At 39.9% G+C, this 271,552-nt stretch overlaps 10 protein-coding genes across 11 annotated transcripts; 6 read left to right on the plus strand and 4 right to left on the minus strand.

Annotated features, from left to right (window-relative positions):
• Positions 1-68,967: 68,967 nt before the first annotated feature.
• On the minus strand, positions 68,968-72,136 carry adcyap1b (adenylate cyclase activating polypeptide 1b). Its single transcript, XM_080034755.1, has 5 exons — positions 72,071-72,136; positions 71,557-71,661; positions 70,437-70,571; positions 69,943-70,047; positions 68,968-69,265 (listed from the first exon to the last, which is right to left on the minus strand). Exons 2-5 carry the CDS (start codon positions 71,658-71,660, stop codon positions 69,082-69,084), a joined length of 528 nt encoding a protein of 175 aa, XP_079890881.1. The 5' UTR covers position 71,661; positions 72,071-72,136; the 3' UTR covers positions 68,968-69,081.
• Positions 72,137-78,377: 6,241 nt separating this feature from the next.
• yes1 (YES proto-oncogene 1, Src family tyrosine kinase) lies at positions 78,378-104,952 on the plus strand. Its single transcript, XM_080034593.1, has 12 exons — positions 78,378-78,765; positions 89,001-89,289; positions 90,391-90,490; positions 92,256-92,354; positions 93,381-93,484; positions 93,804-93,953; positions 95,338-95,493; positions 98,888-99,067; positions 99,378-99,454; positions 100,424-100,577; positions 101,244-101,375; positions 103,075-104,952. Exons 2-12 carry the CDS (start codon positions 89,007-89,009, stop codon positions 103,281-103,283), a joined length of 1,644 nt encoding a protein of 547 aa, XP_079890719.1. The 5' UTR covers positions 78,378-78,765; positions 89,001-89,006; the 3' UTR covers positions 103,284-104,952.
• Positions 104,953-105,318: 366 nt separating this feature from the next.
• Positions 105,319-110,783, minus strand: clul1 (clusterin-like 1 (retinal); the record flags this gene model as incomplete). Its single annotated transcript, XM_080034013.1, has 9 exons — positions 110,673-110,783; positions 108,930-109,067; positions 108,506-108,654; positions 108,217-108,387; positions 107,397-107,838; positions 106,919-107,041; positions 106,609-106,826; positions 105,542-105,720; positions 105,319-105,334 (listed from the first exon to the last, which is right to left on the minus strand). The coding sequence occupies exons 2-9, from the start codon at positions 109,030-109,032 to the stop codon at positions 105,319-105,321; spliced, it is 1,401 nt and encodes a 466-aa protein (XP_079890139.1). The 5' UTR covers positions 109,033-109,067; positions 110,673-110,783.
• Positions 110,784-115,427: 4,644 nt separating this feature from the next.
• Positions 115,428-143,482, plus strand: colec12 (collectin sub-family member 12). The gene is made up of 10 exons (XM_080033759.1): positions 115,428-115,870; positions 118,991-119,041; positions 136,391-136,513; positions 139,039-139,125; positions 139,268-140,311; positions 140,724-141,317; positions 141,453-141,595; positions 141,748-141,857; positions 141,954-142,096; positions 142,538-143,482. Exons 1-10 carry the CDS (start codon positions 115,864-115,866, stop codon positions 142,555-142,557), a joined length of 2,322 nt encoding a protein of 773 aa, XP_079889885.1. The 5' UTR covers positions 115,428-115,863; the 3' UTR covers positions 142,558-143,482.
• Positions 143,483-144,471: 989 nt separating this feature from the next.
• On the plus strand, positions 144,472-154,707 carry stam (signal transducing adaptor molecule (SH3 domain and ITAM motif) 1). The gene is made up of 14 exons (XM_080033863.1): positions 144,472-144,629; positions 146,334-146,418; positions 146,589-146,664; positions 146,890-146,985; positions 147,123-147,269; positions 147,559-147,649; positions 147,790-147,976; positions 148,291-148,385; positions 149,330-149,418; positions 149,623-149,710; positions 149,859-149,913; positions 150,070-150,223; positions 150,837-150,958; positions 151,785-154,707. Exons 1-14 carry the CDS (start codon positions 144,590-144,592, stop codon positions 151,972-151,974), a joined length of 1,515 nt encoding a protein of 504 aa, XP_079889989.1. The 5' UTR covers positions 144,472-144,589; the 3' UTR covers positions 151,975-154,707.
• Positions 154,708-155,987: 1,280 nt separating this feature from the next.
• Positions 155,988-159,412, plus strand: tmem236 (transmembrane protein 236; the record flags this gene model as incomplete). Its single annotated transcript, XM_080033885.1, has 4 exons — positions 155,988-156,241; positions 157,118-157,190; positions 158,033-158,156; positions 158,724-159,412. 4 exons carry the CDS (start codon positions 155,988-155,990, stop codon positions 159,410-159,412), a joined length of 1,140 nt encoding a protein of 379 aa, XP_079890011.1.
• Positions 159,413-163,235: 3,823 nt separating this feature from the next.
• cacnb2b (calcium channel, voltage-dependent, beta 2b) lies at positions 163,236-189,842 on the plus strand (the record flags this gene model as incomplete). The annotated part of the gene is made up of 13 exons (XM_080033501.1): positions 163,236-163,283; positions 180,217-180,282; positions 181,671-181,793; positions 182,353-182,492; positions 183,926-183,987; positions 184,109-184,134; positions 184,734-184,814; positions 184,974-185,032; positions 185,142-185,251; positions 186,833-186,984; positions 187,277-187,372; positions 187,635-187,811; positions 189,120-189,842. 13 exons carry the CDS (start codon positions 163,236-163,238, stop codon positions 189,840-189,842), a joined length of 1,863 nt encoding a protein of 620 aa, XP_079889627.1.
• A 2,972-nt stretch (positions 189,843-192,814) lies between these two features.
• LOC307255333 (macrophage mannose receptor 1-like) lies at positions 192,815-210,645 on the minus strand (the record flags this gene model as incomplete). Its single annotated transcript, XM_080034014.1, is given in 32 exon segments — positions 192,815-193,017; positions 193,107-193,133; positions 193,312-193,470; positions 194,076-194,192; positions 194,305-194,481; positions 196,106-196,271; positions 196,568-196,797; positions 198,409-198,511; positions 198,880-198,918; positions 200,025-200,152; positions 200,971-201,076; positions 201,270-201,412; positions 201,847-201,947; positions 202,386-202,447; positions 202,554-202,717; positions 202,882-202,920; positions 203,107-203,260; positions 203,385-203,457; positions 203,618-203,731; positions 204,335-204,339; positions 204,341-204,546; positions 204,641-204,789; positions 204,912-205,027; positions 205,475-205,588; positions 205,865-206,019; positions 206,510-206,689; positions 206,796-206,939; positions 208,149-208,259; positions 208,713-208,868; positions 209,667-209,834; positions 210,058-210,411; positions 210,518-210,645. Coding segments are annotated over 32 exon segments (4,227 nt in total). The 5' UTR covers positions 210,582-210,645.
• A 5,890-nt stretch (positions 210,646-216,535) lies between these two features.
• On the minus strand, positions 216,536-237,981 carry mrc1b (mannose receptor, C type 1b). 2 transcript variants are annotated; one of them, XM_080033792.1, is made up of 31 exons: positions 237,846-237,981; positions 236,839-237,195; positions 236,264-236,434; positions 235,935-236,090; positions 233,262-233,372; positions 230,413-230,550; positions 230,108-230,281; positions 229,462-229,616; positions 228,909-229,022; positions 228,644-228,759; positions 228,387-228,535; positions 228,080-228,279; positions 226,619-226,734; positions 225,673-225,748; positions 225,423-225,576; positions 224,367-224,405; positions 223,586-223,749; positions 223,429-223,490; positions 222,977-223,077; positions 222,675-222,817; positions 222,321-222,423; positions 221,963-222,090; positions 221,655-221,699; positions 221,432-221,534; positions 220,005-220,237; positions 219,201-219,366; positions 218,672-218,836; positions 218,429-218,545; positions 217,922-218,080; positions 217,493-217,522; positions 216,536-217,194 (listed from the first exon to the last, which is right to left on the minus strand). In XM_080033792.1, the coding sequence occupies exons 1-31, from the start codon at positions 237,946-237,948 to the stop codon at positions 216,947-216,949; spliced, it is 4,296 nt and encodes a 1,431-aa protein (XP_079889918.1). In that variant the 5' UTR covers positions 237,949-237,981; the 3' UTR covers positions 216,536-216,946. The 2 variants fall into 2 exon arrangements, with proteins under 2 accessions (XP_079889918.1, XP_079889917.1); XM_080033791.1 differs by having other exon boundaries at positions 223,586-223,752.
• Positions 237,982-266,244: 28,263 nt separating this feature from the next.
• On the plus strand, positions 266,245-269,996 carry LOC307255173 (peptidyl-prolyl cis-trans isomerase Fkbp12-like). Its single transcript, XM_080033811.1, has 4 exons — positions 266,245-266,391; positions 266,483-266,530; positions 267,887-267,999; positions 269,017-269,996. The coding sequence occupies exons 1-4, from the start codon at positions 266,355-266,357 to the stop codon at positions 269,140-269,142; spliced, it is 324 nt and encodes a 107-aa protein (XP_079889937.1). The 5' UTR covers positions 266,245-266,354; the 3' UTR covers positions 269,143-269,996.
• Positions 269,997-271,552: the final 1,556 nt, after the last annotated feature.

The raw sequence follows: 271,552 nt of genomic DNA on the forward strand, positions 1-271,552 counted from the left end.
CAAATGGCCAGTATCAAGCTGGGGGAGAATGTCGGCCAAAACCGAAGGAAAATCTAATCATGGTGGAACGATTGACCATTCATAATAATGCCATTCTAGGTATGGCAAATATTGAAAGCTGAATGTGATCATATGACAGGAGATCCATATTATATTTTGCATCTGTAATGAAAATGTGATATCGAGACATAAAGCATGCGTAATTGGCATTTCTGTTTAACGAATTAACAGGAAACATTGCTACCGGAAAAAAGACATGATACGACACAGAGAGAAAACACAATTTTATTTAGGTGGGTGGAATCTTTAAAATTGCATTATCTTTCACACCTGCTCACCGCCAGAACTTGCGACACGTTGACATTCATTTCTCCAGAATGCTCAGAAATTCACTAGCCATAAACTCACAAGACGTAAATTGCACTTGGAGTGGACTACATGTTGGATTTAATCAAAATTACTACTTTTCATGGCTTCAACTCAAGTTACGTAATAGACTTGCCTGCCACCTCAGTCTTACAGTTCCTGCCTTCTGATGATTTCGATCCATGTTAGCACTTTTCAACACATTGTTATCACCGGAAAAATAACAGAAAGGAAGTAGCCATTTGGAAGTAGAGGCCGCCATCGTTCCTTAATTAATTTATGCACGGTGAGTCAGATTATACTCTTTCCATACCCCTTGTGTAACAAACGTAAATCCATATGGATGTTCCACTGATCAGCCTCATAAATGCGCCAATTTGTAGTTGAAAGCCGTCATAATATGCCTAAATAAAGATACATCTCTTACGATGTAATGATGAAAATGCAGGAGGTTTATTTAATAAAATGGATCAAATTATTTTATTTTATTAAAAAACATTATCGTTGGTATCAATTTGAAAACCATAATTCCCCTGATTCCTGAATGGTCAACAATCAGTTTTCTAATCCTCATGTTACAGCTGTCTAAAGATAATAAGCCCCCAGTTGGATGTTTTCTAAAGAAAAAAACAATATTGGATGAAACCACAGCTGCTTGTTAGTGTTGCTTGTCAAGACTAAGTAAACTGGAGAAGGGGGACATGGACAGAATCAGAGCCGCACTAATGAGCTTCATTATCAGTCAAGCGCTATATAAATCCAATCCATTATTATTATTATTCATTATTATTAATGATTTTAAGAGGCTTTGTGAAGGGAACCACAAGGGAAGTGAATTAGCAAAATTCAGATTAGAACACACCAGTAATTCATATCAAAAACCCTTTGATGCATCAGATTGAGTATCGGAAAAAATACAAAGAGAGAGAGATATATATAGAGAGAGAGGGATGACAGAGGATACAACACTAAGTTACTTTTTTTTACAACTATTAGTGGACTAATCATCAACTTCTCATGACACAAACATATTTTTCTGTCACTGAAGGGAGAAAATAAGCTTTTTTTTCTATCTTTGAAGTGGCTGTGATGATCTGTGAGTCATACTCCCATTCTTGTGGTCTCCCACTTCCTCTTTTCCGCCCCCACCCGTCCCAGACACCCTCCCCCTTCTTTTCTCACCACGGCAGTAGGTTGGGAGCATTGGATCCCTGCTGCATTACCAGAAGCTTTTGATCTAATTGTTTTATAATGCAGGGATTTTTGCTCAGGATGACTCATAAACTTGGGAGAAGAAGACCAAAAACAAAAGAAAGTGCAGATCTCGCTTAAAATTTGGATGAGTGCGAAATAACAAGTAACAAACACACACACACATTTTATTCCTCTTCCCCTCTGTACAATTTTCCTCTTCACATTCAGCTGGTTTTGTTTGGCAAGATGTGGGTCTTTTAATTTGAAGATTGTTAAGAAAGTGCAGTGTTGCAGCAGACAGTCAGCGTTTAATTTAACATCTTGATACATTTTTAGATATTTAGTACAGAACATAAAAACTGAAAAAATGGTCACAGGAAGTTGCTGTGTTACTTGAAATGGGCAATTATTACCACACATAGGCTAAGTGAAATTCCGTTCTAAAAGGCATTAAATGGAATTCAACTCAATTGAAGATAAATCATCCCTGATCTGCAAATGAAACAGCAATAGGTCCAGTGATGTCCCGAATATGGTCTATTAAAGATTTGCAAAATCAACATATTGCCTAAATTGGCAGATAACAGATAAACACCCCAACTGTTAGGCCAACAGATGTCTTATACTGTATAATGTAATTGAACAGGTACATTGCTCACTGCTCAGTATATAAATTTAAAAAAACGTCCAAACGTGTAGTGACGGCCGAGTCTTTCTTGCACTCCTCATGCTGTTCGTGGTGCCTTGATTTCAAGTGATGAATTCATTTCAGATGTATCCCCGCTATATACTTCAGAAGAACAGGGTGTGCAAACTGACTTTTTTTTGTGTCATTCTCAGATACTTTGGTGTTTTAACCTTTTTTTAATGATAGAGATGGTCTAAAGAGCAGAGAGAAGGGGGATGTCATGCAGTAAACGGCTACGGGTCAGATTTGAACCCGCAACCACTGCCACAAGGCCTAAGCCAGTATGGTACGTGTTCTACCCTCCATGCCACAGAGCGCCCCGTTCTCAGATACTTGTAATGTTTCCACAATGTCAACATGTGTGCGGCATATATAAAGCACAAGCCCCTCCCGCCATGCCAGTTTCTGTTCAAAAACGTAATTGTTTGGTAAAAATTATTCGGCCTTTTCTTTTACGACTTATAAGTGCTTTTTTTGGTTTCTATTTTCGGCAAATCATTGAGAGACGCCGAGATCGTTTTCCGGCATTTGGCAGTACCACGGCGACCACTGCCATACCATGGCTTGAGCCGTTCAGTAACGGTAATGCCAGTCCAGAAGTGGTATTCTGCGACCGGCACGCCCCGCCTCCCCCCTATAATTTCACGACAGGTATTGCCTTTACGGCAGAGGCAGGTAAAGCTAAATATAGTTGGTCTTTATTCACACTATATAACAACATAACGCCGTAAATAAATGGATTTATTCATGTCTCTGGTCCTTTCCGTTGTAAGGATATGTGCGATCTGTTTGTTGTTGCTTTTGAAATGACAGATGCTTTATAAAACAGTTGGACTTGCTCCGGTCACGGTAGTTAGCATAGCCTCCTGAGCAGGTCGATAACAGAGAATTAGCCCTGACTACAGAGGCAGGTTGCTATATGTAGCAGGGGGTGACACTTTCGTCAAGTGTTCGCTTAGCTCAGCCGGTAGGGAATTCGTATTTGAAACAGTAGACCCGAGTTCGCGTCTCGCCCAGACTGTTTCTTTTAATTTTTCGACTAGGCATTTAGAATTTTTTCACTATATTTTATCAAAGTAGGCCTACAGGTTCCTATTGTTTAACACTGATTCAGTGTCATAAACCTTTTTGTATTATTTGTGTGCCACTGTCACCTGCCATTTATACTAATAATAGTACCTTACAAAGCATAAAATTGTCATAAAATCATTAAAAACCTCCATCTTCATTCAATTGTTTCTTACTTATTTTACTTGAATTTTAGTTTTCACACTTTTGACATTGTTAATGTATGCTTCCATCATGTATTGCCAATCATATATTTGTTGGTATCAAAATGATTCTGCAGCTGGATCGAGTGGTATTTGCCAGTATGAACTGGTAAATACCACAGGTTTTGAGTGGCATGTCAGTGGAAAAACGGTATGGGGCCAGTAGGGAATGGTACTACCACTAATATTGATGGTATTACCACTAATATTAATGGTACTACCACTAATATTAATGGTACTACCACTAATATTAATGGTATTACCACTAATATTAATGGTACTACCACTAATAAAGTTGGAAATTTCCGAATTCCGAGTAGGGGAGAGTGGCCTAAGTTGTGCAACTTTTCACTCAAAGTGACTTTAAAGTAAGGCCTTGACAGTAAAGTCTCCAACTCAAATATGTACATATATTTCAGGGTGTTGTGCATCCCTGGCAATAAAAACTTTGGATCTGGAATAAACTGTTGAAGAAATATAGCTTTCGGAAAAAAAGTTGTCTTGATGCACAACTTGCCCCCGGTGTGGTGTAAGTTGTGCGGTTGGAGAGAATACCATGGGGTGAATTGTGCCATTGATATATATCTCATAAACTGTAACCACCATTAGACATTCACTTATTTAAGGTGTATTTAAAGTAAATAGTTGACAAAGATTGAAGGACAATTTTCTTAAACAAGGCCTAGCAGATCTAATGGTTTTACCTGCAAAGCTCACAATGACAAAGTCACCATCATCATCTTTCTGGCCATCTGAACTCTCATCAGTGGTGTCGTTAAGTGGAATTGAGATGTCACTCTCTTCTGAGCTACTGTAGACAATCACTTTCTTTTGGTGACCAGCGTATACAGCCATGCCACTGGCACAACTCTCAGAAATGTACTTTGCACTAGTTGCTCCGTGCTTGTGGAACCAACTGCCACCTGACAAATGTGATTCCCCTACATTTCTGCCTTTAAATCAAGGCTCAAAACCCATATGTACACCCTGGTGTTTCCTCCCCATTAACTATCTTACCTCTGCACTACTATCTGTGTTTATGTGGATGTATGGGCTTTACGTCTTGTATTTTGGTTATTGTTATTTTACCTTCATTGTTTACCTACTGAATGCACTATGTACAGCACTTTGGACAGTGCAAACTGTCATAAATGTGCTTTTATAAATACATTTTACTTACTTACTTACTTACTTACTTACTTACTTATAACTCACCCAGGCCCTTTGGCACAAATCACCCCAATCCCAGAAATGTGGATAATAAGCATGATGCAGCAATTTAGGGCTGACATCGTGCTAACTGTATAGACTCAAAATGTAGCATACCAAAGCACTAAAACATGTGTCAAATGTTTTCAAACTTGTCTATAATTGTTCAGACACAATAATCAAAAAACCTTGATCATGGAAATTTTACTTTGAAAGGCAAAACACAGTTTTTGGAGCTTAAATGTGCTTATATCTTAGTCCATGTTTCTCCCTTCTTTACAGGATGAGTCAAATGGATGGCTCTTCTTAAATATGTGGTCACATTTCCAATTTCTTCCACGGTTTTCTAGAAACAAGGGGTGGCACAACTTCCAAAATGCACAACTTAGGCCACTCTCCCCTATAAAGAAACGCAGTATTCAACTGAAACTGGAGCGCAACTTCGACGTCATCGTTCTCAGCCACTCGCTCTGTTCGCTGATTGGACCGCCGGAAATTTTCCTGAGCTGGAGCTGAGAAATTCACTGTAGCCCCAGACTGACTACTGAAGGGAAATTTTTTTATTTGAGCGGAAGTAGGTAGGTGGGCGGAGCCAGGCTATCCTAATTCCGTTTATGATACCCAAATTCAGGTTTATGGTTGTTACCAAGTAATATTACTAATCTGGTATGTACCAAAGCACAATTTAACCCCAGCTGAGAATATATATATTTTTTCTACCACCAGGGGTTAAAGTTTTCTCTTTTCTGGAGTGCTGTATACATGTACTGCAGAGTGTATCAGTACACTGTGACGTCACTGTTGTCTATGGTCAAAGGTGCAACAGACTTGAAACCTCCACCCATAAAGGGAGGTAAAACTCAGGCAGGTGTTCAGTTGCTCTTTTAAGAATAACCTACTCCAACAATCCTGCTTGCCCTGCCAACTAATGGTGACAGCATACTTTCCCCCTTTTTTGTCCTGCGATGATGTACTGTTTTACCATGTACTATACAATTTATGGCTGGGTGTGGTTAGAGGTTCTAGAGACTTATACCTTTCATCCAATAGAGGCCAGTGTTGCAATGACTTCTATCCTTTCATAATCTGCTGGAATGAGTCTTGAATAAGGTATTCAAAACTGTGATTAGAAGTTTTATTTACCTTAACTTTTCAGCAATCAACCGAGAGCATATATAAACTATATTGCCAGAAGTATTGGCTCACCTGTCTTGACTTGCATATGAATTTAAGCGAAATCCCATTCTTAAACCATAGGGTTTAATATGACGTTGGTCCACCCTTTGCAGCTAGAACAGCTTTAACTCTTCTGGGAAGGCTTTCCACAAGGTCTATGAGTGTTTTTTATGGGAATCATTGACCATTCTTCAAGAAGCGCATTTGTGAGGTCACACACTGATGTTGGACGAGAAGGCATGTCTCTCAGTCTCTGCTCTAATTCATCCCAAAGGTGCTCTGTCGGGTTGAGGTCAGGACTCTGTGCAGGCCAGTCAAGTTCATCCACACCAAACTCTCTTATCCATATTTCTATGGAACTTGCTTTGTGCACTGGTGCATTGCCATGTTGGAACAGGAACGGGCCATCCCCAAACTGTTCTCACAAAGTTGGGAGGATGGAATTGTCCAAAATCTCTTGGTATCCTGAAGCATTCCTATCACTGGAACTAATGGGCCTAGCCCAGCTCCTAAAAAGCAACCCCATACCAAAATCCCTCCTCCACCAAACTTTACACTTGGCACAATGCAGTCAGACAAGTACTGTTCTCCTGGCAGCCGCCAAACCCACGCCTGGACAGTCCTGACCTCAACCCTTCTTAAAAAATGATCAAATTCCCATAAACACAATCCTAAACCTTGTGGAAAGCCTTCCCAGAAGAGTTGAAGCTGTTATAGCTGCAAAGGGTGGACTGACGTCATATAACCCTATGGATTAAGAATAGGATGACATTTAAATTCATGTGCGAGTCAAGACAGGTGAGCCAATACTTTTGGCAATATAGTGTAGTTGAGATGAAACTATTACCGGCATTCCATTTAAATTTGTGACACCTAAGACTCAGGGAAACTACAGTTGGTGTTATACTGTACAGTTTTCTTAAATTTTTTGATGAGTACATGATTTGATAGAAACTAAATTATTGGTGCTAACATCCAATATTAAGGGGTTTATTATCAAGCTAATGACTTCCAGTACTATAAGGAACTAAATACAGGCCCTGAATTCTGCAATGCATTGTTGGATGCAATACATTCCAGAGTAGCAATGATGTGCAAAATTGCATTAAGATTTTAAACTAACCCTTTTTTTAATGCTCACAGCCCTTTTTCTCTAATCTACAATTTGATGGCACTCACAAGCTGATGTGATCTGAAACGATAAGCCCTTCGTCTAAGCACTTTTCTCCCCTGGACATATAATTATGCTAAATGGCTCTGCAGTGTGTGAGTTGTCCTTTCACGGGCTCCTCTCCTAATCAGGATCTAGGCTGCTGGTTACTTGTAAGCTGACCTGCTCATTATTCTTTGGAATTACTTGTCTCTTGTTGATATGTGCCTAATTGTTTGCAGCTATCTGGGGACTCGCCCACCAGTCATATCCAGGTTAACATATCCCCTAGATTATTTGACTGTCAGTTCTTTCAGAAATATTGAGTAAAAAAACGGCACTGTTATCCAAGCTACTATACAGTACATTTGAATTTTTTAATATTTGATTTAATAAATTCGAGAAGGAGACCTCTGTGTCAAATACAGAAGGTGTATTGCCATCAAAAGTCAATTGACCAAGGATCAAATCTGGACAGCAGGGGCCTCATTTATAAAGCTTGCGGCGCACAAAAACCTTGCGTAGACGGGAAGAAATTTGCGGGAAAATGTGCGGTGGCAAACGTTGGTATTTATAAAGACATTATTTGCGGAGAAGTGTGCGTATTCCTACGCCAACCTTCGACCATGCGTAGAGCCTAACGCAAGGTTTTCCTGACTCGGGGAATCAGCGACACTCAATGGCAACACCACGAAATAAAGCTCAGTCATCAGAAAAACACAGACAAATTATGCTTGGCACCCAATATATTTAGTCAATAAAATATATAAGCTTACCTATAGTTGTGAATATATGGCTACTGTAGTCTATGGCATGCAGTTGTGATGTAGTTTGAATTACTTATCAAGTAGCCTAGGTCTACATGCTTTGGTTATAGTTTATAAGTTGAATCTTATAGCGCTACTTTATAATAATATCCTATACGTCGGGAGGTGTTTCCGTGAGTGGCCAGCGGGAGAGCAAATTTTAAGAGGTGTGTAAAAAGTAGTTTTGTACAAAGTTAAGCCCAACAGATATTAATTAAAACTGTAATTTCGTTAGATAAAATCATGTTATGAATTTAGCAAATCATTACACACATCTATTTCCCATAACAATTCACCCTGGAAGATATAACTATAATCTGACGTTGTTGGAAATGTGTGGATCTCACGGGAGATAAACAATTCTCTCGAATTGACTATAGGCATTATTTCACTTGTCACACCATATTTTATATAGGCCTACATATAAGACTACAGGTAGGCCTACGCTAATACGTGATATTTCATACAGTACAAAGTTGGGCGAAACTGCTTTACAAAGACTACAACGACTGTGCCAATCATGATATGTGATAAGCGCGCGGGTGTGTATGTGTGTGCCAGTTTCTTCAGCACATGCACGACGTCACAGGCTTTCTTCCTTCACAGTCGCTTTCTTTGCGGCCGCGTTGCCTCCCTTTTTTCCTCATGTCAGTCAAAATTCCGTGCTTATTAAGTGCGTCATCATATTCAGGAGCTATTTAGCATTCGCCATGTATGGTAGATTGTGGGATGAAACTGGGAGGTGAAGTGGGAGGACACGGGGTGGAGATCGTCTGCGCACAATTCACCGCAGGTGGGTATTTATAAAGGGAAGATTGCGTGCAACTGTGCGCCGCACAGTTTTATAAATCTGAATTTTTTTTTGCGCAGCACCTTTTTGGCTTTCTGCGGACGCAATGTTTTAGGATGGTTTCTACGCACACCGTTATAAATGAGGCCCCTGGTCTTTCCAATTCGATGAACAGTCAAGAACTGTTTTTTTCCCTGCATTTGCATTCCACTTCTGTGGACGGTGTATGTGCCTGTGGTTCTTTGTTTAATACAGCTACTTCTCTTTCTATTACATTACAAATGGGACAGTGTCCACATGCATCGTAAACCAGAGATTAATCTTGTTTAGAGCATTCCACCGTGTGACAGGCCAGATTGAGAAAAATGTCCGATAGCAAGAAAGCACGAGCGGTTGCAGCTCGGCTAAACATCCTGCCTTCATCTCTCCATCTCCCTTTCTTAACCCCTCACTCCCCCCATCCTCAATTGCCCTTTGGGCTTTTTCTGCTCATCCTCACAGCCAGTTGTGAGGGAAAACCATGATTTATAGGCCCACTTTGGGCTGTGAGGTATGTGGGTATTTGAGAACATAATTGAGCATTGGGGTTTTATTGTGTGTGTGTGTGTGTGTGTGTACAAGATGTTGTGCAAGGAGATATGCTCCACTCCAATTAAATAACTGGTCTCTGCCTCATTAGGTTGTGTAAATTAAGTACTGTATAGGTCCCAAGTCTTGAATCTGCATCATGAGAATAAATGTTTGTTCCTGAACAAGACATTTGGAGAAAGATTGATTTATTTTTTTCTAGCAAATCCTTCTAATATTTTTTGTCCTTCCAATTAGAATGTAGACAAAAAAAGCAACATCAGATTATTCAAACACAGTTGATTTATGAAGAATTTATGAAAAATATGGATGCATACGTACCACGATACACATAAATACAAATAGTTGCTAATTTGCTCAGATGTTTGCTAACATCGTGTGGATTTCAAAGTCCCACTGATCTTTTATTCATATTTGTCAGGTCCAATTCACCAGCCATGCATGCCTACTGATGGCTAATTACACAACATATGGAAGGCAGCGGAGATGCACTTTGACATCCATACACCACAGAGCGGCCAGCAGGAAACTGAAGTCTGTTAGTGAGGACATGGTTAGCTTGGGTCTGGATCCGCTCAGCATGCATTGTTCCTTTCCAAACCACTGTCTTATACATCTGCTTTATGCTCACTTTGTCGCAAGGTTTGTGAGGATGGAAAATTTGAATTTTGTCAACTAATAAAAGGTTAGGAACATGGACACAAAGGATATAGGTGTGTGTGTGTGTGTGTGTGTGTGTGTATATATACATTGTGTATGCATATTCACACAAGCCTATGTGTCTTTGATCATTTAAACTGAAGATCAAGTAGAGTATTACACAGTTGCAGTATTGCTCCAACGTCTCTTAGTTTGCCTTGATATTGAAGACACAGGGGCCTTAATAGTTTGAGATTGTCATCAAAGAAATCTGTTTGATCTTAATCTGCTCAGTTATTCTGACGGTCTGGCTCCTGTAATGAATATTTTAGATATGTTAATTTCTTCACACTTGTCATATGAAGAAAGAACCAGTGCTATTGCTGTAAAGTGATAGCCCTTTCTCGCGTTGCTTTAAAATGGTGAATCCAATCATACCATAGGACTATACCTTGTGAAGTGAGCAATCGTTTCCTTTTTACAGATTTGGCAAGGAATAGTTTGTTATTTGGTTTAGATTGACAAAAACTACATTGATTTCCATGTATTTTTGGTACATTTAATATCCCCAGACAACAAATGAAAGAAGGATTCTAACTTTTCTACGTAGCACCCGCAACAAACTTTGAGAATGTTTGCTTATCCACGTCAGGTCAAGACGGATAAGGTACCTTTTTTAAAATCATTCAGCTTGCTTTGAGATCAATACTTGCATAGCATCCTACAGGGATGTGCTAACATACTAGAGATATGGATGATGCCTTCATTATGAATAGTATATTACACCTGTGCTTTACTTCCTACCCTGTCAAAATGTGTGCTGTGAAAAAGTTGTATTTTCTTGTTTTCTTATTCCCACTTTCATAAAACCCCCTCCCTTTGTCCTCTAATTGTTTATCTGCTGCACTCAGTTGTCATGTTCCCTTTTTTCCTTCCCCACCTTGTTTAATGAGAAAACCATACACAAGTCATGCCGCACTCCTTTTGGCTTGTGCATAGTTTGGCAGAAGTGATATGCTGTCACTGCTGGTTTCTGGACCAAAGTTGGTCATCTAGTGCCAGGTGGGATTGGCTGGGAAGCAGGGCCAGTGATGGGGACAAGGTCAGCCAGGACACTGTTTAACCATTGCCAAATTTGGGCCAAAACTCACACAAGCATAATTTATATATATAAATATAAATATATATATATATATATATATATTTAATTGGAAAACATAATCACATTTTGGACCAAGTGTAACACTGTTTGAATAATTACAGAAGAGTACAGTAGCTGCCATACTAGTCTTTTATCCCTTCACAAGCATTCCTTATAAGATAATTTTATATATTGTGATAATGTAAACTTTCTTTTAATGTAGCAATGTAAATGTTACAATTTATTTCCTCATACCAACGTTGTTTTTGTAATCGCCTACCACTGACAACAACAACCATAGATGATCATAAGAATATAAAGAAACGATCTATTGATTATGGGACAGTTCATGTTCACCTATGCCTCGTTTCCACCTTTCCTGCTTTTTAGAATATCGGTGGTGTTTCCACCGCCGACCCTACCCTTACCGGTAGGGCGGGGTTTAGGCTGGACTGCGATAGCCACCGCCAGAATATGGGTCAAACTACGTATCAGGCTGTGGAACAACTGTGACCAAGCCAGCGGTCTCTCGTTTTTGCTTGGTCAAACCAGCCGCTTCTGTATTTATTCCCCCCATGTTTACGCCGGTAAATGCACAGAGACGGCTCGGTGCAAGCCGACAGAGACAGTGAGCGAACAGCGCTGGCTGCGGCAGCTACGTGAAATCTTAGCAGTGGGACACAGTGTAGCCCTTTGATTAATTTAATGACGAAGAAAAACATCACACAATAAACAGTGCTGCGCTCACATTTTTCGCAAAAACACAAGACTCTCTTCGCTCTTGCCAAGGTGACTACACACGGCGAAAATTATTCTTTCGTCCAATCAACATACGGCAGTGTGTAGCTCCACCTTTTTGGCACCCTTTTAGGCGGCTGGTACCCCAACGGAGGAATACCTAAAATAGGAGCGGCTTAGAGCGGTTAGGCGCGCTTATATCCGTACCCTACCAAACTTTTTGCGAATGAAAAGCCAAAATAACTGACCGAACCGACCCGACCCGCTCTACTCGGTGGAAACGAGGCAATAGGGATGGTTCAAATTATTTTTCGGGACAGTGATGAAAAAAGTTAGTCTGGAGCCCTGTTTTTGGGTGTAATCAACAACACTGTTCTTTGTGTAATTTTTCATTATATTGTACTTCTTCCAAACTTCTAATGTATGGTTTCTATTTAGTAGGACTAGGAGGAATCTCCTACTAAATATATACAGTATTTAAAGGAGTTGTGATGTACGGTCTCTTCGATACATCATTGACAAAATCAGTATGGAGCTCACTACTTTGACCTTTTCATGTTTGATCCCAGCAACACAGTGTAGGTAGGTACATACTGTAGTCTGAATGCTGTCTGCAGGCACACTATGTTGTCCTTTGTCACACACTATTCTCACTGATCTTGGAATTGTGTTTGGTTCAGCATTAAATACATACATATACTGAATTTGGCCATGAACTTTACTTGTTATTGGCTATCATTTTCACGTACAGAGATTCTTCTCTTTCAGTTATCATCTTGGGGATTCTTGTCAGCCATAATGCACTGAACTGTTCGATATTGAGGTTTCCTATGTGCTACCTATGTGTTAGGTAGCACAAAAAAAACCTATGTAGTAGGTAACACAAAAAAAAAAACCTATGTGTTAGGTAGCACCAAAAAAACCCTATGTAGTAGGTAACACGAAAAAAAACTATGTAGTAGGTAACGCATCTCTATGTAGTAGGTATGTAGTAGCTACTAATTTTGTGTACCTTATTGTAGTACTACTACATACCTACTACATAGATATGTGTTACCTACTGCATAGGTTTTTTTTTGTGCTACCTAACACATAGGTAGCACAAAAAAAAAACCTATGTGTTAGGTAGCACAAAAAAAACCCTGTGTTAGGTAGCACAAAAAAAACCTAACACATAGGGTTTTTTTTGTGTTACCTACTACATAGGTTTTTTTTGTGCTACCTAACACAGGTAGCACAATAAAATGTGTTAGGTAGCACAAAAAAACCTATGTAGTAGGTAACACAAAAAAAACCTATATAGTAGGTAACACAAAAAAAACCCTGTGTTAGGTTTTTTTTTGTGCTACCTAACACATAGGTTTTTTTTTTGTGCTACCTATGTGTTAGGTAGCACAAAAAAAAACCCTGTGTTAGGTTTCTTTTGTGCTACCTAACACATAGGGTTTTTTTTTGTGCTACCTAACAAATAGGGTTTTTTTTTGTGCTACCTAACACAGGTTTTTTTTGTGCTACCTATGTGTTAGGTAGCACAAAAAAAATAAACCCTATGTAGTAGGTAACACAAAAACACATATCTATGTAGTAGGTATGTAGTAGCTACTACAATTTTGTGTACCTTATTGTAAAGTGTTACCATTTGACAAGCAGTTTTGATGGAGTGTACTGGTTCCTTTGGTGTCTTCATATTATTCAACAATTCAGAGCTGTAGTGCCTAGCAGTAACATTAATAATTGAAGGTAATGTCAGTTCTAGCACAATCCAAGTTTATATGATAACCTCCTGGACATACAGTACATTATCACACGCTCAAGAGTGTCCTTTAATGTTACTTTATGGTGAATCTTGAAAACCGAACAGATGTTGCTTTAAATGCACTCTACAAAAATTAAAAATTCTTGTTCATTGCAATAGAAATGTAAGCTGTTGTTCGTATGAAACCAACCATGTTTTTACTTCCTTTTTTTCATTTAGTAAATGAGTCAAGTAATGAGGAAGCCCATTAATTAGCAAATGGCAACATGCCCTTTGTCATGTTTGCTCTGGTATTAGTGCTGAATTATCATATTCATTTGATTAGTTCAGCTGATGAGCTCGGTGGATTACATTGGAGACGGCACTCTGCATGTGCAAAATATTGAAGAACAGATTCCAAGGTGGACAGATGTACATCCTCTTCTGTCCCTAGGAGTCTGTCCGACCTGTGTGCAAACATGGCTGACTGTTGGCTGCGGGTACAGCTATGAGTCACACACAGTCAAACTGCTGCAGTGCACAATCACACACCTTTGCAGCATGCAGAGCTCACCGTTTGTGTTCAGCGTGTAGCAGAACACTGTCACATTAGCTGGTGGTGTAAGAACATTAACAGGAAGATGGCAGATTGGATGAGGGACTGCATGATGTTGATCATTTAAGTTCATGAAAATCTTTCATTTTCTCACTTCTTGCAAAAGGATATGTGGGATTTTGTATTGGAAATGTTGGGTAAATGTCAGAGTGATCTAATAATCTAAAGAGCAAAGCACAGCAACAAGCACATCAGAGAAGCTACAAATAATATGTTTCTTTTCCACATACAGTATGTAGGTCTGAAATATTCCCCACATTTTCTGCCAGTAAACATTAGAGCCAGGACTTAATTTCTTCTTACTCTCGAGGGTGCTTTGACTTATACAACCCAAGGCAGTGATACAGATCCAGACTAAAAGCATGTATAACCCTTTCCTCATGGTTATTGTCTTATAGTAACTTTAACATACAGTACATCTAAAAAATGACACAAGGAATTAGATGCAGCTCCCACAAAATAAAATAAATCTCAGGGTGAAATGAGCTTACTTCATCAACAGGTTATATTTTTACTACCTTTGTCATCCACTTCACACAAGAAAGATGAGAAATGATATAAAGGAGATGGACCAGATTCCCATCTTTTGGAATTATTTTCGCTCTGTGCACGTCTGAGGGTGATATTAATTTATTTTTGTGTGAATGCTATGACAATTCAATGTGCCTCCAATTCTAGGTTTGCAGATACTGTTTATGTTCATCACTGATTAATTGGCTGAATATATTTTTTAATAAATCGATTTCCTGATGAAATGGCAGAAAATACTGACACATTTCCTAGAGCCCCAAATGACATATTCACATAGCTTTATGACAACCACATATACTGTACTTACCATCATATAGCACAAATAAATGCATCAAATCCTTATACGTTTTGAAGTTGTAATCAGAGAACATCAAAGATTGGTTATCAAAATAGAAAAATATGAATATGTTCAACTCTCTACAGTACACACACACGCATCACATTACCCGATAATAAGATATATGATAAACAAATCAGCATTATAAGTTACGGTGTCTTGAGTAATGACTATTGTTCTCCGACAATAAAATCAGAGGCTGTTGGCTAAGCTCAGGGGCAGATGGGAAACGGGAAAAGCCCTCCATCATGTCACCACCACGGTTAGAGGGAACCCACAGCCCCCAGTCATGATTCTAGTAGTTCTGAGACCTAAAACAAGACTTCCCTTTCATCAGCTCCTCCCAGGAGGGAAGCAGCCGCCATAACCTTTATCCAGAACGAGCCCAGGTCTGCCCTCCCAGACACAATCACGGTTTGAGACAACCTTTAAATGAAGACGGATCTGCCTTGCTGTCTCACTGTACACTCACACAATTGTCTATTGTTGTGTCTGTGGGTCTGCCCTCTCCCTCCCCTCGTATATCTCAATATTGCAATCGATTCAAGTTAGCTAGGTGTTAAGGAGTATTACTTTTTGATTTACCAAGAGATATTGTGGTGAGAGAGTGCTATGTGTTATATTGTTTGTGTTTAGCGTGCCCTTCATACATTTGGGCATTGAAAAGTCTGACAGAACTCATTCTGACACCAGTTTTGTGACATAGGAACTGATCACAGCATTTAAGGTTCCACATTTTATTTAGCATTTCATGAGCCTGGCTGCTAAAGTAATGGTTTACTGAGTTTACAGGCACAATGACTGCACATCATTACCATTTTAATAGTGCCATGTGTTGGTGTTCTTCTCAGTACAAAGTTGCAATGGTTTAACTGGGTTGTGATTGATAACAGTGACTCAACAGTGTAATGAGTAATTGTGCCTCTATTCAGTACTTTTTAATATTGTTTCCTTGTTATTTTCCAGAATGTGTTATAGTTGTATAGCTAAAATAGGTAAATTATCAAGACCAAGCCTTATATTAAAACCGGACTTCCATTTTGTTATCACTTCATTATTCAGTCTGAAGATTGTGTTTACTGTAAATGTTCAATCTTTTGTATTTTTATTTTACTTGAACCACTCAATTGTGACTGATGTATCCGTCCCCTCAAATAATTTCAAGCCAACACAAAAAGCAGTAAAATATAATAGGAGCAGTGTACCCCGTGATGTTGTTACTAGTAGTGCTATAAAGCAATATTTTTACAGTGAGTACCTGTTTTGTGTATTGTGCACATGGGAGGCGCTATTTACATTCTGGTTATTTTTCTGATCCACAGTGGTTGCCATGGTTCATTGTTCCATAGTTTAATATTCTACTTACACAGCAGTAGTAAGAAATAATGTTGTTAATATACTGTACATGTTACTTCCCTTTTTATATTCAATACAGCTATGATATATACAGTGTGCTTGGTTCATAGAGAAGTAACTGTTCTGGTATCCCACAACAAGTGTAACATGATTTGGCCATGACAACGAATTAAGCTTTGAAGCTTCATTCGTTGCCATGTCCAAATATATTAAATACAATTTCTGCTAATCAAATAACAACAACCAACATTGCTGTTTGATTAGTTGTCAATGATACCATCAAATTTGCTGAAATATTGTCAGCATCTCAGGGGTGAAACCCAGCTAATTAGTACAGCAATTCTCATGACAAACTTTGACATGCTCAAAACTAACAAGGTCATTAAGATCTAAACCATGGATGTCAATCTACAAACAATTATGGGAAAAATTCAGATTAGGAAAACTAATTAACTGTGTTTTTGCTTCTCAGCATTTTGTATTTACCTTTTATGGTAGCTGTTGAGAAACATCAAGCATAAAATGGAACATTTTCTCACATGCTGATGCAGATTGGTTTGTTTCCTGCAACCAATTGTGTCAAATTGGTTGCAGGAGGTGGAGGAAGGATGTGTGTATTAATATTTGAATATGTGACGTCAGGGAGGTGGGAACATCTCACCATCGGGAAATGGCTGACATCCATTGATTTGTCACCGTGTGAAGGGATCAGCTGTGTAGATGAGGTGCTTTGTTCATTGTCAGTGCAGCTCATGTGGAAGATAGTAGTTGTACACATAACCTTTCAACGTGACATTACTCCTTTGGATTAAAAGTCACTTCAGCTGTTTTTTCACTGTCCTCGGCTGATGTGTCATCCCTTCACCTGTCAAATATACATCCAATAAATCACTTTTGTTATTTTTCTTTTGTTATTAACTACTCAATAGTTTTCCTTAACTGCTCCTCGTATCTGATTCATTTTAAGCTCCACAGATTCATTTGTCAATCTGCCATAAAGGAGTCCACTCAAACATCAAAGTGGTGTCACTAACACACAAGTTGGCAGAGCGTGCTAGCATTCACAATTCAGATACAACGGCATCCTCACATTTTTCTCCATATGTGTCTGCCTTAACCCGTATGGAGGAACCAGATGGTGAAAAAGCCGAAGAACTCTCGAGTCCTTATCGAGTTCCTTGGTCTTTCTCAGTGCTTTGTAGCTGAGGATTCTCTCATCTTTGAACTCCATCCTTTGAAAGGAATCTATCCCTTATATAAAGTGCATTCACTTTCTTGCAGCCTGTGGCAAGTGACCCAGGAATAACAGAATTATGAGACACTCACACATCAGCATAATTTACACCTGTGCCTTCTTGACAAAGGAACAGGATGCAAATGAAGAGTTTGCTGTCAAGACCCCTGCATCTCCAAGCTGTCACACAATGTATTCCCAAGATGCAGAAATTGTCAAAAAGGAGGGCTTTCTTATGCCCTTTCACAGAAAGGTCATCCGTTACAAGTCTTATGTATTTTTCATCACCACCACCACTATCATTCCTTGATACATTCCATCAAACGACTGACATTATCACCTTCCCGAGGGTGCTGGGGGACATTAGAAATTAATTTGCCCTATCGACTTTGGTCGCTACATCAGAACAACCACCTGCAGACAGGGAGCAGTTCACAAACTTGACTATAATAAAAGAGTAAAAACAGTTAAGATTCCTTAAACTATTCTTAACACAATACAGATGATTATGACAATAATGGTGCAGATAAGCACCTTGAACTGGTTTTCGTCTTGAACAGTAATGGAGGATAGCCACAAATGTCAAGAAATGCATATGTGTGAGTTTGCGTAAAATAAGGTGTGTGTGTGTGTGTGAGAGAGAGACATTGGTGCATAGCGGAGTGAGCAAATGCAGCAACATTGTTTTTTGCGAACCCCATTCATAAGCTACTTAGTAGCCAGTTACATTTTAACCTCAGCATTTTGTATGTTACGTCCTGTTTACCTCACAGAGAAAAGTATAAACTCGATCAAGTTTAGTATTCTGGACAGGAATCAACATCTATAGCCACGTTTCCACCGCAGGAAGTAGTTCCCAGAACTAGAAACCTCTGCAGGAACTACACGTGTTTCCACTGCAGGAATAGGATCAAAACTGTAGTTCCCGGAGCTGCCGTGCTGAATAATTCTGATTAGTCGAGTTGCCAGCTCGCAGCTTTTCACCCGCGAAGTTTAAATCTCCGCTATGTGAGCGTTTTTTTTTCCTGGTTCGAATTTAATCCATTTGCAATAGTTTGCCATGTAATGAGAAGCGAACAGCAACAGCACAACATGAACGTCCTCCGTACTATCACCCAGGCATCATCATGCATTTTCTGCGCTTGTGGTTGCCTTTTTTTTATTTTTTGTAGGCCTACAGTCTATGAGCAGCCGCACAGCGCGCTTGGCAGCGATGCAACACTTCAGCTCAGTCTCGTCTTTTGTTTTTCTTCTTTTTTTACTGTCAGATGGCCACTGTTAAAATAAAATATACAGAGATATAATCTGTCCGCTGCCCGCCTTAACAGACTAGAGCAGCCAAACAGAGCACCCATAATCATCTCACCAGCCTTTTTTTTTCACCAGACGATTTTCACCTTCTCTCTTCTAAAATAGATAGAGAAATACATCTGTTGATTCTGATTCACTGATTCTGTCGAACCCAACATTTATTAAATGTAGCCTGTTATAAAATGAAGTGTAGTGCAGATTATTTTACTGCTTCTCCATATGTCAACGGCCTGATATACATAACCTCCCAGGGACTTCAGACCCCGGTGGAAACACATACAGCCATTGCGGCCCAGGAACTAAAGGTTTGTGGTTGAGGAGTTCCCTGAACTCAAAGTTCCTGATAGTTTTGGTGGAAATGCGGCTTATGGGATCACAAATATACTTATGAAGACAAGACTTGGTAAAAACAAATGCATAGGGAGCACTGAGCAGTGGTCGATCATTGTTGGTATATTTAGTTAACAGATGAGGACTAGCTCACCGGTATGATTTTTTGCTATGTCCTACATTTGTGTCCTGTTTGGAACAGATGTTGACCATGCACTTACAACAGGCGGTGAGGTTCATGTGGGTCCTGCTTGTGTCATCAGGTCTAGGCAACAAAAGCCCTCTGGTTAAGGATAGGATGGAAAAACACATTTTAATTAACCATATTGTCTTTAAGTCTCTTTTGAAGATGACAATTTCCCTCTTACCTTAACAAAGTTATGTGCTTGCCTAAACATAACCATTAAACATTTGTAGAGAGAACAAATACAGTATGTTGTCTAGTATTGAAAATTGAGCAGACTCAATAAAACTGATTATTGGCGCCATCCATCCTCACTTGAAGTAGCCTGCCTCTGCATAGCCATGCGCAAGATGGAATCAAATGTTCCATGTAATCCATGGATGGAAATTCATTATTAAAAAAGAAAAAAACACAAAGTCTAACATATCTTCTGCTGATTAAAATGCCAAATGCCTCCAGCTAGAGCCATCTGATAGACATAACCTTTAAGTGGGCCATTAGGAATATATTAAAAAATACTCATTTCCTGGGGACATGTCACTGATGAATTATTAAAACATCTAAACCTGGGCAAACCATTCCCTTTTTTTCTCCCCCCAAAATGATCACCATTGAAGAGGAATTTAACCCATTATAATATGAGCATTTTAAATTAAAATTAAAATTCCCACTTGTAGTAGGACAGGCTGGGAACTATCCCACAAATTACTAGGCATGGACTGTACTATCGTTTTCATATCGATGTAGCATCTGGCTATGCTGACTTTGCCAGAGCAAACCTGTGTTGTTGCAAATCAGGATTTTTTCAAACTCAATGGGTCGAGGAAACACAAGAGGGTGAAGTGGGACTCGTAATAGTTTAACTGCAAAGATATTCTGGTTAGGAGGGAATTCAAATTAATTCAGTATGCCAGTGTTCCCTCTGCCCCAATTGGCCGTAAAGATCTATTAATGCAACTTTAAAAACCAATGCATACGAAGTCGGACGAATGAGTACACAACTTATGCAATACTTCAGTATGTTCATGTGATAGCGTGATAGGTGAAAAGCTCAAAAAAGATTCTTCCGTTTCTCAGAGTTTCCCATGCACAGAGTTAGACAGGTGCGTGTTGTCTTCCAAATGTTTGCGCTGCAGGGGCTTGGTTCGCGTGGGCTTGATATGGAGTTAACTGATGTCTGTCCATAGCTGGGTTTCAAGGCTCAGGGATGCAGGAAGTCAGGCAAACAATCAGAGGGGTAGGAGCTCAGAAGAAACATGAGGAGATGGCTGCCTGGCTGAGCCATCGGGGGAAAGGATTATGACATGGCATCGTGCTTGAGCAGCTTGGGCTGAAGGGAGCGTGAGAGAGGCCAGCAGCTGGCAGCAGCTGGCCCACAGATGGAGCCTCTGGATGGGGAGTGGAGAAAACTGGTCAGCCATTTCAAATGACTCACAAGCCCTAAGCATCCCACACACCTACTCACAGTCAGGAGGTAGGACGTTCCTGTCCTTGTGATGCTGTTGCAGGTCATGTTCACTGATGCAGGAATGCAGGAAATGGCAGTCATTACTTCCTCTGACTGTGTTCCTAAAATAACATCACATTTACGTACGATCTAATTGCTGTCTAATATCTAAGCATGACTTTTCACATTAAATTATGCTTTCCTAATGAAAATTGAAATAACTATGTATCCTCTTATTTATCATGAAATAAACCTGATCAAATGTAACAAAAACAGATGGAATAATTTAATGATCGTTTTCTGACACTCGGAGTGAGTGCCCATATGTGACAAAATCACAGTAATATTAATAAATATTGTAGGTGGGTGTGAGTTCACTTAGCAAGGAGTTATTATTGCTGAGGAAGTGTGAAAAGCTTTACAGTGAAGTGGAAATGTGGGTGATGTTAAATTGATTTTAGCATCGCAAGTGGTATTAAGTGGTCATTGCTGTGTGTTTTAGCACCACACTTGCAACCGATCGCTTACCGAGTCATTGTGACCACTACTGGGAAAATGTATTAAATGTTCTTTAATAAAAGACAGGAACATTCATAAATAGCATGACAACTCCTCTCTCTTACGGCTTGAGAAAATATGATCAAATACTGTGTTATTCAAATGAAACAAGCTGCTTTCATGTTATCACATTTGTTCTTTACATATTGATAATATGAACTATTGAAACATTGCTTCTCACATACATAAAAAACCCATGCTTGGAAAGTAATCCAAACTACCTGAAAAAGTATTATTCACAAGCGTAAAAATAAGGCAAAAACACAAAACCAGGGGGGCGCCCTTAGCTCAGTTGGTAGGGCGTCCCCCCTCGTGGGCCTCGGCCAGCAGCGGACCCGGGTTCGATTCCAGCCCGCGGTCGTTCTCTGCATGTCACTCCCTCTCTGCCCCATTTCAACTCTGTCTCTACACTATCAATAAAGCATAAAAAAAATGACAAAATATCAACAAAAAAAAACACAAAACCAGGTAGTATTCCTTTTTGGGTGTAATACAAACAGGGACCAGCAGCTGCAAAAATATGCCATACCCTTTCAAAAACTGGGTATGGGATTAATAATTGTTTTCTTGCAAATCTATAATGTAGAGCAACAAAATGAATATCTGTGTTTATAGAATGACCTGAAATAAAAACTTTCACAGGTTAAGGGCCCGTGTCCACTTAACGCCTTTTTCCAGCGTTAAACGCTGGCTGTGCGCTCGGGAGTGTGTCTACTGAGCGTTTTTTTCGACCGCTTTTTTCAAGCGTTTTATGAGCTGGGAGAGAGAGTGCTGTGATCGGGGGAGAGAAAAGCTGATCGTCACCTGTCAGTCAGACCTATCAACACTGGTTTAACTGTTTGGGCTTGCTGTTTTCTATTTAAATCGTTACATTGTAATATGAGTAGTCTTATGAAACAGAGAATACTTTCCACCATCCTCAGTTTGGATGAGGAGTTATCGCGGCTCCTGCAAACACACACGGAGCAAGTTGTAGGCTGATGTGTGCGCATGAAACGATCCGTAGGAGAGAAAAAATACAGAGAATCAAGTGTTCTCCTAATCTGACAAACGGGCTCTCCTCCCTCTGTTCTGGTCATTTTAAGTCACTATTTTCGTACAGTTTCGGGTACACAGAGACGGAAAAAGCAGTTTCTCTTCCGTCTTCTTTGTTGCCAAGGCGACGAGTCCCGACGATCTACTACCTGATTGGCCCTTTGAAAAAAGCGGCGGTGACGTCCCCGGCGCCTTTCTGAAAACTTAAACTTTTTTCAACTTGCAAATCTCGAAGCGGCCGCACAAAAAGACAAAAAACGCTCGAAAAAAACCGCTGGGCGCTGCGCCTTTTCTCAGAGCGGCCGCCTTTTGCCGAGGCGGCCGCTTCTCATTGGGAATCAATTGAAAAAAGGCGCTTGCGGTGGGAAAAAGGCGTTAGGTGGACACGGGCCCTAAGGCAGCCACTGCTCTGCTATTCTTTGATAGAATGTAATATACCCATGGATTTAGACTAGCATTATACTTTAATCTCCACAGATTATCTTCCGTCTCTGTGCTAAACCTCCAAATATAATGCATGTGTGTCTCCTAGCTGGTTCAGTTTGGGTTCCCTGTACACCCTCAACTTTTCAAAACATTAAATATCACGTATCCAGCATCAGCGCCATTAGCACCCGGTGCACTTTGCAGGGGGGTCACGCAAGCCAAGACACTTCATCCAGAAATAAACCCAGACCCTGACACACAGACCCCACTCTTGTCTTGTACTATTTGTGTTTTCTTGCATTGTGGGCTGCTGTCACATAATTCTGCCACTCAACCAGAGTCGAGGAGACATCAAATCCTTTATAGACACATCATGCATATTTGAAGATAGAGCATTTGGCCCCCAGAATAGCAGTTGTCTAAATAATTGAAGAGGCATTTGCTGAAAATATATGAGTAAGGCGTTGCAATCAGAACATGGCCAGATGTCTCCTCATGTAGTGGATGTTTGTGTCCATGTACCTATCTGAACAGTTGCACTGGTTTCATAAACATAGCAGCTTTGCGATTATACTGAGGCAAATGGGAATTTCAATGTGTTCAAAATGATCGAGAGGAAAGAGATGGGGATACAAAATTGTAACAGAACATATGGGTTTAAATATATTCAGTGTTTTTAGTCTTTATTTGTTTGGACAATTAAAACATGGAACAATGGAAGAATACATTGAATTTTTGCTGAGGAGTTTTTGAGAAAATCTTAAATCATCTACATAGCTGCCAATATTTGTTATGTCTCTTCTAATCTACTAGTAGGTACATCCTCACTTTGTAATAATATTGAAAAAAATGCTATAAAGAAGATCTACTCAGTGATTTGCAAGATTGCCTATGTTGTCCTAACACAAGCACTAGCTAAAATATTAAGAATTAATTCTTAAGAAAAGGAATTTATTTGTGTGAGTATAAATTGGCTAATTTACACCTGTGGGCTGACATGAACAAAGTGGCCCTACTACTGACCAATCTTCATGGAATAGTCAAATCTGCACTTGTCAAATCTTTATGCTGCAGCCAGCTCAGTGCTATGTGGGCCATTTTCTATTACCACCTATTTGTCGGTTGTTTGAAATCCAGAGAAAGTTACATATTCACAGTGAAAAGGACAGTGCTGTAATAGAAGGCTTGCTTTTATAATGATGTGTTTCAGCACACAGGGGCCACATGAGGTCCAAGTCTGTGTTTGTCCTGCATGGGGAGTAAAACAAGCCCAGAAGTGGAATGAATCTTTTACTGTGAAAACACGACCAAGACTGGAAATACAACCCCAGCATAACCTCTTAATTAAATTTCTCAATGTCTCTTTCATTCAATGTCCAAAACATGCACACACACACACACACACACATATAGCATGTGCTCACACACACATTGTATCCGCTCACACTCACGCATAAACAAAAGGTATACCCACACGCAGACATAGATTGACACATACACACGTGCACATATGGATTCTGGATACTGAATAATTGAGAAAACAAATGGCGCACGTTAGAGTGGGAGATGATTGTGTGATATAGAGAGGAAGCCTGTGTGATCGCCTGCAGGTGAGAGTTAACATGTGAATCATCATGTGTGGATGTCAGGGGGAAAACCCCATTCATTAGCGGACTCATAAGACAGCTGGATTTAAGATTGTGAGCGCACACACACACTCTGCAAAGTTTGACGCGCGTTGAGCAAGTCAAATGAACTGGAACCAATTTAACTCCAGGGCCTTTTCCCTGCATCCGAGATTAAGACTTCATAAAATATGGATATACAAATATCTAATTAAAATCAAAATAAATGACTAACGGAATGAAGTCTGTTGCTTCACACATCATATGGTGGCACAATTGAGAGGTTTTGCAAGGTTTGCTTAGTTTTTGCTAAACGTCATGTCATACATGTTAGTGGCACTATTTGCTTTTAGCTCAGTCCTTCCCACCAGAGTTTGGTCACTACAGAGATGGAAGTTAACCACAAGGTTAAGTTAAGAATAATAATAGCTTTGCCTCAATAACTGCAGTCTTCTCAGACATTTCAGTGAGGCAGCTTGGCACTCCTGGGGTTACATGCGCGCACACACACACACACACACACACACAAACAGTGACACACACTTACATTGTCTCTGTTCACTTTTGCAATCAACAAGTGACTTGATTCAAAAAAATGTGCGCACACACAGACACGAACACACACACACCTATTGCTTAAACTTAACACTTCCTGGAGATAATCATAATATTAGTGCAGTCATAGGCCTCTACTGTAAACTGTAATTAAGTAATGCTATTTGTGGTTAGCTAACATCACTAGTAACAATAGACTTGATTTATTTGAATGTTTGCAAAAAGCTGCTACCCATTAAGTATGTTGCTGTGGGCACTCAGTAATAATTAAGAGTGTCTTGAATCAGCACATAAACACAAACTCTTCTCTTATAAGGATTTTGGCAGCAGGGAAGTAAAAGGACTTAGAGAGATGTTAGTGAGAAAAATGATAAAAGTGTGGATTTTTAAAAAGTGATGGGGGCTGTAGATATAGGAGGTAACATTGTTTAGCATGTTGGTTTTGGTTTGGTGAGAAAAAAGATGGAGACGTGTATGTGTTTAGATGAAGAGCTTCAAAAGCAAGAAATGTTTTGTTTTGTTTGTCAGTTTACAAGTAACACAAGTATCAGGAAAGATAAGTGTAATTAGCCTAAATGTGAAATCACCCAGCAATGCACTGCATTGACTTATTGTGTCAGTGCACGCACCTGGTAGATAAGCTTGCAACAAGAATTCTCCTGTTTACCTTGGAATCTTCAAGACGTTTCAATAAATTATTGGTGCAGTGATATCTTCCAAAATCTAATTGTGGTGAAAGGTCTCAACTCCTGAATGAATTTGTCACTCAAATTAGACTTCTTGCTTTGTGTGTGTGTCCTTGTGTAACCTAAACATTGCCTAAATATGAGCAAATTGTTGTTGTTGGCTCAATTGTACATAACATTACGAAGTGCATCAAAGCTGTTATGTGGTTATTATACCCATGGTGCACTGGAGTAACCTGCTTCATTACAAAGATTGTATACAAGAGAGATGAATGACTATAACCTGCATGTATTGGAATTACATTCGAGTGGAGAGCCATGTGAGATTAGAGGAGGCCCCAAAGTAATCTGAAGGTGATTTCTATACAAATTATTTCCCCATGGAGGCGTTTCAGATGAGAGAGAAATGCAAGGCAACACTTATCCCACTACATCTTGTTTATTGAAAAAGGTAAATTACCATATTTATTAAGAGGTTATTAAGAGGGCTTCAGGTTATACATCATTATAGAGTTACAAGGCTGTGAAGCTGGAATCAACATAGCAATGTGAGGTAATTTTCATTTTTAGTTTACAAGCTCTTCTTTCTTTGATCGTAACTGTCGTGACAACAAGGTGCCAGGTTGTGATGTGCTGCTATTTATAAGCAGCCGTATCTCTGAATAAGTTATAGGACCAGAATAGGGCCGCAGTGTAGGTCACCTTTAAAGCTCCCATATTATACACTTTTCGGTACTATTATACACCATATTATATGGTCTTAGTGGTCCCTAATACGTTTTTCTTTAATTGTTTGCTGAAAAAAACTTTCAGATAATTTATTGTACTATGCTGATGTTCAGCTAATCTCACAATGGCCTATTTTTTAAAAGAGCTGCAGCTCCCCTCGTAAATATACAATCTTTGAGCTGCCCCCGCCCCCTGTCCGGAAGCGAAGCCAGATACGCCTCGCCCTCTGTCTGTCAGGGCCGTGGACCAATAAGAAATAGGGGTGTGGGCTGCACAGTGGAAGCTTCTGGCTTTCCAGTTTGTGAGGTCAGAAACGAGGATAATTCTGACTGGAGTATATTTGGGGGGAGGGGTGGGGGTTTCAGAAAGGGGAGAGTGAGAAAAGGAGATATTGTTATTTTTTTTTTATATTTTGGCAGTCTCTAGGCACACCGTGGACGCATGGATATGTTAGAACACATTTAAAAAGTGCATTTAGCATAATATGTGACCTTTAATGCAGCTAAAACTTAACATAGCTAGACATTTTGGGTTGCAAAGCCCCCTTTAACTTCACATTCAAGAACCAACCAGAAACCAGCTAACCCCCAAACATTTACTGCTGCAAATGGCGCTCAATGATAGGCAGAGACAGGGACTCACCCCAAGAATTAAAATAATTAATAATAGATTAAATCTATTCTAATAAGCATTACAACTATATACACTCACCGGCCACTTTATTAGGTGCAGCAGAACACATATAACTAATCAGCCAATCACATGGCAGAAACTCAATGCATTTAAGTATGTAAACCTGGACAGGAAAACTTATTGAAGTTAAAACCGAGCAACAGAATGGGGAAGAAAGGGGTTTTAAGTGACTTTTAACATGGCAATGTTGAGGGTGCCAGAAGGGCTGGTCTAAGTATTTCAGAAACTGCTGATCTACTGGGATTTTCACACACAACCATCTCTAGGGCTTACAAACAATGGTCAGAAAAAGAAAAAATATCCATCTCTGAACCAGGCCCCCAGGATGCTGCCTTCTCCGAGCAACCAGCATGGACAAGTGGCCAAACCATTAGTACTGCATGCTGTGAATGGGGCTGTGGGGGGTGGAGCTTATTTTCATGCTGTCCTGAGGTAGATTTTCCCCGTCCACACAATACAAGCGGCGAACAAGATTGTGTCTCCGCAAAAATTTTCTGAATATCAAACATAGGCTCATACTTATCATTAGACCATATACTATTAAAACTGAAGTTTTTTCATTTCAAAACGCCACATAAAGCGTCTTATTAGCCCAACGGCTTTTAACGGCTTTCAGTTTGTTTTCGAGGGAGGAGGAGGGAGGGGGCAGCCGTGGGCAGCTGAACAGAGTCGTAGTTTAGAACTTATTCACCACTGTTTTACTTTACAGTGGTGAATAAGTTATGAAGTACGATGGTCTGGTAGGACCAGGCTAGTGAAAGACAGCCTCGAGAATCAACACCGATCAAGACTGATCAATGAGGCAATACTGATTTAGAAAATATATCTAAATGCAGTTTAAATGTGATCAGTATTATAAGCAAGTATTAAGATTTTCTAAGAAGCGGTCATGTGTCAAAATAATGTAATGGGGACAGTTACATGCAGCATGCAAACATTACTTTAATCATTGCAGATGGTTTGTTTTCATTGAACTGCTCTGTGGATTGTCAACAATTACCAGCACCTACACTTTAAATACAGTAGGGGGGAAAAGCTGCACACATGCTCCTTAGTCACATCTTCACTATTGTCTGTCCTGACAAAGCTGAAGGTCATGCGTTATCAGCTGCACTGTCAATGTCTAAAGCTCCTCGCTGTCTCTACTGCTGATAACAGAGTGACTAATAGACTGTCACAATGATGCCATTGAGAAGAAGTCACACTTAAGTGAGTGCAATTTGCCCTTGGCGTTTAAAGAGTGTCCCTTACCTATTTCACCCGTTTGTCTCTGAAAAGGTTTGATTAGCTATGAGTTGTGCCATCACATGCCGAGGCACTGTGTGGAGCATGGAGTAAAACCATAATTAGTGCTTAGATAAATGTTTACTGTATGTTAGGGTAAGCTTTAAGTCTTAGGCTGCTAGTTCTTGTGATCTGCATTAGTTGTTATGGACATTTGTTTGGAAGTGTATATTGTAGGGCTGTCAAATTAACGCGTTAATTTCGATTAATTAATCACAGAAAAATTAACGCGATTTAAAAAATTAACGCAGATTAATCGCACTTCTATATTGCCCTTTGACCCGGTGCAAAAGAGGTGAGGCGATAGCGGAGCTGCACCTGTAGCTTGCTGACACGGCCCGCACGGGATTAAAGAGTAAGCATAGAGAGGGACGTTTTATGGGAAGCTACGGGCAAATAAGCATGACGGTAGGAATACGTCTTATGTTATTCTCCGCAGTGTCTGTGCATTATTGATTTAGTGGGTGCCTAATTAACAATAGGTTCAAAACAGTATCTCTCAATCTTCCTCTGTGTCTCACTTTTGTTTGCTAGCTGCGATCGTCTCCTTCAAACGGACACCCGCCCCCTCTCACTTTTTTTCCTCCTTTGTGTGTGTGTGTGTGTGTGTGTGTGTGTCAATATTTTTGGCTATGAGAAGGACGGTGAATGAGTCGGCATAGGCTATGCGCACCGCACCTGTGGCAGTGCAGCACTGTCTGTTGTGGGAGATAGACAGTCGTTTAGCCTGCTTGTTTTTTTGTGTTTTTTTTCGGCGCTAGTAGTTCCTAATTTAATGTAGTAACCTGAGAGAGAGAGAGACCTATACAGTTGTTTATAAACAGTCATATAAGTATGTGATTAATTTAGATTAATTAATCACAGAGCCTGTAATTGATTAGATACATTTTTTTAATCGCTTGACAGCCCTAGTATATTGTGTCATTGAAGGAAATTATGAGTATGAGCCAATGTGTCGTTTTATAACAAAAGTAATACATCTGAAAATCATTTGTTAACAATTCCTGCATCAAGAAAAAATATTTTTAAATATGAACTAACTAAAAGTACATGATAGGCTAAATTATTCTAACACAATTTAAGTATTATACATTTGTGGGTCTGCCTTTAATGAAAACATGAAACTTTGAATTATCATATGATGTATGTCAAATGCAAAGTAGAAGAGCTGATAGTGAATTACATTTATTCATTTGGCACATGCCTTTGTTCAAAGTGACGTACAAATGAAGAACAAGCCAAGCTACAGTGGATCAAGGAGAGGTCTCAGGTAGGAGGTTGTAATCTCCTTCTCTTTTTTTTGGAAAAAGATAGACATTGATGGAAAGTACAATAAGGGAAGAGACAGGGTGAAAATCAAGAAGTCTATTATTGGAAAATAAGACTTCTTAAAGTTTCATACTGTCCTTATTCCAATTGTGGTTGTTTTTATTTGAATAGGCAGGGGAATTGCTTGTGTTGGTCTAATTGATTTCCCAAAGATTATATGCAGAATGAATGGGGTCGATTGTCTTCAAGTGCAGTTGATGTTACAATGGGTTGCCAAATCCATCAAACAGAACATTTTGAAAATCTCAATTAGGGCTACTTAATTTTGGCAAATATCATAATCATGATTATTAAATATGATTATTCATTGATATGAGAACATCAGCTGAAGACGTGCGGTTTTCACTGCATGTATCACACAAGACATGGTATAACATGCAGAATATTTCTGAAAATGCATACACATATCTGTTTGGCTCAACATACTTAAATGGTAACCTTTCTCAAAATATTTGTTCCTCAAAAGGGTCGTGAGTCGTGCACCATATCAGCCTATTGACAATCTGCAGATCACTCTATGTCTCTGTGTCCCTTTCTCGCTTTGACTCTGAATGGATAAAGCCAGGTAGCGCTTATATTTAGTTGCTGCAGTCCTTTTTCAGTGTAGTGACATCTCCTACGGTCTCCCCCAGCTGTTTTTTCTAGTTATTCTGTCAGGCAGGCAACCCCGCACTGCTGCATTATTCATACACTGCTATGGAGACAGGGGGAGATGGGGAATCGGAAGTCCCAACCACCAGTTTTGATGACATGCAAAGAAGGGGGATAGACTCTGCAGCGTTTACATCTACTGTACTGTCACCTGTGCTTTCCCAGGTGCTGTGATCAAGTTGAACGCAGAATTCATAAATTAGAGAGTACAATTGTGTGTCTGTGTGTGTGTGTGGGTGGTATGGGGATCTGTGCGGGTAAATGGGTGCTTACATGTGTATGAGTGGGTATTTTTGGTGCATAAAATCATGTGTATGTGTGATGAATCTTCCATTTGCATGTACGCAGAAAATCACATTTTGTTTAATGTTATTTTCACCTAGTCTTCCCGCTGGTATTGCATTTATGCAATGCGTTCATGAAAGCTATTCATCATCTTCAGAGCTTTGGGTTTCCCCTGTACATGCAACAAAAACACAGCTGTGCTATATATATCTTTCATGGTGGAATACCCTCCTCAGGCTTTGTCGGAGACAAATCTAACCACCAGCTTGGATCAAATATCAAATATACTACGTACATTATTGGGTGTTACATAATCTGAAAATTCAACAAATGTCATTTGTGAATGAAAAATGAAAAACGTCTTCTTCTCATACATCCTGTTTCTCTCTGGTAGCGATTAGATTTGATAGAGATTGTGGCTGTAAGGAATATGGCTGATCCTCCATCATAGAGATCTTTTTGTCAGTCTAACGTCATAATAGAAATACAGCAAAACCAAATGGATTACACAGGTACACACCCACTGATTCACACATGCACACACAGAGGTAAGGCTCCGGGAAAAGAAGGGTGGTATGCAAACCTGAAGTAAAAATAGGCAAGTAGTGGTGCGACTGTTTGCCGATTTGCGCGTGTTTGCATGAATGGGTGAGCCTGATTGACAGTGTAAGTTCCTGTGTTGACTCAATGTGATTGAGTTGGAGATGTGAGTGCACTCTGCTGGCAGCCCTCTCCATTTGTCACCATCTTGAGCCGTGAGATGGGCCGGCAGGCGCCCGTCGAACCAGAGAGCTCCTGTCTGCCTCTCCGTAATCCCACTCTTAGCATGTACAGGCACGTCTACGGCCCCCCAGAACACCCATCTCATCGAAACTAATCCATTGATCCCTCTCAGTGTGTCAGTCACAAAAGTTAGTCCAGCTATGGGCTACAGAGCTATGCTATGTCAAGTGTAGCCCTCAATGCTCAGGAATCCTTAGTCTAAAAGCAAGATGGCATGCAAATGGATAAATGATGGCTATGTGTAGGGGAGAATGGGGTAATCTGAGACACTTTTTACATTTGCTCCCCTCTAAGTGAGCTAAAATGATTCATCACACAAATTTACACTTTTCCCTTTAATTCAGGATGTTTCATAGAAATGGGCATTAGCAGAATTTATTCAAGACAAAGGGCAGTGAAAATATGATTGTTTTAAAAAAAGTTATCATGTGTCTCACTTTACCCCAGCTGTGGGGTAAACTGAGGCAGAACAGAAAAATCAATGGGGTAAACTGAACCACTTGCTTTTTCCACTCTGAAACTACCATAACAACACAAATTGTAACAGTTACAATCTTGACAGCTAGCTTGTAAACCAAATATTCCAAAACTAATGTCGGACTAGTAACAGAATCATGGGGTTTGGTCAATTAAGCAAAACATTTTTCTAAACACTTGAAAGTAACTCTGATCAAATACAATTTATAATTCATATTCAATAATTAACATTCAAATGACAGATGGAACCAGTTAGATTAAAACAGTCTGTGGGTCAGATCACAGGACCCTTAGAGCCAGCTAGTGTCTGGGAGTCAGAGCAAAGGACAATCAGAACCAGAACAGTCTGGGACTCAGAACAGGACTACACCCAGCTGTCATTTACCATCTTTTGAGTCTTTTTTTCTGCATTTGTTTTATTGGGATCATTCATTGAATAAAGACATATTTCTTAGTGTCTATTGATGTTAAAGGTCAATCTTCTGTCCCCCACATACACACGTGCCAAACCATGCCCTTGCTGACACCCCTTCAACCATCAACCCCCACCTCCAGCCCACATTGTCTTTTGTATTTTCAAACTAGTCTCCTTGCTACCTCAAATATAATGGATTCATTAAAAGAGGGCACAGACACTCAGTGCGTTTCCATGGCACAACTAGATTGGATTAAGACATATATCGAACTAGGCACTCAAACGGACTGTGTCACTTGTCTGAGTATACATGGCCTTTCAGGAATCGGATAAATGTCAGATGCATGGCTGTCTCCACTATGCTAGGTGGCGCTGTAGCCCTTTCAACCATGCTTTCAACAAGTGGTTTTAGAGCCACATCTGGTTCCCTTCCGGCAATAACCCATGGTGTAGCCTATAACGCGCAGGCACACAAGCACAGAACGAGAAGTCCGATATGCGATATCCGATCCCTGTATACATGCAGAGAGAATGCCGACAATGAACGAGTTATCTATGTTCTTATCCGACTTCTCTTGTCCGTTATTGTGCCGATTTGTGTGCGAAGTAGATCGGATAAAGGTGTTTACATGCAGATTAAAAGTCCTGTTGAAGTCTTATTTGTTTAGTTACCCGATTATGAGTCTGCATGTAAACGCACTGAGTGTCTCACTTTACCCCACAGAATTTGTCTCACTTTACCCCACTGCCACAATTTGAGAAAAAACTACCTCTCTCAGCAATTCAGGCTAATCTTCAGTTATCATCATCACATGGTTTCATATGTTGGCAGTTCATCAACATGTGTGATAGAAGTTTTTCTACCTGAATCAATTTGATTACGCACAACAATCGATTAAGTTGACAGCAAGAACATTTACTTTTACATGCAAAAAAGACATTTTTGTGAAAAAACTTGCTTACAACATCACCATGAGGTCCTCTCTTTCATGGCCAAGGTGAAATGAGAAGGGCTTGAAAACATATATCTCGCATGACCAAAAATGTGTTCCGTGTTCTAGATACAGGGGTTGTCTCACATTACCCGATGCCTCACATTCCCCCGTCCTCCCCTACGTGTGATGCACTGAGTAAGAGGATGTGCAACTGAAACAATTTCATTACATTGTGAATAACATGAATGACTAAGACATTTGTTTATGATGAAAGTCTGAGAAAGAAAGCTATGAAACACAACCAGCAAACACCATTTATAATCCTCTATTTCACTAAAGTCTGAGGACAGTTTTCCCCCTCTGTATATTGTATCTAGGAATAACAAAAAGCCAAATATAAAGTGATATGAAATGATTTATGAAAGAGGCGAATTGGAGAGTAGGGCAATGAAAATGCCACCCGCTTGAAAATCTAATAAGGATTCTCCCTGAATCGGCGAATGAGATGCTGGCATGTTCAGGAAGCCTTTCACAGGATGATCATGTATTAAACAGACTTCCCCTCCTCAAATATTCATGGGCAGAGATTTACTCATTAATCTTTCATTATCTTCTATCGCTGTATTTTGCATACATCAGGAGCTTGGAGTTGTTATTGCTTACCATCACCTTTGTTTCACACTTGCCTGTATGAGGGTGCTTGCCGTTTTGTTCTGCAGATAATGAGTCCACTCAATTTTTTCGGTTTCTGATTTTGCCTTCAACTTTTGCTGTGTGTATTGGTCATCCAAGCTGAAGTGTTTGCGATGGAAGAGTCAGTGTTTTTTCTGGATCTCTACATCAGTGCCGATGTTTGTCTCAAGGAAAGGACACACTTCCGCCAGTCAATATGTCTACACATGGCACCAACAACAACGAAAAAACAGGCAGTGGTGGAAGAAGTACTCAGAAATAAACACACCAATACCACAATGTTAAGAAGTCCCACTCCTAGTAATAGTCCTGCCTTTAAAATCCTACATAAGGACTGAAGTATTTCCAGCTAAATGTATCAAAAGAAAGGGTACTTCTTCTGCAGAAAAATTGACCTGTAAGATATTTTATTTATAACATTGTGTGAGCAACATTTTGCTCTTATAGAGGAGCTACTTTGATCTATCTCATATTGAAAAACAAAGTTCTTCTACACAAATTTGTGTTCAGCTTTTGATATAAAATATCAATTAAATATGTTATAATTATAATATAAATTTTCTTTTGTGAAATATTTCATCCCTGTTTCTATTATTCTTGGAAATGGTTTTGAATTGAAACCATTTGAGGTAGAACTGCTCTGAAAGGAGATGAGAAGTGTCTACATTGGGCCTCATTTACAAACTACAAAGCTGTGCTGAAACCGTTCGTCAAACGTTTCATGCACAATCTGGAATTCATCAATCTTACCTAACTTTGTCCATACTCTTGTGTACAAATTTAGAGATACGTCAGTGCATGCTTCACTCTAATGATGAAGGCATGGCTGTCTCTAAACTAAATGCATTGCACATTAAAAACATATTCATTAAAGCTCACATATTATACACTTTTTTGTCAATATTATATGGTCTTAGAGGTCCCTAATACATTTTTCTTTAGTTGTTTGCTGAAAAAACCGTTCAGATCATTTATTGTAGTATGCCTCTATACCCTGATGTTCAGCTAATCTCACGATGGCCTATTTTTTAAACCGAGCTGCAGCTCCCCTCGTAAATATACAATGTTTGAGCTGACCCCGCCCCTCTCTGGAAGCGACGGGTCCATAGCCTGTAGTAGTAGCCTGTCCACAGTGCCTGTACTGAATTAGTTAGCACGGAAGCTAACGGCTAAAAATATCACGAAAATCAGTGAAAAAAATTAGCTTCAAACTTAAACTTAAACTCTATTGCCTTCCTATGCTTTGTCTGGCTAAAAACGAGACATTTTCAGACTGCTGTGGAGAATATAAAGAGCTTGTTATGGGCAAAATATCAATGCTTTTCCCGAAGCTAGCTCGGAAGCTAACGGCTAAAAATATCACGAAAATCAGTGAAAAAATTAGCTTCAAAGCTAGACTTCGACTCTATTACCTTCCTATGCTTTGTCTTGCTAAAAACGAGGCTGTGGGGAATATAAACAGCGTGTTATGAGCAAAAGCTGGTTGCTTGTCCCAAAGCTAATAGCTATACACCAGTCAGTCAAAAATACCAATAAAAACAATTATTTTAGTTTCACCGTTTAAAAAAAAGCACAAGTAGCTTCCTATCCGTTGTGTTATTAAAAACGAGGCATTAATAGACTGCTGTGGTTAAGATAAATTAGTGGAGTATGAGCAAAAGCATTCTGTGTTGGTGTATGTAACATTCAGGCTGTACTATGGGCATCTTGTCGCTTAGCGGGGAAAGCAACATGGCTGTCGCTCGGAAAATTTTCGGGGCCGTGGACCAATAAGAAATGGGGGGGGGGGGTGGGGTTATCATACGGTGGACGTTTCTGGTTACTAATGTGGGGGGAAGCATGTACATATAAAGAAAATATGGGGATGTGGCTGTGCCGACTGTGACGTAATAGTAGGCGAGAATTCTGACTCAAGTATATTGGGGGGGAGGGGTGGGGGTTTCACAAAGGGGGAGAGTGAGAAAAGGAGAGATTGTTATTTTTTTTATATTTTGGCAGTCTCTAGGCACACCGTGGACCCATGGATATGTTAGAACACATTTAAAAAGTGCATTTAGCATAATATGTGACCTTAAATAGACAACATTATTTAAAACCATTAATTTACTAATGCAATGGCCACATTTATCAAATAACCATGAGGTGAACGCTCTTTCATGCTCATCAATTATTGTCATACATAAAATATTGAGTATTGAATATACAGGAGAATGCCAATATTAAAATGGCAAAGATTTGGTTGTGTGCATTGTTTAAATCAATTTCCTCTGAGTCAAGTTTGACACTTCCACCCTCATTTTTGGAAATATCACAATTATGAATATATGTCCAATTATTGCGATAAGTCTCTAAACCTGGGCTGACAGATCAGGTGGTCCTTGTCCTTCAACATATTCTGTGTTCCATCTTTTTGTTTACTTTAATGTCAAACCATTAATTTTTCACTTTTTCACTTCAACAAAGTTAGCATCTCAGGGGACACAATATTTAGTGGCCATTAAGAGAAAATATTGAAGCAGCGTTTTACATTGAGCGCACAAGATACAATTTGTTCCAATGTTTTAATTAACTTGTAAACACAAGATACACTGGTAAAGACTGCAGTAGGGTTTGAAAGATATTGACAGATTCAATAACTCATGAGAAAAACGTTATTTATTTTGTAGTGGTTTCCAACATTTATGTTATATTAAAGATACGTTAATACAGAAAAGCAATAACTGCACCACAACACACACAGGTCAGACAAGCAGCACTCAGAACAGGATGACCTTTAGGACACGAACTGCAACAACAACCGTTGCAGACACAGCAGAATATAGAAACACGATTGCGAGACCTGGCTTCTATTAAAAGCACACTATTGCTAATAAGGCTTGATATAAGATCTGTCACACACGAACACCCACACACCCCCACACACACACACTCACATACACACACACACGCACACACACACACTCTCACTCACACACACACACACACACATACACACATACACACACACACACTCACACAGACTCACTCACACACATGTACACACAGACACACACACACACACTTGCACACACACACACATTCACACAGACACACACACACGCACACGTATACAGACACACACACACACACAGACAGATAGTGTATTTAACCAACCGCCTTCACTAGATCGTGGCCTTGGCCTTTGCCTATGCCCGAGGAATGAGGTCTGCTGAGGGAACTCGGTACCCCCCAATTGTCAAGAGTAGGATAGGGTAGGATGAGATCTGAACTATTGTAATGAATAAGTACCTTTGTGTTTATAGTAGAAGTTGTCTACTAAGCTGATATCCTGTTATGTCAACCCTTCAATAAAGTACCTGTTAGACCGACCTCCCTCTCCTCCGTGTCTATCTGAAGCCGGTTGAGATGACTCCTCTCTCTCTAGTAATATCAAATGTAGGTAAACAATTGGCCCACTCGGCCACTGTCAACACCTCCTTGTTTACACTACAATTTATTTTGTATTATCATTGGGATAAGGATGGAGTTATTGCTTATTTTTTTGTGTAAAACAACTACAGTAACAGCTGTCAGCACCTCCAGCTGTCAACTCATTGTATGGAGTATAAAGTACGATATTGATATATAAATGAGCAGAAAATTGTCCCTAACTGCGGTGCCTATTGGTAAATATACTTTAAGTACAGTATTACTTTCCACCACTGTTAACAGGAACATTGTGGAACTAAAACCTTCTGTAGGGGAGAACGGGGTAAGTAGGCACACTTTTTACTCTAGTGAGAATTGCTCATCACCAAAACATCTGTCAATAGCCATTCCTACATTAAATTGAAGCTTAAGGTGTTGGCTAGAAATGTGTGTCTCTCTTTTTTTCCAACTTATTGTAATGAAGAAGTAATTTACCATCAAAGACACTCTGACACATTGTGACAACCAACCCCATCAAGGGGTCGGTTGTCACACACTATGGGGTTGTTTGTCACAATGTTATCTTAATGGGAAAAATCTTAAAAAGAAGGCAAGGAGGCAGAACCAAATTTGAATGTTTAATTGCATTGTCAAGTTGACAAATAGGCCTACATAACGTTCTGTAGCCTTGGCAGCTGGTCTAGTTTGGGATGCACTGGGTTGTTTTGATTTTGTTGCCCTTTTTTCTTTTGCTTGCTAGCTGCCTTTTCCTGCTCTATTATTTCCTTCTCTGGGGTGTCAGTGAGGATACAGCTTGACAATTTCTTTCGTTATTGGGTTCCTTTTCTGGCTGCAGCCTTGAGATAACATGTGACAACCAACCCCCCAAAAAATTTGACAACCAACCCCAACTTGAATTTCTTGCTAGCATCAAGGCCAACAACCATCTGACAACTAATTAGCTTGCTAACCACAATCTAAACTATAGTTTACCCTTCACACTTTCTGAGGGTAACAAGTGTTTTGTTATAAACCCATTGTGTAAAAGCCTAGAAGAAAAATACTGAGAAGCAAAATATTTGGAATTTGACATGAAAAACACAAAACATCCTCTCACCTGAAATGCAGCAGTCGAACTCCAAGGAAGTCTATGTATGTGACCTCTGATCCCAATTCTGGACCTTTTTTATATCAACATTTCAGAGCTAGCGCGCTCTGGTGGCGAGATATAACGAATGTGACATCCAACCCATGTGACAAATTACCCCGTTCTCCCCTACCTCTGAATGGCATAAAAATAACAAGGTCCATGTGAGCTTTGAAGTTGCCCTCGTATGATCATATCAGCACCCAGTTCTCTGAAAACCACTCATTTCTGTGATGCTGTGACGCGAACGATGTGTTCTAAATTAGACTTTTAGGGGAGAAAAACTACAGACTGTCGCTCAGAGATAAAAGAAGTTGGTAGTCCGCGGAGGTCAGCGGTTCACTGACTGCGTACTTGGCTTCCCAGAACCGCCTCCAGCATGATTAAGGATGTGCTATGAAGTGATCCCAGTGATTACCATAGATGACTATAGGAGGGCAAAGCCTGGAGATGGTGTGTTGTTGGACTTCAGGGGGACACGGGTGGGCAGGGGCTTTATCGACCTGCTCTCTTTGGATTCCTGTTGATAATATACAGGGACTTAACACTCCTACACATGTGGACAATGTGCAGACGGGTATGCATGGAGGAAAGCACTGAAATGGTAGAAGATCTAAGAACAAACAAGGCGTTGTACTATAAATATATATCGCACATCCACAATCAAAAAGAGACATTCACATGAACTCAACACCACCACAAATGCATTTTATTGCATGTGAGAAAAACAGTTTTAAATGAGGAAAAATCTAAATGTTGCTGCTGATAATGACTTTTCTCACCACCCCCACCATCCTCATCACCATTGCTCTCAGTAGCACAGACCTTGTTATCCTGGCCCGTCTCTCCTCATGCTCTGACTTATGGTTAACAATGCAATGAATCTGAACCCCTCAAATTACTTAATGGCAAAACAGAAATGCTTCCACTGAAAAAGTTTATTCTTACCCAAGCTTTAAGATCATACAATTCTACAGTAGTGTGGGGTTATGATTGTCCTTCTGGACGACAATACTGTAAACTGCTTGGGTGATTTTTTCATATTTACTTATCTTTCAGTCCTCTGATATGACTAATGTAATAGTGAATCAGTGCTATGCAGAGCCCAGTCAGACTCCTGCTGTTCCCACTGGTCATCCGGCTTTGAAGAGGTATGCATGTCTGCCATCTGTTGTTATTTGGACACCCGCTGGCACCACACAATGATGCATTGATTCATATTTTTTGACAGGTTTTCAGACTTTTATTTAGCCCCACCCTGCATAAAAAAACAGAATAGGCCTATAGGTTGATTATTTGAATGCCCAGTCTGTTAAAAATCTATTGGATTTTATGTGTCTGAACCTAGGTGGAAAGATTAGAGCCTGACCGATATCAGCCAATATCCTTAAAGAGGACCTATGATACTTTTCGACTTTTATGACCTATAAACGTTGTTATAATGATTTATAGTCATGTTTAACCATACTCGAGTATCAAATAATTACGTACATGCATTTCGACGTATTCCCTGCTGACCGTCTGGGGTGGCTATGCAGAGCACTAAAAACTATGGCAGCCGGTCGAGCCGAACTTGTTCAAATTTCCGGGTTTTCTCTGTCACGCTCGGGTCGTTTCTGTCATGTTTCCATGTATGGTAATGCTGCCGCTCAGGCAAGCTCCGGCTGCATGCCCCCACCTTCCTGGAAAATTTCCCGCCGCTGGAAGGAAGGTAACCAATCACAACGGAGTGGGGTTTGCAGCAGGGGGGGAGGGGCGGAGAAGCTCAAAGCAGTGTGTAGAGAGAGACTGCTGTGCTCGATAGGGTAAGAGGAAGAGTGTCCCGAAAATCTACATAGTTTTTTGTGATGTGATTCGTGTCAGGTTGCTCTATAGCAGTTTTTAACAAGAAATTAAGACCAGAAAAGTAGTATAATAGGATCTCTTTAAGCTTCGAACAGAGATATTGGTACCTGTGTCCTGGCTAACTATTAACAAAAAACAGAGTATTGTAATGCATATGTTAGAGGTCATCTTGATCAAGTGTTTTTCATAGTTATTCCACTGACAAGTTTATTTTTGAACACAGAACATGAATTCTCTGCCCACGTTTAGAAGGTCACGATTTTTGGGATATCTATTATAAATATTTGTTTATGTCTATGTATCAGCTTATATAATGTTTTGTAATGATTCATTTCCTTTTTATCTGTTTTGTTATCTGCCTCAAAAACTATTCATTGTATATGAATTCATTGTATAATACACAGGGTATTATTAAGACCAAGACAAGGAGGGAACAGACAAAAATCAAACATGCCCAGAATGTGACAAGTAACATCAGTGACCTATAAAACCCAAGACTGGGTGTAGACTGGCAGTGGGGGGAGGTTGTGTCATGTCAAACACAAGATAAAGTAATGAAATATGTGCCTTTGACCCGACTTCAGTTCAATTCCCTTGTGGTCCCTGATACCGAAATTGCACCGTATCCTCTTGATCACAACTGACACACCCCCTATTGTGCCTTTCCTCCCACTTAAGCACACACCCCGTTCACATTGAGACAGCAAAATACAGAAGAAATTACAAAAGAAAAAGCCTTTTGTGTGTTGAACGAAGATGGCGATTCACTCCCTCAAAGCCCCATGTGGCATGCACCATGGGCTGTCACTACACTAGAGCCTAACTTGTCTATTTGTTCAATCGAGTGTATCCTTAGTGACCTGTAGGATGTATGTGATACTCTACTGTATGGCTGAAGACAGACTGACAGAGGACACACAAATATCAACGTTTATTTTCCAGCGCTAGATGCATTGATGCAATCACAACTTGGCTGACGACTGCTAATGGCAGGTCCTGAGAATTAAAGGGAGAACAATGAATCAGATTCAAACAGCACAATATAATACTGTATAACAGTAATAATACTATAAAACAGATGGGCAAATTAAACAGATGTGTGTCTTAATTAATGTGCTGTGCATCATCAAGCTCACAGCCCTTCTCAGTAGACATATGTGTTAGTTTCCGACTAGAACTGTAATCTACAAACACTTTTGAAAATAATAAGTTGTATCTTTTTGAGTTAGTCACATTTAGACTAATAGAATTTGACATTAAAGGTGATAGTTGTCTTGTAAATTGTATATTCTACATTGTTGCTGCTTTCTTTCTATTTTACTTGTATTTAGCATATTTTCATGTTTCCTTCTTGGCATTCAGTCTGTGGAAAACAAAGGAAGAATTTCATTGTATGACTGAGAACATGCTTCTTATTGTGCATATGACAATAAACACTTTGAATCTAGCTTTGTCTGTGGGATAGTTTTCTGTGTACAGGACTTTAGTATAGCCTGTGGCCCTTGCTATCTAACATTTCAAATAAGGGATGATTTTTGCCTCTACATCACGTGTCAAACTCAAGGCCCGCGGGCCAGATGTGGCCCGTGACACGTTTTGATCTGGCCCGCGAATCAATTCGGCCGATTTGAATAAATTCTGAAAAAATAAAAATCTCATGGAGCCTGTGCCATATCCGCACGTCGCATGCGCTCCCAACTGTTAGGAAATGTACGTGGCTTACAGCTAGGAATGTCTGCTGAAAGTTCTACAGCTCAGGATTTTGAGCCATGAATTGATGAACTTGCATCTAAGAAGAGCTGTCAGTTTTCTGAGGGCTGTACATAGGCCAATATATGTGGCTAAATAGCATGCTAATATTGATGATTGATTGTGTCAAGTGTCTAAGGCAGTGGTGTCAAACATCCGGCCCGCGACTTGTAGAGCACACATTTCTGAGCATTTAGCCCATTCCTGTGAGGAGTTATGAATTTTTAAAGAAATAACCAAAATGCTCACTCCAGCCGCTAGGGGGCAGCCAAAATAAAAAAAGCACATTTTAGCAATGTGGGACATGGTAAATGGTAAATGGCAATCCTGCTTCACCGCTATTAATGTTTCCTCTAGTGCTTTATGGCAAAGTAAAGTAAAGTAGTGCTGAACAATTAATGTACTAGCAAGCGCGATGTGTCTGCGGTTCTGCGCGAGCGAAACGAGCAGGAGCATGCTAGTGTAGGCCTACAAGATTTATTTCCTAATTTTCCATGCTGCTTTATTTTTATGTTTTAAATTGGGAAAAACGTGTTCCAAAACAACCAATAACCTCTGTATTTAAAAATAAATCAAAACAGTAGAAGTTGCACTTTTATTTAATTGTATTTTGTACTGTATCCATGTTTGTACAAAATGTGTCCCTGTACATATAGTAAACAAAATTGGACAACTGTTAGGTCAGGTTGTATTTGTGTATTCAAATAAACAGTTGTTTATTTAATTAGTGCGTATTGGCATCTTTGAGCAAAATACCCCCAAAATCTTTGCTGCGGCGCGAGTTGACATATGTACGTTATTTTGCCATTATTTTACTGGTCCGGCCCACTTGAGATCAGAGAGGCTGTATGTGGCCCTCGAACCAAAATTAGTTTGACACCCCTGCTTTAGAAGTCAGAAGTCAGTCAGATTTATTTATTGTCATATGCACCGTTACAGCACAATGAAATTTGCCTTTCAGTACACACCTCGCCAAGAAACATACAAAACAGTGACAATAACATGGGTGGACAGGAGAGAGTGTAACTGCAGGGTCGCAGTGTGCGCCGCGCCCCTCTTTCATGGAAGGAAAAGGAGAACAACAACAGGGGAAGATAGGTTAAAAAAAATGCAAATCTCGAACTACGTTCCTTATGGGAGCGCAGTGCGTGATCAGTGAAAAAACACCTTAGCACAAATAAGCAACATGATAAACACCACAAACAATAAGACTCGTAGACATTGCACATTAAAGGAACGGGTTAGGGATTTATGGGAAGGTAGTTGTCACAGCCCAGGCACCAGGGGGCGTACGCAGCCGACAGGCGCGCCCCGCCCGCAGCTTCCGGTCCGTAACGAGGGAGGGAGAGGGGGTGGGTAGTCAAGAGGGCTTGAGTAGTCGGGATTGTGTGTGCTATGTGTTTACGTGTGTGTGTGTGTGTGTTCCATGAAGCTATCTCTGTCCAGACGTAGTGGGAGTCTACATGCGCCAGGTGTTATGAGACAGACCGTGGAGACGACCTCCAGGCCCGGTCACAGATAGAGTTCACGGGAGAAGTAGGTGATGGGAGGGTGGGGGTAGAGCGTCTCTCCACATAAACATCCCGGAGAGAAGAGATAACACCGCCAAGGACGGTGTGGGGAGCCGAATCGAGAGATTGTGATTTGTTTTGGTTGAGACTAGGCGCTGGAATGAAGCCTGTTTTACAGTCACTGGTTTCCGTAGTATCCAAATAAGCCGAAATCCAGTGGCCTTTTCCAAGTGCCTACGGCCCGTTAATGGCAGCCATGATCGAATCCACTTTCCGAATAAGTCCAGGAATCACTTCCAGCTTGCGATTCACCTCGCTTATCACATGAGTCTGTGCATTAACGGCCCGGCACAAACCCTCAAAGACGGGCAGCTTCTCAATGGCCTGATGTGCTGCCAACGCCTTATTACCGTTGCGGTAAATCAAGAATCCGCCAACTCCAAACAGCAGGAAACCTGATACCAGAAGCCTAATAGTGTAGATGTCTTCGGCGTCCTCAATGGAGAGTATTGCTAGACACATCTGGTTCCAGCCACTCCACCCGTTCCAGGTGATACTTAAGAAGCCCAAAAAACATGCTAGCATACTGGCTAACACTCACTATATGTCACCAAGCTCTTAAAGCTGCATTTAAAAATAAATATTTAAAAAAAATTCTTTGCTACTTTAGGGCCGAAAAACTCAACAAGCTGAACAAGACACCCACTAGAGATTATTTAGTCTACAATGATTAGCAGACACTTGCCTATTTACAAATCCAATAGACACACATAATCTTTAGCGCAACTCATTAGGAGTAGTATTTTTTGATTGCCAAGGACTGTAATTAGATATAGTGAGATATACGTATAGCTCAGACTGCTTACTTGACACTACAACACAACACAACAGCAACACAATAAAAAAAGTGTATTTGTATTTAAATATTACTCTGATGAAACAACAGGGCATTTCTTCTTAAGAGGATTGGTGCCACCCACGGTACAACATTCTAGTGCTGATATTACCTTATATGAGACTACATTTACACTATTCTCCTCTGTCAGTCAGTGTCATCTCGTCTGACTTGTACCAGCTGGATGAGCCGTCTACAGCAGTGCGACCTTCCGGCCTCTGCACCTTGCTATTTTTTTTTTATATTTATTAGATTGCACTTTATCATAAGGCTGGAGACACTATGAGACACCCAGGGAGCTTCACACAAGAAAAGTGCACAATATTTGAACATCCCTTTCATGAATTCTGCCATGTGGCTTTTAAATGTGAGATTCAGGAGCAGTATGCTGGGTTTAAGAAGAGAGTTTGGAGACCCGCTTTCTCTCCTCTATCTCAACTGTTTTATCCATGGGACATGTTTTATTCCAAGTGTTTTGTGCGATTTGAAACTCTGACTCATGGATTACTGGTCCACGAATCGGGTGCATGGGGACCAGATGTGTCACCAAGTTGATGACGTGTTGCCACTGGGAAACGTCTCCAAAGACGCCAACATCTGACATGTTACTGTCTAATGGTTTCTGATGAGAAAATAAATCATCCTGAGACAACACTTTTCACATCTATTCTTGGGAGAAAACAAATTAGAATAAATTAATCTCTCAAGCTCCAGTTCTGCTGAGGAATTTCTTAAACAATGAAGTTAGAAAATATTAAACCTCAAGTATTATTTGATTTTTCTAAACTAGGAAAATATTGACCTAAATATGCTTTAGTGAATTTGATTCATCGTCTAGTCTACCGTGTAATGTTTTTCCCACTCACTGGCAATCCCTGCAAACTGCATATAATTGTAACTTCTTTATCATTTTAAAAATAGAACCTTCACACCTGATTTGAAATGGGGGTTTGTTAATCTGATAATTTTGGTTTCTTCTGTACTTGTTAAGTAATAATAATTCAAATAAAGAAAGTACATCTCCAGAATGCAACTGCATCCCTGTGACTTATATAATCATGATGTAGTTAGATTCTTACTGGTGGACTTTCTTGCACGTTTGCTGCTCTTGCTATCCCCGCTAATTTACGGTCTATACCAAAAGGTATTCGAAAACTAAAATAAAAAATCCTAGAATTAATGAAAATGCCCTTAAAATGACTATGTGGGCTTTATGTGGGACTTTATTTTACCGATGGCTTATTAAAGCTCCCATATTATACACTTTTCGGTTCTATTATACACCATATTATGGTCTTAGTGGTCCCTAATACGTTTTTCTTCAATTGTTTGCTGAAAAAAACTTTCAGATAATGTATTGTACTATGCTGATGTTCAGCTAATCTCACAATGGCCTATTTTTTAAAAAGAGCTGCAGCGCCCCTCGTAAATACACAATCTTTTAGCTCCCCCCGCCCCCTGTCCGGAAGCGAAGCCAGATACGCCTCGCCCTCTGTCTGTTTGTAAACAATGATGACGTATAGCCTGTTAGCACAGTTAGGTTTAGCCCATGAGAAGAACCAAGTCTAGTGCTAGTAACGCACTTTGAACAGTTTGACATGACCTATCCTTGTCTACATGAAAGACTATGTTCATACAGATGCACTGACAGGCACACGCTAATGGAAATGGCATGTTCACAATAAAAATGCTGCAAAAGATGGTGGCTACTGCGAAGCTAGCTCGGGAGCTAGCTGCTAACAATACCACTAAAATCAGTGAAAAAATTATCTTCAAAGTCAGACTTCTTCAGTATACCTTCCAATCCTTTGTCCTGTTAAAACGAGGCATTTCCAGACTGGTGTGGGGAATAGAAATATGTTTTTATGAGCAAAAGCTGAATGCTTGTCCCAAAGCTAATAGCTATACACCAGTCAGGCAAAAAATACCAATAAAATTTTTTATTTCAGTTTCACTGTTTGAAGAAAAGCACAAGTAGCTTCCTATCCGTTGTGCTATTAAAAACGAGGCTGCTGTGGTTAAGATAAATTAGTGGATTATGCAACATTCATCATGTTTTGCCGTACTACAGGCATCTTGTCGCTTAGCAACAAGCAAACAACATGGGGGTGAAGGAATATTTTTCGAGAGGATCTCGGGGCCGTGGACCAATAAGAAATAGGGGGGTGGACTGCACAGTGGAAGCTTCTGGCTTTCCAGTTTTTGACGTCAGAAACGGGGAGAATTCTGACTGGAGTATATTGGGTGGAGAGGTGGAGGGTTTCAGAAAAGGGGAGAGTGAGAAAAGGAGAGAGCTTTCTTTTTTTTGATACTTTGGCAGTCTGTAGGCACACCGTAGACCCATAATTATGTTCAAAAACATCGGAAAAGTGCATTTGCACAATATGGGAGCTTTAAAACTCTGAAAGGCCTTATCCAATCAATAGGATAATGAAAACCAGGGATAGGGTTTCAAAGAATCTAATAGGGCAGGGCATATTTCACTACAAGTGAGCTGCACCCTGGAACAATCTGCTATTTCACAAATAATTCAATGCTAAATAAAAAATGGTATATATATATATAAAATAGTGCACAGACTAAGCCTATTACACCAACCTGGCTGTCCAAATGTCTGGTAAGTACTGTATATGTGTGAAGCCACAGCTGATCCAACTCCTTTTTTACTCCAGCCAAAAGCAAAAACACAACATTAACTGTCTGATCTGTAGCAGTGGTGTAAAAGGACAATGTTGGTCAGACTGAATATGCCCTAAAGGTCAGTGCCGCTGAACATAGGGCTGCAATTTGCAATGACAGTATGGACAGTCATAACATGCCCTTTAGTAAGGCAAATCTTGTAAGTCTGCGAGATCATGTGGATTTGGAAAGACTGGCCCTTCCCCTAGAGAAAGCAATACAGAAAATTAGAGAGGGGCCAACTGGATGCATGAAATTGCCTCTGGTTTACTGGCTAATGAAGAGCTTAACCTGTTATATTTTCTCTAGGCAATAACACAAATACATTTCTGGTTGTATATCCGGCAAGTCTATGTTTGGTGCTCAAAGCTTTGAAATCTTAGGGTGTATTCACACATGCCGTGTTTAGTTCGGTTGAAACGAACTCAGATGCACTTCTGCCTTCGGTGCGCATCTTTCAGGCAGGTGTGAATACAGCAATCGCACTCGGGTGCGGACCAAACAAACGCTCCGAGACCCAGCTGAAGAGGTAGTCTCGATGCGTTTCCAAACGCACTCTGCTGCAGTTCGTTTGTGGTGTGAATTTGTTCGGACTCGATCCGACCCAAATGCAGGAGGCACTGTGCCTTTTCTTTATTTTCTTTTTTAATAAATAGCCGTCAGCTTCACATTATGGGAAAGTGTTGTTGTCACCATTATTAGGAAGATTAGTTGTGGTTTGACCGGGAGCCCAGAACAATATAAATGCTGAATGTGTTCAGCGATCAGATGAAGGAGAGGGGAGCGTCTCTCGCACAGTGCCAACAGGTTCACGCTGCGCAAGAAGTGTGTGTTTTTATTTTGCTTCCCATGTACGGGACCGTCAATACTATCCCCGTGTCAGTTTGGAGCTGAACTGCGCCGACCCAGCTGATACACAGCTTAATCAGCTGAGTGTCAGCTTGAGCCTATTCTTCTCGCGTGAGGCGCATCCAGCACCAAAAATACAGTAAAAATGATGTTTCACATCGTAGGCTACAAGCCACATAACGTGGCATTGACATAAGGCTACACATTATGACCATATGAAACAACAATAATTTGATGTTTTTCCTCTTTATTTATAGGTTAGATGTAGGCCCTTTTATTATTTTTAGCCCCATATTATATCAATGATATATATTTCGCAGTTTAAACTTCGTGCTTCCTGTTTCTCTCCACCCCAGAATGTCTGTCCAATGAATGAATGACCTCAGATCACGTGTGGTTTTGCTTCGTAATGCTGGTTCACTTGCAAAAGGGGCAATATGAAAGTGGACCACACCAAACAAAAAAAATCAAAACTCTATTTGGTCTGGACCAAAGCAAGTGCACTAGCGGACTTTCCCAGTGTGAATACACCCTTAGATCACATGTGCACCAGTCTCTTTTGACATTAACTTTGTCATGCACTTTAATTGATCCCACATCTCCACTCAGCTCTCGTAGACTTGCACCTAAGACGTGACTGTTTATGGTTTCTATGATCACTCTCAACATGCTGATTGTGGGTCAGTTTCATTAGACAGAATGAAAATGTGACTGTTTCTTCAGTTCTGTGGCTCTAATGCAGGCTTCAATATGATACAAATGTATTGTGTGTGCGTGTGCGTGTGTGTGTGCGTGTGTGTGTGTGTGTGTGTGTGTGTGTGTGTGTGTGTGTGTGTGTGTGTGTGCAAACACCATGAGTGTATGCATAAAGACAGGCAATTACATATGTAACTACCCATGTGTTCACATAAACCTCCTCTGATCCGTCTCTCCCAAATGATTAATATAATATAATCTGTTTGGATTGAGGAATGCCATTCTTGAGTTTATTTTTAGATGAAAGAGAAAAGATAACATATCAAATGTAGCTTTTTGAACAATCAGCTTCAACACCAACAATCAGCGGGTATATTTTTTCTCTTGGTTTTCTCTGTCTTCTGTTTGGATCTATTCATGAACCCACCAGGGAAAAGTTTTATCAGCTCTGATCTGTCCCAGTAATTGGGGAACTGGCTGCAGTATTTCAGCATCACAGTTGGGCTTAACTGTTCCTGCACCAGTGCTGGCCAAATCAACAAATCTGCTCTCTGAAAGAAGCTCTGGTACAAAACTGTCAACATCTGGAGGCTGCAGCGCTTGCCAAGATTATGGCAATCAGACTCAAGCTTTCTTGTGTTATTGCTTTATATCACTATGGCCCTCACAGCAGGAATACTGAAATTACTTGAGCTTCCTTGTACATAAATGGCCCAGCTTTGCTAATATAAAATGATGACTTGCAAACTGACTGCAAAATCCTGCTATTAAAGGTTATATATTTTATGTTTAAATCGATCATTTGTTTGGTATTGAAATTCACTCGGTTGTTTAGGTCCATTTTTGATGATACACTGATGTTAATGTCTTTGCAAGCCTTTTTAGGTTGTATCTTTTTGACACATGTTTAACTTCTGCTGAACAAACAAGTGGGACAAACAAGTGGGACTTACAAGAGAAATTCCTGTTAATTTTCTAGTATTATCTTGCAAATTGCTTTAAAGACATCATCATTATGTAACATAACTGAAAACAAAATTGTGTACAAAAATCTCAGCAACAGCGTTTAACAAGTGGCAAATTAAACTGTTATTATACTAAATTATACTACTCAGTACAAATTCACAATAAGACATTTTGAATGTTTTGTCTGTATTGTCATTCCTTTCAGACCAGTGTGGCTGTTAATCAGACACTGCCAATCATTCATCCACAGCCAGTCCAGAGTCCGGTGCCAAGTCTATACCCAACTCTAAAGGGCAATCAAATATTTATCAACCAAAATAAGAAGGAAAGAATTGGACATCTTGCCATCTGAATGACAAAAGACTTCACCCTGATTTTAATAAACTTCAGATTCCCAAATCAATCTGAATTAAAGTATTTGATTACCAGTTTCCTAGCAACCCAAGAGCATGGCCATCTGTTGCTTCTGTCTGCCTGTGCTGTAGCCAGCAGGGAGGAATTCCACCACGTGTTCCATCTCTCAAGTAAATGCAGGGGTCCTATTAACACCAAAAGCAAGAACCCAAAAATATACAAGTGTAATATCTACGTAACTCAAAAAGAGTGTTTTCTATAGTGGATGAATTTGATAACCAAGCATTGGACTGAAGGAAAGACCTGATATTCATACAGACAAATGTCTCAATGTAATCTAGTTGGGCCCTTGAAGGACTGAAAGGAAACAACATTCCCCCTCTGCCACTGTATACTACGAGAAACAACATAAGATACAACAAGACAGAGTTCAACTGGTGACAACACTAGCCAGTAGGACAAATCATACCAACCATGTGTGGAGCTGCTCTATTCAACAAAGTAACTTTAGCAATCGGGTAACTAAAATTAAAAAGATTACAAGACAATAACTGTAGCCTCAAAGGGTATTGTTTTTTATGTAAGCTACATATGACAGTTTAGGTTTCCTATAACAAAATTTAGAAATCAAAGAATGTATTTGAAACAACAGTTTTGGGTTGGATGTGTGTTGGCAAATGCAAAAAACCTAGGGGCAATTGCAACAGGAGAGAATAAATGAAGACAACACAAAATAACAAAAGGAGAAAACCACAGGATGCAAATAAAAGACACGGAATATAATGTTGAGGTTAATGTGTCAATTTCCCCTGTTGTTTAGATTATATTGCTATTTTTATTAACCTTAAAACACTGGCCTTCCAGCCAATTATATTGCAACGAAAATAACACTTGTACTCTTGGGAAATATAGTTAATAACAACATAATCAATATTTAAATTTGTCTAGCACTTTTAAAGCACAAAGTGTTTATCGGTGCAGGGTGATATAAACAGTATTACAATACTCCACCACACAGTGTACAACAAAACAATTGACATAAATCGGACTATTAAACTATTAACAACAATGAAAATAAATTCAATTAAATCTGAACAAGACCTATAATACAGACTAATAAAACTAACAGGCAAAAAAGGGTGTCTCAGAAGCCATGCTTTTAGGGGTATTCCTGTGATTTAGTATTTAACTTTTTTAAGGTTGGGCTGAACATGAGAGAGATCATGAGAATAGAATTAGGCAGCAGAGACAGAGATATGCTGTCACTATTAATCCAAAACTCCAAAGCAGATCCTACATTTTGCATAATGCAGGTTCCTGGTAAATGGTTTTTCAAACTCCACCCCTCAGTTTGGAATGTAAGCTTAGTGATGTACATTTTTTCAGGCCCAAGCAATAACCTTAATATCATTACTATGATATCATCAAGGTTATTACTTTAACAGAAGACACTGAACAGCTGTCTCTCCTCAAAATACTCATTAAGACGTGATTTATAAACTGCTGGCAGACTGTTTCCTAAACTGGGAGTCTGTTCCAAAAGGCACCAGAACAGCAAAAGCTCCATCAACCCTTGACTTCAGTTTGGACTATGCACAGCTAAAAGGCCCAACCCAGCGGATCTGAGATGCCTTTTGGGACAGTAGCTAGTAAGAAGTCCACTTATCTACTCTGGCACCGAGCCATGCAAAGCCTCGAGTGAAACGAGTAACATTTTGTTCATTTTAAATATTTAAAATTGCATCTAATATCGTACAAGTCAACATTGATGTTGACTGCTTGATAAAAACAGATTGTAACACATGTTCGTAGATATCAATTTACGCTTTTTATTTTTCATTATGTTGTTTCATAATTATTAACAAGTCCTCTGTATCCTCATTTCTAGTTCACCAGGGCATTTTGGCTCCCACCTTGGCAAATAATAGCAGTATTTCATATCTTGCTTCGTTTGTCCTTTAACTTTAAATAATATCCCAACATTCCAAACTAATCTATGTCTTAAAGTTACAACATGTGGTCGAAATACAAACACAAAGGTCAAACTAATATAGAGATTCAAATCACAAAGTTGGATCCTTCTGTTACAACCTGATTGAATGACAGCTCTTTCAATGCATACTATTCTATTTGTACCTCACTAAGCAGAGATTGGTTGAACACAGGCTATGTATTGACCTAAAATCAGAGAGAGGCCTAATATAGGCACTTGAAGATAGCGATCGGAGATGGCACAGGATCTCTTCAGTGTCTAGACAATGATGATCACGGAGCGAGTGGGTTGAAATATAAAACCTCCCAGCTGACTATATTGGAGAGATGTGAAGATTGTGGTGATGGGAATAGTAGTTGTGAAATACAAGATAGACAAAGGCAGGATCTAAATGATACTCAAGCATCCAGGAATCAATCTGCAACCTGAAAATGTGAGAATGATGGGCGGAAAGACGCATTTTAATGAGAAGAACGCCTGTGACAACTTTGGAAAGTTTCTGTTTTACATACTTGACACAACTTTTGTCTAGTAGTATGTGATTCTATTAGCCTGGCTCCGCCCGCCCGCCTACTTCCGGCCAAATTTTATTTTCCCTTCAGTAGTCAGTCTGGGTGTACAGCCCATTTCCCAGTTTTGCCGGAGATTCGACAGCCGGTCCAATCAGCGAACAGAGCGAGTGGCTGAGAACGATGACGTCGAAGTCGCGCTCCAGTTTCAGTTGCCAGAAGCATGGCCAGAAGCCGGCTCATGACACACGTGACGACCAAACGTTATGCGATTGGTTGGCTAATCCAGAGTGGCACTGGGCAGATCCAATAGTTTTAAACTTTAACAGACACCCGCCTCCATGAGTGAACGTTTGCCAATTACAGCACTTCCAGACCTTCTGTACAAATGAAATGAAGTACGATGGTCTGGTAGCACCAGGCTATGATTCTATACCAAACCACTCAAAAAAGGGTAACAGTCTGGTGTTCATACACAGCCCATGCTCTGTAAACAGGCACGTAAACAAAGGAAGTCAACAGACCAAGACCGTCAACACTTCTCCAACTTCTCTATGATGAACTATATACTTTAAATTCAGACTGATAGGACGTAGGAACCAGTTCTGAATGCGCTTATCTTAGAACAGATGGAAAACACACAAATTGCTGATTTTTCTTATTCTCACTCTTCATGTATATTTTTTAATAGCTAAAATATATATTTGGTCTTCCTACAGAGAAAATAATGTTAAGTCGGCACTTTCATCATGTACTTGTCTAAACAAAACTGTTGATTTTAAGACTTGTGGTAGAAGAATGCACGCTTTGCACCGTTTGTTTTATGTAAAACAGTTGGTCCTAATTAACTTTTATGCAGCTGCTGGCAACGTCCTAGTATTGAACTTCAACACTGCCAGTGTCCAAAGTAGCCCAAATCCCGCTTTCTTTTGTTTATTTCATGTTCTTCTGTGACTGTTTGTGTGCCTTTTAATTTTGGTTTTGTGTTGTGAGTTGTCAAGAAAAAAACATGAATCATAAAAATAGCTTTGTCCAACTGAGAGTTAGTAGCAGTGGATTTGGTTTAAAGCTGTTTAAAAGCCCCCCTCCCCCCTCTCTCTCTCTCTCTCTCTCTCTGCTGCCCCTCCCCTCTGTCTTCCCCTCCTCTTTCCCTCTCCCTGCCTCACAGACAAAGTGACTTGACTCCAGGCTGTGTTTGCTATACACTGCAGCATCACCGAGACATTTAATAATGTTTTTCTATAATTAGAAGCTGTACTGGCGCACTCATTTCCTCTCTTCACTTCTTTCTGGTTGCTGTTGGCTGTGTCTCTTGTTTGATGATGTTGCTATATTTTGCCACCATATGGCCACCTGAAATATAGTTTGATTCTATAATGTCCAAGGATTTATTACAGCACATTTATTTTCACTAATGAGTCTATGACAGCAGTGTTTCCGCAATAAAACCGAGATGTGTATCTTAAGTTGCTCAACTCCTTTTCCTAATTTCATTCCTTTCATCCGTGTTTTGATGACTTTTGCAGTGAACATAGTAGAAGCACTTCATGGATTGAAAAGGAAGCACTTAAACATCTGAGGAGGAAATCTTTGTTTGCTTTAGCTGTTGTCTGTTTGCTCGTAGGATCCTTCCCTTTTTCCTCCCTTGGCCACCACTTGCATCATTTGCACCATTCAGCCCTGGAGCTGGTGTAACGGGGGTATACCGGCCCCTTTGGAATCCTTCAATGGCCATTATTAGTATTCTGTGGGGAAATAAAAGGACCCATCTGTGGAGGTGGTGATGAGGGGGTGACAGGAGGACAGGGGGAGAAGAGGAGGGGGAAGGGGCTGTCCCCAGAGACCGAGGGATTAACCACTGACACATGGAGCCTGCTAATAAGGCGGTTCGGAAAAGCCCATCTATAGGATCAGTGCATGTATGTGTAACACACACCAGACATAGCACAGACACTCGTATCGTCTCATAGGTACTGTATATGTGTGCTACGTTTGCAGTGTTTGACACACACTTGAGCAAAGTCTCAAAGTCCATCACACACACACAAACACACACACACACACACACACACACACACACACACACACACACACACACACACAGAGGCAAACACACATAGTAGTTGCATCGCTCGCACCTTTATTAAATTTGCAGTAGGGCCACATCTGGTCACATACACCCGGAGAACAAAAGGAAGCGACGGGGAGGGAGGAAGGGGCACAACAGTGTCAGATATGGAGATTTCATTCCGCAGAGTATTAATGTGCGTGTGCACGCGCCAAGCATCTGTCACATATAATTGGAGGGTGTCAGGTGCGGACACGGGGGCCAGATTCAGTCCACCCACAACATGAGTTGTCTGCTCTTGTGACTGGTAGAATCTGTGTGTCAACATCTATATTTATTATGGGGTTGACCCAGAGGTTTGGCAAGGATGACTGCCTGATCGGGGATGAATGAATCTCGAGATTGCCATGAATCATGCCGCGTCACCCAGCAGACAAGGAGCGTCTCCTTTGCGGCGGCCTCAACGTTGCTGATCGATTTAATCTGAATTCATTGATTGTCCAGAGGTTTTCCCCTGACAGGGTTTTTTTTTTGTTGGTTGTGTAAAAACCTGTCTGTCGTAGATTTGTTTGCACTTGAGTTAATAGAGCATCTTGACTTGTTTGTTTCGTTTTCCAAATGATCTCGTCACCAAGTGCAACACACACACGGGATTCAAATGCATGAACATGAGACCCTGTCTCTCATGAGACTTACCTGTCAGTGCCGCCGCACACAAGCCCCCAAGAGTCTCGGATCCTGCTGGATAGGAGAAACTGCACCACTAGCGTTGGCATGAATGTTTTTGAAGATTGCTTGCAGTAGTTTTGTTTGTGAAAGAAAGTCCAAATCGTCTTGATATGCAGTTCCGGTTTCAGCTCATGAATGTCTGCTGTCGTGAGGATAATGTATTGCTCATTACCTCCGGGTTTCATTCACGCTAGGTAGGTAACGTGACACGCCGGTTGAGAAGAATGCTCTGAGTGGGAATTCACCCAAGGGCCTACGCAATTAACAGGCATGCAGAGTTGCCTCGACAACAATATGGTAAGGGGGTTTTGCCTCCCTCAGTATCTTTGTCCAACCTAAATTTAACTTAAATGCCAATTTGGATCTGAGTGCTTGGATAGAAATAGATCACTTGGACTGGAGGAGAGACAAGTTAATGTAATGGCATTCACCACAATCAGGTCTCGTTGGCTTCCTGAGATACGTTGGATCCAGAAATAGAATTTTGCTGACAGAGAAAGTTGTTGCAAGCAAAGATCGATACTCTCACTCGGCCCCCCTACTTTGAGTCTAAGGCAGTTTTCTGAGCGCTGCATTTTGTTTTCCCTGTTCCAGTCTGGCCGTGCACTGACTTAAATGGGTGTTTTTGACTCTTAACAAAGTTTGCTCCCGCTGAGTCAGCTTTTTTGATAATTATACAGAATGGCTATAGTCAGACAGGATTCCGGGAACCATAATTCTGTTTATTTTTCACGAGAAGAAAGAGCAAGTAACGATATTTTTTATTATAAATCTGCCAACAATCTTTTTTTCTCAATAAAATTCATTGTTTGACTATGAAATGTCAAACAGTTAAAAAGAAAGCTTGTCACAATGTCTCTGGGAACAAGGCAAGGTCTTAAAATTGCTTGTTTTGTACCACCAAGAGTCGAAAACTTAAGGTAATTAAATTGACATCATATGACAAAGAAACTTGCAAAAAAGCTAAAGTTTTGAGGTTTTTCGTAAAAATGACAAAGGAACAATAGATTATAGTTATGACAGATACATTTTCTGAGGAATTTAGATTGACATTAGACAATTCCATATCTAGCAATTCACATCCAGTCCCAACATTAAGTGGCAACGCAGGAAGTAAGTAAGGTGCTCATCTTGTCAGTGTGTATTGGTTGGGGCACTTCATCTGAACAGCAGTTCATATTTTTTCCATGAACCAACATCTTTCCACAACCACAACCAAGATTTTCAGTTGCCTTCCTTTAGCGATATCATATCTCTTATAACCATTGTTTGACAAAAAGATTAACTTTCCTCAACCCTAATCACAATGTCCTTGCCATTTCCAGATATTGTAGAAAACAATAATTTCAAAACCATTGTCTTTGGAACAGGGATGATTTATGAGAGTGTATATGATACAGCAAGGCGGCTTTAAAGCGGTACATCATGAAAAACAATAAAAAGAATTTCCCCACTGGTCGAGTAACACTAATGAGCATGTGCAGTGTGTGTTTCATTCAAAAGATTAAGCTCCATCTTGGAGTCTGGAATCCAGTTTTGCTTAGAGATCTATACGCATTGGATATACTGTCCTATAGGGCTTTGCCGAAATTGTCCAATCTCTACACTGCTGTATATGGGTTGCCTTTTGACAATTTAAGATTATGTCGACAGTGAGTCACTATCAACATTGGGCAAACATAATGTGCTTAGAGGTGATTTGACTGCAGTTTCAAATGATAAATCAAATTCCTAAATGAGCAGATAAAGGTAATCTGTGTGGCATAGTGCTGAGTTTTACACTGAGAGTTAAACACTGATGACAATTTGCCTCGTGCCAACATGCTGCAGTCAGTCTTTTCCCATATGGCTGCAAACATGCTCACAAGCTGCTGTCAGTCAGTGACTAGATGCCTCCTACACCCAACAGTGGATGTGATAGGGGCCTACGCTTCACGTCCAGCAAAACAGAAGCAGGTGGTGACTATTCTGGATCCACGAGCCATTGTGATGGACACCTCTGAGACTTGACAGAGTGACAGCTGTTTCTCCGCACGTGTCCAGTTAGTGTACAATAAGCCTCCAGCCAATCAGGAGGTTGGATTGGCCGGAGGTTTTGCAAGAAAAGCTTAATCACAGATGTGACTTTATCAAAATGCACACTTACATATGTCATAAACTGATAATGATAGGGTCAGTATCAGCATGTACTTTTAGAGGACTAGATAGAATGTAATCAATATTAAAGCACAATCACTAATTTGTATCTCATTAACTTGAATTTGACTTTGTAAATGTTTCTCAAAATACATATATATTCTAAAGCAGTCATGAGTTGCATGTCTGACCTGGTTGACCTTCTCTTGTGGTTATTATGAGTTGGGTTATGCCATCCTATCCCCAAATTCCTTGTGTAAACCAGTGTTTACATTTTTTATCTTCAGCATTGGCTTCTTTCTTTGAGCTCTCAAATAAATGAGTTGACAGTGATTATCTGCAGTGTGTTTGTTTTTATTTGGAGACATCTTTGCAGTCATCGCTGTGTTGTTTTCACTGCATTTCTCAGCAAACACTGTGCCAGTATCGTGATGTCGGCAGCTGCCAAACCCACAAAAAGATATGAGCTGTTATACTGAGGCTGACAGTAACAGGATGGCAGTATTGAGCACAATAATATATTCACCATTAAGTGAATTTCATGAGGTATTTAGATGTAGAATAGATACAAAATTTCTACTAACTTTGTCACAGTGTTTTTCTCTGACCCTCTGGCCTCTTCATTAAAGAGGACCTATTATGCTTTTTCAACTTTTACGACCTATAAACATTGTTATAATGATTTATAGTCATGTTTAACAATACTAAAGTGTCAAATAATGACTTACATGCATTTAGAGTATTCCCTGTTTACAGTCTGGGGTGGCTGTGCAGAGCGCAAAACACTAGGACAGTCGCGATTCACTCAAATTTCCGGGATTTATCTACGTAGATCAATCCGGATTTTTCCATGTATGGTAATGCTGCAACGTGCTAAGGCACGCTCCGGCCATGCCCCCACCTGCCTGCTCAGATCTGCCGTGCGCGGCTGAAAGTCTTCCGGAAGGTAACCATCACAACGGAGTGGGGTTGGCAGGAGGGGGGCGAGGGGGCGGAGAAGGACGAAGCCTAGTGTTGACAGAGAATGCTGAATGCACCCAGGTGAGAGGGAGAGTTTCCCGAAAATCTACATAGTTTTTTGTGCTGTGATTCGTGTCAGGTTGCTCTATAGGAGTTATTAATAAGACATTAAGACCAGAAACATAGTATAATAGGAGATCTTTAATGTATTCAATCCATCCAACAGAGGCCCTCGTACTACCCATCCTTTCCCCATCACCTGACTGCACCACCCATCTGCGCACTTGTTCCCACTTCCTTCATCATCTCCTCACTCACCTGAACCTATCCTGGACAGATTCCATAGCTACACTATATCATTCTCGTCATTGTCATAATTTTTCCTATGTTGCCTATCACCAAGCAACCAGTACCTCTGTCTGCCTCAATTCTCTGCATTTGGGTCCAATCCCCATTAAATGGTTGTTAACAGCGCTGACAGAGTGCAAAGCAGGCAAATTTGCCAACCAATGAACTACTATAATACCAGTGACTTCATGTCTGCATGTTTGCATGAGTTTGCATGAAACACTCACAAGTAAGTTTCCGAAGGCCCAGCAATATTGTGGTTTTAGATTACAAAACATGTCATTCTAGAGAGCATGGACAAACCATAGATAGTAAATAAAATGGATGTAGCATCCTGGCTGACCTCAGTTATTCCAGCTGCATCCAATAGTCCTGGTCTATGCGCGTCGCCATCTTGTCAGAATTTTACTCCACCTCATTCCTCCTACCGAAAAGGGGCATTGATATGACGTCGGGGGAAGGAGATACGCCCATCTAGCTGACGTAAAACTCAGAGGCGAAGTGAGGGACAATGGGCAGCTGTCACTCAAGAGGCCGCGCCTCTAATTATTCGTACATTTGAACCTCCAACAGTTTAAAAACTAGTGTTATCAAAAAAAAATCAGTGTTTTCATGGACATATGACCTAAACATACAGACTAGAATGTTTTTTTGGACCAGACCGTAAATAGGTTTAATAAAACTGTGAAAACGGCCTGTTTAACAAGTGAGTCAACGAATTCCTGTGTTAAACATGTATCTTAAATTATCTATTTACCTGATAACCACACCAGTCTTATCATTGATTGTACGTTTGGCAACAGATCAGCAAATAAAGTCCAAAAACAAATTCTCAGCTTGGGCGAAGTTGCGTAACACAACATTCATATCAGTTTAGCTATTGGTCCAAAGTTGAAACACAAATATTAGTAATAGAACGTAATATTATAATATACAGTATATATTACATATGTATATATAGCTATAATAAAAGACATCAGGGGTCACAAAGGATCCCCAATGGGTAGATCAGTGTAGGAGAGGAGCCCTCCAACAGAAGGGAAGAGAGAAACAAAGGGAAACTACGTGAGTCACAGGCAGAGAGCTGTTTCCCTTGTATGCGCTGCTGCTGCTGTAACCAAGGGAGCACAGGATGTCGCTCACAGGTGTGAATGAAGAGCCTGGCTGGTTGCCTAGCCTCCCTATGTTTCCCACTCACACCTCTCTCCTCAGCCTCACTTCTGTTGGAGCTGCCACAGATATTTCCCAAAGATTATGTGTTGCAAGCTGACAGGCACTTCCTAATTTCTGTTTAGAATGTGTGAAAAGTGGGGGGAAATCCTATCCCTGCTTTATGCCTCCACCTCTCAAAGCGAGCGCTTACTCTTTTGGTGTGCATGTGAAGTTTGGGATAAAGCACTCTCTAAGGTGTGTGTGTGTGTGTGTGTGTGTGTGTGTGTGTGTGTGTGTGTGTGTGTGTGTGTGTGTGTGTGTGTGTGTGTGTGTGTGTGTGTGTACTCACATGCCGTGTTTAGTTCGGTTGAAACAAACTCAGGTGCACTTCCGCCTTCGGTGCGCATCTTTCAGGCATGTGTGAATACAGCAATCGCACTCGGGGGCGGACCAAACAAGCGCTCAGAGACCCAGCTGAAGAGGTGATCTCGGTGCGTTTCCAAACGCACTCTGCTGCAGTTCGTTTGTGGTGTGAATTTGTCCGGACTCTATCCAACCCAAGTGCAGGAAGTACTGTGTCTTTTCTTTCTTTTCTTTTTTAATAAATTGCCGTCAGCTTCACATTATGGGAAAGTGTTGTTTTCGCCATTGTTAGGACGTGTTTTTATTTTGCTTCCCATGTACGGGGCCGTCAATAGTATCCCTGTGTCAGTTTGTAGCTGAAATGCGCCGAACTGACACCCAGCTGATACACAGCTTAATCAGCTGAGTGTCGGCTTAAGCCTATTATTCTCGCAAGCCGCACGTCCAGCAGCAAAAATACAGCAAAAATTATATTTCACATCGTAGGCTACAAGCCACATAACGTGGCATTGTCATATGGCTACATATTATAACCATATGAAACAACACTAATTTAATTTGTTTCTTCTTTATTTACAGGCTAGATGTAGGCCTTTTTATTATTTTTAACCCCATATTATATCGATGATATATTTCACAGTTTTTACTTCGTGCTTCCTGCTTCTCTCCACCCCAGAATGTCTGTCCAATGAATGAATGACCGCAGATCACGTGTGGTTTTGCTTCGTAATGCTGGTTCACTTGCAAAAGGGGCAATATGAAAGTGGACCACACCAAACAAAAACAATCTAAACTCTATTTGGTCTGGTCCAAAGCAAGTGAACTAGCGGACTTTCCCAGTGTGAATACACCCTAAGAACGGAGGAGATGCATTTTATAAAGGTGATCTGAGAATGTTAAAACAAGAAATGTTAGCCATTATAAACACAGATGTTGAGAAAACACCAATGCCTTGATGTGCTTCCTTTTTAGAAAGTATCTCAGACATAAGAGACTTTGTAGCTTGGCAACTTTTTATTCACACGCTTGCTGTGTGTTTCATGGTCTAAAGAACTTGTTATGTCTGGAGCTGTCTTGAAGCCTCACCCTGCATTATACATTCTTTGCCAATATGTTGTCGACATATTTGGGCAATCCCCAACACACATGCAAGCACCCACACAGACACACACACTCAAACACACACACACACACACACACACACACACAAACAAACACAACACACGCTTATAACGCTGTCATTAAAAGGAAGTAAAAATTATAACAAAACCATAAGCTGGGGCTCAGCGTGTAAATTTGACTCTCATGAACTCATCACCCATGAAGCGGGAACATGTCAAGCGTCTCTCCCTTTTCTCTCCACTGTTCTCCATTCATTAACACTCTCCTCATTCAGTGTGGGTGACTGATGTGGAAAGTGATGCAACAGTAGATATCTGCAGCTGTCCCTCTCTCCTTCATTTGGAGCCAATTGAGAGAGACGCCGAGGAGAAGAAAAAGAGCATGAACATGTTTCTTCTCACTAACCTCACGCTGAGTTTTCACACCTAACTGCTCCAGCAACAATGAATTATTCAGTGTTTGCATGGCCTCGCCCATTCCAAAATAAGCGGTGCCAGATTATGAACTAGGCCTACACAGGCAAAACAAAATTCACAAAGACCGCAAGGTGTCTGTCTGTCCACCTCACACTGAATTCTGAAGGTGAGCTTGCGTGAAGTTTGGTCGTCATAGTGCTCCCCGACTTTTTATTTAAATCTAAACAAAGCATTAAGCCGAAGACGAATTTCGGGAGTCACGAGTCATACAAAAGACATAACTTAGCTTATTTTTCAAGTGAAGACAATACACTGGAGTAAGTTCAAAAGCCAGCAGGCCCACCTGCTGTGGCATACTCCCACATTGTTTCTGACAGAAAGTGTGAGAAGCACGTGGGACAAAACAGCACTCTGCTTCTGTCTTTTGGAGAACCACAGAGAAGACGGATTTAAAGAAATTGTTTGATTTTTAACAGCACTAAGCCACAAGCTCCAGTTAAATACCAGTGAGTACAAGGAATGGAAATGTTGAGCATAAGTCTGTTAAAAACTAGTGCTAACAAATTAGGGTTTGCACTTGTATGCTAAGTCATATTGGATTTACATGGAAGGGGTAATCCTGCAAATACTAATTACTAATAAGGGTCGAATTTGCAACTTTTCCTAATGCTCATGTTTGTGCTTGCTCTTGGATATATAGATTTGCCCCCACCGGTGTCAAAGATGTAAGTCATGATGTGACATTAAGATAATGTTCTGTGGTGATATAGTGTTTGGCAAACATTTGACTGTCCCTTGAATAAAACCGGCACCTAAGTTAATTAAACCCAAGCCTGAGAAATAAGCTACCAACCATCTGGTGAACAGTGCTGGAGTGGAGGTCTTTAGAGACCAAAGACAGAGCTGGAAAGAGAGGGAATATTGCATTAATCGGGTAGAAACATGACTTCAAATAATCGCTAACGTTGCTCTCTTTCTTTTTGATGTGTAAATAAGCTGCAAACATGCTCCACATATCTTTATAAGGTGATAATATGAAACGCTTGTTGGTCTGAGACCCCAAGGCTGTAAATCTTAAGTTTTACTTGCGTTTTACTTTCACAACTTTACAATTCTACTCCATTTTACAGGTGCAAATGGAAGCCAAAGGCCTGTAGTAATGTTTGTAACATTAGAAACAAAATGTACCTGTCTTTACAGTCATTTAATTTACTTTGTACAAAACATCTTAGACACCCAGAAACAATTATCAAGGTATTGTCTTTGCTCTGCAGTATTTGAAAATATCATTTATCTTTACCAACTGAAACGATCACAACTCATGATGTCTTGGGCAAGGTCTCAGAATGTTCATTTATTGTGGGTCACATTTAAACTGAGCTAACAGACACATACTTATATACCTGATAAAGAGACATTTAAGGTTGGCATTTTTTCTCGCCTAGCCTTAGAGCTTTTTGATGAAAGATGGATGGTTCAGGTTACCCATAATTACTAAAGCAGCAGAGGTAAAGTGTTTCCCTCCAAGCCAGGAGCAAGTGTTGATCAATAGTCCATGTCTGCAACCTCACACCCAAATCTCCTGTTTTCTTCATCCTTGTCTCCTCTGCCTCTCTACCTCCCGTCGGCAGGTTCCCAGAGGAGCTGCTGTTCACCACAGAGTGCCTCCTGCTTAATGGGAGACGTGACAAAGCCCACCACGACATGGGATTTAAGGAAGAGGAGGACTGGGGGTCTTTGGGGTTACACAGTGGCAAGCATGAGGGGACTACACCCCCAAAACCTGACCACTGAATGATTCATAAGATGAAATGTTTGTGTGTGTGTGTGTGTGTGTGTGTGTATGTGTGTGTGTGTGTGTGTGTGTGTGTGTGTGTGTGTATGTGTGTGCGTGTGGGTGTGTGTGTGTTTGCATCATTGCTATGTCTGGGCCTCTCTTGTGAGTGATGTATTCTTAACCCTGACACGCAATAGATATGTCAGGGGAGAAGGAGGGGGCTATGTTTGTGTTATAGCCACACACCAACACCTGGAGGATAGGCACAAATGTTAATCATGCAAGCAATAAATCCTTATTACAAATGCACGCACACTCCTGGCCTCAAACGCTCATTAGGCACATGGCAATAAAAAAAAGTTGGGTGTGGGTGTGGTACTAGTGGGGGTGTAGTATGGGTATATCCCCACTGGAGGAGCCCTGAACACAACCTCCCCTTCCCCCTCTAACACCTTATACATAATTAAGACATGTCTGGAGGCACGGTAGGGTTGAGGGCAGATTATTTAAAGCTCTGTATGTGACTCCAAACTGTGTATAGTGTGAGCCCGGCTGATTTTTGCAGCTCTTGTTTTAGGAAATGAGAAGTGGAGTGATGCATGCCATAGAAAAGTATGAGCCATCTTTTATTAATCAGGCATTAATGTACATTATGTAGACACTGGTTGAGGGTGGCCCCTCTTGTGAAGCCTATTACTAAGCAAATACATCGTTGCATTTGTCTCAATATCCACTTGTGGGCATATCAGGGCATGAAGATGAAATCCAATTTATTTATTTATGAATGATATATATATATATATATATATATATATATATATATATATATATATATATATATATATATATATATATATATATATTCTATTTATTTATTTTATTTTTATTTTCTTCTGGCTCACTTGCTTTGTGCATCTTTCGTAAAAAACAACGACAAAAAAAACAGATAATATCACAGGAGAACTCTGGGAATCTGTGTTTGTCAAGAGGACTAATCCTGCTTTTCTTCCTGACAGCTGAAGATGAAGAAAGGGGGTGGATAAATAAAGAATGGAGACGTACTATACATCACACAGGTAGCTCAAACCTTGACAATTGACAATCTGTCAGACTTTTCTTCACAACGGAGAAACTCACATGAATCAACAACCTCAGGGAAGGAACAAAGATGTATGTCTCAGAATGAGTGTGTGTGTGTGTGTGTGTGTGTGTGTTTGTCAGTTTCTTGTGGCTAATTAATTTTGCTGAATTTCATTATCATTTTCACCACCTGTGCTCTGCTTGTGCCAGTGATTGTCGGCGTTATTATAGTATCTGTGAGAGACATTAAGGATTTATCTGTTTCCTCTGTACTTCAGGCGGTGTGCGTGCACACCAATGTAAGGTGTAATGCAGAGCCCGGTCCCAATGCACAGCCTGCTCAAGGTCTGCCTGTGTGGAACACACAAATAGCTCATGGACATGCACACAAACACACATGCGTACACAATCTCTCTATTTCATTCCCTTTCCACACACACAAACACACTTGACAAATGCATATACATAGCCTTGTCCCTTTGTGGACCGTTGCCATGCAACATTTCTCTGATTGGGTTAGTTGAGCTCTGGTGCATGTGCATACACACACACGCACACTCCTGCTGGCTGATGAGGATCGGATCACACACACGTGCTCCTTTGCCACACCCGTCCTCCTCTCCCATGGGACCCAGCTGCACTTCCAAGGCCGATGATGGAGTGAGTAGAAAGAAAGCCTCTCTTCCTGAAAGGGGGGAGCTCTCGGAGCGCTGCTGCTCGGTCCGGGGGCGTAGCATATCTTGACAATCTCCTTGGTTCTTCAGGTTCAAAATACAGGAGCATTTACTAAAATTTATTTAACCTTTTCCATTCTCATTTTATAAACTATCACACTAAAAACACCTGTGAATGTCTATGTGGTGGGGTCTGAATAAAAAATACATTAAACGCACCTCCCTTCGACTGTTGCTCATAATGCGTTGTAAATTGCTGATCGGTTAGACAAGTTCTGCACAATGCACTAATGCTTTCCCATAATTTCAAATGTAATATCTGTTTATTTGGCTTTGGAAAGTTAAATTTAGCTTGATAGGACTTTACATAAGCCACTAGAGCACAGCAGAGCTGGTGGGAGGATGTTACTTTGTTTTTCTGTAATGTGATTGGAATTTTTCTGTTTGTTTCTTGCCTCAGACAAATATGTGGCCCTGGGCAGTCGTGTTTTGAAGGTGGATTCAAGCTTGACTCTAATGTAAGTTGCAAACCAAAAACTGTAGTGGAGATATGTGACAAGGTTACAGCTATCTCCCTACTGTTGTTGCTTCCTCTGTTTCACAATGTGTATCATCTTTAAAAAATAAAGGATGTATTTCAAAGATTAGACATTGATTAGAACATTTTGTTTACAAAATTTATTCATACAAATCTTACAACACTTTCATAACATTGAGAAACGTAAAACTCCATATAAGGACTCCTGTGTGTATAACGATGCCACTTGTACTAAGGTTCACTTTTCAAAACACAACGTTTTCAGATAGATAAGAGATTAAACATTGAAGTAAGGCGTTTGGCGCTTTCAGAAATATCAACAACAGGCATTTTCTATGATCTGAACAACATCCCTGTCATGTTCTGAAACCCTTTTTTTTCTATGGTTCTAGATAGTGATGCACATAGTCGTTAATAATGTGGTGGGGCTACTTTTCTGATTAATAAATGACTGACCAATAGCAATATAATCAACAACACCCCATAGTCAACAGGAACAAACACTGGTCATTGTTCACAACTCTCACAGACACTGAACAACCCCAAACTCATGCACACGCAAACATACACATACACATTGCCTGCTCCACCAAAATATACATTCTACTGTTTTTTTTCTTTTTTTTTTTTTTACTCAATGAATCATTGGCCATGCTTTAAAAGGAAAGCCTAATTCTACAACTCTTGGGGCAGACTAAGCTGAGCGGTTAAACAGGGTAAAAGGAAGTTTCAATATAAGCTAATGGACTGCAGCATTGTAGGGCCACTAAAATTGCCATCTGTCATTTGTGGCGAATTTCTTATACATATATACTTTTTTTTCTTACGTCGAAGCAAGGCACCAAAGCCAAAAGCTGTTTTCACCTCCTCATTCACGTTCAGTCACTCATTCTCACAAGGAAACACACAAATGCACACAGGGCATAAACACAAACACAAACTGATATGCAAACATCTACATCCGTACACACACACACATACACATACACACACACACAAATTCACACATTCACACAAAGCCTGTAAGAGGAAACCAATTTGAAGAAAGATTGTATTGATAAATTTCTATGGGGGAATGCAGGCCACTGATTGGATTGCAGGAGCGCATAAAGCTTAATTTGCATAATGTTGAATAAATACACAAAATATCTCGCTAATAAAAGTCAGTGGGAATATCCCTCTGCTGGAGGGCTGAATTTCATTCCCCTCCATGGTAGTCCAGCTTTGCTCACAAAGTGTTAATCCATCTGCTGATACCAAAGTGAAGGGAATTCAACATCCGATATTGTCTATCAGACTCATTGACCCTGATCTGGCTTTGGCATTACCGGTAGTTGCGAGGCTATACGACGGTCTAGCTCTCGCCTTTTGTTCGCTTCTGTATCCAGGTGTGACAACCTCTCTCAGGCTTGTAGCTGCTCTAACCTGTCTCTTATGCAACAGCCTACTTTGCTTTCTCTCGCTCACACATTCACTCTATCTCTTTGTCTGATACTCTCTTGTCCTCTCCATGCATACCTCTCTCTCTCTCTAGCTTAAAATTCTCCTCTTCTCTTTATCACATCCTAACTGCACACACTCCCTGTAGACACTCTTACACGGAACAGCTTTGTCTTAACAATAAACCACAGCACTGTCAAATCAAACAATTTAGCACTAAGCGATCTAGAAGCAAAGGAATCTATTACAAATAAAGAAAAAACGCTACCAGGATAAAGGCAATATTCAGCAAAAAGGGGGTTCAGTGTCTTGTTTAATGATATCCACAATGGCAGCAGCAAGGGAGCGAAAGATTCAACAAGTCGGTGCGGTATCAGTTTCCATCACCTCCCTGTGCACATTTCCAACCCATCGGATGGGAGGGGGAGTAGTGGTGCTGAAACAGGCTTAGCACAGCCCACCTCCCAAATAGCACAATCCAAAAAAGCACAATGGCATGCAGCTTTCGAAGCAAAAATAAGCAAGGTGTCAGTTTTCACATGCACCAATAAATAAATAAATAACCGTTTAAATCTTCCAACTATAACTCAGATGCTACCTTTCCACTCCAACTAAAAAAAATCAATAAAATAAAAATGTGTCGTGCTCTGCATCTCACATGATCAGGGTCTATATGCTGACTATATGTAGTCCTGCTCAAACACAATCAACAGTTGAGACACATTTCTCCAAAGGTTTCTGTTGACTGAACACAGACAACATTGAGATGAATATGTGCACTTTTTCAATTCTATACTGTACATAATAAACAGACATGGAACACTCTACACCATCCTATGAAGCATGATGTGTCTCTTACAGTAAATGACTTTGAGGCAAGTGAGCAAGCAGTGTCTGCCGCACACTGTTAACAGCAACTGGAGTGCATCTTAGTAAGGGTAACAATGCCCTTGCAAAACCCGGCAATTACATTTCCGTTTAAAGGAGGCTTTGGATTTTTATCAGCAGTTACATGAATGACTGTGTAAGTCAATCTGTTATCCATCCAATGAGAGACTGTACAGCAAAAGCCATCTGAATTTCCCCTGCAGGGCCAGCGGGCTTTACAAACCCACCAAGCTCCCATTAACTGGAGTGAGTAGAAGGGTGGACAAGGGCAACATCTATCATTTAGTATAGGCTGGATATGCCTCACATAGCATGCTCACTGCTTCTTTGGGCCCATTTGAAAAAATGAAAAAAACAACACTAAAAAAATAGAACGTTGGTTACAAAAATAAGTATAACATTCAGTACTTTGATTGTCTTTTTAAAATCTATTTATTTTCTGCATATGTAGATGACCTTTAAAGAGTTCAAGCGCATAACGTTGAAGATGCACAATTATCTTTTTTTTTTTTCTTCTTTTTCTTGTTTTTTTTGTCATTTTGTTTTCAACATCTCAACATGAAAATAAAATATTGGTCCACAAAGTAGCTATAACTGTGCTGTATCAAGTGCTTTTGTACAAAAAGAAAAAAAACGATATTATTATTAAAATATTCATTTTAATGGCTTTACTTCATACATAAATACATGTTGAAAGAACACAGGCGCAATCCACTGGTTGGTCAGATATATCTGAATGATTTAACGACTGGATGTATATACACAGGAGGGCAGTTTGGGCGCTTAAACAACGCTACAAATAGGCAAGTCGGCGTCCTTTGTTCCTAACTCTCTGTCTGTACCTTCTCCCCAGAACCGCTGCCAGGTATTTCTGCACGGCCATCTGCTTTCTATAGCGACTGTAGCTGTCGGTGAAAATCCCATCTGAATGTCTTTTGGATAAGGGTTCTGACTCCTCCTCCATGCTGTTGTCTTCACTGAAAAGAAAAAAACAAACATTAAATTACATCACAGTTAATGCTGCTGCCTTACACTTCTCAACAGATTTCCAATTTTTTAGATTTTGTTTTTCCATCTATTATTATCTTCTATCCTATCTATTCCCATGATGCAAAAGTTTCCCCAAAATCATTAATAATGCATTCACGGGCCTTTTATCAGATTTTTTTCCTTTGATAAAAGGGGCGGCAAGAAGCAATATGGTGCATGTAAAAATACAGTGATTTAAGCGTTTTAGAAAAGTTATCCATTATTCATTTGCTGCCCATTGCGTATTCTGACGCTTGAGATTTCATTAGGGCATCGGGCGAACAAAATCGATGTATGGATTGATCACATGTAAATCGTAGTGTATTTCAATCCCAGCAGCAAACAACTGACCCTCACTCTCAAGGAGCGTGTCACTAATCATGAACGCAATGCCACGCCACAACAAAAATACAAACGAAAAGGTGTCATGAAAAATGTTTAGACGTTTTTTGTTATGTGTATATTTATATAAAGAAAGAGAGATTTATTAAATAGAATTAAAACAAACGCACATACAATGACAGACAGTTATGCAGCAGCCTGGAATAGTGCAGCGGAGGAACATAAAAACAAAATTAAAAAAAGATGATGACTGCAGGTGTACGCTTATAAGAAATGCCCTTACCCTGCTCGAATTGTCACCAGAGAATGCAGATAATGTCTCGCTGTTAACTGACCCAGGATCTCCCTCAAGGCTCTATCTAATTCTTCCTCAGCATGCCTTTCTGGCCTGAGATGATGAAACGCCAAAACACATAGATCATCAGTGGCTAAAAAGCGCAGACAAAATGATCAAAAGTAGCCTAAAATGTCCCCCACCCACACGCAGGTCAAATATCACATCATGTTCAAATTAAATCGGAGCGTCGTATAGCCCCTGTTTTGCACAAAGACTATCCTTCCGTGTCTGGCAACCTTTTATCTTAATTAATAACATGATTGGAACCAACATTTTAGGCTACTCGGTATGAAAATAACACAGAACAAATAACATGAGAAACTCTGGGAGAAAACAAACAAACAAAGCAAGCAAACATTATCGCAAACAGCAAACAAGTCATTCAAAAATGGAATCCAGCTCGAGGAATTCTATCTGTTGCAGTGTGAATGCTTATTTACCTCTTCTCCGGTGGGTAGTATAGAGTGTACGCGTCGTCGTTTAAGGATGGCGGGCTTCGTATAGAGATTTGATCGCTATCAAATCCCATGTCGGATAATGCATTCCCATCCTCGTCGAATGCGTCGTTTTCAAGTCTGCAAAAGGGGAGAGCATTGATCACAAATTATGTTGATGGGCCGTGCGAGCGAGGGAATTCCAATTTGTCTGTTTCTAAAATCAGCGGGAAGTTAAAGAACGAAAACGATAATCGAATAAAATAAAATACTAATAATAATTATTATAATAATAATAATGCAGTGCAACAGCTGATGATGTGCTTTCAAGGAAAACCAGAAAACGAAATATTTATATTTTCATAAAAAATATTGGCTTAAAAGTGTTTATGATATTTATTTTCTTTACTTATTTTCTAAAAATATTTTTAATGGAGAAATCCGTTTTTAATTCCAACTTGATGCTGCTACTCTTAACGCAGACTACAGCCTCATTAATTATTTAAACGTCGAAACAGTGGGTGTGAAAACGATTCCAGTGAGTGTAGGCGTGGAGCCAATTTTTATTTTATTTTTATAAAACAATGCTTCAACAAAGGAAAATTAGAATGTATATGAACCACGCCCAAATAATGGATATGCTCTTCACAGAAAAAATAAAGAATACATATAAACGTTAAGAGCTCTCCTATTCGTCTTGCCTCGCCTCTCCTTGGTGACGCCAGTCCATCGTCATCCCCAAGGGCTATCCATTGCACTGACTGCACGCTCATTTTTAATAAGGGGAGTTCTGTGAACCGTCCCACCGGAAAGATGCCTCCACGCAATTTCCATTGCCTATTTCCACACAAGATTTGCATGTTTTGCTGATTGGAAAATGATCGTATTTCGCCTTTTCTTTTTATTCCTCTCACCTATATTATTTAAAATTGCGCGCATATTGTGCGCATTTACGCACGCTTCCTTGGAATTAAAGTGTCCTAATCGAAATACTCAAATAACAATCATAAATCAAAATGCAATACAATTATTGAACAGAAATGGGGTTCAGGAGAATTTACCATTGATGAATTAAAAAAGACATAGCCATAATCAGGTCATAAATGCATACAGCAGATACACATACCTAATCTTAGGGTAACTTAGTCCGATAGGTGTGCAGAAGACGCTGTAGTGCATTAAGATTCCGTAGATGAGCAAGATTAAAGTTGCTTTACTCGAGCTGGCCATGCTGTTAGAATATGAAAAACAAAACAGACGTAATATTAAACAGGTTAGTATACTATAGAAAACAACGCTCTCGCTCTTCATTCTTTCACATTCTCATGCTGGGCTATTTATTTCACTCATCACTTACAACAAAGCTGGATCAGTTAACGTTCAAATGAGCTGGTCAAACAGTTCAGCGTCCGTTTAACTCAAATCAGACATAATTATCTCGTGTTATATTCTTTCCATTTCGTAAAAGTTTAACTGTGGCATTGACACCAGATCGTTCGCCAAAGTATTTAAAACAACAGATCTCCGTGCAGTGCAGGTAAAAAAAATGTTTTAAAAATAATTCCTTCACTTCATCTTGCCCTCCGTCATTGAAATTTTCCGAGTTTTTTAAGACAATCCGCAGAAAAAGCAGCACATACCTATCGCAGGAAGGCAGAGGAGAGCGCTGTGCTGTAGGATGTGATCCGGGCGCGGCCGTGCTGTTGTGTGTGTGAGAGAGTGAGAGAGAGAGAGATGGTATCTTTCTCACGGCACTTCTTTCATGGGCTGAAGCGCCTCTGTCGTCTCCTTATGTTCCCCTCCTTACAGCCGAACTGACTTATATACACAATTAAAAAAGGACCCAACCAGTCGCACAGGCAATCAAAAACTCAGTGGGGGAAGTGCGCCCTATGTTCGTCTACATATCGTTGCTCTAAACTTTTGTCCTCTGCCGTGATTGCCTTGGATATTTATCCATGCATCGTAAGCCTTGCCCGCCCGCCCCCTCCCTCTCCAATAAGTCACATTAAGAATGCTATAGACGTCATCAAGTCTGCCTCCCGGAATATAAAAGTACAGTTCCTTCCTCATCGAGTCACCCCCCACCTTCCTAAAATAGAAGTTAACTTCTAAACTTTCTTCTTAAAAAAACAAAAAAAAAAAAAAAAAACAGAAATACACACGAATTCATAAACATTTGCACAGTAGGACGATGTGACGTGACCACACAAATCGATTTGTCCCCCACGGTGACACCGCACCTCTCCAACCCCACGCGTCACCAATAACTCCAATTAGGCTTTTATCATTATGACTGAGCTGGGAAATGATCATCTTTGCTAGTGGTTGTGGTTTAGACTGACTGGCTGGTATGATGAAGGGGCGGGGGGGGGGGGGGGGGACATCAAGCTTCCGCCGGACAAGTTCAAGGCCTCTGGGGAGCCAGGAGCTGTCCAGTGCTGAAACCAATCGGCTCAAATTTCGGACTGTATTTACTGTAACTGTTTCCTCGTCATTTCCAATAATTGCTCGCTGCCCATTAAGTGAAGAGGGGTGGGTTGGCGTTTAATGGCAACGCGGTGACAGCAGCTAAGTCCTCAGCATGTCCGTAAGTTTGTTGAAATAACCGGGGCACGTAAATAATCCAATTTGAACCAGGGCTGGTGACGCAGGATGTCGGTCCAGAGAGCTATATCAGACTACGAACGTGGCTTTTGAAACGTTTCGCCCATTTCCCCAACATTGTTCTGAAATTGTCTATAATACTCTAGGCTACATGATATATCCAAACGAAAACCCCGTAGAAAAGGGCTGTAGGCCTATATGTATTTATATGTGGTAATCGACCAAGAAGCAATTGGGCCTATTTCCTTTCACCTCTCCTGGGTGCCTAATTTGGTAAATTTCTCAAGTCAAAGTCAAACCTCTTAATGCTACTTCTCTTTGAATGTGCTATTATAGTTGCTAATAATATGCCACAGCCAAATATAATTAGCAACTTGGCATTAATATGCATGACTAAAATATATAGCTTACAGCAGCAGAGTGTTTAGGATGCAAAGTTATAGGAGACTTGTGGACGCCCTGTGTACATCTACATTCGTCAACCTGTATGTTTTCCCGTTGTAGCCCCCCAACTCGAGGTCACAGCACTGAATCAGACCTATTCTATAGCTCAGCGACCATTTGAAGAGTGGGCCAGAGGGGATAGATACACGTCATCTCTGTTGTTTACTCTGACGCAGTGTGACGATCAGAGCCAAGCCACTGTGCGAGGAGAGGGGGGATCAACGACTAGTTTTCTGCGGGACGTGATTATACCTTTGAAAAGCACACCTTAAACCTCCATATGCGGTGTCTAGAGAGCGGAGAGCAGAATGCTATTATTAGGCCCGTTACAGCGGGTATAGACCGCAGCTTGGTAGCCTGGGCGAATGGCGCCATCGTGAGGAAAGAGGAAAAATGTAATACTGGTGTTCATTCGTCATAACCAGTGCACACAGATGGGGAGGGAAAAGATGAGTAAATTCTCTCACATTTGTCTGACAGCACCAGAAACAGTTTCCGCCCTGCAGCACAGTAGATCAGTGCTTCATCCATATCTCCGGAGAGCTAAGAACATACAGTATTTTGATTGGATTTTTTTAAAATAAATATGCAGCGTTTTTCCAATTAACATTAACATTATCAGGTAGTCTTAATCTAACTGAGATCCAGCTCTCTTCAAGAGAGATGTAGGGTCAATGACGTGACGCCCATTCTTTTGTGTCTATAAGGTTAAATCAATTTCGAAAATGTTGAAAAAAAAAATATATATATAGGGAAGAACGGGGAATCTGAGGCATCGGGTAATGTGAGCCACCCCCTGTATCTAGGCAACAGAAAACATTTGTGGTCATGTGAGATATATGTTTTCAAGCCCCTCTCATTTCCCCATGGCCCTGAAAGAGAGGACCTCATGGTGCTGTGGTAAGCATGTTTTTTTCACCAAAATAGGTATTTTGCATGTAAAAGTAAATTTTCTTGCTGTCAACTTAATCAACTGTTGTGCCAAAGCAAATGTATTCACGTAGAAAAACTTCTATCATACGTGTTGATGAACTACCAACATATGAAACCATGTGATGCTGATAACTGAAGATTAGCCTGAAATGCTAAGAGAGGTAGTTTTTTCTCAAATCGTGGTGGTGGGGGAAAGTGAGCCAAATGCTGTGGGGGAAAGTGAGCCACTGTCTCACTTTCCCCCACCATGAGGCACAAATTAAGTTTAGTCCTAAACATATTTTAATGTAATATTACATAACATATGTTTTATTTTAATGTCATACACATTGTAGAAAAGCCATCATACCAAGGAAATACACCAGGAAGACGACCTGGGGCAACCACACGGAAAGAGCACCTTCTCATCTTTCCCTGTAACCTTCAGGGCTGGAATGTAGAGTAGGCCTAGTTGTAGAGTATGACAGTCTGATGTTATAATCCAGTTGGGTCTTCTCCTGTGTTCTGAGTCCCAGGCTGTTCTCGCTGGTTCTGATTTTCCTATGCATTGACCCCCAGACACAAGCTGGCTCTAAGGGTCCTGTGTTCTGACCCCCAGACTGTGTTCTAATCTAACTGGTTCTATCTTTCATTTGAATCTTATTAAAACCTTTTGAATTATAATATGTTGTATTTGATTTTGTTCAGAGTTACTTTCAAGTGTTTAGAAAATTTGCTTTGCTTAATTGACCAAACCCCATCATTATTTTAATAGTCCGACATTAGTTCTGGAATGTGTGGCTAGCTTTCAGGATTCTTACTTTTACAATATGTGTTGTTATGGTAGTTTCAGAGTGGAAAAAGTAAGTGGATCAGTTTACCCCACAGCTGGGGTAAAGTGAGCCACATGACAACTTTTTTTAAAACAATCATATTTTCACTGCCCCTTGTCTTGAAAAAATTCTGCTAATGCCCATTTCTAGGAAACATCCTGAATTAATGGGAAATGTGTAAATTTGAGTGATAAATCATTTTAGCTCCCATAGAGGGGAGCAAATGTAAAAAGTGGCTCAGACTACCCCGTTCTCCCCTATATATATATATATATATATATATATATATATATATATATATATATATGTGTATTACTTTAACACATTCTTATCTAGAGACCCTATTCCTAAATTGTTGGATTTATTCTATTTTGAGAGAATATTTGGAGGAATAAGGCAAAAATGTCTAAGTCAAAACTTGATACCAAAAAATTTAACTTGCTTAAATACAGTGAATATTTCAATATTACATCCTATAAACTATTTTGGCATTACCCTAAAATGGAGGTTATTATGAGAATATAAAATATAGTTAAATTTCATATTTGTTTTAATAATTTGAGGAATCTCATCAGTCGAGCGAACTTCCTGAATTGTCAAGTGGTGTAACCATCATTCAAGGTGCCATTTTGTTCATATCTTTAAAGATTTGAACAAAATGAATGATCAAAGTTAAAGCTGGGGTGGAGGATTTGGGGAGAAAATGGCAGTTGGGATGGAGATTTGAATCCCAATACCTCAACCGCTCCACTTGTTCTCTTTGGTCCCTCCCCTATGGTCCCTTCCTGACATGCTCTACAAAGTTGTGCCAAAGTGAATGGACAGTCCCAACAGCCAATAAGAACAGATAATCCGAATTGTGGAAGATGAACAGCAGCTTCAAATTCCTAGAACTCCAACAATTTGTGAATAGTAGACAATGTTAAGGGGCCAGAGGTTCCCATAATGTTTTGGCTGTTAGTGTGCCCTGTTAAAATAAAGCAGTATTGTGGCCTCGCACATGATGGATGTGCCTTTTCAATCAGAGGGATTTACCCATTTCTAAACATCTCAGTTTGTTTCATACACAAGATATGTAGAGACAAAATTGTCTGGATCTCAAAGAAAAAAAACTAATGGATAAAAGTCATAAAACAAATTGTGGTATCACCACTAACTTTTTAGTTTCATGCTTTTGTATGGACGATTTAAAATACCTTAATTAAAGCAAATCAAACAACAGATAGTGAAATTACACACAGTTTAGGCCTACTATGTATTCTGCCTATGATTTTTATCCATGACACAGAAAGAAAATGCATACAACAATGTCTATTGCATTTCCTTTCATATCTTTGTTTGATGTTTTTCTTTTTCCTTTGGCATCTTGAATCTTCCATAATCTTGTGACCCCATGGAGAGGTCTCAAACCCCAGGTTAGGAATCTCTGACAAAGGACTCAACCATCAGTACGTTTTAATTAGCCTACAAATGACATGCATTAGTGATGTTTGATTTGAGCATTGATGTTTATTGTTGATCTTATAAAAATACATATCTGAGATGATATAATCTTACCAAACATCTGAGCAATTCACTGAAAAAATACTGTCAAAAGCTCTGGAAAAAACTAGTGAGTGAATCTGGAGTTGTAGAGTGTGTTATCAAATGTATTGTTTTGGGTCCATGTTATAAAAACATACTGCTCAGAACACCAGTTTCTGCCAACGAAAAATGATGGGGATGTTGTCAGTAAAAATAGTAGCAAATGCACTGAGAAAAACTCACTGTTATTTTTCTGTCTGTGTTTATTACACCACATTGGGTACCGTAGACATCCCACAGGGGACACTTGCAGGGGCGCCTGCGCGCAGTGCAGTCAAAGTCAGTAGGGGTCAGCAAATCACTTAATAAAATCTCAGCATAAAGTCTTGTGTGTATTGAACCTGCAGTGCACTGGTATTGTAGTAATATCTATCTCTGGCCTATCTGTGTGTGTATACAAGATGTTTTAGATGCAATCTGTTTTAGATGGCAATCCTAGCTTCTTCATATCATATCTATAGCAATATACTCACTCTATTTATATAAAAAATTGTTTTGGGACTGAAACCACAGGGAGTTCAATAGGCGATAATTTACAACAGTGTTAACTCCAGGCCTATATTTAATGATAGAAGAAGGCTTTTCAAACTAACTAGAGGGCGCCAGATGCCTGAACATTGTAAATAAGGTTCAAAGGTGACGTCACAATACCACCCCACTATTTGTTACTAAATTATACAACTTTTTTTTCTTTTTCCTTATCTTTTTTTCTTCTTTTTTAACGATTTTATTACAACATGAGAAAACCAATTTCCATCTGTTATCAGGCCAGATGGTGGCTTTTCTCCTAAATCAGTGATGTCGGCCATATTGGGCACAAGGGAAAACCCATTCAATAGGAGATGATGCGGCGTTCAAATGCTACAGGAAATAGTATAACATGCTGTAATGAATCTTTACAAACAAAACAACAAAGTAAGAGAAAATCTGCCTGAATACATTTCGTCACCTGAGTTGCTCGAATAAAATGTGTGACATAGCTTGTCAATTGATTATTATATAATTGTTTTCAAAATAAAAAATATTCAAAGGCGGAAGGCTGATCTCTTCCTCCCTGTGTAACTGCATATCCATGTACTAAGTGACTGATTGATATGAAATGATAACTTCACAAGTTGATGGACAGAAAAACAACACAACCATTTTGATGATAGCTTTAAGTGACTTTATAAAGAAGAATGACAAGCATGAGACACATGTTTTTCTCCAATATGACAATTTGCTGCTTTTCTTTATTTTATACTGCTGTACTGTAAAAATATTTTCACTTCATAAAAATCTGTAGGCCTAATTGTGTAGTTTTTAACTAGGTTATTTTGCTAATCACACAAACTGATAAATTAACCTTAATGGCAGATTCATATAAATATTCATAGGCATCAGGATAGCAGCAACCTCAATATATTTAATGGTAAGACATTGCTTTGTTTTAAGGGCCTCACAGGCCAAAAAGTTGTGGCACCACTGTGGTAATTAGTGTTTTATGATCAATTTAAGATCAGAGGTCCGGATGTACGAGTCTAATCTAGGTACCTGAACGCAGCATTATTCCTTCTGTGGCCTCGTCGGCTCCTCGGCTCTAGTCCGGCTATTGTTGTTTGTATTTCAGGGCAACCCTAATCTATCAACGGGCGGTGATTTGTGGATATGTTAACTGTTTTGCTTCGCTTGTGCTCCGCCATATTAAGCAGTCTTTGTCAGCTGGCGACGTGTCTCCGTTTTACCGACCCCGGCTGCGGAGGACTTTGGGCTAGGGGTAACTAGTTAATCGGTATGGGACAGCCCGAAGACTGAGATTCCACGGTAGAGACTGCTTGAGTCGGTTCTTTCCACTTCTTTGGATTGTCGACGTGAAATTAAAAATATTGGAAGAAAAGAAACGTGGAAGAAAAGAAAGAGAAAATATCACTGGGCGCATGTAGCCGAAGTACACGACTGCAAGGGTCGCTTTTAAGGTAAGAAGTGCTCGCCCATAAAAGAGTCACATTTTGTCGTGGGAGTGAGTGAGCAGGGCCTTGTGTCGCTGTGACACTTGAAAGAAAGTTTGGGAAAGGGGCAGCTGGAGTGTTTCCTCGCTTCGATACACTGTTACAAAAGTCGGTTTCGTCGTTAAAACCTGAACAAGGACCTCGAGCTTCAGGATTATTCGCTTTTATCTTTCGACGGGAGGAGACAACAATGAGGAAAGACAAACAAACCCGTCAAGGAACAAGGCTAGTTGGCTGTATTTGCACAGTTTAAGCCTTTGACACAGGCTACACAGAATAACAAAACAGATCACCTTTCTATGACTTATTTAGTCTAATTTCAAAGTGAACGACTTGCCCCCCCTTTCTCTCTGCCTCACCCATTCTCTAGATCTACCACACACACACACACACACACACACACACACACACACACACACACACACACACACACACACACACACACACACACACACACACACACACACACACACACACACACACACACACACACACACACACACACACACACACACACACACACACAAAATCAGCTGCTGTAGGCCTAAGCTATTATAGGCCTTTATTGCAAGACACACTGCATACAACAGAGCTTCCAAAAACCCCTGTAATTTGAACCACTTTGCTCTAGTTTCAGTGTCTCTTCTAGCATGCTTTTATTGTGGTGGTGCAACTGTAGGCTACTTCCCACATTTACACACTCCAAAAATTCCTCATGTGTGTGTGAGAAGATACAAAGTACATGGAAGCTGTTGTAAGGTTGTGTTTAGTGTGTTTTCATACATTTGTTGCCCCTGATTGTGCATGTGTGTCTGTTGGTGTGCACATATACTCTGGTGCCTCAGTAATCCTCCTCCATGGTAAATCCCTCTGGTTAGTGCAGCTCCAGTTGGCTGGACAGTCGCGTCTATCACACACACACACACACACACACAGCTGGAAAGGAGAGGGCTGTTGGCAGAGGAGTGAGTAGCGCTAACAGGTGGCGTTGGCCGGGGTTCAAGGACTTGAGTTTTTAATGGAGGACCTGAAGGATCCTCGACTGTCCTCGCAGCACGCATGAGACTCTTCAGTATCATTAGTTTGCTGATCAGAAGTTTCTAATCTTTGGTACCACAGTCAAAGTCACAACACGACACACTCATGTCTGTAAAAAGAATCCTTGGATTTTAGATCTCCACCGTGGGCGCAGAGAACAAGAAGAGCTCTTCTATTTTATGGCTTGAAGATGGCCCCTTCTCTCTCTCCCAGCTTCACTCTAGTCTTTTGACAGTCACAGCAGGTGGCCTCAATGGCATGAATGGATTCGGAAGGAAGTTTCCTCCCCCGGTCGACCCCCCCCCCCCCCCCCACACACACACACACACACACTGCGATTGGCAGAGATGGCAGGCTGCCCTGAAGATAAGGCCAAGCTGCGCCTCAGAGAGTTTGCCAGGGCAATTACTGGGTTACGCTTCAGTTACGTTTCGCCGCCCTGGATACCCTCTCTCATCTCTGTGATTGTGGCCAGTGTTTACGGAGCAAGTCTGTCAACTTGGCTTTCAGGGTTGTGGGTTGTATTCCTCTTTTCATAGAGTAAGAAAGGCTGGCTCGTTGACCTCACATACTGCTGTTTGAATCAGCCCTGTAAAAAAAGGAGAAGCTCCGTAGTAACCTGATGGTCTCGCTTGTAGTGATGAACTCTTCTTTCTTCACTATGTGCAGCTGGGATGTAGCCTGGCGCAGTAGTACCACTCTACATCACACCTGGGTTGGTCTCAGTACAGTATGTTGTTACGACCCTACAGTCATTTTTCCTCCCCGACATTGGCACTTACTGTGTAGAGGGTACTGGGACCTAGGAACTCAACCCGGCATCAACCGGCAATGCACTGCATGTGCCAAACATACATTCAAGTGTGCATGACATGTCTTGTGGATAACTCTGAAATTAGATATTTCTTGTCTCGTGATCATCATTGTGTTCGACAAACCTTTAAACACGCTGACCTATTACCCATACTGGACTCTCTCTGGATAGTATTCCATATGTTATTGATATCAAAAACACTCCCCCACAAGGCAACACCCTGCGTCTTCTTTAATGCATGGCTGTTTTCGCTCTGAACACCAAATACTGTACAACCCAAAGGGCAGCTTTACAAGAACTTTGGCTTAATATATTGGTAAAAAGTTTGATTTTGAAACGGGAACTATGATATCAAAGAATAAGTAAAGACCTCTGATAGTTAAACATCCTGATGCTCTAAAGTCTAACTTGTGTCAGTTTTGTAATTAGCAATGGTTACACAGAAGGCAGTAGCTCAAAGGTCGAAGAGCCTCTCCCAGTTCACTCTTAAGTTACCTCTTATCTGCTTAGTCAGAATATTAAGAGCTGGGTCATACTTGATCTATACCTACTTTTCAAGAGCAGAAACTCCTGGAATTATATAACCTAAGATATCAAAGATTGGTCAGTATTTAAGCTAAATATATAGGGACTGATTGAGAACATGAAGATTGGCTTCAGATTCAGTATAGTTTTGTTTTTATTTTAATTTACACATTTTCTACTACCATGCGTTCCTATGACATCTTCGAATAGTTTCTCTTGGAATGCCAGGATTTTATCAATTTAACATTGGTGTCAATTGAACACCTACAATGTAGGCCTGTAAAGCTCTTTTAGGGTGTAGCTAATAGCTTGGTTATACACTTAACTCTGGTACATATGCAAGTCAGCTCATGCACACTTTGATATAAAGTTTAATATCTTAAGATCCGGGTTCACTAGAAAATAAGTGGTTCGACTGAGGTTCTGACCACCACCTCCCAGTCAAAAATGCTTATAGATGTTTTAAGAACATCCACACTAGAAGATGGAGTGAATAGTTGTGTTTCAATTAAAACCTGGCGTCTTTCTTACTTTTGCACAGCAGGAAAAGGTCCACGGGTCGATATGGTACACGCTCTATTCACTACACCACCGGAGCCCCTGACAACAATACACAATTTATTGAAACTATCATCTTTTTATACATTTACCATATATTCTGTATATGTCAGATACCGCTACCTGTTCGTACTATGTGTGCGCTGACCAAAACAATTGTTTCAATACACAGCCTAGGCTCTGTAAACAATCACAATGCGAAGTGGATGTGAATGTAGAGGTTGGTTTCGGGAAAAAGTTACAGATATGGTTGTATGCGGGCTCCTGAGATATTGAATCATCCGACATGTATTTCTGGCGGAGAACCCGGGCCCCTTATCGCTAACACTTTGGCCTGGTTATGTGTAGCTCTGTGATTTCTTCCCCTGAATGTTGCCAGCCACAGCGAGCTCCCTTCCTGCGGCTCCTCTGCATTGTTGTATTCAGCCCTGTGGGAAGCGTCAGCCTGTGTCTCTTTAATCTGACACGGCATCACTGGCAGTCTGGCACACAGCCTCACATGTCCTTGGATTTGGTGTGGCTCCAACATTTACTTGAATGACACTGTAGTTTGTGTGCTCTTGTGCTGTGTCCCTGGGAGACAAGTTATTCACAAATATGTGGGGGGTATGTGCATGACGTTATGTCAGTTTCTTTCTAAATGTTCCTAATACTGTACGTCTTTTATGTGGTGAAGTAAATGTGCCACCAGGACTCACACATGTCACTTGAAGATAGTTTGATGCATTCTGTAAAATGGTTTGGATAAAATTACCCACAAAACAGCATGTGCTGTGTATAACAGTGTTCTTTTATTTGATTTGCTGAATCGATAAAATTGTCCATTCATATGAGCTGTGGTTGTAAATCTGTTCCTCTCTAATGAGGCATCTGCTTGTTTTGAATATTTAATTGAAGCTGTTGGTTTGATTGATTGTTGGGTTTTTTTGGCTCCAAGCACTGTAAGGACAGTGTGTCTGTGCCCTTATTAGCATGTATGCTGCTGCAGTGTTAGCATGTGTATGGGACTGTATAGGTCAGGAGGGATTGTGAGTGTGCTGTGCTCTGTAGGGGGGAGGCCACAAGGTACTTTCTCCTTGCCCATAACAAAAGGTAGATGGGGCAGACAAAAGAATAAATTGCAGGCTTTTCTCCGCGCTACTAAACAGGGAGACGTTGTCCTTTCTCTTCTTCTTGGGGCCCACTTCTCCATGGGTGGGTCAAAGACTGGGGGGTACATTTGCTATATGTTATGTTGTAATTTTTAATTCAAAGTTTTAAAAGTTTTTCAAATACTTGTAGTTTTTGGAAAAGGTTAACTCGAATTCGGAAGGTTGACAAGTTGGAATAGGCTATAACAACATTTTGGTAATTTGGGGATGGACACAGTATTGGGAATATGTGTGCACGACAGCAAGATGTCCTGAGCAATCTTCCTCTATTAGGCCTTTCACACCAAAATGAACCAAGAGTCAGTTCCAGGCTGGTGTTGGGGTCAGTTCAAAACTGGTTACAGCCTTATCCCAGTTATGAACCGGTTGGTTTCACATCGACCGGAGACAGCCATGGAGCCGGCAAGAGAGCAACGTCATGACGTCACTGTAAACGTGTGTGTACGTCACCCGACGCCGCTGCTCTTGTGGCTAACGCTGAAGCTACCGCTAGCTTTAAGCACAACAACAGCGGCGAATACGTCTTATTTTTACACTTGTTGGCTCTCGCTTTGCTTTCTTAAGCAAACAGGACCCATACAGCGTATTCTCGCCGGTCAATTTGATCGCTACGTTCGGTAATTATGTTATGTTTACGTCTCGTAGTAGCGGTGTTTTTAAATATGGCGGGCATGAGGTTTGAGTTGCTCTGGTTGGTCAGGATAATCCCTCCCCCAGCCGCTGGCGCAAGCAGTTCTTATCAAACCCTGCTCAACCCTGGGGTATGAGTTACCCCGGTTTTTACGGCCCGGAGCAGGCTCTCTGGCGGTGTGAAACCAAAACACTGGCTCTAACTCCGAACAAGCCCAGAACTAGCGCCGATTTTGCGGCGGTGTGAAAGGCCTATATGTTCCCTGTAGCAGCAGTAAAAGTTAATTATTCCACTAAAAACAAGACCTTCCGATTGCTTTCTGTTATTGGCGTACTTTTCTGTAAAAGATTGTAACCCTTAATATGGCACCCTTTTGATTGATGCAGGACACTGGCCATGACTTGCATTTTGAGCCAACTAAAGGAAAAGATCCAAAGTGAAACTTGTGAGTGTTGAACCAGCTTGACACGCTATACCATGTGACAACATCATGGGCTCGCTCAGGCTTGTGATCTAGTCATGGCCGTTTTAAGGCGAGAATCCTTCGAGTAACATAGTGGTGGAAATGGGATAAATTGTCAAGCATTAAGGAAAGAGGAGTTTTTTAAAAAGCATTCTTCGGCCTATAATTGAGTGACAGAATTTGGGGAAATTCTGTGCTTTTACAGTTGTGGCAAGGTGGTTTCGTTAGGATTAGGGACCAGCAGTGTCTCCAGGACACAGCAGATGACTTGACCCATTGATACCCTCTTTTAACTACACCCACACCAATGTTTTTCTTTCAGGTCAGCTATCCGTTTGCTGTAGCATTAGCCTTAGGTTCAGCCACTACGTGGGCTTTTGGAAACGTGTAGCAGCAGACGTGTGACAGGATAAGGTCAAAGATTGTGGTCATGTTTGTATTGGCTTCTGCTCTGATGGCTGTGGCACCGGACATGGCCTGCAACAAACAATTACTTTGATAATCAATTTAACAGTATTTACTAGATTAAACAATTTGTCTGTAAACGCAAAATGTAAAAAAATAAATACAAATTAAAATTAAATTAAATAAAAACAATAAATCAATTGTTTAACTAGTAGTTGTTCACAACATGTGTGGACATCTGCACATGCCAATTGTGCAGCAAATTCAAATCTGCAAACTTGTATTTAGGGCTTCACTGATACACAAACACCCACATAATTATAAATAACCTGTGCCCAATATAAAGAAAGAGATTAGAAATGTTCTCCAACTGCATTGCGTATTGACCAACATTAACAAATTGCCAGGACATGTAGTTCTGCCATGCTTGCACAGATCTCATGCTGTTGCCAGCAGCTGTTATTGGTTATCCTGTCTGTGGTAACACTAACAACCCCACAGAGGAAGTCTTGTTTCCCGAAGAGGCCATAATTTGTCTAAATTGACCAGTTAGCTGGCCAATGTGCACGAGCCGGACTGATGATTTAAATTAAATGGTCTGATTGTACTATAATTTCATCTTTATCCACTTCTTTAGCAGGCCAACCTGCAAAGATGCTCCGCAGAAGATAAAATAATGTGTATTCGATGCAGCATACATTTGTCCTTCTTTAAATGGCTTCCTTTTAAACAATAATTCATCTCCATTCATCACTCTCTCCAAATATTTTGTCACTCTGTTTCCGCTGCCTCAGCGTTGGCTTTCAGTCAGTGCTGATAGTTCATGAGAGGAGGTCAATACACTATCCATACATACATTGATTGTTGACCCTCATTAGGTTTAGCTGAAGCGCTGCCCTTCAAATGCCATACTTTCAGTATAATCTAAATGAAATGTTTTCTCCATGGGGATTAAGTCTTAGCTCCAGTTTGATATAACATAGTGCTGCCGAATCAATACATTAATTACAATTTCTAGAGGGAGACAAAAATCTTTATTGGGCATTTGGCTGGCTTTATGTTTTATTTATTATGACCTTATTCCACTTGACAAAGGGTCACAGATAATATGAAATGTGGTATAAAGCCCCAACAATATCACTAAGTAGGAATTTGAAACCTAACAATGTCACACACGACATAACACTATATGTAGTCTTAACCAGGGCCTAATAAGCAACCACTTTTAAGTAAACAGTGAAAACGCTTTCCTGTTGACTTATGAAAAGGCTTTTTGCATGCTGAATTTAGTAGAATTAAATCCGAAGATTGTTTCCTTGACCAAGAAATACAACTCTATAATACTTTGATGCCTAAAAATATACAATTGAGAGTGGACTCTCGGGATACGGACCACAGTGTGAGTCTGTATCTGCATAATCAATCTAGTTGATCGTCTCAAGGAATTTTCCTGACAGTAAGCAGTTAGCTGTCAGCTCTAAAGCCTCGCAGGTAGTGACCAGTAATCGAAAATCCCCCAGTGAAGGTACAGTTGTCTGAGAAGCTAATACTACATTTGCTCAAGTGGCTAATGTTTGTAGCAAATCAGTCCACTGCCCTAGAGACACATTGAACAGACATTTACTGGGCCATTGCGAAGTAAATGCACCTCTTTGTATTCTGCCTGTTTTCCTTCTTTTTTTGTTGGTCTTGGCTTTTTGTTGGTCGTCCATCTAAGAACAACCAGCAGCACACACTTCTGTTACTGTCACAAAAACCAATGTGTGACCTTTCAGTGACGGCCTGATATGTGAAACTGTGTTATAATGCTTTACAAACACCAGGATATGAGCCATCGACCGTGGCTCACTGAAGGAGTCGAGTGTTTGTCTGTTGTGAAGTGGCAGCTTGTTTTATTGTGTACAGTTAGAAAACGCACACATGTACAGTTGAGAAAACAAATGCTACAGAGCCACTTGACAATGAGGCAAAAGGTGACAGAAAAATGAGTAACCAGAGCAGGCTCTGCATGTTGACTCATTATGGGCGCATATGAACATAAATTGACTTATTTATTTATTATCTGAAACTCTGCATTTGAGGGCACCCAACTTATGAACTTTCTCACATAAAGACAAACACCAGCTGTGCCAAGACAATACTTGTGGGAAGAATTATCCTTCTCTTTCTGTTTATGTGAAGTTATGTGGCGTTGGTACTTGACACACACACACACACACACACACACACACACACACACACACACACACACACACACACACACACACACACACAGACACACACACAGACAGAGAGGGTGTCGTATATCAATAAGCTCAGGAGAGGAGAGCCCTGACTCTTAACACCTAAGGGCCTTTTTGCCCCTCTCAAATCTGTGTCAGTGATAGTGTGATCACAGGGGAGAGCTGAAGTGGCCACAGGCTGTAATAGGATCTAGTTTGTAGCTCAGCTGGCTTGACGTGAAGTTGTATTATCTATTCATCTATTGGCTTGCCGTCTTTGTTTTTTGGATGGAGTTATGTCAAGTAAAAAACGGAACAAAATCATAACTGTTTCTCAATTTTTTTGACCCAAGCTCAGTCCCAGGACAGAGCATGAGCTCAAGCCCTTTTCTTGTTAATTTACACACTGCCTGCCTTGACTCTTTGTTACCCTTTTCATCTTACAACGTTAAAATTGCATGAAGTCTCAAACTTTTTTTTTTTTTTTTTAAAGATATTTTTTGGGCATTTTTATGCTTTATTGATAGTGCAGAGAGACAGAGGTGAAATGGGGCAGAGAGGGGAGTGACATGCAGAGAACGACCGCGGGCGGGAGTCGAACCCGGGTCTGCTGCTGGGCCCGGCCCGGGATGGGGACGTCTTACCGACTGAGCTAAAGGCGCCCCCAAAGTCTCAAACTTTTTAATGTTGGGAGTAGGACTCCCATTTCAATTTTTGGGATGATTATAGTAATTTTACACTGAGCATGTTCTAGTCTGGGCCGGTCGGTGTTGCTTAGTCATCATCACATAGCACGAGAAAGAAGGATTTAAACAAAATTGTCTAAAATGGCTAAAATAGTGTGATTCATTCGCCTCCAACTGTTTTCCAGAGAATAAGAATCCTTATTGCCCTTGAATCTTTTACCACCTTTTCCATGCAAATATCAGTACAAATTAGAAAAAGCAAACTCCTTTTGTCAGATATCCATTTCTGTGTGTAAGCTGTAGATGTTGTGTTCTTAAAAGTTTTGTAGATAACCTAGCAATTCAACGCTAAACATAGTCTTCTTGTCGTTCAGTATGTTGATGTCATTGTTCAGGACAAAATTAATCTGCATTTTGATGGTGGACCAAGTGTGATATGTCTAGTCTTTGCAGGTTTTAATAATCTTTGCTCTGACCTTTGGCCATGTTTTACAATAAGCCTCTTTTGCATTGTATGTTAAGATTGTACCCAAATCTAACGTAGCTTCTTTACAATAACATCTTGTATATAAAAATAAAAGATATAAAAAGTAGATTCAGTTCTTCGAATCATCAAAAAGAGTGTCATGTGTCAAGAGATTCAGAGTTGTAGAAGTGTATCACAATTAGGGTTGCAAAGGGGTGGAAAGTTTCCGGTAAATTACCGGAAAGTTTCCAGAAACTTTCCACGGGAACTTTCGCTCGGGAATTTTGGGAATATTCAAAATTGGAAATTATAGGAATTAACAAAATGGCGGTAATTTAAATTTTTTTTTTTCATAACCAACCATAAATCTAAACTTTTAAACACTATGTTTGGTCATAGGCAGACATCCATGCAAAATAATACAATCAAAAAACATTACATTTGAACAGATTTATTTGTAAGAAGAACTTTATCAAGTTGATTATTTTATGAACAATCAATAATTTCACTGAACAACAAAAAGATGAATGTTGAGTAAATTATTACTCATATGTCTGACCCCACCCATTCAATAAATAAAGTCAAATGCCCCCCCCACCATGTGATGGAGGAATGCACAGAGCATGTAGGGGACGTGGCCTCAGTACCCCTGCAGTAGAATGTGTGCTATGTGCAATTTGCCAAGTGTACTTGCATAAAATCTGGTTGTTTTAGTCAAGATTATGCTAAAATATATTGTCCCCAACTATATTTAAAATCAAAGCTTAAGCCTCTGTAAACCTGGTCTAGTAAAAATCAATTTATGATATCAAGTTGGGTATCTCAATAAACTTTAAAAAAAAATCTGATTTGAAATTAAATGTTCATAAATATATTAAAACCTAGTTGAAAAAACTGCTTTTTACAGTCTAGAACGTTTGCCTGGACTGAAATAACATAGTTATGAGAATTTAGTGCATTTGGGCTGCTTTAAATTTAGTAAATTCCCGTTTATTCCCGTTAATTCCCAAAATTCCCGTTAATTCCCATAAATTCCCGTTAATTCCCATGGAAAGTTTCCAACTTTGAAAATTCCCGGAATTTTGCAACCCTAATCACAATGCATGACTAAGAACTGTTCAAGTCATTAGCTGCAAACTTAATGCGGGGAATCTACTGTAGGCAAACATTACAGATGGCTCTGATGAATAAAAATGCTATCATTTGCGGGTCAGTTAATCAAATCTTCCTTCTCCCCCTGCAGTTGACGATGGGTTGCGTCAGGAGTAAAGAGGAGAAGGGCCCCGCGCTCAAGTACCGACCCGACAACCCTAACGCCACGCCGGTCAACTCCCACCTGGGCCACTACGGGCCCGACCCCACCCTGATGGGGCACTCCCCAGCCATGAAGAACCTCAACAACAGCTACAACAGTCACGCGTCCGGGCTCACGCCCTTCGGAGGGGCATCTTCCATCATGACGCCCTTTGGCGGGGCCTCCACTTCCTTCACCTCAGTGGCCGTGAGCAGCCCCTTCCCCGGAGTCATCACAGGTCAGTTTTACTGGACACATGATGTGGGAGCAGGATACATGGGAGTCTGAATATTTGGGAGGAAATAAAAGCTTTGAAACATTCATTAAGGAAATATTCTTTTTATCATTTACATAAATTCATGTCACTGACTTGGGTCCCCAAATCCCTTAAGAGGAGAAAAAGGAATGTAAAAGCTGTGCTGCCTTTTAATAGAAAGATAGACTTATTTAACTAAATCCACCTATTACTTTGGCAAAATGTTTCCCTTGCCATTTTTCTAACTTTTCACTCTAAAGCAGTGGGCAACTTTAGATGAAACTCTGCTGCACATATGTTATGTGCAGCAGATGTTATGCAAATAAGACATTTGAAACGAGGCAGCCAATAGCATCAAGGCTGAGGAGGAACCCAAAATAGGTCTGTTATATGGGAAGCAATGCAGCCTGCATGGCGTCCAGGGAGCCAAGGAAAGCAATTACAAACGTGGAATCCAATGGATTTTGTTGTGCATATTTTAAAGTTTTTTGTTTTCAACAGGAGCTTGACTCGGAATTACTTTTTGATTAAGGATTTGTTGCTGATGAAATGGCTCCGGGTGACGCCAAAAGTAATCTTGCACAGTATTGAGTGGATAATGCATCTTTGATTGGATAGGTAAATTATGCAATAAATGAATTCGTAAAAAGTGACTTTTTATCCCAACACACACACCCCACCCCACCCCCACAGTCCCTGTATTGTTCTCTCAAGCAGGATGATCTGGCCTGAGGGGCTGCTGTAGATCAGATCCTGCCCCTAGAATTTTCTCCTCAGGATCAACATCAGTTTGAAGCACTGATTTGATGCCACAGGGTTTGAGAAACTTCCAAAGGAATATTCTTTGCATTTCCTTTATGTTTTGCTGAAATAAGCCAACGTTAGATGAGCTGGTTCTATACTGTAATACAGTTTGGACTTGCATGATTTTACATATTTTCGATTGATAGAAGTAAAAAAGGAGGATATTCCAAGAAGTTATTACAGAAGGTATTTCAGGGTCATAGCCTGTTTGTGCAGTTTTCATTTGTGGTGCAACATTTCCAGAGAAAAAACTTACCGGTTATTTCTTCATGCTTTCAGGTGGTGTAACCTTTTTCGTCGCTCTGTATGACTACGAGGCAAGGACGTCGGACGATCTTTCATTCAAAAAGGGGGATCGATTCCAGATCATCAATAATACGTGAGTGCATGTACATTCGCATTTTTAAACACAAGCAGCCGCGTGTGTGTGTGTGTGTGTGTGTGTGTGTGTGTGTGTGTGTGTGTGTGTGTGTGTGTGTGTGTGTGTGTGTGTGTGTGTGTGTGTGTGTGTGTGTGTGTGTGTGTGTGTGTGTGTGTGTGTGTGTGTGTGTGTGTGTGTGTGTGTGTGTGTGTGTGTGTGTGTGTAATCCCTTATTGTACTCTCTGGTCTGATATTGAGGCTAAAATCTGTCATTCAAAAAAGGGGATCGATTCCAGATCTTCAATAACACGTGAGTGCATGTGTGTGCGTTCGCATTTTTAAACACAAGCAGCCGCTGTGTGTGTGTATGTGTGTAATCCCTTATTGTACTCTCTGGTCTGATATTGAGGCTGAAATCTGTCTGGGTTAATGGCTTCCTCTAATGGGCCATCTGTCAAGTCATCATCACTCTCCTCATGCCACGGTTCATTCCGCTAGTTAAGGGAATCACATTCAGGTTAAAGTATAAAACAAACAAACCACACCTCCCTCATTGAGTCAAATACAAGCAACATGATACAATAGATTTATTTCTAAATCATATTTACAGAAACCTGTATTCACTGTAAATATGCCTAATGGTCAGTTTTTACACACTTTCTTCAGTTAACTTACATCTACTCATCACAGTAATATTAAAGGAAGTAACAATACATTATAAAGCAAAAGGTCGACATTTTTCTCTACTCATTTTTTTACTAACTCACTCGACAACATCTTATTCCCATGCGTGCACAGGTGTGAAAACGTATTACATACTTTGTTTCCCCCTCATTTATCACACACGTCCCAAACCTCTGTCCATGAATTCTTAGCAAGTGCAGTGATAAAAATGCCACCTGCTTTAGGAGAAGAGGTGGGAGGAGGAGCAGGGCCAGACTCACTTAGTTATTCAGAAATGCCAGAGGACACATTTTCCCTACACCTCAGTTCCTTTCTCTTTTAACATGAGCCTACACACCTGCTGTTAAATATACTCTCGCTGTTGCTGCCTGCGTGGTTCCTATACATAAAGTATCGTCTTTTCTGCTGTCTGCTGTTAAGTCAGTATATTTTTATTTTATAGGCCTGTTTTCAAAGTTTTAAATTGTGGAAATAGAGCACACAGTGAAACACGTTTTAGAGCCTTTTTTAAAAAGTTTAAACATGCGTACTTGTCAACAGTGGTGGCAAGTAACTGTGCATTTACTTAAGAAATGTACTCTAGTAAATATGTGTACTTGAACATTTCCATTTTTTGCTACTTGTACACCAAATTTCAGAGAAATAAATTGTGCTTTTTTTCTATTCACTTTTTTAAAATTGAACACATATAATATAATGCCCTTAGAGATACAAATATGCAATATTTCTCCCCAAAAAATCATGATGTACATTGTTTCATCAGTGTTGACAATATGTTATATTCAGACGTTATAGCATGTCAATGAATATCAGAACAAATATTTTGAATTAACATTATGTTATATTTTCTTTGAATTGATTAGAGGAGTTATAAACACTAATTTTGCCTCTGCTTCGCCGGGCTTATAAGACGCTTACACACTGATGATTCCTGATGTGGTGGAATGATTCATGGAGCCACCTTTTTCCTTTTCTACCTTTTGTGCGCTTTTATACTTGCGGTCCTTTTACAGAGTAGGTGTATGGTTTAATTCTGCCTTTTGTGTCTGCATTGTGTCTTTCTGATTTTTGTTGTTGTGTCATTAATTTCCCTCTTCAGAGAAGGCGACTGGTGGGAGGCCCGCTCCATCAACACCGGGGAGAAAGGTTACATCCCCAGTAACTACGTGGCTCCGGCTGATTCCATCCAGGCGGAAGAGTGAGAGCTTATTACGTTTTCACAACTCCCTTGTCTGTCCTTTATTTATTTGATTAGATTTTTTATTTTATTGCCCTCATTCCTTTCCCTTGTCTCACTCATCCTGCTAGGTTAGTTTTCTCCTCTTGATTAATAAGACAACATGATGCGGCCGGGCGCTCACACACATTGTGACTAACCCAAAAATGTACCAACATGACCGACAGTCCAAACAATGGAGGCCCTGTATTGTCACTGAGAGCTGGCGGCATTCCCATTGCTGTTCATCCAGTGTGGCAGAAACATTTACGGACTGTGCCGCTTTTAGTCTGTATTGGCCTGGTTTCCAATTGTCTGGCCGCCATTTTACTAATGCTGGATGTTTTAGCTAATCATAAAGTAAAAGACAAACTGGTTAAAGCAGCCAATTAACTTTGCCTTTAGTCTAAAAGAATGAGTACAAGTGATCAAAAGTGTTTAGGATTTTTTGGCTCCTTCTCAGTTTAGTCAGGAAGAAAAATGTGTCTGAGGTGAGACGGTTAAACATGATGACTCAGCTTTTAATGACGTCTTGAAATATAAAAGTGTATACTTTAAAACAAGCAGTAGAAGGCTATACTTTAAGATTGTTTACAGCTGTAAGCTAATGTTTTACACATGTATTCCTAGTAATACGTATGGACTTTTTTGTTGCCGCTCTTATATGTAATGGAACAAAGATGTATTGCTTGCAGCAAAGTTAATAAGGAGCTTTAATTATAGTAGTATGGTCTAAATCATGTTGACTTAAATGAGTCTTACAAGCCATTTATTTGCCTCAGTCGGACCTTGAAGGTAACCACATGTGAACCACATTAAAATCCCTGATGTTTAATGTTACCTCAAACAGAATCCTTATTCAACTTGACGATATTAGAAAGATCAGTAAGATTCATATAAAGCCAGAGCATTTCGTGCCATATTCTTCATACACAAATAGGAAAAGCCTACATATTGCTTTGAGAGCTTCCCCAGTGACTCACTATCTGACTTTATTTCTGTTGGCAGGTGGTACTTTGGTAAAATGGGCCGCAAAGATGCCGAGCGACTCTTGTTGCTTCCGGGCAACCAACGGGGCACTTTCTTGGCACGAGAGAGCGAGACGACAAAAGGTATGAGGACTTATTCCTTGTCAGTCAAGACTGTAGTGATAATTCTGCAGTTTAAAAAGGTATATAGGCAAATGATGTAAGCTTTTTTGCCTCATATGTGAATGCATTGAACTTGGTTTCTCGCAGCCAAATGTGAATTTTTACATTAAGAAATAGCTTTTTTTTAATGTAGATAACTATAAACCAAATTCAGAAGTAAAATTTGTTTTCTATAGTTATCTGTATTGTGAAATAAAATCCTGATAAACAGTACATGGCAGGTTTGAGAGTTGCTGTTACTTTGAAGCACAATCCAACTTACTTTATTTTTATTTTGAAGGGGCCTACTCCCTGTCTATCCGGGACTGGGATGAGGTTAAGGGAGACAACGTCAAACACTACAAGATCCGTAAACTGGACAACGGTGGTTATTACATCACCACCCGGGCCCAGTTTGAGAATCTACAGAAGCTGGTGAAACACTACACAGGTATGCAGCCCTTCCACACCGACCCCCCCCCCTCCCTCACACACAGCCTTATTCTCATGTAGGCAGCATACAGACACATTTGTTTACAGGTCTTCCTTGGAGCAAGTTGGTAGTGTCTCATGTTTGCTCTACATAACCTGGAAAAACATACCAGTGTTTTTGAAGAGTTTTGGCAATACAAGCAGCCTCTGCTGTTGTTTTGCTCATTAGGTATTTTAGCGAGCAAATTCAGTCCTTGCAGGAGAACATGCATTATTCAGCTGCAGATCTGCTGCTGTGATATGTTTTTGAATATGTTTTTTTACAGTGGGCTTTTTACATTTTATTTATTTATTTATTTTATCCACAGCCATTCGAAACCTATTGCAAGCGCTGTGCTTTCACTGGCACGGTTGCAGCTGAGTAGTCACGACAAAGTCCCAAGAAAAGGCAAAAACCATGTGAGAGTTAAGCCAAAAAGAGCCGTGAATATAAAACCTCCTATAAAAAAAAGCGGTCTTAAGCCTGCTGTAATCTCCACTTTATTCATAGGCAGGCAGCTGTTCCTGATAAATAAATAAAAATCGCCTCGACTCTCACAAAAAAAGCATTTGGATGATGTAAACACACAAATATTTTATTGAAATTTCACAAGCAAACAGTTATACTCCCAGAAGCCTATAATCCATAGTCTCCGCAAGAGAATGTGACTCCTAAACCTTGGATTTCTCATCTTGTGTTGAGTTGTTGACCTCGCTCTGCTTGCTTCGAATTTATTCATGTCATTCACTCTGTGCTGTGCTCTTTAGAATTGATATCTGGCCAGTTTTGAAGCTCCCCGTTCCTTTATATTCCCTCTGTAAGTGTAGGCTATCCCTGAACTCCAGACAGAAGACGGTAATAACTTAAGAAGTCATGCAGAAAAAGTTTGCATTGTCTGTTCCTGGCGCATTGGCTTGAATATAACCGGCTGATTTTCCACTTGTTTCTCTCCAGGGCTTACTATACCAAACAGTCCCTGTGATCTTTTTGCTTTCTTACTGAAATTGAATTGAAATGGAGGTCAACATGGGTCGAGTCATTATGGCAGAGTAATTTAATGGGAAGAATAGGGAAAAAATAAAGGATTGTCCTTTTTTTAGGAATGATGGGTAAAGAGTTCAGAGTGTTTGCTTCGCTGTGATTCCATTGTACTTTGCTGCATGTGGCGATGTAATATTGTATTCATCGCGTGTTCACACTCCTCTCTTAGCGCGGTATGGGTCTGCATAATGAGCAGATTGTGTACTTAGTAAATGTGTTTGTGGTGGTTTGACTTAGCAGGTCCATCACTAACAAACTCCAATTTAAAGTAGACTCTCTTTCTGTTTCTTTCCCCTCCCTCTGTGTGCCTGCTCCTCTTCAGAGCACTCTGACGGTCTGTGCTACAGGCTGACCACGGTGTGCCCCACGGTCAAGCCTCAGACTCAGGGACTAGCTAAGGATGCCTGGGAAATCCCGCGAGAGTCCCTCCGCTTGGAGCTCAAACTGGGCCAGGGCTGCTTTGGAGAAGTCTGGATGGGTAAGCCCCTATTACTGCTGCACCACAGTATCTGTTACATGAATTCATATATTCTATGCATACTGCTTTGTTAATGGCTTTTATTAATGATCCTCAGGGCCACTCCTCAAAAATGTTTTCTATCTTTAGTCTACTTTGTGATTATTTGTCTTGGCATGCAAAATGTAGTTGCACAGCCTCTGGAAATAAATGCTGCTGGAAGCTTGGTGGCATAGTGACTTAGGGCGCACTCACACTAGTGCCGTTTGCCTGTTCCGTGCTCAGCACGATTCAGCACGATTCCCCCCCCTCCCCACTCCCCCCGCAGGCCCGTGCTCACACTGCTCGTGGCCTGGGCACACTTGCACCTTGCCTACGTCACCGTGCACGTTTAGGATTTGGAGCTTAGTCTACTTGTAGGCTATACGACTGTTTGTGAATATTTTCATCCGGCCAAATTTGCATCAAATATTCCACTTCCACATTAGAGCAACGAGAATCCTTAAGCTATTGTTTTTTTTTAAATGTAGTCTTGACGTAATAGGTCGCGGTGAACAGTCTCATATTTGTGCAGCACGCTGTTTATTATTAATATAACGGCCCGTCATCAGACCATATGTATCCGGATGGTTTTGTACACATCGATCGCTCCATCAAATCCAAGTCAGAACTTTTTGTATGGGCAGAGATCGTTTTTTTAAGTGTCTTTATAAAGTTTCTTGTTAAACCTTAGTGTAGGCTACTGTTTCCTTATCACCGGGCTGCGGTGTGTTGTTTTGGGTGCGTCTCCACCGCCATGCGTAAATGCAGTTATGACAGCTGACGGGAGGAAAAAGAAAAAAAATCATCTGACGAACGTGAGTAAACACGAAAACCTTTTTGCTGTGCTTTCTGAGCCGACCTAATTAGCTCTCTCCCTCTTTTATTAGCCCACACCTAGGCTTACACACACGTTAATTCTCACACATTATAGCTACAAGTCCAAGTGGTGGGCAATTCTGGTGCCGACTAGTAAGGCAGCGGACGTTAACGGACAATGCATCCTTAATAAATTCACGTCAGGAACGCCGCCTGTGCGCTTGCTTGTGCGCGTGTCATCTCATTAGCATCTGTACTTTGGCCACGGCACACCTCTCCCAGGTGTGCCGTGGCCAAGGGGCTGTTCCGTGCTGGAATACGGATGGCGTGGTCACACTAGCCAAACGTTCTAGACTTTAGTATGCTAATGAGCTTTGGCACGGGGCCGCGGCCCTAGTGTGAGTGGCCCCTTATTGAGCTCTCTGCAGTTAACTGGACAATATTTACTTAGTTAACTGAATGGAAAGTGCAGCTTATGAACCTTCAACTTATTGTCTAATGGCTGACTGTAAACCACATTGCAACAAGGGTTGTAGATCATTTTGTTCTGGAGCAGAGCAGGATTAGATTGAAGTGGAACACGATGTGTGTATATGATTAATATGTTGTGCTGAAAGTCACTTTTATTTTCATTAGATTAATCTACAGAATATTTTATTGGTACATTTAAAGCCAGAACATATTGAAAAATACCTATTGCTAAAGCCAGAGTTGACACACTTGTATTTCTTGTTTTGTTCTAATGACAACTCAAATCCCCAAAATTGCAAGTTTAACGTCATAGAAGACGTAGACAGGCGAATATTAACATTTCAGAAGCTGGAGCCATTTAATCTGTGGCATTTATTTCTTCAAAAAAATAAAAAACGATGCATTGATGATCTAAAAAAAACTCTAACTGCTAATGAGGGCAGTTTCCTTGACTTTGAAAAATTTGAATCCAAGCTTTTGCTGGTACACACGCTAATATTACCAATGTACAAGAGGTTGGTGTTTCTTAATTTTTTTCTGTGAATTCAAGTCATTACGAGGAGAAAAAGGCTGCATGAATAGCATAAAGGTTTAATCATATGTGTGTGGGAAATCCTTGAGCAAAACTTTCTGTATGGAAAGCCAGATGTTGTCGCTGAAGTTGGATATGGGAGAGGCTGCGACCATTAGCACTTTAGATAACTGATAGATACTAGGTAACAGCTGTTGCAGGTTGACTTGACTAGTGTCGGTATGTGTGGTGCGAGGACACACTGGGATTAGCCCATGGCCTTCCTATGTCAACAACACACAAATGCATGAAAACACTCTGTTGTATTGATGTTTGACGCTAACACTGATCATGAATTAGTAAAGAATACAAACGGCCGCACGGACATACACTAGTACGGCCATTAGGGTTTACAAACAGAAACAAGGCGCACGTTCTGAATTATTTATAACTAATGTAAATGTAATGTAACATAACTCGGAAGTGGCAAGCGCATGTAAACTGACTCTGTTTATGTGATTCATACTGGCTTAAATTGGAGCTGAACTGACCTCCTGTAAAAGCAGCAAGCCTCTTTCTGCATCACTGGCCCACATACTGATTTAAATGCTGATTACTGATTGCTGCTTGTTTACGCACTCTCACACACACACAAACACACACACACACACACACACAGCTCCGTAATCACAGGTCAGCTCCTCCGCTTCGGTTCTCGGGCCCCCGCATTTGTGAGACAGGGGCCTTTTCAGTGAACACTCTTTCATCCCTGGGTCTTCATTAAGGCTGTCCCTGCAGCAAGCCTCGACCTGCAAGCCTCCACTTTGCAATCCCAGGAATCCCTCTCTATCTGTGTGTGTGTGTGTGTGTGTGTGTGTGTGTGTCCGTCTCTCCACGCGCTGTTTGTCCTTGATGATATTTCTGCTCAGCTGCAACTTCATACTCTCAGTCCCATCCTTGCTCATCAGTTTGTCCAACATTTTATTGTATTAAATGTATTACATCCTCCTTTACTCCCAACCATTTTGTCTTGCCATTAGCTATCATCGCTGCCCTTCTTTGTCCTTCAGCTTGTGTGTGTGTGTGTGTGTGTGTGTGCGCACACACTGTTTGTTCAGCATGATTCATTCATGAAGGTCAGCCTTATGACGGAAGCAGTAGATCTCCTGCCTCAGCTCATTGTATGTAAGCAGGGCGTGAGTAAGTGGCTCTCAACCAGGAAGGGGCTGATTATTTAAGCTGTTGTGTTCTCTCTGTCCTGAGCGACTCTGTAAACATGGGAGCAGCGCCAGAGATCCCTGGCACGGCCGTCGATTTTGGGATTGACTTTTCAATCGGTTTAAAAGGGTTCAAAAAGTCCCTTTTAATGTTCCCTCAGGGTTTTTAGTATTACACCACATGTCACTTTAGAAATTGGAAATGCCTTGGATGAACTTTTTCTACAATAAGAGCTTTCAAGCTGCACAAATGCAACAGCTGGTTGGTTTTCTGAGTGATCATTGTGTTTCTCCTTTTTATATAGTATACTTTTGATGACATATATTTAATATAGGCTATATATTTGTTTTAATTCAGGCACATGGAACGGCACTACCAAGGTGGCTATCAAGACCCTGAAGCCAGGTACCATGTCCCCGGAAGCTTTCCTGCAGGAGGCTCAGATCATGAAGAAACTCCGACATGACAAACTGGTGCCTCTCTATGCTGTGGTGTCTGAGGAGCCCATCTACATTGTAACAGAATTTATGGGCAAAGGTATGAAAAGTCGTACACACCAGCAATTTACCTGCAATTTCTGCGAAAACATTACTACTGACGATTACATAACTCGTACACAGCCCAATACACTGCAGCTTGATGTACAGTAACCAGTATATCAATATTGGTTATGTATTTCTCCATCAGATAGATATTTAACCATCGTGGGTTTTTTTTGTTTTGTTTTTTTGCATTTTCTGAAGCTGAACTCTTGTGTCCACTGCATTTATTTTTCTAGTGCATGTACACCATGTCCAGACAGACACATTGTTCTCTGCTTGACTGTAGTCTACTGAACTCCCAACAGGTAGTTTACTGGACTTCCTGAAGGAGGGAGACGGCAAATATCTGAAGCTGCCCCAGCTGGTGGACATGGCTGCACAGGTAGGATCAAAACACAGCGCCTGAAATACTAACTAAGCGGCTCGGCACGCATTTATTTGCGTTTCCACTGTCACAAACCGCTGTGTGTAGACTCCTCGGCATGAGTTTGTGAGTCAAGTGTTTAGCCAAAAATGACGGCGCTCATCTCTATGTTTATTGTGTGGTGTTTTTGCCTCTTCATTGAATGAATCGGAGGGCGTCACTGTTGAACCGAACTGTGTTAACGAGGAACTAAAGACTCCCTTCGCCCCTCTCCTGCCCTGCAGCAAGTGTGAACTCTGTGTGAGAGGATGCATCAGCAATAAACCCAAGAAAGCTTCATGCTGGCAGCTTCCCCTGATGTGTGTTGAATCCAATGTTCCCTAATCCTTGAGAACAAGGTTTTCAGTTTGTTCTCCATCTGACTGTTATTACTTCACTATCCTAAATGACATATGTGCCTCCCCTCGCCCTCCACCACTTAACTGCCTGTCGCACTCAAACACTCATCATCAGAAACCACTTGAGCTAGCGCCGGTTCAGTCGCCTACTGTGATCTGCTCTTAATTTGCCCCTTAAATCTCCTGTGCTTCCACTATTCTCCTCACTCAACAGAAGGGAAAAGTGTTTTAGGATGAATCAGAGGCGAGTCGAAAAAATGGATCCGGCTCTGAGGGAGTTGACAGCCATAGTGAAGAGATGCTGGATAGTAAAAAAAAATTGTCAAATTGTTTTTTTCACCACAGCTGCATATGAATTTCTTCCTTTATTTTCCCAGCTAATGTCAGCCTGCATTCACGTCTGGGTTAAATACTTGATCAGTGAAGGGTATATTCTTTTAAAACGAAAACTCACTGAAAAATGACTCATTAGTATATTTTTCATGATTTTTTAAAAATTTTCCCAAATGTGCTTTGACTGTTTGCTTTGGTTGCATCCTGATGCCATTTCTTCCTCCCGCCCGGCCCACGCTGTCCTATGCCATCCCAGATTGCAGACGGCATGGCCTTCATCGAGAGGATGAACTACATCCACAGGGACCTGAGAGCCGCCAACATCCTGGTGGCTGATAACTTGGTGTGCAAGATCGCCGACTTTGGCCTGGCACGTCTCATTGAGGACAACGAGTACACCGCCAGACAAGGTGTGTGTGCGTGTGTGTGTGTGTGCGCATGTGTGCGTGCGTGCGGATATACTGCAGCTTTGGCTATAAATAGACTGCTGATTTATTCGGAGTCCTTAAAGCCTACCCCTATACCTGCAATTCTTCTCTTACCATGACAGAAAAAACTTAATTTTTGCTTTCCATTGTTTAATGTGATAGTAAATAAATCATCGCAGTTTTAAGACTTATGTTAGTCCTGAGGAAAATGGCTTTGAGAACAACAAAGGATTTTATTTTTATTTATTTTTTACTATTTATTGACATTTTATGGACCAACTATTGATTAAATCAAAAAAAATCAGCAGCAGTTTAAGCAATTATAACAATTATGGTTTGTTGTTGCCATACGACCAGGTTTTGTTCCTTTTTAAGAACTCTCATTTAAGCCTTACTTAAAATAAAGTACAAGGTCACATTTGTTTTGAATTTTGTCTACTTGCGCCACCATATTTTTCATTGAGCAAAATTGCCAAACATTGTCTGGTTTAAGAAGGGAGAATGCTTTTGTCATTATTCTTAAGGCTAAACTATTCATTGATTAACTGATAAAATAGTCAGAAGATGAATCAATGATGAATATAATCATTAGTGGCAGCCATTTAGAGGCCTGTTCTTCCTGCTTGACACTATGTTTCTCTTTACCAGGTGCTAAATTCCCCATCAAGTGGACGGCCCCTGAAGCTGCTCTGTATGGCCGCTTCACAATCAAATCAGACGGCTGGTCGTTTGGTATACTACTGACTGAACTGGTGACCAAGGGCCGAGTACCATACCCAGGTAGGGAGCCACGCACACAGTCACAAACATGTTTTTATGTCTGTCTTAGTTACTTAAATTTTTCGTGGGAGTCTGCCCTTACTGAAGTCTTGTCATGGAGTTTATTTTTTTTTCAAGTTGCCTTCAGGGTACACTTGAATAATTCATTCACAAGCTTTCAATAGCATTTTCTCACACATGCGGATCAAAATAGAACTGCATCTAGCTGATATGAGTCAACAGATGTCTAATGACTTGTCAGTGCATGGGAATAAACCCCACACTCTCTCATAAATTATCTCCCTCTTCCTGTCGTCTTTATATCAGACCCCTGCTGTCTGACAGCGGTACTGCAGCGTGTCTGGTGTTTGAAGGCCTTCACTGATTACACAGCCAGCCATATGGCAGACGTAACCACCATCCCTTTTGCAGAGGACCATCTGGCTCCTTATGGCCTTCTTGGTTTCACTGTAAACCATTTGGATCCAATTAATTCAACTCAATGCTGCAAATTCTGGGGACTGTACCCTCCTCTTTTCTCCTCAACTCAACTGTAGCATGACTCACCAGACATGTGTGGCTCCAGTCCTGCTGTGCTGCAGCTTTTTTTTGGGCAACTCTATTCCTATTTTCTTGCCTCATAGCACGTGTACAATATAAGGCAGCTATACCAAAGCTTCTGCATGGGCGTCTTTTTTTTCTTTTTCTATTTCAGTCCGTGTAGAGATATGGCTGGCATGTTATTAGAACAGAGTATTGGAGCCGAGGTTTTCACATTCAAGACATAAATCGCAGCAACACCTCAGCATCCTACATACCACCACCGCCACCATATCCTGGTCTCAGCAGTTGCTCCGGACCTTTCCTCTCGCCCAGTGTGAGAGAACTTGATCCCTTCTCTCCCATAGAGGAGGTGGGGGGGGATGCTGCTTTGACCATACCACGACTCTGTCATAACCTCTTTTAGCTGCATTGGAGCTCCCCACGGAGCGGTCTCTGCGCTGGGTCACAGGGTTCAAGATCACTGTCTTACAGCCTCCCTGTCTGGGGAATCACTCCATGACTCCATGGCTGTGTCTAGTACGATAGGAAGAGGCCAGAAGAATACTGTTTTTTTATGTATTTTTTATTACTTCCGTTGATGATAAATACACTGCTTTTCTTTCACTTGATATAAACGGAAATTTCTGTCATTTAGAGGAATGAACATTTTTACCTTTATTAAGAAAGGTGCGTATTTTAGACTTAAGTGTTGGGTGACAAATCACAAAATGAAAGCTGCATAACAAAATACACTTTGAAAACAAACGTTAGACCTTTTATCTATGACTCCAAGCATGGATAGATAGATCGGCTCAGCCCAACCTGTCTTCATGTTGAAGTTTTGGTGAAGCAAAGCACTGTGAATCCAAATTATCACTGACGATTAGACCACTGCTTTGCATAGCAGCTCGCTGCCATTTGTGTTTATTTATTTAGCGAATGCAAAGTCCTTTAGCCAAGCAGTTGCCTCTTGCTCTGCTGTATGAAGGGTGACAAGTCCTCCTTTAAGTTTTTGTAGAGGGCATGCTTCAATGATGTGATGCATTGTTTGCAGCTCTCCACAAGCACACTGTGGGGTTGGGCTGCTGCCCCATTTGTGAAGGCTGGATGAATGAGGCAAATTGCAAGAAAATGTATTGATTGTATGTATTAATTAATATATATATTTTTTTTCAAGGTATGGTTAACCGAGAGGTACTGGAGCAGGTAGAACGGGGTTACCGCATGCCCTGCCCCCAGGGGTGCCCCGAGTCCCTCCATGAGATGATGAGGCATTGCTGGAAGAAGGAGCCGGACGAAAGACCCACCTTCGAATACATCCAGTCCTTCCTGGAAGACTACTTCACAGCCACAGAGCCACAGTACCAGCCAGGGGACAACCTCTAGTCTGGGGGATTTGGTGGTGGGGGTGGACTCTTGGTACATCACACAGAGGTACATCAGTGGAGACTTGACGTTAAGGACGAAAGAGAACTTCAACCGATGGGGAAAAAGCCTTGATGAGGCTGCAGAGAACGAGGTTTTAATGCTACAAACTAGTCCACAACTGCAAGTGCAAGAGGAAAAGGTTTTTTTCTGAAGTAGCAGGATTGTCCCTTGTGTACCTTGGGGGACCAAACGTTTCGGGGGAAGGCGTCCCAACTGTGCAAATTTGGTGCTGGACTGGTACGAGAAACTCTGGGAAACCCTGCTAATCAGAGTTATTCATATGGACCGGCCACAACACTGTGATGATCTAAAAGAGAGGGACTTTTTTTCCTAATTTCAAATTATACGGGCAATTTTTTTTCTCACGTTTTTAAAAGATAATTTCCCCCTCTCTTCTACGTTGTTTTTCTTTAATTTCATAACACAATTCTGTAACAGTGGCGTCTTTTACACGTACATGAGTTTGGCTTGATTATGTAAGTTGAGGAGTGTTGTTTTTTTTTTGTTTTTTAAAGTGACCAACAACTGTGGTTGACTTAGTATGTGCTGTGCCTGGTAGAGTTTTGATGAAGAGACGGATGTGGGGAAGTCAATGAAGAAAGGGTGGACTTTATGGATGCAAGAATGTACTGAGAGATCAAAACAGATGTACATACGGTATGTGCACAAAGATGTATTTTTTAGCAAGTGTGATCAGGTTGAATATGAGACGTGATCTGTATGATTAATTTTTTGAACCCGGTCACTTGAAACACATCGATTTTATTATGCTTTTTTCCTAAATTAAACGGGGACTTGAAATCAAAAAGAGGTATTTTAATAATATACACGTGCAGAAATCTTTTTCCTGTTTAACATTTTATAAATGTTTTTGAAATGGACATTTCAGCTGTGAAATTTTTAATAGGTCTGTCTGAAATTATCATCTTGTCTTTAGCTCGGTACACACCTCATGATTGCCGTAAAAGACGTACATGTTCCTCCTTCTGTTGCACACCTACGCAGTTTTAACACGAATCCTACGTGCAGCTGTAGTGTTTCTTTCTCCTCTTCTCAGTAAAATCTCATCACAGTATGACGCCTTTGATTATACGTTGGTGTCATGTCTGCTGGAGGGAAGGTTTTTATCCAAAGCTAACACAACATGAATCCCTTTATTACTTGTAAATGCAACTATGCAAAAGTCAACCAGATGTCTCATGGAACGAAAAAGTCTGAAATGGTATTTGCCTGTGTCAAGCTCCCTTTTATGAGTTTCTTATTTCAATTTCTGGTTGTAGAGATGAAAGAAGGACAAAACAAACACCATGCACACCATGCTCTGGTCAGGGCTTCTGTGCTTTTATTGAGGTTGAAAATATAAAAGTCCAAGGTTTGTCAAGGTACTTCCACTGTCTGCACAGCGGTATGGGGAATTTGAGAAGATGTGAAGGCATCTTCTCATGGTCATTCAATGAGTAAGCTTAAGGATTGGACAAAGATGTGAATTTTTATTTTTAATTTGTTTTGTATTTTCTTTCTGTGTCACTCATGAGAAGGACCTAATGTATTTGTTCCTAAACATTGGACTTGAACTAGTGGGGAGATGATTATGGAATTACTGAGAATGGTACTAATATGATTTTGTACAGGAAAAAATAAAAGTTTTACCAAAAGGTTTTTCTTTTCGCTCTCTTGTTCTTGACAAGCTACAATGATTTGGAAGATTAAGTTAAGTCACTGAGAAGCGTGACATTTACAACATTTACAATAATTCAAGGGTCCTCTTGTGGAACATGTATGCATTTTTACTTTCTTCGCTATGACTAAGTCACGTTTTATTTAGTTTGTTTATTAATTTTTTATTGTTCACCAATAGACAACAGGTAAGACGTACATTTTCTTCTTTTTACATTCAATAAATAGGAAGGTCTTAGTTAAATTTTTACATTTGAACAAGATAATGCTGCTATACAGGAATACAATGTAGATCTGAAAAGGAGACACTGTTGTTCTACTCTTCCTCGTACCTGTAAAAGAGAAAAAATGTATGTCAGATTTTAAGGACAACAGTTTTAAAATGTTTATTTTTTTATTTAATAATAATAATTCCCGATTTTATATATATAAAAAAAAAAATCTATACACACTTTTGTCCGATGTATGTATCTCATGACAATGTTTGCTTCTTTTTTTAATCCACAGTAGAAGGACAAAGAGTTAATGGAAGTCCTCACCCAGCCATCTCCTTGTACTTGTTGAGAGCCTGCTGGATCACAAACTGGATGAAGGCTGGGTCCTGCAGCTTCAGTTCCCCAGGAACAGAGAGGATGAGTGGGGGAGAGTTCAGGATGTTCACCTCCACCTGGGTGTCAGTCACTGCAGAGTTCTCTTCGTCGTGGCTCTTTGGCGCCACCTGGAGAGTGGAATAAGAAAAAAAAAATCGACGCAGACAATTTCTATTACAGGATGTTGAATTTTTCACCACAAATCTTAAACTTTTCCAAAGAGAGCAATCTGTTCTATTTTTCTTTTAAATATATCGGACATTAGTCAGTGCTTAGCAGTTTAGCAAAATCAAGACGATAGTTTCAGTCATTTAAGTACAATCTTTGTGTTATTAGAGTAAACTCTTTACTTTAAAGGCCTAAAACATATCCACCTTATTCCTGTTACTCTGCAGTGACTACACTGTGTGCACAATTATTAGGCAAGTGAGGATTTTGGCCATATCATAATTTTTATGCATATTTCCCAACTTCAAGCTGTATAAACTTAAGTGCTTATTGGATTTAAGCATACCAGGTGATGTGTATTTGTGTAATGAGTTAAGGTGTGGCCTAAGGAGATCAACACTCTATCTCAAGGTGTGCATAATTATTAAGCAGTTTCTCTTTCTCAGGCAAAATGGGCCAAAAAAGAGATTTAACGGACTCTGAAGAGTCAAAAATTGTAAAAAGTATTTCAGAGGGATGCAACACTCTTGAAATTGCTAAGATATTGGGGCGTGACCACAGAACCATCAAACGTTTTGTTGCAAATAGCCAACAAGGTAATAGTTGCCTAATAATGGCAAAACATATATATATATATATTCTCGTAAGAAAGACAAAACCTCACTTTTACTTTCGTAAACATTCAGGTTTAGGTTCATTAACATTTTGGATTGACCGAGAGCACTACAGTAGTTGTTCAATAATACAATTAATCCTCAAAAATACAACTTGCCTAATAATTGTGCCCCTGCATATATTTTTTTAAGACAATGTTGTGTTGCCTTTTCCATTCATTTCCTTGACCTCACCTTAGTGACACGGAAGATATTTTCAGGGATGCTGCTGCTGTTGCTCACAGCCTGAGCCACCCAGCTGAATTCAGCCGCCATGTTGCTGATCCAGTCCACTGTCTCGTCGGTGTGGCGCTGGACAATAGACAAGATCTCCTCATACTGCTCCTTGGACACATCCAGCTCCTGGGTCACCTCTCCTAGCTCCACGTGCAGCTCCCGAACACTGGGGCACTCTGGAGGAACAGCAAGAGGGAGCGGTCAGTATGATTGTAAAGACCTCACACTGAAGTAAACGCATGATGTGATGGTAATGGTGCTGCTGTACCTGAGAGCAGGGCTCCCTGGCAGGACACACACTGGTTCTGGAGCTGCCAGCACCCTGAGGCCTGTCTGCGGAGATCTCTACACAACTTCCTGTTCTGCAGGAAAAGGGGGAAACTTACCCTCCCTACATCAAGAGGAAAAATTATATTAGTGTTTTTTGCTGTTGTTAGTCATTATTTCAAGATGTTACGTTACATCTTTACATTCATGTAAAACAGCAACAATCTTTGCACGGACAGTTTGGTTTTGGTGCAATATTTTTTCTTTGAACTGTTTTTGACAGTTGCTCTAACTGAATAGTTTTTCACTATGGGCCACTGAAGCCAATGACTGCTGGATTTCCCTCCAACTAAACATGTCTGCATCTGATATTATATATTTCACAAATTCATGAGAATTCAGTAGCTGCCCCCCCCCCCCCCCACACACACACACACACACACACACACACACACACACACACACACACACACCACTACCGTTCTTCTTCTCTTTCTCCACTGCTTCGTGGATGTCATCTAAGGTCTGGGTCACCACCGCTCCAAACTCCTCCACCACGCTCTTGCCGAAGTCAAAGAAGGAGTCCAGCACCTCCTCCAGTCCCACGCCCTGCAGGAAGCCCGAGTCGCGGGCCGGGTTGAAGGGGTCGGAGTTGGCCTTCTCCTCCACCATGAGGTCTGTTGCGTTCAGGAAGGCTTTCATCAGGGCTTTGTCCAGCCTGCTGCTCATCCTGGAGACCAGGGCCATGCTGCGGTTCACCAGAGTGCCCACCTTGCTGATCAGGCGCTTGAAGGAATCCTCGATGCGGATCACCTGGCTGTCTACGCCGTCGGGGCCCTGATTCACCAGGATGTCACCTGCCTCCATGGGGGGCTCCCGGGGACCGAAGCGCCTGGACACTGTGCTGAATAGTTTCCCCACCTTTTTTACAGTGTGAAAAGTAGTGGAGGCAAGTTTATTTTACTATTGTCTCATGTCCAAGGTTTCAAGGTGAATATCTGCGTCAGCTTTCGACATCACTGCACTTCTCTTACATTTAGATAAGTGCAGTGATGATGAATTATAAACTGCTTTGTTGTTGGTCATTGTAAGCAAATACCAGTGATCCCAGTTTAAGTCATTAACACCTTGGGCGATGGAGAAGACGCTGCCAACTAATGTGAGGGATTTGGATCCAAAAAAGGTAAAGTTCCAACTTAAGACCACACAATTTGGTTATTTTTGGCAAATGTTTCTACAAGAGTTCAGCCGTCCGAGTTCGAGATGGGTCTGTACTTTTATTTTATCTTATTTCCATACCTTGGCATGGAAAGTGGCAAATCCCCTGCGGCAGGTTGAGGTGTAGAAGGATTTGCAGGCATCCTCCAGACAGGGTCTGCACTCTTCCCACTCTGACTGCAGGGCGTCTTTACAGTGCTCCTCTGCTTCCTCCAGCTTCTCAGTCACCTCCTTAGCCAGCTGGGCTGCCCCCTGGTGGCAGAAAGGGGAACATATTAGTGTTTTCCTCTTGTATGTACAGTACATTGTGTGCTTGTTTTTTTTTTTTAAGTATTACTTTTTTTTTAGGAATGGTTAATGTTGCTCTTACCTTCTTCTTGTCACTGCTGTGCTGGAGGGACTTCATCAGTTGTTCGTGCTTCTGCTCGTTCCTCCACATCACCTCCTTCATCTCCTTCACCCCGTACAGAGCTCTCCTCACCTCCTCATCCACCAGTTTCTCGCCATTCGCAGACAACTCTGCAGGAGACGGACAAAGAACACGGGTGAGATGGTTTTGTAAACATTAACATTATTTCAGAATCCATCCTGGAAATGAAGCAAAAACTATTGACTCCTCGGAAATGGCTCCATTGTGATTCCTATGGCACTGAACAGTTTGTTAAGGGAGTGTTCATAAAAAATGACTAACAATACTAACACGCAGAATTTAATAAAAAATAACAATGCAAATTTTCAAGAGTAAAAGTAAGCAAGCAACAAAGATACATTTAGGTTCCTCTGTGCTGACTCACGTGTTAAGGTGTCCTCTGAGATGCCTGAAGGTTGTTCCTCTGGGGCAGAGTAGAGGACCCCCAGGGTACCCACCAGAACAGCCAATCCTAGAAGGAGCTTCATCCTTGAGCTCAGTCTCTGTCTGGGAAGATCTCAGTCTGGAAGGACACAACACGTTTGGTTATGTCTGGTACAGTGTAACATCTGCAGAATGTTGGATGAAAACATTGACCTTATGATCACACTGAAGCAGCACCAATAGAATACAGTCCAGGGAAACTAAAAACAACAGGTGTGATTTAATCTAATCCAACTAATAGGATTTGAGCTTGAGCAAGATTAAACTGTAACAATACTGTACATGGTCAGAAGTAGGTCGGCCACTTGGTGGTGCTACACATCTATGTAGACCTAGAAATGATCTTGAACGTCAGATAATAAAGTTAACCAAGGGCAGTTAGTTTTAGTTTGTTGAACAAAAAAAATGTGTAAATGTGTTGTAAAACTATAGTACAAAAAAGCAAGATGTCTTATCATCAGATTTGTAACTTTAAAACCGGTTTGTGCAGCATTCCTTCTTGTGTGACAGAGTTGCAGTCCTATTGTACCACATCGTAATGCTTGTATCACTCTTTGTCCAAACTGCAAACATTTTCACTCCACAAATAGTGTACAAGTAGCCTACATTGTACATTTGTGCACTCATTCTATGGATATATAGCCAGACTGATTACAGCCTTGCCCTTGTTTTTTTGTTTGTTGTTTTGCCTTTAATGATACTACTAGGCGGTCAACAGTGGGGAATCAGACACATAATAAGAGGCCTCACAGAGCTCGCCTCGGCTTGAAAACATGCCATGCTGTGTTCGTGTCTGTGCCATCTGCTGTGTCAGGAGGTCAGGACCACAAAAGTCAAAAAAGTGTTTTGGAAACCTTGAACGGCTTCTGATATAACGTCATGCTCATTTGGTAACACATAAACAAGCTAAGGTTCACACGCCTGATGAGTCCAGTCACAGGAGGAGTTACACAAGTCAGCATCCAAGAGGGATTTACAGTCAATGGGGGATGTACTCACTTATTGACTTATTTCATTATGGGTTTAAGTACACTCAGCTTATTATATTCTTCTCTCCGACGGGGGCAAGGATGAGAGCATGAGCTGTATAATCTATGCAAGATTGTGTAATTTTTTAATTGTAAAGAAAATTAACAGGGTACAAATTGATAAAATGGATGTGACCATCAAAATCGTACTGATTTAAATAGCACTTTAGAGGTGGAGTCGGCGATTCTGGAAAAAGCTTGTTGTCAAAATGACTTTGTCAAAATCAGTGAAAATCAATATGCTACCTGTCCATACTGTGTGCTGAAAAAAATCCAGTGCTGATACACAGCCTAGGCTCTGTAAATGGGTATGTTGCTAGCTATGGTGGGCTCCTTTGTTTATATACCCTTTGTTTACAGAGCCTAGGTGGTGTGTTAACACCAGATTTTTTACGGACAGATAACAGATGTAGTGATATTCACTTATTTTGTTATTTTATTTTGTTGTTATTTTAACAACAAGCGTTCTCTACACTCGCTGACTCAACCTTTTAAAGAAGCAAGCAAATTTATATTCTCATACTTATAATAAAGAATATTCACTTAAATGATATCCAAACCTTAAAGAAAATATAGCATGATACTAATAAAATGTGGAATCCAATTGAAGTTAAAAACAAAATGCAAGTTTACAACTGCAAAAGAGACAAACTTACCAGCAGATGACCGGAGGTGTGTATGTCGTGGCAGAGAAGTAAACAAAGTGCTCTGTGTGTGGGCAGTAGTCGTTAATGTATCCTGACAGTCTATTTGTGCTCTTTCCACTCAAGCTTTATCCTATTAAAGTCTTTGCTTGATTTCTGTGCCCTTTAATCCAACACGCTTGTTTTGCATAAGAGGTTGCTTAGTCATGCCAGACACTGACAACTGTTTACAGTTACACATAGGAGAAATTTATTTATTTGATATGTGGTCACACAGTTAACCCAATATCTTACTGTGCAAACTTAAAATCAGACATATCATCAATGGATAACAATACAGATATGTTCAGTTGTACACCAATCACTTTAAGTCAAAATCAGTGAATATCCCCTAACGATACGCATGCGTGTATGTACTGTGTGTGTGCTGAAAAAAAAAGCTGGTGTTAATACAGCCTAGGCTCTGTAAACAGGTATGTAAACAAAGGGTATGTCAACAAAGGGCCCCACCGTAGCTAGCAGAATGCCTGTTTACAGAGCCTAAACTGTGAATTAACACTGGATTTTCTTTCAGCACACACACAGAGTACGGACAAATGTGGAGTGTGAGGAGATATTCACTGATTTTGACAAGAACTGATTTTGACAACAATCACGACTCCACCTTTTAAGAAGAGATCACATGATCAGAGAAGACGGTTTTACCGGTCCCTGAGACAATCTGGTCACTAACTGCTGCAGGAGCTGAAGACTTTTAAGAGAAAGACACACAAGCTCTTATTTAAAAATGTATTGGCAATGATCAGTCCGTCATGCGTAAACCAGCGCTGGCTATTCATAGGCCTATATGTCCAGATGTGAATCAATCCAGAGTATTTTTAGTCAAAGGAACCGTTCCTCTCAGTGGGAAACACTGTTGGCATCTCCACATCCTGATGGAATGTGAAGGACTCGGGGTGAAAGGGTTCCTCTGTCTCTGTCTCTTCACTCGGTGCCCCATCCACCTCCAAAATGTGCCCTCTTTGCATGCTGTGACCCAGAAAATAGGGTCCTCGCTGGATGGTAAATGGTAAATGGACTTGACTTATATAGCGCTTTTCTAGCCGATTTTCTCAGCCCCAAAGCGCTTTACATATCTTACCACATTCACCCATTCATACACACACTCATACACCGATGGCAGTAGCTGCCATGCAAGGCGCTCTCTGAACCATCGGGAGCAATTTGGGGTTCAGTGTCTTGCCCAGGGACACTTCGACATGTGGCGGGTAGGCGGGGAATCGAACCTCCGACCCTGCACTCCAGAGGCAATCTTCCTACCCACTTCGCCACTGCCGCCGATGATAATCAAAAACAGCCACCGGCCCCAAGCTCAGTCTGGAGCCTCTCTGACACCTTCAACACCTGGTTCCCATAACACTGCGGGGAGAAACGCTCCTCCCATGTTCTCCCACGGTTTTACCTAAAGATAAAAGAGTTGACATTAAAGAGAACTAGGGCTAAATGCACGCCATCACTCACATAGAGGAATCAATGTATAAATCACAAGATAAAACGTTGTGCACTAATTGAACTTCAAGAATTGATTCAGGATTTCCCCCTTAATCTGAAGGCACTCCTTGAGATTTAAGGGAAATTTATAAACTTAAGGGGTGAAGCAGCAGGTCCGTATAACTGTCTGTTAATGTGACCTTGTGGGAAGTTTTGTGGCACTGATGGAGCGCAGAGTCCTGAACTGAAGAGAGAAACAGGTGGAGGGGATAATCTTGCTTTAAAGAGACCTGAATAAATAGATGAAAGGGTTAAGGGCCGGTAAAGCAACAGGTCTGAAAGCTCTTTTATAGTTTAGTTTGAGGGGACAGGATTGGTGCACAACTCATTCCACAAAAAAAACTGAAAGGAATAAATGTAGCAGATATATTTTTTAAAATACAATAATGAGAATGCAACAAGTGTGTTAGAAATGGGAGCTATTGAATGTCAATGTTAACCAACAGCTTATGTTAAATATATGATATACTTGGGATCTTGTCTAATTATCTTCTGTGCGCTAGTGCAACATTTCATCTTTTGTTAACTTGTACTGACCGTTTACCATGTCAGTCAATTTGTTTAATGGTGCGACTAGGAACTTTTAAATATTTCTGAAACAGTCTATTTTTTTTCTCTGATGATCATAAATGACATGTAACAGCATAAGAGATCATTAGTGCAAAGAATACTATTTTTATATGGTTTTTCTTAATTGCCTTTGTCATGGGTACGCTCGACCAGGAACTAAAGCTGGCGTAGTAAAAACACTAACACATTTGTCCAAAGGGGGTGCAAGGATGAGCACAAACTGAAAGTTCCACAGAGCACCTTTAAAGCTCCCATATTGTGCAAATGCACTTTTCCGATGTTTTTTAACATAATTATGGGTATAAGGTGTGCCTACAGACTGCCAAAGTATCAAAAAAAGAAAGCTCTCTCCTTTTCTCACTCTCCCTTTTTCTGAAACCCTCCACCTCTCCACCCAATATACTCCAGTCAGAATTCTCCCCGTTTCTGACGTCAAGAACTGGAAAGCCAGAAGCTTCCACTGTGCAGTCCACCCCCCTATTTCTTATTGGTCCACGGCCCGAGATCCTCTCGAAAAATATTCCTTCACCCCCATGTTGTTTGCTTGTTGCTAAGCGACAAGATGCCTGTAGTACGGCAAAACATGATGAATGTTGCATAATCCACAAATTTATCTTAACCACAGCAGCCTCGTTTTTAATAACACAACGGATAGGAAGCTACTTGTGCTTTTTTTCAAACAGTGAAACTGAAATAAATGTTTTTATTGGTATTTTTGCCTGACTGGTGTATAGCTATTAGCTTTGGGACAAGCATTCAGCTTTTTCTCATAAAAACATATTTCTATTCCCCACACCAGTCTGGAAATGTCTCGTTTTTAATAGGACAAGGGATTGGAAGGTATACTGAAGAAGTCTGACTTTAAAGATAATTTTTTCACTGATTTTAGTGGTATTGTTAGCAGCTAGCTCCCGAGCTAGCTTCGCAGTAGCCACCATCTTTTGCAGCATTTTTATTGTGAACATGCCGTTTCCATTAGCGTGTGGCTGTCAGTGCATCTGTATGAACATAGTCTTTCATGTAGACTAGGATAGGTCATGTCAAACTGTTCAAAGTGCGTTACTAGCACTAGACTTGGTTCTTCTCATGGGTAGGCTAAACCTAACTGTGCTAACAGGCTATACGTCATCATTGTTTACAAACAGACAGAGGACGAGGCATATCTGGCTTCGCTTCCGGACAGGGGGCGGGGGGAGCTCAAAGATTGTATATTTACGAGGGGAGCTGCAGCTCTTTTTAAAAAATAGGCCATTGTGAGATTAGCTGAACATCAGCATAGTACAATAATATCTGAAAGTTTTTTTCAGCAAACAATTAAAGAAAAACGTATTAGGGACCACTAAGACCATATAATATGGTGTATAATAGAACCGAAAAGTGTATAATATGGGAGCTTTAACATTGGATCAAATGACTGTGTAATGGATAAAGGTGCCCATGGAGTCTACAGTGCCCCTCAGCTCAGAGATTTAAAGCGCTCTGTTTTGGTTTTATGGCTCTCAGATTTACTGTTCTGCTTCGGTCCCACCGATCTTATCAGTGCTGTATTCAACCACAGCAGGTTTCAGTTTAAAACGCTCTGATAAACCCACTATACATTACCAGCAAGTGACAGGCAAAGCATTTTGCATCTAGAGACTTATTTCCCTTATAAAAGGACATGAATACTGCTCCATTTACCTGGTGGTCACTTCTTATGAATCTTGATGTTTTTTTAAGATATTTTTTTGGTATTTTTATGCTTCATTGATAGTGTAGAGATAGAGTTGAAATGGGGCAGAGAGGGGAGTGACATGCAGAGAACGACCGCAGGCTGGAATCAAACCCGGGTCCGCTGCTGGCCGAGGCCCATGGGGGGGACGCCCTACCAACTGAGCTAAAGGCGCCCCATGAATCTTAATGTTGTGTAAATAGGCAATTGTTGGCAAGTGATAAAAAAAAATCATTATTATTTAATGTGAGCCTGATGCAAGAGTTTCTATACTTTTGGAATTGAATAATTGTCCAAGTCTGTAATGAGTGCAGAGTGAGTATGCATGTGTAAATCATTAGCAACTTTATTGTTAAGATGAAAATACATTTGTAATTAAAAGTGAGATTCACATTTAAATAAAGTACCCCACTCTGTAAGAAATAATTACTAAGATTCCAGTTTAGTATTCAGCCTATACTTTCCAAATAAAAATGTATTTAATTAGGATGGAACCCAACTTTGCTCTATCATGACTGCAAAGAAATTATTCCCCCTCCATTCTATATTAAACTTGAGGTAATCAATGAATTCTACATTGGTAGTGGCTTTGGTTCTAAAGACAATCCAGCAACATGCTATTGTAATAATAATTGTGATAGTCGCTGGAATCATTGATTTGAAATACAATGCATACAATACACACACACACACACACACACACACACACACACACACACACACACACACACACACACACACACACACACACACACACACACACACACACACACACACACACACACACACACACACACACACACACACACACACACACACACACAGCAGCGGCGGCGGCAGCAGCAGCAGCCAAGGTTGCAGACGGTGCATACAGATGTGCACACGTGGTTTCTCTGAGCTGCACCACGTCCTCTCCTGTTTGGATTCCTCCACTTTTTAAGTTTCTCCCATTTCTGCCGCGGGTACCAGCAGAGTCCTGAGCTGCACAAGGATAAACCCTCACTTCGGCTTCTTTGTAGACTACCAAGACACTAAGAACGTACCTTTTTTCTCCCTTTTCTTTTGCAGCAACTCTTACTTGTTGCATTCCCGACCTGCTGCAACAAAGTTAATTCTTCCTTTTTGCTGCAGCATCTGAGGTGCGACACTGACGCTATACCTGCGCTGTGAAGAGCCGTGCATGGAGCTTTGATTTGTTTTTACTACCACTACAACATACACAACAACAACATCAACTAAGTGGATATTGGGATACTTGCATATCCAGAGGTGCCGTGCGCTCAAAGGGAGCTTTCGGGCAAATGCGATTGCGATGCTGTGGATGTGACTTCTTCACAACTTCTTCACAACAGTAGAGTCCTGTAAAGCACAATGAAAGGTAGGCTCATTAAGAGGCATATTAGTGGATGATTGTCATTGGATCTATTTTCAGCTCGTACACGACCTTCCTCTCGCACTCTCTTTGTCACTTTTCTGCCTCTCGGTCTGAGACGTGAGGAATGCGTGGGCTACAACTCGCGCCTCACATCTGGTTTCAATTGAGGGATTCTGGGATTCTGTTGCATCTGGCCGCTGCTGCACATCAAACACTAACCTACACTTACATTACTATTCACAACAGACACGAAAAACACGAGTATAGCTTCATCAAGAGAGCAAGTTTTAGTTGTAGCAACTCAATTTAACATTGTGTGCTTTTAAACTTCTTGAAAACGTACATGTGTTGGATCACATGTTTGTCTGATGGCTTTAATAATTCCAAGGAAATACTGACTCGGGCTTCACTCGCGTCCCGTGCATGAACAGCTTTATTGTGGTGTACATCCATGCGCTTGCACGTCCGTCAATCTAAAGATTTGCTGCCTCATCATGAAACAGACCTCAAAAGTGCACGAGTCATGGTGGTCGATGTGGATCACAACTCATGGTTTAGAATGAAGGTTAATGCTAAATTCGCCCGGATGTCATTTTCATGTGGTGACCTGATGTTTTGGAAGCTTCTAGAATTAACAATGAACCTCATGTCATAGGCTACTCACTCACTCCCAAAGGCACTTGATAGGTCAGGAAGGGTTCCTTGTTCCATTGTGTAAACACTACATGACTCCTGCCACCTTGTGGTCTGTCTCTGAATACTACACAAAGCTCTGCATTGTGGACATGAGTGTAATCAACTCGTGTAAATCTGTGATGTGACAGGCATGTGGGCCACTTCCCTTTGCTACTGTAACTATATTGGGAGTAAGTGCTTTGTGTATTTGATTCATCCTAGATTTTTCCTTGACATTTTTTTCTCTGTCGTCTTCTTTGTTATTTTCCCCCAGAGTTAGAGAGACAGCAAAAGCCATGCTTTTTTGTTGTTGTTCTTTGTTTGCTTAATTGCCATGGAGAGATAAACCACAAATCCTGAAAAAAGACAACCTATTTAGACTGAATGTTCATCCTTTGTAACAAAACAGCCTTTATCAATGGAGAGAATTTTCCCAGTCTCTGATGAAGGCCACAAAGAAGATAGGATTATTTTGTCAAAATGCAAAAAACGTAATGTATGAACAATGGACTTCTTTTGCCTGCATTGTATTTCTTTGGTGCATCAGTGACCCTCTGATGTCATGCATGTTTAATTTTGATCAATGGCAAAAAGCCGCTACATGTTTAAAGGTGCAGGAACGCGTAAAAGACAGTGATCATTTTCATGAAAGGACTCAATCTCATTGAGCAAATTATTGGTGATTTGCATAACAAATCAAGATTAAAGCTGGACTGGAATTCATCAGAAGGAGAGATTTTAGATGGACACTAGCATTTCAATGACTATGTCCATGTGAAGCGGTTACTAACATCTTAAAATAGAGTATCTAGACTTGGACAGCTAAAAGCTGTTCACTTTTAAAAATTAAGCCCGGCTTTAATCAAGCTGTCTGGACGATCTTTGACCTCCACCTACATAGCTCCCACTATTTATGTGTTTTTATGCAATCCTCCTTAGGAACCATGGACCCCATGCAGCAACATTCATCCCACAAAATACAAATTACTCTGAGTTTGACTCATCTCTATTTGCAAATCCACTCAGTGTTCAACCCTCTGGGTGAAATGCGATGAACTCAAGTTTCCCGTATGGCTCTTGAAAAACCAAATATACTTACCGTAACCCTACCATTTCAATGGGTTGACTCATGTGTTGCTTGGAAACACAATCAGTAAACAAGATAGTTGCTTGGGGTATTGGGAAGTTCAAATAACTAAAGTGAGATGTAGTTTCACTTTTACAACTTTTTAGATTGTTCTTGTCGGCTCTGAACTCACTCTGCTCTCCATGATCAGATATCTGCTTGAAAGTCAATGTGATTTCTTAGTATTATGCCACAGGATCACCATGCCCAGACTAAATGTTAAACTCAGGATGGGATATGCAATTCACAAGACAAAGACACAATTTCATCAGCTTTCTTATAATTCTCTGATGGACAGCCATTTCTCTTTTATCACCACACCTCACTGCTTTTGGAATTATGGATGAAGATATTTGCTTCTTTGGTAGATCTCTGGGACATGTGGTGTTTCTTTATTTTCACTGGCCATGGATGATGACACAGATAAAAAGCTTTGAAGTTGGCAAAGTACTTTCCCACAGGCCTAAGAGCGGCTTTAAAGGCTGTCAGGCCATGGGGAGATGGGAGGTAAAGAGGAAAAGAGAGTTCACTTAAAAGAGCGGAGCTAATCTGAGCGAGACAGGGTGTATTTATGTGTTTACTATGAAGCACTGCACAAATAATGGCTTCAATTGATTGTAATACAAGGATGCATCATGATCATCAACCCGATCTCATGCCGAGGCGTGAGATACACACGCATGGACCGGCGTCTAACTCACACGCCTTGCCTGACCAGGGCGTCTCTATTACACGCGCACCTCCGTAGTCAAGATGGCGGCCGCTGTCGCGGCCGCCCGTAGTCAAAATGGCGGCCGCGGTTGTTTTTGTCTATATTATAACCTCTCCCTGTCCCCTTGCCCTAACCCTAACCACCGAGGGGGCTGCAGCTAGATAGTATTGAAATGCTGGGGGAACATGTGGTGCTATTCCTGGGACAACATGTCGGCCCCTGTTGGTGCTATTCCTCCGTTCATTTAGACTATTCCTCCATTCATTTAGACGGCGGGAGGTGCGCGTGTAATAGAGACGCCCTGGTCAGGCAAGGCGTGTGAGTTAGACGCCGGTCCATGCGTGTCTATTAGACGCCTCGGCGTGATACCAGGTTGGATCATTAGCATCATATACGCTTTGTAAAGGAGATGTTTTATTTATTTATTTTGAGAAATGGGTTTGCAATTGATTGTAAAATTCCATGCATAGCCTTTGAAACAGTAGTGTGAGAAATGATGAATAAGATTAATATGAAGTATTTTACTGTTTACCTGCATTGTGAGTAATTTCTCAGCTTTTTGTATCTTTAATTCGAAATGTTTTAATTCATTTCTGTGCTCTCCCTCCAGACGACTATGCTGATGAGGAGGAGGTGCAGTCCTTTGGTTACAAGAGGTTTGGTAAGTATCAAGAGACTTCTTGACTTTCCAGCTGTGAACTTTAAGGACCACCTTCACTGGTATATATCCCATATGATACAACATCAGTGATGTCAAGTCTCCAAATCATTGCATGAAAAATATTTTTCTTTACATACAGTATTTTGATTGGCTGTTTTCCACTTACAACAATCCTCAAGGTCAAACCCTGTTTCCCAGAAACTGCTGTTTTTTATTTTCATTTGTGTTATAACAGCGGTGGGGTACAGGGGGAAGGGGTAACCGCAGCATCCTGGGTGTTCCTGACCAGTCCACTGACTTTGCAACCTTATCTGCATCTCAGTGCACTTTTCTTTCACTCGGAAAAAAACTATACACAATAACTTGGTCTGGAACCAAAATAAATCGGTCTCGAAATGGGGTCTGCGGATTTCCTTAAATATATCTGGTTCTCAGATCCGAGTTTTCCAGACGGGTTTCGGAATCTCACCCACTCAGGCATTGAAAATTATAACCAATGTCCAGATGTTGGTAACTCCCAGCTGTGTGAAGCACGTTCAAAAAAAATAATTAACACATTCCTCGCCTTCAAGTGGATCCCCTGACACAAGTCTATTTCAGCAAAATATACAAAAGCTATTTTTAAAAACTGGTCCAAGTGTTTTGCCTGAGGTATTAATCTGGGTCTTAAGAGACTCTAAGGTTTAAGCATCAATAATTAATCAAGAAAAGGCTTAGAAAAACTAAACATTCTGTGCCCCGTCAAGGTACTTGACTTGTCAAGCCCTACCAGTACAGCTGCAAGCCATTGTTGTAAGCTGATCACACACATACTTTGTTACTACACTTTCCCAAATTCGTGCTGCTTTTTGATGCTTTGATAGGAACATGCTTTTAACTTCTTAATGGCATGACCAGGCATTGGTGATGTGCCATCAATATAAAAGTAAAAAGTCCGTTGTTAAAAGTGTGGGTGCCATTTGCCAATAATCCCATTTCTGCAGTCATATAATGCTCTTGTGTGTGTTCCAAAGTACTTCTGGAACTTGGCCCCTCCATAAGTGTTAGTACTGTGTAAATACAGAGGATAATAGGCCTGGAAAGCGTCAGCAGCTTATTTTACATTCACGCTCGATCCATCAAATGAACGAGAAATTCTGTAACTTCTCAAAGGATGTTCCTTCCCACACACTGTTTATTTTGTTCTTGCCCTGGCCCCTCTGTGATTGCCTAGCTGTGATGAACCATAACTTTAGTCTACACCGATGTATCAGTGTCTCCTGATGAACTTTTCTCCTGCTTCTGTCCCAGAGCAGAGATCATGTTTCAACACCTTGGGTTGAAATGGTCACAGGAATCCCTCTGGTTTATGAGGTGTTTGTTAGAGTATGTGTGTCATCCACGCACTGGGAAGTCGTATGTCAGGGGGTGTTGCTGTAGTATAGGAGTCCCCATTGTGTATAATTTCTCATCAAGTCTTCTTGCCCTAACCCCCTGAATGCATGTGTTTATTTTTTTGAAAGAAGAGAACGGTTTGGAGTTTCTGGATTTTAAACCAGACGCAGTGTATTAGTCATGTGTATTTAGACGAGGTTTACTGAGCACATCATTTATTCATAACATCTGTACATTTCTACTCAAGCAACTTGACCTCTGGCTTTTAAGTAAGGAATAAGGAAGCATTTCTTCTTTGTCTTCTCATTCGTTAAGTTAGAAATGTTGTCAATAAGCTTTCATTTGTAGAGAGAATATGATAAGGGTTGATAGTACCACCAGACATTAATAGCATGTCTCTGCATGATGTACAGAGCTTACGCTAGGAGACAATGAGCCTAGTTTAGCATAAAGACTGGAAACAGCTAAGAGTCGAGACCATTTAAACTACTAACTCTTGTTTTTACTTATGTTTGTGAATGGTTTGAAGAAGTGACATAAAATGAGTCAATGAGTTTTAGAGGTTTTTTAGATGTATTACCGAAGTTTCTAACCCCTAACCCAGGCTAGGTGTTTAATGCTAAGCTAAGCTAATCAGCCCTAGATCCAGCTCTAAATTAAACACAGTCAAGAGAGTGGTATATATCTCACTCTTAGCCAAAAATATTCTCTTAAACGTATTCCTTCTGTTTCTCATCTGGCTCTAGCTGTCACACATACTGGTGCCTTGTCCTGCAACTCAAGTGCCCTCAGTGATGAGAGGAATTAGGTCCTTGACTCGTTTTGACATCTGCTTTCCACAAGAGGTCAATTATCCTGCCGAGAGAATGTCCAAACCTAAGAAGTTGCTGAGGCACTTCCTGTGTCCATACTGGAAGTTTATTAAGTGCAAACCTACAGTATATACTCAGGGAGAGAGGTGGAGAGGGAGTAGTTATTGTGGGCCTTCAGGGTCTAAGATTGGGCTGTGCTGTGTCAGCGATATGGCAAGAAGTGAGAGAGGGAAGAGGGGCTGGAAAAAGAAAAATACAACCTAGATAATTTCTATATTTTACATCCGCTTTCGTTACCTTAGTGCTCAGTGGTCGTATCAGCCTTTATTAACATGCTTAATATTTTTCCATTTGAGGGGGAAACATTTGTCAACAGTTATATTTTTAGCTGAGGAGGTGCATTCCTTTCCCGACTTATTTTTGGGAGCAAAACAGCAAGTGGTTTCAATTTACGAGGACTTTATTACCCAAAAAGAATGTTTTTGAGAATGCCTGCCTGTTGCTCACAAGCCCCTCGGGGGCATGCATGCATGCATGCAATTTGTGTCCTGTTGTCCTAATGAAAGATTACTCGCTCATGTTTTCAATAAAGTGTGGAGCGAGTTGGAGGAGGAGAGAGGAAAAAAGCATTAAAGGATCACAAGAAATAGAAAAAAAGTTAAAAATAGGGTCACAAAAGGAGAGACAAAGACAGATTTAACAACGGAGCACCTCAGGCTGGACTTGTTGTTGATCTTATCCCAGGCCTGCCAAGTCTGCAGGAACGGTCTGTTACTGGTCAAGGGGATGGTGTGTCAATCCTGGATTGACCAATGACAGGCGGGCGGGAATTCATCCCAGACGAGGCACAAATCACTGCGTCCCGGTAGGTGCCGGCATAAAGCATGCCATGAGGATTTCTGCTGAGAGCGTTAGATGGGGGACAGGCGTAGGTCAGCTGCAGGTCGGCTGAACAATCCCCCTCAAGTGCATTCCTCTGTTTAACACTCAGCTTAGAACCGCTGATAATTATTCAAACGCAGACGGACAGTGATAAGAATAAGGCAATGTCTGCTGCAGCTAATCTTACCAGCCATAAGAGGCATGCTTCTACTCAATGGAAGCTTATAGTGAAGATGTATCCAACTGGGATGTAAGGCAGCTAAAGGCAAGACTGACCGATCACAAAATAGCATACGAGTTTGAACAAAATAAAAATAGACAATTATGACTAGAAAACAGTGGAGGGAAAATTGCACGGTGGAATTTAAAAAAAGAATGTGTAGTGTTTGGCATTTCAAAGTTTCGATAGTGTGGTTACTGAATTGGTGTATGCAGATAATAGTAAGAGTGTCAAAGTGTAAGTATGGGCAACCCAGTGTCAGACCATTTTAATATATGACTGGATGGTATATGGAGCATGAGACAACTAGTAAAGTAGCGACTTTCCTGTCTTGACTACTGCATGGCTCCATTTGCTATCAAGCTTGGCGATCAAAATGTCTTCCAGCTGTCTTGACTTCCACTTGTTAGTCACACACAGCAGAGGCATTGCTATGCAGGAATTAGAGAAGCAGCTCCTATATTAACTCAAAATGTCAACGAAAAAAAAATTGCTCAGGCTTAATACAGGACAATTTCGGAGTTTGCAGTGGAGCTTCTGTCAGAACAGTGGCTTTAGATAAAGCCATAGTTGTTTTGACCAAAATCTGCCTAAGCATGTCATCAAACATCTTCACACTACATGCTACTTAAGGTTCCCAAGGGATGCATTTTTCAAGGTTTAACGACAGGCCTACAACCAACTGTCATCTGATAGGGTGTCCTCCTTCACATAATGGGTGTTTGTGAAGCTCTACTTTCACAGCAGGTCTTGGCCCGGTCACAAGAAAAACAGCACACACGTATTGGATGTGTCTCACTCCATTTTCCTTCAACAATCTCAGATAGGCTTGGTGAAGAAGTTCTGCATATGGCTCATCAGCGTTACACCTCATGCAAGTCTTGTGGCTCCGGCGAGGGCCAACGTCAACCTCTCTGCTTCCTCTCTTTAAAAAAACAGCAGAACGCTCAAATGAAAAATGTGTATTTTTCTTTGTCCCGCGTTGAGACACATTGCCGCTCGCTGTCCGACTCCCAGACCTGGCTGTGCTGCGTTTGTTGCTGCGGCTGTGATTATGTTGGCCACAGACCAGTGCACCACTCAGTGTTTTTCTTGTTTATGCTTTAGTAGCTGTGTTTTTCTGAGATATGGAAAATATTTCTGCGTTTTGTGCAAAGAAAGAAGGCAGGTCGAGATTTTTCCCATTGACTCAGCATTCAAGTGTTTCAAATGACTGTTTCGTGTCAGGTATTTGTCTGTGTATCTGTACAGCTGCTGCAAAGGAAAAAATCAAAACCACTCCGTTTTGATATTTTGCTGCAACTTTTATTTATTATCAGGACTAACTCAACAATTTTAAGTAGTTTAATATGATAGTTCAGCGCCGGTTCCAGCAGAAACAGATTTCCTTGTTTACCTTTTGTAAGTACGTATTTAGTCATGTAGATAGTTTTGTAATGCTATTTGGATGGTTTTGGACTTTACATTCATTCAAGGGAGTAGAAGGAAATGACATATGTGGCGCTTAAAGCATCAAAAAATTACCTTTGAATGTATTTCAGAAATGTACAACTGTCCACAACAGCTGAAAATCAGCATAGCACCAACAATAAATGAGAAAGTATGTTTCTTAGTACTAGGTAGTACCTACTACCATTGCCAAGTGGCATCTACTAAGAAAGTTACTTTATTAATACCTTATCTCTTCTACTAGTTTGGAGATGGACCACAGAGCTGCTACAATGGCCTGAGCCAATAGTTACATAACACCTTCTCTGAGGCCAGCGTCTTTCCCCAAAAGTTGAGCCAGTCTTGTCTGGCCAGCTGGCTGGGTCCTCACTGTGTGGTTTTACTGGCTCTACTGGGCGTTGAAGCTTGAAAGTGGTGTGTTTGGTGATGGGTTGGAGTAAAGAATAAGGACTCAAGCTGATGACCATCAGGCCAGGCTAGGTGGTGGTTGTTGCTGATTCAGTATCTTAAGTGTTTCCACGGCAGGCCACCCAGCAGGCGGCACCACACGAAAAACCCAACAGCCCAGATGGTGTGTGGAGTTAACTCCAGTGTTGAACTTGGCAGACGAGCGGTCGCGGTTTTGGGCTCACATGACTGTGTTAATGAAATATTCTTAACCTGCCACGTCAAAATATGTCTCCGTTTATTTGTGTTCATGTTGGTGTGGTGAAGCAGAGATCAGGAAGAGTAAGGCTTTTGGACTGATCTTTAGTTTGATTTGTAGTCGTCTTCGACACAGATAGTTGTCTGTGAGCCATTATAAATAAATTGGCCTTTCTCCAGAGGGACATGGTTAGAATCATCGATTTGTTTGATATTGAGCATCGTTTTATAATCCACGTTTCACAAACAGAGTGCCACATGTTTTCCCCACTAATAGGAATATGAGTTGGACAAAAATGGATTCTTGGGAAATAATTCAATGAGAAGCACGGCACATTTCTTCATGAAGGTTTCAGTCAATAAAAATACAACATCCTGTAACTTCTCTCTTTGTTAGACCCTCTTGTGCACTTTTCTTAACCCTGTAAATGTCTCAAAATCAAACCTTAGAATTGAGTTGGGGTTCTAGAGCCAAACCTAGTATCCGTTGCTGGACATGACAGGCTGGATGCCATTTAGTATTTTGGGAACATTTAGCCATTTATAAGCTTGTTAAATCTTTTTAACAATACCTAGTCTCACTCTTGTTAAGAGCATTTAATTGTTTTCTGATTTGTAATCACTATCACTGAATTAGTTGGCTACTCCTTTTTTCAAAGTCTACCTCTTGCCCCCGCAAAAAAAAAACCCATCTGCTGTCTTCAACCTATATTTAATTTGTATTTAGCTCACTGCAAAGTTGTGCACCTTCATATACAGTGAGGGAAGACGAACATATATTGCACATTCTAACAAGTCATAAGTCAAAGACTAAAGAGCGTGTTTTGACATGGTTGGGAGTGAAGACTTCTCCAGCTCTCTGAGGTTCACGTGATCCTGTTTTACTTGTAATGACCTCATTCCAACACGCCATCACTGAAACATCAGCACAGAGAGCCAGGGGGTCTATAGTTCCCCGCTCAGGCCAATAAAGTTATTTTATGGCTTCCATTTTTTTTTTCATGAATGTGAATGATGCTAATTGAAAACGATCACTTTTCCTTTTTGCAAGTTGAAAATATAATGTTCCAGGTGTGTATGAGGGGAAAGCTCTGCACATACTATAGATATAGTGAAAAAAAGTAGGAACTGCTTGGAATTTAACATGTAACTTTTTTTAAACCAACTTCCAATGCTCAGAGAGTGAGACTTTTTGTTTTACAATTATGTTATGCTGGACCTTGGTTTGTATTTGTTTGTATTGTCAGCCTGGACTGAGTTAACCTTACCATGTTTAGTAGAACCATGGCATATTTATATTGAGTGGTCTCTTCTCAGCACGAGACTTATTAATTGGTTCTCCAAGTCACGGTTAGTTCATACCCAGTTTTACAGCACAGGCATATGAAATAAAAAGTAAGTTAGTTAAAGTTAACAAGTGCTCAGTGTTTGTAAAAGTGCACGTATTGTATTTGCACGCGCCTACTTTAAAAATATTATCTTCTATAAGATGCTGGTGCTATTTGATTGCCCTCAATTATTTTCAATCAGATAGAAAATCCTCCCTGCCAGCTCATGGTGGACCTACTTCATATTGTGTGTTCTATAGCACTGTCAATAACTTGTATTTCTGCTCCTGAAATTTGTGGCAGCAGATAGGACTTTAACTGTTGATCTCCAAATCTCCTCATCCACAGTGAGCCTATAGCAGACATATGCAGTGAGCCTGGATTTCAGCCTTCAATGGAAACTGCTGACTGGAACACAAATACTTTTTTTTCTAAATATCCAGTCCTGCCCCACAGAATATCCCCAAAACAGTGGCCTAGCCTTGTTTATGAGGCACACTCGCGTGCTTAAAAGTCTGTCTCTTGAGATTAAGATATATGAGCCATTTGTCATAGTCTTCTTCTAACCAAGCACAGATGGGAGGACAAAACCAGATCTAATCAACTCCATGTTCACTGCTTCATTGGATTCGAATCTCGGCTTTAACGGTCAATCTAACTGTTTTCTCTACCAATTAGACTCTGTTTGTGCCTTTTAGTACTTTGAAAAGGGGAAAAAACAGCAGCCTTCTCAGCAAAGAAGAAATGCAATTCAAAGTTTTCCGTCGACACTGAGCTCTGCTGAAGGATTCTGTTTTTTTCCCTCTTTTTGTACACTTCTGTCAACGGATACACCACTGAACATTATGTAGAAGTGTTTTTCTCTTCTTTTGGGTTTTTGTTGCACAACCTCCATTAAAACTTCTGACTTGCAATTATATACACTTTAAGAAAATGTCATCTTCTAAAGGTTATATGCAGCATAAAGAGCAGTCTTTGATTCCAGAGATTACTGTAGCCTTTGAGTAGAATATACAGTCATATGAAAAAGTTTGGGAACCCCTCTCAGCCGGCATTATAATTGACTCTGCTTTCACAAAAAAAAGATAAAAGTGGTATGTCTTTAATTTACCAGGAACAGCTAAGTACTGGGATGTTTTCCAAACAAAGATTTTTTGAAAAGCAGTATTTGGTTGTATGAAATAAAATAAAATGTGAAAAACTGGCTGTGCAAAAATATGGGTACCCTTGTGGTTTTGTTGATTTTAATGCCTGTAACAGCATGTAAAACTGATGACTTTAAACGCAAAGTTGGTTGGATTATGTTGTTAAGCCTTGAACCTCATAGAATTGTCTGTTTAATCATGAGAAAATGTATTTTAGGTGCCTAAATGCAAGTTGCACTTCTCTTTGACTCTCTGCTGAAGTGAGACAGAATGGGATCATCAAAACAGCTCCCAAAAGATCTGAAAAACAAAGATTATTCATTGTCATGGTTTAGGGGAAGGCTACAAGAAGCTTTCCCAAAGGTTTCAATTGTCAATTTCTACTGTAAGGAACGTTGTCAGGGAATGGAAGGACACAGGCACAGTTGCAGTTAAACCCAGGTCTAGCAGACCAAGAAAAGTACAAGAGCGGCATTTGCGGCGGATTGTGAGAATGGTTGCACACAACCCAAAGATCACCTCCAAAGACCTGCAAGAACATTTGGCTGCAGATTGTGTATCTGTACATGGTTCTACAATTCAGTGCAATTTGCACCAAAACATCTGTATGGCCGGGTGATGAGAAGGAAGCCCTTTCTGCGCCCACGCCACAGATACAGTTGCATGGAGTATGCAAAAGCTCATTTAGACAAGCCAGCTTCATATTGGAAGAAAATGCTTTGGACTGATGAGACAACAATTAAGTTATTTGGTCTTTATAAAAAGCAGATGTTTTGGTGCAAATTGCGCTGAATTGTTGAACGATGTACAGATACACAATCTGCAGCCAGATGTTCTTGCAGGTCTTTGGAGGTGATCTGTGGGTTGTGTGCAACCATTCTCACAATCCTCCACCTATGCCGCTCCTGTTTTTTTCTTGGTATGCTATGCCTGGGTTTAACTGCCACTATGCTTGTGTCCTTCCATTTCCTGACAACGTTCCATACAGTCGAAATTGACAATTGAAACCTTTGGGAAAGCTTCTTGTAGCCTTCCCCTAAACCATGACAATGAACAATCTTTGTTTTTCAGATCTTTTGGGAGCTGTTTTGATGATCCCATTCTGTTTCACTTCAGCAGAGAGTCAAAGACAAGTGCAACTTGCATTTAGGCACCTAAAATACATTTTCTCATGATTAAACAGACAATTATATGAGGTTCAAGGCTTAACAACATAATCCAACCAACTTTGCGTTTAAAGTCATCAGTTTTACATGCTGTTACAGGCATTAAAATCAACAAAACCACAAGGGTACCCATATTTTTGCACAGCCAGTTTTTCACATTTTATTTTATTTCATACAACCAAATACTGCTTTTCAAAAAATCTTTGTTTGGAAAACATCCCAGTACTTAGCTGTTCCTGGTAAATTAAAGACATACCACTTTTATCTTTTTTTTTGTGAAAGCAGAGTCAATTATTATGCCGGCTGAGAGGGGTTCCCAAACTTTTTCATATGACTGTATACAAGTTAAGTAGATTTAGCATGCACTTTAGCTATAAAAGAGAAGAAAATACATCTGAATCCATCCTCCACTACTTTTGTAAGTTTTGTAGAGACCCTAAGTATGTTTTTGGGGGCCTGTGCAGAGCAAGACTTGAGTGATGATAGCGTGCTGAAGAGGATATTTTCCAAAGACGCGCATCCATATTACACTGTATATCTCAGTATGCTGTTTATGTTATGGACCGTTGCCAAACATTTCAAAGGACGCTGTTCAGCTTTGTCAGCTTTGTGTGTGCATGTCTGAGTATGTGTAATGTCCTCTCATCCTTCTAAAGACATACATCTATATGTTGGCCTGGCTGTAAATCACTGATCTCCTTACTCATCACGAAAAGGATATGGGTACCACTGTGATGGTTTCTTATAAATACATCCAAAATAGCCTATACTGAAGGCATAGTTTAAGTAAAACATAGGCACTTATATTCTTATGATGCTTGGCACGGAGGGGATGATGTATCAAATGTTTGCATGCGTCCTTTGATTTGGCTCCCCTGTAACAAAGTCCAGATGTTCCCGGGGACCGGGGCCCAATTTAAAGTGTCATAAACCTGTTAGCAGCGAGGGAAACAAAACATGGTCCCAGGCATGCTAGGCCAACTCAGCAATTCAAGGACCCTAATGTCTTGGTAATTTGTCTCAGTGGCAACTTCCCCCTGTAGGAGAGTGTTTACTTGTTAACATTCCACTTGGCGACTATTAATACTGGGCTAGCTATAAGGGCCAGAGGCGTCACGCAACCCCAGTGCACCTTGTTAGCTCAGTTACAGTCCAAGTACAATGTCTCAGGAATGAAGCCAGAAGCATTCCTCAGTTCCTCAAGCCCAAACTGCAGTAAGCAAGATACAGTATATCGGTAAACCTTCAGTTCCGACCAAAGCCTTAAACTGTGATGAGGGGTCAAAAGTAGAGTGGAAATCATTTTAAGGAGTCGTGGGCTATAAACTCGATGTCTAGAGGATAAGGAAATGCCTTCAAAACAAAATGTGTATGAATTTGTTGTGTACCATAACATATTTTTTCAAGGGGTGCCTCCATTGGAAATATGAGGCCTAGCCATGACAGTATATTACATGTCTTAGCACCTAAATGACAAATGTATGGAAAATCTTCATTCAAATACATTGCGCTGAGGCAAATTATCTCTTTTGTTTGCCTGATGAATGAAAAATAAGCTATTTTAATCAAACTGCTTTGTCTCTGAAATTGTATTTCATCCTCAACGATCCACTGTGGTGTATATTTGATTTATTTGCATTTTTTTTTAAAACCAGAATGTTTCAGTACCACGCTGATTATGGAAATTACAAACTGCAACTGGAGCCACAATTAGATGTAATTGCAGCTTTGCACATTTGTAGGCAAATAACAAACATTAGTCGTGTAACCACTTAAAAGAGAAATATGTTCCTCTCATTTTGAAAATTTAAAAATGGAGCATTTGGCAGCATTGTAGTCCACCAGACTCCATCCAGGTGTAGTAGAGCCGCATGGCCTGTCTGTTAGACCACTGGTTATTCGGCTTCTGACCATATTTAGCTTTTACATAAGACCAAATTGAATGAAAAAAAAAAATTCCAAAGGTAGCCACCTTGTTACTGTATATAACATATTAACACTCTGCACAAAGGGTCTTCACACAAAAAGGCTGTAGTCTGTACAGGCTTTTTTTGTGATGCCATGGAAGTTTCCACTACCAGCTGGGAGTGAGACGGGGCATGCAGGCAGGTCTAATGGCAGGTACATGGAATAAGGGAATAAGTGTTGAGATTTTTCTTTTTTTTTTTCTTTCGCTGACTCAGAGTGCAAATGAAAAACAGCTGTTTTACAGACACCACACTGGACTGCCCCTACCTTCTCTCTCTCTGACTCTTTCCTTCAGTTTCACAACAGTGAGCTAATTCACAATGATCTGTCATTGTGAATGACAGATCACAAATGTACATAACATCCTTCAAGCAATAGCACCAACATCAATAACTCTGGAGGAGATACTGTAATGTGTCTGGCCAGTCTGAGAGATGTTTGTATCCAAATATATATTATTATTATGAACCTGGCTTAAATATAAACACTATTATAAAGTATACAGTTTTACTATTCTCAATAATATACAATATTATACAGTATAAAGTGTATTGCCTTCTATGGACTTCTATGGAACACCGTGCAGTTAGTTCGCTCGAACGGCACCACCTATCTCCTCTTTGCTGCAAAGGCCCCAAGTCTTGTACCAAACACCCAAATCCAATGACACCAAGCAGTGGCTACAGAGCAGAATGACAGTTGGACTTTGTCTTGAAAAGTTCCAGGACCACAGACAGAGGAAGGAGGAGAAGCGCAAGCTCAAAACAAAGGTGCAATATCAGAAATAGACTGCTGCTCAGAGAGTATACAGGGAGTAGGAGTGCTACACTGGATGAATATAAACAGCATCTTTAGCATTACTTACTACAAAAAACATATTTTTTAAACAATGGTCTTAGAAGTACAAGTTGTTGTAACTCAGGTGCTGGGAAACTCAACTCTTGACCAAGGGAACTTGAATATTGGTCTGGTCCTCACAGTAATGTGACTGAACTGTTCAAACTAGTAACCAAACCAAAGCTTTTACAATTCATGCCAAGGAGAGGTACTGTCTGTACAAAATATCACAATAATCCATCAAATAGACTAGACGCGACATTCCAAAACATTCATTCACCATACATTTCAGCCTCATGGTGGCGTTACAGTAGAGCCACGAACGGCTACTAGTTTCATAACGTCATCCCTAGAGCTATACCGCTATCATGGCTAAAAAGTAGTAAGGGAAAAAATGCTAATGAATTTTAAAAAAAAAATATTTATTTCTGTCCATAAACTCAAGCCATAAATGATAACATAAATACAAACAGGCCCAAACTGTAGACACATGGTTCTCACTTGACAGCAATAATATGTAAGATTCCGTATTCTCCATGCTACCTCTGGTCTTTCTAGGCTTTTCTGGCATGTATCTCCCTCTTGGGGATAATCTGGCTGGATTCCAGCTTGTTGATTGGGACATCCTGGCTGCTGTCCAGCCCCTAAACTCTCCACAGGCTCAATCCTCCCATGTTCTGTACCGGGCTGTTTGACTTGGCAATGTGTTTTCACTCAGCTCATGACATGCATCAGTATGTTTATGTACTGTGGTAGTTTATGCGTCCCAAGCAAGAAGTCGCAACAACTTGGATATGTCACCCTTATGGACTAACGAGTTACTTTACTGGGGGTTGTGTCACAGAACTAAGTTAAGCAGTAGACACAAATACAAAACTATGCTTGTAGTGTGCTTGTATTATCATTATCAGGATGATAGATACTACATTGTGTGTTCGGTCTCCGAAATCTTTTCTATACTTTATGATTACCTTTGCATACCTTTACATCCTCTGTGGGTGTAATTTTGGCGTACCAACTAGTGCTTGGCAGACATTGAATTTAGGACCCCAGTGGTTTTACTTTCTTTCTCGATTCTATTTAACAGAATACTGCAACTACCTTGGAAGCATTTGCGTTTCATTATTACTGTGGGCCACACCACTGACAGAACTGTTGTTTAAGCAAAATATCTCAAAGGGGAACAGAAAACTCTCCAGGGACAAGCAGTGGGAAAATCTTGCGACCCTTGGAGGAGTTATTAGTGGCTCTGCCCAGAATTAATTTCCATGTTAGTTCAGTTGAAAGATTGTTGCTGTGAGTCGAGAACATGACATGTCTGGGTTTCTAATCTGTCCCTGACCGGTTCTACAGCGCAGAGCGTTTACCTTTCATTTAGATTTCAGTCCTCATGGTTTTCTCACAATGGACAAACAGCTTAAACATCAATGTTCAAAGTCAGAGTCCAAAGTTAATTGAGCATGTTCCATTGCTGCCCCCACTCTAATGTACCGTTTGCCTTGCCCATCTACTGCAACCTCTCAATCCTGTCTTTTAAGGGTTCTCCAAAGTTTAAGTGGAATCACTTGAAGACTTGAATTGAGCCGATTTAAAGCAAGTCCCTCTGGCGCCTAAATATATATTTTTATGTAAAAATCCTTTAAACTGACTTTGTTGAGTTAAGTCTGGGGTTACATTTTAAGACTCCTCATTTAATTGCTCCATCGATTAATCGTAGCAATTCCATATCGTGATATGATTTTTATTGTTTCTATTGCACTTTAATGATTTAACGTTTTAAATGCTCTATTTATAGACTGGCTTAATTATTCCCATGATGCTCAGGTTTGACATGATGTGGGGCAGCTGATGGAGTGCCTGTTCCAGCAGTGTAATTAATTGCTTTAGTACCCTAAGGTGCCCATAGTTGTGTTTATTTTGAATAGTGCTAAAGTGTGGTTACAACTATGTTAAAGCTCAGAAACCAGCAACAGCGAGTGTAACAACATGTTGGCATCAATACGGAGTTAATCAACAACATAATAAGCCCGAACAATTAGCCACGATGAGGTTGCTTTGAAGATTCATGCTCTTATGTTTATCACACAATCTTACAGGCTAGTAAACAAAATGGCAAAAGTCTGACTGAAAAGGAGTTTCACTGTGATATGAAAGGCATTGACCCTGAAAGTATGATGCTATTAGACACCATGGTAGAGTTCGTACTCTAAAGAACACAGAAATACCAGCCCTGCTTTGGCATTGACCCAGAACCTGCAGACGATGGGCTGTTTGTTTACATGGTGTGATGTTGTCCTTAAAGCAGCAAGCGGTCCGGACCAATGGGGGAGATCTTAGAGTCAGCGCACACATCAGGACAACAGCGGCCCGCATAGTCCCTGCCGGGCCCCTTTAAGGTGGTCAGACTTTATGTTTGCACAGATGTCTGTGTCCAAAGCGGAGAGGCCAAACCTCTCGTACCTCTGTGGTGGTCTTGGCTCACCCCTCACTGGGAAGCATGGAGCCTCTTGTGGCTACACATTCAGTCGCATCACGGGTGACATAACTTAAAGGGACAAAATGTCTCTACAGCTTGGGAATTTGTGTAGCTGTCTGACCAGGGAAAACAATAGGCCTACCCAGAATGCCACGGGGCATGTTTTGACCAGACCCTGGTTCTTCAGAGGATCACATGACACAAAGGCCTCAGATGCTATTTCTGTCTTCCAGACTTTAATGTTTTTCAAAAAATAAATGTAGCATACTAAACATATTTAAAAGCATAGTAATTAAATAAACATTAGTTATTTAACTCAGGAGCGCATTTTGAATAACAAATTTAGTTTAAATTGCATTTTAATTTGTTTGTGGGGCCATGCTGGACACCTTCACTTGATCCTTCTGGTGGTAGCCTACATGTGTAAACAATATTCCAAAATTGTGTCCACCTTTGTGGAGTACAACCTTTCACCAACCTCTTTGTTAGGATATCTTTGTACTCATCAAAGAGTTCACTGAGATCGTACAATATGGTGATGTTGCTGCACCAAAGATGGAGAGGGCAAAACACACAAGCAGCCAGGTTATTAGACAGCTATACTCAAAATGCCGGATTAGCAAAAAGAAACAAAGACCATTAGATTTTTTTATCTTTTTTATTCTTTTTTTTAAGATATTTTTGGGGGCATTTTTATGCTTTATTTGATGGTGCAGAGAGACAGAGGTGAAATGGGGCAGAGAGGGGAGTGACATGCAGAGAACGACCGCGGGCGGGAATCGAACCCGGGTCTGCTGCTGGGCCCGGCCCGGGGGGTACGCCCTACCAACTGAGCTAAGGGCGCCCCTAAAGACCATTAGATTTTACCTACCCTATTTCCCGTTGCTGTGCAAAGACTCACTGTTGTTCTATGCAATGAGTTATTGTGGCATTTTTGGTATGCTCGCTTTTGGTTTAACCTCCTATTAAAGTGGTTGCTAATCCGGATATAATGTCAGCTTGTTAATGACCTGTGTGATCGTGTGTCTGCTCGTGTTTCATATTGCCCCGTTTTTTTTGCGCATTACAGTATGTCGTCATGAGTGCAATGTTATCTTAACTGATGGAACCTAGAACCTTGGTTAAAATAATACCCAAGTATTCCATGAATTTACTTAAACGCATCTTTGATATTATGACCATAAAAGTGTATTTTTTTAAACAGTTTCTACTCTGGATTTTTATATTATGACCTTTCTGTTTGATAATGTTTTACAGGTTTCCAAAAATTGTTTCTTCCTAAATAATCTGATTGAAACTTTGCTCCCTCCAAAGATCTTTATTGCCTGTTGTGAATACACACCAGCTGCCCTCTCTGCTTGCCACAGGCTTCTTGCTCACTTCTAATGAAGTCAAGTAAACATCCTGCCTATAGTATAATGTATAGCATTGCATCTCTTGGGGTCTGGTGTTTTCAGGACGTAGGGTTGGAATAGTGAACATCTAGTTTCATGAAGGGTTGCAAATTTCCCCCATAGTTTTAGGTTAGATGGCAATGAGGAATGACACAGAAGTGGAATGGTTATGTTTTGTTTGGGTGTCTCTGTCGTATGGCTAACACATGTGCACTGTCTTCTTGCCTATTTTTTTATGACAGCAAATGTTTTCAATTGGTGCTTGGCTGAAGAAAGGCATAGCGTGTCCCACTTTGGACATGCAGTACTAAATGTAGTTATGAAATGAAAAAAAACATCCCACGTGAATTCACTTTTGAATGAAAACCTTCGGAGTATTTATATCGACTCCCTGCTCCAGTTGCACAATATTTGAGTTACTACTGCTACTCATTGTCAGAGCCGGCCCAAGCCTTCATGGGGCCCTAAGCAGAATATGATTAGGGGGCCCCTCTCCAATCGTAGCGCTGCCCAAATGTATTTCCCGTTGTTCAATGTTATCCACACACACAGTGTTCTCTGCTAGTGCATCCAATGTTGAGCTGGGTGAAAATATATGAAAGCCGAGATCCCGACCCTGCTAGATTTTTTTTTAAAGTTTTTAAAGTGAAATGCTTGAATCTGGTGCACTTTGAGAGAAACATTAATTATTTGGAGACACTGGGTCGGATGAATTAGAAGCTATTGAAGAAAGGCACATGGATTTTCCATACACATATTAATTTAAAATAAAATATTATGTAGATGAGCTTGGAGCTCTTTATCTTTCACGGGACATATTTCTCTGTAATATAATGAATGCATTCAATGCAGTGAGAGGAACGAAGCAGAAGATCTCTGTTGTCCAGCTATCTTTTTTTCACAGACAAGGCTGAAATAGGCTATAGACTATACATAGTGCAATAAACTCAATATACACTGTGCATGGATGTGAACGTGACGTGATCAGTTGATTTCGGATTATGTAGGAGGTTTTTAGAGCCAGTGTCTAAGATTGTGAAAAGTGTTGCTGGGGATAGAGAGTATGTCTGGGAAAGGAGCTAAAAACGGTCATAGCGGCCTGGCAAGGCCACAACATTTGATAAGAAACCACAGCTGGCCCGTATCACATTATTATGTTTAAAATAGTTAGTCCGGCAGGAGAGCGGGGCTTTTCCTGCTTCTGCTCTGTGCTGAACGGACTGACTGCAACCTGACGTCCGTAAATCCCCGCATGAACTAAACTGCTAGGCCTGATGTGAGTAACGATTGTTTTGTTCAACGATTAAATAAAGTGACCATTAGACCAACTCCCGTATCCAGAATGTTTATTTCCCCTACAATTACCTCCCAGATAAACTGATTCAATTATTAGGCTATTAATTATCTAGACCAAAACATTGTATCCCTTTTTTGTATGATGACTTACATTTGCATAATATGATGTCAATATCAAACACAAATATAATTTTTTTTTTTTTGGAGGGGGTCCCCCTGGCGGTCGGGGCCCCAAGCAACCGCTTAGTTCGCTTATGCCTCGGGCCGGCTCTGCTCATTGTCTTCTACTGCTAGGACCAAGCAGCTTTATTGCATTCTGTACGTGAGTTGTGACACAACTTCTGCTTTATGTTGCAGGAATTCAGGAGGGTACGGAGTGCACCAAGTGTAAAAATGACTGGGCACTCAGGGCGGCTATTGCACTGCTCTATGTGCTCTGCGCCTTGCTCACCATAGCAGTGGCTGTCCTCGGATACAAAGGTAATTCAAAACATTTAAGTCATGAATGATTGCTTCTTGTACAATATTGTAGTTTTTTATGAATCTGCTCCCTTCGTGTCACAGAATTTAAAGCCGTGGGCACATTACACAAATACAAGTATCCAAGTATGTTCAACATAAAATACGGTATTTCACACAATAAGACAGTAATAAGAGTGAGTTTCAAACCCACATCCTCTAGATTCACTTTCATAATTCCACTTTGTTTCAAATCTAGCCTAACCACTATCCACAATTTCTCAAATTGTGCATGTTTACAGTAAGGCATCAATAAAGTGTTATAAATCAAATTGTGACCCAGGCCTACTTCCAGGTCTACTGCTCCCAGTGTTGAATCTCTGTCTGGCTCTGTCTCTTCATGTGATTTGATGAAAGTCAATGTAAGTCGTAGCACTGGCAACCGAATGTCAAACTTAATCTAACCAAGTCGGAGAGTTCAGCCAAAGATTCACCATTAAAAGAGGCTCCCTTGATAGAATCAATTGTTTGCTCTCCACTGAATTGATACCTTTCAGATGTTAGCCATAGTGTGAGATTATAAACACATTTGTTGTGCAACATTGTCCTCACTGTTAATTACAAACAGAAAGCAACACCAGGCGCCATGAATATAAAAATACACTTTGTGTGTTGTCCAATCTAACTTTCGATGCCCCAAAGCTGTCAAAATATCCTTGAGCAAATGAGAGTTCCACCTGCTCCAGGGGCGCCCTAACCTGATGAACCATGTTCCTCAACCAGTGGGGAATGTTGTGGTTAACTTGTGCACATGGTGTGCACAAGTTAAGATTTCTGTCTGAATCCAGCCTTGTAAATTGCTGTCAGGATAGTTTTGTTTCCAGCACTGGATCCGTGTCAGCGTGGGTGAAGGACCATGTGATTTTGATGGTTTGGCTCTAATGTTTACCAGATGACCATACAGAGACTACCATGGCTTAACAACCCAGAGGAGATTTTATGGCTGGAGAGCAATTTGTTGTTTGTTCATGAACCACAGGTTGACTCACAAATGGCTGCAAGTGTCCAAAACAGTTAGAAAGACGCCAGTGAAGACTTGGTTGTGTGTTGTGTTTTTCACTTATTGACCCTTTAAACAGCATTGAGTGTATTTTTCCAGCAAACACAAATGCAGTTTTCTGCACTAACCCAGATGTTTTGTCCCAAGTTAAAAGCATTGTATTTTTTTACCTGCTGTGTCACTATTTGTCTGCTCCCGCAGCATTGATCAGATTTAATCTTCTGAGCCTAGTGTTGGGTATCTAAATTAAGTATGGCTCATAGGCTTGATTCCAAATAGGCAGTTATTAATCCTTGCTTATTTTAGCAACTTCATATAACGTGTAATGATTTTCCAGTAAAGGACTATGGGGGCATGGCAAAGATTAACAAAGGGAAACATGACGGTATGTTAGACATCCAGGGAGTAAAGTTAGTGTGGCAAGTACTTTTGCTTCATATTACTAGTGATGTTGCAAAGCAGTCTTTTTCTAATCTTGGATGACTGTAATGAGCAACAAAGAAAGCATACAAAGTATTTCAAAGTCCTCTACTAAGAAGATAAAGAAATTAGCATTTTAGAGGCAAAAGAGTCCAAGGTTGTGTATTCCCAGCAGTTGACCCACAGGTCTTTGAAACTGGGCCTGTGTATTTTTGTTTGTCCCAAGTTCATGTTATTGTTCCTTGTTTTGTCACTTGTGGAATGAAAACAGTGAACGCTTAGGATGTTTTCCAGTGCAGTTTTAAGGCGCCCGCATACTGACAGAATAACAAACCGTGAAGGAGAGGAGATGGACTCTTGTTACAGATGTGAGGAGGAGAGAGAAAGCAGAACCAAAGCTGGAATGTAACACTGTGGTATTCCTGATGTGTTTGACATTGTTTACAGTGGTGAAATGGAATTTATGAATGTACTCTGAAAATGTAGAACCGTAATGATCGCACAGTTGCCCAGTTACAAAAAAACGTAGGAAACTCTTCACCCTGTTCAAAATCCAGCTTGTTTGACTTTCCGGTTGTTCACTGGAGTGGAAAGAATTCAGCAGCGCCCTCTGCTGTTGACCATCAGTTTGACATGCCAAGGTTAAACAATGTTTATCTGCAAGTGTTAAAAGAAGTTTCAGATTCTTTACAGAAGCAAAAGTTGCAATACCATTTACCATGTACTCAATTAAAGTAGAAATTGTGTCTTTAAAAGCTTGTATGCATTATTCAAGTTCTGATGCCGATACAGTATTTGCCTTTGAAATTTAGGGAAAATTGGTAATACACAAACACTCATCAATCTGTCAGTTCTGTATTTCATTTATTGCCAAAATAAAGTCTTGTTCACAGGAAATGTACTGTGCTAGTATCTTACTATCTGTGATTGTTCCTCTTACCAAACAGTAAGAGAAAATAGTGCATCGGCATCATTATTTTTTCTGTTTGACATTAATTGTTGCTTTTTAAGTGTATATACTCTATGTATTTCTGCACTTTAGACCTTCTCTATCTTCTTTTGTCAGTGGTGCAGAGAATGGACGATGTCACAGAGGGTATGCAGAATTACGGGGGCAAGATCAGTGCTGTAGAGATGGACTTGAAGAAACTAGGTAAGTGTCTTTAACGCAAGATTAGATGTATCAACTATGGATAGTTTTAACCTGCAATAGCTGTGAAAGAACTGTTGAATGTTGTGAACGAAGAGGATATTTCTCTATTAACATAGATATTTTTTGTGCGTCGCCTTTTCAGATGATCAAGCAGGAGAGAAGTCAGGTAATGCCACCGGCAAAATCAAGACTTTTAAGTCAGACCTGGAGGCTTTACAGAACCAGCTGAATGACATTGCCGCCAGGGCAACTAGAAACAAGGACAGGCTGGATGAGCTTCGCATTACAGGCGATGACATGCAGAACAGCCATGGTTCCCTGGAGAGTTTTTTGAACGGCAACGCTGCCTCAGTGCGTGGGATCAACCAGACACTGGCCTCGTACAGTATCATGATTGACAACCTCCAGACGGACACTGCCTTGCTCCAGTCAGAGATACAGGTCCGGGTCAAAGAGCAGGGCCAGACCCAGATTAGAGTCAGCGCCCTCAACATCACCCAGTCCCAGCAGCGCAATCTGCTCAGCACACTGCAGAAGACGGTGGAGGACGCAGGCCAGGCGGTGCAGAAACTGAAGAACGACTATCAGGGTCTGCAGCAGACGGCCAGGCAGACACGCTCCGACACAGAGTGGTTGAAGGAAAAGGTCCAGAACCTTCAGGTGTTGGTGGCCAACAACTCAGCACTGGCGCAGTCCAATGGAGAGGCGCTGGACGACTTGGGGGCTCAGCTCAGCTCGCTAGCCAGCCAGATCCAGAACGCCTCAACGCTCACCGAGGGGCACGACCAAAGCCTGCGCGAGATGATGGACCACCAGAGGGACCACGATAACTCCACCTCGTCCAGGTTCGATGACGTGGAGGCTCGGTTGGACAGACACGAGAACGAAATGGACCGCGTGACCGGTAACATGAGCTTTGCCACGCAGATCCTAGGTTCCATCAGCTCCGACCTGACCGGCCTGAGGTCCTGCGCCGAGACGGTGATGCGACACACGGACCTGTTGGTGGGGCTGAACGCCAGTGTAACGGAGGCCAAGGAAGATGGCAAAGAGCTCCGTGCCCAGCAAGATGAACTGACAGCCAGGCTGGACGCAGAGGTCAACAACCTCTCTGGGGTGATGGAGGAGATGAAGGTGGTGGACAGCAAGCACAACCAGCTCATCACCAACTTCACCATCCTGCAGGGTAAGAACAGAAGATGCTGTATTGGTCGAACCCCAATTGTCCAAATAAAAGTGAAAGTTACACACAGATTCAAAGGTGAAGTTAACAATTCTGGAGAATGCTTGCTATCAATATCACTTTTCTTCAAAATCACATGTAAATATGTCCCTGCCACCCGCTTCCTGTCAGTACTGTGATTTTGACAGCAAGCTTCTACAGAATCGCTGATTCCACATTGATTATTATCTATTATATATTTGACTATTATTAGGTATTACTTAGTCTGTAAATGGTTATAACATTAAGCCATCTCTTTAATTTCCCTCAATGAAAATGATTTACACCTGTTTTTAAAAACTCTAACTGTAAAGATCTTAAAAGTATCAGTGCATTCATACATATAATCCACTCATCTGCTGTTATGATGTTTCAGGTCCACCAGGTCCGAGGGGTCCTAGGGGTGACAAGGGTCCCCAGGGCGCAGTGGGCCAGGCTGGACAGAAGGGTGATAAAGGAGATAAAGGGCTGATCGGGCCGACGGGACCTAAAGGAGAGAAAGGTGCTGCTGGACCAGCGGGCGCAGCAGGTCCAAAGGGCTCGGCCGGGGCTCGGGGTCTCCCTGGAGCTAAAGGGTCCAGGGGGTCTGGTGCTCGGCCTGGTAACCCCGGTGATAAGGGCGACCCTGGGGCTCCGGGGCTTCCTGGTAGAGACGGACAGTCAGGGACGGCAGGCCTACAGGGGCCACAGGGGCCCAGGGGGGCAGCAGGACCTGCAGGGCTGGAGGGGCCTCGAGGGCCTGTCGGACCCATCGGCCCGGCCGGTCCTCCAGGGTTACCAGGGATACCTGCACCTGGACCTCCTCCTGTCCCAAAGCCTCTTCAGCCCACTCGGCCCACTCAGCCCGCTAAGGTCCCTGAACCCCCCAAACTCCCCAAACCATCCCAACAACCTCCAAAACCAGCAGAAGATCCAGAAGGCTCCGTGGCCAAGCAGGTCCAGCCCCCTGTCGCCACTAATTCAACACCAGGTGAGTTAATTGATTTCAAATGGGGAGAAAAGGGATGCTCTTAGTCTTCTTTTTTTTCTTTTTTTTACTTCTGAAAGAAAAGTACGACATGAATTTACTTGTATATTGTTATATTCTTTACATGATTCTATCCAGGTTGCCCTCCTGAGTTCATACGGTTTGGAAACAGCTGTTACTACCTCTCCTCTGGTTCTCAGCGTCTCAACTATGATGAGTCCAACCAGTTTTGTACTAATATGACAACTCATATGCTCATTATTAACGACAATGAGGAACAAGTAAGTGAAAATCCTAGATAGTTACTTTAAAAGCATTCACTGATGGAAAAAAAATATACAAACTATTTTATGAAATGACTTAAAATCCCAAAATGAGTGCTGTGTTGTGGACTAATTTTGTTGTCAAATATCTTTTGCTCTTCTATTCGTAGGAATTTGTGAGAATTGCAATTGCAGGAAAAGGCTATTTCTGGCTGGGCCTTAATGACAAGGAGACGGAAAATGTGTGGAAATGGATGGATGGAACCATACCTGTTTTTACGTGAGACAACCCGCCAAATTGGTTTTACAACACATGTGAAATACCAGGGTGTGGCTGTTGATCTTTGATACATATTGTTAATGTTGTTGATTTCAGGAAGTGGAAGCCTGGCCAGCCTGATAACTGGACCCATGGCCATGAAGCGGGCGAGGACTGTGCTGGCCTTATCCATAATGCCAACTGGAATGATTTCTACTGCACTGACCGCATCGGTTTCATCTGTGAACGTGCCGCTGACTGTCAGTATCTTCTATTCAAATATTTTAGACCTTTTGAATTTGCACAAGACACAAGATGCTATACTTATAAACCATTTACAGACTTATAACTATCATGAAACTAGCTGGGTACTGTAGTTTTTAGCAAATGTTACTAAAACAGTATACAATTGTGTATTTATTAGGCACTTGGCCTATACTTTATACTGTGAGCTAAAGCACTTTCTGTGTTCTAGTGTACATTTTTTGACCATCAAATCGTCCTCATCATGGTCCATTTTGTTGGCATGCCTGCATCATACTAAGGTGTAACATGTTTACATGTGTGTAGTTTCTTTATCATTATAATAAGGTTGCAGATTACCATATGAAGTTATGTTAAGACTGTTACTATAACTGTCACTAATGCCGTTTATTATAGTTGTTACCTTATATGTTTTATCTTCCTTCTTCTCTTCACAGTGGAAGAACCAGATTCATAGCATCCATCTAAGACAGTGTGAGCTGTTGCTGCTGGGAGATATGTGAGGAGGCTGAGGTTGAAGATGCCAGGATATTGAAGGAGCTCTTGATGACTAGAAGACTCTGATTAAAAGCCGGCTCAGATGAGCATCACTGAGACTCTGACTGATCTTTGCAAAACAGTGTGCTGAAGGAGACAGAGCAAGACCCAGCCCGCTATTGGATTGATTTAGTACTTGTACTGGAGGAAACGTGAGAATGCAGGCTTTTAGTTAGGTCATACCGTGTCATTATTTTGTGCAGCCATTGTTGTAAAGATGCATCTGTAAATAATATTTCACCAAAGATACATTGTTGGTTTGGATTGAATCTCGTAACGTTGTATTTTCTTGACTGCCTTTTCAATCTTTACACAATCTATATCAGATGTTGATGTTGTGAATAAAGTGGAACTAGTTTTATACTGTCAAATACTTCACAGATTCAGAACTGTGATTTAAAATAAGCTCCCCGGAAGATGTTGAGCACCAACTGATCACCAGCAGCGCATTGGTGCAAATTCAGATAATAAATAGAATTAAAGATAATGAAAATTTAACTTTTCTACAAACTGAAATATTTTTTTTAAAATAGATGCTCAGTGCGAGCATTGCTGCTGTTTTATGAAGGACAGAAATCTCAAGGACTTAGGAAGTATGACTTTTTACATTGTGAGGGAATCATTAACTATCTACATTTTCTTTTTACAATGTAACCATCCTACGATGATTTTTTCATTATGAGAAATACAATATGTGAAATATGTTTCATGTTGATGATTTTCATATTCAGTTGTTATTGTTATATGATTTACCTTTTCCAATTCAAGGACTGAGTAGCAATTTGTAATCTAGCTCATGGCCGATTATGCCTTAATTAAATTTACAAAGTTCCTATGGATCACAATAAATTGGAAAATAAACTGTGTGTGGAGTCAATGTTTTTTATTGTCCTTTGAAATAATATTATGAAAGCATGTGTCATTTATTTGTTGTCAAACTAAACTTTAATTTAATTTGCAGCTTTTAATTTTATCTATCTCAATACTGATCAGACACCCAAACATCAGATTTAAGAGCTTAAACAGAAGGTTGAATCAAAATAAGTCTAAAAATAAACTTTGGGTCTGCCCTACGATAATCTTTTTACCATTTTAGCTTTTTAATCTTTCAGACATGGCGGATTACAGTCGGCAATGGTGCCTCAGGTACTTAACTATATGCTGTGTGTTTTAATCATTCCTTCTTCTTAAGGGCACAGTTATGACCTATTGTATAACAGTCAATCTGCCACTCTCAAAGTTAAAGTCTAAGACAAATTTACTGTAGGAAAATGGTATGTAGCCATTTAGGAGTTATGGTGTAATGAAAAGCTTGATTCCTCTATTAATAGTTAAGATACAGACACATGTGCATCTATATAATTCATTGATATAGTAAAGTTGTAGTAAAACAGATGTAAATACAAGATACATTATATATATATATATATATATATATATATATACACACACACACACATACATGTGTGTGGCCTCCCTAGGCCATGTCTTTTTTAGGTTAAAAACTCCAGGTGTAGCCTATAAACCCTACCGGATCCAGACCGAGCTGGACCGGACCAGACCGGACAGTTGTGTGGTCAACGCGATGAGACATCGTCACATGATTACCATCACCTGACGATGACATATTATTTCTTTACGTGTAATGTGTCGCTAATAGTTTATGTTGTCTGGTGTGTGTACATTGAAGGCAGCCGCGTGAACAGCTGAGAAGCTGCGCATGTTGAATCATAATAATATGACAACAGTTTTATTTTTACACGCGACTGACGGATTCGATTACCCAGAATGCCCCGCTTGTTGCCGTCTGGCAAAGGAGTGACTGTGTAGAAAAGAGAAAAATCAGAAATTGACAGCAGTGAAGTTTGGCATTAATATGCGTTTTTATTGCGTGACATAAAGGAAAGAGGGAAAGAATACAACAGGGGGAAGGTTAAATCTGTGCTCCAGCGATGCCTCTCTTTACGACCAACCCGTTTGACCAAGATGTTGGTGAGTAATCACAACTGTAAGCTAGCAATAATAGCATTTATCACTCAGCTTTGTTTGTGTTTATAGTCTGAATGCTATACCCCAGAGCTATATTAGTAATGTTACATGTCTTGTTTAGAGTACTTACGTCAGTCATGCTATATAATCTGACGAGATGTAGTTTATGTTAGATATTTGTAAATGTCTTTGTTTGTTGTGATTCGCTCAGTTAGCCACAGAGCACAGCTAGCATCTACCATTATCTTTAATTGTGGCGTTAACAAACGTCCATGGAGCTCGCCATTTATTGGATTAACGTAATACTTTTCAAGTCATAGGTGCTAAGGGTACAGTTGTTGTATTTTTGGTTGAGGTATTTGTTGAAAGACGTTATCATCAGATTACTGAAGTAGCTTGTTAGCCGTCTGCCTCACCATTGCCTTACTGTCTCCCATCGTGTGTCCCTATCAATAAGTAATTCACGGTTCTTCTTTCAATTGGGTCATTGTAAAACTGAGTCTGGTTGGTATTTTAAAAGAATGCAGCAGAATTGATGAATATATACCGTAGGTACCTATCCCATCGGATATTGACTTAACCAAAATTATGTTAATGACATATATTTGACTGCGTTTGGTGAAAGAGGATGTGGTTGTGTTTGAAACCATAAAGTGGCAATTATGTTTCCTTTTTCGGTCTCTCTTGTTCTGTATCGAGTGGTTAACCACTTAGTTAGCATGATAGTATAATATAACACTATGACTATGACACTATCTCCATGGCAGTGATGGTGATCATTTACTTGTAAATTGCGGTTAAGGCTATACATAATACATACATAATTCTCTATTTTGCAATTTATTACCGACTAAATGAATCATAATATAATTAAAAAAAAAAGTAAAATATTTGAGAATCTGTTAATGAAGGAATAGACTGGGTGTTAATCAGGTTTGCATTAATATTCTCATGCACCAAGAGATATTAAAGGAATGCCCTACAACAGTATAAAAAGTGTCAAAATTGATTCCTCGACGAATGGTGCTGCCTTCTTGGCCAGGTCATTCTTGAAAAAGAGATTTTAATCTCAATGAATTTTACCTGGTTAAATAAAGGATATTGATTGATTGATTGATTTATATATCGGTGTTACAAATGAAACCGAACTCATTAGTCATATGGTTGTCTAGCTGTATGTGTCAGTCAGTTTTGTAAGAAGTTTTACATTGACCGCTTTTATTAGAGAATGTTTATGGAAACATAAGGTAACTTAGGCATGACAAGTCAAGTACACAGAGGATATGTACAGTATTATATTTACTGCTTGACCTATGTCTGGGCTAGTGTCAGACATTGTAAAATTTGGCAAGAGAAGAAGACTCATGAAGTCATGGTGAGAGCTGCTCCTTGCCATTGCAGGGTTCCTGTCCATAGCTTATGTCACCATCACTGTATGAAAGTCGCTAACTTTTGCTATTAGGGAAATATGCCACTTACTCCTTCAAATCAACTTTAAGCCAAACATCATGAGCTTCATTAGATTACTATTTAATGCAAGACTGTTGTATTGTTTGTTCTGTTATTTTGTCTGTGTCTGATTAACAAAAGATCAGAGGAGATCTCACACACCCACACAGCTTCAGACTCCTTTCTGTCTCTAAGTAGAATATGTCCTTCAATCTTTAACTTTCCTGCTTATGATGGTTGTTGTGCTTCCTCCTGCAGAGAAAGCAACCAGTGAGATGAACACAGCTGAGGACTGGGGCCTCATTCTGGACATATGTGATAAGATAGGGCAGTCCCGCACGGGGTAAGTTAACTGTCTTTGCACTAAAGCTGACACAACCTAAAGGTCACCAAGTGTGCAAGGATAACTTGTAAGATAAATATTGAAACCATAGTGTTCAGAAAACATCTATAGTGACATACTTAGGTCCTTTTCAAGCAGTTTATCTTTACAAACTCCCCATTTTGTTGCAGGCCTAAAGAATGTCTCCGCTCTATAATGAGAAGAGTAAACCACAAGGATCCCCATGTGGCCATGCAGGCACTGACTGTAAGCAGACAACAAACAACCATGTTTTTTGTTAGAAGTGTGATTTTTCGGTTCCTGTAGCCTCACTGTCATCTGCCTTAAAATGAGATATGAGCTAGTGGAGCAACTGACTTTATTCTATCATAGGCCATCTCTAAATATGTGCTACATGTTTGGCACATGTTGCTATGGATTCAATATGGTGTAAACAATTCTGATGAATTGTTTACACCAATGTCCTTGCAGTTCTTAGGTGCTTGTGTCTCAAACTGTGGGAAGATATTCCACTTGGAGGTGTGCTCCAGAGAGTTTGCCAGTGAGGTCAGCAACGTCTTAAACAAGGTATGTGATGATGTCATTTTTAATTTGGGTGTGTTATCTATACAAGTCCCATTATTTGTTTCATTAGTACTTGAAATGAAGCCACTCTACATCCAGCTCCTTGTTCTCATGATGCGCCTCTTTGCGACCGTTCCCAGGGCCACCCCAAAGTGTGTGAGAAGCTGAAAGCCCTGATGGTGGAGTGGGCAGAGGACTTCCGCAACGATCCTCAACTCAGTCTGATCTCGGCTATGATCAAGAATCTACGTGAGCAAGGAGTCACTTTCCCAGCTGTGGGGTCCCAGGTAGGTGTGGAGTATATTGGCGATTTTAAGCTTTAACATTCTCACGGTAAAAGCTACATTTTGAATTGCTATTGAAGATTTCTGTATTCAGGTGGTTAAGACCCATAGTCTTTTGATTCTGGACAATGTTACGCGTCGTACCCCTCCTATGCTTCCCCGGTTAAATGCCTATATCAATTTTGTTGATATAGGCGGAAGTTGATTTGCTTAAATGTTAAAACCCACACTCATCCCATTGATTTTTCTAGTTGCTGATACATCCAAACATGCAAATATGATTTTATCGCAGGCTGCTGATCAAGCAAAAGCAAGTCCTGCTTTAGTGGCAAAGGATCCCTCCACCTCGTCAAACAAAAAGGAAGAAGAAGACTTGGCCAAAGGTAAGGAGGCATTATACTTAATACCATGCACACAAACAACCTAAATCCCTTGTTTGCATCGCAACAATCACCGAAATTACCGGAATAAGATTGTCAAGGGCAAGCAAATCCTTTAACTGATGTGTATCTTTGGTGTGCAGCTATCGAACTGTCACTGAAGGAGCAGCGTCCGCAGACCTCGCTGTCGAGCCTTTACCCGAGCACCAGCCTGCTCAACTCAAACAAGTCAGACGGCAGAAAGGTCCGCGCCATCTATGACTTTGAGGCCGCAGAGGACAACGAGCTCACCTTCAAGTCAGGAGAAATCATCACTATCCTCGACGATAGGTGAACAATCATACACACACACACACACACACACTCGCACACACTATGCAGGTAAATACAGGTATAGAATAATTTCTCAAATAACTGAAAAGATTGAGGTCAGTTAGGCAGTCTGATGACAATTTCTTGTTGAGCATCTCCCCCTATTGAATACTCTTTAGCATAGCACTTAATCTACCAGCTCAACTGAAGGTAAACCTCGAGTATCAATTCATCACATCTTTGGATTCTGTGGCAATTTGGTGAAAAACTGTGTATCACTAAAATAAATATATAAAAATGTTTCTTATTATTTCTTCTTGTTTCTATTTCAGTGACCCCAACTGGTGGAAAGGGGAAACATACCAGGGAATTGGGTTGTTCCCGTCTAACTTCGTCACAGCTGACCTCACTGCAGAGCCGGAGATGAGTGAGTACACACACGCAAAACGCACATTATATCTACTTATGTGACGTCTTGTTCTTTGATAGCCCATTTAGTCCATTAGCAATATTCTATTATTGATCCTAGAGTGGAAAATCCCTCATCACTTGCACATGGCCGGTCAAACGTCACAAAAAAACACAGTACAATCAAGACATTGGTGGTATGCACAGAAAGTGATCAGCGCCTTACCACATGCAGTAAAACATATTTTTTTTAAACACTTCCTGTACTTCTGGGAAGTCATAAGAGAAACGCTCTGATTGCAATGTTAATACTAGGCTCTGTAAACAGGCATGTTGCTAGCTACCGTGAGACTCTTTGTTAGCAGTTTATAGTGTGTATTGACACCAGTTTTGTTTTGTTCAGGAAGCGGATCTTAAGGAGATATCCAATGAGTTTGAGTGAGGAAGTGATTTTGAAAACAAGCGTTCTCCAGAATCGCTGGCTCCACCTTGGAGCAAAATAGATTACTTCATTTTCATTTTTGTGGCCGTGTGATAAGAGTTTTCCCGCACTTCTTGATTACAACCAAGTATCTGTACCAAGTTATGCTTTTCATTGCTTGCTGCTTGTAAAGCTTTGTCGGGTTCTTTTGCATGATGCTTTTGCAAGTGTCATTCCTCTCAGCACTCTTGCTATTTTCCTCCATCAGTGTAAAACACCTCCACTCAGCAACCATTATGACTGTTGTCATAATCTGTTGCTACCTCTTGTTACAGCAGGATGTATACAACTATGAATATATAAAAGTGACACCTGAGAGGGATTTTTTTGAATACCTTTTATCAGATTGTGAGTTTTATTTTGGTAGGATATCCGAACCAATATTTTGTGCGAGTATCAGACGATTACTGTTAACAACCTGACCGCTCCAGATTGCTTCTGTTACATTGTTTTGCTGCTTCCTCATGTGCTGAAATCTACAGTGAAGACGGAGAAGAAGACAGTGCAGTTCAGTGAGGACATCCAGGTGGAGACCATAGAGGCCGAACAGGAGCCTGTGTATTTAGATGAGGTGAGTCTCGCTCTTGAATCAATAAAAATTAAGTTTTGTTACAAAAAAGAATCTTCCGTTTTAAAAATTGTCACCACCTGACAAAACGAGACACAACAAAGTAAAAAAAAAAAGAAGGTGTTTCTTTCTAATTTGGATTGAAAAATGAATCCATCACATTAATCTTGAAAGTGTCATCACAGAAACTTTGATGAAATGTTTCAGGACAAAATGGACCAGTTACTTCAGATGATCCAGAGTGCAGATCCCACAGACAACCAGTCAGACAGCGTTGAATTACTGCAGCTAGAAGGTAACCTGAACTTAGTGTTGCAATATATAAATGTGAGTAAGACAAATGTCCATGTCTGTATAAAGAAGATTATCTGGTACGTTTTTTTTTTGTCATTTATTGTAAACAGTGGGTGGAATAAATAACTATTTGTTGTGGTTTTCATCAGGTGCCTGCAATCAAATGGGACCCCTCATTGACCAAAAGTTGGAGGATATAGACAGGTACATTGTGCTGACGAGACATGTTCAAATCTCAATACAAGTATAGAATTAAAAGATACAAATGGCAGGGTTCAAACAAGTGTGTGATACTGTCTAATTCAAGCTTTCCTTTAATGGTTAAAACTATTCTAACTCTCCTTGTGTCTGTCTTTCCAGTAAGCACTCGGAGCTGTCAGACCTGAACGTGAAGGTGATGGAAGCTCTGTCTCTGTATGCCAAGCTAATGAATGAAGATCCAGTCTACGCCATGTACGCCAAGCTGCAGAGCCAGCAGTACTACATGCAGCAGCCTGCCAACGGTGCACAACAGGTATAGCAGTCACCTTGTCAAATATTTCAACCAGGCTCTGATGCCCATCACAGTAAAAAAAAAAAAAGGTAAAGTATTTTTACAAGCATAAAAGTCAAAACTACAAAATGGAATAAGGCACACTAAGCCTAAAAGGTGCTGTTCACTCAAAAGTAAAACACAACTTTATTTTCTATTAGATATTTTTTTTAGCACCTTTGCAACTGTTCATAAAAGCGTCTTTGAATGATCCAGAGGTACACATTGTTGATATCTCCAAACCTCATAAATCATACCAAAAGTATTTGGATGTAATTAATTCATCAAATGAACCTTAGAAAAGAAGTATAATAAGTTACATTTTGGGAGAAACTGTCCTTTTTATCAAAGAGTTTGAATTTAACATTCTATGAACATAATCTTCAGGAGAAATAAGAGGCTCTATGTTGTAGAGAGACAAATGGATTTTACTCCATATGAGAAAATGTAGCATGCTGTTGTAAGAGAAACACCAGCCTTTTGCTTGGACTTGTACTATGAGGTGTTTGATTTCAATATTATTTGGTTGAACTTTCCGCATACTTACTCAACCATTCACTGTCAGTATATGCTCTTTGCATGTTTGTGATCACAGGTGTACCCTGGTCAGCCTCCATCAGGGTCTTATGCCATGAGTGGGACTGCGGTGCAGGGTTACACTGTTCCCATGGAGCAGCTTCCACCTGGAACCCACATACCCGGTCAGCCTGCTCCAAGGTCAGTTTCACAAGAGTTTTCCCACTGGCATGGTTTTTCTGGTTTACTAGAAAACTAAAAAATGTAGCCATTCTAAAACCACATCATACTGCCAAAATATCACCCCCTCATTTACTTCCTTGCTCGTTTGAAAACTTAACATCCTCTTCTAGGGTGTAATTATCGCTTTTTAACTTTACACATCTTGGTTACTGTACATTTTAAAATAGTGGCTGTGGCATTTAGTTATTCAAAGAGCAGATGGAGCCAGGACTTAACTTGCAGCCTTATAGCTCCTGTTGTGTAAGTATGTGTATTAAGATGCTTGTTTTATGATCTGCTCCAGTTGTTTTACTGTTTATGCAAGTTCAAAGCTTTTTCAATATTAACCATGCTGTCTGCAATACAATCTAAATTTACAGCTGTAGTTTATCTTTACACCAACAAAAATTCTATTTATACATTCACTAGTTAGGAATGCTGTTACGACACTTCTTACAGACGTTCAACATTAGGAGACTCCTAGCAGCTCAAATGGCATAATCTCTTTTATACATTTTAACATTTAAAGTAAGAGGTGAGTTTTACTGCCGATAACCTAACAGCGCTCAAAACTGTTGTTTTCGTGCTTTTAATTTTTTTTAATTTTTTTTATATGTCTTAAATAAATGTATTCAATTCAATTCAAATCTGTGACTGAAAGTACTATTCCTCTCAGTGTTATCTTGCCATTATGTGATGTTGCTGCTAGGGGCTATTAATTGAGACAATATTTGGCTTTTATTAGAGTTTGATTTCCACCTACTATGTGGTGTTGTAATTAATGTGACTTCGCTCTTCTCCGTAGTGACGTTCATATGTACATGGGCCAGCCGCCAGTCTACTCTGCAGCTGCCCCAGCAGACATGCAGTCCTACCAGAACCAGGGCACAACCCACGCTGGCATGACGCCCAACTACAGCGCCCCCTCTGGCCCCAGCATAGCACCTTCTTCAGACCCCTCACAGGCCCCCTACTCAGAAAAGGCCTTGCTATAGGGTCCCCAAAGCTCAATGTTATCCTCACGCACACACATACTCGCACCAGACCTGATCAAATTCTGGTCGTAGATCATTTATTTTATTATACGTTTTATGATTTGTTTTATCGTGGAACACCAGACAGAAGGAAGAAATCAGATAGTGTAGACAAGCCTCGACACTTGTCGCTCTTAAATCTTAATAAATATCCAGTTTACATGTCTCACTCCAGGGTTAGAAGAAATCATGAGGGTTTGATTTTAAGAGCTCACCCCCAATCCGCACCGAAAAAAGACACTGCGTTCTTTTTAGGGCTGTATTTAATTATTAATGTCTCTGTATTTCACGCTTCTTCTGCATGGCTTTACATGATTTAGATGTGAAGACATGAAGGAGCCTTCAGTTGCACTTTGAGCTTCTGTTGCACTTATTTAACTTTCGGTCCACGTTCAGGCCCGATCGCCTCCATATCTCGGTCCGATAGCAATACATTCATTGTCCATTGTCATTTAGCTTCCTATTTATGATTTCATTTTGGTAATGCTCGTATAGGTCTGTCGTTTTCAAATAATTTTCTAGGAGATAACTACATCATTCGTTATAAGTTGAAGTTCTCTTAGTCAAGCTTTAAGTGAATGCATGAGCAGAGAAATATCCTTTTAAAGAACAGCTATTTAAAACAAAGTAAATTTTCCTTTCTTAGTCATGTATTATTGTGTATATATTTTTGGATGTTTGGCTGAGTAGGTACATTTTTGGTTACATTAGAAATTATTAATTTGAAATGAATTGAACTGATCTTTTACTGGATTTTATCTATAACAAATATCTGATTCTATAATTCTAAAAATATCCTAGGAAATTATTCAGAAATGACAGACCTGTTAAATGAAGCATACGATTGCTTTGGAAAAAAAGATTGATGTGTTTAATACACACGGGCATTCCATCACACTGCACCTCAACATGCACACTGGAGCTACACACACACACGACACTCAAACACACTGCAGGCAGATGTACAGCAGTGGCCAGTCGCACACAAACACAGCTGCACCAGTTGGTACACACATCCTCAGCTGATAAACTACCTTCACTCACACACTAACACTATAGTTTTGCCACAGCCTTTTCACCCACAACTACAGTGCTAATCATTTCATACAAAAGGGGGGCATCGACTAAATTTAACCCTCTGTTTTGTATTATCAGAAAAAGGACTTTTAGCCAGTGCTGAAAACGTTAGGCTATTTCATTCTGTATATGTTGTCAAGTTTTAGAAGTACTGAAAACTGAAGCCACTTTGTTTTTGTTTGTTTTTTTTTGTCAGAGGGGAAAAGAAACCAGAGGAATTCAAGCATGCACATGACTCTTGTATATACTGTTCATGAACTAGTAGTGAAGCCACACGATGACCTCATTGGTGGAGCTGTATGTTAGCACAGCTCCGGAAAGTTTCTTAAAGGGGAACTCTGCAGTTGTGATGTTGAATCAAAAGGTGTGAAAGCCAAAGAGAACAAAGTGAAAGAATGCTCACATGCCAGAAGAATCAAAAACATTTTTTTTTATCATTAATAACCCCTTAGTACAGACTGCAGAGTTTCCCTTTTATGAGAACCAAGGATCAGGAGCTGTGCTAACAGACTCGTACCACAGACTTGGCTACTAAGGGGCAAACTCTCTGAACCGCCCCCAGTGTCTTTAAAGCATTCTCTTTAGTCAGTGTTTGGAGAAAAAAAATACTATGTTTTTTTCTAGTGCATTTTTAATTTATGTTTTGATTATTGTTATGCTATTTTAAATGGTGATTGAGACGCAGTGCAGGATGTAAGTATTTCAGAGAAAAAGTTGAATATGTGATATTCTGCCTAACTTAGTTGTATATTTAAATCTCCCACATGGGCATTTGTCTCTGTGTTTGATACATGCTTATTGTACTGTAGGGTCTAAAGGTAATGTGAAAAAACGGACTGATCGAACCTCCCCCCTATTTACATTTCCAACATGTCCTATGTCAGAGTTCTCTAACACTAAAACCAATTCTACCTGTAGCAGATTTGAAATGAAGTTCTGGTAAGTACAGTCAGCATTTGTAAACACCTTTCCCCCAAAGGTCTCCCTAAGCTATCGGTTATAGTGACACTTCTAAAACTATAATTAGTAAATACTACTACATATTCAGTCTTTGGGAAAGGGTTGTTTACACACACTGACTGGATTGCAGGAAGCTAATGAAACGCGAAACATATTTATATGTTGTATAATATTAAATGAAAATACATGAAGGAATTATGAATACGTTGAACAAGATTTTGCAGGTCAAATTGGTGTGTTATTCTGACTGTCAATTTCAGTCATTCATACTATGTTTCAAATGTACTCATAGCCAACACCTTGCCACTTTAAATATAAAACAAAAACTGATTCAAACCAATCTGATTCTAAAACGAAAGATCCTCTTTTTTTCTGCCTTCAACTAAATACTAAGGAAGGCAGAAAATATCAAATATATAAAGTCTGGCAGCTATTCTGGCACAAAAAGCCAGGTAAATCACCACACATCATCCAAAATGTAACGTCTTGTTGCACCCCAGTGTTCGACTGCATCCCCAATGTAACTATTTACACAGGATTCAGAGATGCTGCCTGTTTTTAGGCTTTAATCATTATTGTAAAGGATCTGTCTAAACGTGTACCCTGCTGTTTGTATGTATTATTTTAACCATTACTTATTAATTGGTATTCACAATAAAAAACCAGGCCAAATGTACAGAATAATAAAAATGACTTTGTTCTCTTATTTTTAGAACACTTTGTAGAGCACTTGTACACTTTGCTGAGAAAATGTAACCTTCAAAGAGTTTCACAGATGAGAGGAGATATAAAGGCCCTTTTTTTCAATCACTCCTTTATGAGCGATGGAGTCCTAATTGAACACGCTTATTTTTCGATTGAAGTTGGAACAGCCTTGGTTATTTCCATAGAGATTTCTGGATTTTTTTTTCCTCACAATTTTGGTTTGAAGCAGGCAAGGCTCAGTTGGAAAAATGTAATGTGCACCAATTTAGACAATATTAGAGTCGAAACAAGATGACAGGGTCCTCCCTTTATTTACACTCAGTTCAGTTGCCAGTTGATGTACAATCTCCTAAATGTTCTGGAATATGTATCCCACCTTCATTTATAATGCGTAATGCAGTAAAATGTAATTTAAATTCAACAGCACCACAAACTGCAGCATTCAAAAGGACCATACAATTGGGTCACCGCAGCACTAAAAAATGTTTTAACAAAAAACAGATAGTTACGATCTTCATAAAGGTTGGATTTATTACAGGACTGTTGTATTAGGTTGTATTGGTTTTAATGAGGTATACTTAATAATCAAGCAACTAAGGGTAGTAAGTCGTTTTACCCCCTAAAACTTTAACTTATTGTTGATAGTTAAGTTAAATGTAATGTTAGTAAAGAAAAGTATTGGGGAGCTTTACAAATTGTGCTCTGCCTTGCCACTAGATGGAGATCAACGTGTATGAGACCTAACAAGGCTCGATTGAAGACATTTAATTGTCAAGTGACCCACAATAGAAAGGAAAAAACTTAACAGCCCAAGAACATGTCAATGTAATTGTGTTAGGGAATTATTTGGAATTACATTAAATAATATTTTTCATTTTGTGGCAATTCTACATAAAGTTTGTATTTGATTATTGTCAAAAGAAAGATTAAAACCACCATTAAACCAGACATGGTTCTTGAGGTTGTCAAGTACCTTATCCAGAACTTTAACTTATAGTGTCACTTTTTCTCCTTGAAATGATGGGAATTCCTTTGTGGACCCATAAAAAAGGTGAGCATGACCACCACATTACCTCAGCAATAAAATAATATACAGCCTCCCAGTGCAGTGTAAGCAGTGTCAGTGTGCAGAGTCCAACGGCTCCACTGGCTCATTTGGTGGGAGATGATTGTCAAAGTCTCTCGCTCTATCTTCAGACCAGCAGCAGCGTGAGTTTGTGTGTTCTGGGACAATGCCCTCGGGGAAGACGGTCAAGTTCATCCTGTACGAGGTGCTGCAGTTTGCGGCCCTCATCGTACCCGTCATTGTTACCATGGAGAGGTTTGCCGGGCTGATACGTGACATGAAGGGATTCGATCGAACGGCCTACTGGCTGGTGGTGGCCCTCTCTATCGCCTACCTGACCTCCGTGACCCTGCTGGTGTGGGTCCCTCTCAAGTATCTGATCCTAAAGAAGCGCAGGTTCATCTCGGAGATTGTACAGTGGTGAGTAGGCGTATAGCTGCTGGGAAGAGGTTACGTTTAGTTAATGTCATTGGGCCAGATAGCATCTTCCAAAAACAAATTTGGAGATGACACAGATAAGAGAACAAAGTCAAAATGACTTGAACACAAACCCCTTTGAGGCAAAGTTGGGACTTTGGCCTTTCTAAATAAAAACCGCCTTGACAAAATAAAAGCACTGATTGCAGTATTGTAAAGAAAGTAAAAATGTAATGTAGCCTATTTATTGTGGAGCTAATTTTAACTGCTTAATAGCTTGTTTGTATTTTAATCTTTAACAATAGCTTATATTTTGTATGTTTAATCTTAAAGTGATGTACCTTTGAGAGAATAAATAACTAAACTTACACTTCAGAAATGATTTTTTAAAATTTCATAAGCAATGAAATGCACCCTTGCTCGATCGTAGATACGATCTTGCTAGGATTTTGCTGTGATGACTTTACTTCGTCTTTAGCAGATGTCACTTTATTACTGACTTATCACTGAGCCAGTCTACTGATTTTATGACTACTGTTGTGCTACTTTTGTACTGGCCTTTTTCATTATCACAGAATTGTAACTTTAATCTTCAAAGCCACTGCCACCTATACATGACATAGGATGAGTAAAAAGTGTAATATTTGCTCCTGAAATGTAGTTGAATAGCACTAAGTAGCATAAAAAAGAAACTGCTAAAGCACAGCACTTGAGTAAACATATGTAACCACTCTTGTCCACTGTAAGTCAGAACATTAAATGCCAAAATGTAGTTCATACTTTATGAATTGGATTTAAAAAAAAGGAGCTATTATTATTCATCATACAGGGATGATCGTAATTCAAATATGAACTAAAACGACCTCTTTTGTTTTTCAGGAGACCGACAGCGCTGGCGTATCTCATCCTGTGTACACTACCATGCTTTGCTATTTTAATAGCCAGCTCCAAGGTAATGTCATCAAAGACTGATAGCTCTTTCCGCCACGGGGGGCACATGTTGATGTTTTGTTCTGTCATGCTCTGACGGGGTCCTTGAAGAGGCATATTTGTTGTAAACAGTCCATTTGTGGCACAAGCTCGTTCCATGATCCCCTCGTGTAAGACAATGGGTTTTGGAGCACTATAATTATCCACTGAGTGATGGCCGCCATGGCACATTGCACCACAGAGGAAGAAAAAAGATTGCTTGTCACCGATTCTGCTCAGCCTCTTGACAGTTTGCTTCGTGAGGCTGCATTCAAATATTTTCTTTCTGTCTGTACTAAGAAAGGACTTTTGGCAAGTACAAGAAAAAGACAGAGGAATGTGTGTCCACCGTCACGAGACTGTACTCTATATCTGGGCTGTTCAGTAACCCACAGTGAACATAACAGGTTGGCCATTAACCGACTCTTTAATACCATCCTCCGCTGTAAAAAAAAAAACAGACTGGAATTTATACACAAACCTGACACTGTGTCCTCAACTATTATATTCCCAGACAACTAAGCATAAATATGAACATAAGACTTGTCAGACATATTCATACATCTTATATTTCCTAATCTTGTGTTAAGGGCATTCAGCAGCATCTTAATGTCTGTAATGATGGGGTGATAAAAACTTCATAAACTACATGTGGCTTCATAAAACTTGGATTGCAGGAGCTACTCCTTCACAGTCCGCGTGCCAAATGCCATAATGATGAGTTTCGATTTGGTTTCATCCTGCTTCATCTCTCATGATTTCTAAATGGCACATCCGTTCTATGCACTATTGAATTCACATTTATGTTTTTTGGTGGTACCGTAGGTGCAGGTGGACGGCGGAAACAGGCTTGACCATTTTACTGAACTGCCCGTGTCCTTGGTGCTTTTCTCCCTCATCTGTGTGGACGTCATAGAGAGGATACGCCCCTGCAGGCTCATCGGAAAGTGTAGGTCTTGAAGTTGTATTAGCATTATAAAGAATTTAAGAATAAATGATGTTCATGTCTAATTATCCTGCATTCTTAGTGTTTATGTTTGATAGTGTTTGTTCTGTTTGATCCAACGTATCAAAGACAGGCTTTTTCGTGTTGATTCAACTTCATGACCATAGTGTTGTTTAACTGTATTGCGTTTCTATTGTTTTATCCACCCCATTCATATTCCAATTGAAATTTACATTTATTTATTTGTAAAGCCCTTTCGTGTTAAAACCTTCTTTAACAAAGCAAAGTAAAACCAAACCTGTTTCCAAAAAGAAAACAAGCAGACACGGCTTACGCAACAAGGTAATATGAAGACAAATCAAACAAATTATTTCACAAATAAAAAAAAGTTTTAGTTATGGACTTTAAGGAAGGTTTACTAAAAGGGAGAAACAACTCTCTGTAGAATAAATGATGATGGTCAGAATCAATTGACAAAAGACAAAATACCACAATGGCCAAAGGCATATACAGTACACCATATAATATTTATAATATACAGTGTATAACAGCTGGTGTTGTCATTTGCAGCAGACAGCCTGGACCCTGACCTTGAAATGCCGGGCCCCGTCCTCACCCACCTGGAGCCGGTGACCACGGTAACGGGCCAGCTGCACGCTGACGAAGGCCAAGAAGGTCAGAGCGAAGGTCAGAGCGAAGGCCATCCAGAGGCCAGGAACGGAGGCACCTCGGGCAGATGGCAGAGCCTCACCACCAGCACACCCGACCGCACATCACCCAGCCACACATCACCCAGCCGCCCATCATCCGGCCGCTCTATAGCTGCCAGCACTGCCTACCTGTACTCCTCATCCTCACGGCCCCGCTCCTACTCCGGTCCTCTGGGCTTTCTGTGGAGGAAGGACCTGAGGTCAGAGGTGTGTGTGGATACTTTCCTCTTCTGGCTAGACACTGTGGAGATGGTGAGAGCAGGGGGAGAGCCGGCGGTCTTCTACTCAGCCTGGGTGTTCCCTGTCTACATCCTGGCCTTCCTGTCCACTCTCCGCATGGTCATTACTCCTCACAACCCGTTGTTGTCTTCCGCCGGAGTGGCCCTGCAAGACCTTCCTTTCTTCGTCCTCCGAGTGGCTCTCACTGTTGTGTTTGGTTATGTCACTCCTGTGTTGTACCCGTTGAAAAATGTGCTGGTGAGCCTGACTTTTCTCTACTTCACATTCCTGACCAGGCTGAGGATTTTCAGAGGCCAGAGCATGTTTTGAGGAGGAGGAGGAGGAGGAGATAACACATCCTGTTGTTTAATGAAAGATCCGTTTTGATTGTGGGTGGTTGAACAGTCGGTGTGTTTATGTGCAGGGAGAGCAAGCACCAGAGAAACATGCAGTGGGTACTGATGAAGGAGAAAAACATGTTTTGTATTGCGATGGCTGCAGATGTATTGTGAAGTCCATTCATCTGAATCAAAGTGTAAAAAGTATTCCTGATTTAAAACAAGACAAAAAGAGATGTGTAGGTTGGAGTGTACATTGAGCCACCTGTTCTCATTTTTCTGTGACATTTTTTGGATTCAAATGTATTTATATATTCTTAATTCTTTGTTTCCCTGCAATTCTTTTCCCCTTTTTTATCAGTAATAATCCTGTTAAGAAAACTCAAAGAGCAATGACAACAAAACAAATTCTTGTACACAAAATATAATTTTTCAAACAACAATCTATGTTGAATAAATATCCTTTGTTTTTTCACAGGTGTAATACATTGACACTATTTTTTACATTTGACTGCAGCTGGAGCGGCTCTAGGACAGTGATTAATAGTACAAAACACCTACAACTGAAAAACCCAACTAAGGTGCACATTGCAGAATATGTCAAATTGGAAACTGTCAAATTTTATGGCAAAAAGAAACAACATGGTTATATATCCAGCAGCTTCTTGTTTGAGCAGAGATAATAAATCAAGTCATTATCAGCTGCCACTGTCATCTGCTTGTAAAAAACTACAATGCCATATTCCTAAACTAAGCTCTTATGTTGTTATCATCAACTTGGAGAATCATATAGGTTACTCCTCACTGAAGACACTGTATTCATTTTCAGTTTTTCTCTCAAGATTCTGTTGCAATTTTCCATTGCAAAAGCAGAAGCGGATTAGTGGATTTTCTTTGTGTCCTGCTGCTTCTAATTCCTTGCTTCTGTTGACAGTTAGCATCATCTCAACCCTGGTGTGTGTGTGTGTGTGTGTGTGTGTGTGTGTGTGTGTGTGTGTGTGTGTGTGTGTGTGTGTGTGTGTGTGTGTGTGTGTGTGTGTGTGTGTGTGTGTGTGTGTGTGTGTGTGTGTGTGTGTGTGTGTGTGTGTGTGTGTGCTCAGAATGCCACAGTGACAGGATAAAGCCCCTTGGAGCACTTGGTCTCTGTCTGTCTGACGGATGAGCCAGGACTACATGAAAAATTGTTTAAGGGAATTGACAAATCGGTGGCTTATGTATCTCAACAAGAACATCCTACTGAAAATTTGCCGAAATGTTAAATGGAAATTTATATCAGCCTGAAATGTATTACCTCAGTGAAAAGGAGGATTTGTGGAAGGCTTTATTAACTATACACCCAAATGATAGACAAGCAGCTGTTATTCAGGGAGGCTAGGCCTGCTTTCATTTACTGTTATAAAAACTAAAATTAACTTCTCTTGATTTCCCCATAGCCACGACCATCCTCCTCCTTGATGATTCATACTATAATCTGCAAGAAAGCATTAGAGCAGCTTGAGTTATTGTGGCCATTTTACAGTAAGATGGCAGGCGGAGAGTCTTTTTTTTCATCCTGTGACACAGAACAAGCGCTCTGAATGATCAAAGCCAGCATCAATTCCTCTTGATCAGAGTTTGTAAGATCCCTCTCCACTGTGAAAAGTTCTCTGAGGCCGAGGCTTTCATTTCTAACTCTCTTTTATTGTCATCAAATCAACTTCGCACACCATTAGAGAAGCTTTGCATGGATTTATCCAGTTTTTACTTCATATTCAGCATGCAAGAAGCTCTCTTGTTAAAAACACTTTATTTCATTGTTATTTTTAGCTATGCTAGCTGCTTTAAATCTTGGTCTGTCACATGGCATTTTGTATGGATATCCATTGTGGTCACAGGATGATAGTCTTTTGTTCTAGCCCAGTTTCCTCTTGTATAAAATGGATTGCCACACATTTTGACAAACTTTCCTTAGAGGATTAATTCCAATCATTTTGTCTTTCCTCTATCTTTTCCTCCCTAGTAGGTGAATGTGAGCAAAAAACATCTTTTTTGTTGTAGTTTTTTTGCTCTCTAATTTTGTTCACAATGGCGTCGATACCCTTTCATCTAGCGCCATCACTAGGACAAAATGTTTATTGTCAAAACACTGTTTTATGACTAAATATTTTCAAAACTAATGACATTCCCACCAGACTATTTTTTTTTTCTATTGCTAATCAACCAAGTTAGTTTCAACATTACCTGCTGAACATGCTGATGTTAGTGCATTTTAGTCAATGCTTCACTGCACATATAGCTACAACTTGAAAGAGCCACTTAACTTTTAGCTTAAATTGAATAAAAAAAAAAGAAGATGACTGACACTCACCTGTACTTATAGAAACAAGTTTGAAATACTCTGACTGAACTTGGGTTGATGGGGTTTTGGAATCAGTGATGTATAGACAACTGCTATGATAGAGGGAGATCTTTTGTTTTGTTTTGTTGCAGCATTCAGCAGAAGCAGAATTATCCCCAGTGCCTCCTCATGCCATTCTCAAGGTAATGTGAAAAACAAGAGAGAGCGCTTGTCGGCAGAGAGGATAAATGACACAGAAGGAAGCAAAAGTGGTGGCAGCAGACAACAGATGAGGAGAATGAGATAGAGGGAGGGAGGGATGGATGGAGGGAGAGAGAGAAAGAAAGAGAGAGATGCCGGGGAGAGAGAGAGAGGAGGGGAGATTGCTGTTAAGTATGGGTGGAGGCTTTGTAAATGAGAGGCTGGAGGGCGCATTTGAATTCAGGCTGTGTGTCTCCTGCGCTAGCCGAATGTTACCTGCTATAGCATGGCAACAGAGAGAGAGGGAGAGCTGCGAGCTTGAGCTGCAGCCTACACACACACACACACACACACACACACACACACACACACACACACACACACACACACACACACACACACACACACGTGCACAACTGGGGTGCAAGGAGTGACTCAGGTAAGCAGGACCCTTGAGAGAGGGAGGCAGCGTTGTGGTGGAGTGAGAGAGAGAGCAAGATATATATTGGAGGAGGAGCTATACAGAGCTGGGAGTTTTTTTAAGGAGAAAGGAAAGAAGAATTGCACAGAACTGGAAATCTGGAAATCTCTGTATCTAGACTCCCAGGGTGATGGGGCTTTATAAGGGAGGGACAGACGGGGACACAGGCGAAGACGGGGGACGTGGAGTGATGCGAGAGCTATGACTGGACAATTCTACTGGACAGACTAGAGAGCAGTGAAGGGGACACACATGGAAGACATTGACAGTTAGTTGTTGTAGCAAGACTAGTCGAGGGGGGGACTTAAGACAGAGGGAGGCTGGAAGGGGGGGTAGAGTGGAGGGGTGGGGTGGGGTGTGGTTGTGGGAAGGGTAAATAAACAACAGGATGGCAGATGAACCACCTGTCCTTCTGAGATGAGGTGAGAACACACACACACACACACACACACACACACACACATGAGAAGACATACAAACCTCACACTCCAACACTGTCCCTGGGACGGCAGCACCCCCACATCACCTTGGAGATGCTCTGAGACGTTGGGCGTCCCGATCAACTGGACTCACCTGAGGATATAACTCCTGTCACTGAAACCCCAGGTGATCTACCTATGCGAGAACCTGTGGACACAGATACAATTGGATTCTTTTTCTTTCTCTTCGTGCGATCCACAAACTCCTGGCGACCAGGTGCATCACCAGTGCCATGAAGACCCTGTGTGTGAGCCCGGCCTGAGAGGACTCAACCCCCCACTCCCCATAGGCTCTGGTCGGCCTGTCCACCTCCTCTTCCCCCCACTGGATGTCTTGATGTATTGCTGTGGGCTGGGACACTGGCGGAGAGTGCAGTCCACCTATGTAAGTACAGCCGTCGCAGCATCCATACGCATGTTTTTGATCCCATAGCAACAGTGGAGTTGTCTTATAGCAAAGAGGTGGAGGGGGGGCTGATAGCCTATACATCTTAAAAGGAACTGCCCTGACACAAGCCATTGCAGACTATTTCACATTTATAGTATTGTATGTGTAGTCACTGATATGAATAATGGATCTGGAGGATGTGAGCCAAATAACTCCAGGTGTCTACCAGAAGCTGTGAGTGTGACTCTTTAACAACCTGTTATGTTGCTGCTACGGTGTTAACTCAGTGATGGTCTATGTGAGTTTTCAGCCACGCTGCAGTTGATCAGGACAGATGGTGACAGTGTCAAACAGTAACTACTGTATTGATCCAAGTACACAGGGCTCCATGTAAACATGGACCTAGGGAGGAGCCAATCAATGTAGGCCTATTGGATGTGTTCACCTCTGGTCTGAATGGTTTTCCACTGCGAGGCAACAGTTTGATAACACCACCAAGGTGTATAACGATTTTTTATTCACTTTTTGCATGCACTTATTAAGTGATTTTATGTGACAGCTGCTTAGAAGAGCTTTTTTCCTCGCATCATCCGGGGAGCAGGAGGGGGTCAGACAGGTGCAGTTATCTCATTACCAGCCAGGGTTCCTCTGTCCTACCAATGACAAGAGAGGAGCAATGAGGACGGTCTCACCCCTCTCCTGGCTGTTCCTTCTTTATCTGTTCTTGTCTTTCCTCTAACTCTCTCTCTCTCCGTTCTGTCAGTCTGTCTGCTGCTTCATCACTGTAGTCATTGTTGCTTTTCTCTCCCTGCCCAAGTCTTGTCAATGCTGTTTCTACAGTGTCCGAGCCGTGCATTGTGAGATGGCGCTGACTGCAGCGGACCCAGTCGTATCCACCTTCCCACATGAAATAGGCTTACTGTCACAGCCCTTAAACGCTCAATAGGCTGTCAACACCGGAGCCTCACAGATTAGCACAATCCGCACCGCTGCATGCAATGTGTGCTCACCTCAGCAACAAGACACTTACTACACGGCGCACAGGCTGAAAGCAGTGACACATCAAAAAAGTGGGACGGGGTGCCCGCATTTAGCAAGGTGTCACTGATTTCTTTCTGCTTACAACAATTGAACAAGAGTTATAACCCTGAGCCACGGAAGGCACGTAAATGTAAGGAGATAAAAAGAAAAATAATCCACAAAATGTGTGAGTTGCACCCAGGCTTGAAAAAGCTTATGATAAATGTGTTATGCCTTTTATGCCTAATGTGGTTTTCACTCCATTTGCTATGATATTGTATGTGTCTGATTCAAACTATACAGTCCTCAATGAGATTACAAAAGATGAAGCAATCTAAGTCACATTTTGTTTTAAGACAGTGGTTCCCAACTTGGAGGCTGTGGTCCCCTAAGGGGGTCGAGGAATAAATCCGTGGGCCAAAAGATGACCAACCAGTTAAGATGTACTTCTGCACAATTTTATTCAATTACAATGTTTTCTGTAATCCTATATGTAATCTTTATTGTGAAATTCTGGATAGTTTTCTGTCATCGAGCTTCTAAAAACTATTCACATCTGACAGTCTGAGTAGAAAAACTTCACCACTTTGTTTTCAAGTAGACATGTCCGATTTAAAGGACCCGTTTATGACACGTTTCTCAAATCAACCAATTTTAACAAAAATATTTCAGTCAGTTGTGTTATTAACTTATTGCTTTTTTTTTTTTTTATAAGAAATACTCCTCCAGGTGTGGCCTCTGCTGGCATAGAACAGAGCTGGATTACCTTAAGTGCTTGCCTGGCTCTAAGAAGATGCTTGAGACATCTGACTGTTCTCTGCTTAGCTACTGCTGTTTTCATCTTGCTGAGTGTCAGGGCGGCATGGCCAACAGGTGAAGGGCAGGGTCTCGCTTATCCCCATGAGATGAATCTGCTAAAACATTTCAGGAAATCACAGAATTTTGCCCTTAATTGATCAAATATAAGCCAGGGGCAGACAGGAAATGTGGAGAGATGATAATGCAGCAATTTTTAGATCCAAACTAGGAAGATATCGGTGTTTGTAGTACCTGTGAATGCCCCAATGTTTGCCTGACTATTAAAAGCTCTGCCATGTATTAAACGTCTGTAAGGAAAATAGCCTACATCCTAAATAGCATGCTGAGTTTTGATTAATTAACAAGAAATGCATTGTCTCTGATTGACATTTATTTTTAGTACCACACATATCTGCCTCGGCTCATACAGTATTTCATGTGCAGAATGGCGCATTAGATGTGCTTTCATATTACGTATTTCATACTGCAGATCCATACAGTGCTAAGGTGGAAATCGATTATCACGCTGAATCAAATCTTGTGGATTTGGTAAACACGCTGCCGGCTCTGCTCAGTATTGACTCGTTTCCACACTCAACACGCACACTGCTATTTCCTAATTCACCGCAGGCCATGGGTTTTGGAGATCAAAGATAAGTATCTGTGTTGGACCAAAAAAGCTCTTCACGGCAGCTTTTTATTTATTTATTCATTTATATATTCTTAAAGTTCTTCTGTGTTTTACAAAAAACAACCCCATGTGACATGCTTTTTTTTGTTTAATCTCCTGTCCGGGATCAGAAGGCCCTAATATGTGTCCGACCACTGGACTGGCTGGGCATCCTGGCATCCTTTCTACTTCTCTCCCTCCATCCATCTCCTCCCAGTCTCTCCTCTCCCAGATGTTAGGAGGGCGAGATTGGTCTTTGCATCATGCAGGAGGGGCATAAGCCAAATGTTTGGTTGCACGTTCTTACAGGGCTATGAATCTGAAAAGAGCAGACAGCCACTGTCAAAGAGAAAGACAGAAGGATATTGTCTGCAAGTTCTATTTCTGTCTCTGGAGGGCATTTTTGGAGTTATTCTATATTCAAATCTGGTAGGGTTTTGTTAGCACAGGGGGGAAATAGTGGAGAACGTCAAATGAAAAGCCTGTCTCCATCTCAGAGCGGGCCGTGTGTGTGTGTGTGTGTGTGTGTGTGTGTGTGTGTGTGTGTGTGTGTGTGTGTGTGTGTGTGTGTGTGTGTGTGTGTGTGTGTGACGATGAGTGGTTCAGGAGTCAGTCCCTTGGCATCTCCGCCTGCAGGCCATGCCAAAAGATCCCAGAAACAAAAATGTCTCCTGGGTGAATATACTGCCTCTCTAGTTGGTGGAGTGGAGAGGTGATGGAAGGGGTATGGGCTGTAGCTGGATTATAACAGTTCAGGTTGCGTGCATTCAAATATTTTTTTTTTGCTGTGGAATTTGATACCATTGCCTGTATTTTCTCACGCCAAATGCTATACTGTATATGTTTCTAGAAAGTTGGACATAGAGCAGTTTCAGCAACATGCTTGTTCAAAGCCAAATTGCTCTTATAGGTTGGAACAAAAAAGGAACATGTTCTATGGGCTCAAGGACTCCAGACAGATTAATCCATTATCTGTGATGGTTCTTTAGCACATCTATATTGACGGGTCAGCTGTGATGTCAAAACTAAACTAAAGCCTGCAGTGCTCTTCTATTCCATTGATAATTTGGTTTTGAATGAATTAGTTTTTAGTGGGTGGGGCCAACGTATTCTAGCGTTTCAGTTTACAGTTGCGTACATGAGTATTATCATGAGTCTTTTTCTCTGGTCAGGGCAGATGTGTGGAGGGCAGAGTGGAAGTCCAAGGTCTGGATCTTCGCCTGAAATTGTGCGTGCCATCCATCGCTGCCCCGTCAACCCTGACCTGCCCTGCTCTGCACTACTGGCCCCAGCTTGACACCATGCACACGCACACACACACACATCACCCCCACACACACACGTTCTCGTTGTAAGAAGATTAGTGACAGATGCTTATTTATGTATGTTTGAGAGAGCACATGTGCACATGAACACGTGTTGTGTGCTGTTTATGCATGATTATCATCTCATAAGCTGTTCCCAGGCAAAACCAATTTAGCAAAAAACGTAGATTCAGTCTATTTTAAATGTTTTCATCCTGATTGTCTGTATCTATACTGTAATTTTACCATGTTGGTCTGTTCGGTGCACACAATGTCGTATGTTGTAATCTACTACAGCATGGTAAAGCCCCTAGTGGTAAAAGATTGTGTTGATGTTTTCATATTGGGCTATAGAAATATAACTGACTTGACTTGACACATAGTTAACCTCAGCTAAATCCCGACACAGATTCCAGGAGCTTTTTTGTGACAGATAACATTTTCATTTTGGTGTGTTATTGCTGTGTTACATTTATAAATATTCCTTATTCATTTCTTGTCCAACTTTGATTGAAAACACAAGCAATTGTCTACAAAAGTTCAACATTTTGATATAAATTATTCCACTTACATTAGTACACAGGACTATTACAACACACCACATAAACAATCATGGTGTCTCTGTGATAATGTACTGTAGATATGACTTTCTTGTAGCGCCTTCCCTAATTTTTTTTTTTTTCATTTAACTTTTATTTATCCTCGAGAGACCAATTGAGGGGTGACCCTCATTTACAATGATGTCGAGTTAATGCATGCATTGTAAAATAAATAATAATTAAGAATGATTTTCAGTACACACACTACACACTTGTAGTTTCACACATAAATGCTCACATAATTGGAGGTGGCGTGACACAAATGCAGAGAGTGTACAAATGGTTCAGTGGCTGTGTTAAAGCAGCACAGGACTGACCGTACCGTCTTTATGTAAGAACTTCACACAGATCCTTCCAGGGAGTCATGGTAAGCAGGGACTCTGTTTGAGCGTTTTGATGGCACTTGAGGAGAGCTGGTGCCTGCTGCAGGAGATTTGAGGTGTCATGGATTGAGTAAAGCCCATGGTCTGGTTCAGTCCCAGGTCACGGGACTAAATGTTGTGACCTACCATTTACAGTCCACTCGATCAGTACATGTATGTGTGCATCTGCAGCAGCCTCTGTGTGTGTGTGTGTGTGTGTGTGTGTGTGTGTGTGTGTGTGCGTGCGTGCGTGCGTGCGTGCGTGCCTTACCCATAGGTCGGTGTCACAGCATCTTGCCTGACACTGTCACAGCCTGGCCCAGTGTGATTAGTTTACATTCTCAGTTATGTAACGCTCTCATCTGGTGTCCCTCGCTCCCAACGCTCTCTCTCTCTGGAGATGTTTGTACTTCACTATATCTTCCGATGTATCTTTTTATTGGAATGACTGTTTACAAAAGAAATAGTCCTTCAAAAGTCTGTTCTGTGGATTATTGATACAGATGTATTTGATGCACTGATAGTTCATGTTATGGTCCAGCAAGTGTTAAGTCACACTATACTCTTCTACCGTACGAATATTATTAACCCTGAAGTATTAATGTGTTGAAATGCATCATATTGTCCAAGTATATCACGTTTAGAATGTAAAAACACAACAGCTTTTAAATTAATATTGCGGGATCAAAAAATACAATATTTTATAGTGATATCTATATAAAAGTTAAAGATATGTGAAATACTCAAGTAGGCTACATGTACCTTGTACAGTCATTTAACACATTTTCTTCATTTGTTTTCGCCTTTGCTTTTACGGAAGCAGCTAGTTCCATGAATTTAAAGCAGGTAGTTTTTCATCCTTTAAATTGTTTTATTTGATGGGTTTATAGAAGCTTAACGACTTGGAAATATCCAAGGGAAGAAAATCAAGGGAAAGCTTTGTATGTGTTTAATCATCCTCTGACACATCAGATTCATCTTGGGATTTCTTAGGGGTGTCCCGGGGCTGCATGCAAAGTGCTTTAAATGATATGATCTCATCTGCTAGTTTTAGTTGTTGCATTATCTCATTTGTTAGAATGATACGCCCCTAATTATATGGTTCATAAATGCACTTCTATTGGAAGGCATACATCTTGATAATGTGATTAGTTATTTTGTTTTTGTGTAGTAGTGTATTGTAGGTTTGTGTCGGTCATTAGTGAGAGAACATGTCATGGCCACTGATGATCTTGGAGAGCTGTTAACAAATGATTAAGGAACTTATAAAGGAAATAGCTCTACTGCATACTACTTTATCAATTTGGCTACTGAGAATGAAACGTGAGGGGAACTTGAGGATAAAAGAAGAAAATTGTGGCTGATACTTGGCATGTATCCTACTGTTTTAGTGTGACATAATGAGACTGAACTCATGGTGGGGGTAAAAACAAAAAAAACATCACCATTACGCTCTCAGGAGGATGAGTTACTGTAGGTCTGTCTGTACTTAAGCTGTAAATCTGGTACTTTAGTTCAAATGAGTTGTTTTGAAGCCAGGCCATTATAATACTTCCATTTGTGCCGCCAAAACCACAGGAAGTTACTTGGATGGACACACACACACACACACACACACACACACACACACACACACACACACACACACACACACACACACACACACACACACACACACACTAATAATCAAACATCACACGCACAACGGACGGAGCGACATTAATGAGACACTCATTTTATTTAGCGCGCATGGACCGTACGGACGGTGTGGATACCTTCTTGGTGTGTTCGCTGCTTGAGGTCATACTGAGCGCGGTGTGTGGCTCAACAGAAGCCGCGCCGAGACCTAAGCCTTTAATACCCCTAGGACTCGGGACAGGGTAACTACAGCCAACTCACAATGCTGACTTAAAGTGAAACCTCTCACGCCACTCATCCGTGCCACTGCCTCCGGCGGTGTCCTGCGCGTCGCCGATTCTTGGAAATATTTCAACTTTACGCACAAGACGGCAAAGTGAAGAACTATGTTTTTTGTTGTTGTTGCTGCATTTAACAGCATCCCAGGATATATTCTGTTCTAGAGGCAAACACAGTCTCATGGCACACTTGTCCATGCCTCATCTACTTCTTGAGCCAGGTGAACGGTAATCGGATCTGGTCGTGGAATAACGCAAGTGGACTGCTTTAACCACCATGCCTCCCAAGAAAAGGGTAAAATACGCAATATTTAATTTAGTTTGTTTGTGTGTGTGTGTGTGTGTGTGTGTGTGTGTGTGTGTGTGTGTGTGTGTGTGTGTGTGTTTAAGAGGAAGGATAGGAGAATGCACCATCTGTTGCAACAGGCGTTAATCCTTGTGTGAGGCCCTTCCACATCATTGCACTCACTAAAGCAGCCTCAGTGCTGAGAGAGATGCATAATAACCACATGCAGTTATCATGTTCATGTCATGTGTCCAGTTGGGAGTTGCATAATCAAATGCCTGCAACAATCAAAAGGATTACATTTCACTTAGTAACATGTGTCTTTCACTTATGACTCTCTGGCTTGCTTTGAACTTGGTGTAATATAGTGACCAGGAGATAGGGAGTGAAACTTTGCACAAATTCATCCCTATTTTGTAGTATGTTATAGTACTACAGCAGCAGATTTAAGTCAAGTTATCCGTCCTCTGCTGCACAGACCATCAATATTTACACTGCATTATTTTTTGAGGCCAGTCTTTCTTACCTGAGTAGAACATTTCAGAACTCCTCCTGCATCCACACTATTCACACCTTACTTTACTGTTACCATGTAAACATCTGGTCAACAATCAAACTCCTTCGTGAATTTTCTCTACCTATCTATTGCAGTATGTCCGTCCTGGGAGAGGGATCACTTACTCTGTCGACTCTCCCTGAGATTTCTCAATTTTTTAAAATCCCGGTAAAGGTTTTTTTACTGGGAGTTTTTTCTCAGCCGAGCTAAGGGTGTAAGGGCAGGGTGTCATATTGTATGGAATGTAAAACCTACTGAGGAAAATGTCTATTGGTGATATTGGGCTATACAAATAAAAATGATTTGATTTGATTTGATTTCAGTCATTATTTAAAGGTAGTGCTTTAGGAAGCTACACTCTTCCTATACGAACCTTTAAAAAGTATTCTACGTACAGTGGAAAGGCCAATAATGAAGGCCACTGTATGAGGTTGAGATGACGGATCTCTTTCGGTGAGAAAAGCTACCCGTTTGTGCTTCTCGGGTATAACAATTGAATTCATTTTACAGAGCAAACTATTCTCCTGTCAGTCATTGGAAAAGCCAGATGCTTGTTTCACAACACTCACTGCCATTCTGAAAGATTATCCAGAATCCCTGTGAGTGGGCCCTTAAAGACTCTTTTAACCTTTTGGATGGAAAAATTAGTCTGTCTGCTGCAAAATAACTGGTCGGAGTTGTAATTATTATTTCCTAATCCAAACAAAGATCATAGCCGGCAAGGATTGTTTGGGGTGTGGGTGGGTAGGGGTTATACATGTTTATAAATGTTTGTTGTTTGTTTGGAAAAAAATAAAATTTCAATGTGAACTTAATGTAAACGTTTATCATTAGTTATTTTGGTTTATATTGATGTAACTTGCTATTGTTTTAAGTTTTGTGTGTGGCCCAAAAAAAATCCTTAAACGCCGTTTGAAGGATTCTTGAAAAACTTTCAGAACACCTATAAATGATACACCACCTTCAATTTATGTATTTATTTAAATATCTCTGTGTTAGTATGTTTCTAATACAAAACAGATCCTTAGATCTGTAATGACTCGTGAGAAAAAGTGGAGCTTGAGGAAGCCTCACAGCCTCTGGATGGCCTACTGTCTTGCATTACAGTGTGACGGTCAGTTAGTGCTGGCCCATGCTTGTTACCTAGAATAGGAAAAGCCTCTTAGTTGCTGTGACTGGGGCATTACATTCAGGTATACCTGCGCTCCTTCCAAGTTGATAAATGTTTTGTTGGAATTTATTTTCCTATACTGTTTGTCTTTTTCTGTTTTCTTTTCAACTGGAAATAAAACTTCTTAGTAATTCTCATACTGCAAACAGTGACAGCGATGACAGTACCAAAGACAGCATTGGTTCAATGATTGCTTCAGTGCAACAAGGGTGAAATAATCATAGCAGGAATGGTCTGAAAAGTGTTTTTTTATAATCCCCACACTCACACACGCCCGTCCTTATACCATCAGTAATCATGTTGCATCATAACGTTGTGCAACGCAGCAGAGAAGAGAGAGAATTGCCCTCTCTGTATCATAGGTGAAATGTATCTATTACAGGAGCAGAGCAGGACAGGAATTAAGGTGCAAAGATAAAAGATATTAATGCTGCTATTGTATTGATATCTGATGACTGTCAGGGAAATTGAGCGCCAGCAGTCCACGCAGCAGTGTTGGCTGTCTGTGAGGACTTTGCATTTGTCTCTCTCTCGCTAAATCCTGGATTGACGCATGCTATCTTAATCTCCTTACTTGGAGACAATCATGAGCCAGAGACAGAGAGAGTTAGAGAGAGAGAGAGAGAGAGAGAGAGAGAGAGAGAGAGAGAGAGAGAGTTCAAAATACACATTGGTTTTCCATCTTGTGATTATTTGTATTGCAATATAGTCTTTGGTGCTGTGATTTCATTTGTAGCAAATCTTCTGTTTTTTTTTTCTCAAATGTGCAGATTCTTTCTGTAGTATTAGTTCAATGCTAAGAATGAGGAGTCATTAACTTCAAAATGACAGGAAAATTGTATTTGATGTTAAAAATAAAAAAATTATATGCAGTTAATTTCAGAGCCCACAATAAAAATAAATTAATGAGAAAGGGATCAGAATGCTTCTTGACGTTTTGAACATGTTGTGCAGCAAATGTGCATATTTTAAAACATGTGGATATGGTACAGACTACACTTGAAACAATAAGAAAATTCAGTCAGAGTCGCCTTTTTAAAATGATAAGCTAACATTAGCTACAGTTGATACAATCTGCACTTCTGTAGCAATAGTGGTCATTTTATCCCAAAAGATCCACTGCTGTAAATGAGAAGTTTGCTTTTATGTTCCTTTGTCTGAAATTAATGACCCATTCATTTAAAAATCCTGATGATTTTATCATAGTAGTACAGACACACTGCATAGTTGTGTATTTGTTAGAACGGAAAGCGTAACAGACATACAGTAGCAACAGTAACTCAGAGGGGTGGGGCTTGATCAGTTTCTTGAAGTATTTTTCTACGTTTAAACACTTTCTCTAATTTGTATCCAAGAACTGGCAGCATCAGTAACAATGACTAATGATAAAACCCACATTAACACACTGTATACACATACATTTGGTTTAGTGCAGTACATCTTCGCTGCCACTCTTGATGTATAATTGTAGATCGAAAGGGCCTTGGATACAGCCTTTAACTCCACAGACAGATTGTCGTGCCAAAGTAAAGGTGGTGGTGCCAGCCCAGCCATATCTGCTCTGTGGTAGCATCAGGCAGAGGGCATGGAGCCAGTCTCTTTCAGACAGATGAGGCACAGCAGCTGAACAGACAGGGCTGAGAAAAAAAAAACTTGATTGGAACACACACTGCATGCAAATGACCAAGCTGTTAATGAAGACGAGACAGAGAAGCAAAGAAATCAATGCAATATATACGGAATAACACGTCAAAGGGAAAATGACAGTTGAACTAAAATGTCATTGTTCCTTCGCGGAAACAAAAATATATATTTATAGGTGAATATTAAAAGGTTTTGAACAGCTGGGCTCAGAGCCAGCACCTCATTGAAGGGGTTGACAGGAAATTAGTCACAATTAGATTTGTGACCTGCTCCACCGACAACAATGAACTGTACGAAAGGTTTTTGTTGGGAGGCAGGCAGTGTTTTTGTCCATTTTAATGTAGCTTCTATTAATTTAATACCCAGAAAACGGATATATCCTGAGATATATTCAGAAACATAATACAGTCTTTCAATACAATCTTTAACTTGAAATAATGATCTGAAGAGGGCAAACTCCCCAACGGGATCTACTTCAATACTTTGTCAAATGAAAGCAATAGATGGGCTTTGTGATGTTAAAGTAGAAAGACATTTTGGTTTGGGTTGTCCCACTCCGATTCAAATCCATGTCACCAGGTCAAGCACCAGTATAATAATACAACATCAGACAATCTGCTTTCCAAAAGAGTTGAGAATAGGAGTAGTTAGTGACCACGGTTCCAGGATTATAAATCCTGTTCATTTGCTGCATGGTGAGCTTTTGGGGAGGGGAGGGGGGAAGTTGGAGGCAGGCTGAATCTGTTATATGTTCATCCCTGGGGGCCTTTATGTTATGTAGCAGTTACAGTGGTGTGTATGTGTGTGTGTGTGTGTGTGTGTGTGTGTGTGTGTGTGTGTGTGTGTGTGTGTGTGTGTGTGTGTGTGTGTGTGCGCGCGTCTGCGTGCGTGCGTGTAGCCTACTGCATAACAACTTTTCTCCTGTAAATCCTGAGTTTAGTTATTTGGTTGAAACTGAATCCCCTCATGTGAGCGCTAACCCACTATCGCTGACAGCTGTGACAGATGGGACGGGCATGTAACTGAAACATGACAAGTCAATAATAGCATGCTGAATTATGTAAGCAGCAATCCGCACTTTTTTTGCTCATTCATTGTCATTCACATTTTTCTTTTTCTTTTTTCAGTTTTGACCAAATCAACAGTGAATTCCTTGATCATTAGATTGTAAATGATGTGATTCCTCAAATGTGATTGTGCATTTTTTACTTATGTAATACTTGAATGTTGTTAAAAAAAATCGAATAGTTAGCGAAAATGTGCTGCTACTTTATTATTAGACACATTTTCTATATTTTCATCTGTCAACTTAAAACCTTTATTAATGCCATTTATGCATCAGTGTGTCTACTTGTGAATGGGGTGCTCATTCATACATGTGACTAGCATGTTACCAGCTTGAATGACACTTTGCCGCTAGATGTTTGACATATTCGACCTTGAGGAGTACAGTCACAGAGATGTTGTACGCTGCCAAGCTGACTTAATTATTCTGACTTTCTCTATGGAGATCTAACGGTCGATTCAATACCTCCACAACTTATCTCCCATTGATTTTAACGTACTTTTCATTTACGGTTACTGTCCTTTAATCCGTCTACGAGGATGCAATGGGTTTCATGATATATTTGGATTTGGAGGTAGGGAGTAGGATTTCAGCATACAAGTTACTTGATATTACTTGATATTATGTGATACTTTTTCTTTGGTCTGAAGCTAATGTGGGAAAGTTTTGCTGTTTTCACACAGCAAAGTCCTATTTTATCTAATCCCATTCTGCAAGCTCCAAGTGGTGCATTGCTTTGCAACAATTGGTTAATCTGGACACGTGTTTACCTGACTTTATTAGACCAAGTAACCTGTTGTCTCGCTCAGTTAGACATCTTGATTTGTGGTCAAAGTGAATTCAGTAAAGTCAGTCTGTGTGAGTAAAGCTCAGCAGCAGGAAAAGACACGTTCTGTCAGATGCTCGAACAGAGGAGAAGAGTTAAATATGTAAAAATGTGGATCAACCTCTTGCACTGTCTCTCTAATGTGAGCTTAAGAATGTACCTCAGCATTTCTTTAAGACCCAGAGTTCAGTCTGTCCTCTGGGGGAATCGCAGTGCTCCGGGCCAGCCAGCTGGCTTGTGGTGACTCGATGGCTCTGATTATTTCAGTTTAGGGATGGAGTCCATCTCCCCAATCAGACACTCCTCTCCTAATGTACTCTCCTGGCACTTGCCGAAAGAGCTGCGCAAACGCTTTTTGAGCGGCTTAGGAGTCACCTTCGGGGCAGCATACGAGAGAAAGTGGCTTTAGTTGTTCACCCACCCCTCCCATCATCCTTGTCCTCTCCACCTTCCTGTGCCCACCCTCTCTGCCACGTAATCACAGTAATGGGCTGCGATGGCTTTCCAACGTGGAGAAAAGGGGGCAGAGAGAGGAAGGAAGGATGGCTGAAAAGATGGAGGTGGAGCTGGAAGCATGAATGAGGGAGTGCGGTTGAGATTTTGAAATTAAAGACTTTATTTTAAAATTAGTTTTTTTTATAAGGTTTAGAAGATTCAAGGGTTGCATCAAGACATCAAGATGGGTTGCATGTTAGTGATTATAATTCATATCTCTTATGATGTGGATTCACTTTCTACTCTAGTAAAGATTCAAAGGAACACAAATGCAGAACAAAGAAGCCAGTCATTATTTTTTTTCAGCTCCTCCTTTCTCCCAGACAATACACACACACACAAACACACACACACACACACACACACACACACACACACACACACACACACACACACACACACACACATCTAAGTCACCTGCAGTAGCGAGCTCAACATTGTTTAATAATTCAGCGGGGGCGTTTTGTACTATTGGCTGGGTGACATTGGCTGGCAGGAGAGTCGGGTGCTGTGCGAACAGATGTCTACACCAGCCATGAGTAAACAAACACTCATGCCTGGGTATAATTCTGCCCCCGGGGGAGATTTACTTCCTCCTTCGCATTTATTCCCTCCTCATCATGTTGAATTCTCAGGCTTGACCTGTTCTCTGCCGCATCCTCCGGCTCCTTTGTGCAACGTATTTTCTCCACTAATTATCAACACCGCACCTTGTTAATGCCCACATCATGTCCTCATCCTTTCTTTGTTTGAGATCATTTGAGATATTGTCATTTTTACACAATTTATTTTCAGTTGAATTTATTTTCATTTGAACCCTATTTAGCTTTTTCTCCAGACACAATCCCAATAACATTTAGCTTTGAATTTTGGGTCTTATGTGGTGCTAGTTCTTCTTGAATATTATATTGGTGATCAGTACCGCATGCATTTGTCTTTGTCTTTAGTCGTACCCTTTTTCTTTGATTGTATTACACTTGATATTATTTTCTATTTTATTTCCGCTCCCTGTAAGACATATTTAAATGCTTTGTTACCAGTGGACAACTTTTCACACGGGATGGGTTTTTTAAGTTCAAGATCATGTATGGCTTGCTGCCTGGATGACATTAGCTAGAACTAAGATTGTGTGTGTGTGTGTGTGTGTGTGTGTGTGTGTGTGTGTGTGTGTGTGTGTGTGTCTCTGTGCCTGCGTGCCTGCAAGCGTGTGTAGCACCCAAATGGAGTTGTCACCTTGAAAAACTGGGAGCAAACCTGCCTTTTTCCAATGTCAGAAATACTAACACCTCTAAATCTAAGTGAATAATATGTTGTATCCCATGTGTTCTAACTGTACTCAAACATAGATGTTAAGGAAACAAATGTATGGAATAAGAGGTAGTTCAATGCTGTCACTATTTCTCTACCATCAACAGTCTATTCATCCACCCCTGGATTTCATTTGCAAAATACTTTCCAAAAGCACAGGTCTCTATAGAGCTCTGTCATGCTAGTCTCACACTACCTGTTGTACTCAGATGTATTTCTGTTGCCAAAGACTCTAGTCTAGTTATTTTTTTCATTGCAAATTAAAATGACACCAAACTAAAGAGATCATTGTTGCTACTGTAGCCAATATGCACAGGTAACATCGGAACCTAGGTGAAGGCACTTCATAAATAATACTAAAAGAAATCTGAAAAATACATGTAATATGTACCATGAGGACTATTCACCAATAAGCAGGATAATTAAGAAAGTTTAAAAATATTAAAATATATTGTGTACCAAAGTTTCATGTCAACAATATACGCAACAAACTGGAAGTCAGCAAGGACTCAGGATCAATGTGTTGTTACAGTGCATCAGACTGAGCCGACTGTCTGCAACAAGAGAGGTGATTTGTGACTTTAAGATGCAAGTGTGTATCTTGAGAGCCACAGTCTGACGCAGAAGGCTGTGCCACCTCCCAGCTATGACACAGAGGGCATTAATTAGCATGTCTTTGAGGGGACAATCTAATCTCTGGGACACATGGCTCATAAACCTGAGCGTCCCGGGGAGGAATCTGCTATGACACTTCCTCACAATTTAAAGGCAGTGGGGTATTCAGGGTAAAGGAGCACTAAATGAAAAGGCATGTCTCCGAGATGTTATTGGGTCAGACCAGACTCTAGACAGTGATGTCAATCAGGTTGAATGGAAGCAGAGATTATAAAAAGTTCTGATGAACTGATGAAATGATACAAAGATAGAAGTAAACATTGATGCTCAAGATAGAGATATTCAAGGGTTCACTATGGAAGTAAATGAGTGTCATCGGATTTTGAAAATAAAAAGCCATTGAATTTTAAGCACTGAATATTTATGCATTGAAATAACGTATCTGAATTTTTTGCAGCATTGAAATAATGTATCTGAATTTTTTGCCGCATTGAAATAATGTATCTGAATTTTTTGCCTCTGAATTTAACTCATTACATTTTAAACAACTCATTTTCACCTTTATTTTACAATGTTCTCAAATTCAAAATCAAATATTCAACGTTAAAAAATTCAACGTGCCAAATTCAACTGCAAAATCCCATGTATGAAATTCAGAGTAAAACTTTGGGGACCCAAGGAAGAGCAATCGATCATAGATGCTAGATCGCATTCAACAAAGAGAGCAAGTGGGAATATTAGCTCGTTGCCTTGGATACCCCTGACTGATGCAGGAAGGCAAATCAGGTTTTAGCCATGTCAAACGGCAACACAAGTAACAATGGTGCTTGGGTGAGTACAAACATGTTTCTATATAGGGAAGAATATAATGGCTAGCATATAATATTCCCACTTGCTCTCTTTGTTGAATGCGATCTAGCATCTATGATCGATTGCTCTGCCTTGGGTCCCCAAAGTTTTACTCTGAATTTCATACATGGGATTTTGCAGTTGAATTTGGCACATTGAATTTTTTAACGTTGAATATTTGATTTTGAATTTGAGAACATTGTAAAATAAAGGTGAAAATTAGTTGTTTAAAATGTAATGAGTTAAATTCAGAGGCAAACAATTCAGATACATTATTTCAATGCTGCAAAAAATTCAGATACGTTATTTCAATGCATAAATATTCAGTGCTTAAAATTCAATGGCTTTTTATTGTCAAAATCCGATGACACTCATTTACTTCCATAGTTCACAATGTCGGAATCGAGGACTGAGGAAAGTCAACCCAAACTACCCTACGTGAATAGTAAATGAAATCCTTACAGACCTGAGGATACCTAAAACTGGATTACAATACATAGACTGTAATAAAGAGAGGACACCAATGTCTTCTGCTGCACAATGATCTGCCAATTAACAAGCACTTAAGTGTGAAGCCATAGAATCTTACTCCAAATAATTATTTGTGTATATGCTTCAAAGTCTTATTTGTAGAAATATTTGTGTTGTAGCTAAATGGGCAACATAAAAAAGGAACAATTTTTCTAACAAGTTTGATATGCAAATGCAATTTTTCTGCATGTTCGGGTTGGGTTCATTTTGACCCAAATCTGACGACATAGTAAGTTGGGAGCATTAAGCAGTAAGATATGGTGTGACAGGATATTTTTAATTTTTTTTGGGGGGGGGAGGTTAAGGATCTAGTGTTTTTTTTTTAACGTGACCAATATTATTGTGCCCTAAAATCAAGATCCACCAGTGTGTCTTGTGCCTCTTGCTGGTCCAACACTGGAGGTGCAATACTCAATCCCTCTTTAAAATCATTGTTGCAGAAACTCTATGCTTTCTAATACGGTTTCTGATGTTTTGGGGTAAACTTCTTAATGTGTTGGTCTCATTAATTTAGGCTTTTTACCATTTAGAAAGTTTAGTCCACTAGTTATAGTGTAGATATTTAGAATTGCACTAAGGTTGCCTTGAAAAGTCAAACATGGTTATGTTTCTTGTGGCCATGAACACTCGATAAAGAGATAAGAAGTAAATACATGCCCAATACTTTGAGAAATGAATCCTATCCCAGCAAGAATTGATCAAACATGACATATTGGTAATATGTCATGTTTGATGATGATAATTATTTTTCTATGAGACTGATGTGTTTGAGTGACTTCAATTTTTTTTCAAAGGATTTCTTGTGTACTTCTTGCGTGCCGTCTCCTTCTCTGTCTAATATAGTGCAACACACGATGATCAAGTCAATGCATGATCAACCCCTCTCTCTCTCTCTCTCTCTCTCTCTCCTGCAGGGAGAGCGTCAGGACTCGGACGTCGTTGAGGAAAGAAACGCCCAGGTGCAGCTTGAGAAGGCCAAGGTACTGTCCTACTGTTGCATCATGGGTAACATCACAACCCCTGACCCACCAACGCCCTAACAAACTCTTCTCTCAGAGAGGCTGCTCTCAAGGACACCATTACATCACAGACAGGAAACACAAACATAAGGGCATCGGATTAGTAAAGCAATATTCTGCTGTTCAAATGAGTCACTGTACTCATCCCCTACTCATGTGCTCAATGTCTGGAGAAGGACAATAATGAAGGACATTGATTATTACTGATTCAGTTCCAATGAATTCTGACGGTTATACTGCAGCCGACTGCGGTGTAGCACTTCAGTATTTTTCCACCTAAAGAAACAAAGATTAAATGCAACAGTTCAATTATGAATTGAAAATTAAACATTTTAAAATGTTTTTGCTTTTCAAAATGTAACGATATATGAGAATGTTGTGCTCTTTAGGCCATCATATGTAATACTGGTCATGTGAAATACGAAACAGGTGCTGTATCTGAGAAACTGTCTGTGGAGTGCAGTGCACAGCCCAAAGTCTATAAAACGGATTTGAAACCAAGCCCAGTTAAACTATTTCAGCTTCTCAAGTTACCGTTGTTGCCAGAATGTCCCATTGTGGCCATTGATGTTGATTGTGGTTTATCTACATACAAAGGCGGGGGTATTTGTGTGTTTTTCTGTGGGAGAAAGGCATTACACACATTTTACACAGTATCACAGCTGATGTCAAATGCGTCCTCTCTCGTTGCCTTTTGAGCAGCGCTTGTTGATACACGTCCCATTGAATATTGAAGTAAATCGTCCACCCTCCCCCCACAGATTTAATGTGCTCCCACTGGTGCTATGTAATTAAGGTGGCAAACATACTCGTCCCGTCCCCATGCTGACCTCACATCTGTGTCTTTTCAAAGTGGAGTAATTAGCAGCTTGATCTGCATCCCAATGACATTTGACTCTGATAGGATTAAAAGGCATACCGTAGCTCATTTACATTTGCCATGGTCTGACAACCGTGACCATGTTCATTTTGCACTGCATTAGGCTGCACAGTTGTATATTTGCACACATGATAGCAGCCAAAGCTGAGCAATGTTGCTGACACAATGTTAAATTTGATTACACAATTCTATTAAAAATAAAATTAAATAAAAACATGATGGATTGTCAAGCAAATGTCGTGATTGTGTCTCTTCCGAAGAAACCACTACTTTTTGCATTAGTTAATAATATCCCTCAATCAATTCCACAATTTACAAACTGTGAACAATCATTCTTCAAAAGCATATTGGTGCAAAGTACTGGGTTGAGGTTGTGTTTGGGAGAAAATGTTTACATGGCTGAAATGTAGGGTTAAAAGTTGACTGTGACATTCAATAGGAATAATAACTGTGTATCCTGTGTCCCCAGTACAAGCCAGTGGCATTCGCAGTACGTTGCAACTTCTCCTATACGCCAGCAGACGACGACAACGCTCCCGTACCGGGCCACGCCGTCACCTTTGAGTCTAGAGATTTTCTCCATATCAAAGAGGTTTGAAACACACACACACACACACACACACACACACACACACACAAACACACACACACACACACACACACACGTTGGATGAAAGTGCGAGTGTAAACTCAGTACAGTACAGTAGATAACAATGACATTGAAGGTGATAGGATGGCTAGAGGAAGTGGGGCCGACTAGTGACCATGAAGTCGGTAGTTTGATCCCTGGCACCGGACATCAGACATTTTTAAATCTTGTATTGGCTGGAATTACGTCTACGTTGCTCTCCATCTCTATCACTGTGTACTTGAGCAAGGCACCTAACCCCAAACTACTACAGGGGCGCTGCACTATGGCTGACCCTGTGCTCTGACCCCCTCCAAAGTGTGCTAACTTGAGAGGGGATATGCGAAAAGATGAATTTCATAGTGCGTTGTGTAAATTGACTAATAAAGACAACTTAACGTATAGAAAGCAATGATATAGGTGTTGAATAGAGTTGTTTTGTTCATCAGAATAACAATAAATGTGAGCTAGGCCAGTGATTAAATCCTTTCATTTATTTGTTCTTCTTCTTTCCAATGACTAGAAATTTAACAATGAGTGGTGGATCGGCCGGCCGGTGAAGGAGGATGGTGTGGTGGGCTTTATCCCCAGTCCAGTCAATCTGGAAACTATTCTCATCAGAAGAGAAGTCCAGGCGAGGAAAGCTGCCAAGGCCTTAGCCAGGTATGTATAGCAACAGTTCCTCTTTTCCTCTATACCTTCAAAGCAGCAGGGTTACAAACTAACACACATCCCATAATGTTGTAGGCTGATTTATCTTTTAATCCCAATAATAATCATCATCATCTTCATCATATACCCAATAATAATAATATTCTTTATTGATCCAGCACATGTGCAAACAAACAGAACAAATACTTGTCTAATTATGAATTATTTAAAAAAAAAATTAAAAAGTTAACCAGGTTGCAACTTTTTTTTTTAATCTAATCCTGGAGTTTTAGTTATTCATACATTTGTCACCTGCAAATGTTTGATGAGATATTTGAATAGGTAAACCATTATCAATTTAATATCTCCACACAGTAAACACAAACAACATCTTAATCATATTTTGCCCTCTCATAATGCAGGAGACTTTGGCTTTGATGTCCAAACCAAGTCAGCTTTATTCATATGGCAAGTCGGCAACAAATCAGAAATGTGCCTCAAGGCACTTCACAATCTGCACAGCCTCTGTCCTTAGACCCTTATCATGTCCGTGGCACATGTTCCATAGCTAATCAGTAATTAATCAAAAATACCCCCAAACCAGCTCTCACACTGTGGTCCTGGGGCTTTCTGGTATTCCATCCTTGAAAGATCAAAACATTAAAAGGGATAGCAAATCCTAACACATTACCAAGTTATTATGATTTTAACCATTCCAAAAATGGCACTTGCAACATTTCTCTTTTTACCTCTAACAAAGTAAAACAAAAAACAACATTATATCATCACACAGCACAAGTTTACCATGCAAACATTAGGCAACAGTTCAATATCAAACTAAAAGCATGCCAGTAATATACAATATGCCAATGATATACATTATAAGATTATGTTATGCATCAGCAGCAAGCCCAAATCCTTTTCACCATCATTTGTATAATGATTTTACATGTTGTAACACATTTATTACAAAATGCACATACAGTATTTACAGTATATTGCTGAGGGGGGTTTTCCAAATCTAGTGCTGTTTGATTTTGAGACAGCCATTGGTCTCTTTTCAAAGATTTTAAACTAAATATTCTATAATAGTAGTAGGAAATGTTTCTCTCTTGTTAAGCCAGTAGGTTGTGTTAACTCTAATCAGACATGCTGGATAGAGGATCCAGGACACACTGAAAGATTTTGACTTGACCTAGTTACGCTGATAGACTTTGACTGCGGTTGAAACCGTGTGAGCTGATTCACTTCAGGGGATTTTCCATCCAAACCTTAAATAGCTGTGTCGTATATAAGTAGATAAACAGTCTATGAGCACAAATGAGTTTATTGCATTGACACTGTGTGCTCTATTTTCAAACAGTTGAATTAGTAGACTGTAAAGAACCTATCTTGTTTTGGTGGGAAAGATCTGAGCTAATTCAGAACTTTTTCTCTCATTTCAGCAAAGCAGCAAATCAACAAGCTCAAGATTTGAACGCAAAGAAATATACGCCTCCATCACAAGGTCATTGTGTGTGTGTGTGTGTGACTTAAATTGAGTAAAAGGTTTTTTGTTGTTGTTGGTGAATGTTTGATGATTTGGTGATTTAACATTAGATACCTCTCTAATCCTTTTGTATAAACAGCCAATCAGCAGGTGAAAAAGAAACCGGTAAGTGACTCAAATGTTTGTTGTTCTGTTGACATCTCTATCAACCCATTGATTCTCCTTCTATAGACACATCAGCTTTATAAACTGCAGAAACTTTCAATGATTTTTAAAAGGTAGTTTTTGTGTTGTATGTTTTTTTTTTGTTAATGTGGAAATGATCTTTTATGCTCTTATCAGTATACTGTGACTTGCCTCATAGTACTTAACAACTTTGCCTGACCTGTACAATCATGTTTTGTGTCTAAAGATTTAACTTTAATCCTTCATCAAACACAAAGCGTGTTAATATAAGATAAGATATCCATTTATCCGATGATGAACGCACCTCTTCTGGTATACGGTCTATGTGCTAGACATACAGTATGTCCTGTTTAATGAAAATCGCATTGTTGAAGAAACAGTGCAGAAAGTGGATTTTTTTAAAGACTCAGAAGGCAATAAGATTTCATATTAAGAGTCAAGCACTCTCAGTGATACTGATATATTGCTTGTTTTGCCATATCAACTTGCCTTCGCAGACATTCTCAACTTCACCCACACAAAACCATGTGACTTTATCTCATATACTGAACTCAACTTGTGTTTCTTTGTGGCTATAGGGGGAGCAGGTGGCTATGTATGACGTCGTGCCTACAATGCGTCCTGTGGTTCTAATGGGACCGTCACTGAAGGGCTTAGACGTGAGTGTGCTTCACACACTCTAAAGTCTGAGTACTTAATAAGTTACCGTTGGCTGGTAAAAAGGCCTGTGATACTGTAAAGCAGAGAAACGTTATGTCATATTGTAGAATTGTATTTCAAATCCATGCTTACTGTGTTGTTTCCTTTGTTGTCTCCAGGTTACAGATATGATGCAAAAAGCACTATTTGACTTTTTAAAACATCGATTTGAAGGCAGGTAAGTTCTGATTTAATTCTTCAGTGTTCACACCTGTTATGTGGAAATAAAACCCAATAAAAAAAATCACGACTGTGTAACAATCCCTGTGTCTGTGTGTCCTCTCCAGAATTACTATTACACGAGTCACAGCGGACATATCTCTGGCTAAACGGTCCATCCTCAACAACCCTGGAAAAAAGGCCATAATGGACCGGTCCAACACCCGCTCCAATTTAGGTATGCTGCTTCATCATCCCGACCTGAAGCCAGTAGTCCTGGCAAATGACCCTGTTGGCACCACTTTGGGGATTACCTCATTAGGACAACTCAGATTGTATCAGCAACAGAAAAGTCCACTCATTTAATTTCTGTAGTAACTTGTAATTGCCTCTCGCTGCGTTGTCCCTTGTGGTAAACCTCACCCACTTGCAACCCTAATTAGGATAACACAAGAAACTGATACTATTTGACCCAGGTCCGAAATAAATGTGTCAGACTTTAACCATTTCTCTATCTTGTTAATAAAAACTGTGAGGTTTGTGTTCACACAAGTGTTCATCGGGATAATAATGCTAGATATCAGTGTCTGCACCACAAATTGGCTTGAGATTGTGGGAGACAAACGTATTAGCTTTCTTGCGGATTGAAAAAACCTTTTCTAATTACCATGTTACACCTTGTTTGTTTAATCCTGGCTTGCTGTTTCACCTTGTTTCCAGCCTTAATGCTAAGCTAAGTAAATCAGCTGCTGGATGTAGATTCCTGATTTGTGTACGGATATGAGGATGGTATCCATCTTTGCCCCAGTGCAGAGTAGGCTATAGGCCACATCCCCCTTGGTTACATAAAGAAAATATGGTTGTCAAACAGAAGTGGGATACGATTCACTTGGTTTTCTCTACTCTTGTCTCTCTCATTTCTCTCTTATCCAAGATGCTGCCGGTATGTATGTATGAAAGCACTGGTAGTCCATGTCATGTCTTTCCTTCCCTTCTTCCTTTCATCACCTACTGTATTATGAGTGTTGTAACAGCCAATGTTCAATGTGTTAACATACTCAGGCATTGGTTGAGCAAAAAAAATACACCACTTATAGGTATCTCATAGGCAGTGTTTCGGTGTGGTCACATCTACAGTTGTGAGCTATATTCTCCATTTGTCATGTCTGTACTTTCTATCTATTGTTTTTTTTTCTTCCCACTATAGAAAACGGATTTTGGTAGACTTTTAGTTGTCATTGTTTGTTGTTGTTGTAGTCATTTGAATTTTTAGTCTATTGTGTTGAATTTAGATGTAGAAAACGGTTATTTAATAGTTGTGGAACCAATATTATAACTTTGCTAACAAAACAAGCTCTCCTCAAAGTCCCGCAGTCCCAGAACTTTTCATCTTATTATATGGTTTTCCTCAGTAGATAAAGTTTCCCACACATCATGGGATTTTTGTTTGTTGTTAAAAGACTTTCATTGTGTGATTAGGTTGTAAACGTACAACTTGATCATCCATTTCAGACCTTTCTTCAAAATAAATTCAGACTGTATCCTCATTCTCGATTGAGTAAAATGGAGGGAAAAAATCCTCACATTCCAGCTCTGGCAATGCAAAAACACATTCGGAAATTACAAGTGATGTCATAAAAAAGTATTTAAAAGAAATTATGTTATATTTGTGAAATTACAATTCAAAGCTATTGGGGCAATGATAGGACTAGCTACTGTCCCTTTCTGAATTACCCGTGTGAGGTGTTGCATTCAATATTAAATACATATCAATGATCTTACATGAGATTGTCACGTTTGGACTGTAATGCTTTTGCAGCCCAGATCCAGGGGGAGGTGGAGCGTATCTTTGAGCTGGCCCGCAGCATGCAGCTTGTGGTTCTAGACGCAGACACAGTCAACAACCCTCTGCAGGTGGCCAAGACTTCCCTGGCACCCATCCTTGTCTATGTCAAGATCTCCCAAGCAAAAGTAAGCTTCACCAGAGGCCTCCATCTCCTTTTGAACAGACTGCTCATTGTGTGTACTTAACGCTATCCTGTACAATGACAACAGCCACTATAACCACCTTTTCTTTCTTTCTTTCTTTCTTTCTTTCTTTCTTTCTTTCTTTCTTTCTTTCTTTCTTTCTTTCTTTCTTTCTTTCTTTCTTTCTTTCTTTCTTTCTTTTTTTCTTTCTTTCTTTCTTTCTTTCTTTCTTTCTTTCTTTCTTTCTTTCTTTCTTTCTTTCTCTGCTTCCTCACTTTCAACTTGTTTCGTGTAGGTTTTAACTAGATTGATCAAGACTAGAGGGAAGTCGCAGACCAAACATCTTAATGTTCAGCTGGTGGCAGCAGACAAGCTTGCCCAATGTCCCTCGGTGAGTGCCATCTAATGGCCATTGTGTGAAATTGGTGCAGCGATACGGTTGGTTCTGTTCAGTTATACTACTATTTTGAATAGGTCGATTGCTATCATGTCATCTTGTTATGTTACAAATTTCAGTTCAGTATTATGCATTTCACTTTGTCTTTGTAGATGAAGACTTTACACTGGTGATCATTGACCAGAAACAGCACTTAGAGTTAAATGCAAACTGAAAATACATTGGTATTCTTATCCTTTCTCTCATTGTCATGTAGGAAATGTTTGACGTCATCTTAGATGAGAACCAGCTAAGTGATGCCTGTGAGCACATTGCTGATTACCTGGAGTCGTACTGGAGAGCCACTCATCCACCCGAGATGGAGCCTCCCAGCGCTATGGTGACCCAGCTGGCCGAGAATACACTGCCCGTCACTCTCTCACCTGCAATAAAGGTACAGGAAACACAAATACATGTTTGGGCAAACACTACATAAATAAAAAATAAAGAAAGAATGTAGCATTATTTCAAAGATGTCATACAGTCATCTCATCTCATTCCACCCAATGCATCAATAGAGAGTCTGCTGATTGTGCACAAACATTTTTTTTTGGATAGTACATTTTGCGCTAAGCCTGGATGAAGTTGGATGAATAATTATGAGCAGGCAGAGTCATCTTTATGTGTGTTTCCATTCATTCATCTAACAATTTCATTTCATTTCTCCTCATCCTTCTCCACTGGAAAGTCGAAGAAATGAAATAGGTCTACCTCTGGTGAGTGAGAAACCTTCAAAGTCTGCTGTAGCTGAGTTTTCTCCATTCCACCGCAGTAATAGAGATGAGTTGCATAGCGGCAAGTTATGTGCATTTATATCAAACTGTATTTTTATATCTAAAAAGTCAGATTATAAAGATGATATCTAAAGGTAATCATAAAGTTGAATCAGCACCTAAAACAAAAGCTAACATTAAAGCCTTCATTAATTAAAGGATTAATTGCAGGACTATTGTATTATACTGAACTCGGTATAACCTAATAAACTGGCAACTAATTGTGTCTCAGACCAACGGGTACAAACCACTCATCCTGATGTCATTTTAGTATGTGTTCTACCACCAGTTCGCTGCCACATCTGACAAAGTCAATGCTTGGAAACCTCGAAAACAAAAATATGAATAACTGATTAGTTTCAGTAAATTTAGAGTAAAGTAAATAATCGTACTGTATAACTTTAACGTCATTATTTATGATGTTTTATACACAAAATGTTTTATAACGTGGTTATAAAAAAATCAAATTAAAGTTCAAATTATTTGTGAAGTAAAGAGTGGTTTCAGCAGCTGTAAAACAGATGCAGAAGGGTCTCAGGCAGCGAACCGTCTGTTTCCGTGTGAGTAAGGTCCCATGATAAAACTGAGTACTATCATCCAAAAATATTCATATTGCCTCTGGTGTGATTGCCAGTTTAGGCCTTCGAGGGCCAGCTGTCTCCTGAACTGCTGCTGTTTGTGTTTGTGTGTGTGTGTGTGTGTGTGTGTGTGCGTGTGTGTGTGTGTGTGTGTGTGTTTGTGTGTGTGTGTGTGTGGTGTGCGTGGGTGTAGCTGTGGGTGTGTGTGTGAGTGTGCGTGTAACTGTGTGTTTGTTTGAGTTTGTACAAATAGACTTGCAGGTACAAATGTAAGGACATAGGCTTCAGTGTTATAGTTTTTTTTGTCCACGTGCATCCAGTTGACATTATATTGCATTTTTCTCATACCAGGATGGACAGAAAAACAAGAAGTCGGCTGCGCCCAAGAGGAAGGTTTCCAGGGAGAACCATGTAGACGAGGAGCCCCCGTCGGCCCCAGCAGCGCAGGAGCAGCGGGCCGAGGAGGGCCGTAGGGAGGGGGACGATCGTCTACTGAGAACTGAACCAAAGAGACCGCAGCACACCCACCACACCCACCATCATACCCACCACCAACACCAGCGCCGGCCGGAGCACCACAGCCATGCTCAGCACAACCAAGCGTCCGGGGGCCTCGAAATCCAGTCGAGCAGGGATCACGGCCAGAGGCTTCCGCGCAGGCACCCTCCCGAGGAGAGGGAGGAGGACGCCGAGTATGTGGCGGAGGAGGAAGGGGAGGAGTCTCGCCAGAACCACCGGGGCGGCCATAACCATCGGCATCACAACGGCAATCCCCACCATCACCACCACCAACATCACCAACAACAACATCATCACCGTGGCAACAGCCAGCCTCGCCACGGGGGAGACTATGAGCAGGAGCACAATGAACGCAACCGGCAGCACAGGCATCACCAGCACATTCCGCAACGGACGCACCACCACACAGACCACGATCCTGCACACAATCATCACAACTACCACCACAGAGACAGAGACAGAGACAGACACAGGGAAAGAGACAGAGATAGGGATCATGGGCGAGATAAAGACAGAGACGCACGACAACGGCACAGGGATTCCTATATACACTAGTGACTGTTGCTCCTCCTGTGCTGTGGGTTGGTGCGTGCATGGTTTTATGCTGCTATAATGCACTAATGGACAGGACAGAGCGTGTCCTCTTTGTAGACAATGTTTCTCCTCATATTGTTTGCTATTTATTTTCATTTTCTATCCTCTGCAACTCTCTAACACACACACACACACACACACACACACACACACACACACACACACACACACACACACATACACACTTTGATCTTTCTCGTTCTTTACCAAAATGATCTCTTGGTTTTTGTCTTATTTTCCACTCATCTGTTTGTACTGTATTGTTGCACGGACCTTAGTAAGGATGGATGCAACGGTGTGTCAGCATCTGCTCTCAAGTTTTTAATTTTGCATTGTTAGCGCCCAGAACGGTCATGCATGCCATCATTTTATTTTATCCATTACCTCGAGATCTCAAGTTTGTGTTTGCTTATTGTGATAACAGGATACTTACACAGATTGGTTGGTCTATTAGCCAAATGTAATCTTATTTTATACAACAGTTCTGCAGTAAATCCTACTTTATTATAATGTTTTTATTGAAACTGTTTGAGGGAGTTTTTTATTTAACTTGATGATCATTGTGGGGCCGCATTTTCTATTGAAGTGTACTGAGCTATACTGAGAACTTTTCTGGGATTTAGCCTACCATTACTGATTTAAATGGGGTAGACAAAATAATAGAAACACCTCTCTGAAGACATCGCCTTTGTCCTGTGATGAGCATTTTTACACTATGCCCATCATTTCTTACAATAAATTAATCAAGTAGGTACTGTACACATGAGTCTATGATTAAATGATTCCGACATATCAAGGTAAATCACCTGTGATCTTGAGATAGCTGGATAAAGGAAAATCATGGCTTTTGTACAAATTAATGCATTTCATGATTTTGGTTTCTACAAGGTGGAACAAAGGGATGTTTCATTTCGTTTGGCAAGTAACCAGACCTCCAATGTCACATCTGACTGACTCTGCCCCCATGTGTTTAAACATCGGAATATGTTCAAACGTGAAAACAATTCATTTTAAACATTGCTAAGGAAAGTCAAAGTATTTTTCTACAAGGTTTTAAAAAGTTTAGTCATACTTTGTTTCCTACTTTTCTAAATGGTGTTCAAGCATATTTATTGACTTGAATTCACTCTGTCTGGAAGCATGAAAAAAAATGATTTGCTGACACTGACCTACCTAGTGCTATATATGCTGGATACTCTATGCATCTTCTTGTGATAAAATATATTGCTTGAAAACAATCTCTGTGCATTTGTACCTACTTCATAATTGCCTTGTTAGGTTATGTAAATGTATAAGGAGAACCAGAAAGCCTGTTGCACCGTTTGGTAGAACTGTGTGTGACGATTGCTTGGATTTGATTAGACTGAATTCAATCTCTTCCTTATAATTTTTTTTTTGTACCGCATTCAGAAGTTGATTTGGACTAGAATATGCATTCCATTGAAAATTATTCAAATGTAAAATCAAGAATATGTACAGTGACATTTTATTTGAAGATGTCAGCACTGCACTTCCCTAAATGATTACGGTCCAGACATGATGCTCTTTCAAAATAAAATCCTTACAAGGATACACAAAGGGACAGTGGATCATTTCCACAGTTGACTCTATTACCTTCTGTCTTTCTTTTCACAGTGGAACTAAATGCCCTCGTAAATCTGGACCCACCTCACAGTCAATGGGACCCACTCACTAAAACCATTATTGTGGTTTTAATAAAGTTATTGTTTACTTTGGTTGTAACGGCCATCAGGCTACATGTCTTCCAAGGTTCATTAAATGTGCAAAACAGCGCCCCCCGGCATGTTAGGTTTAGTTCAAGTCCTCCAGTATGTGTGGAGAAAGTTAGTACTGCACCTATTTAAGTAGCATGAAGGGATCCCAGGTGAGGTCGACATCCTTTGATATAGCCTAAAAAGATATGAGTGAAAACACACAACAGAAAAACAATTGGCCTTTATTGTGGTCATACGATCAAGAACATGTTACTGGAAAAGAAAATGCTGAATTGCATTGTGAAGAGGACAGGCCTACTCTGACCTCATGACAAACAATTGAAAGTTAACAACTCTCAATTTATGCTAAACGTAACAACCGGGAGCTTAACGTTGGCTTGTTTACCAGAGATTTCTGCGCAGGGAGGACACGTATGGTATGGAAACTTCAAGATCCAAAGGAGAATGGACGTCAAACAACGTGAGTCACATGATTTGTCTGAAGCCCATACCTGCCTCTGCTCGCTGGTTTCTTTACTAAATGTCAACTCGGCTGTTGCTGTCTGCGTATTTTATAGGCTATTATATATATTTTTTTTTTAAAGGTGGGCCCATGGAGGTCACTGTGTGCTGTGTAGCCTCAGTATCTGTTGGGTCAGCACTACAACATGCTAATAAAAACCTAAAATAAGCTAGCTGAGCAAGGTAAAGCTAAGCACTTCAGTTTAGGAAAAATAAATGCCCATGGGATGTTTTTAACAAGGTATTTTAATATGTAATTTAATTCTCATCTGTGATTTATCTAGACAGGAAAAATCAAATGCCATCTACAGTAGCTTCAAGGACAGTTATAGTAAGACCTTTTACAATCCTTGTAGCACATGCAGTAGTTTAAAGTAAAATACGGTATTAATTAATATTCCCCCTGTACATTTATTCAATCAGGAAATTCCTAGTTGCTATAAGGTATACAATTTGAGATGATTAGAAATGATTACAAATATATATATAGATTTGTACATAAATCAGACATCATACAAACAATCTTTTGTTCATTAGCCTATAGCCAGTCATGAGGCATCCCCTCAAATTTAAACAGACAATGAAATGATTGGTCAAGCCAATAATAATTCCATCAACAAAGATCTATTACAGATTTTCCTGTTATTTACATCACACAGTTCAGATGTTTCTCTTCTTCTGCAATTATCTACCAGTTTAGTCAACCACATCGGGCTGGGACTGCTCATTGTTGAAGAAGAGTGGGTTGCCAAAGGTGGATGGCTTTTCACGGATAGGAAAGCTGTAGCCAGACTTCTTGAGGAAAAATAGGATGACTGTTGCGATGGCAATCACAGTGATGACCAAGGCTACTGCCCAAATTAGGTGGCTGCGGGTTTGAAGATCCACTATGGGAATAACTGTACAGAATGAAACACATACGTAGATGATGAGCCGGAAAACTTTTTTTCAGTTATGAGTGAAATAAAAGGATAGAGATGTATCTTACCAGCAGTCGGTGGAACTTGTCGTGTTACTACAAAGAAAACAAACATGATCAAAAGGCATATCATTCCCGTATTATCGTTGACATTATACTCTAAATATCTAAATAACTTGAATATATTTCTGAGTTTCAACGCTATGTGTAACACATGCCTGTCATTGCACCACATTCACTCTTTTTAAAGATCTAATAAGTATGATGGTCTCACCTTTGGGGGTTTTGCAAATATATGCTTTGCTATCCCATTGGCTTTGTATACCCCATCCCCCGTCTGACGCACTTATGTATCCAAAATTGTAGTTGTGAAGTTCATCTGTTCTCCAGTTAGTGTAGTCCATGGCAGTTTTATCCAACCACATCAGTATGCCTTGGGACAAGTAGAAATTGCGTTTTTATTTTCTCTTTATAGCTGTTTTTTTATCTGTTTTTTTGTTTTGTTTTACCAGATGAAGCATTTCTTCAAATACATACTCAATATCTTTTCTTAAGTTTACAAATCTGCATGTCTTTTTAATTAGGAAAGTTCCAAGTGAATTGGATTTGTTATTTTGATGTTATGGCAGCTGCAGCAGTGTTTGATCATTTGCCAAAACCAAAAAAAGGAAGAAAAATAGTAAAGGAAGTTGTGAATGAAAAAGTTTTGACTTCATTTGTCTTTGCAATTATCAATATATTGTGCTGTTATGTTTGACAAGGCAACTTGTTTATGGAATCGCAATATATCGTGATATATCGTATCGTGACCAGTGTATCGTGATACGTATCGTATCGCAAAGTCCTTGACGATACCCAGCCCTAGTTTTTATCTGGTCTGTGTCAGTTCAATATTCAACAGGAATATTATAATAATTTATTTGGGGTTTGTCCACTTCGACAGAGCTTCTGTTTTAAAGAGATAATTTACCTTTTTATGTCCAACAAAATGTATTTTGATGTTTATTTTTGTGAAGGAGCATTTTGATGTGACTTTACCTCTGTGAGTTCTATACAAGCCGATCCAGAAAGACGTTAAGCTATCTTCATATATTTTGATGTTGCTTTGAATAAATTCTTGCTCAGAGGGATCTGCAATGCTGGCAAGATGTCCACCTTCACATACAAACAAGTAAATGACCAAAAAAAACATTAGGGACTTGGTTAAAGCTAAACACAGCTGAGAGAGTAAGAATATGTATTAGCCGTTCCAATAAAAATTCCTTACCATTTGTTACACAGTAAGCAGATGCATCAGGCCACTTAACCCTAGCTGTGACAAAGAGGTAACAATAACCCTTAAATGATATCCAGCTGGCAGTCTGGGTCTGGGTTTGGAATCGTGATGTTTCTGGGTTTTCAGGGCAAAATCCTGGGAAAACACTTGATTCTGTTGGTGGAACATCTGTGGAGGAGAGAGACATTGATGACAATGGGATCAATCTAGGGCTGCAACTAACGATTATTTTAATAATCGATTAATCGGTCGATTATTTTTTCGATTAATCGATGAATCGGATAAAAATAAATAAACATTTGTAAATGCCGCTTCTTTATTCAAAAACTGAACATTACTTCAAATTCACAGAGCAGACTGAAGTGTCAAAACACCAGGTTATTGCTCCAACGTCCCGGAACTATTAAAAGTAATATTAAATGATAACAAATTCATCATAAACTTAACTGGGATAACACAAAAAAACATGCAATGTATGATATACATGTATACAGTATATAAGGGATGTCCATGGTAAACCAGTCAACCAATAAGATTTTTAACCGATACTAACGGTTAAAAAAATTAAATCATCTTAATTTCTCTCAGATGACAGGAGATCGTTAATTTTTATTGATATAGATACCATTTTCGAGACTCCTTAATGATCCAAGTCTTTATTGATATCACTATTGATACTTTTCTATTATTTTGTTGAAATGGAACTTGTATTATTGCTTTAATTGCTGATATGATCATAGCTCAAGATAGGACATTAAACAGGTCATAATTCCATCTTTACTATCTATTTTATATTGCTGGAAAAACAAGCTGACAAAATCTCAAATTTCTTTTTTTTTGTGTTGCATTTGAACACATCAATCATATTACTGAGCCGGCCTGAACACATCACAGTTGACATGTTTGCTACTTTTTTTAAGCTAACTAGCTCTATATCCTTCCAATTTTAACATGGATTTAAAAACTGGATTACTATTTTTAACCTCGGTTGTGTGATTACTGCCGCTGCTTTGAATGACTGTTGATGCGCCGATTCCGACTCTCCGAGCCCGTCTCCACACCGTCTGCAGCAGCAGCTGACAGAGTTGTTTTGGACTAGACGGATACTGAGTTAGTTGAAGGAGTTTTTTTAACCCAAAGAAAGCAAAGGTACAACACTTTCATATAGGCCAGTGTTAGATAAGACCAAAATACAAGCTGTGGCCACTCACACTATAGCTTTCCCGCACCGCTTCACGTGCGGAAGGCTCGCTGTGGGCGTGCATGAACCTGTCGGCGGCTGGATGTAAACAGTGCCGCGCCTACAAGTGACATATTAATCGATGACCAAATTCGTTGCCAAAGCTTTTAGTAATCGATTTTTTTAATCGATTTTATCGATTTGTTGTTGCAGCCCTAGATCAATCGACTAATACATGTAAGATAGCCTACATGCTTTCAAATCCAATGCACCAGAGCATCGATATGACAATATTGTTGAATTAAAAAAAACATGTTGTTAAAACAAAATACATAAAATGGTAACATTTGTATCCATGTTCTAAATAGGTAAAGGCGGAACGTACTGTACATAAACAGGACAGGACAATATAGATAGATAGATAGATAATTTTTATTACAGACTCTAAGTCCAGATAATACAAAAGAACATAAAACAATACAAACAGCGACGACGACAACAACAACAACAACATACAAGGTTGTCTAGCAACCCCCTATTAAAAGACACTTATATTTGTCAATATGTAGAGGGAGTCGCTTTTAAGTTAATCAAAATGTAGATGTTACCTACCCGTGGACTTCATACAAATGCTGGCCATGTTCTGATCGCATTCAGAAGTTCTCCATTTTCCATTCTCAGTCACAATCACACATGGTCGGCCCATCCTGGGTTCCCCTTGATCCCAATTGGTGAATGTGATACGCGTGCCATCAACGTATCTGAAATTTCCTCGAGTCTGATAGCAAAGATTGATCAAGCTGTATTCAGTACCGTTAATTAGTCGTATTGTCAAAATCTTTTTTTCAAGGAAACCTGTTATCTTTTTGATTTTGTACACGATTAAAATTAAATGTATACAATTGTTAAAGGAAAAAAAATCACTGGAATATGGTATGGTAAGTGTGCAGGCAACAATTTTGCTTCAACATTTAACTGTAGTGAACATTGAAATGAAGCCCACTAAAGTCTGAGTTACAAACAGAGGCTAGCTGGTTTGCTATGTGCTGTTTTGAGAGGCGTGCTGCCCTTTACCTCCAGTGTGTTCAGTCCAATCCATAGCTGACCTTTGAGCTCCAAAGTCATCAGCTCAGTGTAAGCCTGTGACCAAGCATTCCGCAGACTAGCCAGTTTTGCACCATCTCTCTCACAGTGCTTCTTGGCCGCAGTCCAGGTCATTCGTTGAGTAACAATCTTAAAGGAGTCATTAAATATTTGGACATAGTCCATAGTTGTTGGTTCAGGGGAGTCCTGGAGAGAAGGGTCTGTTTTAAGATGATACATTTAACAAATTTAGATTTTCCATTCATGTTAAAGTCAGGTACTTATGAGTTATTATTCTTTGAAAATACTGAACAGTAAGACAACAAATCATCAGTTTATTTTGTACAAATGGTGTTGTTCTAGGAAGAGTTATCCAAATAAATGTAGGAATTAATTTTTAGTGAAAGCTCAACTGAGGCTTATGCAAATGTTTTTCCTAAAAAACCTTACACAGGTTACTCAACGTTCTATTGCTAAGCAAATTCAAAGTGGCTTCTGAATTGCGGATTAATTTAATTATCCGTTTTATTTTCATTATTGGCAATTTATTGAAGATTTTAACGGTTGGTTTCTTAGCCATGCACATGCCATTTAACTTGTGCCTGCTGTTATTCGGCAAGCACCCACAAATAGGGTGTTTGGTTGATGGTTTTATGTTTTGTCCATTAGGGAAACGGAAAACGAATATCTGGTAAAACAGGCCTTGACATTAAGGTTTTTCTGCCACTTGCCCGAAGGGCAACTACCTTGTATGTTTTACTTGCCCAAATGCATCGTTCTTGCCCGAAATAGAAAATGTAGTCCTTTCGAAAAATTAATTTTCAAGGTATTTGTAGAAGTATCGCATGCCTCTGTGAGCTACGGTAACCTACGGTGTTTGTGTCTTTTTGCACTTCCCATGAACCTCTAGTATGCTCTATCTGAAGGACTTAGTTCAAACATTCAGGGAGGATGTACTGCAATAAGAATAATATCAACAAGGTTAATAGTAGGCAGTGTTTCCTAGTAGGCAGTGTTTCCAACATCATTCTAAGAGAATGTGGGGGAGGCTGCAAACTTTTTAGTGGGGTTCAGGGGCATATTTTGACACTTGGTAAACATAGAAGCTAGTGAACATTCAAAGTATTTGTTAATAATAAATTAAACATTATCAATCACAATGAATTAGCTATAGGCTACCTATATGAGCCCACTATTTATTTAGGCTATTATTATTATGCTTTGGCAATTTATTTTATTACATTCATCCCAATAAAGCACATATCACTAACAGAAACACTCTTGCTTAAATCAGCTGACGGCTCCGTGAGCGAGCGTAAAGCGGCCTGAAGCGAACACATTATACCTAACTAACCATGCTGATAACATGATTAAAATCACTCTCTCTCATGTGAGATGTGATCATTTTCTAAGGTGATTTTGAGTTCCGCTTCAACTTTCGTCTGCGTTAAAAATAACTATCTCTGCACAGACCAAACATCATAGCTGCATCACCTCCAAGGAGCGATTGGTGTATGGTAGACTTTGTGTTCCTGATGACGGGCAGTTGTGTGCACAATCGTAATAATAAACGGCTCACCGAAAAAATAAACAAATGAGTGGCCTCATGATGCACATTCACATTTTGCTTGCCTGAACACAGAGTTCACCTGCCCTGGGCAAGCGGGCCACCGTCCGTTAATGATGAGCCCTGGGTAAAAGTTTGAAAATAAACTAATGGAATATGGATTGGATGCATAAGAAATGGACAATGTTGTGTGATCGCTTGCCTATTAAAATAACTTTAGGCTATAGGAAATTAATTCAAAAGAAATGTATGAGGATAGGCTCACCAACATTTCGTAGACAGATATATCCAGTAGTGTCATTGCAGGACTTCTTCATCCATTTCCCAATACCAATGTTGAGATCGGTAGTCATCACAACACAGTCTTCCTGGTGAAACACAATGTTGAGGTAAAGAGCAAGGCATGGTAAGATCAAGGGTCATTTTGGAGTGCTCATTAAGAATCTTTCGCATACAGATGTACTAATGCAGACAGAATGCAGACGGTCAAATATAAATAAATAAGCACACATTTATTATGATTTTACAAAGGTCTATTGCACATTACAGATTACAGTGTGTCAAGTATGTATAACCTTATTATCACTTAGCAGATGTTAAATTTTTTAACCCATTTCATTTGTACAAATTCACAAACGGAGGCCTCTGTGTACCAAAGGCATTACCCCAGCTTGTTTTACAAATGAAGTTGTATTGTAGTGTAGATTACAACAAAATTATCAAAACAAAGTGTTACCTGCACATATCGGCTCATGTGAGAATGGCCATTCCACCCCTACGGAAAATCAGAAATGTATTATAAACAACACAGAAGAGTACAATGTATCGCTATGCTGAATAAAGGTTAGGGCTGTCCCCGACTCTGAATTTTCTTAGTCCAATCGGATCTGCGTGTTCAATCCAGAGATTCGACTGTATTGTGATACTATTTGTAGAGAGTTGAATTGAGGCAAAGAAGGGAGGACATGCAGAGAACCGACCACGGGTGCGATGAAGACTGAGCCTCTAGGGGACGCTCCACTACACCAAGAGCTATTGCTATACTTCTTTTTTTTAATTAAATAATTGAACATAGGGCTGTGCGATATGACACAAATGTCTGTCATTTCATTGTATGCAATATTTTTTATTTCGTTATGTTGCAAATTAACAATTTTTACGACACAAACTATACAATTTAGCTCGCAGTTAAGTTACTGTCATTCATTTTCACTTAAATTTTCGATACAAATGGTGGTCTATACTGCGAGAATTACAAGGTAGAGAACAGTGCGCTATTGCAGACTAACATAGGTAACTAACAAGGTTGTAATTAGAACTACATTATTTAGTCGGTCGGTCATAAACTAAAGTGAGCATTTTCTATTTTGTTGCATGCTTGAACATTTTTGTTTGAATAATAGGAGAAAATAATCAAATATGTGTAAATACTTTTTTTATTTGTCGACTACATAGGCCTAATTCAAAATGTTATAAGCGAAAGGCCTTTCCATGTGTCATTTATATGAAATATGTATTCATTGAATTTACAGAAAATATGATAAATCGTCAAATGTGGTTAAGGTAAGGGGACAGGGAGAGGTTAGAATAGGAGTGAGACCGACACACACAGACATACTACCCTGACATATAACCCCATTGTCTTGGAACTTTGAGCCCTGGGACTATTGAGCCTCGGGAAAATTGATACGTCCAGAAATAACCTATATCGGGATATGATATTTTGGTCATATCGCCCAGCCCTAATAGAACAAATTAATTATTCATAGACTTTACTTTGCATGTGTTTCAGTGCGGAGCTTTCAAAGCCATTGAAAAAACGGTTTAGAGAGAATGCAGCACAACTTATATACCCTAACAGTATAACTGAAAAAGACTCACGTTGTTCCCCCAGTTGTGGAATCGAACTGGTCGTCCATCAGTCCATTGTGATGACCGTCTATTTGAACTATGCAAACCAATCCACAGGTTTGTGGTGGGTGCCTCAGACATTTGACTGGTCAAAAAAACTGAAAATGTAATACATACATGTAAAAAATTGATTCATGTGAAAATCGCGATCTAAAAAAATTAAAATAAATTATATATTTTTTTGTATATATGTTATATGTATTTAGCTGCCACCAGTAATGTTTACTTGCTTCAAAATAGGGCTGCAACTAACGATTATTTTGATAATCGAATAATCTGTAGATAATTTTCTCGATTAATCGATTATTAATCAATTAGTGTTTTGGTCCGTAAAATGTCAGAAAATGGTGAAAAATTTATAAATTTTCCAAAGCCCATGTTGACGTCCTCAAATGTATTGTTATGTCCAAAACACACAGATGTTTCAGTTTACTGTCACAATAGGATTAAAGAAACCAGAAAATATTCACATTTGAGAAGCTCAAAACGATTAATCGATTATCAAAAAAGTTGGCGATTATTTAAATAATCGATTAATAATCGATTTGTCGATTAGTCGTTGCAGCTCTACTTCAAAATCACATGCATTACAAGCTTAACATGGAAATAGACTTAATTGAACCACTACACCACGAGCTCTCTGATTTACTTAATTTTGACACCCAGACATTAAAATTTTTAATGAAATACACATCACATTTTGACTTTGATGTGTTTATTATTATGTTTTACTTTTTTATCATCTCTGTACTGTAACTTTGTCTTGTATTCTTGTTATAGGAACATGTCTATTTTGATAATGAGACTCTGTGTCTTAAAATGTATTTATACAGAGATTACCTGTATAAACAAAGGCTAAATGAAAAAATGAAAAATTATACATAATAGTTTTCTGTTAAAAGTCATAAAAACAAACCTTGCACACGTTTTGAAAGAATAGATGCCAGATTTCCTCCCATTGCTTTGCACTGTGTCCTTGCTCCTTCCCATGTTTCATTCTGGCTATTAATGACGTTGTAACACTATGGGTGAAAAATCAACTGCTTTGTGTTATGTCTAAAAAAAAACAATAGCTTACTTTGTTTCTACAAATAGATTTATGCTGCGGCAGATTTAAGGCCCATTTCATCGCAGGAACAGAGATTTTCATTTTGTGCAACATTTTCCTATTGCCATCTATCCAAAGGACTATGAAGATTAAAAGTGACTTCTGACCTTTAAGTCAAATTTTTTCCAGTTTTGTGGACAGCCGCCTCTTGGAAGAACTGTTGGTGATACAGTGGCGCCGGGAAGTGGTGGGCCACTGCGTTTACAAATGGAATTGTACTCATACCCACAATTAAAATCATGCCAGAACCCTGTGATACAAATGATTAAAGATTATTTAATATGTTTTTTTATTATTATTATTATCATTTAAAGTAGCTTTGAGTAGCTTTGAGTTTTTGTTGATTGTAGAGGCACCTTTGGACAAAAGTGGTAGTTTTTCCACGACACCAGAGCACCAGCACGTGCTGGTGGTGCATGCCTTTGTTTAAGAAGTGAGTGAATACGTCCATGAAGACATACCGCAGATGAGTCGTGATGAGGTAATATTCATAGGAGACTATATAAGATTAATAATGGTAATAAGACAAATGTGAAGCTGTTTAGCGGTCATTTACCATCATCAGAGGAACATTTTGACAGTTTAATTAACATTCAAAAGTTCCCTATTGAATGTTTAAATTATTTATTGAATTAATTATATGAAAGTATGGCAGTTAAGATTAATACATTGTATGTTACTTACCCATAGAGCTGGTCATAACAGCACAATTCTCATCATTGTTAAGGAAACGAGGTTGATTTTCATCCCACCTTTGAAACACCACCGGAGAACCATCCATCCACCTTTTTGAAACATAATGAAATCAGTTTTAAAACAAACATTCATTAACACTCCTACTGTCATTTCCATCATATTGTTTTAAGTAGTATGAATGGTTTGTGGTTAAATACTGTAGTTCGACTAAATAAGCTTGGATCTTGAATTGAAGCAGTAAAATCCCCCCAAAATATACAATTTAACAGGTGTATATTAAAGCAACACAAATAAATACTTAAACATTAAAAAAATGTAAATCAGTAATTTGAAAGAGGTTGCTTGTAATGACAAACCCACAGTCCCACCACCCAACAGACACATAACATTGGAAACTCGAGCATCCAGCAAGCTACATTGACATTTCCCTTTTTTTTCTTATATCAATTTTACATTGCATTCATCACAACTTATTATTAAACTGGTCAAATCATCGATACATTATTAATTATTTAATTCATACTCACCCATATGTGTTATCAAGATCAACAGTCAAGCCTATCCAGTAATCTCCTCCAGTACCGTATATCTACGCACAATCAGACATAGGCACATCAATAAGTACTTGCTTTGCAGTTTTGAGCTTTAAATGCCATGTGTATAATGAGTAATGTAGTATAAATATAACTTCTCACCCGTTTCCATAAAAAGACATTTTCAGCTTCACTGTTGATAGTTACCAAGTCACTATGCCTCTTTTTGCAGAAGTTACGAGCTTCTTCCATGGCCATAATTCGTCTGTTAATATAATATTGATTCCCATCCCATTCTAGCCACCCATCTAGGGTTGTATTGAAGTCTGCAAACATGTTAGAAATATTTAATAATTGTAGTACATACATACAGTTTGTTCATATTTAAAGTTTATTTCTTGCCATGTTAGTTGGCTGGTCAACCACCTTGGGCTAAAAGCGTATTTGCAATGTTTTCTATGTGGTTGCATCTAAGATAAAGCCAACTCACTTGGAGTGACGGGGTCTGGAGGAGGATTTGGAGTCACTCCTGTAAGGACATAGACAGAAGAGTATTATATTCAGAACACTTTATTAACAACAATAGTGAAAGAAGACATCGCCAAATTGAGAATATGTTCTCCTAAATAAAGTAGTTTAGGAAGGAATTGTTGCATAGTTAAGCATTCTCAGTAACCACACGAGAAAATTAATTGGTATCAGTCCCTCATTTTACCTATAGGGATCTGGCACAGCCATCCACTGTTCAATTCACAGTGCACATCCCTCCAAGACCCACTGCTATCAATACGATGTAATGTGAGTAAAGTACAAGATTCCACATTGTTTTTATTGTTTGGCTCTCCATGTTCCCAGTGTTGAAACTGCAGCTGTAAACAAAAGCCAAGAAAAAATAAGTTATATTAATTGTAATAATTGTAATGTCTATCTAATTATGTCTCCTAAAGTACAAATTATAGTTTTAACAATTAAAGTATAAAACTGTTAACTCACAGGGGATCCATCGCTCCACACATAACCGGTGGCTGGGTCAGGGGCACTAAGACCAATCCAGACATTTCCAAAGCTGAAATAGACAAACCTATATTATGATTCATGGTAAAAACCTGTTTTAAAGAACAAACATATTAAGGTTTGTGTAGAACCACTGCCCCAGTATTCTGCTGGACACTAGCCAACATTTGCTTCAACCTCTTAATATTGTTCTTTTTTAAGTCATACTATACCCATGCTTTGATAGCTCTTCTTGCTCAGCAGCACTGTGGATGCTGAGCAGGTCTCCTCCAATAGCCTTGCAGTAATCTCTTGCCTCATACCAAGTCCTCTCGTTTGAAGATCTTCTATCGGGGAATGAAGATATGCTATCGGTGAATGGAGATCTTCTATCGGGGAATGAAGATCTTCTATCGGTGAATCGAGATCTTCTATCGGTGAATGGAGATCTTCTATCGGGGAATAACTTAAACACAAGACAAAGAGGTTTAACTTTGTTAGGTAGTGTCGCTTGAAAAACGATCTCGGATCCATAATTTTAAGGTGACAGTGTTTTTTTGTATCATCTTTGCACTCTTTGTATGTGTGCCTATTCAGGTGTTAACATTTTTACTTTTCAGTTATTAGTATGCCTTTTAACTGTATCGTTCTTGAAATTTTTAATTTAGCCTTCGTAAATGCATCATAGAGTAGCCCTCAACTTTCGAAAAAGATCTCTTTTCAAAAGTTGAAAAGAGATCTTAGTTCAAGAATAGTTCATATTTATGGATGTTGTGTAAATACTATGAGATACCAGTCATCAATCCAGTGTATAATGTGTACTATGATGGAGCATTTATTTCAACAACCATTAACCTTCTGAGTATACTGCATGTTATGTATTTGAGAATTGTTTAATTTAAACTTGAATATCTAAATTCATCCTTAAGAGAAGGTGAATTTTGTTTTACATGTGGCAGTACCTTGGCGCAATACTTTCTTGATCCCATTCGAGTCCAGCCTTCTGAACACTTGGCAGGGGTAAAAATGGGTGGTGCAGTGGTTGCAACTGCCCCTTCTGCCAGGTGCTTGCAGATGTATTTCTCCTTATTGGTGCAGGGCAGCACATTCCAGAGGCCAGCAAAAATCCCAGTTGTTAGGGCAACACAGCCCTGTTGGTGACCTTGCATTGTTGAGGGAGAATTAGTAAAATGTTAATGTTAATGTTAAAGTTGATTTATGCCACATATCAGAGAAGGAGTTCAAAATCACCATACCTGGCATTTCAGCGTTCCAGTGAGTGAATCTCACTGAGTCTGAGTTGGTCCACACAAATTCGTCAATGTTTTTCTGGTTTGAGAGCCCCAGCCAGAAGTATCTCTCTGGTCTCATCCCCACCAAGCTGACAAGGAATGCATTATCCACCCTGCAAAGATTTACACAAGTAGCAGCACAGGATTGTCACTAAATGTTATACGATAACAAAAGCTTATATGATCATTTTAGTAGTTAGATTGTTATAATTGTTTCAGTTATAAAAGTTCTTACCCATTTGAAACATCAGCTAAGTAAGAATCTGAACTTTTGCAATCATCTCGGGCTTGATCAAAACTTTTGGTCTTTGTCCATATGAAGTAGCAGTATGAGCCATGTCTTCTCCACCCCTGGAACATAATTTACTGTGATTTATACATTATAGAGGAGGGAAAAAAAACAAAATCAACACACCTCCAACTGCCGCCGTGTTTTTCTTTGTTTCACTGGCAATACATAGACAAACATGGACTAAAAGTACTAGGATTAAGAGACGAGCTGTAGCTATAGCTTAGTGCACCACTGTGTTCACCAGCTTTGTCGCCAACTTTGTCTGATTTTCTTTTTAACTGGGAAGGTTAAGTACTATGAACTAACTAATATGTTTGCTGATCCTAGGAATAAGCTAACACTGAGCTCAAAAAAAGCAAATGAACATTGTTGAGAGGGGAGGTAGAGTTAGGTTAAGTGATGTGCTCTGAAGTTTTGGCACTACAATTATACAGAATTTAAAACTTTGGGGATTAGTTTATCAACAAGAGATACATTATTAATAATAATACATTAAAATAACGCACAGTTTTGCAGCCTTCATTCTGCTCAACTGCCTCTCCAGTTGGATTTGAGGTGCTCATCTTCATACAGATGAAACCATGTTTCTGCTCACACACTCGGTCAACCCAGTTTCCATTCTGCAACAGAGTACCATAAAATATGTATGTTTGTGGTGACTTAATGTACACGTAGGTATTACAGTCAGTGTACTGTTAAATCAAACGTCAAATAGACAGACATAGACAGTGTATGTATTCGATAAGACCCATGTATGATTACGTAGGTAAACTGTGATATGTATCTGCACAATTTCCTTTGTTTTTGCTGACTGATAAATCAGGTTAAATAACATAAATGCTACTTTCTCTCTAAGTGTATGATATAGTGCCCCATATCCACTTGGTGCTCCTTACCTCTCCCTTGATGAGAACGCAGTCCTCTACTTCATTGAAGGCAGCAGGTTCCCCAGATTCCCAGCTGGTAAAACTGACAGTAGAGTGGTCAATCCACTCAAACAGCCCTTCAGTCTTCCTGTCATTCAGTCCAATCCAAAGCTCATCAGTGGATGCTGCTGACATGAAAACAAAATGACTAAAGATGGATTTAGTTTCAAAATCTCCTTCAAATGCTGGATAAAAGATATAGTTCCCTCCCACACTGACTTCAGTCAAGTTGCTCTCCCATAATTGCATGTGCATTCCATCTCCATTTAACTTTAAAATAAAAGTTCCACCACAAATAGCAGGTCACCTTGCTTGAATAAAACACTACCTCCCGTTAATAATTACACTAATGTTATCAGAGACTAAATGTATAGGTGAGGTATAATAAGCAAAGGACATGTAATATTATATTGGTTGAGGCATTTGTTTAGACTATCATCTAGTAACTAAAGTGATTATGAAAAAAAGTCAGGATCTGTCAACTTCAGCTCAGCACATGTTCATGAATGATTGTACTATAGAACAAAAAGTCCCTAGTGCATAAAGGGGTGTTCTTTTTGTAAGGATTTATTCCTAAAAGTTAAATGTGTCTTTTATTAAATTGTTTTAACATACTGTATCCAAGTTGAGAGATGACAAAGCTATGGTCTTCAACATTTCGGATGCTGACTAGGTCTCCTCCTCCATTTCTGCAGTCTCTCTGTGCATCAGACCATGTCTTCTGAGTCCGATTAAGGTAGAAGCAGTGGCCATTGTAGGGAATCCAAGGTCTTGAACAAAATCCTGTTTCAACAGCTGATCATGGAAAGAACAAAGAAATGTAAGGACTAAGTGACAGATGTGCAATGTAGCTATAAGATTCCCAGTGGATGTGTATAGAATAGATCTTTTTTTCAATTACCTTGTGTTGGCAGCTCCCTGGCAGCTTCAGGCCTACTGTAGCAGATGTACCCCAGTTTCCTGCTGCAAAGTAAACTTTGCCAGGAGTATTGTACAGAAGGTTCAACAATTGCACAGTTGTGCCCCGCATTAGCAATGGGATGTCCTAAAACAGGATGATCGTTAAATCTCAAATCAGCTCTCAGATATTGCAAATAACCATCCTTAACCACAAATTGTCATGTACCTTTAGTTTTTGGATGGATGTAAAAAAACGGTGTGCTGATACATGATGCCCTTGTACAGAGTCAGGCTAGCCTTTACCCTCTGTTTTCAGTGTTTATGCTAAGCTAATCAGATGCTGGCTGCAGTAACCTTACCATAAAGGACAAATATGAGATAGTATAAAACCTTTCATATATGAAAGGTTTTATACAATCTCATATTTATCCGTTCAAAAAAAGCAATTGCGTGTTTTTACCAAAATCTCAAACTATTCCTTGAGCTAAAGTAGGGTTTTCCCAAATGACGATGAAATCGTCTATCATTGCGAATGGACAATCGGCATTAGATTTTTCTAGCCGACCTCATGGGATGATATTTGCATAGGAGTGTGAAGGAAAGCCAGAGAGAGACAGAAAGAGTAAGAGCTTTTTTTATATAGTTTTGCTTTTTAAATTAGGTTAATTATGACTAACTTCATAATGGATTTTTCAGATTGGAAGAAATTGACGAGCAACCTAATACATTTTTAATGAGAGGTGAGCGGCAGATGGGGAGGCAAGGGCGTTCTGACAAGTGGAGCAACCAGCGGGGGCACTCCCGTCAATCTGGCACGCACAAGCCCGTAGCCTGCTTGCCGAGTTGAGAAGTGTACAACTTTTTTCTATGCAACGATTGAATTGAAGGTTATCACATTGGACAAGACAATCATTCTCGTTGTCTGTGATTTCAAAGAAATGAACAATTGTTAATGAAATAATCATAAATATAAATCCAATGCGTTGATTGAGTATAGCTAATTATTAATTTTTATTTATTTTTATTTTTTATTTTTTTAACCTTTATTTATACAGGTAAATCCCATTGAGACCGAAGACTCTTTTGCAAGGGAGACCTGTCTTCCTTTCCCACGTTACCATTCACACAGACATTCATACACCGATAGCAGGTTAACTATCGACACTCACACGAGGCAAGATGGGTGAAGTGTCTTGCCCAAGGACACAACAACTATGACACAAGTGGCATGGCGGGGATCGAACCTCCAACCCTTTGATCATCGGCCGACCCGCTCTACCAACTGAGCCACAGTCGCCCCAAAATGAATGAATCAGAATAGAAGCAAAAAGTATCAAAGTGGAGGAAAACCTACCCGAGTCCCATTTCAGGTAGCGGTAAGGTCTCCCATCAGACCATTTCCAGCATCCCGCTGAATCCAGGATCAGCCCAGTCCAAAGCTTATTTCCCGCTATCCCCAGTATTGCTGTTGGAAGCATGGGAAACCAAAATGGGAGTCTCATTAATCGAAGTGATGCCTTTAACAAAGTATACAAATATTTTCTCAAAAAACAGTGCTACGGTTAGTCAACTTAATTTCATAAAAACAAATAGCAGAAAATCAATAGGTACATAATTATTGTATGTGCCCAAATACACTTTCCCTTTATCAGTACAATGCTTGATTGATTGATTGATAACATTTATTTAGACAGGGAAAAACCAATGGAGAGCTGGGCTCTCAAGCAAAGCAAAGCAGAGTAAAATGTCTTAAAACAGAAGAAACTAGTAAACACACAAAAACAGATAACAAGAAAAACAGGAGCAATCAACAAATAAAAAAAAAATTTAACAAAAAATATTCACACATTCAGTGTGACACTGAATGTGTGAATATTTTTTGTTAAATTTTTACAGGTCACAGGTAAGGTGACCTTACCTGTGACATAAGCCTGCTCGTGAGGATCGGTGATACTGAGTAGGGAGGCACCCTGTTGTTTGCAGCTGGTTTCAGCCTGGGACCAAGTCACAGCTGACTGTGTGTTGAGCTGGTAATATGCACCTGTTGTTGGGTGTATATTCCAGCCTCTTCTGGCTATGAATGTAAACAGAATATGGATATGTCATGTTAACTATCAACAATAATACTTTCTCCTTGTAACCTTGAGGTTGTATTTTTGTCTACATTACATTCGTTTCCAACTTAGTGACTCTCTTGCTAGATTTGGGCACTTTTAAAACTCCTTTGGCAGCTTTTTTTGCTAATAAAAAACTTTTAATTTTAATGCATAGCAACAAATCCAGCAACCTCGACGACAGCAGACCTTGACTCCTTTCCCTTTACGATAGTAGCCAAAAAGTCTCGGTGGATTTGCTCTCTGTACTACTGACTGTGTTCAGTGCACGGGTGAAGCAGCTGCATGTTCAGTCAAAGAATCATCAGCCAGGAAGAAATGTAAATATGTTCGCATAAACAATACGCTTCTCCAATTTTGTTCTATATTATTCAACTTGATTATTTACGCTTAATTTATCTGTAAAAAGTTTTCAGAGGAGTGATTTTATTCGTATCTAAAACATTTTTTAAAATTAAGGTACCGTACAATTAAATTAATATTGGTGAGATTATTGGATCTTGAAATATAATAACAGCTAATGATAAGGCTTGCTGGATTTAGTTAGGTTTAGCTAGACTTTAGTAACTTACATTTTTGTATTCTTGTATATGATGATTTCCCAAATTAAAATGTAATCATAATTTCGTACTTGGCTATAATAGGTCTCACAAGCTTAAATTACTTACTGTATTTTGAATCAGTATACACTGGCTTTGTAAATATGGCTTCCTCCCACTCCTATATAAAATACATGAGTTGTCATGGGCAGTACTTACTAGTATCTGGGCAGTAACCCCAGCGTTCACTTTGATATTCTGTTTCAACTGCACACCAAAGCATATTTTCTGAGTCAACTGTTGTGCAGTCTGAGTACCACTGTTGTTTGTACTTGAAGGGAAACATGCACAGCATCCCAGCAGCATTTCCACCAATGGCATAAAGTTCTTAGAAGTGATAAGAACAAAACAAAGATTAGTTTCAGTTATTTACTTTTTTTTAAACATATGAGAAACCACGTCAATAATGATGCTAAATTATATTTTAAATGCTGGGTGGACATCTTGATAATTTCTTATCGTTTGCTAAATTAATTGCTAAATAAATAAAGAGGTATTTGCTATATATTTATAACAATCAGTGCTATATAAACCACACAGTACCGTGTACCTCTGTATGTTCTTGAACAAGCACCATTAGACGTCCCAGAGATGGTGAGGTGGTTATTGGGTCCTATTGTCTTCGAGAGAACTGCTGTGTTATCTGCAGTAAGTTCAATGTAAAGTTCTTGATCTTTGAGCGCGAGCACTGTTTCATTCCTGCATTCCCACTTTTGGAGTGCACTGTTTTCGTCACAATCGTAGAGGTTTATTTCACTTCCCACACTTTTCCCCTGGACTCCCAGGCACTTCTTCCTTTGAGGAACCAGGAGTCTGTCACTAGTTGTCCAGCGAATGTCAAAGCAGTTATTTGTTTTAACCAAACAAAAACCTTTGGCCTTGTTAGTTAGTTCAAATGGGGAATCTGTTAAGAAAAGAAAAATAAACCACACTATAGTCTTGCATATGGACAAGAATACACATCTACACAATCTAACAAAAACTCTAAATTAAATGTTGAAATACTCTACCATCTGAAGCCAAACATTGTAATGTTTGGATGAGGAGCACGAAGGTTGCAGATGTTGTCTTCATTGTTAGAATTCAGCAGAAGAATTGATCCCTGCATTTCTTGCAGAGGATTGCTGTGTGAATGGTCATGGAAAGTCAACGTTATAAGTTCTGGCACATCCTCTCCTTTCCTTTTATGTCTTGTCTCAGACTTTTTTTTCTTCAACATATAACTGTACAATAAACGCGGGCCTATCTGCACGTTACTACATGATTGTGGACCATTGCATAATAAACGTACTACGTGGGAAACGGGAAGTGCAAGTAGATGCTACAACAAGTGACCTTTTAAATATTAGTCTACGCATATACTAAACACGTCAACCAAACACTGATTTTTTTTTTATGTAGAAAGCAATAATAATGCTTTCCCCATATAACGCAATATCCACAACAAGGAGGAAAGAACCTATCATAATTCAGACTTTTTCTTTTTTAACTCTTAAGTAAGCAAATGCTGGTATTTTTTTTGTTAATCCTACATGTATTTTGAACATCAGTCACTGTTTAGTGCTTGTTTTGGAATGACTATATTCTCATTTTCTGCAAATGGAAAAACACACTACAATGCAAAAAAAAGTGTTGAGGTTGTCGGCAAGGTACGGGTCCTCATCTGCGATGTTGTTAACGGGATGTTTTTTTGTAGTCCGTCATAGCCTATTCTGCGGATTTTATCAGGACTTCTCTTGAGTTATGAGTTCTGAATTGCCGTTCCAATTGCTTGAATGTGTTGGGTTATGGGTTTTAGGTGGCTTCAGGATCACATTACTTTTCTCAGCCCCCTCTCTCATACACGCACACACATTGACCGACCTACACTCTCACACACTTATGCACACACTTGCATGTGCACATACCTTCTAAATTTTGCTTAGGGCCCAGATTTGGCCACAGTCAAGAATGAACAGGAAATGGTATGCCTTGAAAGTAGTGGTGGTTCTACAAAAAGAGGACATGAAATTAGGAACACCGGTTGTGAGGAAAATCACCAACTGAAGACTTGAGGGAATTTCGCAAGCCACGCAATTAGGAAATATGGAGATTAGAATGTCCAAGGAAATTCAGCACGTCAGCACAATTTGGCTGAAGCCTTTTTAGTCCAGGCATTATATGACCTGACCTTAAACAAATTGCAACAGAAACCATTCCAACTGTTTTTGACTCATGAATATGTAATAAATAACATACTAAAAGTCTTAAGGAATCCATGTGGTGGAAAGTTATTTTTTAAGGGTTTTCTTAACCATACCTTTTATGCCAATTTTCGGCTTCCTAAAGTACTGTTTTATGGTAGAGGGGATATGTGCCAAATTGTTAACCTTTTCAGAAAAGCATGAAACTTGGTACACTTATACAGTTTGGGGCCCTGAGCAGTTTCAGATATTTAGCCATTGCAAAATGTAATCATGGTTGCCGTGGCAACCATTTTACTTTCCGCCATAGCCTAATTATGCATTTTTCCTCATAACTCCTGAACCAAACATAATAACACATAACTAGTGATGTCTACCCCTATGTTTTCATGGTCAGGGATGACAATGATACCACATACAACATCAGAAACAGTGAAGGTCAGTAGTTAAGGGTGAAAAATGAAAGCCCAATATCCGAAAACATCGCTGTGACTTTATAATTTGGGCCTATGTTGCATAGACATTGTGTAGCATTTTATGAGTTTTAATTTTGTTCTCTAACAAAGACATAGGCTTAAATGTTTGTAAAAAAACTACAAAAAACCCACAATTTCCAATTGTGGCCCGTGTTATTTTTATTTATTTATACATAGGCCTACATTCCTTTATGATATCTATACAAATAGTTCAGTGCTTTCCAAATCAACCGACAACTTTGTTTAACAAGAGATATGGTGTTGGATGCAATGCAAATCAATTATTAACTATTAGGTCATTTTATTCATTTTATTTAATTTTCTTGCCATCACTTTATGAAAAGTTTTCCGGATCCTAAAAAACAATGTCAAGTTGTTTTTTGGTAATTTTTGCCTTTATTGGTTGGAGAGAGAGAGAGGGAGAGAGATCAGAACCACATGACCCGACAGCAGACCTGGAACTCATATGGAAAACAGCCATCCTGTTTGTCTCACAAAGGCCAGCATGGTCTAGTATGATGCACAGCATGGCAATAACTCGGGGAAAACAACATTTGTGTTTGTGGTTGATATGAGACATAGTGACACCAAGTGCATCTACTCCACATGTAAGTGCCTATGTGAACGTGCCCACTGCCACAATTCCACCCCAATCATCACATTTAATCAACCACTGGTGGAAGGCCTTTCTTATGAAAGAAGCTGAGCCAGAGGTTATGTTAGTGACTTTGGGGCTTCCACACTGATATTAGTTTTTAGGGGTCCATTGGGCATGTTATGACTGGTGCCGGGAAGAGGAAGTGATGGAGATTTTGTGGATTTTTTTTATGCAGCCAATGCCGTTGTGCACATTATGACAGGGAAGAGGATAAGATTGACTAGCATTGATGGTGTCCTCAATGGCCTGAATCTGTGTGATGCACTTGTTGTGACTCCCCTTCAGCTGCATACAACATATAGTGATGCAGAGATGTCATCAGCGGATGATACCTGCTGGAGATCGAAAAACTCTGGTGTCAATCTATGCAAAGCTGATAGAGCGATGTCTGCAGAGAAGGCTTGCCATTCTGATGTGATTCTCGGAATAAGATTTCTCAAAGGCTAATCTGAATCCTTAAAATCCATTGGTAGACATATTTAGCAAGTTTCTGAGAGCTGAACGTACTGGGAATTGGGAACTTCACTATGGAGCAATATCAGAAATGCTTCCTTTCATGGCAGTATCAGGGCATAATCTCTACACACAATCAGCCCACATCTACAGTATGTGCAGTGGATGTGCAAGGTCCATTTGGAACATCCAGATTTGAACCAGATATTTCTAGAGGGATTCCATGTGATCAGATGGAGTGATCGCCTATGGGCTGGCATGTCTATGGATCTTGAGCAGGTTCTAATGACAGTATGAAAACCATTGGTGGCCTTACAAGAGTGCTGGGGATGACATAGCTGCAACATCTGACATGGCTTCACTCCATGCCAGCTTGTGCTGAAGTTAACTACGCACACAGTTCTGAACAATCTCCAAGAAAGACACAATTACAGGGGGCTCTCGTGGCACAGTGGTTAGAGTTTCCCCCTAGAGGCCCATGCCCCACAGAGGACCCAGGTTAGAATACGGCCTGGTTCAGTTCTCTGCATGTCATTCCCCTCTTTGCCCCATTTCTACTCTGTCTCTTCAAATCTAATTGAAAAAAATCTTAGAAAGACACAATTACTGCTCGGATCCAAGCTTGTGCAGTTTCTTGCACCTATCCTCAAATGTTGCAAGGTCAAACGCCATCGGAAACAGCATTTTGTTTAGCATGGATGGACAAACTACTGCTGAGAACACATTCAAGAAGAGGGGTCGGGTGATCACCATCAGTACAAAGATCCTCAGTGAAGATCGATTGTGAAGCAGTGCAGACACATAATTGCTGCAAAAGGTTCACAAAAACTGCACATGCAAGACAGACTGTAACAACTGAAAGTGCACATGCAAGAAGCATGGCATTGAGTGCTCTGTTGCATGCGGTACCTGCAAATAATCTGGGGGTGCAAAATCATCTCAGGTAGGGGGTGATGATGAGGAAGACAATGAGGAAAACCACACTGTTTAAGAAAACTTGCTCCAAGGATTTATACAACTATTACATAAACGTAAAAGTCTATCTGAATACTAAGTTGAGTTTCTTTTATTAGTCAATTACACAAGACTACATTGAAATTAGTCTTTTCTCATCACCCCTCTCAAGTTACCACACTCCAGAGGGGGTCAGAGGGTAATGCATACTCATGGTATGCATTGATTTACCCCTTTCACATTGCATTAGTACTGCTCTGGCTGCACTTTGAACTAGTAGTACGTCTGTGCACCAAAATATTTTCATATTAAAATGTATGTTCATCAGTTCAAAAATGTATCAATTTGTGCCAGTTTAGCATTCACAAATATTTGTGTTTTCTTATATTGTTATAATAGGCTATTTTACAAACATTTAAGCCTATGTCTTTTGTTAGAGAACAAAATTAAAACTCATAAAATGCTACACAATGTTTATGCAACATAGGCCCAAATTATAAAGTCAAAGCGATGTTTTCGGATATTGGGCTTTCATTTTCGGAAAAACATTGGATTCACCCTTAACTACTGACCTTCACTGTTTCTGATGTTGTATGTGGTATCATTGTCATCCCTGACCATGAAAACATAGGGGTAGACATTACTAGTTATGTGTTATTATGTTTGGTTCAGGAGCTATGAGGAAAAATGCATAATTAGGCTATGGCGGAAAGTAAAATGGTCGCCACGGCAACCATGATTACATTTTGCAATGGCTAAATATCTGAAACTGCTCAGGGCCCCAAACTGTATAAGTGTACCAAGTTTCATGCTTTTCTGAAAAGGTTAACAATTTGGCACATATCCCCTCTACCATAAAACAGTACTTTAGGAAGCCGAAAATTGGCATAAAAGGTATGGTTAAGAAAACCCTTAAAAAATAACTTTCCACCACATGGATTCCTTAAGACTTTTAGTATGTTATTTATAACATATTCATGAGTCAAAAACAGTTGGAATGGTTTCTGTTGCAATTTGTTTAAGGTCCACCCCTATTTTCTCACAAAATGCCTGTACTATTTGTACCAATGCCCGGCTTTGTCCCAAGTGAACTATTTACATGCCTGATTATAGTATTTACAAACTAATTGATATCTAGAAGCTATTTTCTGAATATCTATTATATTTAAAGGGGCCAAGAACGAACACATCTGAACATTTGGAAACAGCTGATCATAACCAATACCCTCACAGCTCAATGTTTAATAATAATTAAATAGTTGTGTTTGTCTTGTGTGTTCAATAATTTTTAGTCGCTGTTGCAGTTTGCTCCACTGGTTGCTTTAGTTCAGTATCAAACCAGACATGAGCAAGCACTCTTTATACTAAAAGGTTAGTAGTTCACTTAATAGAATTATCGTCACATGAATTGCGTGTTTTTATTTTTTGTTTTTTCTGTTTATTCTGGTCTTTCACTAAGCTTTTCACCAGTATCAATGCATGTTAATGACGATGGCTACAATGCAAAACTGTTTATTACACATTAATGCAGTTGTGGAAGAAGTATTTGGATCATCTACTCAAGTAAAGGTACTAATACCACACTGTGAAAATACTCTACTACAATTAAACGCTCTATCACTTCAAAGTAAAATGGTCCCTGTCATAGTTTTACTATTAAATATGTTTTTGCATTAATATTCCTGCTGCATTAATGTGTATGCTGAATTTTACTGCTGTAGATGTTTAATGTTGAGCTCATTTGAACTCCTTTATAAACTGTTGCGTGCTTCAATTAACACCAATGCATCATGACATATTCTATAAGATCATCATATGTTGTTGACCTGTGCGAGCCGCATATCTCTACAAAGTCCACTTTTCAGTTTTGAGTATCATAAAAGAACACTTCGTCCTTCTGTTAATCAGAAAAAATCCAATCCACAACATTTTGAAATGCATGTTTTTCAATGGAATGTAAGGGATTGAAAAATTGTTATCTGAAAAGTAACTAAAGCTGTCAGACAAGTATATTAAGTACAGGACTTGATGTATTTGAATACAATCCAAAACTGTATTCATGATTCAATATCCTAAAGTTGCTGATAATAATTCACATGTACTAAACTCTTCTAAAGGGTCAACTGGTTATTTTATTTGGGATTATTAAAATGTTTACCTCTCCAACAACTTCTTAAGCTAAATTGGTTTTGAATGGGGTTATGGAAAGTTGTTGATCCATCTGCATTCATGGGAATTGCATGCAGTTTACCAAAATAAAGTTAGTTGGTTTCATGATACAACTCATTAAATGACAATTTATTGTTTTGTAACAAGTTTAATGTTCATTTAAGTTTAAGTTTTTAAGTTTATTTAAGTAGTGACTGTTTTTTTCTTTTTTTTTTAATACATAAAGAGTACAAGCAATGGACAGCATCAATCGAGCACAGGCATAACATGTAGCAATTATTTACATTCAATGTCAGGTAAGAGGAAAAAGTGAAATACCAATAATTCCCATTGAGACATCTCAAAGCCAAATTGTTCTGTTTCACGAGGTCACACACGGCCAACTCCATTGAAACTAACACATAGTGACATTTTAAATAACTGAATATATACTGTGTATAGCAAGAAAAAAGAAGAAGCAAAAGCTGAAGTATCGAAGTGTAACACATCAGTGGAGGAGACAGTACAGTATTGTGTATGGCCCACTAGATTCTGTTAATTTATAAATCACAAAGTTATAATAGGCTCAGGGTTTTCTTCCTCTGCGTTCTCTATCAGTTTGTTGGTATCGACCACATCAGGCTGGGTTCGCTCACTGTCGAAGTAGAGTGGATTGTCAAAGGTGGGTAGGGGCCGAGAGGACTTCTTGTAGAGGAAGAATCCGGTGACCATCAGTGTGGAAGTGATAGTAATGATCAGTACAACTACCAAACTTGTGTGGACACGACTGCGGGTATCCTTACCAGCCTGAGGCTCTGCACAAAATTCAGCAAGAAGATGTTCATCAGTCAAAACAATTCATAATAAAATTCTAGTTGGTATTGTATTTTAATTTAATTTTAAACTGTATGATAACTTTCCATTGTTGCATTACATATAACATATTTAAAGAAGCTACGAGGAACTTTAAAATATTTCTGCAACAGTCTAATTTTTCTTCTGATGATAAATTACATGTTCCAGCAAACAAAACCATCAGTGCAAAGAATGCTATTTTTATGTAGTCTTTCTTAATTTTGCCGGAGCCACTTCAAGATGTAAGGTGTCACTTACCAGCTTTCGATTCTGAATCTCCAGGCATTACTGTTGGGAAAAGAAAAGATAAATGGTCTGGTGAAAAATTGCAAGAGTAGTAATTGAGAGACCATAGACTCGGTTTTGCATTATTTCAGTTAGGATATTAAAGCTGATAATGATGTCAGTTTTGGATGTTGTAGTTTAAAAAAATAACATAGACCAGATTAATATCTTGGATTTTGAGTACGAAAATTGTGTGCATTTTTTTCTACTGTACATAATAAAATGCAATAATGTAGACTTCCCTTTCACTCAGAAACTGTAGCGTGAAAAGTGAAATACATTTGATTAAAATTAGATGTATTATTATTAACAGATTTTGGGGGAAATGGGTATGACTCCCTTCTACAAGCTTCAGACTTATCAACAGAATATATTCAAACTAAATAGGTATGATGATCTTACTTTTGGGTGATTTACAGATGTATGCTCTGTCGTGCCATCTGCGACCTGTACTCCAAGTCCCATCCGATGTTCCGATCTCTCCATAGTCGTCGCCATCAGGCTCGTCTTCAGACCAGTTGGTGTAGTCCAGTACTGTTTTATCCAACCACATCCATGTCCCTAGACCCGAACAGAAACTCTTTGTATTACTATTTTTAGTTTGATAGTAATCATTTTATATATGTAATTTGCTAAGTGTGCTGTGGTAGTCCTGGCAAGGTGCATGTAAAAAAAATTCCAAAAGAAATCTGCCCAGTTTTCACATTCATGCACATGCAGATAACATGATACACATTCTTGCAAATGGTTTAACCTAGTTTTCCTTGTTAGACAGAAGGCTCTAATGCACCAGCAAAGGAAGTGAAGAAATGTTGTGCTAATTAACAGTTATACAGATATATACAGTGCAAGTAACAATGAATATAAACATTACTGGTTTGTTTCCAGGGGCAAAGAGTATAATCATACCTGAATGAGTTTTAAAGAGGCCGATCCAGAAAGAGTTATGGCTATCTTTAAATACTTCCATATAGTTTTCAAGGAATTGTTGCTCAGAAGTATCTTCAATGCTAGCCAGGGCTCCACCTTTGCAACAAAAAACAACTTTGATGTAAGGAACCACGAATAACTCATTACTGGGTGCTGTTAATTCATTTCTGCTGACATCAGTAATCCACACTTGATCTAAGATTGTCCAGTTTTGTCTCTTACCATGCCTTACACAGCTGCTAGCTGCATCTGCCCATTCAATCTCATCTGTAACAAACATATAACAATGACCCTTAAATGGCATCCAGGAATAACTCTGTTGGTGCTCCACTCGTGTGTCTTCACGGCAAACTCCTGGGAAGACGGTTGATTCTGTTGGTGGCACATCTGTGAGTGACAGACGAGATAAGGGGATCAATTGATTACCACGGGTTCTACAGTGACATTCAATGCAGTGAACTTTACAGACAGCAGGGGTTCTTAATCATTGTAATACTTAGCTCTGTTTCATATCCTGGATTAATGCTATAGTACACTTTCTGAGTGATTTAACCTTTTTTTCCAGTCATGAATTTATAAAGTATGACTGATGAAATCACAAACACACATCCAGGTGGGTATAAAGTACAAAAACATATCACTGACGGATTGTTAGCAACTGAATTCCATAACCCAGTCCTTGTTCAAACATGCAGAGATTTAACATGACTGAGAGACTCTATTACTTATAAATGTTCACTAATGGTCTTACCTGACGTCTGAATGCAAACACTGTTCATGGTCCGGTTGCATAAATCAGTCCTCCATTTTCCATCCACATCCATGTAAACACAGGGTTGGTTCCTCCTTGGTTCGCGTTCAGCCCAGCTAGAAAACTTCAGGTGCCAGCCATCGATATACCTAAAAGAACCTCCAGTCTGAAAGCAAAAATGGATTAAATGCATTCATGTTGAGAATATATATATTAGAAAAAAAATGCGGAAAAAAAATCAACATTTTAATTTGATTTTTTTAGATTGATGTAGATGGTTTAGATGGTGGAGGTGTATGTCATGGATAAAAAATTATAATTATAGTAAAGTCATTTATACTTGATTTAAAATTAGGGCCTGACCGATCTGGATTTTTTTGGGCTGATACCGATTATATGCAGGAAAAAAATCTGATTACCGATTAATCGGCAGATTAAATTTAAAAAACAAATTCCCAAAAATATATATATTGAAAAAAAATATGTTGTCGAAAATGTGTACAGGAATGTATCACAACACACCTGCTTCTGCTGCTGTAAATAGGCTATAGCCTTAATGCTATTCATTTAGGCTACCTTCAGGGCAGCAATGCATATCCCTGCAACAGGATTGATTTGATAAAAAAAATAAAAATACATTTAATTTAAAAACAATTGACCGGTGCCGATTATTCGGAGATAGGCTATAATCAGTCGATTAAATCGGTCTGGCCCTACTTAAAATGTCCTTCATAATTTTCCATGGAAATATCTTTTAGAGTTGTTGTAAAAGTGCAGTGACTTCAGATGGTTGCAGAACTGTACCTTATTTGTATTCAGTCCAATCCAAAGAGGAGCTTTAAGGTTTATAGACAGCAGTTCGACGAAGGCCTGTGTCCATTCATTTCGCAGGCTAGCCAGGTTGGCTTTATCACCCTCACAGTGTCTACTGGCATCGTCCCAGGTCAAATTCTTAGTCACAACCTTGATGCTGTCATTTCCCAGATGTACATAAGTGTCAGGAATTGTTGGCTCCGGCTCAGGCCTTATATTTGGGTCTGTTGGGGGAAGAGATGAATCAAATGAAAGTGTTTTTAGTGGGGAGTTTTGCTTATCCAAATTGAAGACAGAGGTGTGTCATATGCTGTACAGTTTGCTGAGGCAAGTTGTGATATTGGGCTATGTGTACATATAATTGACTTGACTTGAAAGAGACATTGTAAAGGTAATTTAGTCTTCGCATTACTTTCAACATTTTTACAAATCCTTTCATAAACAAAGGACACTATACTACTAATGGAGTGCACCCTGATGTTTTGGGAGAATGGTGGCCATTGTAGGTACAACATATGTTTGGGGTCAGATCCCGTCAGGGTCCAAGATGAAAAATAACGACCCAGTTTGGTTGGTAAGCCTAAATAACTGGATCCTAAATTTCAAAAGATTAAAAACAATGCTAAGTCTTAGTTGTGATTGAATTATTTTCCCACGATTATCTCTCATTGTGTTGAATTTATTATACACTTGGCATTGTCACAGAAAAACTGAACTGTGCTGAACTGATTTTAAAAGCTGAAGCAATTAGATTAAAATTGACTGTGTATTGGACTGCAGATTCTTAAAAAAAAAGTATGTGTATGTGTATGTATGTATATATATATATATGTATATATATGTGTGTGTATATGTATGTATGTATATATGTATGTATGTATATATATATATATATACATATATAGCTATATATATATAAAAAAATAATGTTTTTTGTTTGTTTTATTTTTATTTTGTAACAGTAATCTGTGTATCTGAATCCGAATTTGATGAAAATGGGGGCGGGACCTGATAAGCCTTTGGCTTCTTCCGTCTCCCTTCGGACAACACAAAGTATGATGTATGAATATTTGCAAGAGAAAATTGTGTATTGTGTGGAATTGTCCGAAAGAATACTAAATAAATAAATAAATAAATAAAATTTGTCAAGAGTTTAACAAACCACATTTCTTGGAAATAGGTTCAGAAATAAAAGAGTTAAGATATTTCATGAGAAAAACATCTCTACATAGCCTTGTAATGGATATTAGCAAATTGTGCCTCCCTCAAGATGGCGGCTGTAGTGTTTTAACCCGTGTTAACAGCTGTAAGCAAGGGCCCCATGCCGATATGGTAGGCTGAACATATGTGGAATGCACACCATTAATGTATGACATACTGTATCTTTCAGACATTTCTGAGAAAAAAGATGAACTTACCAAGACCTCGCAGGCAGACAAATCCATTGGTGTCATTGCAGCCCTTAATCAACCATTTACCAGTACCATGATTTGGACTGTTGGACATCACAACACAGTCTTCCTGGTAAAGAACATTGTAAAAAGGATTTCAAAATCATTTCAGAATGGCATTGAAGTTTATAAACTAATTTTGACTTATATAAGTCTGCAGTGATCTTGGTTGATAGAGTTTAGATGTTACCTCATTCCATCTTTGATAAAAGGACCCCGGACGATGCCGATTTTTCTAAAGATCAGAACAAGACTTTTTTAAATCAAAACATTGACATGAATACATTTTGATTTGTATCAAACAGTAACTCAACAGCAAAATAAAAAGGAGAGTGGCACTGTCCTCTCTGACTGAGGCCCGTAGTGTGCATTCACACCTGTAACCACACACCAACAGTGATGTCACAGATTACTGACACACCCTGGAGTACACTTCTACAGAGGGAATATGAGAACTTTAACCACTAGAGGTCATCAAAAAAAATTACATTTACTTACTGAATAGCCCCAATTGGTGTATTTCCTTGACCCTCCATCAGTCCAGTAAAATCCATCTTGTTTTAAGCTATTCAATCCAATCCAAAGGTCTGCACTTGCCAATTCAGCCATTTTGGTGATTAAAAATGCTGAAAATGAGAACAGTTAAGTACGACTTTAATCTTTTTCTCCTAATTTTGTTAAAACATAATAAATGCAAAAGTTTAATTTACAGTACAATGGTCATTTTGCGATATTATCATCATACACTGACGGACATTTTTGCTGTTTGCTTCAAAGGTTATGAATTCAATGGCATGCTCTTTATTTACATTGTTGACACAATAACGTAAGATTAGGATCAAACTTTAGAACAAACCTTGCACACTTCTTGTAGTAATTGAGACTAAATTGCCTCCCATGGTAATGCACTGTCTCCTAGATTCTTCCCAGGTGTTCCTCCGGTTTATAATACTGTAACACTAAAGATTAGAAAATAAATTGTGATTTATCACTTTACAAACATACATTAGCTTTCTTTCATTAAGCTTTGATCATATCTACTCGATTTGTTTGCAAGTTTTGTAAATCACACATGGACAAATCCATTCCCAATTTGAGCCACTGTACTAAGATCAGTAAAAAGATCAGACCGGTCACACAAGGTCTGACCAGAAGCTGGTTTTGAATTGAAATTTTTCAGGTTTAAAAATGTAAAACTCTGAATTCTGACCTTTGAGCCAAATCTGATCCACTTGAGTGGGCAGCCACCTGTAGGAGGAACTGTGGGTGCCACAGTGGCGTTGGTAGGGGGTGAGCTTCCTCGTTTACAAATGAACTGGTGCTCTTGGCCACAATTACAAGTACGCCAGAAGCCTGTAGGTAAAGCAACGATACGAGTTACATTTACACATTTCATTTTTTCAGTTTAGAGCAGCATTACAGTCTTATCGAGAGCAATTTATAGGTGTAAATACTTGATTTAATGTATCATTCTTCAAGTCACAACTATGTAGCATTGTTTAGATTACTAACCCATATAATATGCCATAGCAACACAGTTCTCATCAAAGGCATTGGAATTTGGTTGATCTTCGTCCCATCTTTGGAACGAAACCGAAGAACCATCCATCCACCTGAAAGCACACACGGTTAAGCTACATCAAAATGCTTGATAAAGCAATGAACAATTGCCCTTAAAACCCATAAAATAGACTGAGTAATCCTTGTGAGTTATGAAGAACTATGAACGTAATCAACAGGCAACAACAATGAAGATCCTTGTTTAGAATCAAGCTAGAAATACTTAGCTAAAAAATTAAATCAACTGTGCCCTTACGAAACATCATACCCAAACAAACAAAATTACGTTATTCAGTCTACCAGCTTCCTACTGTAAGCACAATAAATGCGTAACAATAATAATTTATGGTGTCCTCTTGAGTGAATGAGTCACTGTATCACAGTTTGTAGTTATTTATACTCACCAAGATGACCCATCAAGATCCACTGACAAACCTATATAATAGTTCCCATAGCTTCTTGAAATCTGTGAACACACACACACACACACACACAAGCTGTAAACGCGTATTGTATGTGCCACATGTCAATATGTCGTTAAGCAACAAAAAAAAACCTTACCTGTTTCCATAAGAAGACATTTTCATCTTTACTTTCGATAGATGCCAAGTCGCCGTGCCTCTGTTTACAGTATTGACGAGCATCCTCAATAGACATGGCGTGTCTGTTAATGTAATACTGCTTCCCTCTCCAAAGGAGCCAACCATCTGCAGTGGTGTTATGGTCTGCTAGGTTTTTGAAACATATTGACAATTAATACTTTTTTAACAGTTTATTGTTATTATCTTTTTTCTGTTATAGTATTTAACACTCTTAGTGTAAGTCTAATGCTGAAAGGTAAGACAACATAAAAAGGACGATTTATTTAATGGTAGGCTAGCTAGAAATAATATTGCTATGGAGTGTCTTCCTTAAGGACTAATTATGTTTTATGTATTGGTCCAGTCAAGCAGGAGGCAAAATAAATTCCATACACCTGAAAGTCGCCTGTCTAAATCGCTATAGAAAAAGGCTTGCGGTTTCTCTGTTCGGGACTGCTTTGTGACTGCTGCCTGAAATGTATTAATTTTATATATATTATTTAATTTGAAAAAGCAGTTTATGATCCATTCATATGGTCGTGTTTCACTTAAATCTTCAGGTTAGGCAAAATATGTACCAAAAAGTAAACACTGAAAAGTGAATTCAAAGAGTAAGTACAGTGATCTTAACCATGTTTTTGACATTTTGACCTCCAACCTAACCCCACCAAAACAGGTTAAATGCAACATACCAGCCATCACTACTTTCCCAATATGCAGAATTATGTGTTTATCATCCTCGTTTGTGTTTGTGAACTTACCCACTGCAGTCATATCTGGAGGTGGTTTTGGAGTGACTCCTGTAAGCCACAAACAAGTTTCAGTTTAACATAGTATAGATAGGCAATATTAGACCAACAAACCCATAGACTTGACTGGGAAAAGTCAGTCACCCGTCACCAAAAGTTCCTCAAAACAATCTGAATATTAAAGAGAGCTCCAGTACATGAATGGCTTCACAAATGATATTATTTTTTAATTGCACCTTTCCTAACTGACAATGCATCTCTAAGTGCTACATTATAAAATACCTGAACGATAATGGGTGAAACAGTGCTTAGCAAAGAGGGCAAGCCATTTAAATGTGGGGTAAGCGATCTCTAGAGAACATTTGTTTATTTTCATACTAACCGCGGCAATATTTGAGGCTCAGAGCAGGCGGCCTGATCCACAACGTCACATACTGAGCGACTGCTGGCTCTGAGCCAGGCTTTGTGATTGCCATTAACGGAGCAGCGGCTGTTTGGGCCCTTAAACACCCTATATATTTTCAGCGTGCTTAGCAATACCGAATTGACAGTAGATATTGGCTGATTTTGACAGAAAGTGTTGTGGCATTGAATCGCTAAGCATTCCTTTAAAAAGTGTATTATTTACAAACGCATTTAAAGGCATTAACGTAATTTAGAAAAGAACAGGCTAATATGAAAAGGAATAAGAGGTCATATAAAAAGTTAATCTGTTAAATTAATTTACAATCTGCATGTGTGACTATGTGCATGGCTGTGTGGCTTACTCTTCTCATCCCTGTTTCCTTACTTACTTACTAGTTTTCCTTACTTATTGCACTGTTCTGTCCAATAAGGCAAAGAAAAAAGAGCCCCCGATGGCGTGACAAAAAAAACTATTGCCGATCGTGCCACCAATCGCAGATCAATATTTCCATTGCCCATCGACACAACCCTAATGTGTATGTGATAGAGGTATGGAAGCTTTGTTTTGTGGGAGAAGGCAGACAGCTTTACCCATGCAGTCTATGCTTTTGCCTGGATGAAGGTTAAAGATCATTTTCATGCATTCATTCTCTCCAACTGTACCTGCACGGATCTGACACAGCCAGTCATTGTAAGCGTCACAGTTCACGTCATTCCAAGATCCGGTCTCGGACCAGGCATCCAATTTAAATTCAACGCAAGATTCGTCATTATTATGATTGTTTGGCTCTCCTTCTTGCCAGTGCAGGAAGTTCACCTGTAAATAATAAGAAAAAAAAAATGTTAAACTGAACAAGATTGACTGACTTTGGGTCATCTAATTAATTATAAAAGTACAACATAGTTGACTCACAGAAGATCCATCACTCCATGCGTAACCAGTGCCCTGGTCAGGAATATGAAGTCCAATCCAGCCTTTTCCATATCGACTGCACAAGAAAAAAATATATATAAATGATTCATCTGTCCAGCCTGGGATTTGAATCAAACGAAGAAACAAAGCTGCAACCTTACTATATTCTATATATTTTTTGCCTGTTATATGTTATACTTTTTTGTCTTGAATTTCTTGGATTGTTTTTTGTGTATTTCTTTTTTATAATTTTTTTTTAATGTTGCATTGTTATGGTGAAGCAAAGATTTAAGAATGTCATTGCCAACGACTGTTCCCTGTTCCCATCTGACTTTTTGCATATAGCGGCAAGACGTAACTGAAGTGATGAGAAGTTTGACCATCCATTGCAAAGAAAAGGTGCTACTCTAGCTAAATAACACTGTAAAACGTCTGCCTTCCAGATGTTTTCAATCGGTTTTCATTAATGTTGAGCATTAGGGCGGCTGCGGCTGTGGCGAAGCGGGAAAGGCGGTCTTCCACTGGGTTGCAGGGCGTGGCGTGGTAGCTGCTGCTATCGGTGTATGAATGTGTGTGTGATTGGCTGAATGTATACAAAACAATGAAAATCGCTTTGGGTCTCTGAAAAACCAGAGAAAAGTGCTTTATAAGTGGAATCTATTTACCATTAGGACGGATGGCCGCCAGTCAATTTCCATGTCTCAATAGCAGAGTAATTTTTTTTTAAACTTGAGTTCAAGTATGGATATTTAAATATGGACTTGTTATACACGTATAACTGACTGTATTATAAGCTGGTTAGTTTATGTATTTATGTTTACAAACGTCTTAGACACAGTACAGGTGGATCTAATGATTTATATAAGTGGGTTATATCACTAACTCTGCAAATTTTTTTGAATACAGGTGTCAGGTGCTGCAATGTTAAAACTGCACCAGGTCATACCTTCCTAAAAGTTGCTCAGAAGAACCGTGGATGCTGAGCAGGTCTCCTCCAATGGCCCTGCAGTAATCCCTGGCCTCATACCAGGTCTTCTCATCTGCTCGAGGTCCTGTAAAAAACTGAAACACAAGACAAGAAGTGATGGTCTGATTAAAGAAGACTACATATGTGCAGCAGCAGAGTAGATTATTTGAAAATAATCTTTTTTACGATTTTTTTTTAGCCCAGATGATCATGATTTTACATAATTTAGAGAAAGGAGAGGGAGAGGAATGTATTCCCTTGAGAAGGATTAAGGAAATACATTAGTGTGGCCCGTTTTTAAATCTATCTAAGAACGGCTTTTTTGTTGGATACTTTATACATGCTTGTTGTATGCGGGGAAAAACCCTCGTAAAGCATGTTTCTTTGTATCCCATTTCATATTTGAAATTTTCTATGACTTAAAATCATATGGTGCCACATGAACTGTTCTGTAGCACCAGCCATTATGTAAGAACGGGTGCAAACTTTTTTTTTTATCACAGCACAGAAAAAGAAGATGGAAAAACAAACGGAAAATGTGAATAAGAGCGTGTATACAGTAGTGCAGGGGTTTTCAAAGTTGAGTGAGCCCCCCCTCAGAGAACAAATTTCAGCGGAGCCCCCCCCCCCCAAAAAAAAAGTATTTTAATTATTTCACAAATGTAAACATATTTTTTAAAACATTCTAAACATTTTTGTGTGTTTTTAAACAAATTTTTTAATACATTTTAACATCTTTATCTAAGTATGTTTTTGTTTAGTTTTTTTTAAATACATTTGAACATCTTAATCCAGAGTTTTAATCCTGCTTCCTTTAAGCATGGACTGAGTGTGCAAATGTCAATGTCATTCACACACCCAGTGTTTTTTCGCTAGTGCCTCCTATGTCCTGCCAGGGAAAATAGTAGCCAGCAGAGAACCAGACCCTCCTAGGGAGGTCCGGGGGTATGCCCCCCGGGAGATTTTTTTAACCTTTTTAAAGTGAAATGCATGAATCTGGTGCACTTTGAGAGGAAAATTAAGAGGCTTAATATGAGGAATTTTGTGTGAACAAATAATTTGGAGACACTGGGTCGGACGAATTAGAAGCTATTGAAGAAAGACACATGGATTTTCCATAAAAATATTAATTTAAAATAAAAAAATGTATGCAGGGTCCTCTGGGTTGGGCTTGGTGCTCTTTTTCTTTAACGAGACCTGTATTTCTCTGTAATATAGTTAATGCATTTAAATGCAGTGAGAGGAACGAAGCAGCAGAACTCTCGTCCGGCTATGCAGTGATGTTAATATAAAAAACAAACTTAAATTTTTTTTTTTTTAAACTGTTTATTACTATGTCATGGTGATTGTGGCACCGAACAGCTGTGGTGCCTCCTGCGTTGGTGGTGTTAGCAGTTAACATGTTTTATTTGTGTATTGTAGAGGTTGGCCTGCTTGTACCTTGGCACATATGTTTCTTGTTCCCACTCGAGTCCAACCGTCCTCACACTTGGGAGGAGCTTGAGTTGGTGGCACGGGGGTCAGAACTGCCCCCTCGGCCAGGTGTTTGCAGATGTATTTCTCCTTATTGGTGCAGGGTAGTACATCCCAGAGGCCAGCAAAAATCCCAGTTGTCATGGCAACGCAGCCCTGTTGGTGACCTAAAGTCATTTGAGGGAGAAAAACAGTTCAAGGTTTAACTACAGAGCTGCAGTTTATGTTCTTTTTTTTAAAGATAGAAATATGTCTCTTTTTTTCCCCCCCATACCTGGCATTTCAGTGTTCCAGTGAGTGAATCTCACTGAGTCTGAGTTGGTCCACACAAATTCGTCAATGTTTTTCTGGTTTGAGAGCCCCAGCCAGAAGTATCTCTCTGGTCTCATCCCCACCAAGCTGACAAGGAATGCATTATCCACCCTGGAGCGAACAAGATCATCGATTACTTTTGCGCCTGATTGAATTATGTGAAATATTCTCTTCTGCAACAGTAACAGCTGTTACAGTGGTCACATGAACTGTTCCTACCCATTTGAAACATCAGCCATGTAGGAGTCTGAGCTCTTGCAGTCATCTTTAGCTTCATCAAACGTCTTGGTCTCTTTTCCTACAAAGTAGCAATAGGAGCCATGCTTTTTCCAACCCTGTAGGAAACGCACCACTGATTAGAAACTGAGGAGTTAATATTTTTTTTAAATTGAAGTGCAGTTCACCAACAAATATTTTCAAAACAAAAGAGTAAAATTGTATTACTTATGTACATTTTGTACTTTTAAATGTAACTTTCACTCACAGCTTTGCAGCCTACATCCATATCGATTTCATCTCCAGTGCGTTGAGTGTCACTCTGCTTCATACAGATAAAGCCATGTTTCTCATCACAGACGCGATCTGCCCAGTTCCCATTCTGCAAAAAAAACAGTGTTTATCTTTTCATGTGCCATGATTGATTGCTAGAACATACACTAACCCCTACTTAACTTTAATTCTGGAAATAGACCTTAAGTTTGTATTCTATTCTATTCAATGTATTTTGGATATGTTCTTTTAATATCATCTTTAAATAATAATTCCCTCTTTTGAATAACTCTTAAAAAAAACAGTGTGAATCCGATGCCCGTTTACAGAGCCTAAGCAGTGTATTAACACAGGATATTTTCTTATTTCAACGCTCACACAGTCCGACTGGTAGCGTGAGGAAATATTCACTGGCTTTGACAACAAGTGATTTGGACAACAAGCATTCTCCCGAATCACTGACTACAACTAGGATGCCACCCCTTTCCTCAATATATATTATATATCATAATATACATGTATTATCATCTCCATTCGGTGCTCCTCACCTCTCCCCTGAGGAGAACGCAGTCCTCCGTATCACCGGAGACAGTAGGTTTGCCGTACTCCCAGCTGGTGAAGGTGACAGCAGAGTGGTCGCTCCAGTCAAACAGCCCCTCTGTCCTGACGTCATTCAGCCCAATCCAAAGCTCATCATTGGATGCTGCTCGCACAAACTTTATAATTATTATACCGTTAACATGCTTTCTAAATTATTGCAATATAATAGAGCTATTGGTACCCTCCAAGCATTGGTAAACATGGACAAATATTCTGTAAACTGTTGTTTTAATGTTATAATGTTGTGTTTGCCATTATGGAGAAACATTGTATTAATAGAGAGAGGACTAGCACATGCTTTTGTTTTTCTTGATTTTATGTATAATACCATCTTTCCTCTACATTTACTATGTTCTGCATGCAGGCTCCTTAGTATTCAGCAAACAATCAATACATCTTACTATTTTTCTTAATTTTGGTAGTCAAGCTCAACGCAAAGTGTTTACAGTTATTTTGATTCTGAGCATGCACATGTGTGTATATATAGACTATTTGAGCTCCTGGAATCTCATATTGAATACAAAGAAAGTCAAGGTTTAAATTGGTCTACAGCTAAAACATATTGTCTTCATCATGTATATTCCCTTGACGTACCGTATCCAAGTTGAGAGAGGACAAAGCTTTGGTCCTCCACATTACGAATGCTGACGAGGTCCCCACTTTCTTTACGACACTCTTTCTGAGCATCAGACCATGTTTTTGGAATACGCTTGAGTTCGAAGCAGTGTCCATTGTAGGGAATCCAAGTTGAACAAAACCCTTGCTCAACTGATGATGAAAAGAACAAAGAGTATAGGCGATTGAATGACTGATATGATATAGCAAGTGTCCCAAATGAAGAGACAAGACAGTAGCCAGAGGAGCGTAGCATATTGGAATATTTTACTATAATATATTACTCTGTGGCGGAGTTGGCGGGGCCCCGTCTTTGTAGCAGATGTACCCAAGTTTCTTGTTGCAAAATGAATTTTGCCAAGTGTGCTGCCCAGCAGAGTCAAGAAGTGCACAGTTGTAGCCCGGATTGGGAAGTGGATTTCCTGAAACAAGATGATGATTACACTTGAGATTCCACAGGAATATTGTCCATGTAAAGAGTTTCACATCAGTTATAACATTTGCATGTTTCAATCATGTAAAATCCCAAACTCATCTGTAGGACTGCTAATTTCAAATATGGATAGAAACATGCATGTATACTACCATTTACCTATAACACTTACTAAGAAAGGCCTGTTTTCCTGTTATGTAAAATATAGATATAACAAGGAATGGGATTTCATTTAAAGGTCACATATTATGCTAAATGCACTTTTTAAATGTGTTCTAACATATCCATGGGTCCACAGTGTGCCTAGAGACTGCCAAAATATAAAAAAAAATAACAATCTCTCCTTTTCTCACTCTCCCCCTTTCTGAAACCCCCTCCCCCCCAATATACTCGAGTCAGAATTCTCGCCGACTATTACGTAATAGTCGGCACAGCCACATCCCCATATTTTATTTATATGTCCATGCTTCCCCCCACATTAGTAACCAGAAACGTCCACCGTATGATAACCCTCCCCCCTCCCCCCCATTTCTTATTGGTCCACGGCCCCGAGATCCGATGGAAAATTTTCCGAGCGACAGCCATGTTGCTTTCCCCGCTAAGCGACAAGATGCCCATAGTACAGCCTGAATGTTACATACACCAACACAGAATGCTTTTGCTCCTACTCCACTAATTTATCTTAACCACAGCAGTCTATTAATGCATCGTTTTTAATAACACAACGGATAGGAAGCTACTTGTGCTTTTTTTTAAACGGTGAAACTAAAATAATTGTTTTTATTGATATTTTTGACTGCCTGGTGTATAGCTATTAGCTTTGGGACAAGCAACCAGCTTTTGCTCATAACACGCCGTTTATGTGCCCCACAGCAGTCTGACAAAGCCTCGTTTTTAGCAAGACAAAGCATAGGAGACAGAGGCGGCCTTAACGATCTGGGGGCCCCATTCAAGACCTAGTGTGGGGCCCCCCACTTTTTTTGTATTTTCTTGAAAAAAAAAAGATGATGGGCCACTGGGTGCAGACTCTTAAAGGGCCCCCCCACTCCTACCTATCCAGTCAGGTACACTGACTTTTCAGCACATATACAATTAATGGTAAAAACATATTAATGAAGTCAGTTTTTCTCACAGGATTTAGGGATACTGTGGGAGGGACCCTGGTCCTTGTTGGGGGGTCCGGGGGCATCCCCCTGGAAGAAAATGTGTGCCTTTTGAATTAAAATGCATCAATCTGGTGCACTTTGAGGGGAAAATTTAGAGGCTATATCAAATCCTGAGATGCAGAAGGAACATTATTTTTCAGATTTTTCTTAATCAGGCAGCACTCTTTACTCTGCTACTGTAAAAACAGTACAGTAGATTGGTCTGCAGACTCATGTTCTATGATGGAGAGACTCATTTCAACAGATACAGGGTGGATAGCTACTTTTTATGAACAGCATAGAATTTACACATAGAAATCGTATTCCTGTATGTGTGTGGGGGCCCTAAAGGCTCATCATGAAGCCCCTTAGACAGAGCTACTAATGCTGTTTTCTTATGCTTTTGTATTTCTCCCCCTACTAGTTGAGGGGCCCATGATGATTTATTTCCTTAAATTTAGGCTTATTCCTTTTTGGACCCTGTTATTGACCTGAGTGACTGAGCTCTTTGACAATGCAACATGAAAAGTTACTATGAGGCCTAGGGCCCGGTAGCCTGCTCAAGAATTATTTATCAAAAAACGCCCCCAGAGGGCGGGGCCCCATTCAATTGAATGGGTTGAAACATAGCTAAGGCCGCTACTGATAGGAAGGTAATAGAGTCGAAGTCTAGCTTTGAAGCTATTTTTTTCACTGATTTTCGTGATATTTTTAGCCGTTAGCTTCCAAGCTAGCTTCGGGAAAAGCATTGATATTTTGCCCATAGCAAGCTCTTTATATTCTTCACAGCAGTCTGAAAATGCCTCGTTTTTAGCCAGACAAAGCATAGGAAGGCAATAGAGTTTAAGTTTAACTTTGAAGCTAATTTTTTCACTGATTTTCGTGATATTTTTAGCCGTTAGCTTCCGTGCTAACAGTCAGTACAGGCACTGTGGACAGGCTACTACTACAGGCTATGGACCCGTCGCTTCCAGAGAGGGGCGGGGGCAGCTCAAAGATTGTATATTTACGAGGGGAGCTGCAGCTCGGTTTAAAAAATAGGCCATCGTGAGATTAGCTGAACATCAGGGTATATAGGCATACTACAATAAATGATCTGAACGGTTTTTTCAGCAAACAACTAAAGAAAAACGTATTAGGGACCTCTAAGACCATATAATATTGACAGAAAAGTGTATAATATGTGAGCTTTAAGTCTCCTTGCACAATACATGAATATTAAAATAATTTATGAGTTCTAATGAAAGGATAAAAATTAAAATTACACAAAATACTAATTATTGACAGGAGAAAAATATATATATCTTTCGGTGGGTTATCATGCTGTAAACCTGCATTAACTGTTTTGGCCACTTAGGGGCAGAGGAAACAAGTGCTGTAAACAGCACACGCTATAGCTGTTCTTGTCAAACTGTTGCTTATTAACACATCTAGCAGATGAAAAGCAACATAAGCCACTCTGCGTTTGGCTCTTTATTTGGTCTCCACCAATTGCTAAAGGAAGCTCAAGCAGAGCTTTTGTTTTTAACCCTTTTTTACCGGATGGAAAACTTACCTGCATTCCATCTCAGGTAACGGAAAGGCTTCCCATCAGACCACTGCCAGCCATGTTCAAGGTTCAGGAACAGGCCCATCCAAAGTTTGTATCTCCCTGCTCCTAGTAGTGCTGTATGTTTACACATGTTTGTGTGGTAGAGAGGATACAAAAAAGGGAAAAGGACAGAGTAAAAAAGTTGTTCCTCTTTTCAAAGTTGTTCCTAATTGTTGTTGCTTGATCAGCAAAAAGACAGGAATCTCAGTCACACCAGTGCAGAGAGATACACCAAATGGATCGGAACACAACTGTTAGCAGTGTTTTCTTAAAAGTCTTTAAAATCTATCAAAACAAACGGTGTATGTTCAGTAAAGTTAAGCACACTAAATTAATTGAGGATGATTGGCAGCATACTGTAGGTTCAATGAGACCCTCAAAGTGTTGAGGCTTCAAATCCCTCCATAACAAAATGGATTGCACAACAGCTCCTTTCTGCTCACAATTGGCACAGTGATCCTTGAACTCAATATTTAGGGAAACAGTTGGTCTTACGTTTCTGGTCTTTTAAAGGTTCCCTGGTATCTTAAAGGTTAGAGTGATTAAAGGATACCCATTCTTGTAAGCTTCTATATTGTATAGTAGCCCAATTAAACTGCAAGTTACAGGTTAAGAGACAGTGAGAGGAATTGGTGCAAAAAGTGGTCTTCATTTCATCCACAATTTCATGTTTTGTTTTGATTTGAACTAAAACCGAGCTCATCGCTCTATGTTTTAAAGAATATCTTTTCAACTCTTTTCAAATGTAAATAAGCTGATTCAATTGTTCTGTGCAGCAGTATGCCAAAAAACTGAAAAACTGCACTGAACAAATAAATTCCTTAAACATATCTAAACTTTAAACAAATATCTTTTGGTGTATTTAAATACATTTCTGGCCATTGGACTGCTTCAAATTTAAGAATGGCTGCATTCAACTGCAGATTAGATGGCAATTTACATGTGTAGGGCATGGACATATAAAGAAATGGACACCGTATTGAAACATGGCGCCCATTCATTCCTATGAAAGCTGCTCATTGGCGCAGAGAAGCAACAAGGAAGCGGCCATACTGCTCTCATGAGAGCCCTGGAGCAGTGTAACGTTATAATATGTCCGTGCATTAAGCTAAGCGGGACGAGCACAGTTGCATTGTTTATCGACCATGGAAGTATAAGTTACTAATCCCCGATGATTCTCTGTATGTAATCTTTAAATTACACCCCGTCGTTGTAAAGTAATATAGTGATAAACGAAGATTCCTCCCGCCATCGGAGGCCGGGCCGTCCGAAGCAACGGTTGTTTCACTACGGCTCCTTTTAGCGGCTACACGTCTAACGGCTAAAACTGAAAATAAAACGGCTATAAAACGCTTTCGGTGGCGTTTTGAAAAGCGAAAACTTCCATTCTATTAGTACATGGTCTAAAGAAAAGTATGAGCCTTTGATTGATATCCAGAAAAAATGTAGCGGAGATACATTCTTGTTTGACGAAATTGTATTGGGAATGAATGGGCCAGGGCTCTCTATGATCTCCATTTTGTTTTACGGACCCGTCCCAGACAGTCTAATGCCTGTTATACCAGGCGTGGCCACCTGGCCATGCTGGCGGCTCGGAAAAGACAGCGTCCTGGGGGCCTGGTGTAGGGGAGAACGGGGTCATTTGTCACACGGGTTGGTTGTCACAATCGTTATATCTCGGAACCAGAAGGCGCTGTCTGTGAAATTTTGGTATGTAAATATCCAGAATTGGGATCAGAGGTCATCTACATAGTCTTCCTTGGAGTTGGACTGCTGAATTTGAGGTGAGAGGACTGTTTGTGTTTTTCATGTCAAATTCAAAATATTTAGCTCCTCAGTATTTTTCTTCTAGGCTTTTACACAATCGGTTTATAACAAAACACTTGTTACCCATACAAAGTGTGAAGGGTAAACTATAACTTAGATTGTGGTTAGCAAGCTAATTAGTTGTCAGATGGTTGTTGGCCTTGATGCTAGCAAGAAATTCAAGTTGGGGTTGGTCGTCACATTTTTTGGGGGGTTGGTTGTCACATGTTATCTCAAGGCTGCAGCCAGAAAAGGAACCCAATAACGAAATAAATTGTCAAGCTGTATCCTCACCGACACCCCAGAGAAGGAAAGAATAGAGCAGGAAAAGGCAGCTAGCATGCAAAAGAAAAAAGGGCAACAAAATCAAAACAACCCAGTGTGCATCCCAAACTAGACCAGCTGCCAAGGCTACAGTAAGTTATGTAGGCCTATTTGTCAACTTGACAATGCAATTAAACTTTCAAATTTAGTTCTACTTTCTTGCCTTCTTTTTAAGATTATTCCAATTAAGATAACATTGTGACAAACAACCCCATAGCGTTTGACAACCGACCCCTTGATGGGGTTGGTTGTCACAATGTGTAAGGGTGTCTTTGATGATTAATTTCTTCTTTATTACAATAAGATAGAAAAAGTGAGGGGTACATATTTCAAGCCAACACCTTAAGCTTCAATTTAATGTAGGAATGACTATTGAAAGATGTTTAGGTGATAAGCAATTCTCACTAGAGTAAAAAGTGTGCCTACTTACCCCGTTCTCCCCTACTGTATAAATGATCATATTCATATTTTTACTTAAGTGATATGAGCAATTTTGTGGCACCTTACCTGAGATGAAAGCCTGCTCATTGGGATCGGTGATACTGACCAGGGAGGCACTCTGCTGTTTGCAGCTGGCATCAGCTTGCTGCCAAGTCAGAACTGCCTGTGTGTTGAGCTGATAATACGCTCCCGTTACAAGGTTTTGCATCCAGTGTTCTGAAGCTGTGCATCAATACAGGAATTTGTAAAAAAAAAAGAAAGAAATTCAGTCATTCTTGTAATAAAATGTAATGTGTGCTCAGAGAACGAATACATCTTACTGAAGTGTCATGTTATGATGCTATGTTCACTAAGCATGACTCTTGTGAGATTTAAATCTTAAATGCAGCACTCACAAGTAGTCGGGCAGTATCCCCACTGTTCATGTTCATGTTTTGTTTCAATGGAACACCAAAGGCGCTTGGTTGAGGAGTCGAACCAGGTGCAGTCTCCATACCACCGGTCTTTGTACATAAACGGAAACGAACAGATCCGACCATTTGCATTTCCCTCAATGGTGTAAAGTTCTGAAGGGGAAAAAAAGAGGTTCATTAAATCAAACCATCGCAAGTAGTTTTTTTTTTTTTTTGCAAAGACATATTATTTTACCAAATGTTTGGTTAGGGCAGGCAACTGATATACTCCTTGTATGTACACAAACAAATCTAGTAAGGAGGAACTTTATACATTAATTCTACTTGATCATACTCCAGACTAAAAACGTTTTGGGAGTTGATGTTTGATAATATAGTAATAGTTATATTCAAGAGTAGTCAATTGTCAGCAGAGACCTACAGGAGCCAAACAAGACCTGCTGTCAGTCGGTTTAAGGAAAGAGTGCTCTCAACACAGTAAAGTTAATGTGCTCATGGATTGCATTCTTCAGCCTAAGGGCCCAGTGACTATTCACTACAAAGTTTCCACACTGTACCTCTATGTGTTCTTGTGCAGGCACCTCTGGTTGTCCCTGAGATTGTGAGGTGGTTATTGGGCCCAACAGTTCTGGAGAGAGCAATTGATTCATCGGGTTTGATTTCAATGTAAAACTGTGTGTCTTTGAGGGCGAGCAGTGTCTCATTCTTGCATTCCCACTTTTGAAGCGTACTCCTGTCGTCACAGTCATAGAGGCTTACTTCACTCCCCACACTTTTGCCCTGTGCTCCCAAGCACTTCTTGTTTGAGACAACAAAAAGGCGATCATTGGTCGTCCAGCGCACGTCAAGGCAGCGAGTGGATTTCTTCACCAAACAAAAACCAGTTGCCTTGTTCATGAGTGAGAATGGGGAATCTGCAGAGATATTTTTAAAAAAAAACATTATTATTATTGTTTTTTTCAATTTGAAAAATTTCATTTTCCAATATTTTTGAAAAGGTATATCAGGATTCTTTCATAGTTGGTCCCTTTATGGACACAATTATTCCTGTGGTATAAAATGACTTTGTGTTAAATGTTTTTATTACCCTATTAGATTTACTGCCAATAGTATTCCCAACAAAATGTTGTTGTTGTTTTTTTATTGCAGACTATGAAAATAAATGTTATTTTCAATTCAAGCTCCCCTATCTTCCAAACATTGTTCTTTTTTTAACTGTGACAGACAAGATGATGCAATCAAAGCATCTTGGCAATGCAGTCTGCTCGCTGTTGTGAGTATTCTGTTCATCCCAAATGTGAGGTTTGTGGCGATGACATATCAACTTATAAGGATCATTTACAAAATTATCTTAAATCATCTTTAGCAGCATTTGTGAGCTTTAGCAAAGAAGTTTAGATTCTCAATCACTTCCAAAAGAACAAATGTTGTGGAAAACATTATACATGAAGATATTGTGGATCCTCACATCGGTACCAAGACTTAATGAGAGCTACTAACCATCCATAATGAAACACAGCCCTTACTCACAGAATATATCAAAAAGCTTAAGTGCATACTGTACCATTTGCTGCTGAGGTTTGAGATGTTTGGATGAAGATCACCAGGACTGCTAGAGTTATCCTTGGGGTCAACATTATTTGGATAGGTCTTAGAGCAGCAGACATTGTCCATGCATTGCAAGCAGAGGACTTGTGTGCACTGACATGAAAAGGAGGAAATCTTAACACCAGTGAAACTGTTTTTTTTTCTTCTTCTTGTTTTCATTGACAAAGTGTCATGTTTCGGATTGGCACACTTCAACATTTTGCTACTGGTAAAAAAGGGGCGTTGGGAGGGAAGTCGAGTAAACCGACACGCACACACACACACACACACACACACACTTTCTTGCTTGCACGGATGTCAATCTCCAGAAGTTGCCCCATTCACTTCCTATCCTGGAAGAAAATGATGTGTAAGAGATTCATGCTGAACATGACTCATCAGAGTCAAACAGCTAGTCCATGCATCTTCCACCCCTTCAGCCAACACTGGCAAGAGCAGACTTTTCATTGCATTTGTTGTAAAAGAAGGAGAAGATAAAAACCGGACAACATGGATATTCTGAAACAATGACAACAGATAACACGCATTGAAAGAGATTATACGTTTGCAGCCTTATAGCAGGAAACACCTACATTTGATTCAGGATTTCAAAGTGAACAGCGTCCGTACGACCAGGAAAATGTTTTGCATTTCAGTATGTGGTGTGAGACTATGGAACAGTTTGAGTGGGGAGATCAAGGAATGTCCAAACATTAACCAGTTTAAAATAAAATACAAAGAATTGATTTTCACAAGGTACAGGGATGAAGTTTAACATAGTGTATATGTTTACATGTATGTATATTTGTATATATTTGACGGTATTTATATAATATTTAATGTTTAATTAGATATTATTATTATAAGATTACTTGACAATATTATTAGATAAATACGACGATATTATTAGATAAATATGCAATTGGTAACAAATTGTATATTGAAAACTAATATATATTAATATGTATTATTATTTTTCAATTATTATTATATCATTAATAAGGAAGCCAATAGTCATTATAGATATATAAATCAGGGAGAAGGGGTGAGATAAGTTTTCTTCTTCTCACCCCTTTTCGAACAGGTAAAGCAAGTGTAAAACAGTTTATTTTCATTTGTGGTTTTCATTGTGTGTAAATATTACTTTATTGTAACTGTCCACTTGTTTCACTTATATTATATTTTATTATTGCTTTTTTATTTTTTATTATTTACTTTGAAATACAAACTTTTTCAATTCAATTCCCTCATAAAACAAGATTTCCGATTATTTAACCGTAAGGAGCTACCGGGACCACTTGATTGTGCACAAGTTTAGTGGCAACATGATAAATGAACTGTTCAATAAGACCTGAGTTTGTAAAGTTTTCCTCAACGCAAATGTGCAAGCTTCAAACTTTTAAGATGCAAAAGTCAGCCTGTCGCTTTTAATCAATATGTAAATGATGAGTTGGGAGGAAAGTTCAAACCCACTGCTTTTCACTATTAACATCCTAATTTGCCCAAACAGCCACGAAAACTCCTAGTCAGACCCCAAACAACCAGTGCAAAACACCAGTGCATATTGGCATGAAAAAGGGGCAAAGGTGAAAGTCGGTATTTTACTGATAGTCTGTAAACTCAAAATGCTTTGATAGCTGTAAGGAGGCACACGATTCGCTTGTAGGTTATTAGAGCATTAGAGTGATGTACTGTTGCTGATGAAGAGAAAATGTTGTGCATCCTGAGTGTAGCAACACAATATCCTGTTCTGGGACGGAGGCATTCAGATGTTGAGGTTTGCTCTCCAACTCTTCTTTCATCTATCATAGCGTTTTGTATTTTCACTTCCTCTTTGGTTATTCTCCTTTTTGGGGAGGAGGTATATGCTAAAATATGAACCTTTGTTTTTTTTCCCCCTGTGAGTAGAACACATATAGTGCAGTTTTACATTGGTTTAGTTTCTGAGAAGCATTGTCACATGTTTTACTGCAAATGTCTATGTCCAAATGTCACTATACATTTTGATAATAAATGGTGCAAAAGAATATAATATGACGTCACCATTGGCATAATTATATAGTCAAGATTATGATTATCACATATAATTGCAGTAACAGTATCATTACTTCAGGTTATCTGTGTTAACAAGGTGCCATAACCTGACATCCTGGTTCAAGATTGGACCAATAGTGGAACTTCGGGACACCACAGAATCAAGCTATTAGCACAATCCCCTGCTACTTTCAGAGTCCTTATAGACAAGCTATTGGAGCTTAAAAACCAAGAACAACAAACTGATCAACACAAAGGGAAATTTCCGCGTCTACCCAGAGCAAAGTGAGTAGTGACTACAGATAGACATTTCATGTCGCACATGTTGCCTCCATTTAACTGAGTTTACACACCCTGGCCCATAAATAGAAGCCCAAAGATAGAATGGCTTAAGAGTCAGAGAAGGACGTCCGATGATTTCAGGGTTGGCAGTGTCTCCTGTCCCCATGTCAAAATGTCTTTGGGCAAAACACCAAACCCTAAATTGCTCCCAATGGTTGTCCAGCACCCTGTGTGGTAGATCACTGTCATCAGTGTGAGTGTGTGCGTGAATGGGTAATTGAGCGTCAAAAACCTTGATGGGGCTTTGGATAAACTTGCTTTTTAATGTAGCCATTTACCATTCACATAAAAGGGCAGTTCTGGCATGGCCAAAGAGAGGGCATTGTCTTACTGTGAGCTTATTGGGTCTGAGCTTTGTGGCTTCTTTCCGTCTCTCTCCTGTTAATTTAGTTGTCACTGATTCCAATCTTCATTTCCTGAACATACACAAACCTTTGCTCAGGCGTTTTGATGGCATGCGGTTTACGAGCTCCTTGACCTGAACAGTTAGATGCATACATACTGGTTTGTTGTGGGTTTGAGACCAGGCCATTCTGGTTTTAAGTCCATTCATAAGCTGGTACTGTGGCTACCCAGAGTTATTTTACTAACATTGACAAATTGCTTTATCCCCCTGTGTTTTGTAGGATACTTGCTGTCCACACATTCTGAAACTAGAACATGGAAGTACTCTTATCTCGTTTTTCTATCTCCCAATTGGAAAGTCTGATAAGATCCAGTAAACCTTGGCCATTACCACATTCTACAAATGATAGGGGACCTAGTTTGACTTTATAACAGAATAACTGCCACCTTAATATTCATTCTACTGTCATCTGGAACATGTATGTGGCATTAGGTAGTTCTTGTACAACTGTAAACTAGTCATCTGCTTGGATAAAGCAAATGGAGTGTGCAATACGGGTCATAAAGACAAGCATCGGATTTATTATACAGTTTACTGAGTACATGCTGGACTTTAAGCTACAGTTTACAGATAAGGGCTCTCGTTCGTAGCTCAATTCATGGAACTCCAGCATTACAGACACAAACTGTAAATCGGAGGGTTAGCTCAGGCTGTAATAATGCTATAAATAGCCAACCTATTCTCTGGATATTCTCGCCACGTGTAATTTTCTTCCAGTTATGCAGCAAGTATTTCTTCTGCTGCCAGGTGAGCCTTGCCAGATTAGTATTGGGCATTTTTTATCTACATACTGGTGAAATATGGGGTGTAGAAGAACTCACCAAAATTCTCACTTATAGAAACTGCAGTGACAAGTTGGGCAAATTCATTGGTGTTTGGAAAACACAACGATCTGGAATGCTGTGTCATTGTCATGGAAAAAGAAAGACTGCCATGTTATGTCTTTGTAAAAAAAAAAAAAAAAACTTTTTACAGTATTGGTGGTCGTTGTGTCCTCTTGTCCCGACGGGGGGTTCAACTGTTCATCTGGAGAATGTCTTTCTGCTGGACTCGTCTGTGATTATAAAAGGGACTGTAAAGATGGCTCGGAAGAGGAGTTCTGTGGTAGGTTTGCAGCTCTGCAAAACTATTTCAAATTGAGTCTAATTGAACTTGTGTTATCTATATGTCACCAGCGCACATAAGACCTTTTTATTGTTATTTTTTCGCATTGAACGTCTTATTATCATGTTAGCCAGGAAATAATAAGAAAGTTTGAGGATTAAAACGCATTTATAAACAGTTTTTTGTTCTGAAATGTAAAATTAAGAAGAACATACTGTATTTAATACTCTGGATAACATGGTGGTGGGAATATTTAAGTCTGGAGGTGTTTTGCTGCAGTTTGACGACTACTCAAATGCAAAATACAAGGATCTTGATAATGATCTCAGACTGTTGGACCCCACTTTATTCTTTGTAAATACACAAAAACAAAAGGAAGGTTCTATAAAATAGTAGAATCAACAACAAAAATGCCTTCACGTTCATTCATAAAACGTGCAAATTTGAATTATTCTTACACCTCCCCACCCCCCAATGTTAAGGGTCGTGTGACTTTGAGCATCACTTGTGTGGTTGGAAAGACACCAGTGATATCAACTACCGCTGGTCTCGGCAGATGGCAAACATCACCTCAATACCTGGACGGGACCATACCACAGGAAGTCCATTTGGTAAATAATATTAACCTTTTTGTCATGTTCCATTAATGCCATTATATTGTTGTTAATTCATTTTAAACTGATTCTGATTGACATTTTAAATCTGTGGTTAAAATGTGTTATCTACCATTGACGATCATGTCATTACTGAACATTATACAGGACATGTCATGCATATAGATGGCAGACAGGACGGTGGGTTTTCTTTAACGGCTACTTTGGAGTACACTGTTGCCAACCTGACCGCTCTGGGATGCCAGATGAGGTACTAAAATATCAATGATTTCACTCAAATCTGTGTTGTATTTGGTTATATGACAAATACCCTCTTCTGCCTGTTCTTGTGATGTGACTGTCAATCGGTTTCAGCTTTTGGTACCATATTCACGATAACGAGTCATCGCTGTCATCATCTGTTCTTAAAGTAACAATGGTCAGAGGCAGGGATGAGAAAGACTTGATCACTTCTAAAAGCAAGACGGCCGTTTGGGAGAATGCCACAGCCTTCATCGGTAATCAGCCAGGAGGATACAAGGTATTATACACTGAAAGAAAACAAAAAAAAACACAACTCTTTTGTTTTTGCTCGGATTTTTCCTGAGCTGAAGTCAAAGATCTATAACTTTTTCTATGTACACAAAAGCAACATCATTCTGCAATCAATTAGCTGAACCCTTTTTTCACAACACATGAAGAGTAAAACACTTCACTTTCTACAGCTGCTGCTTTCATTCGACCCCTCATTTCAAGAAGCCAAGGACGTCATGCTGGATGATATCCGCTTCGAGAACTGTGCAGAGGGAGATGTCCCCGCAGGATCGCTCCAACTCACATGTGATTTTGAAAAGGACACCTGTTCATGGTACCATGACTACACTGCCAGTGTTCTGTGGAAATTAAGTAATGGGGGATTTAATGAAGGCCCATCTGGGAATGGTGAGTATCTTTGACCGTACTGTAAAAAATAATTTAGCCTCCCCCTACAATGAGCACTTGATTATTTTGAGAGAAAAAAACAAAATGTTTTACTTGATTTTCTTTCTTCCTCCTCAGGATACTACATGCTCATAACTGCTAAATCCAACCTGGATATTTCATCCACAGCCAGACTGATCAGCTTCCCTCTACCTGCAGGCCAAGTCATTTGTGTGAGCTTCATGTACCACATATTTGGCAACAGCATTGGTAGGTGCCTCACTGCCCAGAGCTATGTACTCCAAGCAATAAAAATAATTGAGAGATAAAGAAAAAAAGCTTCTGTCTAGTTTAAGATTGTATCTATAGTACACATACAGTATAATGCATTATCCATCCTCACAAGTTCTGGCAATATTCTCCTATTATCAGGTTCATTGAAGTTTATTGCAAAGCGCTCTGGTGAAGAGGAGACGGTCGTATGGATGAGAAGCGGAACCCAGGGAAACAAATGGAGATTTGCTGATCTAACCTTCAACAGTGACAAACCTATACAGGTTATTGCTCTTTTTTTCTTCTTGTATATTCCTCTGCTGAACCAAGAAGGTTGTATAGGTCATCTATAATAGTTGGACATTTTATTGAACATTTTAGAAGAATATTTTTTTTTTTTTTTTTTTTTTTTTTTTTAATACAACTGATATTTTCTATATTTTCTGCCTATTCCGATTTAAATGTGCACTATGTAACTTTGGGTGTCAGAGAAGTGAACATTTTGTAAGGTATATATGCTGAATAAACAAACTTTCTTCACAGGAAAATTGCATCACTGGTACACTGTTTCAAGTTAAAAAGCTACCTTAAAAGTTACTTTTTTGCTGTTGTTGTCCACAGCAGCAGGACACACAGATTTGTTTTAATTTATGTTGATATAATTATTCAATACTAAGAATTACACGTTGAGAAAATATTTTTTGTAAACTAACTGCATGCTCTGCAAATACAGTATAAACAAATCTGCCATGCACCTCTAAGTCAAATAATGGGTTAGCTCCAATGCATGTTTGCTTTATTTCTAAGAGCAATTTAAAAACAGTACATATAGATATATGTACAGTCTTTTGCTTATATCTTAAATCTATCTTAAAAAATTGACTTCAGGTCATTTGTGTCGTGCTCTAGTTTATTATAGAAGCCGTGGTGGGTGGTAAACAAGGCAGCATAGCCATCGATGACGTCGTAGTGTCCAGCGGTGAGAATGGCTCTTGCCCGGCCGAGAGAGAGTGCACCTTCCAGGGCTCCCTCTGTGGCCTGCTGCCCCGAACTTCTGCAGACTTCAGCTGGAGCCGGATCAATGGGACGTCCCAACCAGCCAACTCCTCTGGGCCAGCAAGAGATCACACCCTGGGGACCGCGGAAGGTGAGTTCCAGTCTCGGCTGCTGTGAATTTTTCGGTCATATATTGTTTTTGTTCTTTTGCAGCTAATAAATCGGCCATTATCTAGCCTGTAGGTTTATTTTGTGTTTGCTCTGACTACCAGCGGGGTTTAGTCTGGGTGTGGCTTGAATTTAAAACCTAAAATATATATACAGTATATGTATTTAATGTGTTGCTTTTATTATTATATAACTGATGCTATATCTCTTTATGTCAATTTTTTTAATTAACAAAATTTGAAGGAAATAAAGATGATGCATCGTTTGGATTTGTAATATTTCTTGAGGATGACTCTTTCCAATAAATCCTGGTTTCAGTAATTGTAGATAACTCTGTGTAATCACATGCTGAACAAGCGTGTTATGAGGCAGTTTAAGACAAGCTTTACATGCGTATACAAACATGCACTCTAAATTAAAATGAAGCCTCCATTATGCGTAGGTTATTACCTCAGTGCCCAGCTGTGGCGTCACCCTGTGGGGTACAGGGGCGCGGTGATGACTGCAGTCTTGGAGCCCACGCCGTCTGATGGGGAATGCCTCATGTTCTGGTACTACATGGAGGGACGTGACGTGGGGGAACTCAGTGTTTACCTTCAAACGCCTGAAAACAACACACACCCCGCACGGCTCTGGAACCGACATGGAGATCAGGGGAAGCACTGGAGGCACGCAAGAGTGACACTTCTCAGTGTTGATACTTCTTATCAGGTACTAGGTTGTTATTTATCAGATACTTATTGTTTAATAAATGTTATACTTTATATTTTAGGGTGTTTTAGGATTGACTTGACAGAGCCATTCTTTAAGCATTATGCATTACTGACTCGGCTGAGTCGGCTCAGACTATGTGGAAATTTTAAAAGGAAATAACACCATCCTATAAGTTCAAATCCATCTGTCATTGTGATCAGGTGTTTTTTGAGGCGGTGGTCGGTGGTGGACCGAGGAGAGATGTTGCCATCGACGACCTCATTGTCCTGAATGGTGCCTGTCCCCCGCCAGGTGAGTGACCCCTGTAAACATTCAATTTAAAAACAGAAAATTAATGAAAGATAAAGTAAAGGGTAAGGTAACTAAAGATGAAAATGATTGTGAGTGTATTTGCAGAGGTGTTTTTTCTTATTTGTACATGCCTTTATTTATAGTTGCACATGGGTTTACTCATTGCAGGTTTTTGTGACTTTGAAATGGACCTCTGCGGTTGGGTGAACAGTCCTCCAGCAGAGACTGGAGTGGACTGGGACTGGCTCTCAGGGGACAGTGAGGGTACATTCATTCCACCAAGGGACCACTCCACAAATTCTGCTTTGGGTAAGTCACCAAATACGCACTTTAATTAACCATTTACCATTTAGTCTACCATTCCTTACCACCATCTCTCACTAGGTAATATGGACAGGAGGGATCATTACAAACAGATCTTTTTTAAGCAAATCCTTTAACATTAACGAAAGCACTCAGACTCCAAGTGACTGACAACAAATGAAACCTGAAATGACACAGCTGTATGCACATGTATGGAGGGCACTGTTGGAAAATAATAATCCTAATTATCCTAGGTGTATGTTGCCTCTTCTCTCCATAGGACACTTTGCATTCTTCATGGTCTCTCAGCCTAACGCTGGAGAAACTGCCCAGCTGGAGAGTGAGACGATGGGGGCAGTAGAACAGGCTTGCCTGGAGATCTGGCACTTCAGCTCAGGGTGGGTTCACGGTGAGTACAGTCATGTCCATGTTGTCAGTAATTTGATTTGGACACTATCGTTGAAAAAACAAACTAGAAATCACTTAAATATCAATAATACGGGGCGCTCGGTGGCGTAGTGGGTAGAGCGCGTCCGTTTGCGTGTCATCCCCATTTCCACTCTGTACTATCTGTCTTGAGCTGTCAAATAAACGTTAAAATACCTAAAAAAAAATGTCTTTAAGAAATAAAAGTAGCCTACGATTAATTTTTAATTTACTGTAAATGCAGTTATAACTGCAGCAAAATGTAAGTTTTTAAAGCTAGATTTAGTTTTAACCAGTAGTCTAGTAATCTTTTAATTTGCAAATATTCAAAATAAAACAATTTTACTGGAGTACTTTCGCCAAGTGAGCATCAGGAAATATAACATAAAACATGGACGTCAACAAAAAAACATAGACATTATCATGATAAATCATGATGGGAATAATCGGGGATCTCTAAACACAAAAGGAATAAAATAATAGCAATAGATAAACCATGAGAAGGCTTATGAAGACAGATGCAATTAATTTAATATACATGCAGAAAATATATTTTTAAGATCTAATATTCCAACTAAATAAATAGTTTAGATTCTATATCTATATATTTAACTTCTTACCCTGCAAATGCCAGCATTCAGTTACTGAGGGGGCTACTGCTTATATAATGGTGCTGATTTGATGCCTCATTACCTAATCCAATTGTCCTTTTCAAATTCTTATTTCCTTAATCGTTTTGTCCGATTGCATCATTGAGAAGAAATAATCTAAAAACCCCACATTTTGATGGGTTGGTGCTTGTAGGTGCTTCAGATGTAACACTGACAGTGTTCGTGAATGAGGCTGCGGGACTGCGTCCTGTATGGAATACAACTGGATATACAAATAACACATGGATTCTGGACAGAGTGGATTACAATGCATCAGGGCTTCACCAGGTAAGACTAACAATGTATCATTTTCATACAGTTATATACCTTCATACATGATGAATAAATCGGTGCACGTCTCTAAATTAACTATCTGTCTTTATCACAGATTATTTTACAAGCCACTTCAAACTCAATAGATGCAAACTTTGCCCTGGACGACATCCACATCATCAGGGACAAGTCTTGTGAGGAAATGATCCCAACCACCACCCCGAAACCTCCCACCACCACCACCGCTACTCCTGCCTCCGCCATGGACTGTCATTTTGAACAAGGTGATTCTGGGTAAACGAGGGGTTCAGTAAAGCCTGTGAATTGTCTACAAAAAGTATGCTTCCTTAAGGGGGCACTGTGTAAGATGACATGAATGCAACGCTCCCTGGGTAACCCCACCCCTTTTGAATAATAACAGAAGCTACAGTGGTCTTCAAGGACAAGAACAATTCTAAATTCTAAACAATGCACCTGATGACATTCAAAAACATGGATGCCTCCATAAGACCTGCCTGCTCAATGTACAAATTTTAATATTAATATTTGTAATGCTCCACTCAAGAGGATAATTCAGATTATTGGTAGAGGTGATTTTACACCAATGAGGGCATATTTATGAATGAGGATATTGATTGTAGCTAATAAATTACTTAAAATGTTACACAGTGCCCCTTTAAGGAGAGTTAGACATTGAAATATCCCCTAATAATATTTTTTTAAATGATTAGGCCTACTACAAGCCATAGCTTGTTCTTTAGCTCGGTGATGGTGAGCGTTGCTTAAAGACACAACATAAGAAGAAGAAGAAGAAGCTCTCTCTGAGTCGTTTGAGTTGACAGGCTCATGCTGTGTTTTTAGTTTAAATCTCCTGTGTTGTTGAAATATCATAAAGCGACAGAACACAGATTGAGTGATTCTAATGCAGACTACCCAAATTACACTTTATCTATTAATGTGAACTTTGTCTCTCCCTTGTTTTCTTAATAACTGAGTTCAAGTTAATAGTATTTTGCATCTGGACAACTGCATGAGTTTAAGTTAATATTCTGTTATCTATTTATCCAATTGCCTTTGCTAAAAATAGAGTATTTGAAGACTTGAATGTACATCTTGTAAAACAGGCCTGTGTAGTTGGGTCCAGGAGGTCGATGATGATTTGAACTGGACTCTCAGTAGAGGACTTCAAGTGGACCAGCCATGGGATGGACCTCAGTATGATCACACCGTTGAAAACAATCAAGGTATTATTGACTATTGATGATAATAACACTGATGACAATAGAAGTATTTGATCTACGCTGCTATGAAACGAGGTACGACTATAAAGATCATCAAGCTAAAATACAAAGAATTTCACTGATTCTACCTCCTCAAATGAAAGGATTGTCCTGCTTTTCTCTGAAAAATAGATTGGAAATATCTTGGTGTTTTTGACAGTTTGTCAGTTTATGCCAGCTATTTAAAATAATTGCCTTCGGTTGTGAGAAAATGTTTAATTTTTTTCAAAGTAAGATTTATTATTTATGATCAGTTATATAGTAAGTTGCAACCCTAAACCTTATCACTTTTTATTGCTTTTCCACTATTCAAACCATAAAAGGTTGGCACACACTATAATCCGCATTATACGTGTTCTAATGCTGTACGCTGTACTCGGTCTGGCTGCATCTCTCTGTTTTGTTTCGTCACCAAGGTTCCTTCTTACTGTTGAACGGATCTGGATCTAAGGATGGGGAGCTAGCAGTCATATCTGTTCCTGTCATCGACTTCACGTCAGATATTTGTGTGGGATTCTGGTTCTACATGCTCGGCCCTTCAGTATCCAGACTTGATCTGCTGGTTGAGACAGTATGTACACTTGTTAGTTCCAACTTTGCAGTGCTCGACATTTGCCTTGGTTTCAGACCGATCTCATTATCACTTATTGAAGCTTGTCTCAGCATCGACCACATTTTTACTTGTTCCCGTAGGTCTCACACAAAGAGGACTTTGATTGCATATCAGAACTGGTCAAGAACAGCGGGGGATATAACTGAATTGCCCCATTTATCTAACATTACAATGATTGGATAAAAAAAGCTTCCCGCTTAAAATGCAACCAACCAGCAACATTTTGACTAATTTCTTATCTAATTTGTGTTACTTTCAATGGCCGTCACCCACAGCAGTGCGAATATTTCACTGGTGTGGTTTTGGTTTTGTCTCAGTCTCGACCTGCATTGTTCTTGGTCATGACTGGGTCTCAGGTTTAGGTGGTCGTGACTACAACATTAGTGGGCACTATTTCAAACCATCTTCTTACAGGGTTTGCTGGCAGTAACCATACTTTGGTGCTATCATGACTTGCTTTATTCTAGACATCCTCTTCCAAAGAGTTACTGTGGACACGCCGAGGGACCCAGAATCCAGAGTGGATTAACGCACAAGTAACCATCAGTACGACTGAAACAACACAGGTGAAGTTTTACTCAACCACATATTCATGTTTGCACTTAAGTTTGCACTTAAGTTCAACCAGTGCTGTGTGTTAAAGGTTGATACAGACAATGATATTTGAGAGTTTTAAATCAGAGAATATATCTATCAATTGTTTATTTTCCCTCATAAACATAACATTAACAAACGTGAGGATCCTATCGGAAGCTGAGAACAGCGGTGCTTGCAGTTATTTTTTAATGTTGTTATCTGGTGATAACAAGTTAATCATCTTGTGATCTCAATGAATCAAAAGGTAATTTCATCTCTTGAGATAAAGGGTTTATTAAGCTCTTATCGGGAGACAACAACGTTAGAAAGAAATAGCATTGCCATTCTTGGCATCAATATAATATCATAGTTTTTAGTGTATATGCACTAAACAGGACCTTATGAAGTTGAATAGGGAACTTGTCAGTTATACAGCTATAAAAACATGACAGATATGCATACAAAATTAAAACACTTTCCATTGTATTAAGCTTTTATTTGCTTTTCTTTATTTGCTTTATTACTAAATGTGTCCTCAGTTGATGTTTACTGGCCATAAAAACACCAACAGTCAAGGATTCATTGCCATTGATGACATCAAAGTGAGGGAGGGGGCCTGCAGTGAACACAGTATGTAAACACAGACCCATCATTGCCAGATGTGCACAGGAAGTCAAAACATACTAGCGAGTATTACAACTTCGTCCTTTTTATTTTATTTTTTTTTACACCACTTTAGATGTGTGTGGGTTTGATTCCGGCTTATGTGACTTTGAGAACGATGTCAGTCACATTGGTCGCTGGGTTCGTCAAAGAGGCACGAAATATGAGGGGGATCACACCTATGGAACCGAAAATGGTGAGTAGATAACTGTAAAATGTTAAATGTAAATTAAAACCTTTGTTTTTAAGTAGTAGCTCCCAACATGAGGACTGGGACCCCCACAGTGCTGAGTGCTCTCAGCGGTTGCAAGATGATGACAAGATGGGAAACGGGGGAAAAACATATGTCTTAAACATCTTACATACAAAATACTATCTATTTTAACTTCTTCAGATCTATAAAAAAAAAAGATCCAGAAAGGGAACATTATTCTTTGGATGGTCTGCATTTTCTGTTTTAGATTAGGTAATGTAGAATAAACCCCATTTAACAAATTAAGTATGAATAGATTTTCAGCGACACAGAGATGACAGTGTTATTATTTACTTGAACTGTAGCTTCTGACAGTTTTGTTGAAGTACATCATGCTGTAATGGGAAAAAACGTGACTACATTGAATCATCTTTAACTCTCTTTGCTGTAGGTTTCTACATGACTGTGACATCAATCTCTACACATGATGAAGTAGCTCAGCTGCTCACACCTGAGTCCCCCTCAGCTGAAGAGATATGTGTACGCTTCTGGTGAGTCCACTGCACACACATGTATACACTGATATCTGATGCAGATTTTAATTTTGATGTTTGGACTTTATTTGTTCAGGTACTGGTTACCTTTAGAGCCTTCTAACAGCCTCAGTGTTCATGTGCAGCGGAGCGGGGAGACGGGCGTGGCTCTTTGGCAACGATCTGTAGCGCCCTCTTCAGGCTGGGAGGTGGCAGAGGTCACAGTGTCCTCCCCTACTAAATTCAAAGTAAGATGCTTCTTTTTTTCAATCTCCGCCACTCAACTGTTTATTTAAAAAGTCACTAAACTAAATACTTCTCTTCAGTATATTCTGTCCCTTAAGACAATTCATGTTCTTCATCAGGTGGTGTTTAAGGCATCCCATGTGCCAGGCAAGAACTCTACCGTGAAATTAGATGATATTTCTATGAGGGATGGGGCCTGCGCTCCTCCTGCCAGCTGTGACTTTGAGTCTGGACAGTGCACCTGGGTCAACGTCCCTAAAGAAGACGGACATGACTGGGTGCTGGCCAGCGGAGGATACAAAGGTCCACCGACAGACCACACCACTCAAACCCCAGAGGGTAGGACCTTTTTTTTTTTTTTTTTTTGCTTTTTCAAGCTTTTATTAGATAGTACAGAGTTGAAATGGGGAGACAGAGAGAGAGAGAGGGGGGATGACCTGCAGTAAAGGAGGTCTCTCTTGGGGTACTGATTACCCAACAATTATCACCAACCATTCTGCAGTTCCTCTCAGTTCCAAGAGGCCAACCAGCTACTTGTTTTGGTTTTTAGGGGCCACTAATGTGACTGTTTTGTTTCAGCCATTACAAAATTGATACTGTGACAAGCCTCAGGAAATACTTGGAAAATAATTGAAGTTAGCTGCTAATTAGCTCAATAACTGCCAATGTTGCCTGTAGCTGCTGACCAAGTGTATGACTCATTACGGTAACTTCTCTTTTTTTCCCTGACTTATGTCCTGTTGCTGAAATTGTCTCATCCCTGCCCCACAAAGAAAGTCAGCTCTACATGACAAACTGGAAACTAAGCAGTCTTCAACATCTCTAGACATTATTATCTTTCTCTAAGTAACGTCAAACCTGCAGCACTGAGATTTTAAATAATTAGAAAAGCCATACTTAGATGTACTGAGAAGCATTCACAGCTGGATGTTTGCACTGAAAATAGATAGCTCAATTCATTTTAAGATGTCTTGTTCTAATTCTTGCATTCAGGTCAATTCTTGTTGAGCTCATCGCTGCACCAAACCCACAGCAGTCTAGCACAGGTGTTGTCAGAATGGATTCACCTGAGAGACGCCCCCTCCTGTCTCACCTTGTGGTACCAAATGAACAGCAGGTCAGCAAAAGAAAATTACACAACCATGGTCCCCTTCACACCATACAGTATGTGACAATGCGGCAGAGGATGTCCTTTATCCTGTTTATCCTGTTCAGTTTCCTCATTGACTTCCTCAGAAAGTGTGTGCATATGTCTTTGAGACATGAATCACCTGCCTTAGTCTTTGTGCAAGACCAGGAACGTTCTGTGGCAAAGTTCAGTAGTAACACAGATCTGTGCGACTAAAAGCTGAACAAAATAATACCTTAGCTAAACAAATTTAGCTTAGGAACCTTGAAATATTTTCATGTAGACATACAATGTTTTCATTATCACTTACAATTTTCTCATGTCTTAGTTTGAATCTACAGTATGCCCCTGTAAAGCACTTGTCTTACAATTGCCTTGTGTCTGAATTATGCTATACAGTATAGATAAACTTGCCTTGCCTCATTCTAATCCTTTTCCAGGTTTTCCCCTTTGAATAGAAAAAAAGTGCAAAAGTGAGCAAATGTTTTTTTGTCAAATTAACTTGACTGTTGTTTTTTGACAGATTACTTAAAAACATGTTCTGTATTTATCAGTGACTCCGGCACACTGAAGGTGTACATGCGTTTTGGTCCATCGAAGGAGGAGCTGTTGTTCAGCAGTAACAGCAGTGGACGAAGCTGGACCAGGTTTTCTCTGTCTGTAGTGACGAGCAAACCTTTCCAGGTAATCCTTCCAAACACGCTCAGTAGTAGAAATAATGATAAAAATATTTAGAAAAATAATTGATATTTCCAAATGACATTCACTGATTCCCTGCTCAGCTGCTGATAGAAGCAGACGCTAACAACAGAGGCGTTATGGCCGTTGATGACATCAGTGTCACACCTGGCCTTTGTGAAGGTGCTTCCATTGTTTTTTTTTATTCTTAATTTATTATTAACTGAAATTAGTTTGATTGTAATGTAATTAAATGAAATGCTAAGTTTTTATTCTTTTTTATATTTTATTAGTAAATGAGAATTTGGCATTCGTGGGTTGTTCATTCGAAAATGGCACGTGTGGCTGGGGGGACGTCAGCGTTGGCCAGTTTCAGTGGATCAGAGGGAGGAATTCTTCGGAGAACACTGGACCCTCAGTGGACCACACACAGGGCACTGAGCTGGGTAAGGACACACACTAAATTCATGAGATTGGCCCTGCCGTGGTTTTGCGGCCACTGGTCCACTTTTACACAGACAACTTTAAAATGCAGAGCAAAGACATTACTGGAATTGTCTGGAATCACATCATTTCAAATGCAAACATATATATGTTGTGCACTTCTGATTGGAACATTAGGTTTTGGGTATTGTAATGAGTTGATGGTGGCAAGGGTAAAAGAAGCTGAATATGGAAGTGAGATTTCTCTCATGTTTCCCCTTTTAAAATATGTATGGGGTCGTGTTAGTTTGTACATCCGCATCCTTTTTGTTCTGCTGTGAGCTTCCTTGATTGTCCACGCTTATGCTAAACATGAAATCTACACTTGTGCATTTAAAATAATGGTGTTGGTCAACTGTCATCACACACAAAACTAACTGTAGATTTAGCACCACTATATGTGCCTTTACTGTCTATACATTTGAAACCGGTGTCAGAAAAGAGGTGAAATCCACGAATAGGGTTGAAAATGAAATAATAAGTTTCCCAGAGCACACAAAAACCGCATGGTCCACTTTTCCCCTCCATGTTAATTCAATAGATCTACCACTGCTTCATATGTTCTACTGCCATAGTTTTACATTGCTAAATGTATATGGTTTGGTGTGTCCTGAGGCTCTGATCTGATTGCTCCAGGTTGGTACATGGTTGTGGCATCTGACAGAGGAGATCAAATGAAGCCCGCTGCTCTTCAGAGTCCCACCATGAAACAGGCCAGCGCCACCTGCACACTACACTTCTTCTACAACATGTTTGGAGAGGGTATGTAAGTGTGTGTGTGTGTGTGTGTGTGTGTGTGTGTGTGTGTGTGTGTGTGTCTGTGTGTGTGTGTCTGTGTGTCTGTGCTGTCTTCTTGTATGTGAGTCAGAATGCAATCTTCAAGTCTGTGTATTGATACAGACGTAGAAGAGCTGGATGTGCTTCTTGAGGAGGGATCCCGGACCTCTCCACTGTGGAGGCTAGCTGGTAACCGTGAAGATGAGTGGCGTCATGGTGAGGTAACCATTGGTCGCGTGCCTCAGGACTTCACCATCCTGTTTGAATCCTCCAGGGCCTTCACCAAGCCTGGACACATCGCCATTGATGACTTAGATTTCACCAACTGCACTCTTCCTGGTATACATACCTGTTCTATCCGCACCCTCTACTATGTTATTTTTTTTCTTCAGCTTTCCTCTTTTTTGAAATGCATTGACATTCATTAAGTATGGTTTGCTTTTCTACTTAGAGCCACAGGACCAGTGTCCAGACAATATGTTCAAGTGCAACAGCAGAGTGTGTGTGGAGCGCGACCAAGTGTGTGACTTCAGCGATGACTGTGGGGACCGGTCTGATGAGGAAAGCTGTGGTGAGACATCACAAATGGGAAATTTGTTAGGAACATTGATTGCGCTGTTACAGTAAATTGATATGCATACTGTTAGGTCCCTGCACACTATACAGGCCCTCCCTGTGGACTTCCTCTCGTACTGAACAGTGTGTCACAATTTCCCTTTAGAAAAAAAAAAAAACAGTTTTACAATAATGTGTAGTATATTTACTGATTTAAGTAAAAGAAAACCTATTTTTGGCAGATTTGGGTTTTTAAATGAGTTTTTAAATATGTTTTAGGAGTTACACATTCATAAAGTAAAATAATTGTTAGTTTCAGACCCACACATTCACAGGTTGGTCTTGTCTGTCACTCCCTTTTACCTGCTTATGATAACAATGAAGAGCAACAAGGTTTTGTGGAGCGGTGCAGCTTTGAACAGGGCCTCTGTTCCTGGGAGAGAAGCGATGTGGACTCAGCTGGAGATGAGTGGAGGCTTCAGAGTGGACAGGAGGCCTGGCCCCAACGCGGGCCCCCAAGGGACCACACCCAAAACTCTGCTGCAGGTATGACACTCCCACAGCTGCTTAGCATTGAGACTTTGTGTCCTCAGTTATCAGTAATACTCTAGTTCAACTTTGTAATGTCAAATGTCATAACACAGGTTTCTATATCACACCTCACATGACGGAGAAGAGCCAGACGTCGGAGATTCTCTCCAGAACGTTATTACCGAGCTCTAACTGCACTGTGAGTATATAGGTGTATAAAGCATATGCCATTTTGAAGTTTTCTAACAAAAGAGATGACTAAATGTGTGCAAGTTAACATGGCTAGGATCCTGACAGGCTGAGAAAAATGCATAAAGATGTATAAATACATTTGTAGAAGTAATGCCAAGTAACAAGCCCTTTAAGAGACTTACGCTTTAGCCACAGTAGTACCTTGAGCTAAATGCTAAAGTTAGCATGCGATGGGGATGTCATCGGTTTTACATGGGTTCAAAGTATATGATTTTACATTATTAACCTGATGATGGTGCTACTGAAAAGTCAAGAGATTACCAATTAAGTTATTACCACAATGCCATGAGGAACTTTATTGTTTGTGCCTCATTTCATGACATTGTATTCAATAGTTAAATGTAGTGATATTTCAATCTGCTAGTTTGGTTAAAATAATCATGTAGCATCATGGCTATCAGATGTGTGCCTAGTATGTTATGAACCTGCAGCCATATTAATCATGTGTTTTTTTTTTATTGTTCGTTTTGTTTGCTGTATTTCTGAACATTCTGAATGCTTCTGAATATATTACAGTGATGCCTACTGCTCCATGTGTATGTCTAGCATGTATTGTCAGTGTCACTCGAATCACTAATCTGATGATTAATTCTGCTCTTTAAAGCCCATCATCACCCTATTTTCTGTACATCATGTCAACCGTGGTAACTTGTATTGTATCCGGTGTAGGTGAGATTTTTCTACTTCAGCCTGGACGATGCTGCGGGCAGACTGACTGCCCGGGCCAGGATACAGCACTCCGGTAGTGACGACACTGTGTTGTGGCTCAGGGAGAAGTCACAGAGTTACAGCTGGTGGAGAGCAGAGGGCTCCTTCTCCATCTCAAGCAGCAGCAAGGTCGGTGAAATTGTTTTAATCCAATGACAGATGAGCATTCAACCAGGACCACATTCATGAAAATGTTCTCAGATTGTTAACTCTATCGTCTGAGAGTTTAAAGACAGTTGGATATCTCCTTCTCAGATTGTCTTCAGATACGAGCGACGAGGCAATGGTTCCAGAGGGCTGGTTGCCCTGGACAGCATCTCTTTCTCCAGGGAGTGTGTGTTTGACCCTGACAACAGCAAACTGCCCGACACTTCACCCACCACTCCAACCCCACCCTCAACCTCGACTGCAACCCCGCGCCCATGTCAGGTAAACTGACTGGTAGAACAAGCTCATGGCTGCCGAAGCGATTCTTTAAAATATGAAGTATTCAAGCAAACAAAACAAAAATAAAGTCATAAATATATTTCTTCTTTCTGTTGCAGGATCAAGAGTTTTTCTGTTGGCGGTCAGCTGGAGAAGTGTGTATTTCAGAGACTCTACATTGTGATTATCGTCCAGACTGCCCCCAGGGAGAGGACGAGGAAGGCTGTGGTGAGCTGTGTGTTGTGTTCACTGTGTCCATCTAAAACAGCCAGTAGAGACTGTAGCAATACAGGCATCTCACTAAAAAGATACATAAGACAATGACAGCGAAACATTTGATTTGTTTAAGAAAAAATAAGTGGTTAAATATAGTTATGGATCACATTAGCACATCATATAGTAGAAAAATGTATTAAAAAATGTGAACCCACAGTAGAATAAATTTCAGTACACATGCAGATTTTTGCGAACAAGGACACAATGAAGAGAAATCCACAATATATAAATATGGCTCATCACAATTGTGTTTGCCTCCATGCCATCGATTCGCCATTATGTTTACGGGTTGGCTGTCCATACGTACGTCTGACCGTACGTCTGGGCAATTCTTGTGGATTGTTATATTCTCTCATGATTGCTTTGAGGGATTTATGATGTCAAAGGTCACTGTGACCTTACATATTGTCAGGTCACAGTGACCTTGAACCATATTGTAGCTTTTAAGGATCTTAACTTTCTTTGAAGCATTGCCCAACACCACTGTTCTTTCACAGCTTGGCAATTGTATGGAGGCATGTAACAGCCAAGCCAAGTTTTTTTCATATAATACTCATTGGTGAGTTTGATATGTACTGTATGTCGTCTTATTAAGCACAGAGCACAGTGAGTAAATATTTTTTTAAGATGGTGTTAGCGGCATAAGAGTTCAAAATGGTCATGTGTTTTTTTTTCTATTGAAATTGCTTGACGTGAATTTTTTTTTTTTCTGTTGAACAACAATGTAAGACTTTTCTGAAGAACTTGTGATTAAATTTCCCAGCAGCATTACTCACGCCTTTGCCGTACACTTTTTTAGGTTTGTGCACTTTTGAGAGTGACCAGTGCCAATGGACTGACACCAGTGACGGACAGAGCAAGTGGCAGCGTCAGAAAGCCAGTAATCACACTGAGCCGCCCACTGACCACACTACAGACACAGGTGACTTACTGACTTAAGTGAATAGTTGATTGATTCAATAGTTAAATGAAATTACCCTGCACTCTTCCCCCAGCAAGTCAACTTTGTTGTCTGTTTCCACTGTTCTCAGGCTACTTTATGACTGTCAATTTCAGTGCGAGCTCTGCACAGACTGAGGCCCGACTCCAGAGCCCCCCACTCTCCCCTTCATCCCCCTACTGCCAGATTCTGTAAGTGCTAACACGATAATATCTCTCATCAACATCCCTTATATCTGTTTTAATAATTGTTTTGATACAGACTTAAATATTTAAAGTATGAATTACTCAATGCTCCCCCACTGCCCCCTATTTCTATACCATGCAACTCTACCCAACCCAAATCCAACACCTCGCCTTCTTCCTTCCTTCTTTCCTAAACGCAGCTTTCACTTCCACATGAGTGCAGTGAGTGCTGGTTCACTCAGAGTGCTTATGCAGCAGGCTGAGGGGAGTGAAGCAATCCTGTGGTCACGCAGTCACAACACTGTCTCCCATTGGACGTCGGAGCGTCTGCCTCTAGGCCTACACCAGGAGCCTTACAAGGTGCCAGTGCACTCACTTAAATAGTTACATTTGAATCCCTAATGAAGGGGACAGTGACATAGTAAAGAGGAAAAGCTATCAAATTAGTTAAAGAAACATAAGGCACGGCAAGAGAGGTCATTGCAAGGTTTGATGAATATGTAAAATGATATACAAATCATATGGTACCATGCTTCACAGTCAGCAGAAAATACCAATGGAGCATTTCGGACTGCCATGCCCGGTTGTGGTGTATTTTCCTTTTTATATGTCCCCGTCTGTATATTCTCTATGAATGGAGATATAATACATTACAATTGACAGACAGTTGTTGTAGACTTTGTTATTCCTTTCCTTTTCCTTTACTATCGAGATAACTGTTCCATCAAAGGCTTTAATGTCGTTGTTTCTATTCGTAGGTATGGTTCAGTGGTGTGAAGACAGTTACTCACACTACCGGAGATCTCACGTTTGCTGTGGATGATATCTCCTTTCTGAACTGTGAAAAATCTTATAAACCACCAGGTAACTAGAGTTTCCTCAACACCACGTGTGCTTTTAATTAGAAGGCAGTAGTAGTGTCCTTAAGAAATTGTCAACTTAGTAAAAACCTACAGGAGAGAGCATTTAGGAGGAGCGCTGGCTAATGTTCTAATGTTGATTTCTCCCTCCTCAGCTCTGTCTGGCTGTGGCTGCTCGTTTGAAGACGGCCTGTGTATCTGGGTGCAGGGAGCTGAAGATGAGTTGGACTGGCTCAGCATGTCTGGTCCAACTGAAACCCCCAACACCGGGCCTGCTGCAGACCATACTACCGGCAAAGGTCACTTTTATTCTAGAATGTTTACACATGCTGTCGCCCCCAAATTGTGTTGCACACTTATAGATTGCAATTAGTATCAAAAGTACCTCATTGCCGGTGTTCAAAATTGTTAAAATTCTATGATTGGGGCTGTTTATTTTTTTTATGGATGAAATGATATGGTTGTGAGGGGAAGATTAAATCTACACAGTCTTGCTTTAGATTGGTAGGGTGAAAAAGTTTTGGATTTAGAAATGATAACGAACACCAGGCAGCATTTGATGGTAAAACATACGAACTTAAAAATGAGTGATTATTTTGTGTGTCGATGGTTCTCAGCCTGGGTGCAGGGGCACCAACAGGGGTTAATCAAGTTAAACAATGGGGTCATAAGACATGAAAAACAGCTCAATCATACCACCTAAATGTTACTTGAGTTTCTTCTTATGTGATACTGGAGAGTTATAAGTCTTCAGTCCTATAAAAGGGGTAAAACATATATTTTTTTTGATTCAATCACCCTTTGCTTACACGTGTATGTGTATTAAGGGGTTCAAAGGCCAGACAGATTTAAAACGTCAGTTTATGTTGTTTCACAGGGAAATACCTTTACATCAAGAGTTCCCTACCGAGTGGAAAGGGAAACATGGCCCAGCTGAAGTCCCCTCTGCTTCTATCTGCTGGTGACCATGGATACTGTTTTACTTTTTGGCACCACATGTTCGGCTCCACTGTTGGTTCCTTGAAGATACTTCTACAAACAGCTGGTCCCTTCAAGAAAGCATTGGTAACACTTGCATGAAATGAAAAGTTTTCTCAGCTTATTGTTTGTTTTGACTCAAAAAAGCAGATAACAGGAGTAGGTCAAAATATCCTTATTGTTTTTTGGGGTTTTTCTTATGAATACATTACTTCCCTTTACTCCCTTTTTGAGGTTGATTGAGAAATATCTGTGACTGTTCCCAAAGGTTTTGCTTACTGTTATTATAATGTTCACTCCGTTGTGAAATGATGATTGCAAAATATTATCAATGCATTGTATAATGAGTGCAAGCTGCACAGTTTCAGAGCACACCACAGTGTTGCATAAAAAAAAGCCTCACATCCTCATTGTGACGCGTGAATCGGCCTCCTGTCTTTCCTGTAGGTGTGGCAACAATCGGGAACCCAAGGGGACGAGTGGCTGCTGGTGCAAATCCACGTGACCCTGCAGCAAGTCCATCAAGTGATTGTGGAGGCTACGGTGGGAGGAGAGGCGGGAGACATAGCCATCGACGACATCTCTCTCGTCAGTGGACCATGTCCTTCCTCTGGTAATAAGACTGAAGCTGCAGAAAATCACATTTAAAAAAAAAAACCATCATAGTTCACTTGACTAGATTGGGGTCTTTGAGGGCTTTGTTAACTGTTTCAAAATTATTCAGTGTTTAACCATTATACAAGAAAAAGATAGAGTAAAATTATTTGACAACAAAGGTGCACAAAAGCAAACATTATCATACTAAGTAATACACATATAAACAGCATGAAGAGATGCACTTGAAGGATGCTGGTCAAATCATAATTTTTTATTGTGAACGAAGATCGTTCAGGGTCCTTAAAGAAATCAAGAAAAAAGAGTGCAGAAATGCAAAGGAGAAAATGTTTTAAGCACAGTAGGTAGCCTCCTGTTAGGTCCTTATCTAACATTATTAGGGACTTATAAGTGTTGTAGCATTTACAGTATCATATTCAACTTTGTAACCTTTTTTTCATACTTTTTTATAATGCTTTCCCCGAATCATTTCCTTGTAGATATGTGTGATTTCGAAGAGGGGAGCTGTAACTGGCAGCAGCAGACCACTGATTTCTTTGACTGGGTCAGACATTCGGGCTCCACCCCCAACCCCAACACTGGGCCAGACAAAGACCACACCACCAACACAGCCACGGGACATTACTACTACCTGCCCTCCTCTACTGCTGACCGCACAGGCCAAACAGTTCAAATGTCTTCCCCACTCTACCCTGCAGGTGAGACAGTCAAAACAAGCTGCTGTGTTAAAATAGAGTCAAACTTAATATGTGTTTTCCTTCCCTATCAGGCAAAGGAGCCTGTGTGCAGCTGTGGTACCACATGTATGGCAAAGGAATGGGCACGCTGAACGTTTACCAGGAGAGTGAAGAAGGAAAACAAGCCCTGCTCTTCTCTCAGACAGGAGACCAGGGCCAGCTGTGGAGGTTCGCTCAGGCTTCACTTCTGCCTCGGGTTCAGCCTTACAGGGTTAGTCACACAACATCCGCCCAGAACAATGTGACATGTGGACAAAGGTGGTAGGTAGTACGGTACTAAAGTACAAGTTTGAGCTACTTGTTCAACTACTTCAAAATAATTGACTTGTTACGAGTGTCTTTAAGCTTAAAGTGACTTTGAGGAACTTTCAGTTTTTGTTGACTCGTTCGCCCTCTTTGGATAAAAGTGGCAGTGTTTTTACAACACCAGCGCCTGCTGTCATAAAGATCTTTGCTAGCGTGTGCATTTGTTTTGGAATCGAGTGAAATAGAGAACGCAATATACATGATGATGAGGCAATGTACTTACAGTATATGTGGCTATGTAAGACTAATAATGTTAATACGACTATGGTGAATCAGGGTAAACATCGATTAAGTAGCGTTTGCAAAACACAGGATATACCATTTTGCCTGCCGTAAATCGTTTTTGTCTGAGTTCCCGGGGATTCTGAGGCTTGGAAAGACATTCATAATGACTATATAAAAATAGCATTGTTCCATCATTATTACACACTCTTGTTTTTCAGATTGTGGTGGAAGGTGTGAAGGCCCGCCCCACCCATGAGGGAGACCTGGCTTTTGATGACGTCGGGCTGACGGACGCTCAGTGTCCTGCTCATGGACACTGTGACTTTGAGATCAACATGTGCAGCTGGAGCAACCTGAGAGGAGGAGTGGGAGGAGTGGGCCATAGGGACTGGCTGCGGGGCAGAGGAGCCTCCCCTAACCCCAACACCGGACCCAGTGTCGATCACACCACCAACTCAACACACGGTAATCAGATGTAGGCCTACATGTGTCTGAAATTGTAGGTTTGAACGGGATGGATGATGCGTGTGAAATCAATTACAATTCATAGAAACGTCATACCACTGATTCCATTTTGCATCATCACAGCATTTTCCTAAAGCTCAGGTGGACTAGTAAAATAGAGTCAAGGCAGTTTTGTTTTGAATAGGACTTTTTAATTGATATGCATACAGAAAAACATTCAACAACAAAAAACGCACATGCTGCCCGACAGACATCAGTCAATAAAGAGCAGATTCATAACCCTGGGGATAGAGCAAAGTGTTCAGCTTGCTTTAAAAAGTGGATACATTTGTGAGAGACCTTATGTCATCATGCAGTTTGTCGCAGAGAACTGGACCATATGACAAAAAAAAAACACCCTTGTTCGATCAGTGTCTTATGCTAGGATCAGTTAAAACCACCATCACACAGTCCGACTGGATCTGTAGCCAGTAAACAGCCAGATTGTAGCTTTAGCAGCAAACCAGCTGTAAAGATGTGTTCATTTTGTACTAATGTTGACTGAATCATGTCATGAAATGATGAATATAAGAGTTAATCTCTCTTATTATTTTTGCCATGTGCCCACCAGGTTTCTATCTGTATGTGGACAACTCAGTGGGTGAGTGGGGAGACATGTCCTACCTGATCAGTGAAGTGTTCCAGCCGTCCACTAGAGGGCACTGTCTGACCTTCTGGTACCACATGTACGGCAGCAACGTTGGGACCCTCAGGGTTTACAAAAACAACAGGTCACCAACTCTTAATGTCAGCCTTGTGGCAACATTAAACATGAAGTGTACCCTGATAACATTTGCAACACCTTCATTTTAAATGTGTGCTGTCCTGTCCCGTAGACAAATGCACGATGGGGGCAACGAAGAAGGCACTTTGAAGTGGATCGAGTCGGGAAACAAGGGAGACAAGTGGCAGGAGGCCAGAGTGCCCGTTAAACATAAAGAGGCATTCTGGGTAATGATTTTTAGTATCTGCTTGGTTTGAGTTACACAACTATTGCTCTTGAAACAAGCAGGAGGATCATACTAAAAGAAAAATTAAAAAAGCTTTGAAAAATCTAGATGATTCTGATAACATACGTATTTGAGTGTCTAGAAAAGCGTTATATAAATCTTATCAATTATTATACGACAGCTACACAATTTAAAACGTGTCAGTCACATATAAAGCAACATTAATAAGATGTAAACCCCAAACTGCCTAGATATTAGTGTAAATAGCTACCTGAATATCTATTTTTGATACTATGTGTAGAGTGATAACTTGTATTAACACATTGACCAATAACAGCAGGTTGTATTCATGTGTCTTCATAATTTTCCAATTTCTGTGCTGAATTTGAGCTCTCTTTTCTGTTCACAGTTTGTGTTTGTGTATCAGCGGGGGAGGAATTCAGGTGGGGACGTTGCTCTCGATGACATAGCCATCCTACCTGGCGGCTGCTTCTTGGAGCCCCCCATTAGTCCTCCTGATGATGAAACTGGTAAAGTTAAACTGCCTAGATATTAGTGTAAAACAACTACTTGTATACAGTATTTGGAATGGATATGGGTCTAACTACACACTTTATCACTATGTTTGCTCACTTGAGTTACATTTCTTTGTCCGATTGTTGTCTGCTCTATTGAAATAAACCTGGTGTTGTTTACTGTTTTTCCACACATGCCATGAAAAGGCCAAAAATGAACCGAAAACGAATGTCTTGGTCTATCTCACAATCCTTTCGGACTGGGGATGTCATTTCTTACCTGCGGTCACACTTAAATATTTAAAATGGGTCACAGCAACAACAACAAAAAAGCTTGTTAAAATAGGGAGGAGTTCAAATATTGTGCTCTCATAACGTTTCTCTGTCTGCAGACATGTTGTCCATCGGTTTGGCGGTTGGTCTGACCCTGCTGGCTGGAGTCATCATCTCCATCGTCCTCTTTGTGTTGAACAGGATGCGTAGTACGATGTACATTGTACACAGTTGTTTAAATACATAAATAGTATACATCATTTACATAAGAACACTGGGGAATGCAGTCAGCTGACATTTCTGCTTTTGTGTTTTAGGAATCAGCCAACACTTATGAATAATGAGGAGACTGAACAGAACTCTGCAATTGACCTATTTGACTCCAAATCAAACGTACAGTATGAAGGATTTGGTAACAACACTTCTGGTGCAGCCTTCACAGAGCTGATATTGTCAAAATGTTTGTTTCCTCACAGGGCACACAAAGTGGAACTGAACCGGACTTTTCCTTCTTCAACAACCTGTATGATCCGACGCTGCAAGGAACAGATTCCAGCATGGCTACATCCGATGCTTAGTCCATATTAATAACTATGATGATTCAAATAGACCATAACAAATTGTAAATTATGTCTGTGTTCAATCCTTCGTTTAGAAGATGAAATATTATTGTTGGCCATTTTGATGAGTAAAAAATTATCAAATGATGTAATGGTATGTTCACTAAGAAAAAAGAAGTTGCCCTTTAGTTTTGATAATAATAATGAAATCGAATAGTGATGTTTCTGCATTTATTTCTTTTTTTATACTGTAAGCTCCTAATGTGTTTTACATGTAAAATTTTAATTTGAAAATTAAACTGAAGCTGTCAAACAGATGTAATAAAGTAGAAATTGTCATGAAAGGATAATAAGTGAAGTTCATGAACTCAACTTGTTTTGACATTCATGAATATTGTCAGATTCTGGAAAGTTGTGTGTAATTTTATAGATACTTTGCTTATTGTTATTTGAAATGTCAAAAGGAGATGTTAAACCTCATTACAGGTGAAAGCTTGGTATACTGTACACAGACATGCATGTAAGAATGGAGAATAAAATTACATACAATTGATTATTATTAATTACTTATTTTATTCTATAGACCACTGAGAGCATTTCTCCAAAATTCCAGATAGAAATATTTTCCTTTTAAGAGCATTTATAAAACTGTAGAGAGGCTGATCCAAGATAAACTTGAGTGATATTAAAATGTTCCAGTGCTGTACATAAATCTATATAAAAAGCAACAATGACTAACATACAGTGTCTATATACAAGTTAAGTGTAGGCTACATTTACACAGAGGCTAAATCGAAATTATTTGTGTTTTGAAATTATATAAATTATGCTATATCTATCATCATGGGAAACTGCCTGCAGTGGAAGTGGACTAAACCATGTGCACCCTTAATATGGGGGGTGGGGGGCAGCGCTGTGAGGCTATACTTTTGTTTTAGTTTTAAAGAGTAGTCAGTCATACTATTTACTTAACCAAGGGCACTTTTGAACTGTCAATATTTATTATTTAAAATGTTTACATTTCACATAAAGACATGTTTTTGATTCCAGACTGCTGAGGGCTCCCACGCCTAGTGCCGCGGAGCCAAACTATTCCCCTAAGTACAACGCCCATGCTCCTTCCGTCCTGTCAGTTTTAGTTGCATTTTAATTTATCAATTAAACACTTCTTCCTCGCATTTTTCAGACAAGCACACACATGTTGACACACACACCCTCACACACCCATACGTACCATACAAGCAGGAAAAATAATCTCAGTCATTTTCTGAAAGCCTAAACAGCCCCCGCAGCCACGTGAGACATGTTTCATTGAACAGCCACACTGAACGAACCAATCACGCGGCGTGGAACGCCAACACACATCTACACAAAAGCTAGTGCTCCGGGAAGTGCGATAGGAAAGGCTGCAACGAAAGAAGAACAATGGGAGTCGATGTTGAGACCCTTAGACCCGGAGACGGTAAATGTCTTATATTTTCTGTGATTAAACTTTTAAATATCAAATTTTTAAAGATATTTTAGTTTTTAAACCCACGTTTTTCGCTTTTCAGGAAAGACTTATCCGACGAAAGGACAAGTTGTCTCCGTGCACTACGTTGGTAAGAGCTTTTCCATTGCGGTGTGGGCAAAGGTTATTTTGTATTTCCGCCTCTTGTATTTGTAACACAAATATTTTCCCAGTCAAATATAAGCGTGTGGACGACAACACATGTAATCTTAAAACAGAAGGCATCGTTTCAAAATCGGCGGTTTGCTGCTCGGAGGGAAGAGGAGCTCGATGCCACTCGCGTGTCTGTACGGCAACACGAAGCTATACAACCAAGATACGCTTAGCTTAGCCTAGCACAAGAACTGCAAACTGGGTAAACCGCTAAACATGGACCGATTAGAAAGGCGGGCGGCTATCCCGGCTCAGTCCAACAATCTTCCTTCCAACACTACTTATGATCATCTCAATAATTAAGACTTAGTTGCAATATAAACAAATCCCCGGCATCAGCAAGGCTAGCTGTTTTCCTTATTTCCAGTATGTGTGCTAAGCTAACATAAGCTAACCGTACTGTGGTTGGTGTAGCTATCATTCAGAATCAGATTTTGCTTTATTCTCCAATTTTACAATCTAGACGAGGAATTCGACTTGATTGTACAGCGCCGAAAAACAGAAAACGTTGATGGTTACGTTTAAAGAGTTGAATTCAAGAGCTAAACATGATTCAAGATTGTCGTGTGCACATCAAATACAGGAGCAGTTTGATTGAAATGTTTGAGTCTCAGGCATTCAAGAAACATACATAATTAAAGAAATAATTCATTATTTAAAAACGAATGTAAAGAGGAGCACACCCGTTAAGAGAATCTGAGACTCGTATAAACACATATCAATTAAATGTCATCAATACGTCTTGTATGTTATAAGTTAGTCATACAAACATTAAGGTTTGAATAATAAAATGTACTACTTTCAGCTACATTTGTATGTATTGCACAGTGTTGTAACTTGGCAAGGGTTTGGTTTATAGTATGGGTGTGTTCTGTCAAGCAGTGTGTAGAAACTTGTGTGTGTGTGTGGGGGGGGGGGATTGAGGATGGGTTGTTTGAGAGTAATGTCCTTGTAGGTTAAAAAAAGAAATGCTCTGGTGGTCCTGGTTGTAATGGGAGCCATACCAGCAACTACATGGGAGCTTTCTGAAAAGGCTGGTGGTAGCTGGGTGTGACTGTGTAGGCTTAAAGATGTTATGATCTCCTCATCCCAAAATGTCAAACTATTTCTTTTTTCTTTGAACTGTTGAAATACTGCCTAGTTGTGTGCACCACTGGCTAATGTATTTAACAATCAATCACATTGTTTTTGAGGGATCCTTAAACATACAAGAAAATACTTGGCAATTCTGCAGAAATGATGAAGTCAGTTTTAACTTTTTTTTTTTTTTGTGTGTGTCTCTGATGTTAAACAGGCACGCTGACAGATGGGAAAAAGTTTGACTCCTCCAGGGACCGGGGTTCCCCCTTCAAATTCAAGATTGGACATGGTGAAGTCATTCGTGCCTGGGATGAAGGTGTAGCTCGGGTATGGAGAAGAATTTTACACTGATTTTACTCGTTAGGAGAGAGGACAATATGGCCTGAAAAATGAGGGGGAAAAAATTATTTACTGTAACATGTTCCAGGACTGAAAGGTTGAGTCATATTTTAAAGGTCTTCATGTGCCAGACATTTTGACAGTTTGATCCAGAAACTAAGCAGAGCAGTGTTGAATGAGTATCAGCACAGATAAAGCATAAAACGTAACTCTCACATGAATGTATCTGCCGCTGAGGTTTGTGTTCTCTTCACTTGAGCCTTGAGGCTAACTAGCATTAGCCACACCGCAGGTAAAATCTGCACACTGCTCTCTGAACACCCACGGCTTTACCTCCTCACTGAACGAGCATGTCAGTGTTGAAAAGCTTTTCAGTCCGCCTCTCTAGTGGATGAATCACTTCAGGGAGTCCAGGGCCAGCCACCCACATGGAGTCAAGAAACTTCAGCAGGTGCACATTGTGTAACCCTTTTAAGTTATAATTAACAGGACTGTTTTGACTAATAACAACTGATAAAGCCAGCTTTAATCTACATTCCTTTTTGGAAAAATTAAGCTTGTATGCACGGAGTATGTCTTTCACATTGTAGACATTTTACAATATATACATTTTAATATAATAATTTGATATGCTGCCCCGTGCTACTGTGAAAACACAATGTATAATGTATTCTGTGGCTCTGTTGGAGCTTTCAAAAGTAAAAAAAAATAAAAAGGAACCTAGTCTATGCCAGGACACTTGCAATTTGTAATAGAAAGCACAAGCTGCAAAGTGGGTGTAAAACATTTTTTAGGGATTCAGCATATAAAAGGCAAGAAGGCCATAGCCAGTTAAGATCCTAGTTGGGTTTTGGAAACTTGGGATCCAGTGTTATTCCCTCATACTATGAGATAAAGTTGTGATCTCTTCCTGTTGTATTGATATTGAAAATATAACAGTATCCACATGAAAACCAACCATTTAACACTTATATCATGTAATATGACTTCCTTTTACCTCCACAGATGAGCGTTGGCGAGATGGCCAAGTTGACCTGCTCACCAGATTATGCGTATGGCAGCAATGGATACCCACCCGTCATCCCAAAAAATGCCACCCTCATCTTTGAAGTGGAGCTGCTGGAATGCTGAGTGTTTTTAAGTTGAAAATTGCTCTTCAGTTTCTCAATTCACCCACATCTCGGACACAATTGACTGGTTAATTAACGGTGCTGTCAGTAGCATTTATAAACATAAATACATCATTGTAGGGAAAATTATGATATCTTTGAATGGAGGAGACAAATAAGAACATACTTTTTATTGTTAATGCGAAGATGACACTCGGATCCAAAAACCTTAAAATAGTAACATTTTAGCAAATAGGCTTATTTCCTCTGTAATTTATGTGGCCTGCATCTTTATAATTGTCTGATAAACTTAACTTATTCTTCAGCTGTTTATAGAGAGCATCAGATGCATAATGCAATAAGCCTAATATAACAAGGGAACATTAGAAAGACCCGTTTACTTTTCTTTTTCTTTGTGTGCCATAAAACAATCTTACAGAATCACCACCAAACCTGAAACCAAGTGGCACTCAACCTGCAAGCGTTATATTTGTTCATAAATGTTTATTCCAGTGTCTTAAAAGTAACGTGGCAATGATTATTAATGTCATAAGTGCACATGAAACACCTTTCATTTTGATGAAGAGCTTATTTGTTTTTAAATAGATAGGTTGACAGCTTAACATTTTTACACAAGGTAAAACACCTCCATATGTTTGGGAACAGTAATGGCTTATGATTAAAATGTTCATCCCTTTTGTAGTAATTTCTAGTATTAGGAGCAGATTTTGAACCCCGTCCCTTATACTGTACTCTTTAGCATTTGTCATAGTTAAAGGCCTGAAGTGTCCTTGTATTATGGCATCATGCTCAACACCTCCTTTGTCATATCTGTGGGTATTGCACTGTTGCATCAAAAATAAAGTATAAAATATTTATGCTTCATTCATTTGTATTGACATTATCTAGATGTAAAAGCAAGTAGCTGAACATCTACTTGTAAAAAGTAATGGAGGGATATACTTATGTTTGGATTCACATTTTTGTTTAGACAATATAATTCATAACACTGTTATCTTAAGAATCAAGGTCAAAGACAATGCCTGGAAATAAATATTCCAGGTATTGTCTTTGATGTATCTAAACAGAAATTGAAGTGTGTTTGGTGTCCTATGATCTTGGCAGGCCGTGGAGGGATTGCCACGTCAGCCTTCAGTAATATTTGCATGTATACACAATTGTTGTCGAACTGGATCCTGCTCTGTGGCTGCAGCAAATGGACTGCAGCTGGATAGATAGTTTAACATTATACTCCTTTGTGAGTAAAAGTTCTCCTTCCAAAATGTAACTTGAAACCACATGGGTTAAGAAGATGCATTTAAAAGTATTCATTGCAGGAAAATATCCCCGGTGACTTAATAAATTCTTCCTCATTAGATTATTGATATTAATTATTAATACTCCTGCATTGATGTAAAAACAGGCTTTTACGGTGGAGATGCATTTGACTATTTTATCAAATAACTCACCTAATTTTATTCTGTTTTCTGTGCACACTCCCCCTTCACTGTGATAATAGTACTTCAGTTAAAGATCCAACAACTCATGAGCCCAACGTCCAAACCAACTTGCAATTATCAAGAACAAAAGAAAAAGCAGTAAATCCTCACATATACCTAAAAGTCTGGCTTTGACATGAAATAATTAGAACAGTTGGCAATCCATTTTCTCTCAATTCATTAAGCAGCTGATCATGTCAATTTTCCAAAGTAATATTTTCAACTTTGCCTTTCATTTTGTAGCTATATGCAGAACAAGTATTACTTATTTTAATATTCATTTTATTACAATGCGTCAATCCTAATCAAGCAACACTGATAGTAGAATGATGGAAATAAATGCATAAAAGCAAGTTTTTTGACTGAATATTAAAAAGTACAAGATTGTTCAAGTTAGTGAAGGGTTTGTAGATCTAAATATTAACTCTGAGCATGGCATCCTGGTCGATGTATTTAATTGATCCGCCTCACCACTTATCTATTTACTCCGGATATTGATAATGTTTAGATGATTTTGGTTTTATAGGTTTAATGTGATTATGGCCATCTAGTGGGGAAGTGTGGAATTACATTTACGACTAAACCTATGCTGCCTTCACTTGCTCCTAGTAAGACGAAAGGATGCAGGCACACTCAGTACTAATCAGTGTGGAAATTCAGATAATGTACTCAAATAGCTTTACCAATGTGTTAATAATTAATATCTTCTGTTACTACTAAAAGCCATGAATATAAATTTCATAAAAAGGCTGTGGTAGACCTAATCGCATCCTTTTATTAAGTAAAAGTCCCAATAACACACACAAAAATACTGTTATACGATAAAATCCTCAATTTAAAATTGCATTTGGTAAAATATGTTAGTACAATCAGGTAAATGTGTAATCTATTATATGATCAATCAGTTAGTATCAAAGAGTATTATTCCCCCAT

The sequence above is a fragment of the Ammodytes marinus genome (assembly GCF_949987685.1).
Source record: "Ammodytes marinus genome assembly, chromosome: 9".
In the NCBI taxonomy this organism is placed as follows: Eukaryota; Metazoa; Chordata; class Actinopteri; order Uranoscopiformes; family Ammodytidae; genus Ammodytes; species Ammodytes marinus.

Excerpts from the sequence above, each read along its gene's own strand:
- adcyap1b (XM_080034755.1), bottom strand. The coding sequence starts at position 71,660 with ATGGCCAGCTCGAGTAAAGCAACTTTAATCTTGCTCATCTACGGAATC. Across the intron at positions 70,572-71,556 it reads CTAAGTTACCCTAAGATTAG|ACTTGAAAACGACGCATTCG; the intron begins GTATGTGTATCT and ends CCCCTTTTGCAG. Across the intron at positions 70,048-70,436 it reads TACTACCCACCGGAGAAGAG|GCCAGAAAGGCATGCTGAGG; the intron begins GTAAATAAGCAT and ends TCATCATCTCAG.
- yes1 (XM_080034593.1), top strand. The coding sequence starts at position 89,007 with ATGGGTTGCGTCAGGAGTAAAGAGGAGAAGGGCCCCGCGCTCAAGTAC. Across the intron at positions 100,578-101,243 it reads CGAGTACACCGCCAGACAAG|GTGCTAAATTCCCCATCAAG; the intron begins GTGTGTGTGCGT and ends TCTCTTTACCAG. Across the intron at positions 101,376-103,074 it reads GGGCCGAGTACCATACCCAG|GTATGGTTAACCGAGAGGTA; the intron begins GTAGGGAGCCAC and ends TTTTTTTTCAAG.
- colec12 (XM_080033759.1), top strand. Across the intron at positions 140,312-140,723 it reads CAACTTCACCATCCTGCAGG|GTCCACCAGGTCCGAGGGGT; the intron begins GTAAGAACAGAA and ends ATGATGTTTCAG. Across the intron at positions 141,318-141,452 it reads CGCCACTAATTCAACACCAG|GTTGCCCTCCTGAGTTCATA; the intron begins GTGAGTTAATTG and ends GATTCTATCCAG.
- stam (XM_080033863.1), top strand. The coding sequence starts at position 144,590 with ATGCCTCTCTTTACGACCAACCCGTTTGACCAAGATGTTG. Across the intron at positions 144,630-146,333 it reads CCCGTTTGACCAAGATGTTG|AGAAAGCAACCAGTGAGATG; the intron begins GTGAGTAATCAC and ends TTCCTCCTGCAG. Across the intron at positions 147,270-147,558 it reads TCCCAGCTGTGGGGTCCCAG|GCTGCTGATCAAGCAAAAGC; the intron begins GTAGGTGTGGAG and ends ATTTTATCGCAG.
- mrc1b (XM_080033791.1), bottom strand. The coding sequence starts at position 237,948 with ATGTCTGCTGCTCTAAGACCTATCCAAATAATGTTGACCCCAAGGATA. Across the intron at positions 222,091-222,320 it reads TACTACAAGAAGTGTGCAAG|CATTTTTAATCACCAAAATG; the intron begins GTTTGTTCTAAA and ends TCTCATTTTCAG. Across the intron at positions 220,238-221,431 it reads TGTCTGCCTGCGAGGTCTTG|ACCCAAATATAAGGCCTGAG; the intron begins GTAAGTTCATCT and ends TTCCCCCAACAG.
- LOC307255173 (XM_080033811.1), top strand. The coding sequence starts at position 266,355 with ATGGGAGTCGATGTTGAGACCCTTAGACCCGGAGACG. Across the intron at positions 266,392-266,482 it reads GACCCTTAGACCCGGAGACG|GAAAGACTTATCCGACGAAA; the intron begins GTAAATGTCTTA and ends TTCGCTTTTCAG. Across the intron at positions 266,531-267,886 it reads TGTCTCCGTGCACTACGTTG|GCACGCTGACAGATGGGAAA; the intron begins GTAAGAGCTTTT and ends GATGTTAAACAG.